Source organism: Podarcis gaigeae (genome assembly GCF_964106915.1).
Source record: "Podarcis gaigeae genome assembly, chromosome: 12".
NCBI classification, from domain to species: domain Eukaryota; kingdom Metazoa; phylum Chordata; class Lepidosauria; order Squamata; family Lacertidae; genus Podarcis; species Podarcis gaigeae.
In genome coordinates this window covers 48,144,692-48,377,253 of record NC_139688.1, presented here as the reverse complement: position 1 = coordinate 48,377,253, position 232,562 = coordinate 48,144,692, and the positions used below count along the sequence as shown (strand labels likewise).

Here is a 232,562-nt window from a genome sequence, read left to right as displayed (position 1 = left end):
TTCAAAGCCCACGACACCTCTGATAAAGGCTGCTCTCCAACTGGAGCGCTAAAAGAGTGAGACACGACTAAACCACCACAACAACAGGGTTCGAAATTCACCAAGTACATTTTGAATCTTGCTTTCAGCCACTTGCAACCAAGTGAAGATCGCCAGGCGCTGGGATTGTGCCCGATGTCTTCACCATCTGGAGGCGTGTGCCTGGACATCCTTGGATCTTGACTGCTTCCACACACTAGCAACGCATCCTTTCGAATTCTATCTGTGATACTTTATCTACACAATCAGAATGAATTTCAGGAACCCAAAAGTCGTATTGAAAAATACAACTTTCAAGCCACCTGGCCCAAACATGGCAACTAGGCATTCCATTTTGGCAACTGTAACCCTGGTTTAAGGAGCCATTTGGTGCCTAGATGATATATGTAAGCTTCTAACACTGCAATAAACCTCCATAACTCTCTTCCAAAGAAAACCACATAAAACTCAGGTAATCATTGCAGCCCTTGTGTTTCTTATCGGTCTGAGAAGTGGGTCAAGCTTAATAACACCATGATTTTACCACCCCATTGTATTTTGCTTGGGTTGAGCAGGAATTTTGAACTACTCGGGGAAGAAGAAATTAATTTTTATTCCCACCACCTCCTGGTTTTAAAGTATCTATGCATGGGGCATTTGTCTGTTTGGTTGTAAGTCACTTTGGGTTGCCCTGGGCAAGACAAAACAACTAACAAACTTAATAAATGAATAAAATATTCTGTATTTGAAAATGCCAACCTTAAATAAATATCTGTGCAGGTTTCCTCTGCTTTCAGCCTCAGTTGGCTACAGATAAGGATGATAGAGTTTTAGTGAGTCCTTGATCCTGACGCCACTAAAATCCATGACCAGAGCAGTTGATTAAACCAATAAGTCGACCAAACCTTTGACTTAACGGGAGAAACGATGTTCCCTTAAGGAGTAGAGTTCTTCTGATGGCCATTTTGATACAGTCCATTTCATCCAAATTGTGAATGAAAAGACAAGGCATGTGAGTGACGTTCACTTGATTTCAGATAAGCCACCTGTTACGGCGTTAATTGGCACATGTCTTTTCGGCTACTTAGGGTGGTTTCATGCTCGCTGCAAACTTTGAAAGTTGTTCTTGCATTTCAATTTCCTCTTTCCTAGCCCCACCTCTTTGCAATGTGCATTCTCACACCTCAAAGAATCTGATAAATAGGAGGCAGCTTCCTTCAGCCCAGTCAGAAAAACGTGGGACCGGCCGCTCTTGCCTGTGCAAATCTTACAGAAGCAGAGCCCAGGAGAAACCATGAGCAAAGCAGCTGGTAAGTACATAAAGGATGTTTAGTTCTCCTCGAATTGATTTGTTCTATCTGATAGCCCTGGGTAACACAACCTGCAATGAAATGATTTTATGAGTTTACTGCTGAGGATTTATGGGCACATCAGCCCCTGAGATTTAGAGCCAACACCTATAATTGTTTAATAAATGTTGGAGTGCTGCTCTTTGATCTTCAGATAACATGGGTAGAATGCCCTTTAAGTTTGTGTCCCTATGCTATATACTCTACAAGAGCTAACAGACCCATTAAAAAGCCTGTGAGGTTCATACAGTGCTTTTTTTCCTTAAAAAAATGTTTAAGGCTATTCTCCTTTTCCTACTCTTGTTGAAATACTGCCCCTCAATGAGGCCAAACTTAGATTCACAAAATGTTTAGGGGTATGTGTACCCCCACATTCCCCCAGAAAAAAGCACTGGGTTCATGTATATTAAAGGTAAAGAGACCCCTGACCGTTAGGTCCAGTTGTGACCGACTCTGGGGTTGCAGCACTCATCTCGCTTTATTGGCCGAGGGAGCCGGCGTACAGCTTCCGGGTCATCTGGCCAGCATGACAAAGCCGCTTCTGGCGAACCAGAGCAGCGCACGGAAACGCCATTTACCTTCCCGCCAGAGCGGTACCTATTTACCTACTTGCACTTTGACGTGCTTTTGAACTGCTAGGTTGGCAGGAGCAGGGACCGAGCTCACCCCGTCGCGGGGATTCGAACCGCTGACCTTCTGATCAGCAAGTCCTAGGCTCTGTGGTTTAACCCACAACACCACCCGTGTCCCTTCATGTATATTACTATGTAGTAAAGGTCTTATTTTCTTTTTTAAAAAAAAAAATTTTATTAGCCATTTCAACATAACAAATTATCAAAACATATCATATACATTATTTTCCCCTCCCCCCTTCAAACCCTTCCTCCCCCCAAAAGACCTCCCTCAGCGCCTCTCTGATTTCTCAGCACATATTATTCTCTGCATGTTATGAAATTATACATATCCTTACATTATCTATCTGCCATGTTATCAACCAATAAATTTGTGTATGCTTATTCAAAACCTGTCAAGGAATCCAATTCATTTTGTTGTCTTTTTAGATAATTTGTAGAAAGCTCCCATTCTTCCTTAAAGTCACAGTTGTCCTTGTCCCACAATTTGTATGTCAATTTAGCCAGCTCTGTCAATTTTTCTGGCCACTGTTCTTTCATTGGGATTTCCTTGTTCTTCCATCCTTGTGCTATCAAGGAAACAGGGTAAAGGTCCTATTTTCTTATCAGCATTACTAATAGTTTTTTAATGGTTTTATGAGCATGCATAACAAGTAAAAAGCAAAAAAGCAAACAGGAATCATTTAATTAAAAGCACAAAAAGCACAGTTGTTCTTTGAAACTGCAATAGTGCTTTCCTGTACATACTTTCAACTACTGCTGTGTTTTATTGCAAAAATAAAATCAGGGTTTTTTGGAGGGGGGAATTGGGGGGGAAACGCAGAAAACACTATAATTGTCACAATGACATTGCGTGGATTTTCTGTAAAAGGTTTAGGAGCCGGTTGTGGCAATTCCAGAGAAATGGCTAGAGTAGAAGTAACCTGTCTTTCACATAAGCACATCAAAAGATGAAGAGAGGCTCAAAAGCACACCTGAAATCTGCCCATGGAGAATGAAAGCTAAGTGTCCATTGACGTAGAAAATAATTCCCCGGTGTTGACAGTGTACGCAGTTTTTGAGGAGCGCATCATGCATGACTAGCCATAGAGAATAAATTCCTCTTGTACACATTTTCCCCCTGCCAAATTATTACCCCTTGTTTCCTGTTCTTGTTTGCTTAACAGAGAAGAAAGCCTTTACTAATTCCCTTTTTATTTCCTTTAAAAGGAACTTCTCCACTTTGTAATGAGCAAACAATTGCGGTAGGCATTTGATTAGAGGAGATTTCTGGGGCACCTTTATTATTTCCTGCTTTCCTTCAGCTGTGGTGATATTACCGTATTGGCCTGAATATAAGCCTCAGTTTTATTTTCTTTTTCAAAAATTTTGACCGTGAAACGTAAAAGTGCAACTTAAATTCACGACCTTACAAAAATGGGCTTTTACGATATCGCTGCTGAAACAGACCTACGTTAAAATGGAAGGGTGTGAGTGCCTGTAGAATTTTAAGGGAGCGGCTTATATTCAGGTATTGTCTTTTTTTCTCCCCCCCCCCTTGAATTTTAAAGATACAGCTTATATTTGGGTGTGGCTTATATTCGGGCCAATACGGTATAAAGGTGATATCAGGCATAAACTAATCAACTTCCTTCTATATGTAAAGAAGAGAGAGATGGGGCACCAAATTGGCAGCCCGATCTTTGCCACACTTGCTACGCTGGCATACGCTGGGTCAATTTTTTGTACAATGGTGTGAAGAAGAGAGGAGGATTCTCAGTAGAAAATGACAGAGGATGAGCTCTTTCAGAACAGGAGCCAAAGTGGTTCTTTACAGATGTTGTTGCACCCCGTAGTCACCTTTGACTGGACTTAACCACCCAGGGGGCCTTTACCTTTTACCTTTTGTAAGCTTATACATGTTGTAGCGTTAACATTGCCTTTAAACTTCAGAAACCACCAAGCTGGATGAGACGCCAGCCTCTCCTAATATGCAGGCAAACATGAAAACCATTGCCCTAAATGGCCTCGGCCCACTATACCTGAAGGAGCGTCTCCACCCATCGGTCAGGCTGAGGTCCACCTCTGAGGGCCTTCTGGCAGTCCCTTCACTGCGAGAAGTGAGGTCACTGGGAACCAGGCAGAGAGCCTTCTCAGTAGTGGCACCTGCCCTGTGGAACGCCCTCTCATCAGATGTCAAGGAGATAAACAACTATCCAACTTTTAGAAGACATCTGAAGACGGCCCTGCACAGGGAATTTTTAATGTCTGGTGTTTTATGATATTTTTTATATTTTGTTAGAAGCCACCCAGAGTGGCTGGGGAGACCCAGCCAGATTGGCAGGGTATAAATTATTATTATTATTATTATTATTATTATTATTATTATTATTATTATTTATTATTATTATATTGCTGTTAAGTTGTGGGTGAACATATCAGACGACACAGTGATTCTTCAAACAGCTCTTGTTTATTCACAGGCCAGGACAGAACTGAACTGAAGGGTTCAGTCAGCCTGCTTATATAGAGCTCCAGTACAACGTAACTGTAACAACTTTCTAAAACTATCCAATCACTGAACGTCACTTTCAATCCCTTATTTGCATAACTATCTACAGTATTCCCCTGCTGGCCCAGGGTGAGAACTTCAGTACATAACAATTGCCTTCTTCGCCATCCTTTCCAGGGGATCCGCTGAAGGTTACTGGAATCGATTTCCTCCGAGAGCAGAATACCCGCCTCCATCATACTGGCGACTACAACAATGGCAGCCTGATTGTGAGACGTGGGCAGCCTTTTGAGTTGAAGCTGACTTTAAGCAGGGAGCTGAACAACAGTGACAAGGTCACACTGCAGCTCAGCATTGGTAAGCGAGCAAAACATGACTTGATTCATCCCAGGTTGTCTAGGCAGAGTAATTCAGACATTTGTCTTTCAGAGATGCCACAATCTGCTATCAGGGTCCGGCAGATACAGTGGGCAAGTTCAATAAAATGTGAAAGTTTTTGTTTAGTTTTCTGAATGGCTTCCAATGCGGATACTTTTTATATGTGTTGAGAAGAGAAATGGAAGTCGAGAGAGGAACCAGAGCTGTAGATCCATGTTGTTGTTTATTATTCCACTGATATCCCAGGTAATCTCTGGGACCTTCCAGGTAGACTGCCTTCAGAGCTGGAAGGGATCCCAAGGGTCTTCTAGTCCAATGTGGGAATCTCAACTAAATCTCTTCCAGGCACTGATCACATTGAGATTTGCTTGCCTTTAGCAATGTAACAACATCATAATCTTTGAAGCCACGCTACTCCTTGAGTACAAAAAGAACAACACAGGCTGCTAAGCTTTCATATTTTCTAAGGATTAGAAACAAGAACGCTTTGTTTAATCGAGGGTTTTGTGATTCTACCTCAGATGCCAAATTGTGTGGTAAAGAGATTGTGAATACAATGTATTGCTTATCTCTTGGGACTGTTGTATTAGAGGAAACACACAAGCCACTTAGCAAAATTATTTAGCATCTTCAGCATCCTTCTCTGCGCAGTAGAAAATGCTTCAGAGATGGGGCCTAAAAACAAAGGTTATTGTCATATTCGCTGCTGACCCTTTTTTTGAATTTATTGATGTTGTTCTTTGTGAATTTGTGTCCTTCCAGGGGAAAAACCAATGCAATCCAATGGGACTCTTCTATCCATGAATGCAAGATCAGGACAGACAGATCAGTCCTGGAATGCCAAGATTTGTCAAACAAATGGGAAGGAGGTACATATGTTTGGGATAGCCTAGACTGAAATGTCCATTTACAGTACATTTTATGGCCACTACACAGAAGGTGGTTTAAATTGCTCTTCAGGGTGAATGTCATTTCAGGTCAAGACTTTTCACTACAGTATTTTATTTGTGATACCCTTCATGATATCCAGAATGTGATATAGGGGTACTCAAGAGACCCAGGTAATCAAGAACTGAGTTCAGTTGCATTCCAACTTGGGGGGGGGGAGCCCTGTTTCTATGTGTGGTAGGACTTCTGAGAGTTGTCCGTTCTGTAATTTACCGTACACCCAGGGACGCGGGTGGCGCTGTGGGTTAAACCACACAGCCTAGGACTTGCCGATCAGAAGGTCGGCGGTTCGAATCCCCACGACGGGGTGAGCTCCCGTTGCTCGGTCCCTGCTCTTGCCAACCTAGCAGTTCGAAAGTACTTCAAAGTGCAAGTAGATAAATAGGTACCGCTCCAGCAGGAAGGTAAACGGTGTTTCTGTGCGCTGCTCTGCTTTTCCAGAAGCGGCTTAGTCATGCTGGCCACATGACCCGGAAGCTGTACACCAGCTCCCTCGGCCAATAAAGCAAGATGAGCGCCGCAACCCCAGAGTCGGCCACGACTGGACCTAATGGCCAGGAGTCTCTTTACCTTTACCTTTTAGGCTGCATTCCGGTACCTTGGATAAGTTCCACAAAATACCAAGCTCTTCTACTGTCCTAATGCTGGTGTCACCATCCATGTTTTAATCAGGGGAAGAGCATGGGAAGGGCCAGGGGGCCGTGGCCCTGGGCACAGATTTTGTAAAGGATGCAGAGGGCACAACCAGGTGTGGCACACAGGCTGGGCCTTCAGGGCTGGGGCACCAGCGGCACCTCCTTACCCCCCATGGCCAGCAACGGGACACCTGCATGCATCCTGTCCTTGGGGCTGGCTGAGAAGGAGGAAGGTGTTTTTACATGAGTAGAATGTGTGCTTTTATTTAAAACGCACCTCTGGGTTATTCATGGGCCATAGGAATTCGTTCACTCCCCCCCTCCAAAAAAATATAGTCTGGCTGAGGGATGGTGGACCAGCCCACGGCTGAAAAAGGTTGCTGACCCCTGGTGTAGATGTTTGTACAAAACATCCAAGTGCATTTCCTCTGTCCCACAAAAAAAATCCGTCCCACAATGCTCCGTGCCTTTGGCTTGGAGCCAATTTGATTCCCTCCCTCTCTTTTTTTTCCCTTTCTTTTCCTTCTCCTCCTGCGATGAGGCTACATTTTAATATTTTAATGTTCCATTATTTTAATGTTGTATTTTATTTTTGTTTTTAAGTTGTAATCATTCATCTTGTTTTTATTATTGCTTGTAAGCCGCTCTGAGCCCGGCCTTGGCTGGGGAGGGCGGGGTATAATTTAAAAATTATTATTATTATTATTATTATTATTATTATTATTATTATTATTATTAAAACCACCTGTTTTGGGGTGCATTCCCAAGTAATTGATGCAGAATTCTGCCTTCCCACTTTCCCACTTCCATTATTTGCATTTCCAGTAGAAGAGGTTCAGTAGAAGAGTTTCTTCTCTCTTTAAACAGAATATTTTTGTAAACCGCTTTGAGGTGTATTTGTTTTTTGTTTTATAATCAATTGGTGTGTGAATTTTATGAAATAAATAAATTGGGCAGATGTTTTTAATGTCAGTTTTGCTTGTTCCATGTTTTCTGGAAGCTGTTTGTTTAATAACTAAGACACTAGACCATATGGACTAGGGTGTGTTCACATTTAAATGGAATAATGGGGAGACCTAATTATTCTGTACACTATTATAGCCCTATGATGTTCTTGTGTTTTTCTTAGTGCCGCATAGCTGTAACCAGTCCAGCAGATGCAATTATTGGAAAATACCTTCTTAATGTGATCACAGGACCTAGCGTTTATACGCCTGATAAAGAATGTGTCTACGTTTTGTTCAATCCCTGGTGCGAAGGTAATTCGTGTGACCTAATGAGATTTAATTCATATTGCTATAATATAAGGTTAACTTTAAAAAATGTGTCTCTTGTTTAGCTCTTTTCCTCATAAATGCAACGAAAGCTGGTTTTGCAGAGATTCTATGAGGTGTATGATATTTTTTAATGAGGTCATCAGGTTATGAAACTTCCTTCTGTTGCTGCTCACAGTATTATTATTGCAACCCTGTTTAAACATAAGCAGGGGTACCTTTCAACACACTGAAAATTTGCCCATAAAACCCTGCCTGTGGGACATTTAAAACACATGATGTCTCTCATGGAATCTTGGGAGTTGTAGTTTTCCCCTCACAGAGCCACCATTCCTAGAACCATTAAGAAACTACATTTCCCAGCATCCATCTGCTTTGAATGCTGTGGAGACAAGAGTTTTATTTGGCGTTCTCTTGGGATGAGTGGATAACAACCGCTCTGTTCCAATAATTTGTTTGAAAACATTGTGCTTGTGAATGAACAGAGCCAGTAGTAGGGGGCGGGTATAAATGGCATAGTTGCTACTGGGGATGTGATCTGTTTTATTGGCTGTCTGCTTTGTAGCCAAATGTACCTCAGGTTAAACCACCACAAAAGGGTCATGCTTTCAGCATGCACAACAGTTGGCAGAAGTAGTTCTGAAAAGCAACGATATTTTCCCCTTTCTGGTGTGCATGCTCCCATTCATCCACTCTCAAACTCAGTGCTGTTTTTCTAGAAAAAGAGGTGCCAGAATTCACCATGAACGCCTCCCTTGTTATAATGGCAATGGCGCCCACCTGAGAGGGGCCGGAACTGAGTTCCAGAAAGTTCCGGCTGAGGTAAAAAAGCTCTGGTCAAACTAAGGCTCAGCCCTTACCCAGATGGGAGCTGTTTCTGGAGAAAAACAATGTCCCTTGTGTGCACACAGGAGTGAGTTAGGCAGCCTCTCCCCAAGTCATGGATGGAGTGAATCCAGCAGAGGCAGATTCTTTTTTCCTTTTCTTTTTTGGTAAATATTTTTATTGAAAGTTTTAAATGTGAGGTGCAATAAAAGCCAAACAAATCTTTCAAAAAGGGAAAAGATACAGAAAAGCCAAAACAAGAGAAAGAAAGATAAAAAAACAAAAAAATAAAGAGCCAAGGGATAAGAGAGAGAGAGAGAGAGAGAGAAAGGAAGGAAGGAAGGAAGGAAGGAAGGAAGGAAGGAAGGAAGGAAGGAAGGAAGGAAGGAACTACAGTGGATGCTCAGGTTGCAAAAGTGATCCATGCGGGATGCATGTCCGCAACCCACAGTGTCCGCAACCCGCAGCGGCAGGTGTGCTCACACGCGGGTTGTGATTTGGCGCATCTGCGCATGCGCAAAGCGCGATTTGGTCTTCTGTGCATGCGTGACCACCAAAACCCGGAAGTAACCCATTCCGGTACTTCCGGGTTTCGGTTGTCCGCAACCCAAAAAAACCTGAAGCATCTGTAACCCAAGGTATGACTGTAACTAACTAACTAACTAACTAACTAACTAACTAACTAACTAACTAACTTATCTATCACAATATAATTTATCCATATACAGAAAAGTAGACCTTTCCCAGCTTTCACCTGGGAATTTCTGTTTCTTCCCCCAGCCTCCCATACCTGGGAGATCCCTTTTTCTCTGTCTCCCACACCAAGCCCCTCATCATTCCCCCTGTCATCTCTACATGTATGTCTTCATCAGTCCAAGAAAGAGGACTCCTAAAAGTTAAAAATAAAACCAGGTTTGTTAAGGGCAAAAAAAGAGGGGAAAGTAAAGAAAAAAGAGTCAGATTCTATATCTGATTCAAGAAGGTTTATTCACTGAGCCTCTTGGGCTTGCCGATCCGAAGGTCAGTGGTTTGGATCCCCGCAATGGGGTGAGCTCCTGTTGCTCTGTCCCAGCTCCTGCCAACCTAGCCGTTCAAAAGCATGCCAGTGCAAATAGATAAATAGGTACCACTGTGGCGGGAAAGTAAACAGTGTTTCTGTGCACTCTGGCTTCCTTCATGGTGTACCGTTGCTCCAGAAGCAGTTTAGTCATGCTGGCCACATGACCCGGAAAGCTGTCTGTGGACAAACACCGGCTCCCTTGGCCTGAAAGCGAGATGAGAGTCGCAACCCCAGAGTCGCCTTTGCCTGGACTTAACTGTCCAGGGGCCCTTTATCTTTGTCATTCAAAGCTTTTCTTCTAGAAAAACATGTTGGTACTTCATACTGTTGAGTATCTCCCCCAAAAAGCACTGAACATACTTTATAATGAGAAAAAGAAATATATATAGCGGGCCATTTTGTTAATGTGGATGGGGACCCATAGCTGGGACTGGAAAGCCAGAACGCAAATTGATAGTTTTGAGCTCATCAGTGTTCTTATCTGTCTATCCATCAATTTCTTACTGCCTGAAAGCCGCAAGTATGTCGTTTGCCCAGTTTCTCCCCAGTTAGACTTCCTGAAAAAAAGAATTAACACACTCACATATTTTCTTTAGCGGATTCTGTCTTCATGCCTGGTGATGCTGAAAGAGGCGAGTACGTGCTCAACGACACCGGCTATCTCTATGTTGGATCAACAAAAATGATACGTGGAAGACCTTGGAATTTTGGGCAGGTAAAGACTCGCATGTTTCTCTTTCTGTCTGGATGGAAGCAGGTTGCAATTTCTGTGTGAGGTTCCAGCAACCACAATCAGCAGCCTTCGAATCCTGTTTAGGCTTGGGGTTGTTTGTTTTTTGAGATGGGAGGAGAGGAATTTCAGGAGTGGGGGCATGGGGAGGCGGGGAAAGGACATCTTCACTTGTTGTACTAAAATGATCAGTTGTGTTATGTACTGAAGTTCTCACCCTGGGCCAGCAGGGGATACTGTAGATAGTTTTCACTCAGGTCCACATATGCAAATAAGGGATTGAAAGTGACGTTCAGTGATTGGATAGTTACAGAAAGTGTTGCGTTGTAGTGGAGCTCTATATAAGCAGGCTGGCTGAACCCTTCAGTTCTGTTCTGTTCTGGCCTGTGAATAAACAAGAGCTGTTTGAAGAATCGCTGTGTCGTCTGAGATGTTCACCCACAACTTAACAAGTTTCCCAATGATTCCTCACATAAAATATAATATCTAAATTACAACAGTCGTGAGCAGAGGATCCTGGCGCCAGCGACAAACCGCTATGTACAGCGCATGTGCGGCGTTGCACGCATGCACCATAATAACACTGCACATGCGCTGTACATAGCGGTTTGCTGCCGCCGCCGCTCGAGCGCCGTACGAACAGCGGTGGGATCCCTCTGTTGCCACTACAGCTGCATGTAGAGGAACCTCCATTCGCGGCTATAGCGGCGACAGAGGGATTCTGGCACCGTCCATACGGCGCTGGTGCGCAGCGCTGGCAAACTGCTATGTGCAGCACGTGTCTGGCATCGTTACGTATGCTACATGCGTCATACGTAGCAATGCCGCACATGCGCCCTATGTAGCGACGCCCCACCCCGGGTGTCACGACGCCTTCGTTTGCCCCTGTTTTTAGGGTAGCCCCACGTTACTTCCAGGCACTCAAAAACCTAAGTCCTCTATTAGAGAAGCCTGCAGCAACAAAACAGCATTTTGGAGTGCTCTTGCTCGGTGTTGCAGACACTGAGGAGCCATGCCTCTCTTCAGGATATTTCATTCTAACCCCACCAACCCGTTTTCTGTTTTTCCTCCCAACATTTGATTAGCATCCCCTGACCCCCTTACAATTTTGTACGCAGCCCAGAGAAATTACGCCTCGGCATTGTTGATACAGCAACTATTATTATTATTATTATTATTATTATTATTATTATTATCATTATTATTTACAGTGGTACCTCGGGTTAAGAACTTAATTTGTTCTGGAGGTCCGTTCTTAACCTGAAACTGTTCTTAACCTGAGGTACCACTTTAGCTAATGGGGCCTCCTGCCGCCGCGCGATTTCTGTTCTCATTCTGAGGTAAAGTTCTTAACCCGAGGTACTATTTCTAGGTTAGCGGAGTCTGTAACCTGAAGCATCTGTAACAGCAGGTACCACTGTATTACTGTTCTTGTTGTTATTGTTGTTGTTGTTGTTGTTGTTATTATTATGCCCTGCCAATGGGGACAATAGAGGATGTGTTGAGGGTAAACAATAGGCTTTGGCCTCTGACACTCACCAGTGTCCGGCTTTTGTACCACATCTACACCATACCATGTCAGTTGGATGGGGGACCGCATGTTGAGATTACTGAATTGCAGGGGGTTGGACTAGATGACCCTTAGGGTCCCTTTGCAACTTTGCAACTCTGAAAATTTGCATTTAAACAGATTGTATTCCTACCAGCAGAGGGCAGTACCATATTGACATACACCCAACAATTCTCAGCAGGCTTTTCAAAAGCCTTTAGAGACAGAATTTGTGTGATGCACTGCTAGATTTTGTACGTGGAAAAAAGAAGACCCCTTTCTACATTCATAGATGTTGAGTGTCTCAAATGCTTTATGTAGGCATCTGTTGGCATCCGTCTGCCTTAAGAGACAATGGAGGAGTACACCTTTGTGTAGGGCTGCCGTATGTCTGGGTTTTCCCAGGAATCTGGCTGCAAAATGGTGTCCGGGCAGATTTTCGGTGAATCTGCAAAATGTCCGGGCAATTATTATTTTTTAATGCTTAAAAAATCCAAGAAGAGCCCTCGGCCCCCAATGGCCTTTGGGGGTGAAGTCAAACCATTGGAGAGTTATAGCACCTGGTGTGGCTATAGAGACCGATACGGGAGAGACATGTTTCGTTGCAGCTGGGGCAAATGAAAGCAATGGTTTAACAGCTACAGATGCAACATGGCATTTCTTCTCTCTGTACTCCTCCCAGCAGTCATTTCACCTGTGGTCACTGCTGTGGATGCATGGCCTGTCTGTCTCCAGACACTGCTGTTCTCTGTCAAGGCCGCCGATTAAATATCGTTCGGCAATGATTTAAGAGACAGCCCCATTTTTCCTTCTGCGGGTCAACACCGCACATTTCGCAAGCATTGAATTCATTTGAAGTTTGCACAGAAATGACCGGCAGAATCCGAGACCAGGGAAAAGAGTCAGCAGAAGAAGATTGGAAGAAATTTAAAGACTATTTGCAGAACCATTGTAAAATTAAGGAATGTTAGAATGATGTTGGACAGAAATTAAGTGGTTTCCAGCTGTAATGTAAAGGTTGAGCAATAAGCTAAAACAAGTTATAATAAGTTATAATAAGGATTTGCTGATTTAAGAATTTGAACTGGAATACAAAAGGGGGAGGTGAGAGGAGGTCTGGGAAATAAGTTAATGGAAATAAGTAATGGAAACTATATTTGTTTTGTTCGCTTTCTCTTTTGTTTTGTTTTGTTTTGAACTGTGTATTTTTGTATTTTTGCTATTTTTTGTGCATTTTTGTTTTTTGTTGGTTTTTCTTTTGTATCAATTCGGAAACTTTAATAAATCTTTATTTAAAAAAAGAATTCATTTGACGTTTGCATATGACGTATTGACATCTCAGCAGCAGTTTTATGCTGTGCTAATTGAAGGAAAGCTTGTTTGTTAGTTTGTTTTTCCTGCGGTGCGCAGCTTAAATGTAAGACTTTGCTTTCTGTCTCAAAACAGTTTGAGGAAGATGTTTTGGACTGTTGCATGTACCTTCTGGACAAAAGCCAGCTCAAACCAAAGGCGAAAAAAGATCCTGTGATCATCTCCAGGGCCATGTCAGCATTGGTAAGTCCTGAAATGTATCTTTTAACTCAAGACTGGATTCTTTGGGGTTAGGACAAGAAATCTGACCCAGTAGCTTCAGATCATGCCCTGTACACCTGTCATGGCCATAGCATAATACAGCGATAGGGAGTGTGTGGCCTTCCAGAGCCAGAGCTCAGTGGTAGAAATTTAATTAATTAATAATAATAAATGTATATGTCGCCCATCTGACTGGTTTGCCCCAGCCACTCTGCACGGCTTGCTTTCCCCCTCTTTTTTTCTTTATTGGAAAGATTTGTTATTGGTTTTCACAAGAACAAATTTAGAATAATAAAAAGGAAAAAAAACTCTTAACATATCCATATGTGACATTCTCTGAATCTCGTGACTTCCCCCATCCCCCTGCATGGGTCCTTAAAATAATTTTTTTAAAGCTAAATATCATAACGTTCTCCACAGTTTTCATCTCTCTAAATTACCCATGTCTTTCGTTTCTTTGCAAGTCATTTTTAAAGTCCAGCCAATGTTTTTATTTGTTTACAATGGTCTCCTAAGTAAGTTATGAATTTTCCCAGTTCTTTTTTAAACTCGTTATCTTCTTGATTCCTGAGTTTCCCAGTCAGTTTTGCCATTTCAGCATAGTCCAGCAGTTTGGCTTGCCATTCTTCTCTAGTTGGGACTGCTGGTCCTTTTCATCTTTGGACTAGTAGTATCCTTGCATCTGTTGTCACATATATAAACAGTCTTTTCTGGTCTTTTGAAATGTCAGAACATCTAATTCCTAGTAGAAAAGCTTCTGGTTTTTCGACAAATGTTATTTTAAACATTTTTTCCCCATTTCATTGTATATCACTTCCACTGCGCGGCTTCCAGCAAATTAAAACACAACATCAAACGTTAAAAACTTCAGATGTCTTCTAAAAGTCAGATAGTTTATTTCCTTGGCATCTGATGGGAGGGCGTTCCACAAGGCGGGTGCCACCACCAAGAAGGCCCTCTACCTGGTTCCCTGTAACCTCACTTCTCGCAGGGAGGGAACCGCCAGAAGACCCTCGGAGCTGGACCTCAGTGTCTGGGCTGAACAATGGGGGTGGAGATGCTCCTTCAGGTAAACAAAGCCATTTTGGAGTTTTGCTGTATGGTTCTGCTATCTTCGTTTGTTTTTTAGGTGAACTCCGAGGATGATCGTGGAGTGGTGTTTGCAAGCTGGTCAGGGAAATATACTGGTGGTACGCCGCCTCTAGCCTGGACAGGAAGCGCCCCCATTTTGCAGCAGTATTACAGGACCAAAAAAAGTGTCTTGTATGGTCAGTGCTGGGTTTTCTCTGGAGTGCTTACCACAGGTGAGGCATGCATCTTGGAGGGAATTCAACTAAGCAAATCCTCCATCTTTATGCTTTTGATGGATAGAATACAATAAGCTGGGAAATAAGAGTGGGGCTGTTTCCCTCAAACCAAGCTTGCAGGCTCCCCACTAATATCTTGGAGTGTTGCACTAGGTCAGGGGTCGCCCACCTTTTGGACCCCAGTGGGCACATTTCAAATTTTGAGGAAGTGCTGTGGGCGCCAGTCACAAAATGGCTGCCAGGTTGTGCCACAACATGGCTGCTGTGAGGGGAACTGCATGTAGTGTACCATTACTACTGTTCCATTACCCCAAGGACTATCTCATGCTTTCTGTGAGAAGTCAGCTATGTCTCACTTGTCCTGATTTTAGAGGTCAAAGGGGATCATTCCCTTGTACCAGGAAAAATATACATTGCTAACTCTCTTGCACACAGACTCACTTGCTGCACACGTGCAGGTCAGAGACACACAAGCGTCTCTGCTTCTCACTCAAATACACACACATCTCTCCCTGTCCTTCCCTTCATGGTGGTTCCTGCTGCCAACTCCACCTGCTGCCAGCTCCACAGACCTGGTGGGCAACAAACAATGAAATAAGATGGGCCACTAAACAAGCAGGGAAGCCACTCTTGCCAACTCCCTCCCCAGTGCCCAACAGCAGAAAGGAAGACCTTTGTGGGTCTTCAAACTGTTGTACAACTGCACAATTGAGATCACGGCACCATTTGCCCTCCTATTCCAGCCCAACCTCCTATCTCCTTCTGGGAACTGAGCTCATTCTTGTCCCTTGGAATATTCCCCCTGATTAAATTCTCTAATGGGTGTTGAGTGTGGCTGAAGGGAGCCAACTGAATCTGGAGCCGACATCCTTCTCTGTATTTCAGTTATGCGCAGCCTGGGGATTCCAGCCAGGAGCGTGACCAATTTTGCTTCAGCTCACGACACAGAGGAAAATCTTAAAGTTGACATTTACTTGAATGAAAACGGAGGGAAAATGGAGAATCTGACAACAGACTCGATTTGGTAATCATCGCTACAGATTACTACCTCTTTCTGAAATTCCCACACATAGGGAAAAAATAGTTGTAAGGAGGAAGTTGAGAGCCTAACCTTTATTTCATTTAATATGATCCTCTCCACCCCATCCTTTGTCTAGTTTCATATATTGAGATGCCTAGAAATTCATCAGTTGCATTCTCTGCAGATTACACTGAGTTGTTAAATCAATGGCCAGTTACTATTTATGCCTTCCTATGCCGTCTAATTCTAATGGCTGTTTGATCATGGAAGTATAGCTGATGATAATTTTTGATTTTAATTCTGAAACCTGACTGTATACAGGAACTTCCACGTATGGAACGATGTCTGGATGAAAAGGCCGGACTTACCAAAGGGCTTTGATGGCTGGCAGGCGATTGATGCTACCCCTCAGGAAAAGAGCCAAGGTAAGACTTGGCTGAAATGGATGTTTTCTGTGCAGATGAAGCCTGCCAAATTTCAGACAGACAGGTGCTGTGTGTGTGGCGTGCATGCGCAAGCAAGGGAACTCTTTAAAGTTTGGAAGTAAAGAGATTTGTTCAGTGTTTTTATTTGAAAATACCACGTATGAATGTTTCCTGGTGGAAACAGCGGCGTAGCGTGGGTTGTCAGCACCCGGGGCAAGGCAAGTCATTTGCGCCCCCTAACCCCTAACCTGCCGCCGCTGCCAGCTTCTTCTTGCTGCTGCCTGGGCTGGGGTATTTATGGTAAGGTAGCCACGGCGGCGGCGGCGGGTCCGTGTCAGGTGATCTGAGGCGAGTGGCCGCTGCCGCCCAAACGACGCCACTTGCCCGGAGGAGGAGGAGGGCAGAGAGGCGAGGAAAATGCAACATGGCCCAGCAGCTGCAGCAGCGGCGGTGGGGCTGTGAGGAGGGGCTGCCTGGCGCACCCTCCGTGGCGAGCGCTGAGAGCCACTGCCTGCCGGACGCCTTCAGCCCGGACGCGCGCACAGCTCGTCGGTTCCGCGAGACATGGGGCTCTGCTACAGCCTGCGCCCGAGGCTCTTCGGCGACTCCGGAGGCGGCGAGCGCGCCCCCCAGATGTTGCGCCCGGTGTGGCCGGCCCCCCCTGCATCCCCCACGCTACACCACTGGGTGGAAAATTAAAGCTGTCAGTCCCAAAACTAAACCCCCCTTCTTTCTCATCTTCTCTTCTGGTGTTTTCATTATATGGAGAGCTTGGGCATACATAACAATTTTAAAGAAAGTCTTGAGTTCTCTGGACTGCTGCAGTTTCAAGGTGGCCCTGAAGTTTAGCTAGCAGATTTAGTGAGTTGCAGATGCCTTGAAGTGCATTTGATTCATCTTGGAATAATAATAATAATAATAATAATAATAATAATAATAATAATAATAATAATATTTATACCCCACCCTTCCCAGCCAGAGCCGGGCTCAGGGAGGCTAATATCAAATATAAATTACAATAAAACGTAATAGAAAACAACAACAAACAAACAAACAGTTAATTAAAATATGGCTTAAAATACAGCTTAAAATGCAGCCTCATTTTAGTAGTAACCCATAAATCAAGACCATAAAGGGAGGAAACATCAGATATTCACCTGAGCCAGCTATCCATGCTGGTCCTACATGGGCCAGCAAAAAAACCAAGGAAAAAATTTATATACCAAATCCCATATAAGGGGTCACAGTGAGTCTAAGCCAAAGGCCAGGCAGAACCGCTCTGTCTTGCAGGCCCTGCAGAAAGATGTCCAATCCCACAGGGCCCTGGTCTCTTGTGACAGAGCGTTCCACCAAGTTGGGGCCAGTGCTGAAAAGGCCCTGGCTCTAATTGAAACCAATCTAACCTCCTTGAGGCTCAGGACCTCCAAAGTGTTGTTATTTATGGACTTTAAGGTCCTCCACGGGGCATACCAGGAGAGGTGGTCCCTTAGGTACGAGGGTCCATAGGGCTTTAAAGGTCAAAACCAGCACCTTAAACCTGACCCTGTAGTCCACCAGGAGCCAGTGCAGTTGGTAAAGCACTGGATGAATGTGATCCCATGGCAAGGACACCGTTTCTGGGTCAGCTTCAAGGGCAGCTCCACGTAGAGCAAGTTACAATAATCAAGTCTAGAGGTGACCATCACATGGATCACTCAATTTCTCCAAAGTCACCCAGTTTGTCTCAGAATTTGGGATTTGTCAGAATTAAATTCACAACCCAATACACCATATGATTCCATGCAAGAAGTTTTTTTTGGTCACGTGAATGATTAAAATGTGGTACAGTGGTCTCTCTCTCTCTCTCTCTCTCTCTGTGTGTGTGTGTGTGTGTGTGTGTGTGTCCCCAACAACATATTCTAATATCCACCTTTTCGACCCAGCTCAGTATAATCTTAGAACAGACAACTTCTATGGACTTTCTGACATGATCAAAGTATTTCCATAGACATGTAAAACTGCAGGCGACAAAGACCTGCAAATGAAAGTGAAGGTTAATTGAAAACATAGCACACCAGGAGCTGCAATTTTAGATTAGCTATTGCTATTATTTAGCTGTCATTGAATTCTGGGTGAACATACAAATAGTAAAACAGCTGATGTAGGTTGTGTATGTGTGTGGTTTTTTTACAGGGATTTACCAGTGTGGCCCTACTCCAGTAAATGCAATCAGAAAGGGAGAAGTCTATCTTCCCTATGACTCCAAGTTTGTGTTTGCTGAAGTGAATGCAGACAGAGTCTTTTGGCTCGTAAAGAATGTGGATGGCAAGGAAACGTACACCAAACTGCGTGAAGAAACCAAAGTAATAGGGAAGAGTATCAGCACCAAAGCTGTTGGGAAGGACACTCGTGAAGACATCACAGGCCAATACAAATTTCCTGAAGGTGACCAAAACACAAAGTATTTTCTGTCAGGGGAGGAAATGATTATTTTCCACACAGACTAGTAATTTCAGATGGAGGCTTCTTGGGTAAGAATAATACTAATAATTTATTTATACCCCGCCAATCTGGCTGGGTTTCCCCAGCCACTGTGGGCAGCTTCCAACAAAATATTAAAAACATGATCAAACATCAATAACTTCCCTGAACAGGGCTGCCTTCAGATGTCTTCTAAAAGTCAGATAGTTCTTTATTTCCTTGACATCTGATGGGAGGGCGTTCCACAGGGAGGACGCCACTACCGAGAAGGCCCTCTGCCTGGTTCCCTGTAACTTGGCTTCTCGCAGTGAGGGAACCACCAGAAGGCCCTCAGAGCTGGACCTCAGTGTCCAGGCTGAATAATGGGGGTGGAGATGCTCCTTCAGGTATACTGGACCGAGGCCATTTAGGGCTTTAAAGGTGAGCACCAACACTTTGAATTGTGCTCGGAAACGTACTGGGAGCCAATGTAGGTCTTTCAGGAATGGAGTAATGTGGTCTCGGCGGCCGCTCCCAGTCACCAGTCTAGCTGCCGCATTCTGGATTAGTTGTAGTTTCCGGGTAACTTTCAAAGGTAGCCCCACGTAGAGCGCATTGCAGTAGTCCAAGCGGGAGATAACCAGAGCATGGACCACTCTGGTGAGACAGTCTGCAGGCAGGTAGGGTCTCAGCCGGCGTACCAGATGGAGCTGGTAGACAGCTGACCTGGACACAGAAATAACCTGTACCTCCATGGACAGCTGTGAGTCCAGAATGACTCCCAGGCTGCGCACCTGGTCCTTCAGGGGCACAGTTACCCCATTCAGGACTAGTGAGTCCTCCACACCTGCTAGCCCCCGTCCTCCAAAAACAGTACTTCTGTCTTGTCAAGATTCAACCTCAGTCTCAGAAATGGGTGGCATTTATTGCCTTAAACGAGTAAAACAAACAAAACAGAACCTTCAGGTTTGCAAAGTGTACACCTAAAATGTAATGGATTCATGAGGCAAACATGTTTGGAAACCCATATATCTCTCAGCCATGCTTGTCAGGTAACTAATTTGGGTTTGCCATCCTCTACACTTCACATGAGCAGGGCAGTGGCGCTGTGGGTTAAACCACAGAGCCTAGGACTTGCCGATCAGAAGGTCGGCGGTTCGAATCCCTGTGACGGGGTGAGCTCCCGTTGCTCGGTCCCTGCTCCTGCCAACCTAGCAATTCAAAAGCACGTCAAAGTGCAAGTAGATAAATAGGTACTGCTCCGGCGGGAAGGTAAAGGGTGTTTCCGTGTGCTGCTCTGGTTCGCCAGAACCATAGTCATGCTGGCCACATAACCCGGAAGCTGTACGCCGGCTCCCTCGGCCAATAAAGCGAGATGAGCACCGCAACCCCAGAGTCGGCCACGACTGGACCTAATGGTCAGGGGTCCCTTTACCTTTACCTTTCACAGAAACCTGGCTAACAGGTAGTGTTTGAAGTGCCCTTAGAAATTATACACACTCATAAAATATTTTGTCTAGAGATTCAGACGCCATGTCTTCATCCTGAGAGAATGAGTATGGCCTGCCATGCTCTTCATATTTGACCAAAACAAAAACAAAGGGTATTTTTGCTCTGGCCATGCCATGCAGCTGACAACGGAAAATGTTTCCAATGACGCCAGGGTCAATTGTTTCCCTGCTTTCCTGTTTTTGCAGAGAGTCCCGAGGAAAGGAAAGCTGTGGAGACGGCTTGTTCCTATCTGCAGTCTAACAATCTGGGAATCTGTGAAGTGACACCTCCTCCTGAACCCCTCAAGGCTAACTTGAAACTTGGAATGGAAGGAGAAAAAGAATTGTGGCCAGGGCAGCCGATTGAGTTGAATCTTATTATAACCAACGAGTCTGCAGGTGCCTGGACAGTCAACGTTGCAGCATCGTGCCAGTTAGAATCTTATACTGGGAAAGTGGAGGCCAGCCTTGCCACCATCAAGCAGACTGTCCAAACAAAAGACAAGGCAGGTGTGTATACTTGAAAACCGCTGTTCTAAACCATGTGCTTTTTGATGCCATGATCGCTGCCCACTTCCCTACAGGAGGAGAGCGGTTTTGAGCAATGTACAGAGCAACATTTGCAGAGTTAGAACATTGAAAACTGCCTTATGCCAAGTCAGACCATTGGTATATTTAGATTAAGAGGGACGCGCGTGGCGCTGTGGTCTAAACCACTGAGTCTCTTGGGCTTACTGATCGATAGGTTGGCAGTTTGAATCCCCACGACTGAGTGAGCTCCTGTTGCTCTGTCCCAGCTCCTGCCAACCTAGTAGTTCAAAAGCACACCAGTGCAAGTAGATCAATAGGTACCGCTGTGGCGCAAAAGTAAACGGCATTTCCATGTGCTCTGGTTTCCGTTGCGCCAGAAGCCATTTAGTCACACTGGCCACATGACCCGAAAAGCTGTCTGTGAACAAACACCGGCTCCCTCGGCCTGAAAGTGAGATGAGGGCCACAACTCCAGAGTCACCTTTGGCTAGACTTAACTGTCCAGGGGTCCTTTACCTTTTATATTTAGCTCAGTAATTTCTACACCAGAGGTCAGGAAACTTTTTCAGCAGGGAGCCGGTCCACTGTCCCTCAGACCTTGTGGGGGGCCGGACTATATTTTTCAGGGGGAAATGAAAAAATTCCTATGCCCCACAAATAACCCAGAGATGCATTCTAAATAAAAGGACACATTCTACTCATGTAAAAACACGCTGATTCCCAGACAGTTGGCGGGCCGAATTTAGAAGGCAATTGGGCCAGATCCAGGCCCTGGGCCTTAATTTGCCTACCCATGGTCTACACTGACTTGCAGTGGTCCTGCAGGGTTTCTGGCAGGGTTCTGTAGATGCCAGAGAATGAGCCTGGGACCTTCTGCCGGCAAGGCTCTACCACTGTAGCTAAATCCCTTCTCTCTCCAGGTCTTTCATTCTCTCACTGGTTTATTTGTAGTGTTTTCCATTTGGAAGCGGGAGGCACTGAAGAATAAGGTTGCCACCTTTGGGCAAAATAAGAGACAGGTTGGGGTGGGGGTGGGGACTGGGAAGCTAAAGATCACCATATTTTTCGCTCTATAGGACGTACTTTTCCCCCTCCAAAAATGAAGGGGAAATGTGTGTGGAGCGAATGCAGGCTTCTTGGCTTCAGTGATAGCAACGCGAAGCCTCCAAAGTGCACAGAGGGAGCGCTCCCTCCGCGCTCTGGGGGCTACGTGTTGCTTTCGCTGAAGTCTGGAGAGCGAGAGGTGTTGGTGCGCACTCACCCCTCTCGCTCTCCAGGCTTCAGCGAAAGCAACGCGTATCCTCCAGAGCACAGCGGGAACTTGCGCTGTGCTCCAAAGGCTCCGGGTTCCTTTTGCTGAAGCCAGGAGAGTCTTGCTCTCCCAGCTTCAGCAGAGAGGGAGAGCTGCACAGCGCCCCTTCAGCGAAGCGGGAGGAGAAATGGAAGGGGCTCCGTTTCTCCTGCCGCTTCGCTGAAGGGGTGCTGAGCAGAAAGGGGGAGATTTATTTTTTCCTTGTTCTCCCCCTCTAAAACAAGTTGCATCCTATGGTCAGGTGCGTCCTATAGAGCGAAAAATATGGTACTTTACCTGGTAATGAAATGACTTCAAAGCGACCCATTACAATCATCAAATGGAAGCTATCAGAACCTGCAAACAATCCAGCAACAATACTGAAAGGCAATTCTCCCCACCTGCTGAATTTCTGCCTGCCAGGAGGAGGATAAATGTAGAAACCCAGTCAAAACAAAAAAGGAAGGAAGATGGGGACAGATAGCAGCAAATTCTTAGCTTTGAAGGGGCTGAGGCTGTTGCTCCAGAGCCATTGATAAGAGCCATTGGTAAGAGTTTGGCCCAATTCAAAAGAGCCTTCTGGCAAGCTCTATTGGCTAGCCTGTAGCATCAATCAGCCAGCTTTGGAGGGTGGGCTCAACACAAAGGAGGAAACTCTAATGCTGATTTTATTTTGTCATGACTCTGAAAATGGGTTTGACCCTTGTGGTCCCTTCCATCTCTAAAAATTCTACAACTGTGACTCGATAACACCATCCCATATGCAAGGCTTCCTTCTTCTGCATTGTTTATCTTCCTGTCTCTTCTTTCTGTTGGTGCAGTTAATTCCATCCCTCTGAAAATAGCAGCTGATGCTTACCTGAAAGCAATGATGTCAATAGAAGATGAACTTCTGGTCAATGTCAACATTATTGCTGAGGTTCAAGAAACGAACGAGAAGCTCACGGAAGAGCTGTCTTTAACCTTCAAGTACCCACCTCTGAAAGTGGAGGTAAGAAGTTAAATAATATTAGCTCGGTGCAGGGTGGTCAGTTTATGTCAAACCTGAGAGCAGATGAGCTGGAAAGAGAAATCAATAAAATAAATAGGGGCTCCACTGAATTATATATATTAGTTAGCAGGGCAAACACTGCTACCTTAGGACTCCACTTACCTCATCTGTTCAGATGGGGCAGGAATTGGGCTCAGAGGAAGTGTGTTGTGGCCCCAAGACCCATAATAAATTCCAAGTTTTACTTCTGGAGTGATGGTGGCCCAGTGCACCCGTTCAGTCTAGGTCCCAGAACTGGCTACTAGGAACCGACTTCTGCTAGGTTGTAGTTCTTCCCAAACCAGTGGAACTCCCTTCCATAGCAGACCTTGCATCTACACATTGTCAGAACAAGGAAATCACACACTTACAGTACTTATTCAGCCATCTAGGAGGTTGACCGGAGGGGAAAGAGAGGCAAGTGTTATAAGAAAAACTGCTCCCTTTCCCTTATGGGGTATTCTGGAACCCATATTGAGTCCTTAAGTGGCTTCCCTAATGGTAGGAGAAAACAGAGGCCAACCAGAGTATATTGAGAAGCAAAGCGGCTAGTAATCTTGATCTTTATCAAACTGTTGCAACAGGGTCCCCACTCACCACACGCAGGAGGGAGGAGAACCCCAAACAATGGTGTGCAAGCTCTTACATAGACTTTTGAAATTGCCCACCCTGTAGGTCAAGACCACCCCCCCCAAAAAAATCATACATACATCACAGAAGGAGGTGGTTTACAGCAGAAATCCTGCCTGCCAGGATACCTGATAATGGTCACTGATTGTATTACCTGGCCAGTCTGGCCAAGATTTTGTGATGGTTAATACTTTAGTTCCTGAATCCAGGTCACAGGCTCACCCTATTCATACACAAATGCGCTCTTAAGATAGGATTTGCAAGCAAAAAAACAAACGGGAAGGCTTTCCCCATTTGCCTCTCTTACTGCAGAGGAATATTTGAGGTCATTGGGAGAGTCAAAATGGCTTCAGGATTGTTCTCCCATACTATTTCAGACACACATATTTAAATATAATAATAATAATAATAATAATAATTTAAAAAAAAAAATTTATATCCCGCCCTCCCCAGCCGAAGCCGGGCTCAGAGCAGCTAACAACAGTAAAATGATAAGGTAAAGGTAAAGGTACCCCTGCCCGTACGGGCCAATCTTGACAGACTCTGGGGTTGTGCGCCCATCTCACTCAAGAGGCCAGGGGCCAGCGCTGTCCGGAGACACTTCCGGGTCACGTGGCCAGCGTGACATCGCTGCTCTGGCGAGCCAGAGCCGCACACGGAAACGCCGTTTACCTTCCCGCTGCTAAGCGGTTCCTATTTATCTACTTGCACCCGGAGGTGCTTTCGAACTGCTAGGTTGGCAGGCGCTGGGACCGAGCAGCGGGAGCGCACCCCGCCGCAGGGATTCGAACCGCCAACCTTTCGATCGGCAAGTCCTAGGTGCTGAGGCTTTAACCCACAGCGCCACCTGCGTCCCAGTAAAATGATACAACATTCTAAAATCATTTCATTATAAAATCAGTTCAAATCAACTCCCCACGATGACCAACCCTAACCCAGCTCCCTTTTCCCGCAGTGTTGTGCCGTCAGCAGCTGTTTGTGGATGGTGAACCTTCACAATCATAACCTTCCTATTGTTTTTATATGAACATGGATTGCATGCTCTTGACATTTCCTTTCGCCATCTTGAATCCGTTCTTCAGCGGTCGTTCTTTCTTTTGCAGATGGCAGACACTGCAAAGATCAACCAGGATTTTACCTGTGCGTTTATTTTCAAGAACACACTGCGCATTCCCTTGGAAAACTGCAAACTGCATGTGGAAGGCCTTGGCATATTTACGATGGAAACGTTTGATCAAGGGTAAAGTGCATGTAGCTAAAAGGGGGCGACATGCTGTGCACTGTTTTGCTGGCACTGTTTCTCTGACTTCCTACCCTGGATCTTAAAGGAGAAGTTCAGTCTGGAACTTCAAATTGTAAGAGTTCTCTCCCCCCCCCCCCGCCCTTCTATTGCAGTAATCACTCACAGGATTACTCAAATTCATGGGAGGACAAGGCTATCAAGATGATGCCTATGTTGTGTCTCCATCAGAGGCAGTATGCCTCTTGATACCAATTTCTGGGAATTGCAGGAGTGGAGAATGCTGTCGTCCTCAGGTCCTGCTTGCTTCTTCCCACAGGCATCTGGATGCTCCCTGTGAGATTGATTGATTGATTGATTGATTGATTACGGCCATTGGCCCATATCGAAAACAATACATCAAAATTTATCCATAAACAATACAATTTAAACAGTTCCGAGTTAAAACACCCATATAAAACCAATTTTACTTCAATTAAGTAAACACTATACACAATAAGCTCCCTCTATGTAAACCGCAATTCAAAACCCTCAGATTTTGGGGGATATGCGTCTTAGTTCTGGCACTTATTGATGGTTCTTAAGTTTAGCTAAGCTGTCAGAGTCATACAGTGATCCATTTCTCCTCTTTTGAAATAAGACATTAATCAGGTATCTAGCGACTGCAAGGGATCTACTTGTGTCTTCGTCGTTTAATAAGTATATTATTTGGGCTTCCTGAGGTCTGTCAGCAATTCTCGATAAATATGGGGCCAGAAACTTGGACCGTGAAGCCGAATGTAATGGACAACAGAAGATTTTATGATATAACGATTCTATAGATCCACTTTTACAGCTCCCTGTGAGAACAGGAGGTTGGACCATTAAGAGCCTAAGAACCGCCATGTTGTATTTGTCTAGCATCATCTCTCCAAGTCTAGCCAGACTGTTCGTTATTTGTTTGAGTTGCATACAGCAATTAAAAAGGGATGCAGGTGGCGCTGTGGTCTAAACCAAGGACGCCCAACTCCGAATAGACTGCAATCTACTCACAGTATAAAAGTTGTTTGGAAAGGCAAATCTGTTGGTCTTGTTTTGGAAAGGCAAAGTTGTTGAGCTGCTTTTAGGAAGCCAGAGTTGTGGAGGTTTTTTTGGGAAGCCATAACTGTTGAGCTTTCTTGGGAAAGCCGAATTGTTGAGCTTTTTTTTTTTTTTTTTGGGGGGGGGGGGACACGGAGGAGCCAGAGATCTACCAGGAAACCCCGCAATCTATCAGTAGATCACAATCTACCTGTTGGACATGCCTGGTCTAAACCACTGAGCCTCTTGGGCTTGCCGATCAGGTCGGCAGTTCAAATCCACAGAACAGGGTGAGCTCCCATTGCTCTGTCCCAGCTCCTGCCAACCTAGCAGTTAGAAAGCATATAAACAGGTACTGCTGTGGTGTGAAGGCGTTTCCTTGTGCTCTGGTTTACGTCATGGTGTTCCGTTGCACCAGAAGCGGTTTAGTCCTGCTGGCCACATGACCCGGAAAGCTACCTGCGGACAAACGCCGGCTCCCTTGGCCTGAAAGTGAGATGAGTGCCGCAACCCCATAGTCGCCTTTGACTGGACTTGACCATCCAGGGGTCCTATACCTTTTATGAACCGGATGGACCATTAAGAACTTAAGACATTCCATGTTGGACTTGTCTAGCATCGTTTCTCCAAGACTAGTCCGACTGTTGGTTGTTTATTGAGTTGTCTACAGCCCTTCAGTATGAATATCTCTGAGGCAGTTGGCAAAGTAACAATAACATAATTCTAAAAATCGATAAAACACCACAAACAGATAAAATGGCAAGTAAGGTAAAGGGACCCCTGACCATTAGGTCCAGTTGTGGCTGACTCTGGGGTTGTGGCGCTCATCTCGCTTTATTGGCCGAGGGAGCTGGCGTACAGGTTCCAGGTCATGTGGCCAGCATGACTAAGCCACTTCTGGCGAACCAGAGCAGCGCACGGAAACGCCGTTTACCTTCCCGCCGGAGCGGTACCTATTTATCTACTTGACTTTGACGTGCTTTTGAACTGTTAGGTTGGCAGGAGCAGGGACCGAGCAACGGGAGCTCACCCTGTCATGGGGATTCAAACCGCCAACCTTCTGATCGGCAAGTCCTAGGCTCCGTGGTTTAACCCACAGCACCACCCGCGTCCCAAAATGGCAAGTAAATAGCCGCAAAGGTTTATTTAAAAGAAGCTTGGGAAAATAAAAAGGCCTTTGCCTAGCACGTGCGCACACACACACACATACACACAGGCGTATTAGTCTCCCGAAGGAGTTTCCCAGATGCAGCTCCTCACCCAAGAAGGTGTTCTTCCCCAATCAAAGCTGCCCCATCTCTAAAAGTGAGGGCACCCAGAGATGGGCCTCCAAAGGAGACTGCAGGAAGGGTGATATAGGAGTTGGCATTCTTTAAGGTGCCCGTTCCCAAGCCCTGTATAACTTTAAAGTAAATGATGGATCTGACGCAGAGAGACATCTCTGCAACATCTCTCATTCGTCGTCTCCTGGACTGGAAGATATCCAGTTTGACAGATCCACATATCTACAAATATCTCACACAATTCACACACACCATGTTGTGGTTGCCACGTAGCTCGTAAACATGACATGGAACCCTCAATCAGTTTTCCCCATCTCATTACCACCCAAGCCCAGTGTTGCCTTGTAAGTACGGCAATTCATGAAGCCACTTCCAGGCGTTTTCCTCTTCATTCCTCTCCTGATTCGAGGAGAGCACCAAAAGGGCAATCCTATTTGTATAGGAGCTCCATCACATGGGCTTTTGATTGTGGATACACTCCCCCAAGGAATCTAGCACACAAAGAGCTATGATATGTGACTTTGTCATTTTATTTGTTTATCCTTTGTAGGGACATAGCGCCGGGTGGAATCTTTAAATCAAAAATTGTGTGCGCACCAAGGAGAGCCGGGCTGAAGAAGATTGTGGCCAAACTGAACTCCACCCAGCTGAAAGGAATAACTGCGGAAAAGATTATTTCAATCACAGAGTAGCAGTCATTCCAAAACGGTGTCAGTGGCGGTGTGTGCAATGAACGGCCTTGTTGACGCTGCCTGAAGTCTTGATTATGTGCTCAAAGATAGGAGAGTGAGAGACACATAAATGCGATATTAAGGGAGTTTAAAGTGGCTTAAGCTGTTTTGATTCTAGCTAATGGGAATCTAATAGGGATTATTCAAATCTGTTCTTGCATGTGTGGCGATTTAGCAGCTTATGGTAACTAAAAGCATGGTCTGTGAACTCTGGAGTGGGTTAGAGCTGCCTCTGTTTTCCTTTCGCATGCACTTCTGAGCTTTGTGTAACGTCAGTAATCCTTGTTGACTTCTTATTCCTTTTGGCGTATGTGGCTACTTCTGCCATTTTCTTACTGCACATCGTAGACCCAATTGCAGTACATTACGAATGTGAAAGCAAACTAGTGCGGCTATAAACTGAGCCCCAAAATACAGAGGGGGGGGGGGGGAGATCATCACAACCACCAGCAACTAAAGACAAAACAGCAGGTGTGAGATGAAAATATTGATTCTTTAATAAGTACTGTTACACAGTCGAAGTCGGAAAACGAGGTACAAAGAGCAAAAAGTAGAACACGTGAGACGTGAGATTTGTAAATGTACACACTCTTTAGTTGCATAGAATAGGCTAGTGCACAGTCTGCTTGTGAAAATAAAAGGATATTTTCTTGCATGCTGGCTCCCAGCCCATCATTTATTTAAAGCCTTTGAAACGAAGGCACCTTTAGCTTCCAGAACAGATGCATTTCTTATTTAAGACGTACTTCTGGTTTCAAGCAAACACTGGGGGTCATTGGTTGCACAATATTGCAGCACATGATGAGTTTAATGCACAAGAGCACTTTCAATGCAGCCGAGGTGCCACTTGTGCAAATACTTAAGAGAGTTCGCTTAAGGCAGGATATTCTGCTGGCTTCAACTGAGCTATTCACAGTAGGTGGAAATACACCCAGAAATGTAAACACTGGATCTCAGATCAAGAAGCTTATTTGGTGTGAAGTACCTTCTTGGGCTCAAGCCTAAAAGTCTCTCCGATAAATGAACAGAACAGTGTCCAAATTCATTTGGGTTCGGAAAGGGGGGAAGGCAAGATAAGCAGCTTTGGTCAATTAACCTTGGTATTTTGTAAAACAGTAACGCTTTATAAAATGGCCTGGGGACCTGAGTAAGGCATTTTTATTCAGTGTAAGGGGAGACAGCTCCTGCCAAAATATTGAATCCCAAATTGCATTTATTCCTCGGTTTTTCCTGTTTTTAATTTTTAAAAAAGGATGGAAGGAGAAGAATGGAAATCCATCACTAGAGGGTATATGACCGTAGTAGCCAACTCCTATGGGCCGAGGTCCCTTCAACCCCCACCCCCAATAAAATATTTGAGAGGGCTGAGCCCCTCCACAGTTGCTGGGCCTTGCCATTCAAATGGTGTACATGCCATGAGTCTTGTGATGGGTTGTGCAGGGTGGGGCTTACCTGGGCCCCCCAATACAGTCATACCTTGGAAGTCGAACAGAACCTGTTCCACAAGCCCGTTCAACTTCCAAAACCAAAGCGCAGCTTCTGATTGGCTGCAGGAACCTCCTGCAGCCAATAGGAAGCCCCGTCGGAAGTTCGGCTTCTAAAAACAGTTCGCAAACTGGAACAATCACTTCCGCGTTTGCGGCGTTCAGGAGCCAAAACATCCCAGTACCAAGGCATTCGAAAACCAAGGTTACGACTGTATTTTATCCAAGTTGGCAGCCCTGTGCCAACAGGACAGGTAGGCATAGCAGCACCCCTGTGTCAAAAACTAATAAATGTCACAAGACCTCAATGGCTTGGATTTTAACTTCTACTCAGAGAACACAACCCAGCTCCCTTCACAGAAAAGGGCCCTCCTGCTTTCTCCTTCAATCCTCTGGCAACCACGGGAAGCAGAAATTGTGCGTAATTTGTGTGAGTGGAATTGCTTTCCGCTCACGGAGCCCCCACTTTGGAGCCCAAGCCATTGGGAGCCTGCCTCTTGCTTCATTTCCCTTACGCAGGCAGTGTCAAAGCAGAAATCTGCCAATTGTTAGGCAGTTCTCACTTTAGGCCCTTAGCCCTGCAATAGTAGCTATTACGATTTAATACTAGTACTTTGGAATGCAAAAAAAGACGAAAACCACCCCAATCCTGCCAGCAAAGGCGTGACATAGGTCCATTTCGAAAAGGCATTTTTTCCCACACAAACGGCGAGCTAAAGAATTTGAGTAATTAGCATTTCCTGAACTATTCATGGGCAGAAATTCATATTAAAGGCCACACATTATTTTCCTATTTATTCCCCACACTCAGGACTATTTATTAGGGCAATAAAATTAGAATTTTTGTTAGGCATTTTGCTAATAGGTGCACTACGGATAGCAGTGGAGAGGCTCCTCATAGAAAAATATGGATTACTGAGCGGATTGCGATGGTCCCTTTAAGACAACCGGTAAATATGAGCTAGGATCACTGTTGAGTATCAAGTTGCTATTTTCCCATATATATTTGACACTTTAGCCGTCAAACATGGGCAGGTACGAATACATAGCCTGTCTCAAAGAATTCCTTGTCTTATTCCAATTCAAGAGACTTTTTTTTTAATGCAACTCCCAGACACAAAGTCAGAAGGTGAGTTGAAAATTTTGCCATGTAGCAGGAGAGGTTGCCAAGAATCATCATTGCAGATCTATCCATTCTATTTGGCCGATGCTTTTATGCTTACTCAATCCTGCCAGAAAAGAATTCCACACACTTAATAGGCACATAACAATCATGACCGTCTGTGTTTCTTTTCTTCATTGAGTCCTCAGGTTTGAATTAGGGACTCGCATATTATGTATTGTGGAATTCCAAATATTTTGACAGCTGCCATTTTGATATACTTATCAATTTCCATTTATAAAACTACAATGCCTCTCCTCCTCCAATTATATAGCTCCATTATCCCTTCTAAAATGATATACTGCTTTAGAATCAAGCAGGTATTTAACTGAAGGCTGGCAAGTTGTAACTTGGACAGTGTATGGAAGGAGTGAAGGTATAACTGCTATATTTTCCTTCCCCTTTGTCTGCCTAACTCTCTCAATTGCGATGGAGAAAGAGCCATAGCTCAGTGGCAGAACACATGCCTTGCATCCAGAACATCGCATTTTCAATCCCCGGCCTGGCTGGTTTAAAAAGGACCAGGTGATAAGCAAGACCTCTGCCGGAAATCTTGGGAGAGTCCCGGCCAGTCAGATTTGACAATATGGGCTAAATGGACCAGTGGTTTGACAGCATCACAGACCCCCACTCATGTCCTGTAAGGGGGGAGGGGGAAGAGTACTGGCAAAAAGGACCGGGGAGGAATGAGCATGAGTTTAAAAAGGTATGCACACATACGCTCCCAGTTACGAGATAGCCCTAGCTTAACTTCATTCCCCCTAGTCCCAAAATGGTGGGAATCTCTGAGAGCTTTTCAGTTCCCTTTTTGACACCTGAAAATTAGCTTCCCGTTTTAAAATTAGCTATATTTCAATTATATTTTGTTATCTATAAAGCTTTAAGTCCTAATTCATTGGTACCTTGGTTCTCAAACTTAATCCGTTCCGACTCCTGAAACTGTTCGAAAACCAAGGCACGGCTTCTGATTGGCTGCACTCAGTTGGAAACTGCGTCAAATGTTCAGCTTCTGAAAAATGTTCGCAAACCCGAACACTTACCTCCAGGTTTGTGGCATTTGGCAGCCAATTTGTTCAGGAGCCAAGCCGTTCGAGAACCAAGGTACCACTGTAATAGGCTAGGATCCAAAGAGCTACTCCAGGATAGATTGTTTTTTTCTTTAAATGTCACACAGTTCCTTTGATCAGGACGTTCTCCTCCTCATAAGCTGCTTTAGAAACTCCCTTCAGTTTCAAAAAAGTGTTTTGCTATGCCCTAATAGGCAGTGGGAGTTGACACTTAAAAGCAACACAAAACCCCAAAGCACAGAGAAAAGAACACAGGTTGTTGTTGTTGTTTTTAGATCCTAGCTATACTGAGCTCATCCATCATAGAGCTCTCCCTGTTCCCTTTATTTTTACAAAAAGACAACAGATAAGGTGCTAAATGGGCTCTCCCAACTGATAAACAACATAAAACGCAAAAATCCCCTTGGTAGATTATTATTTTTTATAGCACCTGGTATTAAAAGGGAAGATCGAAGAAGCCATTGGTCTCTTTCTTAAGTCTTTGCTTCCAGAAACATTCTTGTTCTTAGAAACATTGCATTACATGTATCTTCTCTTACATGGGGGTCCAGCTTCAATAACACTGCAGCACTGGTTGTTCCCAGACCACTCACTAGGCCCCATAGCTGCAAAGTAACCCTTCTCTGTTTACTAAAAACAGAGAAGCCCAGTATCCTCAACACTGAAAGTTAACCCTTTTGAGATACACGAGAATATTCACTCAAGGCTCTGCCATTCAAAGCGATCAGCCAAGTCACTATGATAAACCAGCCTCACGAACACACTGTACAAAAAGATGCGCTTTGGCCTTCAAGCTTCTACACCAGGACGGAACCACAACTGCAACAGTTCTTTTTCAGAGCCAGAGACTCTCTGTGCTGCAAATTACCATATTTTTCGCTCTATAAGACACACCAGACCACAAGACGCACCTAGTTTTTGGAGGAGGAAAACAAGAGAAGAAAAAATTCTGAATCTCAGAAGCAAGAAAAATCGCTGCACAGTGAAAGCAGCAATCCCTCTTGCTGTTCTGGCTCCTGGGATAGCTGCGCAGCCTGCATTCGCTCCATAAGACGCACATACAGTTCCCCTTACTTTTTAGGAGGGAAAAAGTGAGTCTTAAAGAGCAAAAAATACAGTACTCTTTGAAATAAATGTAGATCAATGGGGCATCTGTAAGTACAGTGGACCCTCCGGATACAAACTTAATTCATTTCGGGGGTCCGTCCGTACCCAGAAAAGTCCACATCTAGTATACACTTCCGGTTTTGCTGCATTCACAACCCAAAAGTTACGTTACCCGAAGGTAACATAACCCAAAGTTTCATTGTAAATGGTCCAATGCCAGATTCCAAACCACCAAAGACCAACACCCAAAATGTAGTTTTTACATACTAAGTATCTACAGCTTAGCTGTACTAATGCTGGTTTTTTTTAATGTGCGTGGGGGGGGGGGGGAGGCTGTTACACCTAATCTTTATAGTTATTTTGCCACAAAAAATGTGGCAAAACCCAACCGTTTATAGCACATTAATACTTCCTGAGGAATCCACTTACATAGGTTCAATGGCGTGAGCGGGAACAATGTAGTTTAATTGGTCTCCAAGAGTCCAATACTGGGCTTGGATTTCAGTCCTTGAATCCATTTTCTTGGCCGGTCTTTCATGAGAGCTCACCACCAGATCTGATGGGTAAGTAAGAGTTAAGCTAAGTTTTCGTTATTGCATATTTTTAGGCATGGTCAACTTTGGACAACCCGTTAATGTTGTGTTTTTTGAGTTACAGAAGCTTGGTTAAAATCCTCATCGCTGTCGGTCATCATCACCATCGCAGGAATGTAGCTGTACCGCTTCTTGTCAGGTGAGGTCCTTGGCTAAAGGAACAGGGAAGCCTCATTGGTTTCATGCGTCACAATCTCTTAAAAAGCTACGGCTCAAGTGCTCGAGCTATAGAAGCATACGGAGATCTGCAAGGACACCTTATTCGTCTAGCACACCCACAACAACCTCTTGAGGAGAAAGCTGCTCAAAAGCTTCCTGGACCGCCATCTCAGATGGAGCCACTGTCGCCGTGCCGGCTGGAGGAGCCTTCTTGCAACTCAGGTCTGAAAAAGGATTGAACCACCTGGGTGAAAGATCACCCCCGAAAGCCAGTTTCATCCCTTCCCAGCCGCTGACTTTTTCCCATGTCGGCTCCTGTTTTTTAAGCCGCTCTATGCCCTGCAGAAGAGAAAAGTTTGGGGTTTATTCATTGCCGGCAGTTAAAAACCACAGAACCTGGGACATTGCTAACTAATCACCTGCTAATAACAGCATAAATAGAATTTCCTAGTTAGGGCTGTGAAGACTCCTGAAGATTCCCCCCCCCCCCCCTTACAGTGTCCAGGCATAAATAAAAAGGGAAGGAGCTGCTGGAAGGAGCTTGATAAATAAACTATTGTGAGATATTTATCTTTACTGAGAGAAAAACAGTGTATTATACACTAACAGGACATGACACCCAAAAATATTTTTTAAAGATGTTTTTTCTTGAATGTTGCCCAGGGCTGCCCAAAAAGGCCTCAGGCTCAATGCAGGAAGGAACTATCTTATGAAAGAAAAAATACCCTCTCCTTCTTTCCTAACCATTAAAAAGCATGCAATTGCTAAAGGCATCTTTCATCTGAATAAATTGCTCTACTTCAAGCACACAGTGAGATCGGCTAATCCACTTTGTGCATTCCTATAGCAACAGAGACACTTCTACACCCAACTGTTGAGCAGCCAAACAGATTTTGTTACAGAAATATCTGCTTACTCATTGAACCAAGTCGGTGGAAACTAATTTAAATGAGTAGTCGGTGTACGGTTGATTTCAAACTTTTTTTAAAAAAAAGACATGATTTAAACCCAAATTCTGGTACTCAACTTTCTTCCTCCTTGCACCTCCTTGGGTGCAAGTGGTTATTCAAAGATGTTTAACAACAACAGCAGCAGCAACAACAACAACATCATAAAAAGGCACAGGAACAGTGTTCAGAAAAGGTTTATTGCATTTGTTTCCCATATGGAAGCATTGACAGAATTGAAAAAGATGCAGCATTTACATAGTTTTAAAACGAGACAGATCTTAGCCTCCTTCACTGATTCCCACCCCGGCTTTGATTCAGTCAAAAGAATTAATTCAGGAGCATAGCTTATTTGCAGTTCTACCATCTTATAGTGCTGGGTTTTGTTTTGTTTTTTTGCAATTACTATGATGGCTCTAATCAGTAGTTTTTTGGATCCAAAATATACAATAAAATCCCTGTCGAGATACCCAAAAAATAATAATTCTACAGACTCAAGTCATTTTGGGTTGTAATCTAGTTAATTCTACTCGCTTTTGTTTTATACTGAATGCCCTCTACTCAAGTCCCCGTTTCCCAGATCTTACTACATACAGAGTTTGCCGTCCACAAAGCCGTGACAGAAGGCATGCATGATCATTTAACACTTGACATCTCCCCAATGTAAAATATATAATATGTATAAATATAAAGGAGAACAGACATTTACAGAGATATAAAAAAGGTGGCAATATTTCTTTTTAAAAAAGACAACGCATCTACGGAAACATTCTGTGCTTAGGTTCTCATTTGGACCAGCAAGCCTACATACATATGAACACTGTTGAATAAGCATCCCTCCTTTCATTTTCCAAAACAAAGACAGACATCATCTTGCTATTCTATACATTGAAATAAAGATTTCTCCCTCCTCCAACTGTAAGGCATCAAAACCCACACACGCCGACAAAAACCTTCCGCCGTTTAACCCAGGAACAAGGGAGAGGATGGAACCAAACAGCGTAAAAAAAAAATGAAAAAAGGGGGAGGAGATGGAATCCTTTCTGTAGCTTTCCAAAGTACAGTAATGTCGGCAATACGTTTGAGACATTAAAAGCTAGGCAATTTTGTTATTAACGGACCCTTTGACAGGCTCGGACTTTTGTTCTTCCATCTTTCGGTTCTTAGCGAGGCTTAAAAGCTCAGGGTGGGGGTGGAAGGGAATATCGCAAACGAAGAGACCCCCATAGTTCACCGAAAGCGTCAGCTGCCACCCCAAAGTCCATAATTTGTTACGCAACAAGATGGCACTGTTGGCACGGACTGTCACTTGGGTGCCAGTCAGGGTGTGTAAAGACTGGTGGTGGGCGCCAAGAAAAGAGACACCCCCCTTTTTCCATTAGTTATGTCATACAGAAAGCAGACAGGAAACCAAAACAGACCCATCAAGTTAACAGGTTAAAAAAGAAAAGGAAAAAAAGCTTTAGCCACCAGAGACAAAGAATGACTGAAAAATTCTCTTTTTTTAGTTGTTTTTAGACTACAGGGCGCTTTTCTTTTTTTGTCTTTTCTCTGCCATCGCCAGCCATTTAATAGGCGTTTTTTTGTTTTGTTTAAAAAAATTCGTTTGAAACATTCATGTAGAATAACAGTAGTGCTGTAAATGTGGTTTTTGTGTGTTAGTGGAAATGCTGTTCATGGATTCTTAGACCACATACTGATAGGGGTCTGCTTTTCCTTGATCAGGAGTGGCAAATGGGCTAAGCCAAACTATAGAGAACGGGTGGCCAAATACTGCTTTCATGTTCATCCATTTTGTTTTTTTAGCCCATCTTCTCTCTTCTTTTTTCAACTGTTCTATTCCCTGAAAACAGAAACATGACATTTTCAGTCAGGAACTTAACTCGGTAGTTCTGGTTTCGGGGGAAAAGGCTCCCTCTCGCCTACCCTTTTATCAAATGGCTGTAGCAGGAAAATAACCAATTCCCTGAACACTCCCCACTTTGTGAGTTTGCAAAAGGATAGGAAAAGAACGAACACAAACCAGCAGCAAATTTATGAACAAAGAGGAAGTCATATAACGTGTTATGAAAGTTTTAGGAACTCTCCAAATAAAAGCATTGGATACGGGAGTCAAAAGAGTTTGTGCAAATGGTTAATCCCTCCATCAACTTCCAAGTTCTCCACAAGGAAGTTCAAGAAATGCCCACTGAATTTTCTGACTAGCAAGCTACAGGCTGTGCCAGCAGGGGGAAAGAGTTGCAGGATAAAGACGGTGCATATATCAAAGTGAAAAAAGGTACCCCATTAGTTTAGGAACAGTTAGGGGGAGAGCAAACTGAGGCGCCCCCGATAACACGCCACTTGTTTGCTGACCACTTGCGTGTTAGCATTTGCAATCACGACTCCAAATCTGAAATAACACCGACACAAAGTATAGAGTTGTACACTGGGAAATGAATCGGTTTTCCAAAATACAGTGGTACCTTGGTTCTCAAACAACTTGGAACCCAAACACTGCAAACCCGGAAGTAAGTGCTCTAGTTTGCAAACTTTTTTGGGAAGCCGAACATGCTGTTTTGAGTGCCACGCTTCCATTTTGAGTGTTACGCTTCCGATTTGAGTGCCACACTGAGGTCTACCTGTTTTTGCTATTTATTTTGCGTTTTTGTGGCTGGTTTTGTTTTGTTTTTGTGGCTGTGTGGAACCCAGTTCAGTTACTGATTGATGGATTGTGTGACTGCGGTACGTTGTTTATTGCTTTCATTTTATGGATCAATGGTCTTGTTAGATAGTAAAATTCATGTTAAATTGCTGTTTTAGGGGTTGTTTCTAAAAGACTGGAACGGATTAATCCATTTTGCATTACTTTCTATGGGAAAACGCGCCTTGGTTTTGGAACGCTTTGGTTTTGGAACAGACTTCCAGAACGGATTATGTTTGAGAACCAAGGTATCACTGTATGCCGTGCCAAAGATTTGAGGCCCATTTTTCACACTGACATTTAGAAAGGTAGGAAGGACAGAGTGCAATGAAATGAGAAACTCTAGGGAAAATCAAGTCACAGAGCCAAAGGAAGCTGGGGGGAGGGGGCGCTCACAATACCAGGCCAAACACAGAGGAACTACAGTTGTCACATTTCTCAAAATGAGGACCTGGAAATATATTCGAATCTTGGGTACAGCCAGAAGGGATCATGTGATAACAGGTGTTAATTATGCAGAAAACCTGTCATGGTGGTTAAGTGTACACACTGTGGCAAAGAAAATACTCCTATATTTCTAAATATTTCTACGCACGCACACACACAAAATGACTGTGCCTAAAAATAGCCATGCAAGCCAAGGAGAGATAAGGTGATCCTTGATTTAAATGCTCAGCAGTGAATGGCTTTCATCTGAGCAATGAGCAATTTCAAGCAGCCTGAAGAGCAACTAAAACAGTATAAAATTCATCATAGACACACCAGAAGATAATTGCCTAGAAAGTCCCCCACAGTCAAATGCATTTCCAGAAGCAGCCATTCCTCAAAAAAGGGGGGTGGGGGTGGAGATAAGTTAAAAAGGAAGTTGGAGGGAAGAGTCGGGAAGCCCAAAAATTGCTTTATAGCCACTATAAAAAATGATCCAACAGAACATAAAACTCCAATTTAGGCAGGCAACAACGGATGGGTGCTTCCGGAACGCTTCAAAAACTTATTTGCTCAGGCTTTTCCAGGTCATTAATGCCTGAATCCTGTAGTTTATATTCATATTTTACTGAAAGGTTTTTATAGATGTTTTATGATTTGGGGGAGAGATTAGTACTCTCGGGGGTCTTTTTGTCAAAGGCAGTACAGAAAATTGTATTAATCAATAAATACCGTATTTTTCGCCCTATAGGACGCACTTTTCTCCCTCCAAAAATTAAGGGGAAATGTGTGTGTATCCTATGGGGCGAACGCAGGCTTTCGCTGAAGCCTGGAGAGCGAGAGGAAGCTATCCGCAAGCCTTGCGAGCCCAGCAGGAGTTCCCGTCGGGCTCCCACGGCTTGCAGATAGCAGTCTGCATCCCGAAGCCTGGGGCACGCTGCACAGTGCACCCCGGGCTTCAGGCAGATATCGGGCAGCCCCACACGTTCGGTGGACAGAACTTGTTCCCCGACCTGGTTTGGAGGCTGGCGCTGGGAGAAATGGGCTGCTCCCCACCACCATCCCCACAAGCTCGGGGGACAGGTATCCGCAAGCCTGGGGAGACCGGCGCGACTTCCCGCTGGGCTCCCTAGGCTTGCAGATAGCAGCCTGTTCTGGGGGCTGGGATCGGGGGAAGCTCGGGCATCCTGGGGGGGAAATAATTTCCCCCCCCCTTTATTCCCCCCCAAAAAAAACAACTAGGTGCGTCCTATGGGCCGGTGCGTCCTATGGGGCAAAAAATACGGTACATCAGAATTGGTATGAATAAAGCTGCCAATGTGTTTCTTTAATAAAACAGAAATCTTGCTAAACTGAAGGAAAAGGGAGGGCGGGGAGAAACAGCTCTGGCAAAATGCAGAAATCGCTAAGGCATAGAGAGAAGAGAGGTGAGGAGCAAATTGCTGGAGGCACAGACGCAGCTAAATATTTCTTTAAGAAACATCATAGGCGAGGAGTCAGGGAGATGGCAGGACCTCTGGATAATATATAAAAGGGTCGTCTGAAGGAGGACCTGGCGACAGCAGAGAGCAAGGTGGATTATTTTCATCTGCTTACGCCGCAGAAGATGTTAGCGATGCCAACATCTGACACATCAGAGTCAAACCGAGAAAGGCAATGTGTTTCAACTAACGATCGCTGGATCTGGATGACATTCATATGCAAATGTAAAATTACTCATCTAAATAGTCTACTTACAAAATCAACCTCATCACCAACAAATATAACACTTTTTTTAAAAAAGGGAGATTCGGAGGCAAATTGGGGTAACAACAGACTCATCAGCCTAATTTCTGAGCCAGGTAAGATAAAATTATGGAGCATATCGAAGAATAAGCCTCGCTGAGAATGAAGTAGCACGGCTTCTGGAAAGACAACTTCTTCCGTAACAATATTTTGAGAATCCTTTGAGTCTCAACAGGTGTGTGAGCCATGTAGATACTGAATGCATTCAGTTGTAACAGCAAAACATGATTTACTGTTATGAACAGCTATAACCTTGGGCCTGCACACACTCTCTCCTCCTTTGGCATTCAACCAGAGTAGCGATTCGGAAACTTCTGCCTAGTAAACTGTGGTTTATGCAAAGCAGGATTAGGCCACAGTTTGAAATCCTGGCTTTGCCTTGATTCTTGTGAAGGTAAAGTACTGTTTGCCATCATGCTTGGAAGCATAACTTGAGCTTTTAACGAAGTTTGGCAGGATGCACTAAGGATGGTGGAATCTAAGGCAGAATGGAGAAGTTTTGGGTCATCTCTCCAAACTGGGTGATGAGCAACAAAAGGGCAAAACAATATTCAAGGAAGTGCAAAGTGATGCTCGGGGGGGGGGGGGTTTAGACCCCAAAGTCTAACTTCATACTTACATCGTTGGGATCTGAATTTATATGCAACTACCCAGAAAATAGATTTTGTAGTTCTGGAGGACTGTGCATAGAAAACAACAGCTTAGCATGTGGTAAAATACAGTTGTACCTTCGTTCTTGAATGGAATCCGTTTCGGAAGTCCGTTTGACTTCCGAAAATGTTCAAAAACCAAGGCGTGGCTTCTGATTGGCTGTGGGAGCTTCCTGAGATGCAATCGGAAGCCGCGTCGGACGTTCGGCTTCCAAAAAAAGTTCTCAAATACTCACTTCTGGGTTAGCGGCGTTTGGGAGCCAAAACGTTCAAGTCACAAGGTGTTCAAAAACCAAGGTATGACTGTGTGTGTGTGTGTGTGTGGACAGCAATTTGTCAAGATTTACGTTAAGCCATTCTAAAGCTGACCACATATATGAGCATCTATATTCAAAATGCAAGTTGTAACTTTTCTAGATGCAATTGGCTTAGGGCCTGAGAACCTTATGGACTGCCTTCTGCATGGACCTTTCCATGTTTGAAGATCTCTCTCCAATGTGTTTCTCTGTGTCATTCCCCCTACACACACACACACACACACACACACACACACACAGCGAGGAATGCCTTCCCCAGGGAAACTGACCGGCTACTGAATCTAAAGTCTCTTTGGCACCAGTGAACAACTTTGTTTTGCTCGAGTTATTTAATACCTTTTAGAACCATGGAGCTCTTAGCCTTCTGCTTGCTGCCATCAGTAAGTAATTTGCCATTTTTATACAGAATCATTTTGTTGTGTTTTAACTCCTGCCCGCTGCTGTTGGAGTTTTGCATGCTGTTCTGTTATCGAGCTTCTGGCACCTACTGAAGACTTTTATATTCCAGCAGACATTTTAATTGAGGTTTAATTTTGCAGTTTTAACTGATTTTTACCTTTTTTACTGTATCCCTGTAAACCACTTAGAGCCAATGGTAGTCAAGTGATATATAAATAGTTTGAATAAATAAGAGCACCCAATTAAAATTTTGTAGTGACAACAAATGTTGAGTGACATTGGAAGCAGTGACTACTGTATTTTTTGCTCCGTAAGACGCACCTGGCCATAAGACACACCTTAGAGTTTTTAGAGGAGGAAAACAAGAACAAAAATATTCTGAACGAAACAGTGGGTGTATGATTTTTGTGGTTCATGCTGTGGCCACAGACATGTGATTGTTGGAATTCTAGCCCGGTCAGAGGTATGTGCCTATCTGTTCAGGCACCGGCTGAATTCCTTAGACCTCCACATTCTCCTTATTGAGCACAGGATGTGAGCTCAGGATGTGTCATATGACCTGTACAGGATGTACATGGGTGGAGTTTTGGAGTTTCTCTCTGTTTGTTGAAGAGAGCAGACATCTTTTACTGTATGACTGCTAAAGACAGGAATAAAAGCATGTAGTTACATTTCTGTCTGTGTCTGATTCCCCTCCCTGGGGATATGCAGGGAGCAGGGAGGAGGAGAAGCAGTTGGTGTGTTTTTCTCACAGCCTGACGAAAATCGCCGGAACGGACCTCGTATGTTTTTCCTGCCGGGAGTCGCCGGAGGGAGGTCTAAGGAATTCAGCCGGTGCCTGAACAGATAGGCACATACCTCTGACCGGGCTAGAATTCCAACAGTGATTTGACAGTGAGTTTGGGGTAGCCCAATGCAAAAATCCTGAGGATCCATGTGGATCCGTGCTTTGTAACCACGTTTTAAGTGGGGAGGGAAGGAAAAACACTGAAGGGACAAGGAGCATGCGTGAGGTATGTGGAGAAGGAGCTTTTCAGCGAGCAGAGCAGGGACGAGGGAGGGAAAGAGCACAATTGCTTTAAAGGAGCCAACCGGACAGGATCTGCTTACACCCGTGTAAGCGGCTCCTCTCCCGCTTTGCTGCTTCAAAGCGAGCCACGGAGAAGGGAAGGAAGGGGAACCATGGATCCTCTGCTCACGACTGCAGCAGATCCCCCCCGCCACCCATAGGCATTCGCTCCATAAGACGCACATTTTCCCTTACTTTTTAGGAGGAAAAAAGTGTGTCTTATGGAGCGAAAAATATGGTAGGTAAATAACCTGTACAGTCGTACCTTGAAAGTCGAAAAGAATCCATTCCGGAAGTCCGTTCGACTTCCAAAACGTTTGGAAACCAAAGCGCGGCTTCTGATTGGCTGCAGGAGGCTCTTGCAGCCAATCAGAAGCCATGGGAGCCCCATCGGACATTCAGCTTCCAAAAATAGTTCACAAACCGGAATAGTCACTTCTGGGTTTGTGGCTTTCGGGAGCCAAAACGTTCAAGAACCAAGCTGTCCGAAAACCAGGGTATGACTGTATAGAACAGTTTCTTCTTCAGAGATAATTCATTTTTAACCCTTTCTGCTTTGGCATTCAACTTACTTTCAGCTCCCAAGAAAACATGGGTAAGAGCAATGCGGTTAACCTGAAAGCGGGCACAGAGTTCTTGGAAGGTTTATGCTTAATCAAATCCCTCTGCAGCCTGGGGCTGCAGTCCTAAGCATGCTTACTAGGGAGCAAGCCCCACATAACAAAGTGTGAAATAAGGCCTCAGTAAGGCTGCTTAGGATTGCAAAGCATGACATGTACATTTAGGCATCTGAACTTAGACACGTTCACCTGGTAGGATGTGGGTGTGGCGGGGAGATTAAGTAGTGACACTACAGGTTCTGACTCCATGGATGCACTTTCAGGTATATATGACCTCATTAGTTCAAAGCTGCTTAATCCAGGAACGAAGTATTTATTTCCCACACATAGCAATGGATAGTTAAATATTTGTTCATCATCTATAGGAAATGCCCTTTGCAGAAGTTGCTTTTTTAAAGATACTACTAAGTTGCCAAGCACAACTGCATGACAACCTTTTTATATAAGGTAAAGGTAAAGGAACCCTGGACGGTTAAGTCCAGTCAAAAGCGACTATGGGGTTGCGGCGCTCATCTCGCTTTCAGGCCGAGGGAGCCGGTGTTTGTCTGCAGACAGCTTCCCGGGTCATGTGGCCAGCAGGACTAAACCGCTTCTGGCACAACGGGACACCGTGGCGGAAACCAGAGCGCACGGAAACACTGTTTATCTTCCTGCCACAGTGGTACCTATTTATCTACTTACACTTTGACGTGCTTTTGGACTGCTAGGTTGGCAGGAGCTGGGACAGAGCAATGGGAGCTCACCCCGTTGTGTGGATTCAAACTGCCGACCTTCCGATCGGTAAGCCCAAGAGGCTCAGTGGTTAGACCACAGCGCAACCCGCGTTGATAATGGATATCAACAAAGGAAACAAACAGGCCTTTCCGTCTGATTTATGAGGGGAAACAAGCAGAGGACAAAAATGACTGTGTTGGGTCAGAGTGGCATCTATTTACAGCTGTCAATTCACAATAAAAGAACATCCTGCTAACTAGGGAGGAACCAAGGAAGAGGGGCAAATAACCAAGTGCACCCCCCAGCAGCCATGTCGCAACACAGACACATCCGTCCTGCGACACAGAAGTTGTGAAAGGATGCTGAGATTACAGGTTTCCTTCAGGTGTGTCAAGCGAAGGTCAATACTACAACATAATAGTTCCTCACAATTCTCATTTGAAAGGGGCAGAAAGCAGAGACCCAAGACATCAACTGTAATGAAACACTATGGTCCAACACGGGTGGCACTGTGGGTTAAACCACAGAGCCTAGGACTTGCCGATCAGAAGGTCGGCGGTTCAAATCCCTATGACAGGGTGAGCTCTCGTTGCTCGGTCCCTGCTCCTGCCAACCTAGCAGTTCAAAAGCACATCAAAGTGCAAGTAGATAAATAGGTACCACTCCGGCAGGAAGGTAAACGGTGTTTTGGTGCGCTGCTCTGGTTCGCCAGAAGCGGCTTAGTCATGCTGGCCACATGACCCGGAAGCTGTACGCTGGCTCCCTCAGCCAATAAAGCGAGATGAGCGCCACAACCCCAGATTCAGCCATGACTGGACCTAATGGTCAGGGGTCCCTTTACCTTTACCTTATGGTCCAGCTAAATATAGTCTTAACAATTTGCATGTTTCCCACCTAACTGGATGGTGAAGATTGTTATTTTAGGATGCAGCTCCTCTACAGGCCCCCATTCAAGCTGCATGTGAATAAAAACGGCTTTCTACCATGTATCTCATATCGTCTTTGCCTGTCAAGGTTTGCACAATAATAAGAGACAATAGGTTGTACCCAACAAAGTTCTGCTTAGTGTAGACCCATGGATATAGTTACGTCATGTTTATTGATGTCAGTGGGTTTACTCTGAGTAGAAGTGACTTTTGCTACAACCCAGTGAAAACTGGGAACTTGGAATTACAGAAGCCGTTGAGATACCAGGCTGTTGTGTGAGATTCTAGTCTATTTGGTGGAGTGAAAGAAACCTGCAAGGCGATTCTGATTACCATTCATAAAATATTTTGCACCTGCCCGCCTGCCTGCCTGGGGAACACGCTCATCAAAGTGAGAAAAGCATTTTTCTTAAAAGCGGCATTCATCCAGTAGAATAAAGCAAATTCACACGCTGTACAGAATTGGGGATGGGAGCAAGAGATCAGGAGGCACTCACCGTTTCATCAGTGCAGATGGAGTGTACCTGCGTTCCAAACATTACAGACGTGAAGATTAGAAAGAGGAGAGCCTCAAAACACAAGAGGATAAGAAGGATCACAGTCGTCGGTGGAGAGAAAGAACTGCACTCTGCAAAAACAAAGCGTGATACGGTATTCCAGGCAGAAGCAGGAGCCAATGGATGTTCTTATAGTACAGGCAAGTCCCTGTTTAGACGCATCCGAATGACAGTGCTGGACCCGGAAGTAGCCTTTATGACATCATGAAGATGTCATGAAATAGGAAGGAACAGGGCGGGGCAGATATAGGTGCGTGGGGGTCTGCAATGGAATCCTCGTGTGAAATGGGAATTATCTGTACAGCTGTACCTTGGTTTTCAAATTTAATCCGTTCTGGGAGTCTGTTCGACTACCAGAACAGTTCGAAAACCATGGTGCGGCTTCTGATTGGCTGCAGGAGTGTCCTGCAGCCAATTGGAAGCCGCACCCAACATTCGGCTTCTGAAGATCGGAACAATCACTTCCGGTTTTCTAATGTTCGGGAGCTAAAATGTTCGAGTTTAAAGGCGTTCGGCTTCCGAGGTTCCACTGAACTCAGAGTGACTTACAAGTAAGAAATAATGCAATACACAAAACAATAGACTAGAGAAATATATCTTTAAACCCATCATAAAAGCCTGCAAAAAAATAGTTAAGAACAGAATTGAGTCTTAAAAGCCTGTGTAAATAATAGTTTTAGGAATAATCAAAGTCATTTGCATTTTAGTCAAGTGTAGAATTGGAAATCCAGCTTTGTCAAAAGCTCAGCTTCCAGTTTCTTAAAAATAAATGCTTCTGGCTCTTTTGTTCCGATTGTTTGAATGCACAAAGCATGGTGAAATCTCAGTAGCAAAAGTTTGTTTCTGTTTTTTGGGGGTAGCGGGGATATGAGCAGAAAGCTGGCAGCCAGAGACATCGTTTCAGCATGTAGCCCTTTTCAGGAGCTTAAGCAAAACAAATATAGAGCCCACAATTTATACACTTCCTAGAAGGTTCTTGAATAATTGTATAGATTTTGGGTTGCACTTAAGCTTTAAGCATTGTGCACTAAACGGAAGCATGGTATGGTGTTTGTGTGTGTGTGTGTGTGTGTGTGGTACCTGTTCAACTGCCAAAGTTAGAACACACTACACTTTTGTAGAAAGGATGTGAGAAATTTAGGCAAGTGTTAGTTTTATTGATCTGAAGACATTTTTAAGGGAAGTAGCTGTGTTGGTCTCTTGCAACATGAACAAAAAAGGATTGCAGCACCCTAAAGACTACCCAAATTCATAGCATCTGGATTCCTCTTCCAATCAAGTACAGTGGTACCTTGGTTCTCAAACGCCTTGGTTCCCAAACGCCAAAAACCCGGAAGTACGTGTTCCGGTTTTCAAATGTTTTTTGGAAGCCGAACATCCCATGTGGCTGTGGGCTATTGTTTCTGTGGCACCTGCACCAATCACAAGATGTGCCTTGGTATTCGAACATTTCAGAAGTAAAACAGACTTCCGGAACGGATTAAGTTTGGCATTTTATTTTTGCTATTTATTTTGTGTTTTTGTTTTTGAGGCTTTTTCAGTTGGTTCATTTGTTTTTGTGACTGTATGGAACCCAGTTCAGCTACTGACTGATTGTGTGACTGCAGAAATGGATAAAAGCCCCCCATCCAAACAATGACTATCATCAGTGCAGGGAAGAAGAAAAAATAATTTTAATTTTTATCATCTACAATACTCCCTTATTTATTTTATAGTAAAGTTCATTGATTGTTGCTGTCATTTTATGGATCAGTTGTCTCATTAGATAGTAAAATTCATCTTAAATTGCTGTCTTAGGGGTTGTTTTTAAAAGTCTGGAACGGATTAATTCGTTTTGAATTACTTTCTATGGGAAAGCGCGCCTTGGTTTTGGAACGGGCTTCTGGGACAGATTAAGTTTGAGAACCAAGGTATCACTGTATCTCTCCAGAGCTTTTACCTAGCCCCGAGCTCTTGTGCATTCTGACAGCTGGAGATGACTAATATACATGGTTGTCTTTAATACATTCATCATCATCTATGTAACCCACCCTGCGACCTTAGGATGAAGGGCAGGAAATTAATCTCAAAAATAAATAAAACACAAAGTGTAACCGATGCTCTGCTTTAAATTTATTTTATGTAGAAGAGAGGGAGAAAATTAATATAAAACAAGTAAGTCACAGTACAGTGGTGCCTCGCAAGACGAAATTAATTCGTTCCGCGAGTTGTTTCATCTTGTGATTTTTTCGTCTTGCGGAGTACGGATTCCCTGGGTATTAATGGTTGTAAGAAAAAGGAAACAAACTCACAAGACGTTTTCGTCTTGCGAAGCAAGCCCATTGGGAAAATCGTCTTGTGAAGCAACTCAAAAAAACGAAAAACCCTTTCGTCTTGCGCGTTTTTTGTCTTACGAGGCGTTTGTCTTGCGAGGTACCACTGTACATAGATTAAACTATTTAGGGGAATTTTTCAGAGCCTTAGAAAATAGGCTCCTTCTCACTAAGCCTCGCTAGCTTCATACAAGGAGAGATTATTTCTTATTGTGGGGGTTCACTGAAACATGAAATACTCTATATTTCTTTTACGCATGTCTGTGAGGGCAGCACCATGCAGATGGTCTCCAATGGGACAGTTTTACCCAAATCTGAGTCGGATGGGAAACAGCTTTTTAGAAATTTGTCACTTCAGAGCCTTGGCTCAAGAGCAAAGGATGCTGAACACGAACTATTAACAGTCCCTGGTCTCTGAGAGTCCAGCGAACTTATACGGGACCTAAAAGGGCGGATTCATGCAGAAAACCACAGTAGGAAGAGACCATTCTGTATGTCTGGATCATAGCTGTCAACTTACAGGTTTGAAAATAAGGGACCAGCAGCCTCGAAAATAAGGGATCAGCAGCCAAAATAAGGGATTTTGGCTTAGTTTATGCAGAAATCCGGCACTGATGGAGCCATGCTGCTTTCGCTGCCACTGACTGTGTTTTGCAGGGAGTTGGACTAGATGATCCTGAGGGTCTACAACTCCCACCAAAGAAGAGCAGCAGACAAAACTGATGAACGACGTCGAGATGGTAAAGCTTACAGGCAGAATTAGAAACCAGGAAGAGGACCTCTTTAATAAAGAATGGGGAAAGTTTATAATTTAATTGAAAAGCTATTGTAAAGAGTTACATACATTGGTAGGATTGACAGAAAACCTGTAGTGAAAATTTGAACTGTGGATGGACGAATGATTTATAAAAATAGAGTTATGAAAGGGATGCAGAGGGAGAAATCACTACATTAAGATGCTGCACTGGTTGGAGGGGATGCTAAGCAGCACGTTGGGGTTGCAGTCGTCCTGGCGCAAGGAGTTCCATCAGCCTTTCCCCGCCCAAGGGGGGGGGGAGAGGGAGAGAGACTCTCGCCCACGCCGCCCGCAAGCCTGGCATGAGGAAGTTGCGGCGCCACTGAAGCGCCGCCCTTCTGCGTCCCTCCCCATCCCCTCCTCTTCCTCCTCCCTCAGGCTGCCTCCTCAGCCACCGCCACCACTGCTGCCTCCGGCTTCCCCTAGCGGCGGCGCAGAAGTCTCACAAGAAAGGGGCTGCCTGCCCACCCGACGCCACCCGTCTCCTCATGACGCACCCCTGAGGGGAAAAAGGGAGAGACAGAGACGCGGCAGCTCGTGCGTGCGCTATCTCTTGCGGCGGAGGACCCTGAGCCGCTGCTTGCCTCCCGAGCTGAGCGAACATGAAACCCGGAAAATTTAAGGGACATCATCAATAAGGGACAGCAGCAGGACACGGCGGTGGGATAAGGGAGTTTCCCGCCAAATAAGGGACGGTTGACAGCTATGGTCTGCATACCATCCTGATTTGGCAAAACCTGCACAAAGCAACTTTGTGGATCGGGGGCACGAAGCAATTCGCTAGCTCGAAAAGAATCGGATCCAATTCACGAGAAAGCATGGCATTTGTCAATATACTCACTTGTCCAGTCTTCTTCAAAGCAATACAGGAAGTGAAATCCAACCATGATCAGGGCATGCAGGGAAATAAGTGCTATATACATCTGAAACACAATGGGATTTTGAACTATGAAGACACAAGAGACTTCAAGGCGCATTTCTGAATGCCCCAAATTTGTTTGCTGGTTTTAAGCTGAAGCCGAAATCAAAGACATGGCATTCAGGATAGAAAAATATATTCAAGCTCACATGCTTATAGAGATCGCCTTATCCTCAACCTCATCTCCTAAATTACTTCAGCCAAAGAATTAATAGGCCTAGCTATATCAAGTGGAAAAATACCTTGAGTAAACTGACTGAACAAGAGGTCTATTCTTCTCTAACAATACTGAATTATGAGATAACAGCAAGCGTAAGAGGGGATCTATTCTTCCATGCAATGATAGCAGGGTGTTTTTTTCCCAAAGGCAGGTCAAACCCTTTTAAAATATGGTTTATCAAGCAAAATAATAATAATAATAATTTATTATTTGTACCCCGCCCATCTGGTTGGGTTTCCCCAGCCACTCTGGGTGGCTTCCAACAAAGATAAAAGATACACTAAAATGTCACATATTTAAAACTTCCCTGAACAGGGCTGCCTTCAGATGTCTTCTGAATGTCAGGTAGATGTTTATCGCTTTGACATCTGATGGGAGGGCGTACCACAGGGCAGGCACCACAACCGAGAAGGCCCTCTGCCTGGTTCCCTGTAACTTGGCCTCTCGCAGTGAGGGAACCGCCAGAAGGCCCTCGGAGCTGGACCTCAGCGTCCGGGCAGAACGATGGGGGAGGAGACGCTCCTTCAGATATACTGGACCGAAGCCGTTTAGGGCTTTAAAGGTCAGCACCAACACTTTGAATTGTGCTCGGAAACGTACTGGGAGCCAATGTAGGTCTTTCAAGACCGGTGTTATATGGTCTCGGCGGCCGCTCCCAGTCACCAGTCTAGCTGCCGCATTCTGGATTAGTTGTAGTTTCCGGGTCACCTTCAAAGGTAGCCCCACGTAGAGCGCATTGCAGTAGTCCAAGCAGGTGATAACTAGAGCATGTACCACTCTGGCGAGACAGTCTGCAGGCAGATAGGGTCTCAGCCTACGTACCAGATGGAGCTGGTACACAGCTGCCCTGGATACAGATTTCACCTGTGCCTCCATGGACAGCTGTGAGTCCAAAATGACTCCCAGGCTGCGCACTTGGTCCTTCAGGGGCACAGTTACCCCATTCAGGACCAGGAAATACTCCACACCTGCCCGCCTCCTGTCCCCCCAAAACAGTACTTCTGTCTTGTCAGGATTCAACCTCAATCTGTTAGCCGCCATCCATCCTCCAATCTATAATCTATAGATAATCTAAATCAAGATAGACTTGATTTAAATCATTATTATTTTTTACAGAAAGAGTCATTCTTGCTGGTATAATCTTAATATTTACAACCAGATGAAGGTTTCATTTTTGGAATAATATTTTTTCAGAGTAGTTTTTACAGTTTATTTCCTTGACATCTCATGGAAGGGCGTTCCACAGGGTGGGCGCCACCACTGAGAAGGCCCTCTGCCTGGTTCCCTGTAACCTCACTTCTCGCAGGGAAGGAACCATCAGAAGGCCCTCGGAGCTGGACCTCAGTGTCTGGGCTGAACAATGGGGATGGAGACGCTCCTTCAGGTATACTGGGCTGAGGCTATTTAGGGCTTTAAAGGTCAACACCAACACTTATTGTGCTTGGAAATGCACTGGGAGCCAATGTAGGTCTTTCAGGACCAGTGTTATATGGTCTCGGTGGCCACTCCCAGCCACCAGTCTAGCTGCCACATTCTGGACTATTTGTAGCTTCCTGGTCACCTTCAAAGGTAGCCCCACGTAGAGTGGATTGTAAAGAAGAGCAGGCCGAAATCAGGGTTCGATATTAGCAGGGTGTCAGGTGCATTTTGCGCCTAAAGATTCTCCATTTGCGAGCACCTTAAAAATGTTGGGGTGCCATTTTTTGCACCTGGCTGAGACTCAAGGATTACTGAAATGTATGTGATTTGAAGCCTTGAAGTATACATTAAGAATAGACAATATGTTAAGGAGTTTAACAATAAAGAGTAGAGTGTTTTGAAAACTCAAGTATGGTACCAATATTTTTATTGTAAACACCAAATTAAACGTGTCAAATTTTCTGCTTAAAATGTGGTATTAACAATATGTCACTTATGTGAATGCATATTAGTTCATGGTCATCAAAATAATAAATAAAAAGTGTTGCCCACACACACCCCAGTGGCCACTAGACATTTTTGGGCACCCACAACCCAGGTCCCAAAAGCCATTTTTCTCCTAGCTTTTCCATCCCGGGTTCTAACATTGGCCAAAATTCCTCCACAACGATGTGAGAGACTGATAAAGACATACAGAAAACCATTACTTCAAATTATTGCTGCTAAATGTGGTTCTACAAGCCATTTAATCATATGGTGAACTTAAGTTTTTTAATTCAGGTAGGTGGCCGTGTTGGTCTGACACAGTCGAAATAAATAAATAAAAACTTAATAAAATTAAAAAATTGTCCAGTAGCACCTTAGAGACCATTTAAATTTGTTTTGGGTATAAACTTTCATGTGCATGCACACTTCTGCAGATACACAAACAAACATGCACACTTCTGCAAATACAGAACAAACATTCCTGCTAAGGAATGGATGATTGTTATTATGTCCTGATATGTAAAATCACAGAATTCAAAGAGGGTATGCCTTCTTTTTCGCATAAGAGTGTGTGTGTGTGTGTGTGTGTGTGTGTGTGTGTACATATATTTGTACATAAATATACATATATGTATATGTGTTGCCCACCACTGTGAAATCTGATCCAATCCAAGATGGGATTCTTTAAATAGCTAATAATGGATACCTTGGCCAGCTTGCTTTTATCCTTTTAAACTACTTTGCCCCGGACATTTTGCAGTGTTAACAATCCATTACTTTCCCATAAGAATTGCAGTGTAATTATACTGATAACCACAGAAGTCCCACTTGACATTTCAAGGCCCCTTTATGAATTCCAGGAAAAATCCACACAATGAACTACTTACTGTAAACAGTACAAAGTACTTCTGGTTGTTCTCTCCCACACAATTGTTAACCCATGGGCAGTGGTGATCCATTTTCCGTATACACCTCTTGCAAACACTGAAAGAGAAATGCACACCGTAAATCAAATGCACACGGAAAATCCTTGTGGACTTGTAAAAGGGCAAATGAGTATTGGGAAATGATCCATAATGAAGGAAGAAAAAAATGTTTACAAGTACTTTCTCCCCCAAAACCAGAGTCCTTTCTGTTGGGGATAATTCAGACTGAAATTCCCAGGTGTCAAAAATGGTTATTTATGTATGCTACTACTGCAGCCCGTGTTTTGTCAGCCCAAAAATAGAAAACGAGCGAGGTCCCAACTAAAGAATGGCAAGCTGACAGAATATGCACAACTCGCAGACTTAACATATAGAATAAGAGAACAAAGAGAACATACGTTTAAAGAAGATTGGAAAACGTTTACTGAATATATGGGAAATAATTGTGTACTGCTGAAAACGATGGCAGCATTAAGATAAATTCAACAGTGTAAACAAGTTTTGATGCATGCAATAATGGAATACTAAATGGTATAGTTTTTGTAAAATATGCACGGATTTATGATGTGTAAAATGAACCATGGAAAGAGAAGAAGGGAAGTCATTGATATCTTAAGTATGTAAAAATGAGTGCTTTACACAGTGGTACCTCGGGTTACATACGCTTCAGGTTATATACGCTTCAGGTTACAGACTCTGCTAACCCAGAAATAGTGCTTCAGGTTAAGAACTTTGCTTCAGGATGAGAACAGAAATCGGGCTCCGGCGGCGCGGCAGCAGCAGGAGGCCCCATTAGCTAAAGTGATGCTTCAGGTTAAGAACAGTTTCAGGTTAGGTACGGACCTCCGGAACGAATTAAGTACTTAACCCGAGGTACCACTGTAAATTGTAAAACAGAAAACTTAATAAAATTATACAGTCGTACCTTGGTATTCGAACAGCTTAGTTCTCAAACGTTTTGGCTCCCGAATGTCGCAAAACCAGAAGTCCCTGTTCCGGTTTGTGAACTATTTTCGGAAGCCGAATGACCAAGGGGGCTTCCACGGCTTCTGATTGGCTGCAGGAGTTTCCTGCAGCCAATCAGAAGCCACGCTTTGGTTTTCGAACATTTTGGAAGTCAAACTGACTTCCAGAATGGATTCTGTTCAACTTCCAAGGTACAACTGTATATAAATCAAAGTGGAATTCCATCCACATGTTTTCTCCAGATACCAGATCGCAATAGAACTGTTTCCACTTGGCCAAAAGCTTGAGGTCACAAGAGCCGAAATGCTGCCAAGGTGCAAATGAAGCATGGAAATGTGTTCGCATCACAATAATGGTATAACCCGCCCTAAATTGGATTACTGCAGATGTAACGCATCAAGCCATCCACCTCATCATCATAAGTAAACCATAAACGAAAGAATGTGCCCGTACCTGCAGTGATGCGCTCTGTCGGGTTTGATGCTACAGCATTTTGGACACTTGTAAACTACTTGCCCCGGCTTCAGCTGCAAACTTTCTATGAACTCTTTTGTGGCGTTACCTTTGGGGACTGCACCCTGCAAGTGAAAATATAAGGGTTTCGGAGTGCTTTCAGTCCCTATCAGGAAAAAAACCTCAGTAGGCCCCATCACAGAACTGCTAAATATACAGGGTACGTTAAACTTCGCTCTCCTAGGTACATTAACAGAGTTTTGTTGAAATGGTATTCAACACCAGTGTAAACATTTTGAGAAGTTAAAAAACACGGGCCCTTCACTCTCCCCTCCAGGGTTGGCACAGCCAGCCTAGAACTCTTCCATTAACTATAGTTTCCCATTACAGTGGGGCCTTGGTTCTCAAACGCCTTGGTACTCAAACAACTTGGAACCCAAACACTGCAAACCCGAAAGTAAGTTTTCCAGTTTGTGAACATTTTTCGGAAGCCGAACATGCTCCGTTTTGAGTGTTACGCTTCGGATTTGAGTGCTACACTTCCATTTTGAGTGTTACGCTGAGGTCTGTCAGTTTTTGTTATTTATTTTGTGTTTTTGTTTTTGCAGCTCTTTTTTGTTTTGTTTTTGTGACTGTGTGGAACCCAGTTCAGCTGGATTGTGTGACTGCAGTACATTGTTTATTGCTTTCATTTTATGGATCCATGGTCTCGTTAGATAGTAAAATTCATGTTAAATTGATGTTTTAGGGGTTGTTTTTAAAAATCTGGAACGGATTAATCCTTTTTGCATTACTTTCTATGGGAAAGCACGCCTTGGTTTTGGAATGTTTTGCTTTTGGAACGGACTTCTGGAAGAGATTAAGTTTGAGAACCAGGGTACCACTGTATACCCAAACTGGGTACAGTGGTGCCCCGCAAGACGAATGCCTCGCAAGACGAAAAACCCGCAAGACGAAAGGGTTTTCCGTTTTTTGAGGCACTTCTCAAGACGAATTTCCCTATGGGCTTGCTTCGCAAGAAGAAAGCCCATAGGGAAATCTCCAGGGACCTCTTTTAAATGCTGGCAGTGGGGAGCAAAGCCTTCCCCCCCCTCCGGCCTTCAGAAGAGGACCAGGAAGGCCGGTGGGGGCCGAAAGGCTTTGCTCCCCACCGCCAGCATTTTAAAAGCAGTCCGGGATAGCAGGGAAGCGCTTCCCGCTATCCTGGACGGCTTTTGAAGGCAGGCGGGGGGAGCAAAGACTTTTGCTCCCCCCGCCGGCCTTCAGAAGAGGTCCAGGACCTCTTCTGAAGGCGGGCGGGGGGTGAAAGTCTTTGCTCCCCCGTGCCTGCCTTCTCGGGAGAGCGGACGGCTTTTGAAGGCAGGTGGAGGGGAGCAAAGACTCCAGGACCTCTTCTGAAGGCTGGCGGGGGGCAAAAGTCTTTGCTCCCCCCTTCCTGCCTTCCCGGGGGCTTTTAAATGCTGTCCCGGGGTTTTTTAAAATGCTGGGGGTGGGAAGAAAAGCCCTTGTCCCCCCCCCTCAGCCTTCAGAAGAGGTCGGGGGACAGACTGTCCCAGACCTGGTCTGAAGGCGGTTTCCATAGGAACGCATTAATTGATTTTTAATGCATTCCTATGGGAAAGCGTGCTTCGCAAGACGAAAAACTCGCAAGACGAAAAAACTTGCGGAACGAATTAATTTCGTCTTGCGAGGCACCACTGTAACTTTGGTTAGCGACTTCAGAGCAAGGTAGGAAACTAAGACAACTTCAAACCATGGCTTCTTATTCTGACTTATTCTGAAGCCATGAATCACAGTTTCCCTGTTCAAGTCTAATGGGAAGCTATCGTTAATGGAAGTCCTGTTCATTTGAAATGTGAAACAATACAGGGTTAGAGGGAAGACCATGCATTTGTATGCCTCTTTCGAGGTCGGCTAGAACTCCAAATAAAAGTTTAGGAAAATGAAAACAGACCCACCCATTTTGCTAGACTGGGAGATTCCCATCTATGTCATCTGTTACAAATTTGCAAGCTGAATAGATAACATTTGGGCAATAATCCAGATAAGAACATAAGTCAAGATTTACACGCAAAGGGAAAAGCTGCTTTCTCATTGAAATTTCAATCTCACAGCCCGTTAAAGAGCTGAAAGCTTGAAAAAGTACTTTAGACAGGACCACAGTTAAAATACACTTGGATAAAACTTGGGTGTCCTTCAATAGCCACTAGACAGTGCTAACACGAAACGCTTTTATTCAGAATAGATTTTAGTCGCGGTGGAACTTTCCCAAAGAAACAGGAATGCAAGGCAGGCTTTCCCCAGCTTTTCATGCCACGACATGTCAGCAACGTTGCACATACTACTGAAGAGAGAGGAAAGGACAGATTTCTTCTCCATCCTCCTTCATATCTTATTCAGTTGATGCCTTATTGCCACTCCATAGCTTCTCTTAATCATGACTCCAGTATTATGATCTGCCTCACCCCCACAAAAATACATATAAAGGGACAATGCTTCAAATAAATCAAGTTCTTTCCACTCATGGGGACAGGTTGATAGAAACCCAGACGCTTTATCAACACAGTGGAACCTTGGTTCTCAAACTCAATCCATTCCGGAAGTCCGTTCAACTCCCAAAACCGTACAAAAACCAAGGCGTGGCTTCCAATTGGCTGCAGGAGCTTCCTGCACTCAAGCGGAAGCCGCGTCGGATGTTCAGCTTCCGAGAAACGTTCAAAAACCAGAACACTTACTTCCGGGTTTGCGGTGTTGATTTGTTCGTCAACTAAGCCGTTCGAGAACCAATGTTCCACTGTATCGTGTTTCAGTTACAGATAGGTAGCCGTGTTGGTCTGCCATAGTCAAAACAAAAAAAATTCCTTCCAGTAGCACCTTAAAGACCAACTAAGTTAGTTCTTGGTATGAGCTTTCGTGTGCATGCACACTTCTTCAGATACCTTCATGCGGCTCAATGTGGTGCCTTCCATAGTTCCAGTTACAGATAGGTAGCCGTGTTGGTATCTGAAGAAGTGTGCATGCACACGAAAGCTCATACCAAGAACTAACTTAGTTGGTCTTTAAGGTGCTACTGGAAGGAATTTTTTTTGTTGTATCGTGTTTGCGTGTGTTCAACAGGTTCTAGAATATTTAGTCCCTAAATCACCCTCAAAAGAACAAGAGAACTAGCTAGCAGCCGGTTAATATATTCCAAGAGGAAACTTACTGGATCTGTTACCATAGCTCTCATGTGCGAAGCCAGAGCCAGGAACGCCAATGTGTTGAAAACGATGGCGTTGATCACGCTGTAAATATAGTCTCTGGAGGGAAGCAGCATCACAAGAATGACCACAAAGTCGGCATAGAAGACCAGGAACCAAGTGACGACCGCACAGGCAATCCCACAGCCATCACGGATAAACCACATTGTTCCCGAGGAACCGTGGCTGGGAGGTGGAACGCACTGGTCCGGTTGAAGGTATTCCGGTTTCCTCTCAATATCTCTGCATCGGTGGATTGGAGTAATCATCATAGGCTATAATGTCCATTCTTGGATCTGGAAAAAAAGATTTAAAATAAATAACCGTCCTTTGTCTAATGAACTTCGTCAAAGGGGATCGCCTCTAAGTCATGCAGTTCTCGTGAGGGAACTCTGTTAAAGGGCGATTCATTGGGGGGGCTTGTTTAAAAAAACAAAAAGGTGGCGTGGTGATTTATTGAATTTATTTAATATACCACCCTATAACCGGGGGTCTTAGGGTGGCTCACAGAATAAAATCAAGACATAAAACCACAAAATACCTAATAAAAATAAAAACAACAACCCAATGTTATGTACGCAACACTTCACAACCAAACATATTTTGGCATGATGCATTAACATTAAAATTAATATGAATAAATTTGGGTTTTTATATATATCCCATTATGGACTGATTCTTTTTTAAGTTTAAAAGATCAATATTGCACAGGGACATAAGGGAAAATTGTTAATGAAACTTGAGTTCGTCTACGAATGCTACAAGCACCTACTATTCTGCCACACATGCTAGAAGGACTTGTAATTTCCAAACCACAAATAGCTCATTTTCATCATAGAGGATGATGGCGACAAGTTTTATTTTACAGTATAGGTACAATAGAGATGAATTCTCAGGCTGTTTGGATACACAAGTGGAATCCATATAGAAATGTTCCATGTTGTATTTCACACAGAGACACAAAACTATATCCACATACACAATCAGTTCCTGAGAATGTTCTAAAAATTCAAATGAGGAATTCTATTCCTTAATATGGGTTATATGTAATTAATGACAATCTCATTGCAAGACCGTGAGTTGATTATTCTAATTATCACTGTTCAGACTGAGCAAACACATAAATGGAAATTGCTCAAGGTCCACAAATTAAAAACTCATTGAACAGAGCATGGGCTACATTATGCACAAGTAAGTATTCTGCATTTACTACTGTTTAGAGATGGCCGGGAGGGGATGGTTACCAAGAGGATATTTATTTTTAGCTGGAATAGGTTGGGTTTTTGTGTTTTGTTTTTAATCAATTTCCAACAAAATAGGACTAGGACACTCCTGAAAACAAATCTAGTGTATGAGGAAGAAAGTTGCTGGATTACTGAAATACCTATTTCTGCATTATTTTGGCATCTTAACCAAGACAAAAGAAATTACATTCTGTGAAGAGACTCTTCTGTGCTACAGCTTCACGCTAGTTTTCAATGCGTTAATCATATTCAAGACTTAAATTGCGAAAAGCCCTAGAAATCCAGTAACCTCCCTTCTAACCACCACTTTAAATATTCAATGGATTTTTAAAAAACCTGTAATTTCCAATTGCCAATGGGGAAAACATTAAACATTAAACACAGCAATTCTTTCTTCTCTGGCAATCACTCGTAGCTGAGGAAGATTGTCTTCCATAAAAATGGTTTTAACAATGAGTCTGTAAGTGACTATGGAGGCCAATTCTGGATCCACATGTCCTTCCACAGTGGAGACATGGGTTTCAGGGTGGGAGTTGATCACGGTGAGGGTTTGCAAAAGCGTGCCTTCCTCTTAGCGCGTTTCTCCCTTGCACCCTGAGTTTGAGTGTCTTCAAAGCCCACAACACCTTTGGTAAAAGCTGTTCTCCAATTGGAGCATTCGCAGGCAAGTGTTTCCCAATTGTTGGCATTTATACTACATTTTTTAAAATTTGCCTTGAGACAGTCTTTAAACCTCTTTTGTTGACCACCAGCATTACGCTTTCCATTTTTAAGTTTGGAATAGAGTAGTTGCTTTGGAAGGCAATCATCAGGCATCCACACACAACATGACCAATCCAACGAAGCTGATGTTGAAGAATCATTGCTTCGACACTGGTGATCTTTACTTCTTTACGAGATTCCCGACAGCTTTGCTCACAAGGGTCATAGGAACGTGCAAGCCCACTCACCATGACCAGGTGATGATCCAGCGAGTGAGACTCAGCAATTAAACAAGTTTATCACTGACTTATGTATTGAAGTGAGAGCTGGACCATAAAGAAGGCTGATCGCCGAAGAATTGATGCTTTTGAATTATGGTGCTGGAGGAGACTCTTGAGAGTCCCATGGACTGCAAGAAGATCAAACCTCTCCATTCTGAAGGAAATCAGCCCTGAGTGCTCACTGGAAGGACAGATCCTGAAGCTGAGGCTCCAATACTTTGGCCACCTCATGAGAAGAGAAGACTCCCTGGAAAAGACCCTGATGTTGGGAAAGATGGAGGGCACAAGGAGAAGGGGACGACAGAGGACGAGATGGCTGGATAGTGTTCTCGAAGCTGCAAACATGAGTTTGACTAAACTGTGGGAGGCAGTGGAAGACAGGAGTGCCTGGCATGCTCTGGTCCACAGGGTCACGAAGAGTCAGACACAACTAAACGGCTAAACAACAACAAGAACAACAACAAATCACTGACTTCCATTCGGAATCTGGGATACGGGTGGTAATGTTGCTAACGACTTTACAGACTTGCACTGCCTCCCCCCATTCTCGGCAAATGTCCAAATGCTGAGAATTACAGATCAAAACACTGCACCTTTGCAGCTTCGCAACCCCCCATGGATGGCAATGCTCCGTCTGCCGTGATAACCACAGTGATGGCAGCTTCCTATTCTTGATGCCTATCAGAACTACATTTGCCTCCATCCCAGTGTAGATAAAAATGAATGACTTTTTATTTAAAAATAAATAAAAATCCGATTTTTTAAAATTCAAATCGGGTTTCTAAAATTAAAATGCTTTTGGAGGAAAAATCTTTCTAAAGATTTTCTATTTAAATTACATTATTCTCGAAGATTATTTGGGGCAGTTTTTCTAACAAGAAGATATCACAGAAGCTTGTTTTTGCAGTTCTCAAAAGTGTGAATTTGTGTCTGCAGAGATAACATGCCTTTTCTTCACAGGAAAAATGTTATAAAATAAACATACAGAGTGGAGGAAAAACCTTAATCCCATTGTTCCTTTGCAAGTTTATATACACAGAATCTATTTTAGTTAAATAAATTGAGACCCTACCTGCCCGCAGACTGTCTCGCCAGAGTGGTGCATGCTCTGGTTATCTCCTGCTTGGACTACTGCAATGCGCTCTATGTGGGGCTACCATTGAAGGTGACTCGGGAAATGCAATTAATCCAGAATGCGGCAGCTAGACTGGTGACTGGGGGCGGACGCCGAGACCATACAACACCGGTCCTGAAAGACCTACACTGGCTCCCAATACGTTTCCGAGCACAATTCAAAGTGTTGGTGCTGGCCTTTAAAGCCCTAAGCGGCATCGGCCCAGTATACCTGAAGAAGCGTCTCTCCCCCCCCCATCATCCAGCCCGGACAACTAAGGTCCAGCTCTCAAGGGCCTTCTGGCGGTTCCCTCGCTGTAAGAAGTGAGGTTACAGGGAACCAGGCAGAGGGCCTTCTCAGTAGTGGTGCCTGCCCTGTGGAATGCCCTCCCAGCAGATGTCAAGGCAATAAACAACTATTTTGCTTTTAAAAGACAACTGAAGGCGGCCCTATTTAGGGAAGTTTTTAATGTCTGATGCTGCATTGTTTTTAATATTTGGTTGGAAGCCGCCCAGAGTGGCTGGGGAAAGCCAACCAGAAGGGCGGGGCATAAATAATAATAATAATAATAATAATCACTGCTCTAAATCAGCCTTCCCCAACATTGGCTCCTCTGGGTGTTGCTTGACCAAAACACCCATAACCCCCTACCACTGACCATGTTGGCTGTGAGTTGCACTTCAAGAAAATCTTGGAAAAGCCAAGGTTGGGGAAAGGTGTCTCCAGTCTCTTGTCTGGAGACTCCAAAGCTATAAACCTAACAATCAGGAAATCTTCTGCAAAGCCAATGAAGGGAGCTGGAGTTCTTTCCTCAAAACCTCCCCTACCTGTTTGACCAGATTCAACACTGCTGGAAAATGCCATAGGTGTGGGTAAGCAAAGCGCCTTCAAACCACTGTTTCAAACTCTTTCCTGCTTTTAGCCTTACAGCGCTGTAGTCCTTCTCCGATCCAGTTATGGATTATCAACCGTCTCACTTTATGGTGTCAAAATACAAGGGTGACCTTCTGAGAGCACCAATTCTTAAAGCGAGAAGCAAGAAGCACTTTGTGGTTTGAGCAAATCACTGGAACTCATTCCTGTTGCTCCACCTATAATAATACTGCAGTATTAGTTATGTAACACCTTACACAGAGCTGTTGTAAGAATGAGTAACATCAAGATAATGCAGTTTGAAGGGCAGAGCCGCCTATAATCAAATAATACAGTCATGAAGAGCAAAGACTTATTTAAGCGGAAGAGAAAAGAAAATCAGCAGAGGTCTTGGCAGAAGAACGAACAGTCTCAATGGAAAGCAGTATCTGTCTCTAGGCAGCAAACATTTTAATGACTTTTCAAAAGCTACCGTATTTTTCACTCTACAAGATGCACCAGACCACAAGACGCAACTAGTTTTTGGTGGAGGGAAACAAGAAAAAAAATATTCTGAATCTCAGAAGCCAGAACAGCAAGAGGGATCACTTTCACTGTGCAGTGAAAGCAGCAATCCCTCTTGCTGTTCTGGCTTCTGGGACAGCTGCACAGCCTACATTCGCTCCATAAGACGCACACACATTTCCCCTTACTTTTTAGGAGGGAAAAAGTGAGTTTTATAGAGCAAAAAATACGGTAAATGGACACGAAAGTCAGGGTACTTATTGACCGTAGCCGAAAGTGCCTTAAAAGTGACTGAAATTATTGGGATAATAACCGTCCCTTTCCATCCGACAATTCGTTATGATGCACCTACAACATCCCCGACTGAAAAAGTTGACAGTGAAATCTCCATGCCTAATTTTCTCACGAGGAAATAGTGACGATCGAGACAGAATTCCAGGCCTTGCTGACAAATTACAAACCAACAAATCAACAGTACCAGATGATATTCTCGCAAGAGTTCTTAAAAGAACTCAAATGTGAAGTTGCTCATTTTCTAACAAAAATATGTAATTCGCCCCTAAGACTGGCAAGGACCAAAAACCAGTGGCGGAACACCCACTTTTAGAAGTGGATCCCAGTGGATCCCAAGAAATTACAGGCATTATCTTGATGTTAGTTCCAGGAAAACTGGTGGAAAGCATTATTAAACATATAATCAGCAAGCATATAGAAAACGTCTTGCAGGAGAAGAAACATCATGGCTTACACAGAGTTAGGTCTTGTCCTTTCAGAGTACAGTGCTACCTCTGGTTGCGAATGGGATCCGTTCTGGAGGTCCGGCCGTATCCCGAAGTTTTCGCAACCGGAGGACCGCTTCTGCGCATGCACCAGCGGCAAAACACTTCTGGGTTTTCTGCTTTCGCAACCCAAAGTTTACGTTACCAGAGGGTAACGTAACCCGAGGTTCCACTGTACTTTGAGAGCATCAATAAGCACATCAATAGGGGTGATGCAGTAACTGGTTAAAGAATTGGAAGTCTCAAGAGTAGGGGAAAAAATGGCAGTTCTCTCAAAGGAGGGGTGTGAGAATTGGGGTTCCCAAGGGTCTGTATTGGGGCTAGTGCTTTTTAACTTGTTTTTAACTGATTGGCATTTGGGGGTTAGGAATGGGATGGCTTGGTTTGCTGACTGTTCTGGGTGGTTTAAACCAAAAAGGATCTCTCCAAACTGTGTGAATGGGCATTATAATCAGAAATGCAGTTCAATGTGAGAGAGTGCAAACTGATGTTCACTAGGGCAAATAACACATGACTTCACCTAGACACTTCCGGCATATGAAGTCGCCAGGGAAAAGTATCTTGGAGTCGTGGCAGATTGCTTAATGAAGATGTCGACCAAGTGAAGGGCAGCCGTGAAAAGATTCCAAGTTAGGGATCATTAGATTGAAAGTAAAACTGCCAATATTCACGGTGTGACTGCGCTGTGAATATTGTGTTCAGCTCTGGTTGCCACATCTCAAAATGGATGTTGTAAAAGCTGGAAAGCTTCAGAAAAGCGTAGCCCAAACGGGGGGTTGGAGCAACTATGAGGAAAGGTCATGGAATTTGGACTTAAGTGTGGGCTATGAGAGAAGTGTATAAAATTTTCCATGGTGTGGGGAAAATAGGGAGAAGGGAGTTTTTCTTCCTCTCATATAACAGTAGAACTTGGAATCATCTAAAGAAGGTGGAAAAGTCAGAATACAACAAAGGTGTATTTTTGCACAATCGCCTGTAGAGAGGGTGCTGTAGTAGAAGTAATAATAATAATAATTTATTAGTATTTATACCCCGCCCATCTGGCTGGGCTTCCCCAGCCACTCTGGGCGGCTTCCAACAAAATATTAAAATACTGCAATACATCAAACATTTGTAGCACTTAGGTCCTGCTTGTGGAATACTGGGATTCCTGTATATTTTTCACAGTATCTCCTCACAAACATGAAGGTTAGGGGTTAGAAATTCAAATACAACCACCAGCTTAAAAAAACAACCACCTGTGTGGAATGCCAGAAGAAAGACAAACATTCCTGGTCACTGTATAAACCTTGCTTTTTCAATTACACTGAGTAAAAGCGAGTTAATTCAAGGCTCAGTAGCTAACGGCTGCAAGTCTGGAACCTACTCCCATGTCTTTTAAATATATATATATATATTTTAATATCGCTAAAAGCCACTTCCAATTAACCACAAACATCCAGCCTCCAAAATATAGTACAAAATTGAATGCAAAGGGTTACCTAGCAACCAGGATACAGGGCCAACTAGGGCCTTTGGCTGTGGGATGGGGAGAAGGGGGCATCAAACTTCTGGGCCTGATAAGGATAATATCACCACGGAGCCTTTGATCCTCCGCATCTTGGCCATTCCTGAGAAGATATAAAAATGATCTAAATGTTGTCCAAGGTATTTGCTTTTCTGCAACTGTTAGCCTTCAACAGCGCCTTTGTTGACATAACATAGGTGCGCGCACACAGATGCCCAAATAGTTGGCCGGCTTGAAGCTAAAGCCAATTTGCTTTTAAATAAGTCAGTTTTGCCAGTAGCATGCATGCTTAAACTTTCTGAGACTGACTGCATGCTTTCAAGGATCCAAAATCTATGCATAGCCGAATTTGGTGATTCAGCCAAGACTAACAAGTTCACAAATAGGTACAGGTGCTTGCAAAGGGTATTTGTTAACATAGCAAATATATCAATAAACTCTCCTTTAATATCCAACAGAGGGTAATATCTCTCTCTCTCTATCTCTCTCTTGTTTTATTTATTTAGGGTTTTTGCTATTTGGGGTGCTGCCTTCCTTTCTATTGTAGTCACTTCCTTTTCCCAGAAAGCCAGGTATAGGAAAATCACAGAACCCGTCGTCTGATATGCAGTGCTACAGAATAAGTCATCAGTTGGCTATACTGTTAAGAGATTTTTTTAAAAAGATTAACTGCAGTGGGAAAGGAGGAGGTGATTTTAGTTGGGATCGTGGCTGGGAAGGGGCCTGGTGTGCTACAGGGCCAATGAAAATTGGGAAATCGACACATCTAGGTTTTAAAAAATTTAAACCTCCTGATGTGGCTACTAACCATGCAGCTAATGTAATAAGTAACTTGACCCCTACATCCTCAAGAATGAACGCACAAAAGCACCTTATATTAAACTACTGCTCTACCACCCAACCCAATATTGTCTACTCCTAGTTAGTGGCAGCTCTCCAAGGTATCGTTAAAGCTATGGTTTTCCCAGTAGTGATGCATGGAAGTGGGAGCTGGACCATAAAGAAGGCCGATCGCAGAAGAATGGATGCTTTTGAATTATGGTGCTGCAGGAGACTCTTGAGAGTCCCATGGACTGCAAGAAGATGAAACACATCCATTCTGAAGGAAATCAGCCCTGAGTGCTCACTGGAAGGACAGATCCTGAAGCTGAGGCTCCAATACTTTGGCCACCTCATGAGAAGAGAAGACTCCCTGGAAAAGATCCTGATGTTGGGAAAGATGGAGGGCACAATGAGAAGGGGATGACAGAGGACAAGATGGTGGGGCAGTGTTCTCGAAGCTATCAGCATGAGTCTGACCAAACTGCAGGAGGTAGTGGAAGACAGGAGTGCCTCGTGTGCTCTGGTCTAAACAACAACAACAACTGGACTAAACAACAACAATAACAACAACAACAATAACAACTCCAAGGTATCAGGGCCAACCCCATTGCCAGCTCAAGCCCTGAAGATGCAGAAGTCTCCTCCTCTTTGATTTTTCATATTCCCAAAGATGCTCACCTACTTTCCCAATCACTGCTTTGTAGCTTGAGCCCTCCCCAAGCAGTCTAGATATTTATAGCTTAATTAACAGTGTCCTGTTTCTTCGCTTCATTTTAGAACAGACTCGGTGGGTAAACGTCAGCTTGTCTATAGAAAAATCTGTTTTATTTTTCTGCTGCGAAAACACACAGGGTGGCCCATGCAAATAATAATAATAATCCCTTCCATCTGCTTTTTAAGAACGGCTAGTTGAAATTTGCTTTTACTGACTCCAAAATCAATGCTGTGTTAAGAGACATAAGCTCCCCATTTTCATGTACACTGTTTTCCCCCTCTGTGCTAGTTGGCCTTTTATTTTATTTTTAAATGGCTTTTTATACGTTCAGTATTTAAATTTTTTATGTACAATATAAAATAATAATCTGCTTGGAATTAAGAACTGCCTCATATGGCACAGAAGAAGATGGGATTCCTATACCTCCACTACGAAATGATCGTGTCTTTTCTGTAAAATTTAAAGAACATTTTGTCTGAAAATAAATTTACTCAAGAGGCCTCGAGCGAACACAACTCCCACGTACAAGATTGTTCAGATCCTTCAAAAAAACTCGAAACAAATTGCAGAAAATCTATGGCATAAATACAGGGACTAGTTTTTTCTGTAAAATGCGTAGCAGCCCAGAACAGGGTGCTTGGTATAAACTGTGCTCACTTATATGGTACAGTGGTACCTTGGTTCTCAAACTTAATCCCTTGCGGAAGTCCGTTCCAAAAGCAAAGCGTTCCAAAACCAAGGTGCACTTTCCCATAGAAAGTAATGCAAAACGGATTAATCCATTCCAGTCTTTTAAAAACAACCCCTAAAGCATGAATTTAACATGAATTTTGCTATCTAATGAGACCATGGATCCATAAAATGAAAGCAATAAACAATGTACTGCAGTCACACAATCCATCCATCAGTAGCTGAACTGGGTTCCACACATTCACAAAAACAAAACAAAAAGAGCCGCAAAAACAAAAAACACAAAATAAGTAACAAAAACAGACAGACCTCAGTATGACACTCAAAACGAAGCATGTTCAGCTTCTGAAAAAAGTTTGCAAACCGGTTTGCAGTGTTTGGGTTCCAGGTTGTTTGAGTACCAAGGCATTTGAGAACCAAGGTACCACTGTACTTGAATTCATACTGGATGCCATATGTAGCCTTGACCTGGGGTCAGATGCTGAGTCCTCAGAGGACAACCCAGACATCAAACATGTCAAAAATACGTCATGCGTGCTGAGGATCCGCTTGATGGGTCATCTGGGTCAATGCGTAAGATGCGTGCTTGTGAGTAAGCAATCCCTAGTATGCCTTCGCTGCCAGGAGGTGTAACTTAGGCAGTAAGAATATACAGTCGTACCTTGGATCCCGAATTCCTTGGAACTCGTACATTTTGGCTCCCAAATGCCGCAAACCCAACAGTGTTCCGGTTTGCGAACCTTCTTTTGGAAGCCAAACACCCAACGCAGCTTCTGCGGCTTCTGATTGGCTGCAGGAGCTTCCTGCAGCCAATCAGAAGCAGCACTTTGGTTTCCAAACATTTTGGAAGTCAAACCGACTTCCGGAATGGATTCCGTTCGACTTCCAAGGTACGACTGTATAAAGCAGGCTTTATTATGCCTGGGCCGGATCAGTCCCGTGGAGATCCCACCATGGACCAGATTGCGCGTGCATGTTTTTCAGCATCTTGTGTTTGCGCAGGTGTGATTTTCAGTGTCTGTGCATGCACAGATGCGATTTTCGGCGCTGCAGAAGCGAATCCCCGTGCTGTGCTGTGCCGGTTTCGCGCTGTGCACGAGCAGGAAACTCGGTTCAGGGGCGGCTCGTGGGCCAGTCAAACGACCTCCATGGGGCACTTCCAGCCCATGGGCCTTAGGTTCCTAACCCCTGGTAAAACGCCTCCCTCTTCAACAAAAACCAACAAATGAATAGAACCTATCCACGTGACACTGACACAAAACCTTGCGCATACACTATGTAGAAGAATGAAAGTTTACTTCTCCACCTCTCTTCTCCCCCAACTTTATACTGCCTATAACACTGGTGACTCACATCAAACATGAATGATCTGTAGAAAGAACTCTATGAACCTCTTTAACAAAAAATGAATTAAGCCTCCCTCTTGAATTTCCAGTTGCTAGAATCAACATTAGTCTTTCGCTCCATGGTGAAATATTAGATTGTTTCCTGATCACGTTTTGTTTTCTGTTTTTTAAAAAAATATTTTTTATTCGTTTTCAATTACAATAATGCAATAAAAGGCTCATTACAACAATGCCAAATTATACTACCATTAACAATACCAATCACTCAAAAACCAAACTATACAATTTAGGTGGTAGAATTGATGGTTTGGTGATTTACTCTATTTCTGCGTTCCAAAATCTTACAAATTTCCATTACACTTCCAGCCAGAATCACAAGCCCTTATACCACAGCTGCAATTTTAACGACTTCCATTCGCATTAACACCTTAAATGATTTATAATCCTAGAGGTGAAGTATTCAAACTCTCTCTTTGTTGTTCTTGTGTGTGGCAATTATTCTGTCCTTGCAAAATATTATGTCTATCTCTGGTCAGGTGTTGCTGTTCTCCATAATTCCTTGGGTCCTCCTTCCGATAATATCTGGGAACTAAAGTAATTCTCTATGCTTGTCTTTGGCTTTGTTGCTCCTATATTGCATATTGAATCCCACTCTCCTGGGCAAGTGTTTTGGTAAAAAGCTTTATCCTCTAGGACTCTAGAGGGCGCCACTGGAGCATTTGTTGTTTAGTCGTTTAGTCGTGTCCGACTCTTCGTGACCCCATGGACCAGAGCATGCCAGGCACTCCTGTCTTCCACTGCCTCCCGCAGTTTGGTCAAACTCATGCTGATAGCTTCGAGAACACTGTCCATCCATCTCGTCCTCTGTCGTCCCCTTCTCCTTGTGCCCTCCATCTTTCCCAACATCAGGGTCTTTTCCAGGGAGTCTTCTCTTCTCATGAAGTGGCCAAAGTATTGGAGCCTCAGCTTCAGGATCTGTCCTTCCAGTGAGCACTCAGGGCTGATTTCCTTCAGAATGGATAGGTTTGATCTTCTTGCAGTCCATGGGACTCCCAAGAGTCTCCTCCAGCACCATTATTCAAAAGCATCAATGCTTCGGCCATCAGCCTCCTTTATGGTCCAGCTCTCACTTCCATACATCACTACTGAGAAAACCAACTGGGAAAACTGGAGCATAACCTTGTGAATAAGCCAAAAGAAGATTTCTCTAGCCTACCAAGGTGTTAGCAGCCTGTGTTTCCATGCTGAATATGGAGAAAGGGAGCCAATTTTCCTCCTCTACAGTCAACATGAAAAAGTCTTCTACTAAGTGGATTAATGGCGGAGCAACAGAGCAATATTCTGCAAATCTGCTCCATTTCTGGGCCGGCTGCAGAGGAAAGGGCTTTGCTTCTAACATGGCTAATACAGATTTCATCTCTCTCTTTTGCCAACCTGCTTGTCTTCGTGGGATTTCCAGGTGCCTACGGCTGGCAGGTGAACCATGAGGCTGCCAGGATACTCCCTACACCTCCGAATTGTGCAAAACGAAATGGGAAACCACCATAAAATGAGATGCAAGGGTAGCAGCAGCTCATTACTTGTTGGTACAACTAATTATTCCAACCACTTGAGAGAGAGAGAGAGAGAGAGAGCCCAGCAGAGCAAACTTCCCCATAAATATACCTCAAGTCGAGGCAGGTGCCTTCATTTACATTTAAGAAACGCCCCAAACTCTGTGATCTACCAAGAGTTTGTGAACGGTGCCAATAGCTCAAATGTATGTGGGTTTTTTTAGGCATAACAGCAATCTTACTGTATCAGAATATCTAGTCTAGCATCAAGTTTCTCACAGTGGCCAGTCAGAGGATAGACAACTTTCCTTTGTATTCATGCTCCAACAACTAGTATAGTGGAACCTTGGTTCTCAAACCTAATCCGTTCCTGAAGTCCGTTCCAAAACCAAAGTGCACTTTCCCGTAGAAAGTAATGCAAAATGGATTAACACGTTCCAGACATTTAAAAACCACCCCTAAAACAGCAATTTAACATGAATTTTACTATCTAACGAGACCACTGATCCATAAAATGAAAGCAATAATCAATGCACTGTACTATAAAATAAATAAGACATTATTAAAATTAAATAAATTAAAATTCTTTTTTCCCCCTTACCTGCACTGATGATAGTCATTGTTTGGATGGGGGGCTTTTATCCATTTCCACAGCCACACAATCAATTATTCAATCAATCAGTAGCTGAACTGGGTTCCACACGGGCACAAAAACAAATTAACCGGAAAAACCCAAAAATCAAAAATGCAAAATAAATAGCAAAAAAAAAAGTGCCAAGCTTAATCTGTTCCAGAAGTCCGTTTGACTTCCGAAATGTTCAAAAACCAAGGCGCAGCTTATGATTGGTGCAAGTGCCCCGGGAACAATAGCTGACAGCCGCATCAAATGTTCAGCTTCCGAAAATCATTTGAAAACCGGAACACTTACTTCCGGGTTTTCAGTGTTTGGGAACCAAGCCATTTGAGTACCAAGGTACGACTGTATTCAGAAACATGTTCCATTTATGGCTAATAGCCGCTGGTCTTATTGGCAAAAAACGAGAAGTCAAGCTTACTGGGATATGTGGTCTCCAGAGGAGGAGTGTGCAGCCACTTTACTCTTCTTCAATCCTTTTTGTCCCTGTTCAGCACCCAGCTAAGCCAAGGTTTGGTTTAGCATGGCTTCAAAACTCAGGCTCAAGCTTCTCCAACCCAACTGCAAGCTTCAGCCAAAGACAAACCTTCGGTTGGTGATTTAAATCATGCAATAAAATGACTGCGATTTCGCTCAGTCCACACTCTGCTCTATGCCATATTCATAGAATTGCTCATTTTATCTGAGCTTTTATAATACTGGTTTCTTCCAAACGTCCTGAGGATATTCAATCATCCTGACTTCAACTTGTTTTAAACTAATCCTCCGATATATTTTTTTACAAATGACTCCTTTAGAAATTCAATGTTACCCTGTTGGACTTTCCAGGCAAGCTTCCACTTTCATTATGATTGAATTTGACAGTGTGGCCCCTGTTTCCAAACAGAGTGACAGTGGTTGCATCTTGCACTAGATTCTAGCATCACTCAGGTTTAAATCCTGGACTGGCTGCATGGCTTACAGCAGATCGTATACATATTTACTCCCTTTATTCAAGTGGAATTACTTCCAGTTAAGTATGCAGTAGCTAGCAGAGTTTGGGTCTCCAGCTGTTGTTGGACTACAACTCCCATCATCCAGGAACAGTGGTCAAGGATGATAGGAGCTATAGTCCAAAAACATCTGGAGACCCAAGTTTGGGAAACCCTGGAGCATTCTATTTAGTCCCCTTGACTTTATTTTTTAAGCGAAGGGAGTAGATTAAGTCAGACTACTATAGAATTCAGAAAACTGGTCTCAGACATTCAAATAATCTATACAATCAACATGTGCGTAGTCTTGGAAGTAACAATAAACCGCTCCAGTATATTTACAAAAGGCAAATCAAAAGTACTTAAAAGGTAATGAGAGTCTAAGACACCACCTATAATAAACACAATCAATAGTCATAATTTATGTCTGTGAAAGTACTTCTATAATCATGCATTCGATGGAACACTTGTTGCCTGAGAAAACTCACACAAGGAAGATGCTACAGTTTATTTTTTTCTATTTGCCCACATGAATACTGCTGTGCTATCTGAACAGATCTGATTATCTTCATAAATCAGACAGACTAGAGCCAACATTTGTGCATAAGGTGGTACCTCGGGTTACATATGCTTCAGGTTACATACGCTTCAGGTTACAGACTCCACTAACCCAGAAATAGTGCTTCAGCTTAAGAACTTTGCTTCAGGATGAGAACAGAAATTGTGCTCCGACGGCGCGGCGGCAGCAGGAGGCCCCATTAGCTAAAGTGGTGCTTCAGGTTAAGAACAGTTTCAGGTAAAGTATGGACCTCTGGAACAAATTAAGTACTTAATCCGAGGTAAAGGTAAAGGTACCCCTGCCCGTACGGGCCAGTCGTGTCCGACTCTGGGCTCTAGAGGCTGTGAGCCGGCGCCGTCCGAAGACACCTCCGGGTCACATGGCCAGCGTGACAAAGCTGCTCTGGTGAGCCAGCACCAGCGCAGCACATGGAAACACCGTTTACCTTCCCGCTATAAAGCGGTCCCTATTTATCTACTTGCACTTAGGGGTGCTTTCGAACTGCTATGTGGGCAGGAGCTGGGACCAAACGACGGGAGCTCATCCCGCCACAGGGATTCGAACCGCCGACCATACAATTGGCAAGTCCTAGGCGCTGAGGTTTTACCCACAGTGCCACCCGCGTCCCTGTTAACCCGAGATACCACTGTATAAATCTCCTCTCAAGCCAATACTCTATAGAGGCAGAATATAACTTCGTGATTGTTGTTATGTAGCAACAAGCTTGGTGTAAAAAGTAAAAAATAAAACACGTATACAGTATTTCTGAAGGAAGTATGCAAACAGAAGCACTATATTTAAAAGTAACAACCCTTAAGAATTTATTTATTTTTAAATCTATGGGCTTCAGAGTCAAGCGTTATCTATTTAGCCTCTAAGTTTAATTGTCTAATCTACAGACTGGGGGCAGGAAATATGGCTATGATGTGACAAGCTGTAGAAAACTGATTTCCACTGCACAAGTACTACTTCTACTCATTTCCACAAATAAAACTTTGAAGGAAGTGGAGAGATTAACAGCATAAGGGTGAGGACCAATTTTCTTTAAAAAACAAAACAAAACAAAACCCTGCCACCCAAATACATTGGTTTCTGCACTGCAAAACATACAGCTTAACGCTAAAGTCTTTTGTACCACAATGATTCTGGTATTTCAGGCACATTCAGACAGTTGCGCAGCTAGGTGCAGCATTTTTATAGGACAGGGTTTGAGTTGTATTACTTCAAACGACGCAGTTACACACAACAACGCAAAAAGCATCAGAAAACAAGACTCATGATGCCTCTGATATGCCTGTACAGTGGTGCCCCGCAAGACGAATGCCTCGCAAGACGAAAAACTCGCTAGACGAAAGGGTTTTCCGTTTTTCGAGGTGCTTCGCAAGACGAATTTCCCTATGGGCTTGCTTCGCAAGACGAAAACGTCTTGCGAGTTTGCTTCCTTTTTCGTAAAACCGTTAATACCCAGGGAATCCGCGCTCCGCAAGACGAAAAAATCGCAAGACGAAGCGACTAGCGGAACAAATTATTTTCGTCTTGCGAGGCACCACTGTAAATTATTCAGTCATGTTCTAGAAGCACACAAGGCAGTAACAGAATAGTCCCTAGCAGCAGCAAGTTGCAGAACGTACCCATTTTTTAAAAAGATTTCTGGAAAGCTGTGCTTCTTGAGTAGGAGGGTAGAATTAAATATTAGCTCTCGGGGTCACCAATGCAAACTGTTATCTCCTAGGTTAATAACCTACACCCTGTAGTTGGGGTTAAGTATTAAATGAAAGGTTTTGGAATTATGTATTTTTCACACAGAGTGGCAGGGAAACTGCCATGCGGGCAAGACTGCTATGTATTCCATGTGTGCCGTTGGAGAATCAGTATAATACAGTGGTACCTCGGGTTAAGAACTTACTTCTTTCCGGAGGTCCGTTCTTAACCTGAAACTGTTCTTAACCTGAGGTACCACTTTAGCTAATGGGGCCTCCCGCTGCCGCTGCACAATTTCTGTTCACATCCCGAAGCAAAGTTCTTAACCCGAGGTACTATTTCTGGGTTAGCGGAGTCTGTGACCTGAAGCGTCTGTAACCCGAGGTACCAGTGTACAGTGGACGTTTGGTTGCGAACGTGATCTGTGTGGGATGCACGTTCGCAACCCACAGCGGCACATCTGCGCACGCACGGGTTGCGATTCAGCGCTTCTGCGCACGCACAAAGTGCAATTTAGTGCTTCTGTGCATACGCGACAGCCGAAACCCGGAAGTAACCCATTCCGGTACTTGTGGGTTTCGGTGGGTGCGTAACCCGAAAAAACACAACCTGAAGCGGCTGTAACCCGAGGTATGACTGTATATGTAAACTCAACTGTCATGAAGAAGAATATTTATACATGCATACATACATACATACCTTGCTTATCTGGCTGGGTTTCCCCAGCCACTCTGGTGGCTCCCAACCGAATATTAAAAACACAATAAAACATGAAACATTAAAAACTTCCCTAAACAGGGCTGCCTTCAGATGTCTTCTAAAAGTCAGGTAGTTCTTTATTTCCTTGACATCTGATGGAAGGGCGTTCCACAGGGTGGGTGCCACCACCGAGAAGGCCGTCTGCCTGGTTCCCTGTAACTTCACATCTCACAGGGAGGGAACCGTCAGAAGGCCCTCGGAGCTGGACCTCAGTGTCTCGGCTGAACGATGGTGGTGGAGACGCTCTTTCAGGTATACTGGGCCAAGGCCATTTAGGGCTTTCAAGGTCAGCACCAACTTTGAACTGTGCTCGGAAATGTGCTGGGAGCCAATATATAGGTCTTTCAGGACTGGTGTTATATGGTCTCAGTGGCCACTCCCAGTCACCAGTCTGGCTGCCACATTCTGGATTAGTTGAGTTTCAAAGGTAGCCCCACGTAGAGCACATTGCAGTAGTCCAAGTGGGAGATAACCAGAGATGCACCACTCTGGCGAGACAAAAACTTGATCAAAATGAGCAGTTTAAGAACACAGAAGGATGATCTATTCTCCCTGTGCTCCTGGATTTATCAGAAAGAGAAAACCCTGTTTTCCAAACTATTGCCATTGGAAACAGATGCAGCAGGGTATAACATCTAGCCACTGGTGTATCTCTTAACCAGTCATAGCAAAGCAAGGTAATAAAGCCTTCATTGTCCAGAGGTGCAGAGAAGACCAGAGATAAGTTATCTCCTGTAATGAAATCTCCTCTATTCACCGGCCTATCTGAGGCTCCTTGAATTCTCAACTCTTCTGCAGAATCTGCTAACCAGGGTTTGACACATCTGTGTGATTTAAGGCGATGTCCAAAATATTGATCAAGTGTTCTGAGACCATGTCCACATACAGTCGCACATTGGATCCCAAACGCCTTGCAAGTAGAACATTTTGGCTCCCGAATGCAGCAAACCCGGAAGTAAGTGTTCCGGTTTCCGAACATTATTTGGAACCCAAACGTCAGACGGGCCCCCTGCTTGGAGCTTCCTGCAGCCAATCAGAAGCTGCGCTTTGGTTTCGGAACATTTTGGAAGTTGAACGGACTATGTAGATTTCCATTGGTACAAAATGCATTGTGTTGCTGAGTCTTCCTTTATCATCAACTGCCTCTTTATCTTTGTTCAACTGCACTCCCCCCTCCTTCCCTAGTTCTTTGCTAATCCCCCCTAAAAATCATATACTGCTTTGTAGCTTTTACTGAATCTGTTTATTGATCAGTGTTAGAAATTCAGATATATAAGCTAATCCACCAAATGGTAACTTAAACCTAGGTTCCAGCTGCCACAACTGAATGTCTAGGCACTGCCTTTAATAAATAATAATAATAATAATAATAATAATAATAATAATAATAATACTTTTCATTTCTATATTGCTTTATATTTTAAAGAAAAAAACTCAAAAGTGGTTTGCAGCACATTTAAACAATCCAGAATAAACCAAACTCAAGCTTCAAGGAAAATATTTCAGATCCTTCTCTAAGTGACGTTTTGCTTTCCCCGTGTTTATTCACCAACTTAATTTATAGAGCTGCCCCACAGCAAAAGTGCTCCGGGAAGCCAGTGTGGTGTAGTGGTTAGAGCAGAGGTAGGCAACCTAAGGCAGGATGCGGCCCAATCGCCTTCTCAATCCAGCCTGCGGACAGTCCGGGAATCAGTGTGTTTTTACATGAGTAGAATGTGCTGCTTTATTTAAAATGCATCTCTGGGTTATTTGCAGGGCATAGAAATTTGTTCTTTTTTTTTTTCTTTCAAAATATAGTCCGGGGGCCCCGCATGGTCTGAGGGATGGTGGACCGGCCCACGGCTGAAAAAGGTTGCTGACCCCTGGGTTGGAGTGTCGAACTAGGACCTGAGAGATCAGGGTTCAAATCCCCACTCAGCCGTGAAACTGAGGGTGACGTTTCTCCAGTCGCAGTCTTTTAACCTACCTCGCAGGGTTTTTCTAGGTATTAACTGAGGAGTGGGATGAACCATGTACTCCTTGGAGAAAAAGGCAGGATATAAATGCAGTAAGTAAGCTCTTCTGCTGAAGAAAGATGGAGGGGCTGCAAGGATTAAGGCTTTCTGGGAGATGATCTATAATGAAATGAAAAAGGTATTTAAATATACCTTCTTGAAGAAACCAGAGGCCTTTCTCCTGGGCATGAATGGCAGATGAAGTTGATGGAATACATGGAACTGACGGAAATGACTGGCAGAATCTGGGACCAGGGAGAAGAGTCGGTAGAAGAAGATTGGAGGAAATTTAAAGATTATTTACAGAAACATTGTAAAATCAAAGAATGTTAGAAGGATGCTGGAATGCAGCTATGTGGTTTTAGTAGTAATGCTATAAAGGATTAAGTAAAAGTGGATTGTTAACAGGTCAGAATGTAAAGCTATAATATATTAAGATAAATTATTAAGATAAAAACAAGGTGGAAAGGATTTGCTGAAATAACTAATGGAACTAGAATACAAAAAAGGGAGGTGTGAGGAGGTCAAGGAAACAAGCAAATGAAAATATTTTTGTATTATGTATTTTTTCTGTTTTTTTCTTTCTCTTTTTCTATTTCTGTAAACCTTTTTGAAACCCCAATAAATATTTTTTTAAAAAAATGAAGAAAGATGGAGGGGCCGGCCAGAGGGAGAGATCAGTCGGTGAGCTGGCATCCAGAGATCTCCACGTGGTCAGAATTGGACCTGCACCAGTCACAAAACACGCCTGGCAAATTTCCATCACTGCTACTTTTTAGGAGACGTCTCACCCTGTGTGTTTCTTTGCATATTAGGTTATGCCACACACAGGACTGGTCACTATCTTTCAGAAAAACTACAATATTCCCCTGTAGCTTCAGAAGAAATAACTGTGTTACTTCAGAAACCTACTGGTTTATGACTACCGGAGGGATCAACGTCCTATTTCATCCGATTGCCGTAACTGGGCTGAAAAGGCCGTAAACGCATTCCCGCAAGCAGAAATTGTTTTAAGGGAATGAAATTAAAGATAATGGGGATACAAAATACTGCCTAGCTACTTCTAGGCAAACACAGTGTACAGCCAAATGAAAAGCAATTTACTCGTCGTACTCATCTCATTTAACGCTTACTCTAGCCTTAAGATACTAAAATCTATTAATTCATACACTGTGGCTTCGCACAGTAACTATCCTGTGAAACTGCTCTGTGAAGCCATTGTACAGCCAAAGAACAAGTACCAAAAGAGCCTGAGAGTTTGTCAAGATGTCGGTCTTTCCCCCTGGACAGCTCTGCGCCACAACACAAAAACTGGTGTATCTGTGTATTTGTGCAATACTATAGGGTTCATTTAGAACTTCGCCAGCACGCAAAGCCTGGAACAAAATGAGCTCTCAATCTTATTTTCCATTGTTTTAAATCCCATATGTTGGTTCGTTCCATTTGCATCCTAGATCCTACTTTTCCCGCTGAGAATTCAAGGCAGCCTCACAACATCCCTGTGAAGTAGGACAGGCCAAGAGATCTAGTGAGCGTGGCCTCTCCAGTTGTGGCCTCATCCACTATCTACAGCACATAAAACTTCCTTCAATTACGGTTATTGTGGCTAACAGATGTGAAGCGAACTGCAGGAAAGTGACATGTGACCTTAGACAACATGTCTTGGGACATAAAATTTGCTTCTAATAGGCAAATCAAGGGAAATTTATGGCTCGAAATATGTTAAATTCTGCGTAGATTCTCTTCTGTGCCCAAACATGCTTCAAATCTATCCATGCTCATGATATGAAACCGTTTACTGTTGGAGCTGCCAGAACCAGTTGACTGAACGTTTTTTGGAACTACAGTGGTACCTCGCAAGACGAAATTAATTCGTTCTGCAAGTTTTTTTGTTCTGCGAGTTTTTTCATCTTGCGAAGCACGGATTCCCTGGGTATTAACGGTTTTAAGAAAAAGGAAACAAACTCGCAAGACGTTTTCGTCTTGCGAAGCAAGCCCATAGGGAAATTCGTCTTGCGAAGCAACTCAAAAAACGAAAAACTCTTTCGTCTTGCGAGTTTTTCGTCTTACGAGGCATTCGTCTTGCGAGGTACCACTGTACTAGTTCAGCAGAATTTGCAAAGGTGATACACTTATGGTATCACAATTCAGGGCAGACATGCTTTTACTGTACTTTAATTTGCGTGTGATCAAGTTACACTGAGCCAGATTATGCAGATGCAATGCTTCTGCTATCCCTGTTTTGGATCACTTCTCTCTCTTTGCATTCATGCGATTAACCAATTAACTTAAAACAGGAATACACCTTAAGAGGAGAATGACAAAACAGAACGTCTGTATAAAATGAATACTGTAGTTTTTAACAGCACAATCCTAGGCAGGTCTCCTGAAATGCAAATTCAAGTGCAATGAGAGTTGCTCCCAGGTCAAGAATGTGTTATCACAGGACTGCAACCTCTGATAAGAAATAACATTCATGTAAAAGAGGAAACAGATGATCAGAATAAAGTTATTTACTATCCCACACAAAGGCAAATCTTAAGTCCTGTAACTAAAGGTTACCCACAGTCTAGCTCGCATGAACAGGCTGTAACAAAGAATAAAACAGCTCCGTACAAGTAATGGAAGTTACAGCTATATATTGCTAAACTTAATGGAAAAATAAGTACCTATTTCACCACTTAGAATGTACTCCTATTGCAAATTTATGCAATTGCCTCCTTTTGAAAAACATTGCAATAAACTCATTTATGTAGCTTAAAAAATCACAAATTAATCTGAGAGATGAAACAATCTAAAAAAAGTGCTTCCTGAAACTTTCTATTTGTTTTAACTGTTCAGGCCAAAGAGTAGCATTTTGTTGGGATATTGAAGAATGCTAACAGAAAATAATTCAAGGATGCACTACGTAGTACTGTACATTTAACAAAGAACTGTTGGTTACAGTGACAAACTTCTACATTCCTCTTAGAATTTAGGTTACTGATCAATTAACCGTTTACAAATCAAGATCTGAATACTGACCCTAGCATTATAAAAGAAAAGCACTGCTGAGCACTGCAAACATTGCTTGAGTTATTGAAGCCTTCCAGGCATCTCAACCACCAATTTAACAACGAAGGAAAAAACCTAAAACAGGAGAAATCTTGTATCAGGTCCACACATTCATTTACTAGGCAAAGCTTGAAGACACAAAAATCTCACCATCCAGAATATATTTAACAAAATTACCCTTCAAGCAACATGTTGCTGTCCGATTATGAGGAAAATATGCCGTGTTTAACTTTTATCTTCTGGAATTTACTGCAGCAGGAAAATCAGACCCGACCATTATAAGTATTTGCCCAGGTCCTCAAAAATAAGAGAGTAACTTCATAGACTTAGTACATGAAGAGAAGAATTCTTCTTTCCAGAGACTGAGTAATGTTGCAACACTCCTCTACGCAATAAGGGCGTGTCGAGATTGGTGCTCTTGTCTCATAGAAACGTCCTTTTTGTCCCACAGAATTCGTCAGGTGTGTATGCACACATGCAATTCCTCTGCCAGTAAGTTCAGGCTGAGCTTTTTTCAGTTCCAGCATCACCACAATACTTAATGTTGATCATTACACTTCCCCATTTGAGAGCACGCTGAATTTAAAGGGCTAATAACATAGTTTATTATGTTTTCCTCCTGCCCTTTGAACAAGGATCCCAGGGTGGCACATATAAGTCCGTCCCTTATCCCCGCAAGACAGGCTGAGAGATGATAACCAGACCAACATCACTCAAGAGAACTTCATAGATAGAAAGTCCCAACTAAAGAAGAGTGCATAACCAAGATGATGGACTAGGCCGAAATGGCAAAGATGACCGTGAGGATCAGGCACCAAGAGGACAAGAAATTCAGTCAAGAGCGGGAAAAGTTTACAGAATATCTTAAGGACCGCTGTGTATGCCGTACTTAAAAACGTTAGGAGGATTGTTATAGTACTTGTAATATGACTTAAGGCAAAAAAGGAGATAATATGAATTGGAAAAATGTACTTAGATGCAAACAAATTGGGGGAAATTGGAAACCGGGGGTGGGGTGGGGGTAGAAGTCAGAGATCTAAGTAATCCCAGAAGTGTAGAAATTGAAAATTATGTGAATGTATAAGAATATTGTTTTAAAAATGAAAATAAAATATTAAAAAAATAGAACTTCATAGATATGCAGATATTTGACCCGAGTGTTAGAAAAGCTAGGAGCCTAATGGTTTCTGGGACCTGGGTTGTAGGTGCCAAAACTGAATGTCTAGTCGCCACCGAGGGCAGGAGAATTGGCAACACTTTTTATTTATTATTTTAATAAGCAGGAACTACTATGCAATTCACATAAGTGACACATTGTTAATACAACTTTTTTTTCAGAAATTGTTAATACATGTTTAATTTGGTGTTTACAATAAAAATATTGGGACCATCCTTGAGTTTTCAAAACACTCTTTATTGTTAAACTCCTTAATATATTGTTTATCTTAACTTGGAAGCTTCAAAGCACATACCGTACATTTCAGTAATTCTTGAGTGTCAGCCAAGCGCAAAAACGGCACCCAGACTTTTGGAGGCGCTCGCAAATGGAGAATCTTTAGGTGCAAAATGATAATTTCGAACCCTGTTTGACCCAAAGTCTTCCCAAATTCCAGCGCTTCACCAACTAACACAACACAGATAGATGGTAGATTTGTATGGTAGTATAGTTCCACGAGGATCACCAAGCAGGTGAACGTGAACTTTGCTAACAGAAATTAGCAAAGGAAACAGAGTAGTTCTGTATTTTTCCTAAGAATATAACTCTTGTGTTTTATTCCGTTTTTGTATGTGTTGGAAGCTGCCCAGACTGGCGGGGGCAACCCAGCCCGATGGGTGGGGTACAAATAATAAAATTATTCTTACTGCTATTATTACTGCAAGCAACGTAGCCCAGCAAACGCAGCCCAGCAACCTGCGGTTCAAGTGCTTCATCCAACCCCTTTCCCCTTCAAACTTCATCCAAATCAAGTACAATCCAACCGGTTAGCTCAGGTGGTTTAAGAGCGCAAGGCTGAGAACGCCAAGGTCATGGGTTCGAACCCCTGTACGGGCCTCCTGTATTGCAGGGGGTTGAGATAGATGACCCTCAGGTCCCTTCAGGGGAAACCCAGCCAGATGGGCAGGGTATAAGTAATAAATTATTATTATCAGTGCTTTTTTTAAAAAAAAAATATTTAGGGGTATACTCTCCTTTTTCTACTCATATTGAAATACTGCTCCTCAATGAGGCCAAACTTAGATTCACAAAATGTTCAGGGCCCCTGCTTTTTTCCTAAAAAATGTTTAGGGGTACTCTCATTTTGACACAAGGAAATCACCATTTTATAGTTCAAATCGGGGAAAACAAATACAGCCAACGGAGAAAAGTACAAAGATTCACAAAATGTTTAGGGGTATGCGTCCCCCTGAGCCCCCCCAGAAAAAAAGAACTGATGATAATGATTAACTTTACCATTCTACACATGGGGCTGGGGGGGGGGGGAATATTGATTCAAAAAGTTCCTATTAGGTAGATTCACATTAAAATCCTACGCCCTTTTAAAATGTGGGGGTTTTGGGGGGGTTATTGGGTTGTTGTTATTTTTATTATGTATTTTGTGGTTTTGTACAGCATATACTCGGCACTGTACCTCCCAGGACTGCCCGCAAAGCACATATACCGAGAGAGGCCTTCTATGGGGAGCATATCTCAATATGGGGAGCATATTTCCATTTTCAGGGTCGTGGGTTCGAGTCTCACATCGGCCAGAAGAACCCTGCCTTTGCAAGGGGTTGGGCTAGATGGCCCGCGAGGTCCCTTCGTGTGACACTCGACTCACCTTGCAGGAAGCGGCATCCCAGGACCTGCCCGCGGCTTCCTGAGCCACATTCACACGTGCACGCGCGACACGCGCACCCACACCTCGCGTGAATTTGCTTTGCTGCAGAGCAGCCCGCGGCTGCCAACCCCCCCCCCCCGGGTCCTGCCAATTCCCCCCACCCCCCACCCGGCCCCGGGAATCCCCCTCCCTCGCCCCCGGGGTTTCCAGACTCGCCTCCCTTCAACCTACCAGGGCTGGGGATGAAGCAACACGCCGCCGCCGCCGCCGCTCGCGCCTCCCGGGTCCACCTTCCAGCGCCCAGCCAGACGTTCCATCCGCCCCGCCAGCGGCGGAAGGCAGCTCGCGACGCCCCGGCAAGCGCGCGCCTCTACACCTTCCTCTTCCACCAACGCGCTACATTCACGCTCCCGGGGGTGGGCGGGGGAGGAGAGAGAACCAGGAAGTGAGCAGCGCAGAGGCCACGCCCTCTCCCCATCCGCTTCCTCCTCTTGCCAGAGAGGCCACGCCCTCCCCCATCCGATTCCTCCTCTTGCCAGAGGCCACGCCTTCTCCCCATCCGATTCCTCCTCTTGCCAGAGAGGCCACGCCCTCCCCCAGTCTCCGATTCCTCCTCTTCCCAAGAGAGGCCACGCCCTCCCCCCATCCGCGTCCTCCTCTTGCCAGAGTGGCGGCGTCCCTTCGCTGCCCGGCGTTGTGCGTTGGTCCAACGTTCCGGGCTGCTCCGAGCGCCGCCCCTTTTTTAGTTCCCGCCCGTCGCCCGGAGATCCCAGGGCGGTTCACCACAGGGGAAAAAGACACAAAATACGGAATAAATGCAAAAGCCAGCGAGAAACTCTCGCACAACCCAGGAACACATTGAAAAGGCCGTAAAACGTTTAATACCCTGTTGGAAGCCGCCCAGAGTGGCTGGGGAGGCCCAGTCAGATGGGCGGGGTATAAGTATTTTTTTTAAGTATTATTATTATTATTATTATTACTTAGCCCAAGTTCTGGTTACAAAGAAACGTTTTGTTGCTTCATTGTTATTTCTAAATTGGTATACCGCCCTTCGCCAGAAGAGCCCAGGGCAGTTCACCATAGAAAAATAACAATGGCAATACAAAATACATAATAAAAATATAAACAAATAATAATAGTAGTAATAATCCAATAATAATAATAAACCAATCATCATCCAATAATAAACCGCACAAAACAAAAATAAACCAATAATAATAATGAACCAATAATAAACTGCACAAATACATTTAAAAGGTCACAGAATGCTTAATCAGCTAAATGCCTAGGAGACAAAAAGGCATTTATTATTATTTGTTAAATTGATCACCCAAGAATCCCAGGGCAGTTCAGCACAATAAAATAATGACAACACAAAATGTTCTGCTTTTTGAATGCTTTTCAGAAGCCGAACGTCTGATGCGGCTGTCAGCTATTTTTTCCCGGGCGCCTGCGCCAATCGGAAGTCACGCCTTGGTTTTTGAACGTTTTGGAAGTCAAACAAATTTCCAGAATGGATTAAGTTCAAGAACCAAGGTACCACTGTATTTGGCGGTTTTGTTTTTGCTATTTATTTTGCGTTTTTGAGGCTTTTTTGGTTAATTTGCTTTTGTGACTGTGTGGAACCCAGTTCAGCTGTTGATTGATAGATTGTGTGACTGCGGAAATGGATTAAAAAACCCCATCCAAACAAAGACCATCAACAGTGCAGGTAAGAATTTTTTTTTATCATCTACAATACTGTCTTATTTATTTTATGGTACAGTACATTGATTGTTGCTTTCATTTTATGGATCAATGGTCTCATTAGATAGTAAACTTCATGTTAAATTGCTGTTTTAGGGGTTTTTTTAAAAGTCTGGAACTAATTAAGCTGTTTTGAATTCCTTTCTATGGGAAAGTGCACCTTGGTTTTGGAACGTTTGGTATTGGAATGGACATCTGGAATGGATTAAGTCTGAGAACCAAGGTACCACTGTATTGCTGAGGGAAGGCTGAGGTTTCTTGCCTTTGCCCTGAATCCATTCCCTTGGCTGGCATAGGATTTTTCGAGAACTGAAAATTGGGCATTAAACTCGCAGCGTTTCTCAAACGTGGGTCCCCAGCCATTGTTAAGACTACAACTCCCATCATCCCTAGCGAGCAGGACCAACGCTGAGGGATGATGGGAGTTGTAGTTCGACAACAGCTGAGACGCTGTAGCCACTGTGAGGCCATGCACAGGCTCGCCTGCTTTTACTCGGGAGTAAACACGAGCGAACTGACCAGTCACGAACGTCCAAAAAAAAAAAACAACAACCAACAACACCACTCAGTTTTAAAAGAGATTATTCCGGGCATCCGCAACGCGCGTGCGCGTAAACCCAGCCGCTCGGCGGGAAAGGCGCGAGGACGCCTGCGCGGTCAGGAAGCCGGTGTGGAGGGGGTGCGAAGGAGCGAGGGCGTCATCAGACAGCGCCGCAGAAGTGGGCAGGCAGGGAGTGGTCGCCCTTTTGCTGATGGCGACGGCCGGGCGCGCGGCGTTCGGAGGGCGGCGCATGCGCGTGAGGGTGTCCTCGCCATGGCGTCGGTGGTGCTGAGCGAGGCGGAGAAAGTGTACATCATGCACGGCGTCCAGGTAACTGAGGCGGGGCTGGAGGCCTGTCTGGGACCGCTTACTTTATTATTATTATTATTATTATTATTATTATTATTATTATTATTATTATTTGCATTTATTTCCCACCTGTTTTCTCCATGGGACTCAAGGGGGATGGTTCTTCCCCTCATTCAATTCCTCACAACGACCCTGTGAGGCTGGGCTGCCCCCTGCCCTGTACAGGATTGTCCCAGTTACTAATTATTTTTAATAAATATTATTATTATTATTATTATTATTATTATTATTATTTTATGAATTGCATTTATAGCCCACCTGTTTCTCCATGGGACTCGAGGATGGTTCTTCTCCCTCCTCATTCAATTGCTCGCGACGACCCTGTGAGGCTGGTCTGCCTTGTATAATACAGGATTGTCCTAGTTGCTTAATAATAATAATAATAATAATTTTATTTATTGCATTTATAGCCCACCTGGTTCTCCATATGGCTCAAGGGGGATGGTTCTTCCCCTCCTTATTCAATTCCTCACAACGACCCTGTGAGGCTTGGCTGCCACCTGCCCTGTACAGGATTGTCCCAGTTATTAATTAATATTATTATTAATAATTATTATTTTATGTATTGCATTTATAGCCCACCTGTTTCTCCATGGTACTCAAGGGGGATGGTTCTTCCCCCTCCTCATTCAATTGCTCGCGACGACCCTGTGAGGCTGGTCTGCCTTGTATAATACAGGATTGTCCTAGTTGCTTAATAATAATAATAATATTAATAATAACAATTTTATTTATTGCATTTATAGCCCACCTGTTTCTCCATAGGGCTCAAGAGGGACGGTTCTTCCCCTCCTTATTCAATTCCTCACAACGACCCTGTGAGGCTTGGCTGCCACCTGCCCTGTACAGGATTGTCCCAGTTATTAATTATTATTATTATTAATAATTATTATTTTATGTATTGCATTTATAGCCCACCTGTTTCTCCATGGGACTCGAGGATGGTTCTTCCCCCTCCTCATTCAATCCCCACAACGACCCTGTGAGGCTGGCTGCTTTGTATAATACAGGATTGTCCTAGTTGCTTAATAATAATAATAATAATAATAATAATAATAATAATAATAATAATTTTATTTATTGCGTTTATAGCCCACCTGTTTCTCCATGGGGCTCAAGGGGGATGATTCTTCCCCTCCTCATTCAATTGCTCACAACGACCCTGTGAGGCTGGGCTGCCCCCTGCCCTGTACAGGATTGTCCCAGTTACTAATTGTTATTAATAATAATTATTATTTTATGTATTGCATTTATAGCCCACCTGTTTCTCCATGGGGCTCAAGGGGGATGGTTCAATCCCCACAACGGCGCTGTGAGGCTGGGCTGCCACCTGCCCAGTATAATACAGGATTGTCCCGTGTTTCAATGAAAAATGCACTTGTCATTAATATGGGGTGCAGTTTGTTCTGTTATTTCAGATCTTTTTTTCCTCTCTCCTCTCTGAATACACATGTCTCCAAGGGTGTGCGAAAGGTTATGTATTTAAGCTTTGGGTAGCAAGGCACAGACAGATTTACAAATTCGTGTTTGTGACAAATTCCAGAGGGGCCATCCTGTTAGGCTGCAATGGATTGTATAGGATGGCTTTGAAGTTGCTTCAGCACCAGCTGAAAAATAATTCAACCACCTCATCCCGTCCTGTATTTTGCCAAAACAAAGATGGGAACCCTACTACTGTGAGCTACGTTAGACTGAGGTTCAATGACTGGCTTAAGGTCACCCAGTGAGCTTCCTGGCTAAATGGGGATTTGAACCAGGGTTCTACTCTGACACCTCCCATCATCATAGCCAGTGATGATGGGAGGTGTAGTGCAACAACATCTGGAGGGCAGCAGGCTGTGCACCTCTGCTCTAACCACTGCACCACACTGCCTTCTGTTCCAGGAGTCTTCGTTTGCTCAGAATCAAGTATACACTTCCGGAGTCAATGCTAAATACATTGTTTTTGGTAAATGAGCCACCATGGCCATGAGAGGACTCTGAAAATTTGTGCCCTGGGCTTTTTAGACTCTTCTGCCTGTGTACTATCAGAAACCAAAGTTGCGCATTGGTTGCCAAATGTGGATTTTTCTTCCAGCCAGGGTGGATTTGATTATATGATATATAATTGAAAAAAAAATGTTTAAAAGTACCTTTACAAAAAAAAAACATAGTCCTTTTCGTTGGGGATAATTCAGAGGGAAATTCCCAGGTGTCAAAAAAGATTATTTATTTATTTATTTATTTTATTTCTATACTGCCCTGAAGGTCTCAGGGTGGTTCACATAAAATATCAAATACATAAAATCAAAACAAAACCAATACCCCCCCCAAAAAAGAGCCAGAATTTTTTAAAAGGGTGTAGGGTGTAGATCAAGTCAAGCAAAGGTTGAAAAGGAATGTTTTTGCCTGTCTCCTAAAGGTGTATAGTGAAGGCACCAGGCAAACTCCCCTGGGTAGTAGCATATTTATGCTACTACTGCAGCCCATGTTTTGTTAGCCCCAAAATGGAAAATGAACGAGGTCCCAACTAAAGAATAATGGCAACTTAAACTGATGGAATATGCGCAGCTCGCATATTTAACTTATAGAATAAGAGAACAACAAGAACGTACATTCAAAGAAGTTTGGAAAATGTTTATTGAATATATGGGTGAAAATTGTGTTTATTTAAAAATGCTGGTAGCATTAAGATAAATTCAATAGTGTAAATAAGTTTCGATGGCTGTAACAGTGGATTACTGAATGGTTTAGTTCATGTAAAACATGCAGGGATGTACGGTATGCAAAATGAACCACGGAAAGAGAAGAAGGGAAGTCATTGATTTAAGGTTGTTTAACTTATTTTGAAATGTACATTAGAAAATTTAATAAAAATTAGAGAGAGAGAGGGCATTCACTTATAATCACAAGCTTGTGAATAATATGCATTTGTCTGCTTCGCTCAGCAGCATTTATTTGTGTGATCAATCAATGGCATTAGGTAACACATTGTGATAAATGACTGTTTCAGGAGGATCTTCGGGTGGATGGCCGTGGTTGTGAAGATTACAGATGTACTGAAGTGGAAACAGATGTAGTATCTAATACAAGTGGGTCTGCCAGAGTAAAACTTGTAAGTATGCCTAGCAAGGACCTCTATACATTGCTAACGATATTGTGTGTTTTTCATTGAAGCTCACTCTGCACAGTACTGAAACATAGTTTGGGTCTGCCCTGCCCTAGCTAGAACAGTCTGGTGGCACCTGAAAAAGTAACTAATTTATAGCTGCATACGTTTTTGTGGCACAGGAAATGTATTGTTCATTTATAGTGCAGGAGAGAGATGTGTCACATTAACGGGTAGAACACAAATAGAAAGGAGAACCAGATGCAAGACTAATAATTCTGTTGTAGTGGCCCATTACTCCCCAATTCGTACTGAGTTGGCAAAATTGTGTTCTTAAACACCCAGTAGTATTTAAGGAATAGAAGGATGGCATACAGTATGGAAAATGAAAGGTTAGTGTAAAGGGAATTGGGGTTGCTTGTGCGTAAGTGGCCGCTGCTCTAGGCAACGTTGTCTGGCTAAACCTTTCCCTGGCTGGACAGCCCTTACTCCGCGGCTGTGTCAGTTACTGGCAGAATCCGTCAGTGGGCGTTTCCTGAACTTCCAGCATAAAAGCTCTTTGACACCAAGTCTCCGCCTAGCTTCCCTGCGCGGAAGTTTTCTGCGCAGAGTGGGTGTGGCCAGCGGAGGTCCCGGGCTCTCCCCGCTGGTCTCTGTGGAAGAGTCTTGGAGCCATCTCTCGGAAGTCCTTCCCTGCTCCCCTTTCTTCCTGGTGTTACGCTGATTTCCTTCCTCAGAGGAAGTGTGCCCTCTCTCCCTGCTAACCCCTTCTCCTGCATCACTAGGGAGCCTCACCTCCACTCTTGGCTCCGATGGCAGTTCCCTGACAGTTAGTATGAATGAGAAAAGGACGTTGGCTTAGGGCAGGCTTCCCCAACCTCGGCCCTCCAGATGTTTTTGGCCTACAACTCCCATGATCCTAGCTAGCAGGACCAGTGGTCAGGGATGCTGGGAATTATAGTCTCAAAACATCTGGAGGGCCGAGACTGAGGAAGCCTGCCTTAGGGGCTGTTTGCTCTTGGAGGAAACAAGGAAAGAGTTGGCTGAATGTTCAACGTAGAAGGAAGCTAAGGGGGTGGCAAGCTCAGTGAGAGGAAGACCCAAAATGTCTTGGAACCAAGCAACAGGAAACCTAAAAGCAAGGGTGAGTGGAGGAAGACAAAATAAGCATTGGTATGAGAAGCAGGGATCAAAAGGGAGGGGGTGGAGGAGACAGATTTGCAGGAAAGGGGACTGAAGAAGTAAATTGTCAGAAAAGCGATTGGATTATTATATTGAACAACCAGTACTTTTTTACAGGGTATTCAAGGGTATGCAGTACCTGCACCACTTTTCGTTGTTAAAAAGTGTGGCACTTACTATAACAACTTCATGATGAGTGCTAGCACCTGATTTTCTAGAAAAAAAAGCACTGTGAACAACAGATATTCACAATGTTAATCTTGCAGTCTATCAGACTCAGTGCTGTTTATTAGCAGTGCGTGTCTACAGTAGTCCGCATCAGATTGTGATATTAAGTTGATTGGCCCTTTCAGTGCTTTGAAGGTGCTTCAAAGGTTTGCCATTGTGTTTTCAAGCCTTTTTGTTTTTTTAAGGAAAAATACTGGGTAGTACTGGGCAACACAGAAAGTAAAGGTGTGCTGGTAAGATCATAACACTAGGAAAACATCTGTAGCAGAGTGCTGTTATTTCAACAGGGGCACACAGACATCCTGGTTGGAGTCAAGGCAGAAATGGGAGCACCGAAGCTGGATAGACCAAATGAAGGATACTTGGAATTCTTTGTTGATTGGTTAGTGCAAACTGGGCCACAGAGTGGTCTTCTATATAACTAAATACCAGCAACCTTAAAGTGATGTTAGTTGCAGGACTATATGCTCTGTGTTTGCTTTTTTTCAGGATTTCAGAATGCCAGATAACAAATCATTAATCTGACTGCCTCTTTGCCTTTTCCTTCCCCATCTTTTGCATTTGGCAGTTCATTTCTTTACTTCCTTCTGCTCATGGCCAGTGTCCCACCCTTTCCCAAAATGGACACACACAACCTTCTAGTCCTCACCAGATCTCTGTAGTCTATTCCTTTCTGCAGATTCCTTTTGCCTGCTGCTGATGGTGGTACCTCATTAGTTTCCTTCACTGTGATGACCTTGCCTTCTTTGCCAGAGTAGTGAACACTGCATTCAGTTCTCTGCTGCAATTTGCATTTCTCAAGGTGACATTTGTAGCTACAAGATACTGCCCAGAGAGGTACATGCAGTCAAAACATCTTTAATAAGCCCTGGGCAGAGGAGCCAGTGAGATTCAGTGCAGAATTTCCACTGCAGACGTGCCACATCCTATAGACCAAGGCTGAAAGGAGTCATATTTTTTCTTTCTTTCTTTTTGCTATGCCAGGTCTAGGCTGGCACAGTAGATGACTCCCATCTCAGGTCCCTTTCTGGAAGCTGGACCAGTGAATCGATGGTTGACCAAACTCTACCCTTGCCCCATCCCAATAACACCACTTTGCAAAGCAAATAATAATAATAATAATTCAGGTATACTGGGCTGAGGCCATTTTGGGCTTGAAAGGTCAGCACCAACACTTTGAATTGTGCTCGGAAAAGTACTGGGAGCCAATGTAGGTCTTTCAGGACCAGTGTTATATGGTCCGGCAACCAGTCCCAGTCACCAGTGTACCTGCTGCATTCTGGATTAGTTGCACTTTCCAGGTCACTTTCAAAGGTAGCCCCACGTAGAGCGCATTGCAATAGTCCAAGCGGGAAATAACTAGAGCATGCACCACTCTGGCAAGACAATCTGCAGGCAGGTAGGGTCTCAGCCTGTGTACCAGATGGAGCTGGTAGACAGCTGCCCTGGACGCAGAATTGACCTGCACCTCCATGGACAGCTGTGAGTCCAAAATGACTCCCAGGCTGTGCACCTGGTCCTTCAGGGGCACAGTTATCCCATTCAGGATCAGGGAGTCCCCCACACTCATCCACCCCATCCCCCCAAAACAATACTTCTGTCTTGTCAAGATTCAACCTAAGTCTGTTAGCCACCATCCATCCTCCAACCGCCTCCAGGCACTCACACAGGACCTTCACTGACTATTGCCAGCAAGAGCACTATGAGCCATAATAGGAACATATGTGGTTTTAGATCTGCACATATAGCTTACTGTTAGGGCTGCCATACGTCTGGGATTTCTTGCTTATATCCGGGATTTGTCTATTGGAAATAGCATCTGGGTGGAATTTCCAAAATCGATTAAAATGTCCGTATTTCCTTTAAATTGCTCAAAAACTTCATTTCATTTATTTTTTACTGTGCATGCTCAAAGCAACTGTAGAGCCTTCTCTGCCACAATTAGAAATGGTGGGGTTTCAATCTCTGGCACATCATTGGCCTGCCGCTAGGTGGTGCTAACTGAGCGTTTTTGAACACCTGGAGCATTTTGACAATTCCTCCTCTCCATTTCAAAGGGTTGTCAAATCATTAACTCGTTTTGAATTGTTGTCCTGGTCCCTCCTGCACTTTCTGAGATAATGTAAGATAAAATTGGGGAGCAGAGTCTTCCACCAAAATTTTTAATGTGTATGTTGATACGCCTTGTTGAGATGAGAAACGAGGTTGGCACTGTTGCTTGTGGCTGCATGTTTAAGAGTGACTTCAGGGATCTGTGCCAAGGCTCTGTGCCAGGAGAGCGGGCAACCAGTTATGAAGAGCATGGCAAACACATACAAGGTTGATACTAACCTGATTTAGGTCTAATTAATATATTTTTCCTAAATCTTGGGGTACAGGGTGGGATGAAATCATTTTCTGGATTTCTTAAACCTTCACACATAAAACCTTGACCAGGCACTCATATATAAGATAGACGCGCATGCCCAATTTCTAATAGCTGGCTGACATTTTTGAGAATCCCTACCATTGGCAGAACCTCTAGCAGTGATAGCCAAACTTGGCCCTCCAGCTGTTTTGGGACTACAATTCCCAACATCCCTGACCACTGGTCCTGTTAGCTAGGGATGATGGGAGTTGTAGTCCCAAAACAGCTGGAGGGCCAAGTTTGGCCATCACTGCGCTACAGTATCCTGGAATGTTCATAGTTATTCCAACTGCTCATGATGTGGTTATTGATAAAGAATATGGATAAAGTGCAGCTTCTGTGTGGAAAGTGAAAGGGCAGCGTGAAAGCTCCGCTTTCAGTGAACTAGGTGGGGCTAGCCTCCCGCTGACACACTCAAACAAAACTCACTTCAGTCCACCAGAGGCAACCAACCATGCCAAGGAAAACTAAGGAATGAATGGAAAGAGAACCTACACATGTGACGCTGACACAAAAACCTTGCACATGCACTTTGTAAAAGAATGGAAATGTACTACTTCCCTTCTCCCCACTGCTCTCTCTCCTCACCTGTCTTCTCCCCCAGCCTTATAGTGTCTACAGCTGTGGTTCCCAATGTGGGGCACGCGCCCCACAGGGGGGCAATTTGATTTTTAAGACGGGCAATTCAAGAATGAGTCTTTTAACAGTTATTTTAGGCTTCTTCCACATGAATAGGAGTTCACTTTTTCAATAATAAGAATTATATGTCACGGTGGGATGCAATCAGGATTTTAGAGTTGCTTAGGTGGGGCATGGCCAAAAAAAGGTTGGGAACCACTGGTCTATAGCATTAATGTCTCACGTTGAATAAAACTGACAGTCTTTAATAAAAACATTTTTTAAAAAACTAAAAGGGGCTAGTAGGCTAGTCTAACCTATTGTACTTGCCATTTGGCAATGACAACTGTTGAGGGAGACTCTTGACTACAGCTGTACCTGGTTCTTGAGCGGAATCCATTCAGGAAGTCCGTTCGACTTCTGAAAACGTTCGAAAACCAAGGCACGGCTTCCGATTGGCTGCAGGAGCGTCCTGCACTCATTTGGAAGCCGTGCCAGACATTCGGCTTCCCAAAAAAAAGGTTGCAAACCGGAACACTCACTTCCGAGTTTGCGGCGTTTGGGAGCCAAAACGTTTGAGTCACAAGGAGCTCGAAAACTTAAGATACGACTGTATCTGGCTTTTAATCATTGTGATTTGGAGAGGAAGGCTGATCCATCCTGCTCTCTTGCAACAAGGCTCTGCATCCTGCTTTTATGCATATACAGAGCAGAATTGTGCCTATATAGCTTTTTAAAACAAATTCTATTGTGGGTGTGGGGAGGGGGGGGAATGTAAGTCTATAATGGGGATGCTTCTGTCTATTTAGCACAAGGTGATATGGACAGAAGCAGCAACAGACACAGAGTAGCATATTACTTAGCTTTCTAATTGGAATGTTATCCTGCAATAAAGTTCTAAAATGCCAAAGTTCAAAGAGGCAACCTCAAGGTGTTGCTATGAGAACTGTGAATCTGCCCTTTAATTAAACATAACTTAAAACTCGCCCTCAGTGCGCTAGAGATGACTGTGTGATTTGATATTCATATAAATTGGCTATTAAAACTTTGCCACAATTTAAAAATCAAGTGTGCTTGGAGGCTAAATTGCATAGTGCAGGTAAATTAGATAATTGTCGGAGTTGTTTTTTATATAAGCTGCTTCTCCCTAGGAAACCTTTAAGGATCCTTTGTAAGTATACTATTAAGAAATGTTCCATTTCTGACTAATTGCTTGTGGCCTGGCTCAAAAAGAATCAATGTGAGATAAATGCTTTGTGAAGATCCTGCCTATTTTCTATATTATGAAAAATAGTACCTGTACCTGCCATTCAGCTATATATGCCAGCATTTCTCAAACTTGGGTCTCCAGCTGTGAGATGATGGGAGTTGTAGTCTGACAACAGCTGGCGACCCAGGTTTGAGAAACACTTACACATGCTATAGGAAAGCAGACAAGATAAATGCCTAAGGGCCCGCTTTAATGGGAGCACTGAGGGTTATATGCTGCCCTCCCAACAGTAGGGGCACTGTTGCTTACTATCAAAGCAGGACAGTGGTGAAGCAGGGGCTGCACAGCAAACAGGAGCAGTGGATTGGATCCACCAGTGTATCCACATAGTCCCAGCTTGCTTCTGCCCTGCCCCACATTGTATTGGCAGTGGCAGTGAATGCTGCTGTTAGGAGGTTGCCTCCATGTCCCTCCCACACCGGCTTCTCCTGCCCTTAAAGGTGTGCTGTGACCGGTGTTTCCACGTCGTAGTGATGTATGGAAGTGAGAGCTGGACCGTAAAGAAGGCTGATCACCAAAGAATTGATGCTTTTGAATTTGTATACTGCCCTTCATCTAAACTTCTCAGGGTGGTTTGCAGCATAAAAACACAAGATAAAAACACAAAATACATAACAAAAACAAGAACGAAACAATAGCCCAATAACTCTTCCTGACTTAGACTCAAATGGATGCCAAGCACTGGTGAGGGGCTGTTGACTTGTCTCCTTACAGAGAGGAGGAAAAGGAGCTGGTCATTGCAACCACTTCTACCTGTTGTGGACCTGAGAGCTTCTAAATGCAGGTAGGAGATGGGAGGAAATAGGATGGGCAGCACTGAAAGCTGCAGGCTTCTAGTATGCTGCACAGTGTAATGCTGATTCTTCTGCTGGAATAGCTTCTAATTAGGCTGATTTTTGCCTTGCATATTTGAAATTGTGTGTGCATTTTTTAAAAGATTAGGGCCCATCACATCTTACGCTTGTTGAAGGCAATGAGACTTTTTCAGTAGAGAAATACCCAGGACAGGAGAGGCCAATTAAAAATATGCCAGTCTTCCTGTCAGGTTATCTGTTCTCTCCCCCTGTCATATTTAACAGGCTATATTGTTAGCCATGCAACTTGCTTTTCTTATTCTTAACCTGAAGAAAGCAATTGTTCTTAATTTCCATCAAACCACAGTAGTTAGACTGTAACAAAGAACTGGAGCTGAGATACCAAACTATGTTGTTGCCTGTTTCAGGTAATCTATAGATCTCTCTGTCCCCTTCATTATTTTGGTTTATTAAATCTTATTCCTAGGGAAAGGGCGGGATTTAATGTCCTGTGCTGAGCCGTAGATCCCTGAAAGGTGAAAACTGCTTTGATTTTTTATTTCTTCCTTTCAGCTCAGCTAATGCCACTCCCGAATTTGAGGGTCGTGGTGGAGAGGAGCTGGGCACTGAAATAGCAAATACCCTCTACAGAATTTTTAACAACGAGAGCAGCATTGACTTGAAATTGCTTTGCATTGCTCCCCGAGAGCACTGCTGGGTGCTTTACGTCGATGTCCTGGTAAGTAAAACAAACTTCAGCTTAATCAAAATGACATATTCAGAGGATTCCTCGGGCTGTTGACTGTATGATTTCTGATGAGATTGTTTCTGTCTCAAAGTCAGGGCAGATAGTTTAAATGCCATCACAACCCTGAATCTCAATGTCAGCCTTTGCTCATTCAGGACTGTATCTTGGTTTAAAAAGTCAAGATAAGAACAGGCCTATCTGCCACAATCAGATTATCACTTGTAGGTTCTAGGATTGATATAACTGAATGGGCTAGTCATGTAAAACACACTTCTTCTTTTTTTAACATTTCAGTTACTGGAGTGTGGTGGAAACTTGTTTGATGCCATCTCTGTTGCAGTGAAGGCAGCACTGTTTAATACCAGGTAAGGCACACGTAATCTTCTAAAAGAAACTTGCGGAGGAAAATGCAGAGGTCTCTGTTGCAGCCAAAACAATGTGTTGTGGCGCCATATCAAGTTAACAAATATACTATGGTATAAGCTTTTGTGGACTAGAGTCCACTTCATCAGATGCGTCAAGTGTAATCCTCAGTTGTATTTATATATGCATGTTGTGTGTGTATGTGTTTGTGTAATCTAAGAACCTTTTAATGAGGGTGAAAGGAGAGGACAAAATATGGTCTGAAGCTCAACATCAAAAAACTGAAGATCATGGCCACTGGTCCCATCACCTCCTGGCAAATAGAGGGGGAAGAAATGGAGGCAGTGAGAGATTTTACTTTGTTGGGCTCCATGATCACTTCAGATGGCGGCAGCAGCCACGAAATTAAGACGCCTGCTTCTTGGGAGAAAAGCAATGACAGGCCTAGACAGCATCTTGAGAAGTAGAAACTTCACCTTGCCAACAAAGGTCCGTATAGTTAAACCTATGGTTTCCCCAGTAGTGATATATGGAAGTGAGAGCTGGACCATAAAGAAGACTGATCGCCGAAGAATGGATGCTTTTGAATTATGGTGCTGGAGGAGACTCTTGAGAGTCCCATTGACTGCAAGAAGATCAAACCGATCCATTCTGAAGGAAAGTAGCCCTGAGTGCTCACTGGAAGGACAGATCCTGAAGCTGAAGCTCCAGTACTTTGGCCACCTCATGAGAAGAGAAGACTCCCTGGAAAAGACCCTGATGTTGGGAAAGATGGAGGCCACAAGGAGAAGGGGACGACAGAGGAGGAAATGGCTGGATAGTGTTCTCGAAACTACCAGCATGAGTTTGACCAAACTGCGGGAGGCAGTGGAAGACAGAAGTGCTTGGCGTGCTCTGGTCCAGGGGGTCACGAAGCGCCGGACAAGACTAAATGACTAAACAACAATCTGTGAGATTAGAAGGACATAAAATGCAAAAAGTACAGACAGTGGCAAATAAAGACAATCAAAGTTGCTGTTTCATTCAGCATTACTAAGTAGATGCTCTGTCACTTGTCACTGCTATTGTTACAGGTCACTTTACTTATTTTGCATCCGTCCAGTTCTAATGAAATCTCACTGTCTGTGTATTTTCATGCCACTCATCTCTGAATTCACTACTTGCAGCATACCCCCCCTCCCTTCTTCAAAGTGGACTCTTGTCCAAGAAAGCTTATGCCATAATTAAATGTGTTAATCTTTAAGACAGGCATAGGCAAACTCCATCCCTCCAGATGTTTTGGAACTACAATTCCCATCATCCCTAGCTAGCAGGACCAGTGGTCAGGGATGATGGGAATTGTAGTCTCAAAACACCTGGAGGGCTGAGGTTTGCCTATGCCTGCTTTAAGATGTCAGAAGCCATTTGGTGCACCAGCTGAAACTGCGTATAGACACTCCTATCCGCTGAGGCTACCTGGGACTCAATGGACTAAGATGGTTCCACGAGCACCTCAAACCTACGCACCTGCTCCTTCAACAAGAGTGCAGCCTCATTAAGGACAGGTAGTTTTCCCAACTCCTGGATGCGTCAATCGCCCACGCATAGCACTTCCGTCTTGACTGGATTGTCTCTAGTTTGTTTTTACCTCATCCAACCCTTTACAACCTCCCAACGCTAGTTTTTTTGTCTGTTTCTTGGTTTTTTGAAAATAATTTTTATTTGATTTTAAAATAAAAAATTACAACAAAATCAATTACAAAGCCATATAAAGAGATTTCTCTGAATCTCGAGACTTCCCCCCCTTCCATGGGTCCTAATTTCACCGCTTGCAACTGCACATCCACATTTTTGTCCATCTAGTTTATCCATAGTCTTTGTTACCTTACAAGTGAGATTAAAATCCTGCCAATGTTTCCATTTGCTTACAATGGTCGCTTAAATAAATTATAAATTTCCCCCCAAAGTTCTTGTCCTCTTGGTTCCTGAGCTTTCCAGTTAGTTTTGCCATTTCAGCATACTCCATCAACTTGGTTTGCCATTCTTCCCGGGTCGGGACTGTTTCTTCTTTCCACCTCTTGGCTAATAACATCCGTGATTCCGTTGTCGCATACATAAATAGTCTTTTCCGAGCCTTTGGAATCTAGGTACCTATAATTACTAATAAAAAAGCTGCTGGTTTTTTAAACAAACATTATTTTGAACATGTTTTTTCATTTCATTATATATCATCTCCCAAAAGGTTTTTGGGACACGGGTGGCGCTGTGGGTTAAACCACAGAGCCTAGGACTTGCTGATCAGAAGGTCGTCGGTTCGAATCCCCGCGACGGGGTGAGCTCCCGTTTCTCGGTCCTGCTCCTGCCAATCTAGCAGCTCAAAAGCGTGTCAGAGTGCAAGTAGATAAATAGGTACCACTCCAGCGGGAAGGTAAATGGCTTTTCCGTGTACTGCTCTGGTTTGCCAGAAGTGGCTTAGTCATGCTGGCCACATGACCCGGAAGCTGTACGCCGGGTCCCTCGGTCAATAAAGCGAGATGAGCGCCGCAATCCCAGAGTCGGCCACGACTGGACCTAATGGTCAGTCAGGGATCCCTTTACCTTTTAAAAGATTTTTATTACCTTGCACGACCACCATATACTCCGAACGCTAGTTCAGGACTTGGTACCAGTGGAACCGAGAGACAGAACTGTGCGTGATTGCCATCCTGGTGACTTCATGTCCCAGAGACAGCTCTCAGCAGCTTTGTATAGATGTTGAATAACATGCATGACCAAGTTGAACCCTGCAAGAGAGCTCCCACAGGGCTGAGCAAAAGTCACCCCATTTGAAACAGTCCCGAGCCAATATTGTGGTGGTAGCTTCAGGGTAGATATCCCCCAACGCTGCAACAGAGACCCTGTTCCCATCATACACCTTTGCACCACTTCCTGTTGGTCAGCTGGATAGGATACAACAGGTTCAACTTAGATGTAAAATGTGCTCTTGGTTGCGCAGACACATGGCTGTGGTAGATCCAGACAAGCAGGAAACATGCCTATACCCAGAATTAATCTCTAGTCATTTCAGGTACATTTGACTGAATAAATTTGAAAGGGCTGGGAGGGATGGCAGGGGCTGGAGTAGGGCTGGGTGATAGCTGGTTTTCACCATCACAATATCACACCAGCGAAACTGTGTGATATATTGATATATCATGATGTCTTTAATAAGGATGGAGAGGCGAACACTAGGGCTGGGTATTAGTAGGTTTTCAACATCGTGATATACCAATACATCACGATGTCTGAAATAAGGATGGAGCTATGTAGAGGCATAGGCTGGCATCATGGTTTTTCCTGCATCCTGATTTTTTGCCGGCGCCTGCTCTTGAGATTCGCTGTCCCCTGCAGGAGGCAGGGGAGAATGGAACCAGCAAAGATAACAGGGGCTGCAGGAATCAAGAGAAGCATTGGCCGGCTTCACGGTTTTTCCCATATTGTGATTTGTGCATCACACACACACACACACACACCATGATTCACGATATGTTGCCAGGTCAAAAAATTATGAAACCAGTATCAATATATGGACTTCAAACTGGTTTTTGATGATATATCAATATATAAATAATTGCCCAGCCCAAGGAAGGGGCTAGGGGGAATTCTCCAGTGTTCCTCACGGCTTAGGACCCTCGTACCTGCGGGACCGCCTCTCTTGGTATGCCCCAAGGAGAGCCTCAAGGTCCATAAATAGCAACACCCTAGAGGTCCCGGGCCCTAAGGAAGTTAGATTAGCCTCAGCCAGAGCCAGGGCCTTTTCAACACTGGCTCCAGGCTGGTGGAACGCTCTGCCTCATGAGACCAGGGCCCTGCAGGATCTGATTTCTTTCCGCAGGGCCTATAAGACAGAGTTGTTCCACCTGGCCTTTGGCTTGGAGCCAATTTGATTCCCTCCCCCTCTTTCTTTTTTCCTTTCTCCTCCTGTGATGAGGCTGCATTTTAATATTTTAATGTTTCAATATTTTAATGTTGTATTTTAATCTTGTTTTTAAGTTGTATTCATTCAACTTGTTTTTATTACTGCTTGTTAGCAGCCCTGAGCCCGGCCTTGGCTGGGGACGGGGTATAAATAAAAATTATTATTATTATCATCATCATCGTCCTTCTTTAGTGTTTGTTTGTTTGTCTGTCTGTCTGTCTGTCTGTCTGTCTGTCTGATTGATTTATATACTTCGTCATAAGATCTCAGGGCTGCTGTAACTCCATCAGGCTTCCTAACTTTGCCAAACAGCCTAGTTGAAAACATCTTGCTTTGTTTTTTGTTTCTCATGATATTATATAAAACCTACATAACACTTTGGCACAGCTGCTTTGAAAAGCAGTCCAAAACACTTCTCGGCTGTTTATTTTAAATGACCTCAGCTTTAGAATGGAATGAACCGTATTATGCTGGGAATGTGCCTTTTCTTTTTTACAGATGGGAAGCTGCTCTAAATCATTTAGATACAGCTTCCATTTTTTAAAAGTTCAGATAAGGAAAAGAACACACACACACCCTGCGATTTTGTGGAAGACCTCCCTATTTGGAAAATGAATTGGGTCTCTTCCTATTATTATTGTTTAAACTGCTTACTGACCAACGACAACAAAGATAATTGCCATTTCTGCACTAACTACAGTCACAGTGCTATCCTTTTAAAATGATAAATACGGTGTGCTTTTCCCCCTCATGTTGCCAGGTTAAAAAGCTGTACCTCTTAGAAAGATGCTCCAGCACTGAGCTATATCTCTAGTGCAAACTAATGTTCTCTTAATTGTTTTGGTGTTGGGTGTGATGCTCTTCTGGAATATGAAAGCTAATAGGATCTATCTTTGGAAACTAATCTCAGCATATGAATAGGAATTGGAGTGATTCCCTGTGGCAATATGTGCAGAAATGACATCTTAATTTGACATCAGCTTCTGCTTTCTTTAGAATACCCAAAGTACGCGTTTTGGAGGATGAAGGTGGACGGGAAATTGAACTTTCTGATGATCCTTTTGACTGTATTCGACTTAATGTAGATAATGTACCTTGTATTGTCACACTAAGCAAAGTAAGTCACTGACAATTCTCAGCTTATCTCCTATGGGCTTGTTTTGATAGAAAAGTTCTAATACAGAAGGCGGACCTGCCATTTTTATTGTGGACACTGCCATAGAAACCATCAGATTATTTCACTATTTCTTTCTAGGTTCTTGAGTTTCCAGTATGGGAGAGATTAGGTATTCTGTTTGTGTGTAGGTATTATTATTATTATTATTATTATTATTATTATTATTATACTTTCTCTGCTTAGAAATGGAACTCTGTCCATTAACACCTTTAACAACGTGGTTGACTATTCTATAGCAGTGATTTGAGAAGCCATTTTGACACGTATGAAAAAAGGGTTTGTGGTTTGAAAACGTTAGGTTTACAGAAAACAGTCGTTTGCGAGGGCTTCTCTTCATCTTGGCTTGGTCTTTTGTTGAATTAATTGTATTAGAATTCTGGATTAAAATGCTGCGGTTCTAGAATTCATTTCCCATCTTATTTCTCAGTATTGTTCTAGCTTTCTTCCCTCAGATTTGCAGAAAACCAGAAAATTGCACAAGCAAACCACATATAAAATTTGTAAACCAGATATATTGGGCAGCGATCTGAAAAGGCTGTGCTAGGCAGTGGGTTTTTTCAGGGGGTACTCAAGGCTACGCAGTACTGGCACTTCTTTTTGTTGTTGTTAAAAAGTGTTTCACTTACTTAACAACTTCATAGTGAGTACTGGCACCTATTTTTCTAGAAAAAAAAGCACTGGTGCAAATACATTTTCAGTTGCTTTCATTTCTTTTCCAGGATTCTAGTAAGGTTGTGTGAACAACTTAGCCTTTTATATTTCTTTTTTTCTTTTTACCCATTGGATTTGCACAAAAAACACGCACAAGCGAATTTGCAATCACCTGCCTGTGTTTTCGCACACTTCTCAGGTGGGGATTTAAAAACAAAACAAACCACAAAGGTGCATGTGCAGTTCTTTGCAAATTTTGTACTTAATTGGTGTAATAGAATCAACAGATTAGAAGGAAGGAATGAACACAAAAGGGAGTGCCTAGAGATTTAAACAGGAAAGTGTAGAGTTGCTCTGCATATACAAATTCAATTGCATGAGGGTGTAGATTACTCTGGTCTAATTTGTATGGGGGGGCTGGGGAATGGATTAACAACTAAATACAGTGGTACCTCAGGTTAAGTACTTAATTCGTTCCAGATGTCTGTTCTTAACCTGAAACTGTTCTTAACCTGAAGCACCACTTTAGCTAATGGGACCTCCTGCTGCCACCGTGCCACCAGAGCACGATTTCTGTTCTCATCCTGAAGCAAAGTTCTTAACCTGAAGCACTATTTCTGGGTTAGCAGAGTCTGTAACCTGAAGCATATGTAACCCGAGGTACCACTGTAATGCTGACAAGCCCTATGTTTACTTGGAAGTAAGTCCCACTGTGTTCACCTGCCTTACTCACAGAGAACTGTACAGTGGTACCTCGGGTTACAGACGCTTCAGGTTACAGACTCCGCTAACCCAGAAATAGTACCTCGGGTTAAGAACTTTGCTTCAGGATGAGAACAGAAATCAGACGGCGGCAGCGGGAGGCCCCATTAGCTAAAGTGGTACCTCAGGTTAAGAACAGTTTCAGGTTAAGAACGGACCTCCGGAACGAATTAAGTTCTTCACCCAAGGTACCACTGTATAGTCAAACCTCGGTTGTTGAACGTAATCCGTTCCAGAAGACTGTTCGACAACCGAGGATCAAAGGGTGTCGGCAAAGTAAATGGAGAGAAAAGTGGGGAGGGGGGACTCCCTGGAAGCTATTCGGCTTCCGAAAAATGTTCAAAAACTGGAGCATTTACTTACGGGTTTTTGGCGTCCGGGAGCTGAAATGTTCCAAGCCGTTCGGAAACCGAGGTCTGTGAAGATATTTCACCCCTCCCATTGCAAGAATCTGCTGATGTTTCAGAAAGGAGGGGGCGGATTTTGCTCATTACTTATTCCGCTCCAGCCTGACTTCAAAGGGGGAGTCTGAGTATTATCTGTATATAGATAAGGTCGCTGCAAAAGCAGCTGTAACACTCAGTGCAGTCCAGCGTCTCCCAACTAGTCTGTAGTTAGTTTGTATAGTAGCTGTAGAGAAGAAAAGAAGCTATGCTACAGAAGCTGTCGTTCGTGTGGTTCATGCTCTGCTGTGCTCCGCTGACTACTGGAAGTGAGTTTGGTGCACACAGCTCTGAGTTGTGAGCCCACAGCACTTAGACCTGCTTCCTGCGTGAAAGTTCTGTGGAAGTGCTTTCCAGCTCACCTGGCCCAGTCAGGGCTGAAGAGGTTGAGCCCAGTCGGTGGCACTGGCTCAAAGGCGAAGCTGACAGTCTGACTGTATAGGATTGCAGCTTACGTTTGTTTGCCGTTGCTTTTCCAGATCGGCTATAGGCATGTAGTGGATGCCACACTTCAGGAGGAAGCCTGTTCTCTGGCTAGCCTCCTCATTTCTGTGACCAGTCGAGGTGTCCTAACCTGCATGAAGAAAGTGGGAAGGGGGAGCCTTGATCCAGAAAGCATATTTGAGATGATGGAGGTAAGATGTGGTCAGGTTGTTGTAAATCAAGCCGTAGTGGGATTTTTGAGCCCGTTAATAAGTACAGTGGTGCCTTGGTTCTCAAACTTAATCCCTTCCGGGAGTCTGTTCCAAAACCAAAGCGTTCCAAAACCAAGGCATGCTTTCCCATAGAAAGTAATGCAAAATGGATTAATCCGTTCCCGAGTTTTAAAAACAGCAATTTAACATGAATTTTACTATCTAACGAGACCATGGATCCTTAAAGTGAAAGCAATAAACAATGTACTGCAGTCACACACACAATCAATCAATCAATCAGTAACTGAACTGGGTTCTACACAGTCACAAAAACAAAACAGAAAAGCCACAAAAATGCAAAATAAATAGCAAAAACAGACGGACTTCAGCGTAACACTCAAAATGGAAGTGTGGCACTCAAAATGGAAGCTTAACACTCAGAACGGAGCATATTCAACTTCCAAAAAAAGTTCACAAACTGGAACACTTATTTCAGGGTTTGCAGTGTTCAAGTTCCAAGTTGTTCAAGTACCAAGGCGTTTGAGAACCAAGGTACCACTATGCTGCATAAAGGTTGAGTTATCAACCTATTTTGGTTTTAAAAATCTAACTTCTCCAAATATTTCAAAAGACAGCTGAAAGACAGTTTATATCAATCAAAAGCATTTAGTTAATTACAGTTAACAAACAAGGATTCCTGTTTTAAAAATGATGTTTATATAGTTTTATATATTGTGTTGCCCACTCATCTGAAATGGTGATCAGAGTCTTTTCATAGGAAATGGAATGAATATTTTTGCTGGTGCAAGCAAGATGTAAAGGAAAATGCTGGAGAACATGTTTTTAACAGTTTCATAACTCCTCCTTAGCATTCTTAAATGCACTAACATATTGACACTGAGTCTTGAATTCTATTATGTTTGCCAGCCTTGAGGCAGACAATAATTCCATACAGCCCACAAAATGACAGGTACAAGATAGCTTTGGGAAAGTCGATTGAATTACGATCCTGGTTGGGTGTATTTAGAGTGCACATTGCTTGTCTATAGTTTTAAAATCAATATCATACTTGTTGTAGTCATGTCTTTGTTCTATGTTCCATTACTTTTATGTCTATATGGCTTACACTCCCTCCCTCTTGATATTCAAGAGATTCAAAAGGTTAAATTCTTTTATTTTCATTCCAAGACATACAGCATTGGCAAAGTTGCTGTACTTTGTTTTTACTCCATGACCTCTAGCAGTATTTTCTGCATCTTCCCTATAATCTAAGAAAGCTAAAAAGCTGTTAGAGAGAACATTATTTGCTTCCAGTGGGAGGCTAGAGTATTTCATGCTAACCCTTCTAATTTACTACTGTTGTCGAGATCCGCAGGGGGAAGGAGATAATGTTAGCATCAGAGCTCCTTCTGGTCCGAAAGACTAGACGCTAAGGTCTAGGGGGAATGTGCAAGTCTATAACTCAAAACTCCACTGGGTTGTTAGCAAGTAGAACTTTTCATCAGCTAGACAGAGATCTCCAATTTGGGGGGGGGGGTCTGGGGACATATTTGGAAATCTGAGAAGTCCTGGGCACCACAAAATATCCACTTCACAGTAGAAAAAACTGGTGATGCTCAGATCCACCAAACCCCAAATCTCTACACCCACCCACACCAAAACAAATAGAAAGTAGAGAAAAAGCAGAGAGGTAGGTATTGACTTTTAAAGAAAAACGTTTCCGCAAAAGAAGGAATATTCTCTCTGGATTCTTCTTTTTTTTACAGTTAAGTTCTCCTGCCACACATTGGTTTTTGTCTTTGCATTTCAGACTGGAAAGAGGGTGGGCAAGTTGTTGCATACCTCTTTGCAATCTGCCTTGGATAAAGAAGAAAGTCTTGGACCAACACGGAAAAAAGTTGGATTCCTGGGATGAGCCTCATTGTTACATTGAACATCTGTCAAGGACTGGGTTTGTTTTGTTAGCTAGTTGTTCAGATTTTATTTTATTTTTACAAAGTTGGCTATATATTTGTTAAATAAAGGTGGTTTCCTCTCACACACTTGTCATTTCAGCTCTTTTTTCAATGGGTGTTGGTGGCAAAATTAAAAGATTCGATCTACACTAGGACTGAGTGATATGCCGCTATATCGTCCAAAACCAGTTTGAAGTCCACATTGTGATACTGGTTTCATCATTTTTGACCTGGCAATATATTGTGAATCATGGTGTGTGTGTGTGTGTGTGTGTGTGTGTGTATGCAAAAATCACAATGTGGGAGGAATGTGAAGCTAGCTAGTGCTTCTCTCACTTCCAGCAGCCCCTGTTAACTCTGCCAGCTCAACTCTTCTCTGCCTCCTGCAGGGGGCAGCAAATCACAAAAGCAGGCACCGAAAAAATTACGATGCAGAAAAAACCATGAAGCCAGCCAGTGCCTCTGCATAGCTCCATCCTTATTTCGGATATTGTGTGTGATGGCCTGGGAATCCGATTCAGAGGCTGAACTGGAGGAATCCCAGCCTGCACAGGAGTCCCCGCCTCCAGGGCCGGCTGAACTGGGGTAGGGCCTTGATTCTGAAGTGCCTGCACCTGTGCCGGATCCTCAGGAGCAGGCACCAGGTGAATCCACTCTGGCTCCAGAGGTGGTTGAGGACTCAGTGCCTACAGGTGAGTCTCCCCCTGGGCCCAGTAACCCTTCGGCCTCTCCTGAACTGCAGAGGCTCAGGGCAGAGAGGCGAAGGGAACTGGTTTCTCCCAGGAGGAGTGCTCGCCTTAAGGCCAGGAGAGGCGGGTCTCCTGGGGGCCGGGACCGCCCTGGCCTCAGAGAAGATAAAGGCCAGTCAGCCCGGTCCCAGGTTGCGGGAGCAACGTCGTTGTTGAGTATCTGTTCCTGCCCGGACCCAGACCTGACCCTCCAGTGTTCCTGTCCCCGCCCGGCTTCGGACCTCGCCCCGCTCCTTGTGGACTGATTCCAGGCTAGTGACCTAGGACTGGACTTTGACTACGCCAACGCTAACCTTCCCCCCGGGACCAGCACATTGTGATACATTGGCATATAGCAATGATTATCTGGTGCTGAAAACCAGATACGGCCCAGCCCTAATCTACGCCTTGATAGAAATGTAAAAGCAAGCAATGGATTGTAAAATGGTTGCATAGCTGTCAACCGTCCCTTTTTTTGCGGGAAATTCCCTTATTCCAGCGCTGTTTCCCGCTGCTCCCCACTGCTATCCTGGATTGTTAGAGATCCTGTAGGCTGTCCCCGGAATAGGTGAGGCTGCTGATCCCTTATTTTTGAGGGTGCTGATCCCTTATTTTCTGAAAGTTGACCGCTATCTGGTTGCATTCACTTACCCTAGGGGCGAGAGGAAACTTTTTCCAAGGGTTGCTTTCTCTATTCACAGGGCCAAATGCTGGCAGCGGGAAGGACCAGAAACAAAAGGGGGCAAAGCAATTAATGCTTCTTTACACTTTAATATTAATAATAACAACAACAACAACAACAATTTATTATTTATTTTCCGCCCATCTGACTTGGTTTCCCCAGCCACTCTGGGCGGCTTCCAACAGAATATTAAAATACAATACTCTATTAAACATTAAAAGCTTCCCTAAACAGGGCTGCCTTCAGATGTCTTCTAAAAGTCTGCTAGTTGTTTTTCTCTTTGACGTCTGGTGGGAGGACGTTCCACAGGGCGGGTGCCACTACCGAGAAGGCCCTCTGCCTGGTTCCCTGTAACTTGGCTTCTCGCAGTGAGGGAACCGCCAGAAGGCCCTCGGCACTGGACTTCAATGTCCAGGCAGAACGATGGGGGTGGAGACTCTCCTTCAGGTAGATGTCCTTTGGTATCTTCCACCCAGGGAAGTAAGCAGCAATGTCAGAGTTCAAGGGCCCATTCTAGCCTGGCCAAAACACCTAGCAGGCGATTGAGTGTGTGACCTGGGGAGAGTCCTATGGGCTAGATAGAAATTTGACCTCCAAGCCTGATGTTCTCCATCTCTGCCTTGCCCCATCCATCTTGGTTGGGGTGGGGAACCTTTTCAGCAGTGCTTCCCAAGCTCTTGACAACCAGGCTAAGCCTTTGATCTCAGCCCCATCTTTACCAGTCTCTCAGCTAACGTCATACCTGACCTCAGGTGTAGGGCAGGTTGGCATGGCTTGCCCAAATTGGGGAGAAGGCAAATAGGGGGTGTCTCTCAGGCTAGAATTTCCCCGCCTCTGATCGAGGGGCACTCAAGATTCCAAAAGTGATTTTCTGCGTGGTTCTTAGCTCACTGCACATGCTGAAGTCGGTGCCATCGTGGTTATTGTGGCATAAGATGTACCAGGCTAGATATTGATGCAGGAAGATGAAAAGAGGAAGCAGTCTTGACCAAAGAAGATTGGCAAAGTCCAAGTTAATGGACTATGCTGAAATGGCGAAACTAACTGGAAAGCTCAGAAATCAAAATGATAAGAAATTTTAAAAAGAATGGCAAATGTTTATTATGTATTTGCAAAAGTATTGTAAACAGATTAATACACTGGTAGGATTTTAAGAACATTTGTAATTTTAGAATTCATATAGGATATTTGAGGTAGAAAAAACAATTTGGAGTAGAAATGGCATGCAGTTGAAAATAATTTAAAGAACGGGGGTAATGGGATTCGGAGAATCCCCTTTTATGGATTTGATGTTGTTGCATATAATTTTCTTTGTGGTTGTTGTTTGTCTTTTTATTTTTGTTGAAAATTTAATAAAAATATTATACTGTATAAAAAATAGATATTGATGCAGAACAATGAAGACACAACCAAAATGTTAGTGTCTGGACTCATGCTCTGGCTTCCAAACAGGTGGCTGTATATCCCACAAGAAAAGTGCCTGAGCTTTTTCCAGAGAAGAATTAGAACATCTCGATCAGTACAGGAATGCCACAGAGCCTGAAGCTGGGCTTTTAAATACCCTGAGAACTGAAAGGATGCTGTGCTCACTTGGAGTACAATAGCAACAAACAACTGCAGATGAAACTAGTTTACAGGTTCAAGTTTCCATTTAAGGTTCTATTGAAAATGGAGCTCACGCTACTTAAATTCTTTAGCCCATTGCAAAGTATTCTCCTTTAGTAGTGCCTAATAAAACTTTCCCTACGATTTAGAGAAAATCATCGTTACATATAACCACAGCTTTGGAGAGTGGCCTACCATTGGCAGTGATGAAACAAAATCATTCAGAAATACAATCAATCAATAATAATAATAATAATAATAATAATAATAATAATTTATTATTTGTACCCCGCCCATCTGGCTGGGTCTCCCCAGCCACTCTGGGCGGCTTCCAACAAAGATAAAAGATACACTAAAATGTCACATATTAAAAACTTCCCTGAACAGGGCTGCCTTCAGATGTCTTCTGAATGTCAGGTAGATGTTTATCGCTTTGACATCTGATGGGAGGGCGTTCCACAGGGCGGGCGCCACTACCGAGAAGGCCCTCTACCTGGTTCCCTGTAACTTGGCCTCTCGCAGTGAGGGAACCGCCAGAAGGCCCTCGGCGCTGGACCTCAGTGTCCGGGCAGAACGATGGGGGAGGAGACGCTCCTTCAGATATACTGGACCGAGGCCGTTTAGGGCTTTAAAGGTCAGCGCCAACACTTTGAATTGTGCTCGGAAACGTACTGGGAGCCAATGTAGGTCTTTCAAGACCGGTGTTATATGGTCTCGGCGGCCGCTCCCAGTCACCAGTCTAGCTGCCACATTCTGGATTAGTTGTAGTTTCCGGGTCACCTTCAAAGGTAGCCCCACGTAGAGTGCATTGCAGTAGTGCAAGCGGGAGATAACCAGAGCATGTACCACTCTGGCGAGACAGTCTGCAGGCAGATAGGGTCTCAGCCTATGTACCAGATGGAGCTGGTAAACAGCTGCCCTGGATACAGATTTGACCTGTGCCTCCATGGACAGCTGTGAGTCCAAAATGACTCCCAGGCTGCGCACCTGGTCCTTCAGGGGCACAGTTACCCCATTCAGGACCAGGGAATCCTCCATACCTGCCCGCCTCCTGTCCCCCAAAAACAGTACTTCTGTCTTGTCAGGATTCAACCTCAATCTGTTAGCCGCCTCCAACCGCTTCCAGACACTCACACAGGACCTTCGCTGCCTTCACTGGTTCTGATTTAAAAGAGAGGTAGAGCTGGATATCATCTGCATACTGATGAACACCCAGCCCAAACCTCCTGATGATCTCTCCCAGTGGCTGCTTCATTGCCCTCAGATCCGTGGAAAACCACGGGGCTCTCCGGGCTCCATGCAATCGGAGAGGGCGCTTCGAAGCCAAACAGTCAATAGCCCTGGTTAACTCCACATTCCAGCGGGCCACCAGGGAATCGGCTGAAAGGCCATCAACATGGGATAAAGCATCCCCTACCACTCTCTGGAAACCATTTGGATCCATTAAGTGGCGGGGGCGGACCATCCGAATCGGTCCCACCTCCCTGCAGAGGGGATGGGTCGCAGAGAAGTCTAGTTGCACCAGGAAGTGATCTGACCATGGCACTTCTTTCGTTTCGCTTTTACTTAGTGTCAGATCACCAACATCCATAGAGGTAAACACCAGGTCCAAGGCATGTCCGCGGCTATGGGTTGGGCCAGACTTATTCAGGGACAGCCCCATGGAGGCCATGCTTTCCACGAAGTCCCGAGCGGCCCCTTGTAAGGTCGTGTCGGCATGGATGTTAAAATCCCCTAGGACAACCAAGCTAGGTGTCTCCAGGAGAACATCCGCCACGACCTGAAGCAGCTCGGGCAGGGAATCCTTGGTGCAGCGGGGAGGTCGGTCACCAAAAGGAATCCTGTACTGCCCCTATTGCCCAACTTCCAGAACATGCACTTGGAAAATTGGGTCTTCCCAATAGGACCAATCAATCTTTATTACAGTCCAGAGACCCAACAAATCATTACAAATCAATACACAATTCATACAGCCTACCTCCAGGTTAATCAAGCGTTTTGTTTAGAATATAAGGCTCATTTGTTCTTGCAACCACCGATAAAAACTTTGCCACTGCTAATGTTCTAGCATTTGTCCGGTCTTCCAGTAGGAACCTGACATAGTGAGTCTCTGATTTTCCCAGGAAAGGTACCAGCAAGGGTAGTATCAGTTCAGCCCTGGCCTGCTCATATTTTGCACAATGCAACAAAATATGATTTATGGAATCGATGTCTTGAGCACACAAGCAAAGTCTGTCCTGGTAGGGAACTCCTCTCAACCTGCCATCCAACACTGCCGAAGGAAAGACATTTAGTCTGGCTTTGGTGAAAAGCCTTCGGTAGTTAGGTACTGTCAGGTTTTCAAACCTGACAGAAATACAATAAGTACGGGCTTAAAATACATTCCTGTTTGACACCCCGTTTTGTGGTTATCTTCATGTGACAGTTGTCCCCGCTGACCGCAGTGGACTTGAATAGTTGTTTGAGTGTACAAGTCACGAATAAGAAAACTTTGGTCTGTGGATCCTAGTTTAATCCCACCGTATCTTTCTTAAAACAGAATGGAAAGCCTCTTTCAAGTCAATAAACATTGTAAACAGTTCCCCAGTTCTTAGATTAATACATTTTATCTGCCGATTGGACCGACACAATATAATGATCCAGTGTGGATTTGTTAAACGGCAAAAGCCAGTTTGCTCCTGTCCCGAAAGAACTGATAAATGACAAAGGACTGACGACTCACGGGAGAGGGGACTCACTAGCCCAGGAAAAGACATCAGAATGATTTGTGCTCCGGTTTAAAGAACTGCACTCAAAGCTAAATGGCTCAGAGGTGAACTGTCTGTTCCATACTGCCAGGAGAGGTGTGCCCACTTTGTTGGCAAGATCCATTGCTTGGCACAGAAATACATGGAAGACATTGCTCCAGACAGGCAACAGCCTGCACACCAAACCGGAATTCCTGTCTGATTCTTGAACAGGCTTTTGCCATGGCAGCTGTTGCCATTACGGCTGGTGGAAATTTCCATGTGTTGCTGCGCACTTATCGCCACGTTTTCATTGTCATGTGTCCAGCAGAGCAATAAAAGGAAACATCTGTGGAGCAAAGAGCTCGGTGTTTGTCCCAGAAACATTAAATTGCTTTTGCTCTAAAAGCTTCGTGGAATAAACCAAGGATTTTAGCAGCTCCTCGGAGCTTAAGAGAGTATAAGAAATAGCCTATCTGGTGGTTGTAAAATATTTTTGTGTCAGCTGTAGAAGCATTCTTCCCAAAACAGTGGGAGATGAAATGCAGATCGACACCACACAAAAAAAACTTGTTCAAGAGCAGCAGTTGGTTGTTTATTCTTTCAAAATCTTTGCTCTGGTTCATTTTTGCACATTTTTCAAGGTAGTTAGTTAGTGTGTCCCAAATCACATATTCCAAGCTCTTTCAGTTCATTTTTTCCCCATTAGGAGGGTAACATGAACCAATCCTTAGAATTTTCCTCCTATGGGGCCATCATAACTCCCAGCTGGAATATGAACCTTTGAAATACATATCACAATTCAAGGCTGGTTTACAAAAACAGCAGTGCCACCAGATCCCTGCATATTCATGGGAGGCAGGAGACAAATTGTACCTAATTAAATATAACTCAGTTAGCATTCCAGGTCGCCAAGAGATTAATATTCAGATTTGGGCAATCCCGTAGTCCCTTTGACTGGACTTAACCGTCCAGGGGTCCTTTACCTTTTTTTCACCTTACACCTTTTGAATTTCCAATTCAACCATTAGTAGGCTTACCAGCTTACCAGAAAAAAAACATGGCTCAGCTTCCTGTTGTGCCTTTACCAACAAATTACAGAAATCAGCAGGTGAAACTTTGCACCACGTGAAGCTGAACACTGCTAATGTGTCTCCGAATTTCTGTATAGCCCAGGTGATATTAAAAGCACCTAAGAATGTAAGAAGAGTTTGCTAGATTGGGCCAATGGCCCATCTAGTCCAGCACTTTTCACAGTGGCCAAAAAGCCAAAAAGTTGGTGACTGAAAACCAGCAGCATGGCAGACTCAAAAGTTGGCAACCTTGGCTGTTAGGCACAGACTCGTTCAGGAAAAAAGTTGGCCTCGCACTTTCAGAGCCCGGATAAATCCATTGGAAATGAACATTTTCATTCTTATTTCATCTGCAAGTTTGTACAAGACCTTAAAAAACCCCCATCCCATTCTACTCCCCTCTGTGTTTATGGGAGAGTCCGAAAGCTCTTAGGATACTGGATCTCTCCCAACAATCTGTAAAAATAAGCTCCAGTCACTGCCTTGCTTACCGAATAATCTGGAATTTATTTCTTGGCCAGACATTTTTGGTTAAAGCCCATGTTAAGAAGCTCGACTCGGGGCAGCTCAAATTCACTTCAGCTCCTCCACTCCCTTTGAGAACAGCAGCCGGACAGCGATGGAGCTCCGAGGTGTTTGCCTTCTGGTGTGCCTCTTTTCTGTGGTACAATTGACAACTCAGCAGAACATCAGACCCAAGAAGAAGCCAGAGAAAGGTAAGAGAACCAGAAGGAATTTCCCAATAGCTCCCCAGATAGATAGATAGATAGATAGATAGATAGATAGATAGATAGATAGATAGATGATAGATAGATAGATGATAGATAGATGATAGATAGATAGATAGATAGATAGATAGATAGATAGATAGATAGATAGATGATAGATAGATAGATAGATAGATAGATAGATAGATAGATAGATATAGATAGATGATAGATAGATAGATATAGATAGATGATAGATAGATGATAGACACACATACACACACACACAGGCATTCAACGGTGTTTCTCCCACTGAATTTGTATAGTTTAGCAAAAGCTGCATGTGTAAATGGGTGTCATCTGTGCCCTGCTGTCTACTTCATCCTGTGTCGAAATGACTCTCTGAACAGGGTTTATTAAAAGGCCAAGAAACAGTAACACTTATTATCACCCCTTTTCCACGCTATCTAGCCCAGTGGTTTCCAATTAGCTAAGTACTGCAAACCCCTTGTTTTTCTTTTTACTATAATTTTTATTAAATATTTCTAATTCACATTTCAAAATATTCATTTAAATCAATGACTTCCCTTCTTCTTTTTCCATGGTTCATTTTGCATACCATACATGTTTTACATGAACTAAACCACTCCGTGATCCATTGTTACATCCATCTAAACTTATTTACACTGTTGAATTTATCTTAATGCTACCAGCGTTTCACCCATATATTCAGTAAACAATCTTCTTTGAACGTATGTTCTTCTTGTTCTCTTATTCCGTATGTTAAATCTGCGTATTCCATCAGTTTAAGTTGCCATTCTTTTTAGTTGGGACTTCGCTCAATTTTCATTTTGGGGCTAACAGAATGCGGGCTGCAGTAGTGGCATAAATAAATAACCTTTTTTTGACAGACCCCCCCTGTTTTTCAAAAGCCAAGCCATGGGCCCCCTACTTTTGAAAATTTCCATATATCTATGGTACTTTTTGTTATGTGAATGGGTTATGCAGACCCCCTGGGGTCCTCGGGACCACTAGTTGGGAACCACTGAAAATAATAATAATAATAATAATAATAATAATAATAATAATAATAATTGTACCCTGCCCATCTAACTGAGTTGCCCCAGCCACTCTGGGCTGCTTCCAGGTATGACTGTATATGACAGTCATCTAAATTGGGTTTTGCAGTATTGCATGGCAGACTGGAAGAGATCAAGGCAGATTTCTTTCAAGGCAGAACCTTCAGATCACAATCAGTTCTGTTTAAATAAGTTCATGCACAATATGTGCAAATCGCATTGCTAACTAGAGGGGGCATGTGACCTGCTTTGCAGAGAGTAGTCGTCTATTTCGAAAAGCTGTCTGGTCCAAGTCCAGGTTAAAAATGAAGAACCACAAGAAAGAAGAGCGAGGATCATGTCGCATTCATAGAATAGCAGAATGGTAGAATCAGAAGGGGTACCCTGAGGGTCATCTAGCCCAACCCCCTGGAATGCAGGAATCTCAGCACCCGGTCTCCCATCCAATTTGAAACCAGACCAGACCCTGCTTAGTTTTGCAAATGCACTAGCAGTTTTATTGCTGCACCTAAGGCTGGTAGCTAGAACAGTTGCACACATACTGGGGACAAGCAGGGAGTGATTTAAAACAAGAGATAATATTGCAATGAATGATGGCTAGGCTACGGCACTGCAATGTAGACATGTATTATTATTATTATTATTATTATTATTATATTTATACCTCGTCCATCTGGCTAGGTTTCCCTAGCCACTCTGGGTGCCTCCCAACATTAATAATAATAATAATAATAATAATAATAATAATAACAGTGATAAAAATGTGTTTTGATAAGAGGAGCCAAACTAATAATGACTAATTGAGCAATGACTTAAAGCATCCACATCTCATTCTTTGCTTTTCTATTTTTAAGACCCACTTGCAATTCTTGCTTTTTAGCAGGCAATAAGTGACATTTGAGAGATGCCTATGATTATAAAAATAAGGTTCTCAAGTTTGAGGCAATTTTAGGTTCCACGTGAACCATATACAGAAACTGTTCCCCCAGTACTTTTTATAACCACATTTAGATATTTGGGCTTCTTTTGTTTTTATATTTCAGGGTCTGTGGAACATCCTGCCCCAATAACATTTCTCCACATGCTCTTATGTTGCATGGATTAACTATTCAGACGTTGTTCACACATGCATAAACCACCTCAGGCAACCTTTTTTTTAAGAGCCAAAAGACAGTGTAGAAATAATTTTAAAAGGATGAAGCCAACTTGGAAAGTTCTGTTGGAATCCTGGAATCCTGGACCCACGTTTGGGGCAAGTACTTTTTGGTGAGAAGAACAACTGCAGAAATTTAACATTGCAATACATGCAGCAAAGGAAGGCATGGAAATATAGACTGTAAAACCTGCATTTCCAGTGAACCCCAAAATTGTCCCTTTTAATGGTTCTTTCCAAAGTATCCCACTCCCATAGCACGCAGATAGACCTAACATCTTGTAAGCCATAAAATGCTTTACTTACAAGACTCTTCAAAGCTCAGATTCATGTGTTTTTCCATACAGCAGTCAGAAAAAACACACAGGCAATAAAATGTTGCTTGGTAACAAAATAGCAGAAGTTCCTAAACTACAGGTATACGAAAATACTAGTTTCATATTCCATTCTTGCCTGAAACAAGAGAGGCTGGTTAAAGCCATGCGGCTGAGCTGGAGCAACCAGCTCAGCCCTCCTCACACACCAAATCCACATGTAAACTGAGTACAACAAGGGGTCTGGTTGCCCATTTCCTTCTGAGGTGAGGGGAAGTGACCTAGGCTAAGCCTGGCAGGTCAGCTTACTCTATGGCATTAACCCCTTCATGTGTTAATTAGAATCAATCATGCTGGTTATATGGGGCTGGTTACCCTACAAGTTCCTGACCACTGTTTTACAAAGGCCTTATTTATTTGTAATGGTCAGTTGTCTTGCAGGAACAATGATGTAGAACACAGTGGTACCTCAGTTTTCAAACGCCTCCATAGTCGAACATTTCGAAACTCGCAACGCCGAAAACTTGGAAGCAAGTGCCTCAGTTTTCGAACGTGACTCGGAAGTCGAACAGGAAACACGGTTTCCATTTTGAATTTTCCGTATTGAGGCTTCTGCTTTCAGTTTTTGAATGTTTCGGAACTTGAACAGACTTCCAGAATGGATTACGTTCAAAAACCAAGGTACCACTGTACTTAATTGAACAAAACATACCCGCTGCCTTGTGGGACATCTTCAGGAGAAGAAAGGGCGAAGGAGTAAACCCAACACAAATCTGGAGTGGAGTCCCTAAGATAGTTGGATGGCATCTTCTATGCCTCCCTTGGACAACTCCTGCAGCCAAGCTGGTGCCAAACGTATCACTCTGTTTTCCTTTGGTCCACATCAGTGAGACCAAGAGATCTGATTATCTAGACCAGTGTTTACCAACCTTTGGTCTCTAGCTGTTTTCGGACTACATTCCCCACCATCCCTGACCACTGGTATTGCTAGCTAGGGATGATGGGAGTTGTAGTCCAAAAGCAGCTGGATCTCCAAACACACTGCCCAGGCTTGTGCCCCAGGAAGGTCACTTCAGTGCTGATAATGCAGTAGAAACTACGCAGGAGGCAGCAGTTACAAATTTCTGGTCTCTGCCTCCAAAGCAGGTGCTGTAATTCTCCAGCAGTTTGAATTCACCCCTGGAGACACAGACAGATGCCAACAACAACAACAACAAAAGATAATGTAGCATTAGGTAAAGGTAAAGGGACCCCTGACCATTAGGTCCAGTCGCGGACGACTCTGGTGTTGCACGCTCATCTCACTCCATAGGCCGAGGGAGCCGGTGTTTGTCCACAGACAGCTTCTGGGTCATGTGGCCAGCATGACTAAAGCCGCTTCTGGTGAATCAGAGCAGCGCACGGAAACGCCGTTTACCTTCCCGCTGGAGCGGTACCTATTTATCTACTTGCACTTTGACGTGCTTTCGAACTGCTAGGTGGGCAGGAGCAGGGACCGAACAACAGGAGCTCACCCCATCGCGGGGATTCGAAACACCAACCTTTTGATCGGCAAGCCCTAGGCTCAGTGGTTTAGACCACAGCGCCACCTGTGTCCATTAATGTAGCGTTATTGAAGGTAAAAAAGGGTAAAGGACCCCTGGACGGTTAAGTCCAGTCAAAGGTGGCTATGGGGTTGTGGCGCTAATCTCACTTTCAGGCCAAGGGAGCTGGTGTTTGTCCACAGACAGCTTTCCGGGTCATGTGGCCAGCATGACTAAATTGCTTCTGGCACAACGAAACATCATGGCAGAAGCCAGAGCACACGGAAATGCCATTTACCTTCCTGCCACAGTGTTACCTATTTATCTACTTGCACTGGTGTGCTTTCAAACTGCTAGGTTGGCAGGAGCTGGGACAGAGCAACAGGAGCTCATCCTATCGCAGGGACTCGACCACCAACCTTCTGATCCACAAGCCCAAGAGGCTCAGTGGTTTAGACCACAGTGCTACCTGCATAATTCAAACAGGACATATTAAGATGAGGGCATTGTGCTACAAATATAAAACATATTGATATAAAAGAGGGAAAGCATATAAAGTAGTTGGAAAGCAAAGCAAGAGTAGGGAATGTTGAAAAGTTGCTAGGAATACCAGTTTCTAACCAACTTCCATGGAAGTGATACGCAGCAAAGGTGGGACATTTTACTGCATGGACCTGTTATGAATTGCTGATTCCATCTATTGCGAACTCTCTCTATAACAAATGCTGCATAACACGCTGCTTTCTTCTTTGTTCATTGTACTCTTTGTTATAGTGCCAACGAGGGAGGAAGTTCTGGTTCCATTCATAAATGTGATTGCATTCATTCCGTGTAGGCAGACATGATCATCAATCTCTTCGTTTGCTCTGCAGATGTTGTAAGCCTCAAAATGTTTGAAGACCTGAAGGAACAGCTAGAGAATATCTCCCAGGAGGTGGCTCTGCTAAAGGAAAAGCAAGCACTTCAAACAGGTACAAAACCCAACGGCCTATAATTTTTCATACGCCACAAAATGGCCTCACTTTGTGAAATAAGGCTATTTATGACATAACATTAAGCCGTGATGTGTTAGCTAAAATGTGGTTTATTTGTATTTCCAGCACATTAACAAGAACTGTTCGGTAACCATAGGTTGTTTGGGATCAATAAATCTGGATTTTAAACTACGATACGAAGCACCATAGTTTGCACTAACTAGTTTCCCATAAGGCTCAGATGTACTGATTTGTTCTGTTGCTGCACCCTCACACCCCACCTGGTTGCAGAGATGAAAAGGGAGAGTGGTTAGAAAACAAAATCACTCCAGCATTTTCAAAGACTCTGTCTGTCCACTTCCCTAATGTCAGTCTCTGCGGGTCAGGCATCCAAGCTCCGAAACCAGCTTGCAAGCGCAGAAAAAGCACAAGAGCTTTTGTAGAGAAATGCTTAATGTTATTATCCTCGCTCTAGGAGGGAAGTGAACAGCATTGTTCAAAGCAACATATGCAAACGGCTAAGGGAGCTGGGCATGTTTAGCCTGGAGAAGAGGAGGTTAAGGGGTGATATGATAGCCATGTTCAAATATATAAAAGGATGTCACATAGAGGAGGGAGAAAGGTTGTTTTCTGCTGCTCCAGAGAAGCGGACATGGAGCAATGGTTCCAAACTACAAGAAAGAAGATTCCACCTAAACATTAGGAAGAACTTCCTGACAGTAAGAGCTGTTCGACAGTGGAATTTGCTGCCAAGGAGTGTGGTGGAGTCTCCTTCTTTGGAGGTCTTTAAGCAGAGGCTTGACAACCATATGTCAGGAGTGCTCTGATGGTGTTTCCTGCTTGGCAGGGGGTTGGACTCGATGGCCCTTGTGGTCTCTTCCAACTCTGATTCTATGATTCTATGATAAACAGCTGAAGGCAATTTTGTAGCTTGCATTGCATTTCCTCTCAATCAGTGCTCTAAACATGTGTGATATGCTGTGTCCTCCATTTTTTGTTGACCAGGGAGCAGGCTCAAATGATTCACATTGTCCCAGGGCAGCTGTTTACCTGCTCTACCTGGTACGCAGGTTGAGACCCTACCTGCCTGCGGACTGTCTTGCCAGAGTGGTACATGCTCTAGTTATCTCCCGCTTGGACTACTGCAATGCGCTCTATGTGGGGCTACCTTTGAAGGTGACCCGAAAACTACAACTAATCCAGAATGTGGCAGCTAGACTGGTGACCGAGAGTGGCCGCTGAGACCATATAACACCGGTCCTGAAAGACCTTCATTGGCTCCCAGTATGTTTCCAAGAACAATTCTAAGTGTTGGTGCTGACCTTTAAAGCCCTAAACGGCCTCGGCCCAGTATACCCGAGGGAGTGTCACTACCTCCATTGTTCAGCCCGGACACTGAGGTCCAGCTCTGAGGGCCTTCTGGTGGTTCCCTCACTGCGAGAAGTGAAGCTACAGGGAACCAGACAGAGGACCTTCTCAGTAGTGGCACCCGTCCAGTGGAAAGGCCTCCCTCCAGAAGGAAATAAACAACTATTTGACTTTCAGAAGACATCTGAAGCCCTGTTTAGTGAAGTTTTTAATGTTTGAAGTTTTATTCTGTTTTTAATATCCTGTTGGAAGCTGCCTAGAGTGGCTGGGGAGACCTGGCCAGATGGGCGGGGTATAAGTAATAAATTATTATTATTATTCACTCCCTCTGTACTGCAGCAGGGGTCACTAACATCATATGGCACATGCTGAGGACTGCACCTTGTCAGATAGACCATGGCCAGTCCCTAGATCCCTCTGGCTCCACCACATTCATGTTGATTCCTGTACCTCTCCCTGCTGAGTGACTGGGGAAGGAGAGGACCAAGGAGGAGCAGCCTTTGAGGCACCTCATCTTCTCCCTCTGCCTGGTTGTGTGGTTTAGGTCCAAAGGTATAGTGCAGTAGCAGCAGTGTGGAGGAGACGGACCCATTCAGAAAAGGTGGCCCACTGAAGGACTCTTCTCCAAGGCCTCCCCAAAACTTGGAGAGCTAACGGGCACTGACTACCATTCACAAGGACAGCTGTGATTCCAATACTCTCATCCAGGGGTAGATCTACTTTGAAACTAATCTGTCGTAAGCCCCTAATTCTAGAGGGGTCCCAGACATTGCTTAAAATTTTAAGGTCTAGTAGACCCAATTTGGGGAATGCGGGTGGCGCTGTGGGTTAAACCACAGAGCCTAGGACTTGCCGATCAGAAGGTCGGTGGTTTGAATCCCCGCAACGGGGTGAGCTCCCATTGCTCAGTCCCAGCTCCTGCCAACCTAGCAGTTCAAAAGCATGTCAAAGTGCAAGTAGATAAATAGGTTACCTTCTCTGGCGGGAAGGTAAACGGCGTTTCCATGCACTGCTCTGGTTCACCAGAAGCGGCTTAGTCATGCTGGCCACATGACCCAGAAGCTGTATGCCGGCTCCCTCGGCCAATAAAGCGAGATGAGCGTTGCAGAGTCGGTCACAACTGGACGTAATAGTCAGGGGTCCCCTTTACCTTTACCCTTTAGACCCAATTTGAGTCGCATGACTCAAAATGATTACTTTTTTGTTGTCAACAATCCCAAAGTTTGAGAGTCAGTAGCACAGATGTCATAAAGGTTTAGTGATCTGTTGTGGAACAACCCCATTGAAGAAGATGACAGCGGTTGCCCGGACCTCATCGCTGGTTGCGAAGAGGCCCGCATAACAGTTCAAGCTTCAGGGCTCCACCCCCCAAAAAACGTAGGTCCGCCACTGCTCTCAGCATCCTTTTTTAAGTCCAATGCAGTGTTTCTCAAATTTGGTTGTTTTTGGACTACAACTGCCATGATCCCTAGCTAGCAAGACTGGGATGATGGGAATTGTAGTTCAAAAACAGCTGGAGACCCAAGTTTGGGACACCCCGTTCAAATTGAAAGAGTAAGAAATGCTTTCCTTGCAGATACATCAAACAGAGCTAGTACAGTGGTACCTTGGTTCGCGAACTCAATCCGTTCTGGAAGTCCATCCGACTTCCGAAACGTTTGCAAACCAAGGCGTGGCTTCTGGTTGAGAGAGAGAGATAAAACTTTATTCGCATTAACCAATGGCCATAGCAACAGTAAAACGTTACAGTATACGCAGAAAAGGAAATTTGATATAAAAGCACAATTTAAAGTCCTGAATCAGCAGTCACTTAGTGGCCCTTATTCTGATTGCCCCTGCTATGAACCTAGCAACCTTTGCTGTTATCTGCTCATTTTGATGTGATAGAAGAAAAGACATTGTGGCAGTGGTTGAGTGCCCTGGGATGGTTAGTACAAGTGGGGTGACAATCTCATTCCTCAGGTCTTTGTAGAGAGTACAGGACAGGAGGATGTGTGCCGCTGTTTCAGTGCTGCCATCTCCACAGGGGGCAAAGACATTTCTCAGGCGGGATCTTTTGGAACCGACCCTCAAGTACTGCAGATGGCCAAAAATCCAGTCTTGCAAGTGTAAAAGCACGTCTGTATTTTGGGATAATAAGTTTGTGCAGATATGGGGCCAGAGAATCAAAATGGAGAGGTGGAAACTGAACATACCAAGGGCAGAATTTCCTTATAGTAGCCAGGTTATTCTGATGCTCGATATCTTTTAGACGTTGACCAATTAGATTGTTTGCTTTAGTGGGGCCCATAGTGAGTAGGTGTTGCAGGGATAGGCCACAAGAGTGAAGTTTTCGATAGACGGTTTTAAGCCAGGCACTTTTATGGGAATCTTGAAATACAGTACTAGGGATAGTAAACCGGGGGGGGGGGGGGATTTGACGGCTTCTGGTTAGCTGATTGGCCCTGGAAACAACGGCGACAGCCAAAAGAGACGTTTGGCTTCCCAAAAACATTTGCAAACTGGAACACTTCCGGGTTTGGGAGCTGATTTGTTTGGGAGCTAAGCCATTCAGGGGGGACGCAGATGGCACTGTGGGTTAAACCACTGAGCCTAGGGCTTGCTGACCAGAAAGTCAGCGGTTCAAATCCCCACGAGGGGGTGAGCTCCCGTTGCTCGGTCCCTGCTCCTGCCAACCTAGCAGTTCAAAAGCACATCAAAGTGCAAGTAGATAAATAGGTACCGCTCTGGCGGGAAGGTAAACGGCGTTTCTGTGCGCTGCTCTGGTTCACCAGAAGTGGCTTAGTCATGCTGGCCACATGACCCAGAAGCTGTACACCGGCTCCCTTGGCCAGTAAAGCGAGATGAGCGCCGCAACCCCAGAGTCGGTCATGACTGGACTTAACGGTCAGGGGTCCCTTTACCTTTACCTAAGCCATTCAGGAACCAAGGTACCACTGCATTGCACTCCAAAGCACACGGTTCCTTTTCTGACTCCACTGTCTCCCCGCACCACCTCCTCCCCTTTTTGTCTCTCGCTAGTTTGTCTGAAAGGCACCAAGGTCAACTTGAAGTGTTTCCTGGCTTTCCCCAACGCCAAGACCTATCACGAAGCCAGCGAAGACTGCATCTCTCAGGGTGGCACCCTCAGTACCCCTCAGACGGGAGACGAAAACGACGCTCTGTACGACTACATGAGAAAGAGCATCGGGGCCCAGTCGGAAATTTGGCTCGGCATCAACGACATGGCCGCCGAAGGGAGATGGGTGGACATGACAAGTACCAGCATCGGCTTCAAGAACTGGGAAACGGAAATCACCACTCAGCCCGATGGTGGGAAACTGGAAAATTGCGCCACGTTGTCGGGGGTCGCCACTGGCAAGTGGTTTGACAAGAGGTGCAGAGATAAGTTGCCATATGTGTGCCAGTTTATGATAGTTTAATGGTGGGACTCCCGCTGTGGACGAGGAGGTCAAGGTGTTCCACTTGGCCCCAGGAACAGAGCTGCACAAAAATATGCAGCTCATACATACCTTCATATACTCTTGGCAGATAAACACACGGCTTGGCAGAACGAGTTACATCTGTGCTGCATTTTAATCGGCTAAAAACTACATTCCGCTCAGTAGCAGCTATGTTTTTCTCACTGAGGCATGAGTTATAGATATCTGTATTTTTACATCCAAAGCCTAATAGGATAGCTTCATTAGTCGAGCGGCGTTTCAACTTTGCCAAAATAATACGATCCTTAAGACTCATTAGTTGTTCGTCGCATGTACTCTTCCTGCCGACCCTTTTTCCTTCCTGCTGATTGCACCAAATTAAACCAGCTTTTGTAGAATTGTCCTTATTATCATCTTTGGGGGGGCGCCAAACCGAAAGTGCTTTAGCACAGCTGCCTTTCATTAAACGTGACAGCTCCTTATGGCCAAATTAACCCAAATAAATCCATTGCACACCTTTTGCTCCACTGAAATAAAAGTTCGGTAGAGTTGTCTCAGCCTAAGTTATAATACCGGACAATGCTGGTGTAAAGAGGAAGGGAGGGGAGGTGATATCGAGAGCTTTCACTCTGTTGTGCAGAAAAATAAAGATAATTTTTTTATTTAAAAAAGGACATCTTGCATATGTTGATGGGGCAAAGTGTGTTCTCTCTCTCTCTAAGCTACAGTAACTTCCTTCTGGGCACAATTGGGAGAAAATATAAGGAAGGAATTTCAAAAGGTATTAGTAGTAGTAAAGGTAAAGATACCCCTGACCATTAGGTCCAGACGTGGTCGACTCTGGGGTTGCAGCGCTCATCTCGCTTTATTGGCCGAGGGAGCCGGCATACGGCTTCTGGGTCATGTGGCCAGCATGACTAAGCCGCTCCTGGTGAACCAGAGCAGCGCACGGAAAAGCCGTTTACCTTCCCGCCAGAGCGGTACCTATTTATCTACTTGCACTTTGATGTGCTTTTGAACTGCTTGTGGGCAGGAGCAGGGACCGAGCAATGGGAGCACACCCCGTTGTGGGGATTCAAACCGCCGACCTTCTGATCGGCAAGTCCTAGGATCTGTGGTTTAACCCACAGAGTAGTAGTAGTAGTAGTATATTTGCACCCTGCCCATCTAGCTGGGTTGCCCCAGCCACTCTAGGTGGCTTCCAACACATATAAAAACATAATAAAGCATTAATCATTAAAAACTTCCCTTCCTCTGATGCCCTCTTGCGTCTCTGCCTTCCAAAGGCTTGCGTGGCTGTTTGTGAGGGGCACCTCTCTTTGGGGCGGAGGGGGGCAGGCAGCTCAGAGACCAGGGGACCCCCAAGGAGAGGGGAGAGGAGAGGAGGCGGAGGGAACACTCCATAATGGAGGGTGTTCGGAAAAAGGCATGAGACTGCCAGCTCTGCAGGCAAGGGGTGACACAACTGGGCTTCTGACCCCTACAGGGGTGCTGCAGGAAGAATGTACCTTGGATACATTCTGAGCCAGTGTGGTGTAGTGGTTAAGAGCGGTAGTCTCGTAATCTGGTGAACCAGGTTCGCGTCTCCGCTCCTCCACATGCAGCTGCTGGGTGACTTTGGGCCAGTCACACTTCTCTGAAGTCTCTCAGCCCCACTCACCTCACAGAGTGTTTGTTGTGGCGGAGGAAGGGAAAGGAGAATGTTAGCCGCTTTGAGACTCCTTCGGGTAGTGATAAAGCGGGATATCAAATCCAAACTCTTCTTCTTCTTCGTCTTCTTCAGAACTTAATTCATTTTGGAGGTCCTTTCTTAACCTGAAACTGTTCTTAACCTGAGGTACCACTTTAGCTAATGGGGCCTCCTGCTGCTGCCGCACTGCCAGAGCATGATTTCTGTTCTCATCCTGAAGCAAAGTTCTTAACCCAAGGTACTATTTCTGGGTTAGCAGAGTCTGTAACCTGAAGCGTCTGTAACCCGAGGTACCACTGTAGCTGGTCAAGGGAGCCATGGACCCGAAAAGGTTGAAAACCCTGATTTAAACCCACTAAGCTTGCTTTCACATTTAGGTAACAACCCTTTTCCATTTTACTTTCTGACAGCATCCTAGACACTATTCACATATTTTGACAGAGTTCTGAGGGCACCCATCACAAAATGGCTGCTATGAAAATGAGAGAGATGCCTCCAGCATGCTTAGGCTTAGGCTTGATAAGTCAGCTGTGCCCGGCTGGTCCTGATTGTGGCACAGTGTATCAGCTGCGGCTGTCTTAAAGCAGCAGGAAAAGATAGCCAAGCGTCCACACCACATTTCACAGAAAACACTTCAAGAAGGTACCTGCACATTTCGCCCCATAATTTTCTTTCTAGAGCCTTTTTTTTACTTAAAAATGAAAGCTAAATCTGAGGCACCTGTTCAAGGGCATCACTGAAAGCACTCACAGATGTCATGGTGCCTCTGGGCACCAGACTGGCAACCCCTGAGTTAAATAATTTTCCATTGGTTCCTGCTGGATGTCAATGTAACTTAGATTGGTGTCACCGGTAAGGAGGAAGAAAGAGGGAGGGGCTAGGTCATGAATTTACAAAACGTGCATGCAAATATATATATGCACAAATGTGGTCAAATTTGCTTAATTTTCCATATTTTTACATATTGGGATTTCACAAAATCTGGACCTATTTCAGCAAATTGGGGTTTTTTAAATGTATGAGCTGTCTATATATACATCACAGAATCTGTTGTGTCAAAAGTCATTGATTTATAAATCGCTGTTCATGAATCTGTCACTGAAAATTTGTGCTTACATATGTCAGTTATGTAACTTGGCAAAGGACCTCTCTCTAGGAACTTGTACCATAGCAATGACGACAACTCTGGGAGCATATTAAAGCACATTTAGAATTGTGCAAGAAAAATATTTGGTGACAAAGTATATGAGCCCCATCTGAACAACCACCAAAGCACTTTCCACCCAGTGAACTGTGGAAAACATTCCACTTCACTTCAATACACCCTAAAAATATGGGCTGTAAAATATTGTTTTACCATCAACCTCTTTGACTCCAAAAACTCAAGGCTGACCTGGATTTCAAATAAACATACTAGAAGATTTGCTATTTTCATAACTTTCCCCCCCATTTTATTAATGGGCTGAGTTCTGAAATTTAAAAGTACATGGAAAAACCTAAGAGCATTTGTGCTTGTATTAAACTACTTGGAGGTCTGTGATGGGGAGCATCTCATTAGTAGCAACTATGCTTCAGTAATCTGTCATAATATTTTCCCAGCAACTTACTCTTGTGAACACCCTTTCCTCTTTCTGTTTTGCATTTCTCTCAAATGAAGGAGAGTCCATCACCTTCCAAGGTACTCTGATCAACAGCTCTTACTGTCAGAAAGTCCCTTCTAGTGCTTAGTTAGAATCTCCTGGTAATTTGAAACACTGGTTTGGGTCCTAACCTCTGGAGCATGGGTAGGCAAACTAAGGCCTGGGGGCCAGATCTGGCCCAATCGCCTTCTCAATCCGGCCCACAGATGGTCTGGGAATCAGTGTGTTTTTACATGAGTAGAATGTGTGCTTTTATTTAAAATGCATCTCTGGATTATTTGTGGGGCATAGGAATTCGTTCACCCCCCCCAAAAGAAAATATAGTCCGGCCCCCCACAAGGTCTGAGGGACAGTGGACCGGCCCCCTGCTGAAAAAAGTTTGCTGACCCCTGCCTGCAGCAGCAAAAAACAAGCTTGCTCCATCTTCCACGACAGCCTTTCAGATATGTGATGGGTGCAAAAAGAGTGCATTGGTTATAGGTTTACAGGGACGCGGGTGGCGCTGTGGGTTAAACCACAGAGCCTAGGACTTGCCAATCAGAAGGTTGACGGTTGGAATCCCCACGACGGGGTGAGCTCCTGTTGCTCTGTCCCAGCTCCTGCCAACCTAGCAGTTCGAAAGCACATCAAGTGCAAGTAGATCAATAGGTACCGCTCCAGCGGGAAGGTAAACAGCGTTTCTGTGCACTGCTCTGGTTCGCCAGAAGCGGCTTAGTCATGCTGGCCATATGACCCGGAAGCTGTACACCGGCTCCCTTGGCCAATAAAGCGAGATGAGCGCCGCAACCCCAGAGTCGGCCACCACTGGACCTAATGGTCAGGGGTCCCTTTACCTTTACCTTTATGGGATTACAGTGGTACCTCGGTTCTCAGATGTAATCCGTTCCGGAAGACCGTTCGAGTTCCAAAACGTTCAAAAACCAATGCACAAAGGGCTGGCTGCAAATGCCATTGAGAAAAGTGAAAAATAGGCAGCAGAAGCCGTTTGACTTCCGAGGCGCATTCGAAAATGGAAGTATTTAACATTCAAGATCCTTTATTAGGCATAGCAAACCACACATTATAAAACAGACACCGTATACAAATTGTGCAACATACGAGCTCAACATAACAAGGTTTGTCCCGGTCAGATCTTTAACTCCAGAGAAAATCAATTTGCATAAATAATACAGGAAGCATTTACCTCTGGGTTTTCGGCGTTCGCATCCCGAAACGTTTGTCAACGGAGATGTTCGAGAACCGAGGTACCACTGTATACCAGACCATCTACACAGCGTTCAGCTTTATTAATTGTTCTGTGGTGCTCCTCCGACATTGTCATGTTATTGCCATCTGGGAGGGCAGCCTTGTGCTTTAGTACGACAAAAGTGGGACAAAAAAACCCCCAGAACATTTATGGAAGAAGAAGTTACAGGATTTCAGCAGGGCATGCATCGACTGGAAACAGCAGTCGGTCCTTCCCAAAACGTTAACAGGTGCAAACAATACTGAAAGCAAGATTGCATACAAGCCCACTGATACTATTATCAGCGCAAATAATCAGGAACGCACCATAAAAAGAACATCTGGAGCGGCCCCTCAGAAGCTTCTGTCTCCATTTCCAAAAGCAACACAGGCAAAGAAAAGACATAACAACAGAGGGATAGTGCTGGTTCTTTGTGAGTGATGTCTGAGCCCAGTCCGGAATTCTGTGGTATTTGCTTTGATGTCTAGAATCCTGGCTTTATTTAAAATTGTGAAGGCGGCAATTATCAGAAACAAATGAATCCCATCTGCTCAGCACTGGCTCTGGTAACCGTCCTAAAACAGCTCCTAGGTCTATGTTAATGAGGTTACAGGAAAGCAGGCAGAGGGCCTTCTCGGTGGTGGTGCCCGCCCTGTGGAACGCCCTCCCTTCAGATGTCAAGGAAATAAACAACTACCTGAATGTTAGAAGACATGTGAAGGCAGCCCTGTTTAGGGAAGTTTTTAAGCATTGGTATTTTTATTCTGTTTTTAATGTTAGTTGAAAGCCGCCCAGAGTGGCTGGGGAAACCCAGCCAGATGGGCGGGGTAGAGATAATAAAATTATTATTTTTATGTTTTTTATCTTGAAAGCTGTGAGCCATTTGGGACCAGGATATTTAAAGGATGGCCCTCTTCCACATGACCTTGCCTGCTCGCTGAGGTCTTTCGATGAGGACCTGCTTGATTTGCCACCCCCATTAGAAGTGCAGCTGGTGGTTCGATGGGATGGGGCTTACTCAGTTGTGATGCTCAGACTGTAAACCAGGATGGCCCATTATATTTTTATATGCTTGAGGTAAATGACAAAATGCCTTCCTCGAAGGTGTCAGGAATCTTACCAACACTGCTGATGGGATACTTCCCTCCTGAACACCAGTTGACAGCAAGTTAACTTTTTTTTGCATATAATTTTTTTAACATATCATTTTCAACAGTAATTAAACATACTTTTACATCTTATTCAACTTTTTTGACTTCCATCAATCCTGTCTGAAAATTTTCCAATCTAATCTTAGTATGCATTTCTTATCTTCCTTATTACATTTCAAACTCATAAGCAATACCTCTATCTTTTTCTACTTTCTAACACTTCGTATATTTCTCCTTACAAAAATTCTTGTAGTCCTACTAGTGTAATTTGTTGATTACAGTTTCTCTTCAAGTAATTCATTTACTTCTTCCAATCTTCTGTAAATCTCTGGTCCCGCAGGTTTCGAATCCTTCCTGTCATTTTGTCCAATTCTGCATAGTCCATTAATTTCGTCTGCCATTCTTCTTTCGTCGGAATTTCTTCTTGTTTCCATTTCTGGGCTAACAATACTCTTGCCGCAGTTGTTGTGACAGCAAGTTAACTTAGCGGACCCAAGACAGACCATGCAACACATCCAGTTCTGCCTTCCAACACTTCTACCGCCACCCCACAGAACCTGCCACCTGAGGCAGCAGCCTCATTCTGCCTAATGGTAGGGCTCTGGCCCTGGCTGTTAAATTCCCTCCTTCCTTACTCCCTGGTTAAGTGGGTACAGGATTGGTGCCTCAACTCTTTTGTTGCAAGTCCATTTTGTGGTGCTATTTGGGTGGGAAAGCAGCCAATAAATCTAAGTCTAAGCAAATCAAATAATTAGATCCAGCTTCTCTGTACACACTGAAGGCCACCAAGAAAGGAACGGTTTCCTCAGCATGTGGTTCAATTTGCAGCAAGCCAGTTGCTGCCAAGACCATTCTCAAATCAAAGCCACACACATTATTTGAAGCACATTTAAAAGATTTCTTACAGAATGCATGTTTCCAATTAGGTTTTATGATGTTCGAAGAAAGCGAAGCGCCGCCTGCACTCCAGAACGATGAAGTGGGAATATTAAACGGATAAATTTCTTTTAATCAGCTAGCGAGGCCTCATTTGACCCAATTAAGTTAGCATTAAAGTCTCACTTCAGGTGACATTTTGAGATTGTTCAATGAAAACAACCCCTGTTGTTAAGCAATTTAAGCACATGCTTCTCTACTTAAAATACCTGATAGGAATAACATATTTCAGACTTTAAATCAGGGATAGAGAGCCCTCCAGATGGTGCTCTCAGAATCTCTGGCTATTGGTTATGCTGGCTGTGCAGTTGTAAATTGGAGTCAAACCACATCTGTCAATTCTTCATCCCTGTTTTAAAGCCTTATCAAGCCTTGGGCCCTTATACATTGTTAAGTTGTGGGTGAACATATCAGACGACACAGCGATTCTTCAAACAGCTCTTGTTTATTCACAGGCCAGAACAGAACTGAACTGAAGGTCTCAGCCAGCCTGCTTATATAGAGCTCCAGTACAACATAACTGTAACAACTTTCTGTAACTATCCAATCACTGAACACCACTTTCGATCCCTTATTTGCATATGTGGACCTGAGTAAAAACTATCTACAGTACCCCCCTGTTGGCCCAGGGTGAGAACTTCAGTACATAACATACATAAAGGACTGTGTCAGATGCTAACTAAGGTTTTGCTATTACAGTGGTACCTTGGTACTCAAAACGCCTTCGTACTCAAAAGCCTTGGTTGTCAAATGCCAAAAACACAGAAGTAGGTGTTCCGGGTTTTTAATGTTTTTCGGAAGCCAAATGTCCAATTTGTTGGCTACTGTTTCTGGGGCGCCTGCACTAATCAGAAGCTGCGCTTTGGTTTTCGAACATTTCAGAAGTCACACGGACTTCCGGAACAGTTTAAGTTTGGTGCTTTTGTTTTTGCTATTTATTTTGCTTTTTGTGTATGTGTGTGGCTTTTTCGGTTCATTTGTTTGTGTGACTGTGTGGAACCCAGTTCAGCTACTGATTGTGTGACTGCAGAAATGGATAAAAGCCCCCCATCCAAACAATGACTATCAACAGTGCAGGTAAGAAAAAAAGTTAATTTTAATTTTTATCATCTACAATACTGTCTTAATTATTTTATAGTACAGTACATTGATTATTGCTTTCATTTTATGGATCAATGGTCTCGTTAAACAGTAAAATTCATGTTAAATTGCTGTTTTAGGGGTTGTTTTTAAAAGTCTGGAACGGATTAATCTCTTTTGCATTACTTTCTATGGAAAGCACATCTTGGTTTTGGAACGCTTTGGTTTTGGAACTGACTTCCAGAACGGATTAAGTTTGAGAACCAAGGTACCACTGTACCTTGTGAGTGAAATTCTGCTTGCAGCATGATTCCACCAGTGTTTACTTGCTGCAGCGCCAGTAGAGCTTCAGTTAGGCCCTACAATCTACAAACAAGGGATAATAATAATAATAATAGTAATAATAATAATAGTAGTAATAATAATAATAATAATAATAATAATAATAATAATAATAATAATACTTGTACCTGACTGGGTTGCCCCAGCCACTCTGGGAGGCTTTCAGCAAAATAAAAGCATAATAAAACATCAAACATTAAAAACCTCCCGATACAGGGCTGCCTTCAGATGTCTAAAAGTCAGATAGTTGTTTATTTCCTTGACAATGTAGCTTTGAAGGAACAGGAAGCATTACAGAATATATTGGCAGGGTGGTGGGTTGTTGTTGTTTTTAAAAAAGCAAGAGTTCTAGTTACATTCATTTAAATAACATTTGAATTCCATTTTTCATTCATCCTGTTGTACAGTTAAGTCCTTTATGGTATATTTCATATCAAGTAAACCTGTGGGGCTGGCTCTACCACTAGGGTAGACATAGGCAGTACTCTCAGGCGGCAGATTTTGGGTGTCATGAAAAGGGAGCAAATTGACATTTTATTTGTCATCGTTGCGTTTTATCAAATGCTGAGAGTTGTGCCTAATAAACAATCCATTACTGTATAAAGTTTCAAGCTCCATCCACAGATTCCACATCTGGTTATTTTTATGTTTTGTTAAAATATTTAACTCACAGCTCATCTTCTGTTTTGTAAAAGGGTGGAGTTGTTTGGCCTAGATTTACTTTATGCACACCCAACTGTTTAAGCAGAAGAATGACTGCAAATTAATTCTTCTTCAGCTGCATTCTCTTAGGCTGTTAGAGACTTCAGAATCTAGACCAGAATGGAAAAATCTTGGATCAACTTCCCAACTATTCCCGGTGGGTGGGGACCCCTGTGGTTTCCTGGGAGAGTACTATATCCAAAAGGGGCTTCTTCTTCCACGTAAATGATGTTGCACCCACAAGAATATATCCACCCCTGCAATGGCCTAACACACGGGGTGACTATATCAAGGGGTTCTGGTCCCAATACCAAAAGTCCTAGTGGTGCCTCTAAATTTGCTGGAGAGCAAGTTTCTACGTTGGGGATGCTGCCCTCGGGCACCCCTCCCATCCAATTCTTCTGGAACTAGGTGCCCTGTCTGTCTACTGGGTGGCAACTCTTATGCAGCCACAAGAATACCCTGCCACATTCAAGGGTATTAGGTATGGAGTTACCAGGCCCAGTAGTTCAGGCAGTATTCTGGGATTTTGGGAGACTCGAGCCACCACGATAGTCACAGGTGGGACTGCAGAATTTACAGGCACCTGTTCAGCAATTTTAATGTGCACCTGATTCAGACACCCTCCCATGCAACACCCGGAGTAAGATTTGGGCCTGGTTTATCAAATGGGGTTGATATATCGCTTTACCATGCAACCAGCGGGCTATTCTCCCACAACCACAAGAGCAGTCTAGAACTCGATAGATTTCGACCGATCCTGCAGCTCTCCGGAGGAGCCACATCCAAGTGCGCTGGGCAATGCAGTGAATAAAGAGCACAGTGGGAGAATGGGATGCTGTACTGCGGCCGCCCTATTGAACCCTCGTTCCCAAGAGCCAACGAGTATGCCGTCTCTTACCACCGGCAAGACAAACCAGTCATAGCAGAGATCAGCAGACCAATAGGGTTGGTATGGCTCGGTAGGGTCAGGGCAATAAGACATAGAGCAAGTCAATAAAGAAAATAAGAGAGAAAAGAGAAAGTCTTTGTGACTGTCCTTGTGATGAGTAGTCGCAGGATCTCGTTGCCCATGGCCCAACGCTTTTCCTGGTAGCGTCAGACACAAGGTGATGATCAGCTTCAGAGGGTCAGCAGGATTTCAGACGCGTGTGATGTACCCAGGGGATCACCTCGGCTACTTTCACTGCAGTAGGGGATGAGGGGGTCGCCAGACGCTGTCACCCAGAGGAACTGGTGAACCGGCTCAGCGAGACTGCCGCGGGACTGCACGATGTACGCTCGAGGGAATACCTGGAAAGGAAGCAAACACACACACGACAAACAAAGGGATTGTACTTGTCCTTGAGTGATGTGATTTTTTCATCTGCTCCAAACTGGCGGGGATGTCTTGGACGAAAGGGGGTGGCCTGCCATACAAAAGTTCAAAGGGTGATAGTCTCAGTCTCTTGGTTGGCGCACAGGACACAGTTTTGGGATGTAGCAGCAGTTAGTTGTAGCAGCAGTTAGTTGAGATAGGTTGGTGATGTAGAGTATTCTCCCAAGGTGTGCTTTAGCAGCTGGGCTTCCCAAATGGGTGGATTCGTGGCAATTCTTCACAATCACGCTGGCCAGATGCTGGGGCACCAAAAACACGGCTGTCTGGTCCTTCCTGGAGCGTTGCTCCTTCTTGACATGCCCACTGATGTTCATCAAGGGTGTAACGCTGTTCCACATCATCTGGAGTGAGTTCTGGGATTATTCTTTTGGCATAGCAGGCATTTCCTGGAAATCTGGGCTGCCAGTTGATAAAGGTTGGCTATATAGACATACTTTTCCAGCTGCTTGGTTGTGGCATCTGGCCCCATGTGGGTGGACTCATAGTATCTGGTTTGTCAGCAGTACTTAAGATCACTTCTGGGACCACTGCTCCAATAACTGAGGCGGGGGCCGGTTCCCGGCCTGCTTCCTTGGCCACTCTGTCTGTCAATCGATTTCCTCTGGCCACTTCTCCTGGTCCAGTCTTGTGTCCATACCTTCAATGCAATCGTGCGTCTGCTCCTCACCTTCTCCTACCGGCAACAGGGTAGCTGGGTTGAGGGCGGTGGTGCCCACTGGTGGAGGTTTCAGAGCTGCCTCACAAGCTGCTTTCCGGTTGCCTCTAGTGACCATGTCCCGACCTCTACCATGGCCTTTGCAGTGCATTACAGCAATCTCTTCGGGGGCCTATACAGCTTCTAGTAACGTCTCAACTTCTGGACCATATTTCAGAGCTTTCCCGGCTCTTTCCATAGGGTGCCATGCGCATGCAGGGTTAAGAAGGCATATTTAGAATCAATATAGATGTTAGCCTTGCATCCAGCTGCCAATTGCATGGCAATGCCTTTCGCTGTTGGACTTCACCTCAAAGGACAAATAACTCTTGGAGACTTTGGCCTCCTCAGAACTCTTGGAATGGCTTGCCTGGCCTGCACCCCCACTTTTGGGTGCTCTATTGCCTGAGGAACAGCTTGCAACTGCCTTTTCAGCCTTTCTCCAACACACAGTCCATCACACAGATGCGTTGAACCGTAGAAACAACTTCCCTCTGGGCTTGGTACTCTTTCTGGGCATCCTCTAGGTCCTTCTGGGCTTTCTGGGCGTCCCACAGACCCTTCTGGGCTTCCAGATCCCTCTGGTCTGGCTTCTACTGTGGCCTGACATGCCGTCTTCAGTCCCTGCCACGCAACCCAGGGCTTCTCTAGAGCATCAGCCACATCTGCTTCACAAGCCTCCACTGCGCCTGTAAACTTCTTAATGGGCTGGGCAAAGCCTGTTTCAGCCTGTGTACTTTCCCATAGCTGCTTTTCTGCCAGTCAGTAATACATGCATTTTGACCAGGCTTCCCAATTGGCTCCATGTAGCCTTTTACAGGGGTAATTCTTATGGCCTTGCTGTTGCTGAGCAGGCATCTTCCTCCTTGGCTGCGGGTCTCTGAATGGCTACGGCGGACCCCTCGGATCCCTGGGCTGTGAGGCATTGCCGTGCCTAACACTGCTGCCTTTTCTTTCCTCCACTGCTTTTTCTCCCTCTTCTCAGCCTCTCCTCTTTGTTCAAACACCTTCTGGGCGATGGCCATGATCTGAGATCTGGACATGCCCTGGAACCCAGGCTGTTCTTGGATTTTGGTTCTAATGTCCTTTGCACATTGTCCTATGATAGGTACTTAGAGCATTGCGATTGTCCACATTATTTGGGTCCCACTGTGGGTTGGTTAAGGGATATCGTTGAGGCCACTCTGCCTCCTGAACCTGCTGTTCTTTTAGGTGTTCTAGAGCCTGTGTATTAATTCTCCTCCTTTCCTCTGAAGTAAAGAGAGTGTTCAGCAATTGTTGACAGTCTGTCCAGGTAGGCTCATGTGCTGCAAATATAGAGGACAGCAAGTCCACCACTGCCTGGGGCTTCTCAGCAAACGCAGGGGTGTGGGTCTGGTCTTCCAATTCATCAAATCAATGGTGGTGAAGGGGACATATTGAAGGGTGAATGTCCTAGGCTGCGGTGGCGGGGCAGGTGGGGCAGGGACATTTTGAGCACCGTCTTGCCCTGCCGGAGGTGCAGGGGGTGGAGGTGGTGGATTGTCAAAAACCACGCGAAGGGGGGTCAGGACTGCTGTCCCTGCCTCTACACTGGACGTGGGCTGATTGGATCTGCACTGTTTTAGGTACTTTCCAAAGGCTTTTTCTCGACCCCTGTGATAAGCGTCTGCAGCATCTCGATACATAGTGGTCGAACTTCTGTATTTGTTCATCCTTTTCCTCAATTCTTTAAGACTGGGGTATAATTCATCCAGGACCTGATCACTGGGCTCTGCCTTGTGTACTTCTGGGCTGGCTGGCAGCCCCCCCCCTTTCCTGCTTCGGCTCCTGGGGCCGCATATCGGGGCAGCGGTGGAGCTTTGAGGATATGGGGCTGTCCCTGTCCTCCCAAGGGGGGCCACCACGGCACTTGGATCATATGGGGGTGGGGCCAGGACTTTTGCCTCGGATCCCTGGTAAATGGGCTTCTTGAGGCGTTTTCCTGCCTGTGCTCCTTAATTTTGCATTGATCAGTCTTATATTTCTTCAGCCAGGGGGTTGGGGGGGGTTCTCTATTATCACGTGAACCTCTAGAACTTCATCCATGTTCACAAACTCATCCAAGTTAAATGGAGAAAGCTCTTCTTCCTCTTTTGGTTCTGTGCAGTTTTTTGTTTGTTTGTTTTTTAACTTCTAATATTTCTTCCAACAGACACCTGCCACATGGCTGCTCACACCCTGTGTCAGCTTCAGGTGTCCGGCTTGTTTCTTCATGCCTTCCTTCATCTTTTTCTGTGGCAACTAACTTGTCAACTGTGGTGGCCACAAAGATGCAGGTCCTCTCTTGAGGCTCCTCTGCCTGAGCCTCAAACTAGGGGTCTATTGCAGTGTTCTCTGAGACACACCTAAACACTGAGCCATCCAGCTGGTGCCTGGTTAAGGACACCAATTAAATTGCCCTCCCTGTCTCAACTGTAACTGCTATAGGTCTGAAACCATTTCGTATTTCCTAGCCATAGACCACCTCTCACTGGTCATCAGAGAAGCTAGGGGGCTGCTGGTGGTTTCCCTGATGTGTTCCAAACTGCCGCTGGTCACAGAGGTACCCAGCTCTTCCCTAACTAAGTTCTGGGATTTAGGTTGGCCTCCCTGGTCAAGCTGTAGTTACTATAGGGATCAAAACTATTGGAGGTCTGCAAGGCTCATGTGCTTCCCAGTTCAGTAATGGGCTTTGGAGAAACTAGGAGGCTTGCCTTACTACCAAAGCCACAGCTCAGCAGAGAATTCTCCAGCTCTGCCTGGCTGAACTCTTGCCTTCATTGAGGTCCAGAGATCTGAAACCTTTGTATACACTCTAGTTCTGTATACTAACTTGGATAACCTAAGGGATCTCTGGAGCGATCCCCTCCATCGCTCCCAAAGCTGAATCTGAGTCTGAAACTCTTCCCTAAATAGATACTCAGCCTCAAAGATACCCCTTGTTGCCCTGTCCCAGTTAGGGCCCCTATGTTACTTCCCAGTTCACACAGAGTGCGCAAGCATTCTGGCGTCATCACAACGCCATAGTCTCCGCTGAATCCTTTCTTGAAATTGTTCAGCATACACTGTAGGGGAGTTACCGGACCTTTTGAGCCACCCCTCCCATATTTAATATGGCCCTTGTGCAGCGTCCCCAAACACCAAACACACAGACACGCAGTTCCCAACTTTCCTCGCCCAGTCGAGCTCGCGCTGCTGGGAAACGAAGTACTTATTGGTTCTACCCCAGGGGAATACCCTGGGGTTGCACACACACACGCACCAAGTGCCTCTTTCACTGGACGCTGTACCACACACTAGCCTCCCGGTCCCCCCCCCCTTTTTCCTTCTGCCTTCCTTTAAATCCTTAAGCGTGGGTGGGTATTAGGGGCCAATCCTTCCCTTACTGCCACCAAGCACGCTTGGACATGTGATCAAGATGTCCCTTCTCCTTAAAAAAGGAGGTTTCCTATGTCCTCAGGGCCCTTTGCCATGTACTCACCCCAGCCGGCTGGTTCCTCCTGCCCTGTCAACCTCGGTCCTTCAATCCATTGTCTCCTCTCACAGGATCCAGCAGAAGGGTCAAATTGGCTTCGCCCTCCTCCGAAGAAAAACCTCGGTGGCGCCAGGAAAGCGGCCTATTGGCTCTTCCCCTGCGTCCTGCCTAGAAAAGGACAAGGGAGCTGCCTTCTGGTCTTTTTGAGGACTTAAGGTCCTTGATCCGAGTCACCTGTGGCACCAGAAATGTTAGAGACTTCAGAATCTAGACCAGAATGGAAAAATCCAGGCAGCAATATTTTTAAAACACAAGTTTTATTGACTTTGGTTTAATTTGTCAGACAAATAAAGCAAAGGGGTGCATTCAGGAAAAATGAGAGAATGCCCCCGAACACCAGGGGCAGACAGTTTTTATCCCCTTAGACAAAGCAAAGTTCAGCTCTTGACCCACCCCTTACATATTCCTCTTTATACATATTCATTAAAAGCTCTACCAATTAAAGAATTGATGGTGGCCCTTCGGTTCCAGGCTGCATTATTCGCTAGGTGGCACTGATGGCTTATAATCCTCTTGACCTATTGGCAATTCCCATAAATGCTCCTTGACCATCTGTGTTCTCACCTTATTTTGTGGTGGGCTACATCTTTCCTGTTGTTCGCTCTATTCTCGGTCTGTTTACCAGAATTTTGGTCAGCAGCTAGCTACAGGTGTGAAATGTTCTGACCACACATGCTGCATTTGCAAAGAATGCTTTTGCAAACAGAAGAGAGATAGCTTTTAGCCTTTTTAGCTTGCTCCTTTTAAAATGGCGTTTTTGGATTATAAAATGGCTCCAGCCTGGCTCTCCAAAGTGGACCTCTGGTCTCCACTCCTTCAAGGCTTCAGGATTTGGTACAGTGTTTGCACCAGATCTGGTGAAGTTTGAATCAGAATAAGAAAGGGGTGGGTGTTAAAAACAGTTTGTCCTTCCAGTGCTGTGCCCAGACACTGGGACACTCTCCAATTTGGAGAGTCTGTGGGTGAATAGGAGCCAAATTGGGAAGATCACACCATTCTCCACGGACGCTTATTACAAATAGCCTTGGGTTATGACTAATATTTGAGCAAACAGCTAAAGAGGTGACTTAAGTGACTCTTGTCTTGGCAGGCATAACTCATTCTACAACTTGAAGGCAGTTTTTAAATGTCAGGTTTTAGGAAAAGTTCCAGATATAACATCATTGCTTATAAACATGTTAAAGCAATACATGGCGTGTGGTGGGTTATGTGGATGTTTTGCGGAGACTGCTCACCGAAACAGGACAAAAAAGCTTTCTACGATTGCGTGAGTTGGGGTAATCCATTTAAAGTTCTGGGATTTTGCCAAAGGATGAGAGAGCTGCATTACCTTTTATCAAGTTTGTTCATCTTTAAGAGTGCCACAAGGCTCTGATACGCCCCCTCTCCAAATGTCCTTTTCATGGCTCATTCGTGATTATTTGTGCTCATTCGTGCCATAAGCGCAGCCCCACATAATCCTGCTTTCAATACTACTTAGGCCTGCAAAAGATTTAGGGTGATCCATTTGCGTGCCCAGGCGGAGACCCCCTAACCCCAGGCGACACCCAGGTGGAATAATGACTCGTGACATGTTATGGGATTAAAATTGGCCACAACTTTATTCAACGTTCAGATGAAAGAAGAACTTGGCTTAGGCATTGGGCATTTATCCCTCCCAGTCCCCGGCCAGGGATCCGGGGCACATCAGGGTTAACCAATCTGTCTCGTGATTGGGCTGGCTCTGGAAAACGTATATTTAAGCAGAGAGCCCACTCCCCATTTCACCGCAACACAAGGGAGTGCAATGACAACCTTTCAGCGTCTGGCCAGTGACTCCCCTCAACACAACCCCCTTAATGGGGAACCCTGGGACCCCCCCCCCAATTTGGGGAAGATTTGTTGTTGTTGTTTAGTCATTTAGTCGTGTCTGACTCTTCGTGACCCCATGGACCAGAGCACGCCAGACACTCCTGTCTTCCACTGCTTCCCACAGTTTGGTCAAACTCATGCTGGTGGCTTCGAGAACACTGTCCAACCATCTCGTCCTCTGTCATCCCCTTCTCCTTGTGCCCTCCATCTTTCCCAACATCAGGGTCTTTTTCAGGGAGTCTTCTCTTCTCATGAGGTGGCCAAAGTATTGGAGCCTCAGCTTCAGGATCTGTCCTTCCAGTGAGCACTCAGGGCTGATTTCCTTCAGAATGGAGAGGTTTGATCTTCTTGCAGTCCATGGGACTCTCAAGAGTCTCCTCCAGCACCATAATTCAAAAGCATCAATTCTTTGGCAATCAGCCTTTTTTATGGTCCAGGGGAAGAGGAGGTTGCCTCTGGGTCCGGGAACCCTTCAGCCTCTCCTGAGCTACAGAGGCTCAGGGCAAAGAGGCGGAGGGAACTAAGTTCCCGCAGGAGGAGTGCTCACCTCCAGGCCAGGAGAGGCGAGTCACTAGAGGATCAGGGTTGCCCTATGTCTCAAGGCAGATAAAAGCTGGCCGGCCCCAGTCCCAAGTTGCGGGAGCAACATTGTTGGTTGCTAGTTCTTGCCTGAACCCTGTCCTGCTTTTCTGCCAGAGCTCCTGACCCGCCCTGGCTCCCTGCTTTCACGCCTGTTCCTAACTTCACCCGACTCCCTGCCCTGCACCCAGCTTCAGCTACTACGGATTGCCTCCACGTTGTACCTTTGACCACGGACAGGACTTGGACCTCGCCTCTCGGGTAACCCACGGGACCAGCACACCACAATGTCCAAGAGTGGGTGGGTTGCTCCACTTTTCTTGAACTACAGCCCCTCTGGGGAGCAATAATGTGCCAGCATTCAGGGAGCATTGCAGAACAATTAATAAAACAGATTCCATCCCTCACTAACGCACTATTATTGTGTCCATAACATGACTCAGAATACACCACCCACAACAGAACACCAGTCTGGAGGAGCACACAAATTGATTGTGGATCACCTTTGTTATTAACCAAGCCGCTAGGCTAAAAGAAAAAGTTAAATGAAACAAGAATGGCAATTCCTGGATTAAAATATACAAAGAAGGTCACAGAAGCAGCAAACTATGTTTAGTAAGATGCAGTTATCCCTGGGCATAAAATCTTCAGAAAGACATGGATATTGTTCTTGCTTCCAATGTAAGCACAGTGCCAGGAATTATTTTACATTCATGTATTCAAAGTTAAAGGGTGGGTTGCAACGATCGCCGAACGTCGACTGTTAAGTCTGCTGCTGGTAGCTCTGTAGAAATTAGCCAAAATCTGTCACTGGTTTTTTTTTTAAAAAAAAGATTATTGTAGCTTACTTCTAGCATAACATGCAATAGATGCTGCAAGGTAAATACAGAAAAAGCAAATTGGCCCAAGAATGATCCATTATCATATGTGTTGGACCTGTAAGGTAATAAAAGTTTTCTGGGAGATGATATATAATGAAATAAAAAAAATGTTTAAAATAACTTTTGTTAAGAAACCAGAAGCTTTTCTATTAGGAATTACAGGTACTGACATACCAAAGGACCAGAAAAGACAAAGCCGCCCAGATGTTATTAGCCCAGAGTTGGAAAGAAGATAAAGTCCCTACCAGAGAAGAATGGCAAACATGCAGAGATGGCAGAGATGGCAAAGTTGACTTGAAAACTCAGAAACCAAAAGGATAAAAATTTCACAAAAGAATGGGGAAAATTTATAAGTTACCTAGGAGACCATTGTAAGCAGGTGGAAACAAGAGCAGGATTTTGACTCACTTGTAGTATAAAAAATATTATGGATAATATGGCTCGATATAAAAATTGAAGTACCTATGAATATACGTATGACAGAGGGGACGACAGAGGATGAGATGGTTGGACAGTGTTCTCGCAGCTACAAACATGAGTTTGACCAAACTGCGGGAGGCAGTGGAAGACAGGAGTGCCTGGCGTGCTCTGGTCCATGGGGTCACGGAGAGTCGGATAAGACTAAACGACTAAACAACAACAACATGAATATGCAATGTAGATTCTAAAAATGAGACCCCATAGAGGAAATGGGGGGAAGTCTCGAGATTCGGAGAATCTCTTTATATAGGTATGTTTTTACTAATTTGTGTTTACTTGTACTTTGTAAAACCATTTTTAAAAAATCATTATTAAAAAAAATGATCCACAATGACTAGAAATAGGTTTTTGTGCATAAATGTGCCCTACTCATAACATAAAAACTAGAAGGCAGCTTTAGTGTTGTTGGAATGCATAGAAATTCCTTCAACACTCAAACAGAGCACATAGGCTGCCTAACAAATGCTCAGTGCTCTCATCTGTGGGCAAAAGATTCCTCATGACAGGGGGTTGGACTAGATGACCCTTGTGGTACCATCCAACTTCACAATTCTGTGATTCTGTGATTTGCAAGTATCAGGAGGGAGCAAGCAGGCACTGGAGGTTGTAAGGTTCCCCCAGTGGCGTAGCGTGGGTTGTCAGCACCCGGGGCAAGGCAAGTAATTTGCGCCCCCTAACCTGTGGATTTGCGCCCCCTAACCCTAACCCCCGGATGTTGCACCCGGTGCGGCCGGCCCCCCCTGCACCCCCCACGCTACGCCACTGGGTTCCCCTCCTGCCCTAACTAGTGATCAGACCTATGGAGCCGATAGGCAAGCTACTGGAGGATTCCCCGTGTACATAAATGATAACCATGCTGCCTTCTCTGCTGCTATCAGCCCCCCAAAAGGGACCTGTGTGTTCACAGAGCAGTTTCTTCTCTAACATAAAAGAATGAAAATACAGTGTAAAGGACTAAAGCTCAACACACATTCGCTTCTGCAACAGTTCACCTGCACTGCGGCAAAAGCCCAAAGTGTTTACAATGCTTACATTTTGGTTCGGCTCCTATTAATAAAGTTAATACAGTGGAGCCTCAGTTTTCAAACTTAATCCGTTCCAGAAGACCGTTCGGCTTCCGAAAAGTTCAAAAACTGAGGGTCAATGGGCCGGCTGCAAAGTCAATGGGAAAAAATGAAAAACGCGCCTCAGAAGCCGTTCGGTTTCCGAAAATCGTTTGAAAACGGAAGCATTCACTTCCTGGTTGTCGGCGTTTGGGTTCCGAAAACATTCGACAACCGTGGTTCCACTGTACTTGAAAGTCAGCACAATATGCATGCAGAAAAATCTAAAAATCCTATTAAATGCTGAGCATTTCCACAAGGAGTCACTGTTGGTCCAACCACAGACATAACAGAGAAGTAAGCGGAGGTTGTCCTATGAATATGCTAGGTTTTCAAAACAGAGATCAGCAGTTTGTAGTATTTGCGGCATGAGGATAGCAACAGAACACTTGCTGTCAAAACACCCATGAACCCACAAACACAGTATCTTATTCCTGTGGCCCTGCCGTTTTCACAGGAGCGAGCCCTGGAGACCGAGGGCAATTGGGAGAGGAGAGTGGAGGATGACAGGATCCCACCCTGTGCCCACAAATATCCAATGTCTATGTTATAATTTGCAGCCAGTTCCAGTCAGTCTGAAGTTTGCAAGCTGCAGGCAGTTTCTTCTTAAGAATTTTGTTTTTTTTTTAAGGTCCTCTTGAGGCACTAGGGCAGTGGTGTCCAAACTGTTTTCAAAGAGGGCCAGATTTGATGAAGTGAAGATCCGACCAAAGAGCCACCCAAAGTTGTTGATCTTTTTTTAGGATTGAAGTTGTTGACAGTTTTTTTTAGGATTTTACCTCAGGAAACAAACTGCCACAGGGGCTGGATTAAATTGATTGGCGGGCCAGATTCGGCCCCGAAACAGACTTTGGACATGGGGGATCTGGGGGTCTGTAAGAGACACTGGGGTTTGTTAAACCCTTGGCTCACCAAAGCTCCCTTTCATTCATAAAAGACACACAGCCCAGTTGCTGCTTGGTGACTGGAGACACTTGGTGGAGGCATTTGGGAATGAACTTCTGAGAGTAAACTTTTGGGAGTAAACTGGCCATGCCAGCCAAACCAAGGACAACTCACCCTTAGTATGTAGTGTAATAAACGAAAATATGCCCTCATTCCCTTATGGGGGGCACAAATGCCCTTACAGAGTCCTTTGCAGGTTCTCCATTGGTCGGAGAAAATAACAGAGGCCAACCAGAGAATAATGAGAAGCAAAGCAGCTAGTAAGCCTGATCTTTATTGATCTGTTGCAACAGGGTGCCTCCTTCACACGCAGGAGAAGGAGGAGACCCCGAACCAAGGTGTGCCTGCCCTTATATAGACATTTTAAATTGCCCGCCCTGGAGTCCAAGACCACCCCCAGACACATCATGCATACATCACAGAAGGGATGTACCTCAAGACCACCCTCCCAGACACATCATACCTATGTCACAGAAAGGGCGGTCTACAACAGAAATTTGAGTGTGTTGTTTACCCCCTTTCTGGCAGGTTACCTGTTAATGCTTACTTGATTGGATACCCTGGGGAGCCTGGCCAGTCTTTTGTAATGATAAATACTTAGTTCCTGAGCCAGGTCACAGGTTCACTCTATTCATACACAGACATACCCTTAAGAAAGGATTTGTGAAGGAAAAGACACTGGGGAGGCTTTTCAATTTTCCTTGACCTTGCAGAGAAATCATTTGGTCAGTTTGGGACTCAAAATGGTTTTCAGGGCTATCTTCCTGTGCTGCTTCAGACATGTGGTTTATATATTTATGTATGTGTTTGCTTGGTACATTTATGAACATTTATTATATATATAAGACCTTGATTTTTTTTATTTCAGTAGGCTTCAGAACTTTATCCATGCAGGCATTTTTTAAGTAAAAAGCAAGAAGGCTTTGAAGGGCTGACACATCAATGTGCAGACGTGGACATCGCAGAAAGTTGTATCCAATGGCTTTTTTTGCCAGCTACCCTCTGCAGATGTCTGGGGGCTTCTGATTGGATTTTATATGTATTTTTGTGTGTGTGTGTAAATCCTATAAAAACTCCAGGTGGACAACACCTAGGGGTTCAGCTTTTGCGAAATATCCCACTGCATCTTACTTTGTGCAAAGTAATATAATTGCTGGACTCTCTTGTCTCATCTGGCTCCTGTGTCTAATTGGCAAGATCCAGGAAGAACAGTTTTTTTTAACCTTCAACGCTTTCACTCACCTGAAGATTCAAGCTCTCCACCTGGAGGGGAGTAAACAAACCTGGAGACTTCAGGATTTTGAATAATCTGTTTTTTGGTATGTGTAATGTTATGTACTGAAGTTCTCACCCTGGGCCAGCAGGGGGATGCTGTAGATAGTTTTCACTCAGGTCCACATATGCAAATAAGGGATTGAAAGTGACGTTCAGTGATTGGATAGTTACAGAAAGTGTTACAGTTGTGTTGTAGTGGAGCTCTATATAAGCAGGCTGGCTGAACCCTTCAGTTCAGTTCAGTTCTGGCGTAATAAACAAGAGCTGTTTGAAGAATCGCTGTGTCGTCTGATATGTTCACCCACAACTTAACATGTAACATTCATCAAGCTGCAAGGGCCAAACTGTACACGAGTGTTTGCATTTTAAGAGGTCTCATTTAAAAAAGAAAAGAAAACCAGCTGTGGGGAATGTATAAAAGGATGAGGGTCATGGCATCTAGTGAGGGGTAGCAATTCTTTCTCTCCTGCCATATTTCTTGCCTCCTAAAGTTACTATCTGTTGCAGGAGGAAAACGGCCCCAAAACACCTTCACTGTTCTGTCAAAATAGGTGGGGGGAATATTTTCAATGAAAGATGACTAACTTCCTGTCTTGTGTCCTGAAGCCCATCAATTGTATCTGCTGTTTTAAAACAAATCAATACCGGACGTATTCTGTGCAATCAGATATTTACCAAATCTAGTAATCTGGGTCTTAACTGAGCCAGGTCTACCACTGCCTTGGCAGAGAAAATTGGAAAGCATTTATTGAATACATGGGAAATAATTGTGTACAGTTGGCAGCATAAAGTTAAATTCAACAATGTAAATAGGTTTTGATGGATGCAATAATGGATTACTGAATGGTATAGTTTTTTGTAAAATATGTAGGGATTTATGAGGAAACATGGAAAGAGAAGAAGGGAAGTCGTTGATATTTCAAGGATGTAAAAATGAGTATTTGAAATTGTAAAACAAAAAATTAATTTAAAAAACTTATAAAAATACATAAATACCTTGATCCTCACCTTCACCGACAGAGTTAATCTTTGTGGTGATTTCCAGTGTCTGAATTTCAAGCATGAGTATGAGGAGAGACAGGTTCGTTTTCCACAAGTGTACAAAAATGTATGATTAATGCCATTATTCACACAGCTATTAATGAAGATGAGCTATCCTGTGTCTGGCCTCAAGTCCTTAATTGGGCATTAATCATGTAATTCTGGGAGTTAGTAGCCAACAGAGGATGCATATGATGGAAAAAAGAACCGGCACCTCTTTTTTTAAAAAAAGAAAAAAGCAGCCAACAGTAACTTAAAAATCAGCTTTCCTTTATTACTCCTTTTAGGATTGTCACAGTGGATCACGCAGCTTGCCTTAACAAGCATACATCAAATCTCTGGTAAGGAATGTGATTCCTTGCCTTCATCAGAATCTTTGTTGGTGTTGAATGGGGTCTGATTCATCAAGGTTATTTAAATCACAAGCAAGCAGGTGCAGACAGAGCAGTATGAGGAAGAATGTGTCACAGAAGTCAAAGGAATGTGCTTGGATTTTTAAAGAACAAACTAGGCGTTTCCAAGTTACCTACGGTGGTAGTCAGCTAACTTTTACCTCGAGTAGATCTACTGAAATTCACATGAGCAGCTTGAAACACAGCAAGGTCACTATCCTCTGCTGCATTACAAGTCACATTCTTACATTGCTGTTGTTGTTGTTTAGTCGTTTAGTCGTGTCCGACTCTTCGTGACCCCATGGACCAGAGCACGCCAGGCACTCCTGTCTTCCACTGCCTCCTGCAGTTTGGTCAAACTCAAGCTGGTAGCTTCAAGAACACTGTCCAACCATCTCGTCCTCTGTCATCCCCTTCTCCTTGTGCCCTCCATCTTTCCCAACATCAGGGTCTTTTCCAGGGAGTCTTCTCTTCTCATGAGGTGGCCAAAGTATTGGAGCCTCAGCTTCACAATCTGTCCTTCCAGTGAGCACTCAGGGCTGATTTCCTTGGAAATGAATTAACTACAGCTAAAATATTGTGTTCATTTTTCACATGGTCTAGCCCTTCCCCTGCCCACCCCCCTAATATTCTTAAGAAGGTCTCTTCTCCAGTCTTCAGAGAGTGGCTGGAAGTGGGAAGGCAGGAAAAGGTCCTCCTTTCCTTCTACTCTGAGGTTTAATCTGAAATCTTAGGTGCCCAGAGCTCAGAAACGGCTCACGCTAATGAAATTCCTTTTCGCAAAATGCGCCTAGAACAATGGGAGTTTCGAACACTGCTGGCCCCTAAGCAGAAATGGTCCTGTCAGAAGGGAGGATACGGGTTAACAGTATGCTGACATTCCTGTTTTTTCACCAGTGATTCATAACCAAATGCACACACACATATAGCAGCACCAGAATGATGCCATTTTGAGCACAATTCCTGCCAATCTGGGGCTACCAGCAAACCAAAAAAAGGGTGTTCAAAAAAAAGCCCTTCTGTTAAGTACAGTAGTTACTTAAGATGCAGGTAAGCAGCGGTTAACTGTAAACACCATTTTATTTCAGTTTTGAAGAACTCACACATGTAAAAAAAGACCCTTTGCATCAACATGTCTGTCTCTGTTAAACACAGAAATTCATTTTTTAAATTTATTTTAAAAAAACAGCCTGGAATTTAAGAAATTACAGCATTTTAAGACTGTGGAACAGGAACACTGTGGATTTCAGTCAGGTACAAAGGTGCCACAAATATTTACAATGACAGTATCTTGTAAGACAACACTTCAAATGCAGCATTAAAAAAAAGAGGACTATACAGTGAATAAGTTATTGAGCGGCATATAGAAATAGTGGCATCAAAACAAATAACTTGGGGGATAATTATGCAACTCCAGTCTGAGCCTGCAATTCTCATGAAGGTTTTATAGCATAGTGTTCTGCATTCACAGAGGCTACAAGAAATACAACTCTATCTGAGGGGGGGGGGAATTATTTTGGAAATAGTTGTACTGCCAGGAAATGAGGTTTTACGCAACTTTAGCGAGACAATGCCCAGAGCTTCCCCCGACCCCAGCCCCCAGAACAGGCTGCTACAGCTGTGCAAAGCCCGAAGCACGCCCCAAGCTTCTGGGTGCCGGCAAGCTCTCCGCTAGCCGTGGGAGTGCTGCGTCTCCCACGGCTAGCGGATAGCTTCCTGAAGCCTGGAGAGTGAGAGGGGTCAGTGCGCACCGACCCCCCTCGCTCTCCAGGCTTCAGCAAAAGCCTGCATTCGCCCCATAGGACGCACACAGATTTCCCCTTAATTTTTGGAGGGGGGAAAAGTGCGTCCTATAGGGCGAAAAATACGGTAACTGATGAGAGCCAATACACAAGACTAGAAGTACTATTAATGTGAAAATTAAATGCTAATGATGGAAACTGGAGTTACTGGCTTCAACTGATACACATTTAAACGACAGAGTGAAAAGAACTGGGTGGTACAAATTTATATGGCGGCACAAGATTTGCTGAATGCGTTACTCTGAAGGAATCCAGAAAAGTTCTCTGTAAAACTACAAGGCGCTGCTCGTTTTTGCCAGCTCAGAAGTCACGGCTGATATTTCACCTGAGTTTCAGGAGCAACTTGAACTTGTTAAGGCAGCTTCTTTGGGGAAGGGTGGCCTAGGAAGCCCCATTGCTCTCGCACAGCATCACCAAACAGCCTTCTGGATTTTAACTATTATCCTTTTTCTGTGACTAGTTAAAACTCTGCGTATGATGCACGCGCACGCCCACAGACACACGCTGCCAGAAGCAGCCCTTGCTCAAGAACTGCTGAGGTAAATGGGAGTTCTGCAAAAGGCCTTGCGCAACAGTCAAACACTTATGTACGAAGATGAAATGCTAATGTCAAGTAGCTGCCACAAAGCCCAGTGGAAATGTTTCCCCACATTCTATTAACTGCTGAATATTTCTGAGTGAAGCCTGTGTACGGCAATCGTATTCAGTCAAGTGACATAGTGTTATGTCATTTTTTAAAAATGCAAACTTTGCCTTTCCATCCTTTCCTAACTTGCATTCTGTTTAATCATCACTTTGCAAGAGTTAATTCACACTAAGCCAGCTGGCGCCTCTCTGGAAGTCTAGCACAGTGTGCAAAAATTATTTATGTTCCACAAAGCGGCTCACCTACCCACAAAATTAGGCACCTGAATACATAGGTTTGGGGCAATTTATGCTGCCAAAATCCAGAGTTGTGCAGGCCATGAAAATGGCATTGTTGTCTTCTTTGTTCTTATATATTTGAAGGCAAGGACCTAGCCATTGGTTGCACATATGCATAAAAAGTTGCATATTTTCACGTGTCTTCAGAACATAACATCGTTCAAACATCCATCGAGGTCAAGCCCATAAATAATTTTGAACTTTTTACACTGAAGTCTATCGTTTTTGCACCTTAAGGGTTGCGCAGATTAGCAGCCTCATTCATGCTGAACTAATCATTTCTTTGCACAGGAACCTTGGCAATATTATATCATTTGCATATTTGCTGGCGAAGTGGAAACTGCTATGTTATATGCATGAATGAAAATTAAATAATTGTTTTTATTTAAATAAAAATAAAAAAGAACCTGGACGACACACTGGTCTTAGTTTTAAAACATCACTGGAGGACAATCACAACAAAATTATAGATGAAAAAAGAAAGAAAATGAAATGTCCTGAACTGTATATATACATACACCATACAACTGATTGAAAAGAGAAGTAGAATTCTTTTTCACAAATAGCACAATAACTTTTGCTGTTCAGTTGTTGTAGGCATTGTCCGTTCAATGGATTCCAGGTAATCCTTGTCACATCCAAGGAAGTGAATCCACGTGAATATAGAAGTCATATTCCTATGACAAGGCTACGGTGTGAAAAAACCATCTTCAGACTATGCCATTCTGCACACCCACATTTTTTATTCTGTAGTATGGCTGAAATCTTCACAAGAAACACAGGAAGGAAGATATTTTTGGCAAAATATCCAGCTTCGTTTAAGCTCCAATGTGCCATCTCTTCTTGCCTTTTAAAAAACACAGGTCTGCTATTACGACAACCGAAAATACAGCTTTGCTGTCCTTTTCCATGTTCCAAGTTACTTGTATCCCTGCAAAACATGCTACGGAAATACATCGTCTGAGCACGTTCATTCGAAAACCGGAACAGAGCTGCAGCAAGCAAAGTATTTTGTTTTCTTTCTTTTTTTAAAAAAAAAGGTAAAACACAGAAAAATGGGTGCAAGATTTAGTTTCTTATCTGAACCGTCAAATAAACATTAGAGCTCTGAATTTTCCTGTTCGTTTTCCTCAAGCAAGGACTTGCCGACATTTCCATTACCACTCGAAGTCACGTCACCATTGGCCTGGAGTTCTTCCGGTTTGCGTTGTGCAAAGGTATAGATCTCACTGTCAGTCAGTATCGTGAAAGACGACTCCTCCATGCTGGGCACTTTGGATATTTTCCTGATCGGAGGCGGCGAAGGGGCCGTACTCACTGGCCCAGTAAAAGGCTGGTACACGCCTATTTCGGCATTTTCCGGTTTCATAGAGTCATCCAGCAAGTGCCCATAAACCATGGTGTCATCAATAACTGCATAGATATGAGACTCGTTCTTTTTCCTCTTTTTGAATATTCCCTGCTTTCCAGGCAACTGGGTGTTGATGTTACCGTTATACACTCCTATGGCTGGAGTCTGGTTTTCCTGTTTTTTTCTGGTGGAATAAAGAAACAAAGCAAGAAACGTTAAAAATAATGCTGCTTTTGCATTTACAGCCGTATCTCCGTTCAACTTCCAAATGTTCAGAAACCAAAGTGTGGCTTCTGATTAGCTGCAGAAACCTCCTGCAGCCAATCAGAAGCCCCATTGGACGTTCGGCTTCCAAAAAAGGTTCGCAAACCAGAATGGTCACTTCTGGGTTTGCGGCGTTTGGGAGCCAAAACATTTGGGAACTAAGCTGTTCAAAAACCAAGGTACAACTGTACTGCACATACACACACTTCCTCTTTAATCATTTCGATCTGCAAAGCATAGGAAGCATGTGCTAGTTTGCCCACTTATAAAAAAGGGTCATATTTAATTATAAACTTGCATTCTCTGCCCAGCTACCCAAAAAGAGCTAGGTCTACATCTACAGACATTTGCCAGAGTGATCAATTGTTACCTTAGACAAATGCTAGACCCTAACCCCAAATCCTGCTTTTCCAACCTCCACTCCCAGATCTAAATACTCCCTGTAATATCCACTTTAGGTAAAGGTAAAGAGACACCTGACTATTAGGTCCAGTCCTGATTGACTCTGCGATTACAACACTCATCTCGCTTTACTGACCAAGGAAGCCGGCGTACAGATTCTGGGTCTTGTGGCCAGCATAACTAAGCCACTTCTGGCGAACCAGAGCAGTGCACAGAAACGCTGTTTACCTTCCCGCCAGAGCGGTACCTATTTATCTACTTGCACTTTGACGTGCTTTCAAACTACTAGGTTGGCAGCAGCAGGGACCGAGCAACAGGAGCTCACCCCGTCGCGGGGATTCAAACCACCAACCTTCTGATCAGCAAGTCCTAGGCTCTGTGGTTTAACCCACAGTGCCACCCGCATTTAGTTTGGCCAATTAGCCCATCCAGTTTGTTTAGAACATCCTTTATTCTGCCTTTCATATGTACACATGATAGTTTCACTGGTTGTTTTGCAGGTCCAGAAAGAAGTTTACTCTAGCCCCAGGGAGCCACTGGCAGTGCTTGAAATTAGTCAGGCGCCAGGGGCGTTTTGCAAACGGCCAGCCCCTCCAGCTTTCTTAAACAAGGTTAAGCAGAAGAACTTATTTACTGCATTTATATCCCACCTTTTTCTCCAAGAAGTACATGGTTCAACCCCCTCACCAGTTAATCTCTACAACAACCGTGCAAGGTAGGTTGAGAGACTGTGACTGGCCCAAGGTCACTCTGTGAACTTCATGACTGAGCGGGGACTTGAACCCTGATCTCCCAGGTCCCAGTCCAACACTCTAACCACTACACCACACTGGCTTCCTAGAGTACTTCTGCTATGTAAATTAGGTAGGTATATGGCGATATAAATATATGGCGATAGCAAAAAGGCACTTAGAGAAGGATCTGAAATATTTTCCTTGAAACTTGATTTTGGTTTATTCTGGATTGTTTTATTTGATGGTTTAATGTGTTATAAACCTCCTTGAGTTTTTATTTTTAATAGAAAGTGATACAGAAATTAAATTATTATTATTATTATTATTATTATTATTATTATTATTATTATTATTATTAATAGCAATAGTGCCCAGACATTCTGTTGTGGTGACTGTAGTCAAGGTTTAAGTTGTCATTCGGCAATTAGCTTATATATCTGAGTTTCCAACACTGGCCACTGGGAAAGGCTGGCAGGCTGAGTCTGGTTTGATGAGTCTGAAGTTGCACAGGAAATTACAATCGTCAACTGAACTGAAATAACTTAAATGTGTAAATCATCTTCCTTTTAACTTAAAAATTAGCAGTTTTTATACAGTGGTACCTCAGATGTCGAACAGAATCCATTCTGGAAGTCCATTCGACTTCCAAAACGTTCAGGAACCAAGGCACAGCTTCTGATTGGCTGCAGGAAGCTCCTGCAGCCAATCGGAAGCCCCGCTGGACGTTCGGGTTCCAAAGAACATTCGCAAACCAGAACACTCACTTCCGGGGTTGCAGCATTCAGGAGCCAAAATTTCTGAGTACCAAGGCATTCGGGATCCAAAGTATGACTATATTAACCAAGACAACAGCAAGTATAAAACACTCAATTTGGCTCAGAAGCTTCATGGAATAAAAATAGCTAAAGGGAGAGGAATTGAACTTGAAGATAACCAGGTGACAGCAAAAACTGCAAATTGTTTAGCAGGTGCAATTAGGATAAGATCTGTTATTTGATTATTGATGTAAACCTCTAGAATGCATTTTGCATAGCTAAGCCTTTACCTTTATCTTTAGTGCATTTTATTTTATTTTATTGCTATGGCTATGGCTAGTGGCTGATGCAAATAAAGATTCTTCTGATCTGAAGCTTCGTGGAATAAAAACAACTATAAGGAAAGGAATCGAACTTAAAAGGGAAGGAGTTTTACAGCTATGGGGACTGTGCTAAAAAGGCCTTGGGCTGCATGGCCGCCAGCCTAACATATCTCAGCCTAACATGTATCACAGTATTTTAATATTCTTTTGGAAGCCGCCCAGAGTGGCTGGGGAAGCCTAGCTAGATGGACGGGGTATTAATAATAATAATAATAATAATAATAATAATAATAATAATAATAATAATAATATCTCAAGATGGAGTGTTAAATTTCCCACTTTATTTTCACACAGGGAACCATGTGAAATAGCCACCCTGCAAAAACGCTGCTGTCAGATAACACCCTAATTTTAGCATTTCCTCTGGTGTAACTTCATTTTATATGTCTCCCCGCTCACACAGTATGGGAAGATATACACATCTTAAAAATAAACGTGATTCAGAACTCTAAGAGTTCATACAGGCTGAAGTCTTCGTGACATTGGCCCGAGTGCCTCTGAATGGGGGCAAACTGCAGACATGAATCACTGCTTCATCACGATGTGACTTCCACAAGCAGAAGAGAATTGGGAAACTTGGGTCTTTCACTTCCTGACTGTATTCTGACTGAGACAGCCAAGGGGGTTGCCTTGGAGGGGTGGCATTTGTTGGTGCTGGTAAAGGAAAACTTGCATGAAGAGAGGTCAAGAAGTCTGTGGTGGGAACCATCAAGTTCAACCAACCATCTATATTAAATTGGAGTCGCCTTAAACAGGGAATGAGGAAAAAAATTACTTTTAGAAGAAATGATTCATAACAAGCAGGCATTATTGGGAGAGAGAAGTTGGAACAGTTTTGGCAAGTTTTCAAGCACTAAGAAATAAATCTCATGGGAAGAACTTGTCCTTCAAGAGGACCAATTAGAATTCAGCCTTAAAAATCATTGCTAGTCGCCTCCTGCTACAAAACGGACTTCTGGGGGAGGCTGCCAGGGGTCTGAATTGATTGCTTACAGAGGGCACTTTATGTTAGGCCACAGGTGGCCCATACCTGCCTTAAGGTGTGCAAATATAGCTCTTGTACCACTTAACATGCAGCCAGTGTGTGCCAGGACGACAAATTTCTTGCTGTGATTTCTGCCCCGATGCCATCGGCGCTGCAAGTTCTAACAGTGCAGGTCACATCAGGAAGAGATCAAAGCACGTTCAAGGCTCCAGATCACAAAGGAATAGTGTTCAGGGTTCCCTGGTTTGGAGCCTGCAATACTCCGTTAAAACCTGTATCTGCCTCTGGCAGAAAATGGGACATTTTAATCTGCACCGAAAACCTCTGAGAACAAGAGAAACCTACTTCTTCCTCTTGGTGCAGAATATGGCAAGCCCGATAGTTGATAGCAGTGCGAGTCCGCCAACCACCACGCCAATTATGACTGCCAAACCTGCAAAAAGTTAAAGTGAGATGTTCAGTGATATACAGAGAGGTGGCTCATCTTGTCCTGATTCACAGTCGCTGCATTTGCTAGCTTCTGAAACATTCCAGATTTTTATAAGCGTGTGCACATAGACACACAAACCAAAGGAACAAAATAAGAAAGATAGAAAGGGAGGTCTGGAAGGGAAGGGGTTACGCTGCGGGGCTCTCTCCTGACTAAACTTTCATGCCATGCATTTAACACTTGGACAGAGATTTACAATCTAAAATCCATATATTGCAATTTAGCAGGGACGCGGGTGGCGCTGTGGGTTAAACCACAGAGCCTAGGACTTGCCGATCAGAAGGTCGGCGGTTCGAATCCCCGCGACGGGGTGAGCTCCCGTTGCTCGGTCCCTGCTTCTGCCAACCTAGCAGTTCGAAAGCACATCAAAGTGCAAGCAGATAAATAGGTACCACTCCGGCGGGAAGGTAAACAGCGTTTCTGTGCGCTGCTTTGGTTCGCCAGAAGCGGCTTAGTCATGCTGGCCACATGACCCGGAAGCTGTATGCCGGCTCCCTCAGCCAATAAAGCAAGATGAGCGCCGCAACCCCAGAGTCGGCCACGACTGGACCTAATGGTCAGGGGTCCCTTTACCTTTTTATTGCAATTTAGTACACACACTGGGGGAAGGCAGGGGGAGGAAATGCACAGCAACTTGTAAATCAGGAGAATTTCAACAAATGCAAGGCCAGTAGTTAACAGCTGGATGGTGGGAAGGGGAAGAGAGAAATAGAAGTGGTGGGAAATCGCAAGAAGTTACGCAACTGCAAAAGAGTCATGCACAAGATGTTCTCTCTTTTAAAAAATGTTCCCACGTATGACATCCCGAATAGAATAGAAAAAGAAGTTTAGATAAAATAATCTCTCAACTGCTATGACTATCTAGCCTCATTTAAAAGTTCAACTATGACAGGAAATATGTTCCAGATTTGCTCTTCAGCAGCATGAATATTTATACACTAAAAAAGTGAAGTTATTCCCTTCTATATGCAATGTTCCCAGGTAGTTGCCATGTTTCAACGGGGAGTTTCACTAAAAGCACCCCTGTACATCTCTGCCATGGTTGCGCCATGAAAATATGAACCATGTGTGTCTCTGTTTGGGTGGATATAAACACAAGGGAAACGCCATAAATAAGGCAGAAATGAGATCGTTTCAACATAAGAAAAAAATCTCTATGGAAAACAGGGTTCTAAAATTTTCTGCTCTCAGGCGCCATCTGGTGTTGCATGTTTATAGCGCGTTCCATTCACTGTTTCTTTACTAATGCAGCAGAGTCCTCTGATAGCTCCATCCCATTTTACACAAAGTTAAGAGTTTATGGTAATAATGAAGCACAGAGAAACTTGCACCTACACCCAACAGGTTTCCCACGCTTACCAGGCTCTGGGAAGGTTGTGCGAGGGCCCTGGGAGCTGGCAGAATCCCACATACACCTCCTTCCGAAATCCTTGTAAGCAAACCCCCCCACACACACCTTGCGGGCTGGCGGGAGAAGTGGTCCAGTGGTTTGGGGGATACAAGCTTGCTGAAAGCAACTGAAAAGATGCTCAACATAGGTAGAAGAAGTGCGTAAGAGAAGGAAGCCCATGTTGACAGCTAGGAACTACAGTGGTACCTTGGTTCTCAAACGCCTTGGTTCCGAAACGCCAAAAACCAGGAAGTAAGTGTTCCGGTTTCCGAACATTTTTCAGAAGCCAAGTGTCCAATGTGTTTGTGTGCCTGCACCAATCAGAAGCTGCGTCTTGGATTTCGAACATTTCGGAAGTCAAACGGACTTCCGGAACAGATTAAGTTTGGTGCTTTCGTTTTGCTATTTATTTCGCATTTTTGTTTTTGAGGCTTTTTCGGTTCCTTTGTTTTTGCGACTGTGTGGAACCCAGTTCAGCTACTGATTGATTGATTGGTTGGTTGGTTGGTTAGTTGGTTGGTTGTGTGACTGCGGAAATGGATAAAAGCCCCCCATCCAAACAATGACTATCGTCAGTGCAGGTAATAATTTTTTTTAATCATCTACAATACTGTCTTATTTATTTTATGGTACAGTACACTGATTATTGCTTTCATTTTATGGATCAATGGTCTCGTTAGATAGTAAAATTCATGTTAAATTGCTGTTTTAGGGGTTGTTTTTAAAAGTCTGGAACAGATTCATCCATTTTGCGTTACTTTCTATGGGAAAGCGTGCCTTGGTTTTAGAACGCTTTGGTTTTGGAATGGACTTCCGGAACGGATTAATTTGAGAACCAAGGTACCACTGTAGCCCAGGAAATTAACCCCTGTGTGACTGAAACCAGGTAGAAAGTTCTTCCCCAACTCTGTAGGTTCATGGGAAAAGAACACAGAACTGAAAGATGAACAATTGTCAGGAGAGAACCTCCCTTTGGTTATTGTGAAACAACGGACAACATGTGGTACCTCACCTGCTTTTTTCTGAACGAACTTCACCCTGAACTGCATGCTCAGTTGTTGATTGGTCGCCGGCTTACAGTTAGTGATGTTTACCCAGAAATGATGCTTCAGATCGAGAGTTTGAGGTAGTTTCTGATCTTCGCGGCGCACGGTTTCTTCTGCATTTGGTCTCTGTTCCTGAATATAGATGTTCGCCCGGCTCTGTACACAAGTAACACCCATACGGTCCTTTGGGAACGACAGCTGCGCAACTTGTTTTGCCGGGACGGTGATGTTCCAATACACAGACGTGAAAGGAGGCAGACCTTCCAGCCAGTTAGGGGTCTGCAGGTAAACTTCAGTTTTCGGATCTGGAGTAACGGTGAATACACACTCTTCTGCGGGGGCACAAAAAAACAAATGTGCGAAGTCATTGCTGCCCTTTACTTCCCCATGCAAGACAAAATAAACCCTTTGTGAAAGAAAGCTTAGCCATCTCTAAGACATGCAGATCCTGCAATTTAAGCTGTGCTAAAAAAAATTGTGTACACCCCGCACAAAAGAATCTGCCTGGTTTCACATCCCACTGAATCACTTCTCATAGAGTCATAGAATTGTAGAGTTGGTCATCTTTGTCATACGTGTGGAGGAAAAGCTTAAACACATAGCAGTTTCCCAAAAAGTAGACCAGAGGCAATTGTACTTCATCCAGCTTACTGCTACTGAAGGCAAATGAGCATAATGGTCACAAATCCAATACATTCAGGATCGGCACCGTCCATAAGAAAATCCAGTTGCAGCAGACTTAGCTAACTTACAATTACTTAACCTATGATAAGATAAAGGTGGATTTGATTTAAATCAAATTGATTTAAATCACTTGTCAGTAAGACTTGATTTAAATCACTTTTAAACAGAAAGACTCATTCTTGCTGGTATAATCTTAATATTTACAACCAGATGAAGGTTTCATTTTTGGAATAACAAATTTTCAAAGTCGTTTTTACATTTGTATCAAAAATTACTGATTTGGTGATACTAGTAGAAATGCAAAGACAGGTAATTATGAAACTATTTGGACAACTTTTCTGCTGTACTATGCTGGAAGGAGAAAAATAATCATTCCCTTAATAACAATTTAAACAATTTATTTAAAGAAAACAGTAACATTATAGCATATGTATCCATGTTTGTTAACTGATGTGGTTAATTTTTTTAAAAAAAAAATAGACACATGAAAAACTTGAAACAAATCATTATTTCCTGATGAACAGCCTTTGGACTATAATGTAACTTAAATAGAAAACTATCTTTAGAAAGGTTTTTCCTCCAAAAGCATTTTATTTTTAAAATCCGCTTTAAATTTCAAAAAGTCCAATTTAAATAAAATAAATCAGATTTAATTTTTCAAAAAATCTGATTATTATTTTTTTAATCAATGATTTTTATCCACCCTGGATAAGACTAAACTTTAGCACTAAGCATACTATGTACAGATCACCAGTCCCTTGAAATACAGGAATCTCAGCTAAAGCATCCATGACAAATGGCCTCTTCTTAAAAACTTCCAAGATAGGAGAGTCTACTACCTTCTAAGGGAGACCATTCTACTGTTGAACAGCTCTTAATGTCAGAAAGTTTTCCCCAGTATCTAGTCGGAATCTCCTTTCCTGTAATAACTCGAAGCAACTGGTTCAAGTCCTACCTTCCAGAGCAGGAGAAAACAAACTTGTTCTCCCATGTTCCCTTCTCCCTGCTTCTCTATTTCAGCCATCCTAGAGCGGCGGCAAAACATGCTGTGGAAGATCTCAGCTCGCCCTGCCACAAAACCTGTCTGCAAGCAGACATGCTAAACTCTCCTTTGATAAATAAACCCATGCCCCTTTCCCAAACCATTCGTTTCTCTCCACACACACACCCCAATTATTTTTTATTAGTTTTCAGTTACAAAAATCCAAAATATGCCTCATTATATCCATATCAAATCACAACACCAAATCAAATATAAATTAATCAAATATCCAATTGTATAATTTTGGTGGCCCCTCCACGTGCTAGAATTACAGGTTTAATTAAAAAAAATTATTTCTGCTTCCAAAGTCTTATTTGATCCAATTGTATTCCAATCATAATAATACTACCTTATTCAACAGCTGCAATATTTATGACTTCTATCCGTATTAATACATTCAATAATTTATTAGTCCACAAGTGAAGATCTTTATCCTTGCTGCTGCGTGTTGTAATTATTTGTCCGTATTTTTTCTTCTGTCTTTACCAAATCACACCCCTTTGTTTCATGGCAATCAGATTTTTTAAATTATTATTATTTTCCAAAATGTCTAGGCACAATCACTGCAGACAATGCTTCAAAATCCATGCTGGCGACGTCTGCCGAAATCTCAAACTGAAGTGAATTTTGGTGGGATTTTAAACATTTTCACAGGGATGATTTTGACCCCACGAAAGCTCCCTCTCCTGCTCGTGGATCCTTAACCATATAACCCTTTCAGATGACAACCACCTAGGCTTCCTTGCCATAATCCAAATTTTACTAGATCTCAGATATTACACCCCCAAAAGAGAATAACCACATTTCAACCTCGGGATATCTGACATCAGTTCTGGAAAGGGCATTTCACTCGGCTGATACAAGATTTTAACTTTCTTTACTTTTTGAATGCAGAGAAGGAGCGAAACAGAATAAACTCACCTTGAATAACGGGCATAAAAAACAACGTGAGGTTCGGTTTCAGAGACTCACTAATCCACCTTCTGCCATACGTCTTAAGCATTACAGTGATGTTGTCTTTCATCTGAATTTTCTCAATGGCTCCACCAGGGCAGAAGACACCCAGTCGCAACGCCTTTTCTGGGGCGCTGCCATTAATGGAGTAACTATAACCCCCAGAGCATGCTTGATTCTGGTTTGGGATATGTTGCTTAAGTTTTGAGGCTGGAGACCTGATTTCTATGAGGGTGTCTGCCGGGGCCTGGAGTTTCCACGTAAACGTGTCAAGCAGGATTGGCAGCTCAGTAAGAAACGGCGGTACAAGCAGATGGAAGGGTCTCATCTGGCAGGCTTTGGAATTCCAACAGACTGCAATGAGAAAGACACATGGTTATAGCCATAGGCTCTGGGCCAGAGAAACAGGCAGGTGGCTACCCATAGAAGACATATGGGGTATTCAAAGAGCTATGCAGAAATTTGATGAGTCTGGGAGAGAGGAGTCAAGGAAAAAGGCCTACTGGGGAGCAAGGAATTTTGCTAAGAGTCGGGTCAACCATGGGGCTGTTGTAGACTAGGGCTAGAGGATGGCAGGGGGCATACAAAAGAGGGGTGTAAGTTGTTGTGGACAGGTCTCCCTTCCCTAGGAGGTCAGGTACCTAGGAATGTGGTCATCACCACCTACACAGGAGACAGATAAGTGGCCCATGGAGGTGATTGTGGTCTCCTAACACAGGTAAGAAGAAGAAAAATATGGAGGACGTCCATTTCACATGATCAACAATCTGCTGCCAAACACACATTAACATTTGTGGTTGGAGTCATCTCAGTTTATTTATTTATTTTTAATAGTCAACTCCACTAATTTAAGGGGGGAATTAAAACAGTGAAATCGTTATAGCGTTATAAGAATATTTTGTTTAAAAAAAAATGGAACCCAGCAAAAAGGGTTAAGTCTTTTTTCCCCAAATTTTTTTTATTCATTTTATAACACAAATAAAGGGTTAAGTCATTTTTTAACCAGGCAGAGGGCCTTCTCGGTGGTGGCACCCGCTCTGTGGAACGCCCTCCCATTAGATGTCAAGGAAACAAACAACTACCTAACTTTTAGAAGACATCTGAAGGCATCCCTGCTTAGGGAAGTTTTTAATGTTTGATGTTTTGTTGTGTTTTTAGTATTCTGTTGGGAGCCGCCCAGAGTGGCTGAGGAGACCCAGCCAGATGGGTGGTATATAATAAAATTATTATTATTATTATTAAGTATTAAAATGTCATGGATCTGTGATCAGCAAGGGGGAGTGAGATACAAATTAAAGACATATAATAAATATATATTTGTTCCCCCAGGCTTTGAGGTTATGAGTTTCCTTTACTGAACAGGTTGCTATTATGTTGTCACACTACTATGTTATCTTTTTTTAAAAAACAACTGCTGAATATATTTCTTGTGTTTTATTATGGTGCCCCCCTGCCCTGCACTCATTGAGAGCAAGAGCAGTATCTAACTAAAATGACAGTGGTTATAGTTAATAACATTTAAGGAGCATTTCACTCTATTAAAAAAATTAAAGAAAAGCATTTTAGCTCTCATTAAGAGATAGATAAAACAAAATAAACAGCGTGATAAAATAAGGCCCACTGCAAAGGTTATATAGGCACCCGACTTACAACAGCACTGCCCTTGTCAAAACCCCACACTTTTAAAAATAATGAAGACAGAAGAGTAAGTTTAAAAGCAATGGCATCTGTGGAGACTGAGCTACACTTTTGTTTTCCTGAAAAGAAAGTGGGACTTTCTGCAATCTGATAAAAAGTGGGAACTTGCATTCGCAGAACGTACGATGGTGGTCCCATCAACTGACAATTTATGTCAGCTCCATCTGCCCATCTGAAAACTCAAATGTTATTTCTAATTAGTCAAGCCTAATGAGCAACAAAAGGACAGATGACGAAAACAAACAGCATTTGGAAGGGCGAGTAAAAATAGGAATACATTCTTGTCAGATGTCTCCCCGCCAAATACACACTTTAAGGGAACTAAATTCCAGACATTTTGTTCATACCTTTAGACTGCACAGCCGTTACCCTCACATTTTCTGTATTTTTACACAGTAAGGCGATAGTGTAACTGGAACCGGATACTAAAGTCACGTTGGTCTCACATTTTTTACTACGATTAATACAGATCAAGCATAAACTTCCAGGCTTCGAAAATATTGTAAGGTTTAAGTCCCTCTCTCTCATGAGGTCAACTCTGTAGGTTACATCTGAAAACAAGAAAACAGAGGAGATCATTTAGAAGAACTGCAACACCTAGTCTGTTTCTTAAAAATAAGAAAATAGTGCAGCTGTTGTTCCATGATTTGCAAGATCTAAAGAAGAATCTAAATTACTTAGGGGCATTCTGTTTTGAAACCGTTAAGCTGTTCACCTCTTTCTAATTTACAAGGACAGGTAAAGAAAGTTACTATGAAATACCTGAATTCTCCATATAAACAACTGTCATGGCATATTAATGCAGTGGCGTAGCGTGGGGGGTGCAGGGGGGGCCGGCCGCACTGGGCGCAACATCTGGGGTGGCGCGCTCGCACTCGCAGCTCTCTGCCCCTACCTGGCTCACTCACTCTCTCTCACTGCAGTGCTGGCTGTGCGAATCCGATCCGAGCCGCCGGGTCGCCGCCCACTGTGGAGGGGGTGGGTGCCAGGCGTGCGGTGGGGAGAGAGAGCGAGGGACTATCTGGGGGAGGGACAGTGCAGCGGCCGCCCAGCGCAGCGCTGAGCACGGGAGAGAACCACACCAGACCAGGCAGCAGCAAGAAGAAGCGACGGCAGGTTAGGGGTTAGGGGGCGCAAATTACTTGCCTTGCCCCGGGTGCTGACAACCCACGCTATGCCACTGTATTAATGGAATACTTTATCAATCAGTGTGTCATCGATTGTGGGTCCTCCTTTTAAGTTTGTGCTTTTGTAAAGTTAAATGACTTCAATCGACCAACAGGCACAAAAATGTCCACTCAATCTCTCCCCCTTCTTCCAACAGCAGTTTCCCAACCTTGGCGACCATCTCCATTGTAACCCCTGAAGAGGAGACAGCCCCAAGGTTTGCTTTACCATGCTATTCTTGATAATGATATTACCTGACAAACGTAGTAAACTTCAGTTAGCCCAAAATACTGAATGGATGTCCAATGCCCCTGTCTAAACTTAATCTCTGACAGGGAAGTCATCTTGACAATGGCCTTCTAAATTCAGGAACTGAATTTATTATTAAATCCAATTTCCAATTGTAACCAATATAAGGTACAGCTCTGACGCCATTCCTACTTATGAGCATGAAAATTACCAGAAAGCAGTGCTTTACTTTTTTTATTTTTTTGAGACCATCTTTTCCAGTACAGTTGTACCTTGGAAGTCAAACGGAATCCGTTCCGGAAGTCCATTCGACTTCCAAAATGTTCGGAAACCAAAGCGCGGCTTCTGATCGGCTGCAGGAAACTCCTGCAGCCAATCAGAAGTCAGACCAGACATTTGGTTTCCGAAAATCATTTGAAAACCTGAACACTCACTTCCGGGTTTTGATCGTTTGGGAGCCGATTTTTTCGGGAGCCAAGGCGTTCAAGATCGAAGGTATATATAGTGTGGTGTTTTTCCAAAAGAAAAAAGGGTACCTGTATTATTAACCCATAGTGCATATTTTGCCCCATTAAGTTTTGCTGTGAACAGAGGTGTGTGGTCTCTCGCTCTCTCTTTTACACACACACACACAAATAAAAAGACCCATTAACCAAAGAAAAGAGAAAAGGAAAAGAGGGAATTGGTTACTTACTCTCTTCATTTTCAGGGCGCTGAACAAAAACTTTAAAATGCAAATTGTGAGCCCCAGCGTTCTGTTGATATTGCTTACAGCCTTGCATGGAAAGGTTGAAATTACCAGCAAGAACGACCGACTGCCCCTCTTTGGGTGTCAGCTCTTGAGGGTGCTGCCCGGGTAACTGGTACTCGACTGTCTGAAAGTTCCGCTCACATTTTGCGGTGGTGTAGTTGAGGATAGAGATACGTGCTCTTAAGTTGAATGGAATGACAAATTGCCAGGCCACCAGTTCATTTTCTGGTAACCCCACCGGGTAGTTGGCAGATATCAAGGTTGCTTCTCCTTCTGTCTGAAATGTGGATTCAACAATGCACAATCCTATTTTAAACACAAAGGGAGACAAGCATTTGTGAACACATACAATCACAGGCGAACCTCAAAATTATAAACTTGTTTGAACTAGACTTCCGGCTCCGGACGCTGACAGTGAGGGAGCGCAGAAAGCTCCGTCTCGGCTTTCTGTGCGTTGTAGAGATTGGGGGAACGCGCAAAGGCTCAGTGCACCCCCGAAACTCCAAGGGGGGGACCCTTGGGGGATAAGGCTTCGGCAGCGTGGGAGTGGCTCCTTCGTTTCCTCTAGACCGGCTGGACGCGAGGGTGAAGGGACCGCGAGCGCAAACGAGGAAACACCGACTCTACAGCGCGATGCCTCGAGCTTCCGCTGGGTACGCGACGAGCCTCCTTAAAGTTTGAATGGGAGCCTCAGCGTTCGGCGGTTTTGTTTTAGCGCTTGATAAGCGTTATTTTTGGTGAGAACTTTGATTTAAAGCTGAGGGTTACCTGGATGCTTAAGGATTATATTGCGGAGTCCACTTAGTGGTGGAGTTAAGATGGCGCAGATGAGAAGTCGTAAGAATGAGGAAGTTTTTGTTTACCAATCTGACTGAGTGAGTATGGACTGAGTTAGAACTGAGAACTCACGATAAACTCGTTGAGGGGACTGTAAAGATCTTGTTTTAGCCATAATTAACAATAAGGTCGCTAGCAGGGTTTATTTTATTACTGTTGTTTAACCAAGTTAAAACGGACCCTGCCCGCAGAGTTTTCGACGTCTACGCTTGTGTTTATGCCGCCCACCCCATTTTTGTGTTTTATACGCTACTTCCTTGAGACGATCTGAGGCGTTCGCAGTTCTCCCCCTCTTACCCTACCCGGGAATAAAGGCTATAAGTGGAGAGGATTGGCTGGAGGAGGCGGAAAGAGGAGCTGCAAGGGGAGAAGGAGAGAAGATTGGCGTGGAAAACCTCATGTTGCAAGGACTGTAAGGACTCTAAGGCTCGACTAAGGACTAAGGACGGAGGGATATAGCGGGGGCTTCCCAACTACCCTTACACGTCTCCATAGACTTTTGTGAGTGAACTATTGAACTATTGAACGGAGTCTACTGGCGAGATTACTGGAGGGCTGATTTGGACTATACAGGACAATACCCCATTTGGACTATACAGGACAATAACCCATTAAGGTCTGATCCGGGATCAATAATACTCTCCAGCACCACTATTTTGGTTTGATTTTGGCTTGAGGAGGGGAAAGTGTGTGAGAGTCCCTCAGGATCCAGGGTAAAACTAATCGGCGCTCCTCCTCCGGAATCCTTCTCAGGGATTACCTGGGGACGACCAATTTTATTTTTTTTTCTTTTTTCTTTTTTCTTTTTTCTTTTTAAGATCAGGGGCCTGGGGAGGGGGGAGAAGTCTGTGAAACCCGTGAATCAGCTGAGGGAGAGAGTTAGTAAGGATGTGGAAGGACGGGAGAGAAGTGAAAAGAGGAGGTGGCACTCCAGGGGATAGGAAATCATCCCGCCAGGAAGAAATTAAAGACTTAGATAACTTATGGGCAAGAATAAAGGAGGAATTTAAGCAAAATGAGTTATATATGGAAAACAAACTGGGAGAAGTGCAGGAGATGATTGATAAGAAGATCGAAGGTGTGGTTGGAGAACTCTCAACCAAGATTCAAGAGTTATCTGCTAAATCCAAAATAGTTGAGGAATCTAACAAAAGATTGCAGAAAGAGGTGAGAGAACAGAAAAAGGACTCGGTTAGGATGAAAGAGGAGCTAAGAGAAATAAATATATCACAAGATAAGATTTGGGACAACCTGGCCATGGCAGAAATGCGACAAAAACAGCTCCACCTCAAATTTAGGGGGGTAGCCGAGGAAAGAAACGAGGATATTAAAGGGAAAATGATTAAGGAACTATCCAGGTGGTTGGGTTTAAAAGAGGAAGAGGTGGCCCTGGCGGTAGAGAATATATTTAGACTGACAAAGCCCCCACACTTAAAAGTTAATAGATTCCTGGGGGATTGCTTAGTGATCCTTAACTCATTGGAGATGAAAAATCTGATTTTAAGAACGAGCTACCATAATAAATTAAGAATTGATGGCAGGCCTATTGTTATTTACAAAGAAATACCAGTTAGGCTGTTACGTAAAAGAGAAGGGTATAAACGACTGGTGGCAGTCTTGAAGAGGAATGGTATCCAATTTAGATGGGAATTCCCAGAGGGGATCACCTTTTTCTACAAAGATAAAAAATTTAGATTGATGGACTTACAGGAGGTGGAGAAGTTTATGAGAAGGTATGAGAAAGATCTTGGGAAGGTAGAGAACAGAATGAGGGTTAGAGAGGTCGGAGAGGAGGAAGAGAGAGAGAGAGGCCAGGAGAGAGGGCAGGGGAAAGAGGAGAAGGGGGAAGAATCAGGAGAAGATGAAGATGAGGCCGTGGTGGGAGAAGAGGCGGCAGGAGAGGAGGAGTCTCCAGGAAACAAAGGCGCCAGTTTATAATTTGTGAGCTTGACCAGAGGGTTTTTAACAGTTAAAGGTAGATTATAGCTGACACATTAAAATTTTTGTCTTGGAATGTGAATGGGCTGAATGAAAAGGTTAAGAGGAATAAAATTGAGAAAGCTTTGAAAAATAAGAAATATGATGTGATTTGTTTTCAGGAAACCCATATTGCTAAGAAGCATAAGCATATTCTGGTGAATAAAAGATTGGGAGTAGAATTTGTTAACTCGGAGATAAATAAGAAAAAAGGGGTGGTGATATATGTTAAAGAAAAGTGGGCCCCAGTATTAATTTGTAAAGATGATGAAGGAAGAATATTGGGAATTCAATTAAATTATCGGGGGGAAAAGATTAACGTTGTAACGGTTTATGCACCGAACACAAATAGAATGGAGTTTTTTGAGAAATTAGAACGTATCTTATTAGAATTGGAAGATCATAAATTAATTTTGTTGGGGGACATGAACGGGGTACCGGTACCAGAAATGGATAGAAGCGAAAAGAAGGGGAGGTCAGACCGAGGGAAACTTCCGAAATCTTTTAGTGATATGGCAGAGAATTTAGCATTAATTGATATATGGAGGTATAAAAACCCGAATAGTAAGCAGTTTACCCATTACTCTGAGCCCCACAAGAGCTGGGGCAGAATTGATCAGATCTGGGCATCAACCGCAATTTCGTTGAATGCAATAAAATGTGAAATTCAACCTAGGACCCTTTCAGATCACTGCCCCTTGGCCTTGGAAATAAAAAATGTAGTAAAAGGACAGTATAGGTGGAGGATGAATGATCATTTATTTGAAATTGACAAGGTAACGGAGAAGGCTAAAAGTACCCTGAAAGATTATTTTGATTTAAATTTGAACGGAGACACCCCTATAGATATAGCTTGGGACGCTGGGAAGGCGGTCCTAAGGGGCTTTTTAATACAACAAAATAGCTATAGAAGGAAACTCAGGGAACAAAAGAAAGAACAAATCCTCACCCAATTAAGAGACTGTGAGAGGAAATTAATTACAAATCCGGGAGATGAAGTGAGTATTCAAGTGTCTAAAGTACTACAGTCTCAATACTCGGCCATATTAAATCAGGAGGTAGAACGGAAAATCAAATATACGAGGCAGAAATATTTTGAGTCGGCAAATAAGATGGGAAAATTATTAGCATGGCAGTTAAGAAAAAGGAATAAACAAAAGGTGATTAATAAGCTCACAACGGAGGATAATACGACCGAAGACCCAGATGAGATAGAAAGAAGGTTTATCCAATATTTCGAGAAGCTGTACGAAAAAGGAGAGGAAGCCAGTATCGAAATAAGAAATTATTTGGACCAAGGTGGGGGTAGATACCTAACAGAAGATGATAGTCTGCAACTTAATAAGAATATTACAATAGAGGAGGTGAAGGAGGCTATTAATAGGATGAAGCCCGGTAAGGCTCCGGGGCCGGACGGCTTGTCATCGAAGTATTATAAAACGTTAGGGGAATATTTAGCGCCGGTGCTTACGGACGTTATCAACAATATCCTTCAAGGAGGAAGGGCCCCTGACTCCTGGAAGGAGGCATTCATTACTTTAATACCAAAAACGGAAAAGGAAAAAGCAGATATAAGAAATTATAGGCCAATCTCATTGCTTAATAGTGACTATAAGATCTTCGCTGATATCATGGCTAATAGATTAAAGAAACATCTAAAGAAATACATTCATAAAGATCAAGCGGGATTTTTACCAAATAGGCAGCAGAAAGATAATGTCCGCCATATATTGAATATAATTGAATATCTAGATATGAGGACAGACATCCCTGCAGCCTTGATGTTTATTGATGCCGAGAAGGCCTTCGATAACGTTTCGTGGGAATTTTTATTACAATGTATGAAAACAGCGGGAATAGAAGGTCCTTATATGGAAGGCATCAAGGCCATATATTCAGGGCAACGGGCAAGGCTGATTATTAATAGTAATCTATCTAAGCCCTTCCCGATTATGAAGGGGACAAGACAGGGTTGCCCCCTGTCACCCCTGTTATTTATTATGGTTTTGGAGGTTATAGCAAATAAATTGAGGGAAACGTTAAATGTAAGAGGGATAAGAATTGGGCAAAAGGAATTTAAGTTAAAGGCGTACGCCGATGATCTGGTTTTGTCGATAGAGAATCCCCTGGACAGTGCTAGTTGTGCAATAGACCTGTTAGAGGATTTTGGCAAGCTGTCTGGATTTAAACTTAACAGGAAAAAAACTAAAATCTTAACAAAAAATTTGGACGCACAGGCAAAAATTAGGTTGGAGCAAAAGACAGGAATCCAGGTCGTGAATAGGGTAAAATACTTGGGAATCTGGTTATCACTGAAAAATATAAACCTAGTGGAAGATAACTATAATAAGATATGGCAGGAAATTAAGAAGGATTTAGATACTTGGCACAGGCTGAAGTTATCATGGACAGGAAGGATGGCTGCGATAAAGATGTGTGTTCTCCCGAAGTTATTGTTCCTATTTCAGAATATCCCAGTAATTAAGGGCACCACCTGCTTTAAGAGTTGGCAAAAAATCTTGGCTAAGTTTATATGGCAGGGAAAAAGAGCCAGAGTGAAGTTTAAATATCTTACGGACTCGAGAGATAGAGGCGGATTTGCAGTCCCGAATATAAAGCTTTATTATGAGGCAGTCTGCCTTTGTTGGATAAAGGAATGGGCCATTTTGAAGAATGCAGATTTGCTGGATTTAGAGGGCTTCGATATAAGATTTGGTTGGCATGCCTACTTGTGGCAGGAGAAAGGGAAGGTGCACAGGGGCTTTTCCAATCATATTATCAGAGGTCCGCTACTTGAAGTCTGGAATAGATATAAGAACGTGATTGAAAGGGGTACTCCCTGGTGGCTCTCCCCGTCTGACATTGTTAAAATTAAGAAATTAAATATGACAGATGAAAGGTGGACATATGAGGATTTATTAGTTAAATCGGAAGAGGGATGGAAAATTAAGCCTTATGAGGAGTTAAAGGATAAAATTAAGGAGTGGTTACACTTTCATCAAATCAATGCATTGTGGGGAGATCACAAAAAATTAGGGATGAGTGAAAAAAAATCGAAATATCAAGTGGAAATTCTGGAAGGCAACAATAAACTCCTCTCTAAGATGTACAAACAATTACTGGAATGGGACACTAAAGGGGACGTAGTGAAAGGTGCGATGGTAAAATGGGATAGGGATCTTGGGCACAAGGTGGATTATAATAAATGGCAGATACTGTGGAAAAAGGGTGTGAAATTCACGGCCTGTGCAACCCTCCGAGAAAATTTAGAAAAAATGATATATCGCTGGTATTTGACTCCGGCTAAGTTAGGAAAGATGTACAGGAATGCTGATAATCTATGTTGGAGATGCAGGGATAAGGTGGGAACTTTTTTTCATGTTTGGTGGACTTGTGATGTGGTTGAGAGATTCTGGGGGCAAATCTATGACGAGTTGAAGAAGATCTTGAAATATAACTTTCCTAAATCCCCCGAAGTGTTCCTGTTGGGTATGATTGAGGAGGAAATAAAAAACGCAGACCAAACCTTCTTTCAATATGCCATTACAGCGGCAAGGATCTTAATTGCTCAGAAGTGGAAATCTCCTGAAATACCTTCGGTCAGAGACTGGCAAGTGAAACTGTTTCAATATGTAGAATTAGCAAATTTAACTCAAAGAATTAGGCATCATAATATGGCTAAAGTTAAAAGTGACTGGAACAAATTCTTAAATTATATTAAGACTAATCTGGGAATTAACAATATAGCAGTAGATATGAGTTAACACTTACGGCATTCTGAGTAATTACTATAACAACTGCAGAAACTGTATAGGATTATGTAACCCTAAGCTGAAGTGGTTGGAGGTCCAACTCATACGTATTTTTTATATTCAATGTTATGTATCTTAGTTATACTGATACTACGTATCTGTATCTGTACATATTTTTGAAGGATTTCTGTTCTTTTTTAAAATGTGATCAATAAAGTTTATTAAAAAAAAAAAAATAAACTTGTTTGAACTAGAGAGTGGCTGCATTGCAGTCGTTCTTCCCAACCCAGCAGTCACCAGAAACCTCAGGATAGTGACCCTTGCCTTGTTAGAACTACGCGCAAGGCCAAGCTGGTGCCAGAATTCAGCCCCCAAGAAAAAGAGTTTCAATTACCTTTGACTGAGAAAGTATACCCAGACAGACAGACAGACAGACAGACAGACAGACAGACAGACAGACATGACCACTATGAGCATAAAAGAGAGCTTATGTGTTTAGTTCAGGCACAGGCAAACTCAGCCCTCCAGATGTTTTGGAACTACAACTCCCATGATCCCTAGCTAACAGGACCAGTGGTCAGGGGTGATGGAAATTGTAGTCCCAAAACATCTGGAGGGCTGAGTTTGCCAATGCCTGGTTTAGTTTCTAAGGTGATATGTGTGTTGTATTCTCTCATGGGCTTAGCTTGCAAGTTCTGGCTCAAGTGAAGACAGTGACATTGTGGTTTTTTGGGGGTCCCTCATTGTTGGATTTACATATAAGCTAAACAAGCTATAGGCCCCACTCTCTTGGGGGCCCTCCAAAAAATTAAAGGGGAAAAAACTGGATGTACATTTCCAAAATGTAAGATAAAAAACAAATAAAATAAAACCCACATACAGCAACAGTGTCTTGTGTTGTGCAGGTCCATAGATTACCATACTGTATAGCATATAGCACACACAAAAACAGAACAATTTGTTGTTGACAAAGGACAGCTGGACATATAAATGGCCCCATTACCTTCAGTAATTACCTCATCAAACCTAAACCTGATCCCTGGGGTCCCTCTATGTGTATGTGGACTGGTATAAGCTAACTTACCGTATTTTTCGCCCCATAAGACACACTTTTTCGCCTCCAAAAATGAAGGGGAAATCTGGGTGCGTCCTATGGGGCGAATGCAGGCTTTCGCTGAAGCTTGGAGAGCGAGAGGGGTGGGTGCGCACCGACCCCTCTCGCTCTCCAGGCTTCAGGAAGACATCCACAGCCTGGGCAGCCCTGCAGGAGGTCAGGCAGGGATGTCTAGGCTGCGGATAGCAGCCTGCTTCCTGGAGCGTCGGGCGCCCTGAAGCAGAGCGCCCCGCGCGCCGGACAGACATCCGCAGCGTGGGGAGCCCTGCAGGGGTTCCCCGCAGGGTTCCCCACGCTGCGGATAGCAGCCTGCCACCCGGCGGGTGGGGCGCCCTGAAGCAGAGCGCCCCGCGCGCCGGACAGACATCCGCAGTGTGGGGAGCCCTGCAGGGGTTCCCCGCAGGGCTCCCCACGCTGCGGATAGCAGCCTGCCGCCTTAGGCAGACATCGGCCAGCCCCACAAGCTCAGGGAGGTGCAGCGCCCTTCCTCGACCTGGTTTGGTTTCCCCGACCTGCTTTTGGGGGGGAAATAAAGGGAAACAAAATTTCCTTTATTTCCCCCCCAAAAAACTAGGTGCGTCCTATGGGACGGAGCGTCCTATGGGACGAAAAATACGGTACTCTTTATTCTTACTAAGCAGCTTTGGCTTATAAGAAAAACCCATTCTGTACGGTCTGGTGGTCAGATTGAACCATGGTAGTTTGGCAGAAGTATTGTAGGTCAATACACAGTCAACAAGCAATACAGATGTGTGTGTGTGTGTGTGTGTGTGTGTGTGTGTGTATGGGGGAATTGGTCCACTATCAATTTGGCTAAAACGATTTTCAGTTGGTTCAAGGGAGGTTGTTTGAAAGCACACTCACATTACACAGGTAAAGTTGTTGTTTTTTTATGAAGAGCAATTTTGTCACAGGGCCCTTTCAAACAACCCTCGTCCTTAGGTTATATAGTTGTGAAAGAGAACTGCAACATGCAACATGAAAGAAACAGGTAATTTCTGTTATGACAAAAAGAATAAGTATATACCAGGGCCACTCCTCACGTTACTTTTTGAGCACATAGGTCACACACACACCTCTTTAAAAGTGTGAGAAGTAACATGTGCCTTCATCCCATCCCACATCCATTCTACTGGACAGGCCTTTAGGATTTTACCTAGTCTGCATCTTCCCTAGATACATGTAATACCATTCTTGTGTTATGCTGGCACATTATTTAATATACAAATGAAACATCCCAGTGCATTAATTTAGGCCCTTCCATATTGCTCGCAAGTAGGCTTAGGATGCTAAATGAAGGTCAGGATTCTCCCTCCTTTCCTTCAAAAGCTTTCTACTTCCAACCCCGTCCTTCAGCGCCTTCTCTGATCTCCCTCAACCACTGCAAAACCGGAAATGTCTTTGAGAGAAACCTACTCCAGGAAGTTCCCCCTCCAACCCACTTAGAAGAAAGCAAGCCTACAGAACCACATTTAAAGATAGTGTCTTAAAATACCATTATTATTTTTTTGCTGACAACAGAAGCAAATCATACTCACTTTGGATGGAAGACCTCCCTTCTAGCTTAAAGCCAGAGACACGGACATTAGAGTCCCATGGAAGCTTCAGGGTCATAATAACTCCCCCCTGCACCTTGATTCGTGACACAGTACCATTTCCACAGAAGTTTCCAATGTTGACTCTATTCGTATTAAGAAGGGTGCCGATGTTGTAAAGAACTTGGTCAGGGCAAGTCTCTCCAGGCAGAATTTGTCTTAAGAACGGAGAGAACTTCAGTTCAAGCCCATCTAACCTTCTGGCTTTAACATCCCATATGAAGGTCCTGTTAAAGGGCAGGAACCCCGAAGGCAGAAGCAGAACATCTCCGAAGGGACATGGTCCTCTCATACAATCTAGAAACACACAGACACACATAATGTAAGAATGATCATCACACAAGACCATCCAGTTAAATGATAATCCCTTTACTCTTTCATTTACGTTAAGAGCTTTTAGTAATTCTCTATGCACATTCTAAGACAGGGTTTCCCAAACTTGGATCTCCAGCTGTTTTTGGACTACAATTCCTATCATCCTGACCTACTGGTACTCTTAGCTAGGGATGATGGGAGTTGTACTCCAAAAACAGCTGGAGACGCAAGTTTGTGAAATCCTGTTCTAAGCAAACAAGGCACTCAAGTTTTTTATGTTTTCTTTTTCTTTAACAACCACCCAGCCTCGTTTATTATTTGAAGACTGAAATCCATGGTTGTGTCTTTACCGAAATCACTATTGTGGTGTTCAGAACTTCTGGGAAATGTGCGAAAGTTGAAGGCTTCGAATGTGATGTGATGAAAAATGGTATTTTATTAGAACGGCATTGATGCTGCAATAACGCAGAGGGTTCATTGATGGGAACTCACTCTCATTCTGACCTGAGAAGTAGGTGCTATTATATTTTACTGTGAACTCACATCATATAGGAAAATAAATATCACAGTTTCAGATCAGTTGGACTTTGACAGAGGGGAGGCTTAAATAATGCATAGTAGCTATCTATAGTGGCACTGTGGAGGGACGTGGGTGGCGCTGTGGGTTAAACCACAGAGCCTAGGGCTTGCCGATCAGAAGGTTGGCGGTTCGATTCCCCGCGATGGGGTGAGCTCCCGTTGCTCGGTCCCTGCTCCTGCCAACCTAGCAGTTCAATAGCACACAGTGCAAGTAGATAAATAGGTACCGCTCTGGTGGGAAGGTAAAAACGGTGTTTCCGTGCGCTGCTTTGGTTTGCCAGAAGTGGCTTAGTCATGCTGGCCACATGACCCGGAAGCTGTACTCCGGCTCCCTCGGCCAATAAAGCGAGATGAGCACCGCAACCCCAGAGTCAGTCACGACTGGACCTGATGTTCAGGGGTCCCTTTACCTTTATACAGGGGTACCTCAGAAGTCGAACGGAATCCGTTCAGGAAGTCCATTCGACTTCCAAAACGTTTGGAAACCAAGGCGCGGCTTCCGATTGGCTGCAGGAAGCTCCTGAGGCCAATTGGAAGCCACTGAAGTTGCGTCAGATGTTCGGGTTCCAAAGAATGTTCGAAAACCGGAACAATCACTTCTGGTTTTCCATTGTCCGGGAGCCAAAAATGTATGCATACCAAGGGGCTTTTTGAGCTACTGTGGGAAATGTAAAAGAACTTGTAAATTAAAAAATAAACGCTGCTTCCTTTTTTGCTTTTGTTTGGCCCTGTTTGCCAAGTCAGAATCCCACCCTTTCCTTTTTCTGCTGGTTTTCTGCTGCACTGCTATAGGGTTCAGTAACAATCACCCCCACCACTGCTCCTCTCCAAGATTTGTCAGTTGGGGAAGAGGAAGAGAAGAAATGGGTTTGCTTGGTGCTATGCAGCTCAGCTCCCCTCTCTTGGAGCCGAAGAATGATTGGTCTTGCTTTGGTGCTGGGCTGCAAGATGCTCTAAGCGCCATCGCAGCTTGCCCTGGCCTCCATCTGGCAGCTTCAGGTCGGCTATTTTCGCCTGCATTTGAGCTCAACCTCTGAGTGTGATGCAGCCACAGGGGTGACCCCCTCTTTCCCCCCAACTCCAAGCTGGAAAAGGCTAAAGCTTCTCTACCCACCCTTGACGGAGGGTGATGGATCATGGCCAGGGGTGGCAAGCGGAATTACAGACCGTTGCTTTTCACAGGAGAAAACCGAAACATGAATGGTTCATATAAACAATCGTGTCCACTTAAGAACTCTTGGCCCATGGTTTAATCAACTATGTTTTTAGTTGATTGATCTGTCAATTAAATTGATTAGAACCTCCAGCTCTAAGTGCAGCTTGTTTGAAATGGGCTTCATATCAATCAATCAATCAATCAATCAGTCAGTCAGTCAAATCTCCTTACGTATATTATATTAGATGGCAAGAGCTGTTTGACACTGGAATGGACTACTTCAGAAGTTGGTGGGCTCTCCTTCACTAGAGGTTTTTAAACAGAGCTTGGACACCCACCTGCTAGGGTGATTTACCTGTGATTCTTGCATTTCAGGGGTTGGACTAGATAGCCACCGGGTCCCTTCCAGCCCTACAATTCTGATTCTTTGACAATGTATGAATTTTACTGGCCAGGCCTTTTTGCGTGTCAGAGATAAAAGCCCACAGTTGCTTAGATCTTAATGGGACATTTTTTAGAGAGCATTGTGCTCCTCAGGAGGAATACATGGTCAGAAGCACACTCTCAGCATTGGAAGCAGAGGACCAGCGCTGAACAGTCACATTCTCGTGTGGTACTGTATTTTTCGCCCCATAGGATGCACCGGCCCATAGGACGCACCTAGTTTTTTTGGGGGGGAATAAAGGGGGGGGGAATTTCCCCCAGGCACGGGGCTGGGGCGGGGGAAGCCTTGGGAGGCTGGGCTCCCATGAACAGAACAGGCAGCTCTCCGCAAGCTTTGGGAGACCGGGCTCCCATGCTTGCGGATATCTGCCTGAAGCCCAAACCAGGTCAGGGAAAAGCGGGAAGGTGGCGTTCCACCTCCCCGCTGTCCCCTGAGCTTGTGGGGCTGGCGGCGGGGAGAAGCGCGCTTCTCCCCACCGCCAGCCTCCAAACCAGGTCGGGGAACCGAAGCCCGGGGCACGCTGTGCAGCACGCCCCAGGCTTCGAGATGCAGGCTGCTATCCGCAAGCCTAGGGAGCCCCACGGGAACTCCCGCGGGCTCCCAAGGTTTGCGGAGAGCTTCCTGAAGCCTGGAGAGCGAGAGGGGTCGGTGCGCACCGACCCCTCTCGCTCTCCAGGCTTCAGCGAAAGCCTGCATTCACCCCATAGGACGCACACACATTTCCTCTTCATTTTTGGAGGGGGAAAAGTGCACCCTATAGGGCGAAAAATACGGTAATTTGGTTTCTCCCTGAGGCCAACCTTCTGATCAGCAAGTCCTAGGCTCTGTGGTTTAACCCACAGCGCCACCCGCATCCCTACCCCTGTAGAAAAACAGCTAAATAATCAGTTAAAAGATGATTTATACAGTTAAATTATTTCAGTTCAGTTGACAGCCCCAAGCCCTTATTTAGCAACAAAGAGGATGGTACTGTAACAAGTAAAAGATAAATAACATTTACCCTTATCATTTAGGCTTTCAGCATGCAGCTCAGGTTGACAAATATCCAAATTACTTTTAGAAGCTCATAAAAACTGTATAGCATAGTGCAACTTACCAATGTCCCTCTCAATCACCAATTCCCAATAATTCTCCGGCCTTTCACAATCAAAATCAAAACGAAGCCACTGCCCAGAGGTTATTTTCCTTTCGGAATAAGACTTGTTTCCTCCTACAACCAGTGCACACTTTCCTTGCGCTGCAGGTTTAATCCTAACTGATGTGTTGTCAAGACGTTCAAGGGAGATTTCATAGGCACCTGAAACGATTGTTAAAAATGCAGGTTATGTTTTTGGTTCCAGAGTGGTAGCCATATTAGGCTGCTGCAGCAAAACAAACGAAGATGTCTGTCGTCGTCGTCCCCCCCACTTCAAGACAAGCAGATTTATACTGGAATAAACTTTTCCTAGATTAATGTTCACTTTATCCAAAGAACCAGACAATTGGTTATGAAAACTTATGCCGTAATACATTAGCGACCACCAGATTCTTTTCCTATTATGCCTTTGATAAAAGGATAGTCAGCTATACATGTACATATTTCACCCTCCCCCAATCCATGGAAATACAATTTTCCTGCTGGATGTTTTAACTATTTAATACTTTAGTCTTAAGCCTTCAAAAATAAAAGTATGGCCTTTTTTGGACTATTTAAATACCTTATTTTTCCATGTATAACACGCCTCCGTATATAAGATGTCCCCTATTTTGGGGGGCTCCAAATTAAGAAAATGGTGGGAGATGGCCCAGAGTTGTTGGGCTTTGGGGAGGGTGGCCAAGACCAACGCTGACACTCGCACATGTCTCTAAAGCCTCCTATCATCTGTCCCCTCACCAGCAGAAGCCGCCAATCACCCACCCAATTGCCAATCAACAGCAGCCCTTGCCACACCAACCAATAACACACCCAATAGCCACTTACAATCTCCGGCTCATGGCAGCAACCAATCCAATGTGCGCACCCCTTTATCCGTGTATAAGACAACCCCCAATTTTAAACAAAATTTTTAAATAAAAAAAACCCTTGTCTTATACACAGAAAAGTACACTAAGTATTATAGTCAAATGAAATGGCGGGCAGAATTCGAGATGGGAAGAGTGGAAAACAACTGATAAAATAATTGTACCAGAGGGTTGTTGTTGTTGTTGTTGTTGTTGTTGTAATTGATAAGAGTCTGATATATAAAGAAGTAAAAAAAGGTTTTGAGCATAAACACTGCAGATGTACAGGTGGGAAGAAGTCAATATAATGTGATTATTTGATGTGAAATCAATTGGTGAAACGTTGGAAAGATCTAATAAGAATAATAATAAATACACAAGTATGGCTTGGAAATAAAAATTTAATCTCTCTCTCTCTCTCTCTCTCTCTCTCTCTCTCTCACACACACACACACACACACACACACACATTCATACACAGCTGAAGATCACCACCCCAAATCACTCCTCATTCTGCTATAGAGCATCTTTCCCAGAGATTGTAAGGGCAGCGGCTGGAGGATGAGATGTCCCGTCTGTTCCTTGCCTGAGTAGAAGGTGTTTTCACTCTGCCACAGAAATCTTTGGATCCAAACCAAAAGTTGATATAACTGGGAGAAGGGGGTACATTTGAACCCCACAGTCTTTTTTTTCCCACCACCCCATTTCTAGACCAACAAAGAAATGCTGAGCCACACATATATGCACTTTTGTTACTGGACAGAGTTTTGCAACGGTTATCAAACACATACAGTCGTACCTTGGTTGCCGAACGGAATCTGTCCCGGAAGTCTATTCAACTTCTGAAAACATTTGACAACCAGGGCGCAGCTTCCGATTGGCTGCAGGAGCTTCCTGCACTCAATCGGAAGCCGTGCCGGATGTTTGGCTTCCGAAAATCGTTCAAAAACTGCAGCACCCACTTCCGGTTTTCGATCGTTCGGGAGCCGAAATGTTTGAGTTGCAAGGCGTTCAGCTTCCGTGGTATGACTGTACAAGGTTTTGGCTTTCAAATATTAAACATAGCTTTTTTATCTAAGAAAGCAAGAAACCACTTTTGGTAATGTGCAGATTTATTTCCAGTGTCATCAATTAATGAAACTGCCATGAGGTAGCCATGCTTCTGAATATCAATTACTGGAAAGTTCTCATGTGTTTAGGTCCTGCTTATGGTCCAGTGGGCTCTTATGTTCGCAAGATGAAAAAATAATAATTATATATTATATATGCTGCCCATCTGACTGGATTGTCCCAGGAACTCTAGGAGGTGCCCAAGAAAATCTTAAAAACACAGTAAAACATCAACCGATAAAAACGATGGGAGGGTTTTCCACCGGGCGGGCGCCACTACCGAGAAGGCCCTCTGTCTGGTTCCCTGCAACCTCACTTCTCGCATCAGATGTCAAGCAGATAAACAAATAAACATCTATCTGACTTTTAGAAGACATCTGAAGGCAACCCTGTTTAGGGAAGTTTTTAATGTTTGATGTTTTATCGTGTTTTTAATATTCTGTTAGGGGACACGGGTGGCGCTGTGGGTTGAACCACAGAGCCTAGGGCTTGCCGATCAGAAGGTTGGTGGTTCAAATCCCAATGACGGAGTGAACTCCTGTTGCTCGGTCCCTGCTCCTGCCAACCTAGCAGTTCGAAAGCACATCAAAGTGCAAGTAGATTAATAGGTACCGCTTCAGTAGGAAGGTAAACGGCGTTTCCGTGCGCTGCTCTGGTTCGCCAGAAACGGCTTAGTCATGCTGGTCACATGACCCGGAAGCTGTACGCCAGCTCCCCTGGCCAATAAAGCGAGATGAGCGCCGCAACCCCAGAGTCGGCCACGACTGGACCTAATGGTCAGGGGTCCCTTTACCTTTAATATTCTGTTGGGAGCTGCCCAAAGTGGCTGGGGAAACCCAGCCAGATGGGCAGGGTATAAATAATAAATTGTTGTTGTTTTTACTACTACTACATATTTGTAGCCACTTTAACTATTGCTCATTTGTTGCTTATAGAGTCAAAAAGGAACCCCATGTGTACTGGCACACCAGACTATGAGAGGAGCCTAATGTTGGACAGAGGAGTCACACTGAACTGCTTCATGGAGTCCAAGGCGGGGGCAAGATATCAAAATAAATTTGAGCCAACCATTCTGTCAGGAAATAGCACAGTAAACAATTGCATTTTGTATAGGCAAAAGGAAGAAAAAGTTCCACTGTTGCATGAGCAAAACCTCTTTAAAAGCCAAAAGATCTACCCAAAGTAAGGCAAACACAGTCGAAAAGTGTAAGCAAAGATCTCCGCTCACTAAACATTACGGCCCATTGCATAAGTAAAGATAATTACTTACTCAACGTTCAGGAGGGTCAAATGGCTTAGGAAGGATATGGTGAAAGAAATATATATATAACATTTCATTTATTAGTGCCGTTCGCAAGCACGGTGATAGGAATGATTCATGTCTTGCTTTTTTCCTTTCTTAAGCCTATGCGTCTCTCTGCATGTATTCTTTTTAGGATTACAAGAAATGCAAAACTTGCTCATAAGGAGGGGAATTCTTTGCGTGTAAAAACCTCGGCTTAGCATGATGACACATCGGATGATGAAGTGAAGCAGGGCAAGCTAAAATCTCCCAACTCCCACTGCGCTTTCTTGCTCCGTCGAGGTACACACACACACACACGATGCAGGCTGAGTGTACACTGAAAGCACATCACCTCCCCCAAAGAATGCTGGGAATAATAATAATTATTATTATTTATTATATATACCCCACCCATCTGGCTGGGTTTGCCCAGCCACTGTGGGCTGCTCCCAACAGAATAACAACAACAACAACAACAACAACAATAAAGCAATCAAACATCAAACATTAAAAACTTCCCTAAACAGGGCTGCCTTCAGATGTCTTCTAAAAGTCAGATAGTTGTTTATTTCCTTGACCTCTGATGAGAGGGCATTCTGCAGGGTGGGCGCCACTACCGAGAAGGCCCTCTGCCTGGTTCCCTGTAACTTCTCGCAGTAAGGGAACTGCCAGAAAGCCCTCGGGCACTGGACCTCAGCATCTGGGCAGAATGATGGGGGTGGAGACGCTTCTTCCGGTATACTGGGCCGGGGCCGTTTAGGGCTTTAAAGGTCAGTGTCAACACTTTGAATTGTGCTCAGAAACTTACTGAGAGCTGATGTAGGTCTTTCAGGACCGGAGTTATGTGGTCTCGGCGGCCGCTCCCAGGCACCAGTCTAGCTGCCACATTCTGGATTAATAGCAGTTTCCGAGTCACCTTCAAAGGTAGCCCCACATTGACCACATTGCAGTAGCCCAAGCAGGAAATAAGTAGAGCATGCACCACTCTGGCATGACAGTCTGCGGGCAAGTAGGGTCTCAGCCTGCGTACCAGATGGAGCTGGTAGACAGCTGCCCTGGACACAGAATTGACCTGTGCCTCCATGGACAGCAGTGAGTCCAAAATGACTCCCAGGCTGCACACCTGGTCCTTCGGGGGCACAGTTACCCCATTCAGGATCAGGGAGTCCCCCACTGCCTGCTCCCTGTTCCCCCAAAACAGTACAGTGGTACCTCGGGTTACATATGCTTCAGGTTACATACTGTCAGGACTGCCGCTAGGTCCCAGCTCACAGAGGACCAACGCCCAGTGGATATTATATACAAAAGTCTTTATTGAAGTTTAGTTTCCATTTCCAAGCTCTGGGCGCGCAGGCCCACGTCTTAACGCTAGACCGGCTAAGTCCCCTCTGACTCACTGCTCCACCCACACCAGTTTAAGATTCTAGCCCGGCTCCACCTCTTGCGCTGCTCTTTCCTGCGCTGGGTCCTTCTGCCCTCTGGGGTTCCCTCCTTCCTGGACTCCTCTGACGCTGAGCCTCCTGAGTCTTGCCCCTCCCTCCGGCGGGCTTTAGGACCTGGCTCCCTTCCCGGGCTCCCCGCTGTGCCGCGCTCCTGTACATTTGAACTTGGCGCGCGCGCCCAGCCGGTGACTTTCCTTCTGACCGTTTCCCCGCTTCCTGATGTGGGTGTTGCCAAACCTGACTCCTCTCCTCCCTCTGGTGGTGAGGACACTGGTCCCGACTCCTGGGACTCCCCCTCCCCACTGCGCTCTGGTGGAGACGCTGGTCCTGATCTCCAGCTGCTGCTCAGGGACTCCCCGCTGGCCCCTCCCTCTTGAGGTTTCTCCCCTGGAATCTCCCTTGCTCTGGCCACCGGCGCTCCCTTCTGTGAGTCCTCCGATTCGCTAGAGAGGCTTGTGGAATAACTCTGGCCACTGTCACTGCCTGCGCCCCCCTCGTACTCCTCCTCCTCACTCTCCATTTGCTCCCCCTCCTGTGTCTCTCCTTCTGAACCCCTGACATCCATCCCCCCCTCGAAGCCCCCCCTTCCCCCTCCCCCTCTTCCGGTGCGGGTTCCGGGTGCTCCATTGTTGTAGGGGTGAGTCCAGGATACAGCTCGTCCCCTGAGGCTTGCAACCATCGAGATAAGTCCGGGAAGTCCCCCATGGGCTCGTCGACGACGACCTCCTCCGCTTCCATCTCCTGCGCGGTGTGCTCGAAATCTGAGCTCGACCCCAAATCACCCAAGAGCCCTCCTCCCCCTGTTGCTTGATGGGGGTCCACCTCCCAGGGTCCCTTCGGCATGTCTCTGCGCCAGCCCACTTCGGGTTGGTCCTCCCACCAATAAGATCCCCCCGTGCCAAAACCTGAAAGCGATCCCTCCGGGGAGCTGCCTCCCGGAGCCGAGTCCTCAGCTGACGAGAAACCCCGGAAAGTGCTGGCCGAGAGTGTGGGTGTGAACAAACAATCCTCGAAAAAGCCCGCCGGCATAGGCTTGTGCGGGAAAAGTGTGTGGAATTCTTCCTTGAGCAACTGCTCGTCCACTGCGTAATCCGGCACCCACCTGTTGGCGATGGCCGGGGTGTCCTCTGTGGCGAGAAGATATTCAATCCCGTCCTCCCCCCACCTTGAGTCTAAAATCTCAGTGGCTTCATTAAGTGGCTCCCCTTTCGGCGACCCCCCTTTTTTGGGCGCTTCTCTGAGCGGGTCTGGCGCCTTCCCCGGTGCTTGAAACCTGTGGGGCTCTCTGTAGGGCGTGAGCACTGATCTATGAAAGACCGGGTGCATTCTGGAACCCTCCGGGAGTGTCAACCGGAAGGCCACTGGGTTGATCTGCGCCTCTACTTGGTAAGGCCCTAGCTGCTTGTGCCCTAGTTTCTTCTTGGGTAACGATCTGGCTGGAACTGCTTGTGCTGCCAACCAGACCCAGTCTCCCACCTGGATGGTGAGGACACTGGTCCCGACTCCTGGGACTCCCCCTCCCCACTGCGCTCTGGTGGAGACGCTGGTCCTGATCTCCAGCTGCTGCTCAGGGACTCCCCGCTGGCCCCTCCCTCTTGAGGTTTCTCCCCTGGAATCTCCCTTGCTCTGGCCACCGGCGCTCCCTTCTGTGAGTCCTCCGATTCGCTAGAGAGGCTTGTGGAATAACTCTGGCCACTGTCACTGCCTGCGCCCCCCTCGTACTCCTCCTCCTCACTCTCCATTTGCTCCCCCTCCTGTGTCTCTCCTTCTGAACCCCTGACACATACGCTTCAGGTTACAGACTCCGCTAACCCAGAAATAGTACCTCGGGTTAACAACTTTGCTTCAGGATGAGAAAAGAAATCGTGCTCCGGCGGCGCGGCAGCAGCAGGAGGTCCCATTAGCTAAAGTGGTGCTTCAGGTTAAGAACACTTTCAGGTTAAGAACGGACCTCCAGAACGAATTAAGTACAGTGGTACCTCGGGTTAAGTATTTAATTGGTTCCCGAGATCTGTACTTAACCTGAAACTGTTCTTAACCTGAAGCACCACTTTAGCTAATGGGGCCTCCTGCTGCTGCCGCGCTACCGGAGCACAATTTCTGTTCTCATCCTGAAGCAAAGTTCTTAACCTGAAGCAATATTTCTGGGTTAGCGGAGTCTGTAACCTGAAGCGTATGTAACCTGAGGTACCACTGTACGTGTCAGGATTCAACCTCTGTGGTTTACCCTCCCCGGGGCTACAGTCCCCAGCACCCTTAACAAATGTGGAACAGGGAAGGGCTCATATTCAGTTATTCACATCTCCTTAGGGATGGCCAAGAAGCATTCTGGTTCTAGGCAGAGATGCTCATTTTATTCTTCATCATTCCCCGTACAAGATTCCCAACTCATTTCAACTTGCTGCAACAGCGAGTTCATTACTTCTTGTTCAGGCCTGCATTAGCAATAACTGGTGTTGACAGACGCGGCTGCTTTTGATTTAAGACCCCCCCTTGCCCAGATTCAGGCAGTTCTTGCCTTAATAGGCTTTGCTCAGCCAGTCTCCTTTCTTTCTTTCTTATCATATTCCGTGTTCTCACTATGAATTACTTCCAGACTATTGCTAACATCACATGCAAGGAAATTTAAAGATTGCCTCCAAACTGGAGCTATTTGCAGAGGCTATGAAGTACCGTGAGAATTATCTTATTTAATATTCCTTGTAGTGAATGGGCCAAACAAATTTAGACATTACACAGGAGAATCATACAACCGATACGGTTTTTAAGAAGATGCTGGAGGCTGCGAATTTAATTAGAGGAATGGCAGAGGAAAGAGAGTCATCATTGAATTTTCAAGTAACATATTTTGTAAGTTCACAATGTGCTGCGCAAAGAATTGTTTTGTCTGCCCTAGTCCTACTGCCAAACAACTTGGAGGAATTAAAGACAACATTTTCTCTCTGCCAGCACCATATGTAAATTTTGTTTTTAAAAGCAGAATTTCACGTCATTTCTCCTGCTTCAATTCATATTTGTACCTTGTTTTTCCTTCTGAAAAGAAGCCCAAAGTGACTGACAATAAATAAAACACGAATCAACAGACAAGCTGTGTAAACACACGCAAAAAATAAATAGTTCAATACCATACTAAATCCATAATGGCAAACCAATGAATAAAACAGTTCCAGCAGCTTAACAGCTAGCAAAGTATCACAAAAGCAGCAACATACAACAACTATATTGCCAACCCAGAGCAGCAATAGTACATTAAAAACAAAGGAGTTTCTCCCAGGCTTATACCTTTGGGCAAAACCTGAAAGAAAGAACTCCAGAAATATGCTCTTTGATAGGGCCTCTGAATAAATAATACTGGATAAGAAAACCAGCTATGGGAAAGAGCTTTAATACGTGACAGAAACGTAGATAGCTTAATGGAATAGAGAATTATATTAATATACAAGAGGGGAACTTAAATGATGCAAAAGCTAAATCATAACATTTTGAACAGCTGATGGTAGAATTAATAGGCTGACTGCAAGTGTTAAAAAGAGAGTAGAAATATTAGGCATGTTAAAGACTTGTGACGAAATGATATGGAGAAAGCAAACAAACAATACAGCAAAAACAGCACAACAGTTCAGTTGTGCGGGAAGACATGGCTTTCTAGGCAGGCACAAGTTGATCACAAGCCTCTAACACGCCACAAGGTATACATAAGGTTCCTTTGAAGTTGTTCATAAATTCATTGGAATCACGGAATTGCAGAGCTGGAAGGGACCCAAGGGTCATCTAGTCCAACCCCCTGATATGTTCTAGCCACAGTATTAATAAAATAATACAGAACATATACCCATAATATCCATATACCACATCCATGATGTGAGAGAAATAAGGTACCAGAGGCAAGCAGAAAGCTTAAATCTAGCTCGATTTCAGATTAAACCTCCAAATCAGCCAAACAACTTATAGAGATTTTATCTTAACTCCTTTTTAATGATTTTTCCCCCAGCCGGAGAAAAGAGCCACTGTGTTATGAAGCTATGATTGTCACTCAAAAGAAACTGAACCGTTTCTGTGGGGTGTGCCTGCATGCTTCCGAGAACAAAGGTTTAAGAAAGCGATCTCTTGGGTCTCTAATACAGGGGTCAGCAAACTTTTTCAGCAGGGGGCCGGTCCACTGTCCCTCAGACCTTGTGGGGGGCCAGACTATATTTTTTTTTAAATAATATTTATTACTTTTAGAGGTTACAGAAAAAGAAAAAAGAAAAATAGAGACAAGAAAGAAAACAAAAAAGTGAAAAAACACCACAATACAATACAGTATACAAACAATGTAAGACCCAACCCAAACCCATTAAACTAAACACATAAATAAATCGAAACAAAAACAATTTAAAACACATCTCTCCTTTTCCATATTCTATCCTTCATTTCCTTGTTTCCTCGACTTCCTCACACCTCCCTTTTTGTATTCCAGTTCTTCTACTTGTTTCAGCAAATCCTTTCCATCTTTCTGTTTTTTATCATCTTGTAAATAACATATTTTTTAACCTTATTTCCCTTTAAGACTAAATTACTTATCTATACTTAACTTCTTCTAACATTTCTACTAAATCCATATAATGTCATTCCACCATTTTTCTAGCAGTCATTAATTTTACAAAATTTCTAAATATGAACTTTAACTTCCCAATCTTCTTCCACCCTCTCCTCTCCCTGGTTTCGGATTCTGCCAGTCCTTTCCGTCAAATCCATATAGTCCATCATGGGGGGGGGGGGCAGACTATATTGGGGGGGGAATGAACGAATTACTATGCCCCACAAATAACCCAGAGATGCATTTTAAATAAAAGGACACATTCTGCTAATGTAGAAACATGCTGATTCCTGACCATCTGCAGGCCGGATTTAGAAGGCGACTGGGCCGGATCCGGCCCCCAGGCCTTAGTTTGCCTACCCATGCCTAGTATATATAAGGTAGGACCCACCCAGGTGACGAATTTTGAGAAAAAAGTCCAGGGTTAAACATGCACACACTTGAACAGGGATTACATTTAAACTGGCCACAATATCTTCTGGCTTGGCAAGATTCTCCTTTACTAATTCGCCTGACCAACCAATTAGTAGGATTTATGTTGTGTTCAAAAATTACATCAACTCTTTGCCCAAGGCATTAGATTATTAGAATGGGATGTGTGCACTGATGTGAAGTATTGCTTATAAGAGCTGCAGTGCATTGTAGAATCGTAACCAACATATGTGTGAATAAAGCATCAGAAGAGGCATTTTGTGTCTGTCTTCTCCTGGGTCCATAAAAAAGGAATACTGGTGGTAACTGGCTGCTGCACAAAATCCCTTTTTAGTACAGTGGCACCTTGGTTCTCAAACACCGGAAACCCAGAAGCAAGTGTTCCGGTTTTCAAACGTTTTTCGGAAGCCGAACATCCGATGTGGCTGTCGGCTATTGTGTCTGTGGAAATGGATAAAAGCCCCCCCATGCAAACAATGACTATCATCAGTGCAGATAAGAAAAATAATAATTTTAATTTTCATCATCTACAATACTGTCTTATTTATTTTATAGTACAATACATTGATTGTTGCTTTCATTTTATGGATCAATGGTCTTGCTAGATAGTAAAATTCATGTTAAATTGCTGTTTTAGGGGTTGTTTTTAAAAGTCTGGAACGGATTAATCCATTTTGCATTACTTTCTATGGGAAAGCGTGTCTTGGTTTTGGAACGCTTTGGTTTTGGAACCGAGTTCCGGAATGGATTAAGTTTGAGAACCAAGGTACCACTATACAATCAGGCACTCCAACCATGAAATTATGAAAATTGGGAAAATCAATATTCACTGAAGTTCTGCACATGATGTGCCTTTGCCTGATATTGAGAGATATTTCTCTCCATATTTCCTCCGTATTTCACACAAGAGCTCAACCCATTCAGGAAAAAGCCCTCTAACCTTCAGGAGAAGCTTTTGGATGGCTGGACTTTTTGGATCCACAGGATTTAGCAGTATAGGGGTCACCTTCCACCGAACCCCTGCCTCCAGTGTCCATCCATTTTATATACTGTAGAAATTTTGAAATTTGCTTTTACATTGAGAGATCAAGGCGATACAACACGACTTTTGTAAAACAAGCTCTACCACTACTGCCAAGTATAAAGGGAATGGAAGAGAGTAATGTGAATAGCCTTTGGTGCACGATAATCTTAAAACGTGCACCCCAGTTTTTGGGTATCAGTATAACATTAAGCCCAGCAAAAACAGTGGATGTGTGAACTCTGCTCAACATAAGGGGGGGCCAGCAAATTAATGACCTGTTCTTGGAAATAAGTCTAGCTCTTCTTTCAAATGCAAAGGAAGTGGTTGCCACACTCCAAAATCACTTTCACAGTTTATTCCACAATACCAAATGTGGGAAGAATATTGTGAAATCTTGTGTATGTGCACACTCGCTAATGAGATTTGGTCTTCATGAACTACGGAGCCCTCCGTTTCGCTGTTCTGGCTTGGGAACAGCCTTTTTTGCCTCTGCAGGGCAGCGGGGTGAAGGCATTTGCACCATCCCCAAGCTAGAACAGCCATCCCCAAGCTACAACAGCGAGACGGAGGGCTCCGCAGCACTCCGTCTCCCTGTTCTGGCTTTGGGCTTAGCCACACAGTCTGCATTCGCTCTATAGGACACACACACATTTCCCCTTAATTTTTGGAGGGGGAAAAGTGTGTCCTATAGAGCGAAAAATACGGTAGTATTAAAAACACAACTCATTTTAATTCAGCATTCAACACAACAGAGGAACTCTTATTTGGGGATATGTAGCAGATTTTCAGAACAACTGCAAATGCTCTCAAATTATCATTCCGGTATGAGCCTGGTACAGATAGGACTAGTCCGGAGGCGTGTGTCTGAGAAGGAATACACAAATTGCCAATAAGAGCTACAAACTGTAGCCGGTCCCCAATGATGGAAGCAGTAGGTACTAAGAAGTAACAGGCAGCCTGTTGACCAAATCTGAACCCCATTGGCTGCTGTCTACATTGCAGAATTTATAGCGCTCAGTAGTGCTCATGACAGTCAGAAAGGGCTAAAAAGCACCAAGCCAGCTGGGAATTAATGAACATGGAGGAGGAGTTAAGAAGTAGGAGGAACTATGTAGACATAAACATAGCAACTAACAACACTCTTTCTCTACATTCCCTATCTCCTTGTCTGGAGAACTTCATGAGGACATGTGTGTCCTAATTCCCAGCAGCTCAGAGTCTCCAGGCCAGCAAGAATAGAGATATTTGGATGGGAGGGATTGTGACCAGGAAACCACCGCAAACAGAAAATTTGCACAAATCAGCATTAAAAGGGACAAACTACGTCTTTGCAGCTAAGCTGCGGGTTTTTCAAAATGTATTGCCTGTGCATTTGGGATATGTGTGTGTGATATTTGATGGAATCAGAGCAGGCACAGGAAGGGGATTTAATTATTATTAATGCTACCTTTTTAAAAAAAATTGCTTATTGTGCAAGAACTGTCTCAAAGTGACTTAAAGGTAAACGTAAAGGGACCCCTGACCGTTAGGTCCAGTCGTGACCAACTCTGGGGTTGAGGCGCTCATCTCGCTTTATTGGCCGAGGGAGCCGGTGTACATGTGGCCAGCATGACTAATTCGCTTCTGGCGAACCAGAGTAGATCACGGAGAGCGGTACCTATTTATCTACTTGCACTCTGACGTGCTTTCGAACTGCTAGGTTGGCAGCCCGTCGATTCGAAGCGTGGAGATCAGCAAGTCCTAGCCTCTGTGGTTTAACCCACAGCCCCCCCCCCAAGTGACTTACAAATCTGTAAAATACACAAAGCTTAAGGGACCCCTGACCATTAGGTCCAGTCGTGACTGACTCTGGGGTTGCGGAGCTCATCTCGCTTTATTGGCCGAGGGAGCTGGCGTACAGCTTCGGGGTCATGTGGCCAGCATGACTAAGCCACTTCTGGCGAACCAGAGCAGCGCACAGAAACGCCGTTTACCTTCCTGCCGGAGCGGTAACTATTTATCTACTTGCACTTTGACGTGCTTTCAAACTGCTAGGTGGGCAGGAGCTGGGACTGAGCAAGGGGAGCTCACCCCCCCCCCCCGCCGCCGACCTTCTGATCGACCTTCTGATCGGCAAGTCCTAGGCTCTGTGGTTTAACCCACAGCACCACCCGTGTCCCCTTACACAAAGCTTACAAATACTCTGTTTCAAAACAATTGCCCTTCCCTGCTGTGCTCCTGGGGGAAATCCTTCTTCTGAACCTGGTATTTGCCTTTGGTGTGGGGGGGGGGGGAGAGGGAAGAATTTGCCACAAAGAGACATTTCCCCTTAAGGCAAATAGCACCTTTCCTCCAGACTACAGCAGGGGAGAGTAAGGATTAAATTCCCTCTTTCTGCTCTCACCCTTCCAACCACACCTGCTGGTGCAATTTGCATTTTGAAAAATCAGCAGGCTAGATGCAAAGATACAATTAACACCGTGTCTAACTTGTCCCAAAGAGATATACGCGCACACCTCGGGCTGAAATGAGAAGTGAAACAAGGGCAAGAGAGTGAGGCAAGATAACAGACATGAAAAACACACACACACACACATCATTCCAATATTTTCCGCAAGGCACTGCTCGGTGCTGCGCAACACCCAGCACGTAACACTCAGAAGCGAGGGCACGACAAAAGAACAAGGAAGTTGTCAGCTGGACGCAGAACCAGTCAGTCCAAAGACGCATGTTTACACTGGTAAATGAAGCTTCTGCAAACATTGAGCTACAAAGCTAAGCCTGTCTTTCAAAGGGAATAACTAAGCATGCATTTCTCCTAGATTGTGTACCTTGGACCAGATTGCTTAGGTGCCCTTTAGGCCTGACAAGAGTGCTGAGGGAGGCGCTTTCCTGTGAATTCTTCCCATGGTGTTCCTGTGAGGTCCATGGTACTGTTGGGGTCTGCTAATCAGGCCCAAGTCGCCTCGGTCACTGAAAAGCCAATAAATGCCAAAGGCAGAGGAGATTCCCAGAATCGCGCCTTTATTCAGCGGAGTAAAACAGAGCGGGCAAGCCACACTCACCAGTGTGAGGGTGAAGCCGCCCCAAATAGCCTTTATTCATACTTTTTATAGGCATCCCCCCCTCCCTTTCCCTCTTTTGAGGTTCCTTGCGCTGATCTAAACAGGACACCCTGCCTGGAGACCTTGAAGGGGAGAATTGCCTGGCAGAGGGAGGTTTTCCTGAAAATCTCCTAGCAACGTTATCTGGTCTTCACATATTTGTGGCTCACCCTCCTAAATTCTAAAGCAGGCAGTTTTCTACAGAAGCAAAACGGCATCAGTTAGGCTAACCAAAAAACAAAAACAAAAAACAGGACAAGAACAGGCTTCTGTGGCTCTTCCTGAGACCCCACAGTACCAGTGAACAGGCCTGATTTTAGTGGCTGGCATGCCTGGATATCTGCAAGGCAAGACCACACAGGTAAATGGTGCCTCTGAAATCACTCTGATCTTAAACCTCAGCAGCCTTGTGGGCTATCTTCGGGAGAAGAAAGGACTACGGAGTAAACACATGCAAAGTAGAGCCCCTAAGATGGTTGGATGGCGCCTTATACACTTCATTCTGGCAATTTCTTCAGCCAAAAAGGTAAAGGTAAAGGTACCCCTGCCCGTACGGGCCAGTCTTGACAGACTCTAGGGTTGTGCGCTCATCTCACTCTAGAGGCCGGGAGCCAGCGCTGTCCACAGACACTTCCGGGTCACGTGGCCAGCGTGACAAGCTGCATCTGGCAAACCAGAGCAGCGCACGGAAACGCCGTTTACCTTCCCGCTAGTAAGCGGTCCCTATTTATCTACTTGCACCCGAGGGTGCTTTCAAACTGCTAGGTTGGCAGGCGCTGGGACCGAGCGACGGGAGCGCACCCCGCTGCGGGGATTCGAACCGCCGACCTTTCGATCGGCAAGTCCTAGGCGCTGAGGCTTTAACCCACAGGTGCCAAATGTGACATCAGGCCGAGAGGGGAATCTTGTCTTCTTGGCAGCCCAGGACCTTCTCCATACACGCTCCTCAGGCTTGTGCCCGATGGAAGTCACTTTGGTGCTGCTAACTGCAATGGCACAACGGCACTTTTTCCCTGACGGCGTTGGGCCGACCCTCCCTTAAATATAGTGCACCCCCCTCACAGAACACCACTTCCACAAATTCCCACAAAATACCCCAGATTATCTAGTGGGGGACTTGTGTGAGGGAAAACTTAATGATTTGGAGTCTCAGGCAGGGTTTGATCAAATAAACAAGAATGATTTTATCTAACAAAGGAGGTTTAAGACACAAAGTGGGTAAACCAAAGGATACTTCAGATTATAATGCTATTTCTGGTAACCGTTCACTTAATAATATTTGTACTAAATCTAACTGATGTTATGGACTTCTAATCAAGCACAGCTTCTTTTAAACTTCAGTTGTTTATGTTCAGCTACTTCGCTTCAGGTAGATGTTACAGGTTTTTAGACTCGGCGGTAAATGCTCAGCTTATTTCCAGCTATTTCACAATTCTTTCTCAGTTGTTGCACAGCTGTTGCCGCCTGATACTTTGGTTCTTTAACAAGGTGGTATTTTCTGTCAGTTACACACCCCTTTGACAACCCTACTCCTGAGATACTCCAAGTAACAGATCCAAGGGATCTCCACACCCTTCTTAACTAGTTTGGGAGTCTCAGAGACTCCTTTCTCTAGCTTGTGATATATTCCTCAGAGTGGATGTTTCTACCCAGAACCAACTCTCTCTCCTCTCACTCCCTATCTCCTCAACTGTCTCTCCAAATCCTCTCCTTTTCAACTCTCCCTCCTGGAACCCCAGCCAATCAGAGGCTGCCATTCATTAACTGTTTGCTGGCAGGGAAAAAGGCAAAATAAAACACTTGTTGACCCAAACTGCCCAGCAAAACAAACTTTTCTGTCACACTAACACAGTGGCTGGACTTCACCCCCGGAGTGGCACTCCATTGTTTCTCCAGACAGGGGGGTGGGGGGGTGAGGAGCAGGAGGAGCAGGAGAAACATGGAGCATTGCACACGAAGAAACAAGACGTCATACTTTTTATACTTTGTTTATGGTGTAGTCCTACACAAATCCACCCAAAAGAAAGTCCCGCTGAGTTCAGTATGCCTTCCTCGCAAGTAAATGAGTACAGAGCTACAGGCTACAGCTGTCCCTTCCTGAATACCTTGAATATTCTTCTATGTCACTCTATCCTGGCTAGTGATCAATAGTAGATCCTTTCAAACAAAACACTGGGAATATTTATCAGCAGATGACTAATGCTACATAATAAAACATTATAATGCCATTACCACCAAGTTGTAGCCATTGATGTGGCTTGTCCAGGAAATTGTTATCAGTCAGTTTATTAGTAATACTGGTGCTCCAGACAATTTTGAATCAGATGTACAGCCATACCTCAGTTCCAGTTACAGATAGGTAGCCATGTTGGTCTGCCATAGTCAAAACAAAATTTAAAAAAATCTTTCCAGTAGCACCTTAAAGACCAACTAAGTTAGTTCTAGGTATGAGCTTTCGTGTGCATGCACACTTCTTCAGATACACTGAAACAGAAGTCACCAGACCCTTCTATATAGTGAGAAGGTGGGGAGGGGTATTACTCAGAAGGGTGGTGGGAATGGGTGATTGGCAGATAGCTGTGATGAGCCTGTTGACGACTCTTAACGACTGCAATAGGTCTTACAGGAAAAAGCAAGGGGTGAGAAGGTGAAAAATGGCTTTGTCATGTATAATGAGATAAGAATCCAAGGTCTTTGTTCAGACCAGGTCTCTCCATGGTTTTAAGTTTGGTAATAAGTACCGGAACAGGTTACTTCCGTGTTTTGGCAGCCGCGCATGCGCAGAAGCGCCAAATCGCAGCCCGCGCGTGCACAGAAGCGCAGCTGTGGGTTGCAAACGCTGCAGGTTGCAAACGTGCATGCCGCACAGATCACGTTTGCAACCCAAGCGTCCACTGTATTTCCAGAAAATGTTCTGATGTTCTAAATATTTTAGGACCTGATTTCATATGTTTGACTGTGCATTCAGTAAACAACACCCAAAGGAGTGTGCCGTGTTAATTTTGGGTGCTATGATATAAGTATCTCATGTATTCCCAATAGCCAAGGTTCTGTTTCATCGGTTTTACTTGGAAAATATTTACTGGGGTAGTTGCAAATGCGGGAAAGACCCTGGCATCTCCAAGCAGGGCTAAGACTCTTTCTGAAACCCTGGAGAGCAGCTACAAGTCAAGGCAGGGCTACTTGGTCTCATTACAAGGCGGATCCTTATGTTCCCATTGTAAAAGCCAACAATTCAATGGCAATTACTTCCTCTACACTGCTAAAACTCTTGAGGAAAAAAGAATGAAGGAGCTGAAAATTTCTAATACAGTGGTACCTCGGGTTACATACGCTTCAGGTTAAATACGCTTCAGGTTACCGACTCCGCTAACCCAGAAATATTACCTCAGGTTAAGAACTTTGCTTCAGGATGAGAACAGAAATCATGTTCCGGCGGTACACCAGCAGCAGGAGGCCCCATTAGCTAAAGTGATGCTTCAGGTTAAGAAACAGTTTCAGGTTAAGAACGGACCTCTGGAACGAATTAAGTACTTAACCTGAGGTACCACTGTATACTGTTACTCAAAGAGCTCTGCGGAGCTTCCTAAAGGTGGTCACCTGAAACGCTTAATCACATCTTAGGGCAGTTTCGATTTTTCTGGTGTCGCCTCCATTGTGCTAGTTATTAAACAGTTCACGTTCAAAGGCAGCATGCTTCTGAAGAAGGTTCCACAGAGCAGGTGGAAAGTGACAAAGCCACAAGGGAAACATCTGTGAAATCTCCAGCTTTAGCTAATGGTTGGACCAGATGACACTTGGATCTCTTCCAACTCCACAATTCTGCGATTCTATGAAATATGCTGCATAAGATGGAAGTACTGTGGGCACTTTCAGGTGTCACCAGGTCAGTCCGCATCTATGATTCCACCGAACATAAACTGCTCGGAGCCAGCTTTGTGATGTCAATGATTTTGGATTTGGAGCAGCTGGTTGGTAAGTCCAGGGAAGTTCTCTGAAATGCACAGAGCTGCTGTCAAGTTCTGCAAGGGTTTAAGGAATGCTTTTATTCAGTTGATTTGCAATTCAGCCCATCTCAAATGTTTGGATTGGCTAACGAAAACAAACTAGTTGAAACAAAATACACTAAACCTTATTAATTGCACATGGTACATCTTACCATTCACACCAGTCATCAAAATCTAGTTGAAGATGACACGTCTTGAAGAAGACGTTTGCTGTCAGACTTTATGAAGCCTCTTAGATATAATATTCTGCAATTAAAGAGGCATTATCAAGAACGCCTCTCCACATCCACACACGACTTTCTCATCCCTAACTTGGCACATAGCTAAGTACACTTAAGAGAGAGAACTCTTCTTCTGTCTTAGGAATGGCAACAAATGTTGGGTCCAAGCTATATAACAAGCACATAGAAAAACAACAGGGAGCAAGAATAATAGATACCATAGGGATGTACTACCAATGACATATCTAACATCTGGAGTAAGGCCACGGCGATTTGAATTTCCTCTTGTTGTTTAAGCATTACAGTATAAAGGTCAGTCCCCTGTAGACAGCTTTACAGTGGTCTAGCTTTGAGTTCACAAATACATGAATGGTGACTGCTATGCACCAGGGTGGATTTTATTTAAATCAAATTGATTTAAATCACTAGTCAGTAAGACTTGATTTAAATCATTTTTTTCTCTACAGAAAGACTCATTCTTGCTGGTATAATCGTAATATTTACAACCAGATGAAAGTTTCATTTTTGGAATAATAAATTTTCAGAGTAGTTTTTACAGTTCTATCAAAAATTACTGATTTGGTTATACTATTAGAAATGCATAGACAGATAATTATGAAATTATTGTGGGGTTTAATAAGTTAACTGTTTATATTTGGACACCTTTTCTGCTGTACTTTATCAGAAGGAGAAAAATAATCATTTCCTTGATAACAATTTAAACAATTTATATAACTAAAACAATAACATTATAGTGTATGTATCCATGTTTGTTAACTGATGTGGTTAAACAATTCTTAAAAAAAAAAAACAGACTGAGTTTTAGCACACATGAAAAACTTAAAACAAATCCTTATTTCCTGATGAATAGCCTTTGGACTATAATGTAACTTAAATAGAAAGCTATCTTTAGAAAGATTTTTATTCCAAAAGCCTTTTATTTTAAAAATCCAATTTAAATAAAATAATCTGTTTTTTTTAATCATTGATTTTGATCCACGCTGGTTGGTCAATAGGATTTTTAAATACCATTTCCCCCCCTCTGTGCAAATCTGGATATATATATATGCATAATGCTGTTTTTTAAAATCTTGCTGCTGTCTCCAAGAGATTCATAATGTATTTCTCTAGACTTGAGTTTGTAAATAAATAGCAAAGCCACAATACGTTTTCCAATTTTCAAAAAAGATATTGTAGGGCTGGGAAAAGGTGCAGAAAAAAGTGATCAAAAGGGTGGGGCACCTTCATTCAAGGTATTTCAAGTGTGGCGATGATACTATATTGTTCAGGGTGGTAAACAAAACAAGGTTATAAAAGGAGCTCCAAAACGACCTCTCCAAACTGGCTGAACTGGCATTAAATTAGTAAATGCAGTTCATCACAAGCACATAGGGACAAAACAACAGCAACCCCAACTTCACATATACACTAATGGAGTCTGAACTGATAATGACTGGGCTGTGATGGGCCCCTGTGTGAAAATGGCAACTCTGCGTGTGGCAGCTGTGGAAAAAAATGAATTCTGTGTGGGGAAAGAAGAAAAGAGCCCAATAATAATCAAAGTGCTAATATCATCATGCCATTATCCATGTGTTGTTTTGGTCACCCCATTTCAAAAAGGATATGGAAAAGGTGGGAGAAAGGGCAACTAAAATTATCCCTATGAGGAAATTTGGGGATAATTAGCTGAGGAAAAAGGTGATTGAGAGAAGATAGGGTAGAGGTGTATAAAATGTTGTATGTCTTGGAGCAAGCATGTGGAGAGGCTTTTCTCCCTGTCATAAAATACTAGAGCTTGGGGGTTGTCCACTGAAATTGATTAGCAGAAGGTCGGCGGTTTGAATCCCCGCGACGGAGTGAGCTCCTGTTGCTCGGTCCCTGCTCCTGCCAACCTAGCAGTTCGAAAGCACGTCAAAGTGCAGGTAGATAAATAGGTATCATTCCGGAGGAAAGCTAAACAGTGTTTCTGTGCGCTGCTCTGGTTCGCCAGAGCAATAAAGCGAGATGAGCGCCACAACCCCAGAGTCGGCCACGATTGGACCTAATGGTCAGGGGTCCCTTTACCTTTACTTTAAAGTCAAGGCACAACAATGGTCACCAAAGGGGGACTAGGCAAAAACCATGGAATGTTTGTTTGTTGGGGCTATACAACCACGAGGGTTATGTGGGAACTTCAGGTTTGGAAACTGAATGCCAGTTGTTGGAAGAGAAACACTGGAAAAGGGGCTACAGCCTTCATTTTTTCCTTGTGTGATTCCCAGGGGCAGCTATGGGAAGCAGAAAGTGGAACCTTTGGTGTAAGCCAGTCAAGATTTCATGTTCTTATTTAATCACCATTAGGGATAAGATCCAAAACCTTCCAGCAAGTTAAGTCACATCCTTCTGGAATTTTTTTTCTTTTAGGCACAATAATTCAAGAGTTATCTTCCAATGCTGTCTGGGTGATATTTAGTCAACATTCAGCTATGCTGTTGCCTGACTACAAGCCACAAATCTTCCTACAGTGCAGCCCATCCCTAGATCAAAATAATAGCACTCATTCACACCTTTTTTGTTTTCTAGAACAGAGCCTTCCCATACCATCGCTCCTGCTCCTGTTTCTAATTCTACAGCTATAGTACAGGGACACGATTCATTGGAACTTCAGAGATAAGACTTCTAGGGAATTTTTGTTGCTCAGCTTAGTAGCTTTGTTTAGATTTGTTGACATCCAAATCCAGTAAACCAACTGGGCCTATTCCATTCTTATCAGTAAAAAGGCTTTGGGGATTTATTGAAGCTCCACTTAAAGGACCAAGAATCTGGATTTCCTCAATGAGCTAATAAAATTGACTTGAAATGTGTAGGATAACAATCATGTTTTGTGCATAGCATCCGAACCATCAGTGATGCAAATATAGCATTAAGAAGGAGCCAGTTAAAAACTGCTATTTCCTGCCTCTCTTGTCTCAGGGAGGCCTAGTGGAATGAGTAACATCAGCTGCATGTTGTAAGAAGATTGCTCTTTTTTACAACAAAAAAAAGTAAGACATAGAAGGAGCTTGGAAGGAAAAACCACTTGTATTCCGGAGCAGGGAATTAAATTATGTTTAAGTGTGGCGGGACAAAAACTGGACATACTACTTTTCCTTTGGTGTCTGGAACACCTTCACAAATCATTAACTCGCTCAAATGAGGCAACATTTGCATAAGTTGTGTATAATTAAAGCTTTGGGGAAAAAGCTCTGACAACACAAATATCGAGTGTGAGTGCATCAAAGCTACTACACAGACAACACCAGAAGTGTTGGGATCGGATCAAACAACCTTCTAGGTGAGTGTTGCAACACTTCTTAAAAAGCTGCTTTCTGATAAACTGTTGGAAGAGTGTGGCCAAGGAACAGTGTTTCCAGTCACAACCTGACTGTGCTAGCAGAATAACATCAGAATGATATCCTGTCACCAGAACTACAGAGCCTAGGGCTTGCCGATCAGAAGGTCAGCAGTTCGAATCCCCGCGACGGGGCGAGCTCCCGTTGCTCGGTCCCTGCTCCTGCCAACCTAGCAGTTCGAAAGCACGTCAAAAGTGCAAGTAGATAAATAGGTACCATTCCGGCGGGAAGGTCAACGGCGTTTCCGTGCGCTGCTCTGGTTCGCCAGAAGCGGCTTAGTCATGCTGGCCACATGACCCGGAAGCTGAACGCCGGCTCCCTCGGCCAATGAAGCAAGAAGAGCGCCACAACCCCAGAGTCGGCCATGACTGGACCTAATGGTCAGGGGTCCCTTTACCTTTACCTTTAACCATCATGAAGCATGGAGTCACTCCACACAAACTAAGAAGAACTCTGTGCTCCACCCTCTCATAAAAGGGATTACTCTCCTTAAACTAAGTCAAGTTGCCATTTTGGGGTAAGGACCCCTGACAGTTAAGTCCAATGGCGAACAACTCTGGGGTTGTAGCACTCATCTCACTTTACAGGCCAAGGGAGCCGACGTTTGTCCGCAGACAGTTTTTCCGGGTCATGTGGCCAGCATGACTAAGCCGCTTCTGGCGAAACCAGAGCAGCGCACGGAAACATCGTTTACCTTCCCGCCAGAGTGGTACCTATTTTTCTACTTGCACTTTTTGGCGTGCTTTCAAACTGCTAGGTGGGCAGGAGCTGGGACCGAGCAACGGAAGCTCACCCCGTCGCAGGGATTCGAACTGCTGACCTTCCGATCGGCAAGCCCTAGGCTCAGTTGTTTAGACCACAGCACCACCTGCGTAAGACAGCTCAAAAGCCTTATTATTCAAATGATGGACTGACTGTGATTGATTATCAGTTAAACATCTGGCTAGTTCCGATGACAACCTTGAGCTATATTAAGAACTTTGAGAATGTAAAGAAGAAAAGTCACTTGATCCAGGGACAGCCCACATATATTCCGACCTCTTTTTCTGCACATAAAAAAGCATTTTGGTTCCTGAAATGCATTGCAATTGTGCAGATAAAATATAACTGATAGAATTCTACAAGATGGGGTATTAGTGTGTGAAGGCATTCAAGATCTAACAATCCCCACCCATGCACCTCCCGATAATGGCACTGTCAGGCACCTTAAACCTAAGTTATGGGTGCAACAATGTCTAGGCGCACCTTTTTCATAACAAGAATACAAAGCTGAAAATGAATGAACTGCAGCTCAAATTCATTTTTCACATGGTTGAGTCCTTCCCCTGCCCACCCCCTAATATTCTTAAGAAGGTCTCTTCCCCAGTCTTCAGAGAGTAGCTGGAAGTGGGGAGGCAGAAAAAAGTCCTCCTTTCCTTCCATTCTGCAGTTTTAATCCAAAATCTTAGGCACCCAGAGCTCAGAAACTGCTTGCGCTAATGAAATTCCCTGTCGCAAAATGCACCTAGAAAAATGGAAGTTTCAAACACTGCATTGGAGAGTTACGGGGCCTGCTGTGGCTACAGTGACTGGTATGGGAGAGTTACAGATAGGTAGCCGTGTTGGTCTGCCATAGTCAAAACAAAAAAAATTCCTTCCAGTAGCACCTTAAAGACCAACTAAGTCAGTTCTTGGTATGAGCTTTCGTGTGCATGCACACTTCTTCAGATACACAGAAGAAGTATGGGAGAGACATGTTTCACTGCAGGTGGGGAAGATAAAGGCGTCCAGTTTTGCCGCTACATGCGGAGATAGTACTGGAAGTATATACCGTATTTTTCGCTCTATAAGACGCACCGGACCACAAGACGCACCTAGTTTTTGGAGGAGGGAAACAAGAAAAAAAATATTCTGAATCTCAGAAGCCAGAACAGCAAGAGGGATCCCTGCACAGTGAAAGCAGCAATCCCTCTTGATGTTCTGGCTTCTAGGATAGCTGCGCAGCCTGCATTCGCTCCATAAGACGCACACACATTTCCCCTTACTTTTTAGCAGTGAAAAAATGAGTCTTATAGAGCAAAAAATACGGTACATAGAATCATAGAATTGTTGGAAGGGACCCTGAGGATCATCTAGTCCAACCCCCTGCAAGGCAGAAACAGGCAGCCGTCCCATACGGGGATCAAACCTTGGCATTATCTACCCAATTGAGCCATGAACTGTGGTACAATCGCATCTGCAGGACTAATCAGTTGACCCAAAGCAGCATAGATATACCAAAAGCAACAATAGTGGAAGTGAAAAATATTGCAGTGTTTCATTAAAACTAGCAAACAAACGCACTAGCAGCCACCAATCACTTCAGCTTCAGGATATGCAGTTTAAGAACAGCCCTGCAGGATCAGGCCAAGGGCCCGTTTAGCCCTGCATTCTGTACTCACAGTGATCAACGAGTCCCAACAGTGACCAACCAGCCTATATGGGAAACTGGCAAGCAGGCCCTGAGCACAAGAGCATTCTCCTCTGCAACTGAAGCATAACTGCCTCCTACCATGGAGGCAAAAGCACAGTCATCAAGGCTAACAGCCACTTATACAGCCTGTCCTCCATGGATCTGCCTTCTCCTCTTTTAAAACCACCCAAGCTTGTGGCAGCGAGTTCCGCAGTTCCACTGCGCCAGCTACCAAAAGGAGACATGAAAGTTTTCCTTGGCAGAGGGAGTAAGTAGAGATGCCCGTTCACTTCCTCCGCGCCCCTTTCAAGTTTCAATGCCATCTCCAAACCAGCCCGATCCCCTTTCCTCAGACGGCAAGAAAGAAAACTCCGAAACGAAAGAGCTCCCCACCAACTCGCTTTCAAACTTTCCAGGGTCCCGCGCTCACGGGTGGCGAAGGCGCGGCGCACGCCAGGAAGTTGCCAAGGCGCACTGGCTGGCGCGACGTCGATTCTCCGTGGAATCGGAGACTCGCAGAGTTGGAAGGGACCCCGATGGGCATCTGGCCCAACCCCGCGCGACGCAGGACTCTTTCGCCCAACGCGGGGTTCGAACCCACGACCCCCAGTCCCACGCGCTACCCACGGGGCTCTCCGGTTACTTCTCCAACCCACCCTCCGCGATTCGGACAAGCCTTACCACCCGGGGGGGGGGGGACTCCCCGCTTCCGATCCGCCGGGCGCACTTTCCGCGGACCCCACCCAGAACACGCGTGGGGCACAGGCGCCCGATCGCCGCTTACCTGCGCGCTGCAGGGTCACAGCTGCCAGCAGCAGGAGTTGGGCCAGAGGCAGGAAAGCGATCCAGAGACCCGCAGCCATCTCCGCGCATCTGCGCCCCCTGCGATCCTGCAAGGAGCGGGGGGGGGGTAGTTTCTCTCCTCCCTGGTCGCCGGACCGTGGAGGAGACTCCTCCGGGGTGGCTGATCTGGTGGCGACGCCCTCCTCTTCCTGCTCTGCCTCGGGTCAGGAGGAGCGAGGCGACGGCTCCTCCCTTTCCCTGCCGCCCATCCCCAGGTGCAAAAAGGGACTCCTCCTCTTCCCCGGTGCGCGCGCTTGTGGGAAAAGGTCTGGGCTGCCCCGGGGAGGAAGTCGAAGGTCCCGATTCGACGGCGTCTCCCACCCACGAGCTGCCGCGTTGGGTGCCCCTCGGGTGTGTCCACTTTGCGCACCCTAGTCGGAGAGGATCCGTGGGATTCTAGGCTCATGCGCCTACTCTTGCTGATGTGCCTGGGGAAGCCAGGAGATCTTCTAACTAACTGCCCAAAATACTACGAATTGTAATGCTGGGATCAAGGAATGGTGGATTTGGAAGGGGAATCCCGAGGGTCTCCGAGTTCCAACCCCCTGCAATGCAGGAATGGCTTGACTCGAACTCAGGACCCTGAGATTAACAGACCTAATCTCAGGCTCTTCTTAAAGGGACTCCTGACCATTAGGTCCAGTCGTGGCCGACTCTGGGGTTGCGGTGCTCATCTCACTTTATTGGCCGAGGGAACCAGCGTACAGCTTCCGGGTCATGTGGCCAGCATGACTAAGCCGCTTCTGCCAAACCAGAGCAGCACACGGAAACGCCCTTTACCTTCCCGCTAGAGCAGTACCTATTTATCTACTTGCACTTTTGACGTGCTTTTGAACTGCTAGGTTGGCAGGAGCAGGGACCGAGCAACGGGAACTCACCCCATTGCAGGGATTCGAACCACCGACCTTCCGATCGGCAAGTCCTAGGCTCTGTGGTTTAACCCACAGCGCCACCCGCGTCCCCAGGCTCTTCTTAGCTCTTAACAAATTGCCTGCTTTTGTATCAATGGGAAGGGGGGCTTGAAGATGGGGGCTGCTGGTGAGCGTTTCATGAGTAAATCTGGGTGTTAAATGTCCAGCCCTCCAAATATTTGCTTCCTAAGTAGGAGTGGGCTCAACTGGCCAGAGAAAAGTGTGGGGCGATTGCATGGCTGCACTGATATTTGTAGGATGTGGTTGGTTTGTGTAGAAATTGCTACCCAATTATTGAAATTACACCCCCATGAAGAAAGTGGGACTCACTTCCCAATAAAAGCAGTAGTATGGGGTGGGTGGGTGAGACGCGGGTGGTGTTGTGGGTTAAACCACAGAGCCTAGTGCTTGCCGATCAGAAGGTCGGCGGTTCGAATCCCTGAGACGGGGTGAGCTCCTGTTGCTCGGTCCCTGCTCCTGCCAACCTAGCAGTTCGACAGCACGTCAAAGTGCAAGTAGATAAATAGGTACCACTCCGGCGGGAAGGTAAACGGCGTTTGTGTGTGCTGCTCTGGTTTCGCCAGAAGCGGCTTAGTCATACTGGCTGGCCACATGACCCAGAAGCTGTACACCGGCTCTCTCGGCCAATAAAGAGATGAGCGCCACAACCCCAGAGTTGACCACGACTGGACCTAATGGTCATGGGTTCCTTTACCTTTTTATGGGGTGTGTGAAAAAGCCAAGAGGACCTAAGAAGTGTGGCCTCCATCTGCGCATGCCTGGTGAACTGTAGTTTCCAAGTTCCTGCTCCCCCTGCCCCGCATCCCTGTGGCTTGAGAGATTTGAGTATCTGATGGCATCAACTTTCCATTAATTCATATAGATCACAATGCAACAGGAACCCCGTTCAGTTCAATGGGATTGTGCAAGTGGAAGTGCCATGTGGGTCAGGCCTATTCTCTGCTATCATCACTGGTGCCCCAAATTCATTGCCTGTTGTGTATGCATATGTGTAGTTGTTTGTGTATGTGCTAGGGAGATAGAATTGTCCAGATCTCCCCAGTGGATGTAGGGGAGAGAGGGGCAAAGGTGTGGTTCTGCTGCGTAATATGCAAAGCTGTCCTCAGAAGTGAGAAGACACTCTGTGTGTGCTCAGAGGCATTCTTTCTTACATCCTTGCTTCCAGGCTCTGACCTTGGAAAATAAGCTTTCAGGGCGGAATCCCTGTGAATCCTGGTTCCGCTTGCACTTTAACTGCAACCCACTGCCCTACAAACGTGTAAGAAAAGTTCTGGTCTTATTTCTTCCAATCATGGCTTTAGGATCAAGGTGTGCATCTTAAACTGAAATAATTTTCAGAGCAATTGACTTTAAGCAGAAGTTTATCTGTCTTAGAGGGTTGGGGATCCACACCTTTACACTCCAACCTGTACAAATTAATAGGACTACACCGCAAGCATTGCTGTTTGGGCTAAAGTACTAGAGAATCTTTCCCAGAGATCAGTGATGAGGAAGATGCCCTGTCAGTTTGCCAGCTTTTTAATGTTTGCCAGCTTTCTAAAACTGCCTTTGTGCTTGTGCCTTTAACATACTCAGGTTAAGCTGCCACACCATGAAAAAAATTATCTGCCGTTACTGTTAAAGTCAACCCACTTCGTTGCAGTGTGCATTCTGAGCCTCTTGGGCTTGCCGGTCAGAAGGTTGATGGTTCGAATCCCCACAATGGAGTGAGCTCCCGTTGCTCTGTCCCAGCTCCTGCCAACCTAGCAGTTTTGAAAGCATGCCAGTGCAAGTAGATAAATAGATACCGCTGCGGCGGGAAGGTAAACAGTGTTTCCATGCACTCTGGTTTCCATCCTGGTGTTCTGTTGCGCCAGAAGCAGTTTAGTCATGCTGGCCACGTGACCCAGAAAGCTGTCTGTGGACAAACACCGGTTCCCTCTGCCTGAAAGCGAGATGAGCGCCGCAACCCCATAACCGCCTTTGACTAGACTTAATCCAGGGGTCCTTTACCTTTACCTCTTTTATTATTATTCCCTACTCACTTCCCAAGCCCCTGGATACTGTATGAATTTTCCTAAGTATAGTTGCTTGGTTTTCACTTGGCCCCCTTCCTCCTTTCCTTGCCCTCCCCTTCTTGCTCCTCTCTCTCTCTCTCTCTCTCTCTCTCTCTCTCTCTCTCTCTCTCTCTCAGAATCATAGAATCATAGAGTTGGAAGGGACCACAAGGGCCATCGAGTCCAACCCCCTGCCAAGCAGGGGGTTTCTCACTCTTTTCTCTTTCTCTGTCGCTCCTGCATTTTCCTAGCTGTTTTTAGCTCTCCCTTCACCCCTTCCGCTTGCCACAAAAAAAAGTCTTGAGGCAATTTTGACCTAACGAAAAAACATGCACAGTCATCATCAGTAACTGACTGGGTGACAGAGTGCATGATTAATGGAAGTGTTGTAAGGGGGATTTTGGAGGTATGGAAGAGACATCCGCGGTCATCTGGTTCAAAAGCCCTTCTTGGTGGCAGCATCTGTCATGTCCAGAGCCTTTCCTATCCTGGAAGAATATGGTCTGCTGTGATGGGAGCAAGAATGCTCATTTGTCAGGCAGAGAGTCCAAAGTTCTCTCGCTGCCTATAAGCTTCTAAAATAAGGGACGTGTTGTTTACATTATAATAAACACAACCTGCCGAAATAAATGAAATGTACAGTGGTACCTCGGGTGAAGAACTTAATTCGTTCCAGAGGTCTGTTCGTAACCTGAAACTGTTCTTAACCTGAAGCACCACTTTAGCTAATGGGGCCTCCTGCTGCTGCCATGCAGCCGGAGCACGATCTCTGTTCTTATCCTGAAGCAAAGTTCTTAACCGAGGTACTATTTCTGGGTTAGCAGAGTCTGTAACCTGAAGCATCTGTAACCTGAAGCGTATGTAACCCAAGGTACCACTTTACCATGATTTACAGTAGGAAAGGGGGTGGTGGAATATCATGTGAGTCATTTTCCAACCTGACCTGATGTACTAGCAAATAGTATGTGGTTTTGTTGAGTTTTGACTGAGCAATACTGTATCCTGGGAAAGAGAGGGTGACTTTAGATGTGACGGGGAGGCAGAAAATGCAAGTTCCTTATGCTGCTCTGCCTCCTCTGTGCTTCTCTGACAGGCCTAAAACAGAAATTTGCCATCTCTTCCTACCACTCTTGCCCCCAAGTAAAGGTAAAGGGACCCCTGACCGTTAGGTCCAGTCGTGACCGACTCTGGGGTTGCGGCGCTCATCTCGCTTTACTGGCCGAGGGAGCCGGCGTTCAGCCTCCGGGTCATGTGGCCAGCATGACTAAGCCGCTTCTGGCGAACCAGAGCAGCGCACGGAAACGCCGTTTACCTTCCCACCGGAGCGGTACCTATTTATCTACTTGCACTTTGACGCGCTTTCGAACTGCTAGGTTGGCAGGAGCAGGGACCGAGCAATGGGAGCTCATCCCGTCGCAGGGATTCGAACCGGCAACCTTCTAATCGGCAAATCCTAGGCTCTGTGGTTTAGCCCACAGCGCCACCCACGTGCCCCCAAGTAGACATGTGCAAACTGGCATGTTCTATTTCTAGAAGTTCTGCTTCTGCTGTGACCTTAGGGGAAGGCATAACTCACTGCCACAGAGCATCTGTTTTGCATGAGTAAGGTCTTGGGTTCGATCCCTGGCGTTTCTTGGTAGGATAGGAAATGTCGCCAACCTTGATGAAGAAGCTAAAGCAGTTATGATACATTGGGCTAGAGATTTTGGTTACAATATTCAACTTTCATCTTGGGAAAAGTTATGGAAAGAGGAAATAAAATTTAGTGCATGCTGCTCGTTGAAAGAAAACTATATGAAAATGATGTGTTGTTGGTACTTAACACAGAGTGAAATTGCAAAAATGTACAAAACGAGCTCAAATTTATGTTGGAAAGAAGGTGGACGTGTGCACTGGTAAAGTGTTTCTGGGAGATGATATATAATGAATTTTTAAAAATGTTTAAAAACACATTTGTTAAAAAACCAGAAGCCTTTTCGTTAGGTATTGTCAGGGAACTGACATCGGAGCCAGTAGTGGAGGCAAGGCTCCCAAGCGATACCGGAGAAGGGCCCAGCAGGGAGAGAGGGAACTCATCGACTGGGGAAGGAAATCAGCGTAACACCAGGGATAAAGGGGGGCGGATGGGGGAATCGGCGAGGGGGCTCCAGGACTCTTCACCGGAGACCAGCGGGGAGAGCACAGGTCCTCCGCTACCCACACCCACCCTGCGCAGAAGACTTCCGCGCAGGGAAAGTAGGTGTAGACTTGGCGTCAAAGAACTCTTTGCTGGAAGAAGTTCAAGAAACGCCCACTGACAGATTCTGCTAGCGACTGAACAGCCACGAAGTGAAGGGCTGTCCAGCCAGGAAAAGGTTTAACCAGGCAACCTAGCCAGGAGTGGCGGCAACTTACGCACGAGCAACCCCATATAACCATTACAGGTATAATAGGTGAAGAGGTATCAAGAGAAGATAAAAGACTTCTTATATATGCAACAATGGCAGCGAGAATGCTACTAGCCCGGAGATGGAAGGAAGAAGTACCAACAAAAGAAGAATGGCAGACGAAACTGATGGAGTATGCAGAGATGGTGAAACTGACAGGGAAGAGCTGAAACCAGGAAGATCGAGTATTTTAAAAAGACTGGAGTGAATTCTTAATTTGTTTAAAAGACCACTGTAAACAGTTAAAATCATTGGCAGGGATGTAATGACACTTGTAATGTGGAATTAATTATGGGTATATAACAATGGTAAAAGATGCAGTGATTTTAATCTTTAATATGGAACCCATGGAAGGAGGTCTGAAGGTTCAAAAGAACCTTTTAATGTTTGAAATGGTGCAGTTAAAATGCATGAAATTGTGGAAAAAAACCTATAAAAATATTTAGAAAAAAGAAATGTCCCCAACCTTGAACCCTGGAGAGCCATTGCCATTCAGTATCATCAATACTGAGCTAGGTGAACTAATGTCTAAGGAACTAATGTCTTAGCTACTGTCTAAGGCATCTCCCTAAGTGACAGAGAAATGGAAGTCAAAAAGCCCAAGATACTGTGGGAGATAGTAGTCAAAATCCAACAATGCATATTCTTGCTAGTTACCGGTAGTAAGTTTAGGCACCAACAACCATAGAGCTGTATTACTGATAGGCAAAGACTCAGCTCATAGAAATGTAATTGGTAGAGAGGGCTCTGTGTGATGTCATTTCCCCTCCTCTACTGGGAGGGAAGGAGCCTATCTAATTTCCTGTTCCTCTCCTCCCCGCCCCCTTTGTCTTGGACCAGCCATGAAGGAAGACATGCCTTCTGCTAGCTCTGCTTTTACTGTAAATGTAAGTATTTTACCTGCATGTGAAGCTACTGAGTAACTTTTGCATGTAAATCACTGGGTAAGTCATCATTTGGTGACTCCTAGCTGAACTTGTGAGTTGTTTCCGTGGAAAAGCTTTGAGTATGAGATGGTGTCAGGTGAAAGATGAAGCTCTGCGTGAGACAGTGGCTCTTGGGTTTCTGCACATTATTAAATGAGCTGCTCCATCAGTGAAGGCTAGTTGCGTCGCGAAATTAAAGTCTAGGCTGTCAGGTGTATTTTTAGAAGAAGAAGAGTTTGGATTTGATATCCTGCTTTATCACTACCCTAAGGGACACGGGTGGCGCTGTGGTCTAAGCCACTGAGCCTAGGGCTTGCCGATCGGAAGGTCGGCGGTTTGAATCCCCGCGACGGGGTGAGCTCCCCCTTGCTCGGTCCCAGCTCCTGCCAACCTAGCAGTTCGAAAGCACATCAAGTGCAAGTAGATAAATAGGTACCACTCTGGCGGGAAGGTAAACAGCATTTCCGTGCGCTGCTCTGGTTTCACCAGAAGCGGCTTAGTCATGCTCTCCACATGATCCGAAAAAACTGCGGACAAACGTCAGCTCCCTTGCCCAGTAAAGCGAGATGAGCGCCGCAACCCCAGAGTCGTTCGCAACTGGACTTAACTGTCAGGGGTCCTTTACCTTTACCTTTAAGGAGTCTCAAAGCGCTAACAATCTTCTTTCCCTTTCTCCCCCCAACAAACACTCTGTGAGGTGAGTGGGGCTGAGAGACTTCAGAGAAGTGTGACTGGCCCAAGGTCACCCAGCAGCTGCACGTGGAGGAACGGAGACGCGAACCCGGTTCACCAGATTACGAGACTACCGCTCTTACCCACTATACCACACTGGCTCTCAGATTTTAGATCATAAGATAATGCAAATTTTCAAATAATGGAGGGGGAGGGGGAGGCAACCTAAGGTCCATGGGCCAAAAGTGGCCCACGGGGGTTGTTTAACCAGCCCACGAGCCACCCCCGAACCAAACCGCCCACTCAGAGAGTCCCCACGCGCTGCGCTAAACAGGCGCAGCACGGCGTGGGGACTTACTTCTGCCGTGCCAGAAATAATGCCTGCACATGCTCAGATGCTGAAATTCACATATGTGCAGGCACAGGCGCCAGAAATTGCGGCCGCGTGTACGATCCAGCCCACAGAGGGATCTCGTCTGGAGTGAACCAGCCCAGGTGAGGTAAACCTTGCCGACCCCTGGATAAGAGGAAACACCAAATCTTCTTGATCTCTGGACATAATTCTGGCTCTTCTTTAAGCATTAAAGGGAGGTACAGAATATCACTTCCTTTAGCTTAACGAAAATTGTCGATGAATAAAATCTCTCACCTTTTAATGAACACTGGAAAATGACAATTAAACTTGACTTAAAGCAGCAGAATGCGGGAAATCGTTCTAAAGTAATGACCCAGGAGGTTGAAATATATTGTAATTACAGGCAGCAGGACGGCGGTGAGCAAAGGGTAACTTTTTACATGCAGGAACAATTACAGATTGTAGGAAGTATTGGGCTGGGTAATGATTTCTCAAGGGAACAAGCGAAACGCGGCAACTTGATTAAAATCGGGCTCAGAAGCATATCAGTGCAATTTGGAATATAAAGATTTATATCAGGGCTAAGAAACCTTTGACCATCTAGATGTTGATATATCCTAACACCCATAAGCTCTAGCCAACCTGGCCAATGAGAGCTGGAATCTACCAACATCTGGAGGGACATTGGTCCCCCACCTCCTGCTTTTTATACAGGATATTGTCCAAACAGTGTTTCCTCCAGCTGTGAAGTGCTTGGATTTAAGCTGTCTGGAGAGCCCTCTCCACTGGTGTGTGTGTGGCATGGGAGCTACATCATTTTCTATGACCCCATGTTGCTGAGACCATTTATGTGAATTAAATCACATGGCTGAAACCACTTGGAGAAGTCACACTAGGCTGGCATCCTTTCTGCTGGAAAGATGTTGACCAGGTGGGAAAGAGCTGCCTGACTGGTCCCACAAAACAAGCAGTGGTTTCATTCATGCACACTTTCCAGTGGCACGGAATCACACTGTATGGAAGAAGATCCCATGAAGTTTATGTGTACAATGGTACCTCAGGTTAAGTACTTAATTCGTTCCGGAGGTCCGTACTTAACCTGAAACTGTTCTTAACCTGAAGCACCACTTTAGCTAATGGGGCCTCCTGCTGCTGCCATGCCGCCGGAGCACGATTTCTGTTCTCATCCTGAGGCAAAGTTCTTAACCTGAAGCACTATTTCTGGGTTAGTGAAGTCTGTAATCTGAAGCGTATGTAACCTGAGGTACCACTGTATATGAAGATGGCCTTAGAAGGTTTATGAGACGGGATGTTTGCCTTTTCCCATGGTTCCATCCCATGCCATTTTGGCTAATTGCTTTGTACATGAGATTACTTAAGCCATTTTAATGACATGGTTACTCTCCTCTTGCTTTCCTTTAAATGGGGGAAGGGATGCCCTGCATTTGTTATATCTATCTATATCTATATCTATTTCTATTTCTATATCTATATCATCTATATCTATATCATCTATATCTATCTATGTATCTATGTATCTATGTATCTAATCATCTATCTATCTATCTATCATCTATCTATCTATAATTTTATTTATAATTTTCATCTATATACATTACAACAATTATTCAACCATAATTTTAACATCTTTGACTCCCTTCTCCTCTTTTTGCAGTTCTTTACATTTATTTTGGTCCTTTGCTGCATCCTCTAAATGATCTTAACTTATTCTTTTATTCATCTATTCTCATATATATCTCATTTTCCACACTATTTACTGGGTTATTATCAATGAATGTTGCATTTGCAGTATCTTAATGTCCTGTTTCACTGTCTCTTTTTGAGGGGAATTTATTAATTACTTTTATTTTATTTTTTATTTCTTGTAAAATTTCTTGTTTTCCCCCTGCTCTCTTATCTTTCTATGGTTCACGCTTAGCTGTATTTTTTAAAAAAGCCCCTCATTACTGCTTTACTCGCATCCCAAACCACCTTTAAATCTGTCTCATGGTTTAAATTAATTTCAAAAGAATCCTTTAAATTTTTTGCCCCCTTTTCTAAAATTTCTTGATCATTTAATACATTTTCATTTCATCTCCATCTCATCAGGAAACTTTTCCCTGTTCTTAATTCCACTATTATAGAGTTGTGGTCTGATAATGTTTGTGGTATAATTTCTACCTTCTTTACCTTAGTATACAGTGGTACCTCGGGTTAAGTACTTAATTTGTTCCAGAGGTCCGTTCTTAACCTGAAACTGCTCTTAACCTGAAGCACCACTTTAGTCAATGGGGCCTCCTGCTGCGCCGCCGGAGCACGATTTCTGTTCTCATCCTGAAGCAAAGTTCTTAACCTGAAGCACTATTTCTGGGTTAGCGGAGTCTGTAACCTGAAGTGTATGTAACCTGAAGCGTATGTGACCCGAGGTACCACTGTACAAGTCTCTAGAAGTCCATACAGACTCTATTCGGCTTGCAGAATTGTTTGCGCTCAAATAAAATGTCAATTTTCTATCTCTTTGGGTGTTTTTCTCTCCAAATGTCCTGCATTTGGGCTAGAAAAGACTCATCTCTAAAGTCCTTGACTGATGTTGTAGGCAGTGTCATTGTTGACAGTCTGGAGTTGGATAGACCAATGGTCTGACCTTTGTTCCACCTAAGTGTGGCCGGTAGCACCATGATGTAGAAATAACCACCTTATTGAATTGTCCTGCATAATTTCCTGTACAAAAATACTAGAGCCTGATGAAGTGGTAGCCACGGCAATGAATGACTGAGTTCCTGTTGCAGTATTAAGCTTGTTTCCTGGAAAGAAAGCCCAATGGAAATTAATGGCATCTGCTTCCAGTAAATAGATTTGTAATTGGATTGATGTTTTAATAGAATTGTGTTAATGGCTGCAATCTTACAGTAATACACCTGGGTTTAAGTCTTAGTGAACACAGTGGAATTTGCTTCTGAGTAGACACATAATGGATTGTGCTGTAAGGGTTACTTCGTCTCCTACGTTTTGCTAAAAACTGTGACGGGAAGAGCACAAACAAGGTTTATAGCATGGGTAGGCAAACTAAGGCCCGTGGGCCGGATCCAGCCCAATTGCCTTCTAAATCTGGCCTTCGGATGGTCTAGGAATCAGTGTGTTTTTACATGAGTAGAATGTGTCCTTTTATTTAAAATGCACCTCTGGGTTATTTGTGGGGCATAGGAATTCCTTCATTCTCCCCCAATATAGTCCGGCCCCCCCAAAAGGTCTGAGGGACAGTGGACAGGCCCCCTGCTGAAAAAGTTTTCTGACCCCTGGTTTATAGAGTAGTGCAATCCCTCTTCCCAATAAACTCTGAGAATTGTAGTTCTGTGAGGGGAATAGGGGTCTCCTAAAACTCTCAGCATCTTTAACCAACTACAGTTCTCAGGATTCTTTGAAGGAACGGTGAGTCTTTAAAGTGATATGCTTTAAAAGTATGGTACAGTGGTACCTCTGGTTGCGAACGGGATCCGTTCTGGAGGCCCGTTCGCAACCTGAAAAGAACACAACACGCATCTGCGCATGCGCAGGTCACAATTTGCCACTTCTGCGCATGCGCGTGAAATCATTTTGCGCGCATGCGCAAGCGGTGAAACCTGGAAGTAACCCTTTCCAGTACTTCCGGGTCGCTGTGGGATGCAACCTGGAAATGCGCAACCTGAAGCAAACATAACATGAGGTATGACTGTATAAAGGAAGGTTGGACATTAGGAGAAATGTTTCAACAGTAAAAGTGAAGCCAATCTCTAGTGGGGTGGGGTCTTTGTTGAAGTCTTCCAACAAAAGCTGAACAACAGGTCTGTTAGGGATGCAGTGCTCTAGTTCTGAATTTTTATTGTTTATTTTGGAACAGATGCCCTGCCGTCCCCCCTCTCTGATTCTGTGAAAACAGCTTGAGTGCAAATGTGTTTGCAAAAATGGTTTCTGGTAGCACTAGAGTAACATATTCCGGGTGACTTGAACTACACATTTATATGGTGCAAATTGTGGTTAAACCTGGCTATTCAACTGTGCCATAGGGTGCTCTTGCTGCTACAGATGGCAACTGTTGAACTGATCTGGGCTCTCAGAGCAAGCCCAAGACATTTTGCTGCCTGAGGCGAACGGACAAATGATTCCCCGCCCCTTAAGACGCATAGTGCCGGCCAAGTTATTTTGGTACCTGAGGCAGAAAACCCACAAGTGCTATCCCTGGCAATTAAAATACAATGCTAATAAATTAAATGACAAGTCATTTGCTGCTGTTTCCTGACACCGAAATTCAGCTGCCTGAGGCAGCTGCCTGATAAGTCCGGCTTGATGTCTGAGGCTCCATGCCAGACCTCCAGAGTTCAAAAGGCTTCAGAGCACTTTTGCAGCACCGTCTTTCAGTCATATACTTGCTGCTTTGGGACAGCAGGCCAGCACTGCTTTCATTTCAAGAATACAGGTAGCACTTAGCCCAAAGATTAACATCTTTATTATTTATTATTGTTATGTACTATTATTGTTATGTACTGAAGTTCTCACCCTGGACCAGCAGGGGGATACTGTAAATAGTTTTCACTCAGGTCCACATATGCAAATAAGGGATTGAAAGTGACGTTCAGTGATTGGATAGTTACAGAAAATGGTTACTGTTGCGTTGTAGTGGAGCTCTATATAAGCAGGCTGGCTGAACCCTTCAGTTCTGTTCTGTTCTGGCCTGTGAATAAACAAGAGCTGTCTGAAGAATCACATGGTCCGAGGGACAGTGGACCGGCCCCCTGCTGAAAAATGTTGCTGACCCCTGCTTTAGACTAGCACAGCAAGACACCAGTTTCTTACTTCATGTCCCTATTCTCCTTGCTGCACTTTGTTGTATGATAGATCTGGCACTGCACAACAATAATAATGGTTTTTTTAAAACTCCCTGCTGTTAAAACGTTTGTCAGCATTTCAAAATTCCTGCACAACAAGCTGTTGTTAAAGGGGTTTGATGGGGTTTTATCCTCAAGTAAGTGTGTATTTGATTGAGGCCTTATTCTGTGCTTTTACTTAAAAATATAACTCCAATAGTAGCAAAAGTCTTAAATTAATAATAGATTGGGTTTTAAAGTAGACGGATGATGATCCTTTATTAGGCATTAGTTGGGGTTTGGAACTTTCTGAGATTTATTTTCCCCTCGTTTTCTTTTCCGACTCCATGTCTGAGACAAGGAATGAGGCATCATTAAAGAGGATTACATAAGAGGAATGGCACCTTCAAATCTGCAAGACTTGAGTGCTGCTGAGCTGCACAAATTGCTACAAACAACACTTGTTCCCATTGTTCCCTAATGCAGTTGAAAATCCCATGCTTTGTCGCTATGCCTATTATAGGAAGCGTTCGCATTTACTGAAATCGTTTATTCCTTTTTCTGTTAGAAGCTTTTCTGTTTTGGAGGCAACCTTTACCTGCTGTTAAAATTCCAAGTATTTCCTACGTGTTGTTTTTAGGAAGATGGCTCAAGCCTTATATACAGAGGTTGAGTAGAACTGGTTTGTGCGCAACTTGTCTACACATGCACTGCTAGCTTACGTAATCGTTGATTCTTCCCCAGAGACAGGAGTCTTGTCACACTAAGCCAACAGTACAGGGTGGAAGGACTGTAGCTCAGGTGTGGAGCGCATGCTTAGCATGCAAAGGGTGCCAGTATTCATCCCTGGCGTCTCCAGGTAAGCGGCTGTCAGATAGACAATACTGAGGGAGATTAACTAATAGGTCTCACCTTATATAAAACAGATTCCTGCACTCAGTGCATAAAAGGAGAGTTCAGGTATAAAGGAGAAAGGAGATATGCACTTCAAACCGCTGTACAGAAAATGACTGTGGCTACAGTCAGACTTGGGTTCTCGAACAGCTTAGTTGTCGAACAAATCAGCTCCCGAACGCCGAAAAGTCTTCCAGTTTTCGAAAGTTTTTTGGAAGCCGACGTCCAACACGGCTTCCACTTGAGTGCAGGAAGATCCTGCAGTCACACCTTGGTTTTCGAACGGTTATGGGAGCATAGCTGTCAAGGTTTCCCTTTTTTTAAGGGAAATTCCCTTATTCTGAATAGGATTCCTCACAAGAAAAGGGAAAAGTTGACAGCTATGTTTGGGAGTCAAACGGACTTCTGGAACAGATCATTCATTCATTTTTTTATTTGTATTCCGCCTTTCCACAGTTAAAAAACAATGCTCAAGGCGGCTTACAACATAACAAGATCTTAAAAGGTAAAGGGACCCCTGACCATTAGGTCCAGTCGGGACCGACTCTGGGGTTGCGGCGCTCATCTAGCTTTATTGGCTGAGGGAGCCGGCATACAGCTTCTGGGTCATGTGGCCAATATGACTAAGCTGCTTCTGGCGAACCAGAGCAGTGCAGGGAAACACCGTTTACCTTCCCGCCGGAGTGGTACCTATTTATCTACTTGCATTTTGACATGCTTTCAAACTGCTAGGTTGGCAGGACCAGGGACTGAACAACGGGAGCTCACCCCATCACAGGGATTCGAACCGCCAACCTTCTGATTGGCAAGTCCTAGGCTCTGTGGTTTACAAAAGTCATAAACAATAAATAAACCACAACAAAAAAATACACAACCAAATGGGAAACAATTTCCACATAAATCAAAATCTAAAACTAAGAATACAGCATTAATATCACAGTTTAAAATGACATAGGTAAAAAATAGCAGCAATTTAAACAAAAACAAAACAAAACAAAACAGAGCCCTTTCTGCCCGGCAGCGGCCCTTTATAGTTCCCATCAGGCCCCGCCCTGGCCCAGGTGGTGAGTGGCAGGACTAGGGCCCTCAGGCGCTGAACAGGGGATTAAGTTTGAGAACCAAGGTATGACTGTAATTTCCTCCATCAATGAGAGAGATTGTGTTTACTCCAAAGGTAAATCACATTATGAATATTCTAAGCTACAATAATAATAATAATTTATTACTTCTACCCCACCCATCTGGCTGGGTTTCCCTGGCCACTTTGGGCGGCTTTCAACAGAACATTAAAAACAGAAAAAAACTTCAAACTTTAAAAACTTCCCTAAACAGGGCTGCCTTCAAATGTCTTCTCAAAGTCAGATAGATGTTTATTTCCTTGACATCTGATGGGAGGGCGTTCCACAGGGCAGGCACCACTACCGAGAAGGCCCTACCTTAGATAACTTACAATTTTCCCCCATTCTTTTGTAAAGTTTTTGTCCTTTTGCTTCCTGAGTTTTCCAGTCAGCTTTGCCATCTCGACATAGTCCATCAGCTTGATTTGCCATTCTTCTCTGGTAGGGAACTTTGTCTTTTTTCCATCTCTGGGCTAGTAACATCTGGGCGGCTATTGTTCTATACATAAAACATCTTTTGTGGTCCTTTGGAATGTCGGTACCTGTAATTCCTAATAAAAAAGCTTTTGGTTTTTTAACAAAAGTTATTTTAAACATTTTTTCATTTCTTTATATATCATCTCCCAGAAAGCTTTTATCACCACATATGATAAAAGGTACCTTCTTTTTCTTTACATTTCCAGCAGATATGTGTACTTGTCCTATACATCAACTTGTCTGTCCTTAAGCAGCTGTGCTGGCTTCTAGCCTGTCCCTGACCCTGCTGCAACCACCGTTTCAAACCAGGAGCATATATTCTGAGACACACACTTCTCTGGTAGTCTAAATTTACAGTGAGAGCACTGATTTTTCTACTCTGCCCCAATCCTTTTAATACATCCTTTTGTACAGGAAGCTAAGAATATAATAATTGTGAATTCAGAAGCATGGGATCTTAATTTATATTGGATTAATTGCATGGCATGCAACAATGTGGTCTTGAGCGTCTGTAACGTAAGAAGCTCGTTAGATGATGAGGCAAGCCTTAAAGAGAGGATGTGATGAAAGAGGCCTGAACGGATGCAGGGTGTGCTCAGAACACAAAGCATGTTGCTTATTTTGCAAGCCGCCAGATGTAAAATGCAGAAGTTGTAGTCCGACGGAACGCTGCGGGGGTTTTCGACCTCAAAATATTCCTCCTCGAAGTTGCTGGCATTCAGCTGGAGAGCTGCTTTTGTTGGAGAACTGGAGAGATTTTGCTTTAAATGCCGATTGAACAGATGTATATGACCCTCAGGCTCTTTTGCAGTTTTTCAGATACAGTGGAACCTCAGGTTAAGTATTTAATTCATTCCGGAGGTCCATACTTAACCTGAAACTGTTCTTAACCTGAAGCACCACTTTAGCTAATGGGGCCTCCTGCTGCCGCCGCGCCGCCGGAGCACGATTTCTGTTCTCAACTTGAAGCAAAGTTCTTAACCTGAAGCACTATTTATGGGTTAGCAGAGTCTGTAACCTGAAGCGTATGTAACCTGAACCATATGTGACCCGAGGTACCACTGTATATACATTCCTCCGTCTCTCAGTCTGTTGTGTACACAGACACTTTATTGAGCAACCAGTACGACAATAATGAAGCAAATGCCCGCCACCAGCTGCATGAGACTGGTAGGTAACAAAGAACCATGTGAATGGGCGAATGCCCGCTTTTCCTTCCTCTACCACCACCCCCTCAGCAACCACAATCTTCTTACGAACACACAAACCACGCGAACAGGTTTGGAATCATGTCTGTTGCTTCCTAACCAGCCAAGTGCTTCTTACCTTTTAAAACACTTTAAAAATGTTTATTCCCATTTCAACAGTGCAGACACATTTTTAAAGCTACGGAAACACCCAGCTACAGTCCACCCAGAATTATCCTAATGCAAGTCTAATCCTCCCTCCATTATTTGTTGCAGAGCTCTGGAGGTGGTAATTTGCTCTGGATTTGCTAGTAATGTCATCTAATATCTAACCAGAGAGCCACTTCATGTTGCCGCAGGAAGAGCGTTTTATCTCTGCTACCTTCTCCAGAAATTTTCAACCCAGAAGGCATTTAAAGAAGCAGCAGAAACTCATATCTGATGATGATGATGATGATGATGATGATGATGATGATGATGATGATAACAACAACAACAATTTATTATTTATACCCTGCCCATCTGGCTGGGTTTCCCCAGCCACTCTGGGCGGTTCCAACAGAATATTAAAATCACACTAGAACATCAAACATTAAAAACTTCCCTAAACAAGGCTGTCTTCTAAAAGTAAGATATTTGTTTATTTCTTTGACATCTGATGGGAGGGCATTCCACAGGGCGGGTGCCACTACCGAGAAGGCCCTCTGCCTGGTTCCCTGTAACCTCACTTCTCACAGTGAGGGAACCGCCAGAAGGCCCTCGGCGCTGGACCTCAGTGTCCGGGCTGAATGATGGGGGTGAATGCTCCTTCGGGTATACTGGGACAAGGCCATTTAGGACTTCAAAGGTCAGCTTTGAATTGTGCTTGGAAACGTACTGGGAGCCAATTTCAGGACCAGTGTTATGTGGTCCCAGCGGGCACTCCCAGTCACCAGTCTAGTTGCCGCATTCTGGATTAGTTGTGGTTTCTGGGTCACCTTCAAAGGTAGCCCCACATAGAGCGCATTACAGTAGTCCAAGTGGGAGATAACTAGAGCATGCACCACTCTGGTGAGACAGTCAGCGGGCAGGTAGGGTCTCAGCCTGCATACCAGATGGAGCTGGTAGACAGCTGACCTGGACACAGAATTAACCTGCTCCTCCATGGACAGCTGTGAGTCCAGAAGGACTCCCAGGCTGCGCACCTGGTCCTTCAGGGGCACAGTTACCCCATTCAGGACCAGGGAGTCCTCCACCACTGCCCACCCCCTGTCCCCCAGAAACAGGACTTCAGTCTTGTCAGGATTCAACCTCAATCTGTTAGCCCCCATCCATCCTCCATCCGCGTCCAGACACTCACACAGGACCTTCACCATCTTCACTGGTTCTGACTTAAAAGAGAGGTAGATATGGGTGTCATTTGCATACTGATGAACACCCAGCCCAAACCCCCTAATGATCTCTCCCAGCGGCTGTATGTAGATGTTGAAAAGCATGGGGGAGAGGATGCAATCCTGAGGCACCCCATAAGTGAAAAGCCAGGTGGAAATAGGCCACCATAGCTGTTCTGTGGTGCAACCTGCCATCCATTCCTAAATAAACAAGCTTTAATCATTCTCTTTCCCCAACCAAATATTGTATATCCATCCTGCATAAAGAACTGCAATTCTTAAAAAAGAATAAAACACATCATGTGGCTTCTTTAAAAACTGTCCACCATGTGCATGAGGGATGTCAAATCCTCCCTTGAAATGTACTCGGAGTCGAGAATGGATTTCATGCTCTTTATTCAGCTTATAGTGGTGAGGAGGAATGGAAGTTCCCCCAGAATGTCTGCTTTATATACATTATTTACACAATGGGCCCCACGTGATTGGCTAATTCCGGGATTCACCTGTAGGCCAATCAGGTTGCGGATTCACTTCCACCTGGAGCTGGATTGGGTGGCTCCTGTGGACCAATCAGACTGCTGCATTCTGGACCCTATTCTAGGACCAATCAGACTGCTGCATTCTGGACCCTATTGTTCTAGGACCAACCAGACTGCTGCCTTTTGGATCCTGTTCAATTCAGTACATAACATCCCCTTTACATTGTGTCTGCAGTTAGTATAGCTTCTGCCCCGCCCCCAGTATTGGGATATCAGCTCTGCTCAAGGCATGACGATTTTCAGCAAAAATCCAGGGGGAAAAGACTGACAAGGACAAGAAGAAATATCAAAAAGAGAATAAATGTCCACACAGGAAGAATAATGATACAGTATGAGATTTTCACTTGCAGTGTTTATAAATTATTTAATGTGTTAACACAAATAGAAGTCAAAAATATTGCAGCTGGTGTATAAGGGATTAATATTATGACGGGAAGGTAATTGAAATTAATAAGAATGCAGAAATAAAGTAAATCATCAAACCAGCTCCTAAAATACATAATTTGGTATTGAAATGATTTATATTTGGAATTGTATTTTAATTGGCATTGTTGTAATGAGGCTTTTATTGGATGTTGTGACTGAAAACTAATAAAAATTATTATCAAAAATAGATTTTTTTTCTCTTCCTGACAGACATTTGAGTAGTTGATTGGCTTGCTCTAAAATGATTGTGAAATGTTCCCTTCACCCCCCGTTCCAGGATTACTTAAGTGGGAACATTGATTGCTGATTATTTCAGAATTCCAAAATGTTCTCTCTCTCTTTTAAATAAATACCTTGAAGGCATGTTTATCCCTGAATAGAGCTTTGTTTTACAAGGAGTGCCAAAACTCCTGCCAACCCACTAAAGGCTGGCATATAACCAAGATTAGTCATGAGGAAAGCTTGGAAGACGTAGATACAACCATATCAGCCATCGTCAAATTCCTTTAATCCAATAACGTCTACATCAGTGACATACAAGAAGAAGAACATGAAAAAGCAATACAGTTGGATGAGAATGTCAGAGTTGCCTCCAGGTCCCAGCTCACAGAGGACCAACACTAGTCAGTAATAACGTATAAAAGTCTTTATTGAAGATTAGTTTCCATTTCCAAACCGCAGCGTGCAACTCTACGTCTTAGAACTTAGACCGGCGAAGCTCCATCTGAGTCTCCGCCTCCTAGACACCAGTTTAAGACTCTAGCCTTACTCCACCTCTTCCGTTGTTCTTTCCTCCTCTGGGTCCTTCTGCCCCCTGGGGTTTCCTCCTTTCTGGACTCTTCTGACGCTGACCCCCCTGAGTCTTGCCCCTCCTTCCGGCGGGCTTTAGGACCTGGCTCCCTATCCGGGCTACCTGCTGTGCCGCTCGCCTGTACATTTGAACTTGGCGCGCGCGCCCAGCCGGTAACCTTCCTCTTGACCGTTTCCCCGCTCTCCGATGGAGGTGTGGTCAATCCTGACTCATCTCCTCTCCCTGGTGGTGAGAACACTGGTCCCGATTCCTGGGACTCCTCCCCCCCACTGCGCTCTGGTGGGGAAGCTGGTCCTGATTTCCAACTGCTGCTCTGGGAGTCCCCGCTGGCCCCTTCCTTCTGGGGTTTCCCCCTTGGCACCCCCCTTGCCCTGGCCATCGGCGCTCCCTTCTGTGAATCTTCCGATTCGCTGGAGAGGCTCGTGGAATCCCTCTGACCACTGTCACTGCCTACGCTCCCCTCGGATTCCTCCCCCTCGTTCTCCATTTCCTCCCTCTCCTGTGCCTCTGCTCCTGAGCCCCTGACAACTGAATTAATGAATCAATTTATTTCGATCACTGACCAGAATGGAGAATTTAAATGTAACATACACCCCCCCACAAACTACAGATTTAGGTTGTCTCCTTCACAGTCCCTGAAAATTAGAAGATTGGTGTTAGGGGGTAGTCATAGTTTTTTAGATATCTGTTTTACTTATAAATCTCAGGAAACAACAAATATAGAATCAATTCCTTATTGGAAGCATCTTCATTTGGCTCATCTCATGTCCCCAGTAACACTAATTAAAGGATTGGCATCAATTCTTGTTATTAAATGAATTGCTAGGAACACCATCTCCCCAAAAGTTGCCACTGGGAGTGGAAACATGTATTTTTATGTTTTGTACAGAGGCAGCATTTGGGGGACAAATTGGGGTTGTTGTTGTTTAGTCATTTAGTCATGTCCGACTCTTCGTGACCCCATGGACCAGAGCATGCCAGGCACTCTTGTCTTCCACAGTCTCCCATAGTTTGGTCAAACTCATGCTGGTAGCTTCGAGAACACTGTCCAACCATCTCGTCCTCTGTCGTCCCCTTCTCCTTGTGCCCTCCATCTTTCCCAACATCAGGGTCTTTTCCAGGGAGTCTTCTCTTCTCATGAGGTGGCCAAAGTATTGGAGCCTCAGCTTCAGGATCTGTCCTTCCAGTGAGCGCTCAGGGCTGATTTCCTTAAGAATGGATAGGTTTGATCTTCTAGCAGTCTACGGGACTCTCGTAGAGTCTATGGTGCGGGAGTCTCTTCCAGCACCATTATTCAAAAGCATCAATTCTTCGGCCATCAGCCTTCTTTATGGTCCAGCTCTCACTTCCATACATCACTAATGGGAAAACCATAGCTTTAACTATATGGACCTTTGTTGGCAAGGTGATGTCTCTGCTTTTTAAGATGCTGTTAATACATGATAAAAACATTGGTATAGTGCCACCTAAAGATAATTGTGAGAGTAGATTCTTGATTCAGTTCAATTTTCTTTATTTCTATATTCTTGTATGTCACTGAAGTATATTTCTTGCTTAAATTATTTTTTAAAAACACATTTTTTAAAAAAAGCTAACATAAAATTCCCTCATCTGTCTTTAATCACTTAGTTCTACTTTGTGCAAATTTGTTCGGGATCGTATACAGTACTTCATTGCAAAGTAGACACACAAAGTCAGTGTGTGGTGTAGCAGACAGAGTGTTGGGCTAGGATATTTTTTATTACTATGTTTGTTTTGTTTTGTTTTGTTTTATGTTTTGTTTTGTTGTTTTGTTTTGCTTTGTTGATTGAATTTATATACCGCCCCATTACCCACTGGTCTTAGGGCAGCTAACGGAATACGGAATACCGGAAATTTATTCAGGGTCAAATTTCCTCTCAGGAATGGGAGCTCACTCTGAGCTCCATTAGAGGAAAGGTAAGTTTTTTTTAAAGGTGCTCAATAAATAAAGTCTCCTGTCTGTCTGTCTGTGTTTGTTCAGATTCAAGCATTCATAAATAGGGAGATGGGGGAAAAATCAGGGCTAAGGCTGCAATACTATACACACCCCTACTTGGGAGTAAGTCCATTGAACCCAATAGGGCTTATCTCTGAGTAAATAGGTGTAGGGTTACGCTGTAAATCTGAACAACCTTGGAGTGCATTCAGATGTGGGGAATATTGCATTAGTTTTCCTGACCGTAATGCTAGTGCTTCTGTCTTGTTTTCTAATGCTGTTTTCACATGGCCAATACCTGTTGTGTTATGGAATTGTGGCTTTTTGACTGATATACTGGCAGGTCGCATTAAAATTTCATACACACCAGTTGGCATAGTGTGACACGACAATGAATGTAATTGGATGACATCACACATCAGCGCATGCCCCAAATTTCATCAGTTTCCATGATTTTCTGGGTTAATGATAATAAATAATAATAATAATAATACATTTTATTTATACCCCGCCCTCCCCAGCCAAGACCGGGCTGAAGGCAGCTAACAATCAATAATAAAAACAAGTTGATTAAAATACAACTTAAAAAACAAGATTAAAATAAAACATTAAAATGCAGCCTCTTCACAGGAGGAGAAAGGAAAAAAGAAAGGGGGGGGGAATCAAATTGATTCTAATGGGGCTTCAAATGGATTTTTTTTACAATCAAATGAAACAGAAATGAGTGTTAAACATACGCTATATTCGACTGGAAGTAGCTTTTACATCACGGGAAAGCTGAAACACAATGCAGAAACAAACATTCATGGAAACAGAATAAATTACTTTGTGAATGCAGCCTGTTATAATAATTTTAAGGTCTTATGTATATAAAATAGATGTTCATAAATGTACCAAGCAAACACATACAAATATGTAAACCACATGTCTGGAATCCACAGAAAAGTCCTGAAACCATTTTCTCTCTCCCAAAACGACCTCAAATATTTCTCTGCAAGGCAGAAGGAAATGGGAAATCTCCCCATTGTCTCTTTCCTCACAAATCATGTCTTAAGGGCACATTTAAGATATGAATAGGGTGTGAGCCTGTGGCCTGTGACCAGGATTCAGGAATTGAGTAACAAAAGAGTGGCCAGGAAGCCCAGGTAATCCAATCAGGTAACCTGGCAGACAGGAAGAAACAACACACCCAGATTTCTGCTCCTTCTGTGATGTATGTATGATGTTTCTCAGTGTGGTCTTGAGCTACCAGGGTGGGCAATTTCAGAGTCTATATAAGGGCTTGCACACCTTTGTCCTGGGTCATCCTCTCTCTGTGTGGCAGGAGCACCCTGTTGCAACAGTTTAATAAAGATCAGGCTTATAGCCACTTTGCTTTTGTATATCCTGGTCTGGTCTCTGTTCATTTCCTGATTGGTTTGAGCCTAAAAGGTACGCTCTTTCTGAAGGTCCAGTCTTCCTTAAGAAGCTGAACCCTTTGAAGGGACCCCATTTTTATTCTTATTTCAAGCCAGCGTGGTGTAGTGGTTAAGAGCGGTAGACTTGTAATCTGGTGAACCGGGTTCGCTTCCCCGCTCCTCCACATGCAGCTGCTGGGTGACTCTGGGCCAGTCACACTTCTTTGAAGTCTCTCAGCCCCGCTCACCTCACAGAGTGTTTGTTGTGGGGGAGGAAGGGAAAGGAGAATGTTAGCCGCTTTGAGACTCCTTCGGGTAGTGCTAAAGCGGGATATCAAGTCCAAACTCCTCTTCTTCTTCACTCACAAGCGCTAATCTCCCTCCACTAGCAGTGACACACTTGCAAAGACAGTGATGGAGGCACATCCGCAACCCACAGCATTCACATCCTGAAGTGCCACGTCTGTGCAGGCGCGATTTGGTGCTTCTGCGCATGCGTGAAGCGCAATTTAGTGCTTCTGCGCATGCGCGAGCGGCAAAACCCGTTCCAGTACTTCCAGGGTTCCTGCGGTCCACAACCCGAAAACACGTAACCTGAAGTGCCCATAACATGAGGTATGACTGTATATTCAAAGCAGCCTCTGAACTATGACAAATGTGGAAATCACTTGAAAAGATGCTTCCCCGTCTAGCACCCTCTTGATGTCCCAGACAAAAAATCCTTTCCATTCCAGGCAGCAGAGAGTGTCTGGCAATTGTAGACCAAGGCATCAGAAGGGCTCCTTTGTTGGGAGAGGCTGTTTTAAAGCATAAGTTTTAATTCAAACGATCTGGCTTCCCCAGACTTTAAATCGCAGGCGTTGCGTTCAGTTCCCATCTCTGTTGCCGCACAAAGTGCGGCTAGAGAGTTGATGGTGTTAAATGCATTTGCACACTATTCCAGAGCACAAAGGATGATTTGGCTCCTACTAAAGGCAGGTTGTCTAGGAAACCAGAGCTAAAGTTGCTATTCCAGACCTGAGCCAGAGAAGAGACACGTTACTGAATGCCGCAAAACTCGCGTGCCTATACTGTAGGTGTTTTGAATTATTGTGGGGAAGAGTAAAAGGATCAGACTTCATCTAAATTGTATCCAAATGTGAAATAGGACTTACATTGTCTACTGCCTTGTGATCTTCAGATGAATTCTAGCATAGTAATTTAATTAGCAATAACAACAACAACAACAATAATGTAGAAACACTAAAACAGGCAATTAGGGGTGAAACAGGGTTCAAATTGCAACTTGGAGCATTCAAATTGAGAGTTTGGATTTGATATCCCGCTTTATCACTACCCGAAGGAGTCTCAAAGTGGCTAACATTCTCCTTTCCCTTCCTCCCCCACAACAAACACTCTGTGAGGTGAGTGGGGCTGAGAGACTTCGGAGAAGTGTGACTGGCCCAAGGTCACCCAGCAGCTGCATGTGGAGGAGTGGGGAAGCGAACCCGGTTCCCCAGATTACGAGTTTATCGCTCTTAACCACTACACCACACTGGCTCTCTTGTGGGATTCACATGCTGTTTCTTTCCACCATAGCTGTCAACTTTCCGATTTGAAAATAAGGGATCAGCAGCCTCACCTGTCCTGGGGACAGTCTACGGGAAATCTAACAATCCTGGACAGCAGCGGGAAACGGCACTGGGATAAGGGAATTTCCTGCAAAAAAGGGGAAGGTTGACAGCTGTGTTTTCCCCCCACCCCTGTCACTCAGGATTTTGCACCCAGACATCATTCTAGCATCTCTTCCTAGACCACTTGGTTTACTTATGCCCCAGTCCACATGACGTGACACTACCCTGTCTCTCCACAATATCAAACCAAAGACACAGTATGTTGAAGCACAGGTGGTGCTGTGGTCTAAAGCTCTTGGGCTTGCCAATCAGAAGGTCGGCGGTTCAAGTCCGTGCGAAGGGGCAAGCTCCTGTTCCTCCGTCCCAGCTCCTACCAACCTAGCAGTTCAGAAGCATGCCAGTGCAAGTAGATAAATTAGTACCACTGTGGCGGGAAAGTAAATGGCATTTCCGTGCGCTCTGGTTTCTGTTACAGTGTCCCGTTGCACCAGAAGCGGTTTAGTCCTGCTGGCCACATGACCTGGAAAGCCGTCTGTGGAAAAACGCCGGCTCCCTCGGCCTGAAAGCGAGATGAGCGCTGCAACCCCATAGTCACCTTTGACTGGACTCAACCATCCAGGGGTCCTTTTTCCCCACACTGCCAAGTCTGTAACTGACTCAAAAGGCTCCCACATATAGGGTATTTATGGCACATGTCTGTCTTGAGAGACAATGGAGTGTGTCTCCGGGGGGTGAAGTTAAACCATGGCATTAGCAGCACCAAAGTGACCTCCCCAGGGGCAATATGTAAAGAGGTCCTGGGCTGCCCAGATGACCAAAGAGCCCATTCTTGGCCTTGCTGTGGACAATAAAGCTTGGCTGCAGGAGTTGCTGGAAGGAGACGTTCAAGGCACCATCCAACTGTCTTAGAGTCTCTACTCCAGATTTCTGTACTTCTTAGCCTTTTTTTCTCCTGAAGATATCCCACAAGGCAAAAAGAGTTTGGATTTGATATCCTGCTTTATCACTACCCGAAGGAGTCTCAAAGCAGCTAGCATTCTCCTTTCCCTTCCTCCCTGAAATATCCTCGGAGTTGAGAGTGGATTTCATGCTCTTTATTCAGCTCATGGTGGTGAGGAGGAATGGAAGTTCCCCCAGAATGCCTTATATACATTATTTACAGTGGGCCCCACGTGATTGGCTAATTCCCGGATTCTCCTGTAGGCCAATCAGGTTGCGGATTCCCTTCCACCTGGAGCTGGATTGGGTGGCTCCTGTGGACTAATCAGACTGTTGCATTCTGGATCCTATTCTTCTAGAACCAATCAGACTGCTGCCTTTTGGATCCTATTCCACTCAGTACATAACACTCGCCCAAGCACTCTGTGAGGTGAGTGGGGCTGAGAGACTTCAAAGAAGTGTGACTAGCCCAAGGTCACCCAGCAGCTGCATGTGGAGGAGTGGGGAATCGAACCCGGTTCACCAGATTACGAGTCCACTGCTCTTAACCACTATACCACACTGGCTCCCAGAGGTTGAGAATCAGAGTTTTCCTTCTGGAGGGGCTACTTTCCCAGGTTGACGAGCCCCATCAGCCCCCAGAAGGACTACTGATTTATATGTAGCATATATCCTACCTTTCAGTTTCTTAAGGCGACTAACAGAATAAATCAAAATAAAATTTGAGCTCGTAATTTAAAAATGGAGTAAGCAGATATGGTGGCCAGAAGCATGTGATATGGACACCTGTGTTTTAACTTGCTTGCTGGAGTTTCCCACAGTAGTCTGTCTGAAACAGATCTCTTCCTCTGCATGTGGCAGTCCAGTGGCCTGGACTGAGGAAACTGACCTGTAGGTAGCTTATATATAATGTTCTCCTCAGCAGTTGGGAGGGTAGCAATGAACTCGGAGGTTTTTCGTCTCTTAAATCTAGTTTCTAAATTTTCCTGTCATCTTTTTGTTATGAATGTTTTTCTGCTATTCTCATATTTTGATAGCTTCATGCGTTTCCCTTTGGATTGCTGATGTCCAGAGAATTCTCTTCAGTACAGAACAGTTCTTTATAAAATCTGGCATCTAAGCATTTTTGCCCGAACATCAAACTGGATTTCCAAAATCTGGGATTTTAGAAAGTATGGCATTCAAGTGGAAATTTGCATGTTTCAAAGGAGGAAAAAAGCCCATTTCACGGCAGAACAGAATGTTCTCTCACCCCCACTCTCGGCTTTTAGAGGGTGCTTCTATTGAGGAGGAAATTATAGCTAGCTGAATAACAAGATACTGTGCCATAAGAGAGTTTTAGAAGCATAGATAGAGACTCTGTTACTGTAACAGTCATGTGTGTCCTTAAAAAAAAAAGTTCATTGGCAGATAAAGACTCCCTATGATGCAGCTTCAAAATTGCTCTGCAAAATACAAGTAGTCACATATTAATGTTTGCTGTAAAGTAGGAAGAAAATGTAGCCTTGGAGCTGAATTTTGATTACAGTATGAGTCTCTCTATAATCATACCCTGCAAAGTCCAATTGTCTAATTGGAGAACAAGCAGCGCTTTGCACATTGCACTCTGGGAAATAAGCACTATTGAAATGCATGCTGGGAATAACAGTACTCTTAATTTCTCATGTTGGTCATTATTTTCCGAACAACAATGTTCCTCATCTTACTCTGCCTCTAATGCTATTGGTGGGGTTTTACATTGCCGGCATCAGAGCAGCTAATAGCAATGGAACTGGTTGCAATTGCTCGAGGTCCACAAATCTGAGCAAAGTGTACATTTGGCAAATTATTTACTAAACATAGCTAATTTGTATTTCCATGATACGGGTTTGAAAGAGTTTTGCTATTTTCTGCTGCTTCGTTCTTTGTCTTGGCATGTCTTTACGTAACCAGGACTCTTTCAAATTTCAGGGAAAGGGAGAATTTTTTTAAGGGAGAAGAAGAAAGGAAGGTTTAGAGGCCTGCTGTTCAAAATTAAGGCAATTGGGAGTGTGCTTTAAAATGCGTAATTACAGAAATGTTACCGACACATGTTGAACAGTCCTTGTAGCAGCCTCTTCACAACTTTATACCTGTCCTGTCTCGCCAGAAATTTGAGTTATTCCGAACAGAAGTAAGTGCAGCCCTCATCAAAAACTCTGTGGGGAAAATACCTGAAAATGCCATATTTTATGGTGTTCAGTGAACATAGATCTGTTACCATGGAGATAAGTTTGACAAAGAGCGATATGCATGATGATTTGCAGGCAACATCGCTGAAGGAGAGCAATCCCTACTTGTGCAACTCCTGACCCTCTTACCTTAAAAGAAAGAAAAAACCCACAGCAAGATAACTCACATTCTCCCTGCCCTTAATTTTATTATTTTAATAATCATCACATTCTATATACATTTTAGAAACAAAGATTACCCATGTTTATCCCAAGAGGCCCCAGAAGTACATTATAAAAGCCTGTACTTTTGTAAATAACAGTATCCATCTGCAAAACATGTTGTTATTATTTAATCCACAAAATAGTAATAAAGCTTTGGGGCTGTTCTTTGGCTTTCTGGAGTATTTGTGAACGTAAACCTCTACCATTCCTCTTGCCAGTCTCTTTTTTAAAATAATTTTTTTAATTCATTTTCAAAAATAAAGAAAGAAGAGGAAGAAAAAGAACAAGAAGAGAAAAAGAGTAATGTTACATCAAAATATCATAGAAAATTCCACATATCGAGATTGCTCTGAATCTCCTGACTCCCCCCCCCCCCCATCCCATCCCATCCTTGGGTCCTCTTATGTGTGTGAGAAAAATGAATGCTTAGGGCATTCACCAATGCTCTTTAAAGTTATGCATCAAGTGGTTGGGGAAATGACAGCAGCTTTAGTTACGGGAAGCAATTGTCCTATAATGGTGTAAATAACATTGAAGAGTAATGGAGCCCCGTCATTCATTTCCAATTGTAAATATACACAATGCACATCTTATTAACTGAATTTACAGTTGGAAAGTTATGGTCATTGGTAAGTTGAAATTAAAACTATAACCCAATTATATTTGCTCTTTCAAAACTCGATTTTCCTGATCTGTAGGCAGAAAGTAAATCTCAATTAAATTGATGTTTGCTACAAATACAAAGTGTAATATGAGTACAAATATTGTCCACTGGCTATTCAAACGGTTCTTGAAGTGCATATATTCATGTTTATGATCTGAATACTAATCTGGGGATATCTACAATAAAAATGAAATTAATAGAATTGAGCATTGCCTGAAATCATTGCAGATTTCTGGGTCGGTGGGTGAGAGACACAGAAAAGCTACAGGCTTGTGTGTTGTGTGTATTTTAACTTCAATGAAGTGTCATTCCCCACCCTAAAGTGTGGTTTGGATTAGGAACAGTTGCATGTGAAATAGCTCCATATACCGTATTTTTTGCACCATAAGACTCACTTTTTTCCTCCTAGAAAATAAGGGGAAATGTCTGTGCGTGTTATGGAGCGAATGCCTGCGGGCGGCGGAGGGGATCTGCTGCAGTCGTGAGCAGAGGATCCATGGTTCCCCTTCCTTCCCTCCTCCGTGGCTCGCTTTGAAACAGCGAAGCAGGAGAAGAGCCGCGGAGTGGGGAGGAGGAAGAAAAGCAGAGCCTGCTTGCTTTAAAGGAGCAAAGTGGGAGAAGAGAGGAGCCTTCTCCCCTTATACCCCTCTTCTTCATTATTAGCAGCATCCTTCCCCACACACCCCACTCGTGTTCCTTGTCCCTTGAGTGCTTTTCCTTCCTTCCCCAATTAAAACGTGGTTACAAAGCACAGATCCACATGGATCCTCAGGATTTTTGCATTGGGCTACTCCAAACTCACTGTCAGATCACATGTCTGTGGCCACAGCATGAACCACAAAAATCATATATCCACTGTTTCGTTTAGAATATTTTTTTCCTTGTTTTCCTCCTCTAAAAACTACGTGTGTGTTATGGTTGGGTGCGTGTTATGGAGCGAAAAATACGGGTAATTTGTGGAATTTAAGTGCAATTGTGAGCAACAATGATACTAGAATGATGGGTGACTATTTAAGAACTTACCCTTATACATTTCTCATTATGGAGATAGGGTTACATACCACCTCTTTCCTCCTGCCTTCTGTGCTGGGCTCTTGGGAACACAAAGGAGGGGTCTGTACCAGCAAGCAAGCCCAAGGGTCACTCAATATTGGTGGTACAGTACAGTACTCACTTAGTACTGAAATGAATCCCCACTCCTGTTTTTGTATAAAGCAAGTCACCGTGTTTGCAGTTCCACAGTGCCAATGCGTGAAAGGGTTTGCGTGGCCTACTCAAAGTGTTCGCTGTAGGGGCCGCCTCTACAACACTTAACCTAGCATCCTCTGCAAGGGAAGCGGGCAGAGCAACAATCAGAAGCATAGCATGGGCTCTGGCAACCCACGCTATGCCACTGGCAACAATAATACCCTTGCTTCCCTCTTGATCAGTGATGAGGACCCTGTGCCATTCCAGCATGGCTGACGGTCAAGGACAGTCTAGGGCAGCAACATCTGGGAGTTCCCTATTCCTGTTCTAACTACAGAGGGTGACCAAACCAGGTTACCTGTCCCTGTATAGGCCCACATAAGACCACTTAGATCACCTGGGGAAATTCTACTCATGGCACCCTACAGAACACCATAAGGCAATAACCCAAGAATGGGCATGTTCTGCTATTGCTCCTGCATTATGGAATGAACTCCCCTCTACACTGTAAGCAACAACAACCATTCGCTGCATCAGATGCGTTGGAAAGACTTTTTACCCAGGCTTTCCCTGATCCATTAGATCGGACCCTGTTTTGTGTGTTTGAATCCCCTGCTACTGCTTCATATTCTTTTATAGACTTTTATCCCGCTGTTTTTTATTGGTTTTGCTGCACTTTGGTTCTAAAGAGAGCTTACCCCACTAAGAGATTTTTTAAAAGATATTAAATAAAGGAAATAAACCTGCTACAGCTGACTCAAAGCAGCCATGTTGCAAGGGATAATTGAGAAAATTTCAAAATAGTATGGAAAACAATTCTGATGTTTCCATCCCTCTTTCCACTGCATTGCTAACCCCAAAATTTCCTGTGATTCCACACAGAACCAGGTTTGACGAACACTGTGTTACGGTGTATGATATACACACTCCCAATACATAAGACAATGGAATATACTGGACATATTCTTTCATTGCCCACAAACCTGGACGTGTAAATTGAAGTGGTATGACATATCCTCCACAAGCATTGTTCTGGGTACTGAAATGCACAGATGGGCTCCACAAACAACAAAGACAAGTCGGCCAAATTAACATTTGCAATCTGTAGCAACATCCTCGGTTTGTTGTTATTAATGGTATGAGCATTTGCAGTGACACTTTTTCAACAATGGCTCAGAATGCCACCTGGTGTGCAGGTTTATTAGTAAATGTGGCTACTTTTCTCAATCCATGCATACTTTAGCCATAAGGTTTCAGAAAAATATCTAAAACAATTTATTCAGTGTCAGGAGTCCAGGTTCCCAACGATAACATGGTAAAGGTAAAGGTACCCCTGACCATTAGATCTAGTTGTGACCGACTCTGGGGTTGCAGTGCTCATCTTGCTTTATTGGCTGAGGGAGCCGGCGTACAGCTTCCGGGTCATGTGGCCAGCATGACTAAGCTGCTTCTGGCAAACCAGAGCAGTGTACGGAAATGCCGTTTACCTTCCTGCCGGAGCGGTACCTATTTATCTACTTGCACTTTGACGTGCTTTCGAACTGCCAGGTTGGCAGGAGCAGGGACCGAGCAACAGGAGCTCACCCCGTCGCGGGGATTTGAACCGCTGACCTTCTGATCGGCAAGTCCTAGGCTCTGTGGTTTAACCCACAGCGCCACCCGCGTCCCAATAACACAGTAAACGGAGGTAATTAAAAGGTGGATTTATTTCAAAAACAAACAGATAGCGCTGGACAGCTCTAACAAAGCCTCCGGCACCATTACTCAAGATGACCCTTCTGAAGACTACTTCCGGCGTTGACAGAAGATATTGAACTTACAACCCTTACGTCTCTTGTTTTGCTTCCTATCTAGCAGCCCTCCCATTCGCCGTCTCTTGGACAGAGTGAATCAGGGCCAATCTCTTCCTGTTCTGAGAGGCTGTCTCTGAGACTGTTTGTTTGTGCCTTTTTGTGCTTCCTACGAGCTTTGGCTGTGCTCCAGCCTGCTCCCAGCTACTGCCTCATCAGCCAGCCCGTCCAGGTCAGGAAGAGCCGAAGTCTGCAGCTGCCGGCTCTCCCCTGCCTGTTTAACCACTAAGCCTCTCTGTTCTTGGCTGCTTTCTGCAGTTGGCTACAAACCTTTGCTGGAAGCTGGCTCATTCCTGACATTCAGGTATCAGCTTTTAATAGTTTGATCTTAAAATATTCTGCCCCGCAAGTCCTTACATTTGATCGCAGCACCTGCTGATACACACATGGCAGTCCAATTACCACTTTGACATTTAAGCTGAGTGTCAGCCTGTAAACAGTTTCCACTTTCCAGGGATTATAAAAAGTAGGTGTAAGGAAGTGTCACTGAACCTGAACATTAGGCTGATTGGCCAAAATCCTGGAGACCAAGTGAACAGATAACCTGACAAGCTCAAGCTCTGTTAGACCGGATCTCATTTTCTTGTCTTAGAAAGATGTACCACGGGCAGCCCAATCTTATATATGCTTATCTGGAAACAAGTCCCACTGAATCAAGTGCAATACCCTCCAATATTTCTCTAATGAAAATAGAGATGATGATGATGATGATGATGATAGCCCACCCATCTGACTGGGGAGCTTCTAACACATAAAAAAACATAGTAAAACATTAAACATCAAAAAAACTTCCCTATACTGGGTTGCCTTCAAATGGCTCAGGGGTCGCATAACTCCATACCCTCCAATATTTATCTGATGAAAATAGGGACGTCCTAAGGAAAAGCGGGACATTCTAGGATCAAATCAGGAACTGAGGCGGCTTCTGTAAATCCGGGACTGTCCCTGGAAAATTGGGACGCTTGGAGGGTCTGTAAGTGTGCAAGAGATTGCTGCCTTTGTGGGAGAGAGGAAAAAGGATAATGGCACTTTCCCAGCCCTGTGTAGAAATAAAAATGCAGATATACTGCTACAATATGAGACAACCACTGCCTTTGCAGCCCTTCTCCTACTAAGGACCTCTGATTAACGGAAGAAGTGGGCATTTAACTAAGATGAAGGGCTCTCTACAATCATTTTGCTAGTTTGATGTAAAAGATACAAAGGGCTTGATTTAATGGCTATTGCTGTACTTGAAACATCAGCAAACTGACTAAACTTTCTGCTTCTGTTCTAACTGTTAAAAAAAAAGTCTGCAGCAAGGTCTTCCAGATGTTTTTGGTCTTCAATTTCCATTGACTTCCATTTGCCAGCATGGCCAGTTGTCAAGGGTAATCCAGCAACATCTAGCAGGTCACAGGTTCCCATCTATGACCTTCACATAATGGTCCATTTTTGTCATGGGGTATGGGGTTGCTTGTGCGTAAAGCGCAAACTGCTCCGAGCTGAGTAGTTTGGACAAAACTCCCCCCCCCCCCCAGGCTGGACAGTCAGTACACCATGACTGTCTCAATCACTGGAAGAATCCGTCAGTGGGCGTTTCCTGAATTTCTTCCAACATAGAAGTTCTTTCACACCCAATCGTCGCCTCCCTTCTCTGCGTGAAAGCTGTCTGCGCAGAGTGGGCGTCCCCAGAGGAGGTCCTGTGCTCTCCCCGCTGGTTTCACTGGAAGAGTCCTGGAGCCTTCTCTCCGCAGCTCCCTCGGACTCCCCTTTCTCCCTGGTGTCACCTCTATCTCCTTCCCCAGCGGAAGCGTCCTCTCTCCCTTTGCTGGTTCCCTCTCCAGCATCATCATTAGGGAGCCTCTGCGCCACCCTTGGCTCCAATGGCAGTTCCCTGACAATTTTCACATAGAGTGCCTGGTGGCAGTGCAACACTACAAACATGAGCAACGGTGCGGCTTGGGTATCTTTCTCCCACTGCCCCTAACCCTGAAGACGGAGATTGGAAACATCAGTTTCTGCTTCTAAACTAATTTAGAGACCCCAGTGGCAAAGTTCCTAAGTTCAGGCTGTAAGATTAAACTCATTTGCCCCCTTCAAACAAGCCAGGATCAAGCCATAGTTTATGATGCTGGTTTGTTCACAAACCATAGTTTAAACAAACCATAGTTCTCCCAAAGTTGGATGTAGCAGAGCACTTGAAGTAGTTCAACAGTGAAGCGTATGCTCCTGCTTTCTTCTTCAAGGCTATACTTCAATAAAGGTAAAGGGACCCCTGACCGTTAGGTCCAGTCGCGGACGACTCTGGGGTTGCGCACTCATCTCACTCCTTAGGCCAAGGGAGCTTCCAGGTCATGTGGCCAGCATGACTAAGCCGCTTCTGTCGAAACCAGAGCAGAGCATGGAAACACTGTTTACCTTCCTGCCGGAGTGGTACCTATTTATCTACTTGCACTTTGATGTGCTTTCGAACTGCTAGGTGGGCAGGAGCAGGGACTGAGCAGCGGGAGCTCACCCCGTTGCGGGGATTCGAACCGCCGACCTTCTGATCGGCAAGCCCTAGGCTCTGTGGTTTAGACCACAGCACCACCTGCGTCCAATGCTTCAATATTCCCCCTTTAATAAATCTTTAGTTAAAACCTCATGATTTCACTTGTGTTGGTGCCCCTCTCATGCCTAAGCAACAAGAGCATTCTGAGTGAATTGGTGGCAACGGAAAAATTTAAGAAGCACAAATATTTGTGTTTATAC

At 44.2% G+C, this 232,562-nt stretch overlaps 5 protein-coding genes and 2 long non-coding RNA genes across 14 annotated transcripts; 3 read left to right on the top strand and 4 right to left on the bottom strand.

Annotated features, from left to right (window-relative positions):
* Window positions 1-511: 511 nt before the first annotated feature.
* On the top strand, window positions 512-28,593 carry TGM4 (transglutaminase 4). Its single transcript, XM_083705812.1, has 14 exons — window positions 512-1,328; window positions 4,668-4,847; window positions 5,631-5,737; window positions 7,581-7,710; window positions 10,207-10,325; window positions 13,336-13,443; window positions 14,591-14,765; window positions 15,654-15,792; window positions 16,111-16,214; window positions 18,387-18,638; window positions 20,351-20,653; window positions 22,787-22,956; window positions 24,729-24,865; window positions 27,758-28,593. The coding sequence occupies exons 1-14, from the start codon at window positions 1,313-1,315 to the stop codon at window positions 27,897-27,899; spliced, it is 2,082 nt and encodes a 693-aa protein (XP_083561938.1). The 5' UTR covers window positions 512-1,312; the 3' UTR covers window positions 27,900-28,593.
* ZDHHC3 (zDHHC palmitoyltransferase 3) lies at window positions 28,413-81,465 on the bottom strand. 6 transcript variants are annotated; one of them, XR_014556846.1, is made up of 8 exons: window positions 81,192-81,389; window positions 56,306-56,635; window positions 53,101-53,225; window positions 51,643-51,739; window positions 48,553-48,634; window positions 44,544-44,674; window positions 32,683-33,849; window positions 28,413-32,626 (listed from the first exon to the last, which is right to left on the bottom strand). XR_014556846.1 is itself a non-coding variant. In XM_083706057.1 (7 exons), the coding sequence occupies exons 2-7, from the start codon at window positions 56,609-56,611 to the stop codon at window positions 33,610-33,612; spliced, it is 981 nt and encodes a 326-aa protein (XP_083562183.1). In that variant the 5' UTR covers window positions 56,612-56,635; window positions 78,319-78,542; the 3' UTR covers window positions 33,077-33,609. The 6 variants fall into 6 exon arrangements, 5 of the variants coding, with proteins under 5 accessions (XP_083562183.1, XP_083562184.1, XP_083562185.1 ...); XM_083706057.1 differs by lacking the exons at window positions 28,413-32,626; window positions 81,192-81,389 and adding an exon at window positions 78,319-78,542 and having other exon boundaries at window positions 33,077-33,849; XM_083706058.1 differs by lacking the exons at window positions 28,413-32,626; window positions 81,192-81,389 and adding an exon at window positions 63,318-63,455 and having other exon boundaries at window positions 33,077-33,849.
* A 1,893-nt stretch (window positions 81,466-83,358) lies between these two features.
* Window positions 83,359-103,957, top strand: EXOSC7 (exosome component 7). The gene is made up of 8 exons (XM_083706011.1): window positions 83,359-83,577; window positions 86,609-86,710; window positions 88,402-88,496; window positions 93,777-93,942; window positions 94,246-94,316; window positions 99,248-99,368; window positions 101,764-101,919; window positions 103,730-103,957. The coding sequence occupies exons 1-8, from the start codon at window positions 83,521-83,523 to the stop codon at window positions 103,832-103,834; spliced, it is 873 nt and encodes a 290-aa protein (XP_083562137.1). The 5' UTR covers window positions 83,359-83,520; the 3' UTR covers window positions 103,835-103,957.
* Window positions 100,292-101,254, bottom strand: LOC310828486. Its single transcript, XR_014556955.1, has 2 exons — window positions 100,744-101,254; window positions 100,292-100,515 (listed from the first exon to the last, which is right to left on the bottom strand). It is a non-coding gene; the product is annotated as an uncharacterized lncRNA (long non-coding RNA).
* Window positions 103,958-111,193: 7,236 nt separating the features above from the next.
* Window positions 111,194-121,899, top strand: CLEC3B (C-type lectin domain family 3 member B). The gene is made up of 3 exons (XM_083706115.1): window positions 111,194-111,404; window positions 116,337-116,435; window positions 120,828-121,899. The coding sequence occupies exons 1-3, from the start codon at window positions 111,308-111,310 to the stop codon at window positions 121,226-121,228; spliced, it is 597 nt and encodes a 198-aa protein (XP_083562241.1). The 5' UTR covers window positions 111,194-111,307; the 3' UTR covers window positions 121,229-121,899.
* Window positions 118,043-120,846, bottom strand: LOC310828503. The gene is made up of 3 exons (XR_014556978.1): window positions 120,716-120,846; window positions 118,963-120,347; window positions 118,043-118,594 (listed from the first exon to the last, which is right to left on the bottom strand). It is a non-coding gene; the product is annotated as an uncharacterized lncRNA (long non-coding RNA).
* Window positions 121,900-145,209: 23,310 nt separating the features above from the next.
* On the bottom strand, window positions 145,210-199,053 carry CDCP1 (CUB domain containing protein 1). Of its 3 annotated transcripts, none has more exons than XM_083705762.1 (10): window positions 198,739-199,053; window positions 174,086-174,286; window positions 170,438-170,791; window positions 161,163-161,525; window positions 159,400-159,603; window positions 157,322-157,708; window positions 154,641-155,006; window positions 152,094-152,181; window positions 145,913-148,409; window positions 145,210-145,797 (listed from the first exon to the last, which is right to left on the bottom strand). In XM_083705762.1, the coding sequence occupies exons 1-9, from the start codon at window positions 198,815-198,817 to the stop codon at window positions 147,974-147,976; spliced, it is 2,478 nt and encodes an 825-aa protein (XP_083561888.1). In that variant the 5' UTR covers window positions 198,818-199,053; the 3' UTR covers window positions 145,210-145,797; window positions 145,913-147,973. The 3 variants fall into 3 exon arrangements, with proteins under 3 accessions (XP_083561888.1, XP_083561889.1, XP_083561890.1); XM_083705763.1 differs by having other exon boundaries at window positions 145,210-145,766; window positions 145,900-148,409; window positions 198,739-198,959; XM_083705764.1 differs by lacking the exon at window positions 145,210-145,797 and having other exon boundaries at window positions 145,969-147,716; window positions 147,750-148,409; window positions 198,739-198,959.
* Window positions 199,054-232,562: the final 33,509 nt, after the last annotated feature.

Excerpts from the sequence above, each read along its gene's own strand:
- TGM4 (XM_083705812.1), top strand. Across the intron at positions 5,738-7,580 it reads GTCAAACAAATGGGAAGGAG|TGCCGCATAGCTGTAACCAG; the intron begins GTACATATGTTT and ends TGTTTTTCTTAG. Across the intron at positions 18,639-20,350 it reads CCAATACAAATTTCCTGAAG|AGAGTCCCGAGGAAAGGAAA; the intron begins GTGACCAAAACA and ends CTGTTTTTGCAG.
- ZDHHC3 (XM_083706057.1), bottom strand. The coding sequence starts at position 56,611 with ATGATGATTACTCCAATCCACCGATGCAGAGATATTGAGAGGAAACCG. Across the intron at positions 53,226-56,305 it reads GAGCTATGGTAACAGATCCA|GGTGCAGTCCCCAAAGGTAA; the intron begins GTAAGTTTCCTC and ends TTTCACTTGCAG. Across the intron at positions 44,675-48,552 it reads CTTTGAAGAAGACTGGACAA|AGTGCAGTTCTTTCTCTCCA; the intron begins GTGAGTATATTG and ends TTGTTTTTGCAG.
- EXOSC7 (XM_083706011.1), top strand. The coding sequence starts at position 83,521 with ATGGCGTCGGTGGTGCTGAGCGAGGCGGAGAAAGTGTACATCATGCAC. Across the intron at positions 83,578-86,608 it reads ACATCATGCACGGCGTCCAG|GAGGATCTTCGGGTGGATGG; the intron begins GTAACTGAGGCG and ends TGACTGTTTCAG. Across the intron at positions 99,369-101,763 it reads GTATTGTCACACTAAGCAAA|ATCGGCTATAGGCATGTAGT; the intron begins GTAAGTCACTGA and ends TTGCTTTTCCAG.
- CLEC3B (XM_083706115.1), top strand. The coding sequence starts at position 111,308 with ATGGAGCTCCGAGGTGTTTGCCTTCTGGTGTGCCTCTTTTCTGTGGTA. Across the intron at positions 111,405-116,336 it reads CAAGAAGAAGCCAGAGAAAG|ATGTTGTAAGCCTCAAAATG; the intron begins GTAAGAGAACCA and ends TTTGCTCTGCAG. Across the intron at positions 116,436-120,827 it reads AAAGCAAGCACTTCAAACAG|TTTGTCTGAAAGGCACCAAG; the intron begins GTACAAAACCCA and ends GTCTCTCGCTAG.
- CDCP1 (XM_083705762.1), bottom strand. The coding sequence starts at position 198,817 with ATGGCTGCGGGTCTCTGGATCGCTTTCCTGCCTCTGGCCCAACTCCTG. Across the intron at positions 161,526-170,437 it reads AGGGAGGTCTTCCATCCAAA|GATTGTGCATTGTTGAATCC; the intron begins GTGAGTATGATT and ends TGTTTAAAATAG. Across the intron at positions 152,182-154,640 it reads GTTCGTTCAGAAAAAAGCAG|GTTTGGCAGTCATAATTGGC; the intron begins GTGAGGTACCAC and ends AACTTTTTGCAG.